This window comes from Ischnura elegans, chromosome 8, assembly GCF_921293095.1.
Source record: "Ischnura elegans chromosome 8, ioIscEleg1.1, whole genome shotgun sequence".
Classification (NCBI taxonomy): Eukaryota; Metazoa; Arthropoda; class Insecta; order Odonata; family Coenagrionidae; genus Ischnura; species Ischnura elegans.
The window spans coordinates 29,847,119-30,135,476 of NC_060253.1; the positions used below are offsets into that span (position 1 = coordinate 29,847,119).

Sequence of the window (288,358 nt, forward strand, 5' to 3'; positions counted from 1 at the left end):
TGAAATAAATTTCTTCCCATCTGGTTTGATGTGTAACTGTCGAAGAAAAGGTATTAGCATTTATGTAGAAGGTAAAACATAAGAAAAAAAGTATGAATTTGGAATTAGAAAAATAAAAATGTTAAATTACTGCGTTAATTAAGGGTGATATTTACAAGGTTCTCAATATAAATACAGCAATGGAAAAATTTACCCAAGTCAATGGTTTTTATCAGAGGCCTGGAGCGCTCCTCCACTCCCCTATACTCCGGCTCCATTGTCGGAGTGGAGCAGTTCAATTACGTGGTGCTGCACTCCGAAGCGGAGCATTTCTTGACAGAACTTTACACCGGATCAGTACACTGACGCCAATGCTCTGCCCATTAGCGGGCAGTCAACGTGGGGTCCCCTCTACGGCTGTTGGCCGCATCGAATATTCCCCGTCGCTATTTTTATGTTGTGATATTAATCCATAATCAATGCTATTTGTGGTATTAGCTCATTCCAGTACATTACAATGTACAAAAGGTATTATGCAAATAATACTTTTCATGTAAGGAATTACGATATGCGTTCTATTTAATGACGTTAAGTTAAATATTTTTGAATTATAAATAATGTTAACATTAATCTTAGAGCTAATTACCATACGATGGTGGATATTAGTTACATAAGTTGTTATATAATGTGACAGACATCGTAACATCTTTCAATAATTTCATTATACCAGTGGAAATTACGATTTCGTGCGATATTAATAAAATAAAAATACTCTAATTTAATATCCAGATTACCATTAGTAAACTTCTTTAATATCATATATTTACTCTATAATGTGCAATTTTCATTAAAGTATGCTTCTAGTCAACGGAAATTTATTTGTGCATCATGAAATATAAGACCACTATCGGCGCATAAAAGGCAGAATGCTGAACTACCGTTGGACGTAGACGCATTTGTATGAAATTCTGCCGAAGGTCCATAAGGTCGTGTAATATATTCTTTTACTCGTCGTTTATTCGAATACAACTATGAATCACTTAATATTGCTTAAGCGTAAACGTTTAGCCTTTACGGTCGAAATAGTGGAGAGGAATACGCGAAAAACTATGAGAACGGCGAATCGGTCGTCTTCTTCATCTCGTTCCGGGCAAAATATTTGATTGGTGTACTTCATTATTTTTTGATAGAGAGAACGGCATCTTCGCATTACCCAAAACTTTTTACAATTAAATTAAACCCATTATTTGATTTGGCCGAAAGGTAGATTTCAATTTCCGAGGTATAGAAGAGTAAGATATGAAGTGAAACACTTAGCACTTTCCACATAAAAATTTATTACACTAGAGTCGACATGTTTCGCTGCACTGCATCATTATCAAGACTACCCAAGAATTAACCATACCAATATATATACACAATTGCACACTCGCAAACATTTGAGAATGGGGGTGGAAGGTGGGGTGGAAAGGAGGGTTGGGAATTTCCACCCCACCTTCCACCCCCATTCTCAAATGTTTGCGAGTGTGCAATTGTGTATATATATTGGTATGGTTAATTCTTGGGTAGTCTTGATAATGCTGCAGTGCAGCGAAACATGTCGACTCTAGTGTAATAAATTTTTATGTGGAAAGTGCAAAGTGTTTCACTTCATATCTCATAATGGATCTCCACAAAGTATCTGCCTCATCCATGCAATTTATAGAAGAGTATATGAATATCGAAGTTATGTATGCGATATCGATGGCTAAGTCCTAACGACACTTATCTCAAAAATGACAACTTTTCAGGAGAGCAGAAAAAGGATTGATTTTTTTACTTGCACACTTAAATTAAAAACCAAAAGTTCGGAAAACTGCAAAAGAAGCGTTCATTTGCAAACAAAGAGTCGTTTTTTGCTTGTATTATATTTTTTAATGTTATTACACTTTGTTTAAGATACTTGTCTCAAACCGTCGGAATTTGAGATACGTATTGTTAGAACTTAGCCATCGATATTGAAAAAATATTAACCAGCTTTTCACGTAAGAAAATGTTGATGCTGTTCCTCTTACTTAAACCACAAAGACGAAAATTACCATTTCGGTTGTGTACATTGCCGGGAAATTGCCCATTGCCCACGAAAGTTCAGCGTACCTTTCAGTTCTACCTTTTTTACCTAATCACGTTAATTGGTCGGAATTGCGTGCTTTTTTTTAACGATGCCATAGCGTAAATTTAAAATGCTAAAGATGCGGGCATGGCCCATTTGTTGGGTGCATAGAATATTTTTCATGGAATTTTACGATATATAAGTATCTGAATTTGAAAGATATATATTCCATCCTAAACCAATAACTTTTTTTCGAATGGCATGCTTTTTAATCAAAGATCCTCCTGAGCAATGTGTCAACTGGTGTTCGATAACACCTATTTTGAAATTTGATTATTTCGATTATTTTTCTCAATACTCGGTCTTTGAGGGAAAGCTTCTTCTTTAAGTTCCCGTCTTTGCTACTACTTAGAAAGAATAATGGGTACGGGCGGGATGAAGTCCACATTATACACGTCTTTGAAAGATGAATGTGAAAAATGGCGAAATGCCGTGTAAGATATTTTAAATGTTGAAAGGTATGAAATACGTTTAAACGTAAATTTTAAATTTGAAACACGACGGAAAGTATGACATCATTTAATTTTTATCGTAAAAATTAAATCTTCGTCATTATCGTTGAATGGGGTGTTTGCATTAAAATTTTTTGCGCTTAAATATTTCTTCATCGTATAGAGGATAGGAAGTAGATAAAGAAAAAATAGGTTTTAATGCAGTGAAATGGAGAAATATATGATTAAATGAATAATAAAATCGCTAAAATGCCAAGGAAATCAGCGGGAGAATATACGGCTGGTGACGTCACTTGCCCGTAGTTACCAGTATGTGGCCTCATTGCGACTGGGAAAAGTGTCGAAAACATGGCATTAGAGGTAAATTTTGATAAAGGAAATACAAATAATCTACCAAAAGTAGATGTACTTATGGTGGCGGAGTATTTGAAGGGAAATGACGACTTCAGCATTCCGGAAGTTAGAGGAACGAAGGCACTTCGGTAAGTTACCTGATGACTTCATCTCCATAGTACAATGAAAGGTATGGGAAGCTGCCTTTTTATAGTCACCCTATCAGGCCAATAGATCAGTTCCTTCAATGTGTGTGCCAGGATTGGCACAGTTCTGTTAAAAATTTTACATGCATGGCCACATGATATGCAAAATTGATCCACGAGCCTTTCAAAAGAATCATTTACCTTGATTTTCATGAGAGTAAATACAATGTCTCTCTGGCCAAGTTTAGTGCATTTCATTATCAAAAGCATTGCATGAGGAAACCACTCATCTGGCTCGCCAATATACATTTTGGATTTCCTATTTACACAAGAGAGAATTGCATCAGGGTCCTGAAATTCATGAGCAGATTCATCACTGTCAGATGAGCATGGCTCATATTCACTCCCACTGCCATTTTCCACACCTTCAGTTGTTGTGACAGACACCGATTCCTCTTCATCCACAGCCCCACCTATTCTCTTCAGTAGAGATGTCGACACATCTCTCTGTAACTTGATGGGTGATGTGGCAATGTTAAGTACTTCCTTTTTTGTCATATTGCAATTAATACCCTTACTCCTGTGAGAAACAGAAGTTTGGACACTAGCATCACTAAATGTCTTAGTAAGAGTCAATGGCTTATAGTTGGATGCAGCATATCCACCCTCATGAGCTTCAGAGCAGTCTAGTTCTAAGCCCACTGACTCCTCATCCAAATCATGACCTTATTATATGGGGAGGGATATGTTTATCAACCCAAAAGAAAAGCATATATTTTATGAGTTGTATAATTCAGGCAATAATTTGCAAGTAACTGACATACATTTAACGAGACCCTTATCTCCATAGTACCAAGTTGATTTTTTTTAATTTGAGTACCTGAGCAGCACCAAACTCTTCACTTCAAATTTTCAATAATCACTTGAGCTTATATGAAAATATTTAAACTCCTAGTGGGCATATAAGTATAGAATTAAATATATGATTAACAACATTTCATTTCACTTTCAAGCTTATTATTTTGCTCATTTTATTTCAGATATGATGGGATCCAGGATTTTTTTCAGGGGGAGGGGGATGCACAAAGATACCTCGTCATACAAAACGAACGAAATGATAATGGGACCGTATTTAAAATCTAGTACGTTTGTAAGGTCTGGGGGGGCACGTGCCATCGTGCCCCCCCACCCGGATCCGCCTGTGATGAGGCAGCATATCATACATTAGTCAGTCTATACCTGTAGAACACATTTATGTCTCTGTAACTGTTTCTATTTAGTGATTATCATTTATTTTATTCATTAATTAAAATATTAATTTATTTAAAGGGCAAATATAAGCAATGCAGTCTAAACTTAAAGTAGGTACCTATAAAGAGTTCCCATAATAAGACTGTAATATTCATCAATTCACTTTGAGGTTACAAATATCTTTAGAACCAGCCTAGGGAGGGCTGCATATGTATAACTTAAACTCAGTGCGTCTTCTATTAATCTCTGCTGAGTCCTCTTCATGGGTAATTTTCGGGTGGTTGACGCAAATGCTCTCTGCCGATCTTCCTGGCAGCCAAATACGTGGGGAAAAGCACATTTTTTCAGTAGCTTAAGGCCGTTTTACACGGGGCACGGAATTGCGCATGTTAGAGCTGCATTAATTTCTAAAATGGCGCGTAATTGCGCGAATTCATGAACGAAATTAGAACAGGGGCTGTTTTGCCGTCTCGCATCCACGCATTCTCGCATGTGTTCTAGCAATTCACCGCTTTACACGACGCAATTTTGATTGCGCCTTCGCACATACGTCAGATTGCGCAATTCCGTGTACCGTGTAAAACGGCCTTTATGCCCTCCTACCCTTTTGCACCTCATGAAATTTTCCATGTCGTCCTCCATCTATGAACAAAAGCATTAGGTATATATTTTTAACTGTACATACCAAAATCATAGCTCAAACTGTTTACTCCTGATCTACCATATGCTTCTTCCTAGGTTTTCTTCGTCAACAATTTACATCCTTTGAATTGCAGTTTTTTGGAAGCATCTACTTTTCTATTTCATTACGTTGGCTATTTTGTACGATTAATGGATTCATTCAGCAGATGTTACAGGCTCTTCATAATGAATAATTTACGTGTCATATACATACATTAGCATCTATTCAATAAGCGTCAGTACTAAATATTAAAATACCTTAAAATGGTCCTCGCAATAAGTGGTTGATTTCCGAGAGACATTGAAGTCCCTTCTTGCAGCTCTAAACCATTTCTTCTTCCGTTTCTCTTCCTTTTGAACAGCGAAAAGTACTTTGTTAGGGTTCCTGCTGTTTGTATTTGTACACTCTGGTACAAAACACCATTTATATGCCGACATTGCGCACAGTTTATCTCTGACTTTCGTTCAAGAGAGCGCAAAACCATTATCTACAGCATACCCGTACGGCAAGTACTCGAAGTTACGGGCACGTGACGTCACTAGCGGCCATGTTTATTTTTCTTGTTTTCGCGGACGTTCAAACCAGGTAATTTTTTACGCAGTCAGAAATGGCCAAAATTACCCTAAATTTAAGATTAAATAGCATTTCCGTATCTAGGATGAAGTGAAGATTCCGCATTTATCGCTAAAAAAATCCATGCAAACACCCCATTGGTTATGGACATACTAATGAGAATTAGCACACTTTTAGAGGTTTATTATTATGCTAAGAATCCGATATTTCTATATTAAGTGACATATTAAAAAATACATGCATAAAAACATGATAAACATATAATAATTAAGTGAATTGCAATTAAATATCGCGTTACCATTACATGCGAGTACTTCCCTTTATCATAGTAATATTTACATGCGATTATAGGAATTTCGATTTGGAAAATCCTCACTTCCGAGTGGCGATAGAATTTCTGGAACAAAGTTAACATCATAGAGACTCCGAAATACCGGAGCGGAGAAGCGTTACAGCAATTCGCTCCGCTCCGGGGAGCTCTGAAATGTCACTCCACCCGCGCACCTCGGAGCAACAATGAAAATTCACCCCGCTCCCTTAGGTCCCTGGTTTATATGAACGCAGAGTCAACAATGAAGTCGAAACAATTAACCACCTAGACAACCACTTATGGTTGTAATTCACAATTGAATTGTGCGTTAAAGAACAACGTGAGTGAATATACTTTCTACATCGATAAAAGATATTGGATTTAAAAATGGGTGAGATAGAAAACTATCTATTGATAAAGTTAATCCAGCTGATCATCATGTACATCCTTGGTCTGACGTTCTTAAGATACCAAGACATGATAGAGAAACACCTACCAAGGATCAGGCGAAAGTACGTCCTCCATTATGGATTTAAACTTTTTTGAATTTTAGAGGTTTGTATAATATATTTTAACCTATATTTCTTACCATTATTTTTTTAATTATTTCAGGTTCCTGAACGCCATCCGTTTGATTAATTTTCAAGCGGGTATTTTTATAAATTTTGTATTCGGAGACAATGATGCACTGTACCGGCTCCATAGAAAAATGGAAGTCGTTACTGAAGTAAGTATCTTATTCACAGAGTTGGCCCCATGAATTTACTAGAGTATGAACTGATTAATACAAAATTTAAAATCTTCTTTTAATTTTCTCCTCATGCTTTTTTACAGTCTTCTTGGCCAACCGAAGGAGCAATAGGAAGGCTTCAAGGTGTAAATATTGTACGGTGGAAAATTAATCAGTACGTTGTAGCCACATCAACAATAGATTTGAGGTAACTATATATCTCTCATTTACGTGGAACATGTCTATGTTATTCTCCAAGTAGCAATTATGAATCCAATTTATTGGCCTATGTACTAAAACACTTTGCGTTGCTTTCTCAAAGGCAAAGTATCACTTTTTCTAAATGACTGTCGATACGCTATCGATCTTTGACATCTAAATTCAATTCTTAAATCAGGAATGAAGACGATTCCACCCGTCCCAGGCGAAACGGAAGTGTTGAGGAAGTGTTGGGGAAGCGTCGGACGGAGTGTTCGGGAAGTGGCGGGCAAGTGTTGGGGTAGCGTTGAGGAGGTGTCGCGGAAGTGTTCGGGAAGCAGATTATGGCCCACTTGGAACGCTTCCGCGGAAGTGTTTCGGAAGCGTTCGGGGAGTGTCGACAACGGTCGCGGTCGAGTGTCGGGGAAACGTCCAGCGAGCGTCGAGGAAGTGTTTCCCACGCTTCGGAAGCGTTCCGGGAGTGTCGGGGAAACGTCCGGGAAGTGTTTCAACCACGAAGTGGCGAGGAAGTGTTCGGCAAGCGAAGGGTCGACAGTCAGGTAGTGTTGAGGAAGTGTTCGGGAAGCTGCCGGGAAGCGTTCACGTACCGTTAAACGCTTCCTGAACACTCCCGCAACACTACCCGGACACTTCCCCGAACGCTTCCTTTTCGACAGGGGTGGAAGGGCGCACATACTTCGAAGAAGTCATACTTATCATCTACGGACTGATAGAAGACCCACGCCCGGCAATGGAATGTCATAGAATTATTTTAAACCATGTGTAATCTATAATTCATGGAATATTTTCTTTTTTACAAAATTGACTGCAAGCTACTGTTTCAATAAAAATTCAAAACGGAAATTATCTATTTCATTTTAACCGTTCTTACAATTCCTATTCATCACAATTAGCATTTATAAAAATGCGCATTACTAACCCTTGGCAGTAAAATCTCTTTCGGAAAACGTTTCATCCAGACAGTTATAACTTCTATCTTAAGGATATGCTAATGTTAGCGCTGTAAAAAATTAAAAACAGTGGGTCTCGCAATCTTCACCGTGCTATGAAAGAAATTGGATATTAAGGTTATCACTTATTTTGATAGCAGTTAGGTTTGGAGCTAGCTTCAGGAAAGGTTTGAGAATTCAGGATTGATTTGGGAAAAAAAGTATTAAGCTGTTGGACCGTGGCGCAAACTTCCTCATGCCCAAGTGGTCTAACGACCGGTCGCGCTCGCGTCCCTCCAGAGGATCCGCCGCCACAAAAAGAGTCCTTTTGACCGGAATGGGATTTTTTAATGCCGATTGGACATCGGTTGTACATTTACTCGCTATCAGCCTGTCATTTTTTTCAAACTCTCCGCTCGTTCCCAGGAAGTCGGAAGTCATGGATGGGCTCTCCTCATTCAAAAATTGCGAATTGTGTTTTTCAGTGACAATGAAGGGGTTAACTTTTCAATTTTCTATTACTATGAAGCATTTTTAATGCATGCTCGTGTCCTAAGCACTCTCCTACTTTCTGGTTTGTCGTTACCCAGAGTACTTGGCCCATGTCCATCGAGCGAGTGCGTTTATGATCAAGGCTAGGAAGAGTGCTGCGTGCCTGGCGGGGAATCATCAGGCCGTGCCACACACCCTAGTGGAGGCTAGCACGGTACCTCCAATATGTAGACGTGTATAATTCTTATTAGGCATTACTTGGAGTCGAACCTGACTCTTATGCACCGAGTACCTTAACGAATTAAGGTAAACACACCAAGGAATGCGAATGCAATGCCCTACAATAAACCCTCTGATAATTTTCCCGTTGATCATAATGAGACGTTCCCTAAACAAAATATATTCCCGTATTTATACAAAGGCAAAACTTGTCAACCAGTTATTATGGTAAACTGAGTATGAAGCTATAACATGAAAAATAAATGCTTCACACATAAGCAAGTGCCTTCCACCACCTTCACACACAACATGGACCAGCATGCAGCATGCAATTGGACTCCCAAATGCGCACCACACGGTTCAAAAAACGTCACTGCGCTCCCGTGGACGTGTGCTCACGCCCACGAACTCCTCTCTGATTCTCTTCTTCGCCTTATGAATGGAAAGTGAAAATAAACTCAGACGGCCTACGAGTCGTTCCATTTTTTTTCTTCTCCCTTTTCCCGACGAAGTCAATATATCGGATATATCCTTCCGTAAACCCAACACCGTGTTGAGTGGCGAACACAAAGGCACGTCATCGTGAGTCTTCGAGATTTTATATTTGGAAAACCGGTTCCGCCCTTCGCGAGTCAACTTCCTTGCGTGAATATTTGACGCATATCCGTCAAGGACGGCGGAAGCCGCTCTATAGTTTTTGCAGTCATAATTTTTCTTATGCTCGATTAGCAGTTTTCGCTGGAAGCGTAATCTCCCGTAGGCCAAGCTGGGTAATTGAATTGTAATAAGTGAAAACACAGACGTTGCAATAAAAGAGTTCTCCAGTTGCTCTCAAATTTTGTTGTCAGCCATCGCGCATTAAAATGCGACTACATAAGTCGCGACTCGGAGAGTGATGGGAATATCACATAAAAATATGCTATCATTAGGGATTTTCACCATAATCTATATTCGTGATAACGACATCTTTGGGATTCATAGCTTTGTCATCTATGTGGCCCTGTGTCACCCCCTCTTTTAGCAGTAAGTATCTGGGTGGATAATGTCGTGGTATATTATGGATTCTTGAATGCTGGCGTGGGAGCATTTGAGGGTCATGCCTAAAGTGAAGATGAGATTTTTAATGTCCAGCATCTTGTACCTAGGGTTTGATCAACAGGTCAGACGTCATAATTTTGGCAGACGCCCTCCCAAGCCGTGTTGGTATTTAAATGTACAATCAATGGTTTTGCTGAATGGGCCACCTGTACCCTGGCCAAATACTGCAGTTGTTCTCCCAGAGAAACTCTTCCCGTAGGAGTCCTTTGCAAATGACTCTTCTTACGCAACCCACTGCAGCCTCCTGGTCCCGAGAATGGTATAAACACCCTACAATTTCTGTACTCAGGGATGCCATCTCCAAGGTGCAGCCGTAGTTTCTGCTAAGCTACGGCCAGTGTTTAATAAAAATCTTGCATAGCCACCGCTTGAGTTTCTACTCTTTGGTGCCTACACCCAATCTTCGAGACAGGCGTAGCCACTCGTGTCGGAGATCTAATTTTGTTATTTTATGTTGAGTTTTGTCATTCGGGACACACTAGCTTCTCAAAACCATCTCTCACCAATGCAAGTTGTTAATCATTATTAGTCAACAGTCCTAAGATTGGTTTGACGCAGCTCTCTTTATCCCTCTCCTATCCTCTAACCTTTTTATAGTTATGTCTTTCTTCTATTTTACATCCTTCATAACCTGACCTGAGTAACTCATTCGGGGCCGTCCCTTGCCCTTTTTCCCTTCCACTTTTCCTTCAACGATACTCTGTCATCATGCCATCATGCCTCCAAATGTGGCCAACTAAGTAGTCCCGTCTTCTGCTTATGGTTTTCATGAGGCTTCTCTTTTCTCCCACTCATCTTAGGACTTCCTCGTTACTTACACTGTCAATCCATTTTATCTTCATCATTCTTTGGCAGCTCCACATTTCGAATGCTTCCACTCTTGTCTTCTCTGCAGGTGTCAACGTCCAAGCCTCGCTTACATAGAGAAACATACTCCATATGTAGCATCTGATGAATTGTTTCCTTACTTCTATGCTTGTATTCTCAGCTGTAAGAAGATTCTTCATTTTGTAGAAAGGCCTCTTCGCCTGCGCTATTCTACTGACTATTTCTTTCTTGCTTCGTCCATCGTTGGTAATTCGGCTTCTTGTGTAAGAAAACTCTTTGACCTCTTCAAGCTTAGGGCTTCCTAGGTTAATGTTAGTCTTATCCACCTCCGTTTCGCTGCAAACTAATATCTTGTTCTTGTTTTGGTTGATTTTCAGCTGATATCTGGCGTAGGTACATTGTAAATATTGAGAATAAATTTATCTCTCGGTTGGCAGTCATCGCATGTTGTATATTGACTTCGTCGGGAAAAGAGGGAAGGAAAAAAAACGAACGACTCGTAGGCCGTCTGAGTTTATTTTCACTTTCCATTCATACGGCGAAGAGGAGAATCTGAGAGAAGAGTTCGTGGGCGTGTGCACAGTGACGTGGGCTCGTAACGGTATTAATCACACGGGTAGCTGGATTCGATCACGCTCCAAGAAAAGCGTTCTAGAACAGAGGATACCGGAAAGGGAACTCGGATATCAGGACATTGGTTCTATTTGATTTTCGCTGGTCGAACTCGTCACGGGCGATATGCACCCGTGACCCTGCTTGTAAATATTAAGATCAAGGGGATTGCATAGAGGAGGCCAATCTATGTCATTAGTGGAAGACTCATTTCTGTTGCTACTCCGGTCATATTTTAATCGGTTTCCAAAAATATCTGCGGTGCGGTAATGAATGCAATTCGATCTACTTTTTTCCAATATTTTTCAGCACAATGTTTGTCGTTTCGAGAAATAGCATTGAAAAGTAATTTGATAGAGCACATCATAACTTTCGGTTTATACCCCTAATTATACCTTATTTCCCCATGAAAATGGGATCAATTTGTCCGTCATCGACGCGAGTGGCAACTTCTGTAAAGTCATTTAAACGCGCGGTGGGTGACAAAACATTTAGGAGGACTTGAGGAATTTCTTTCATTACATTCGTGCCCTGAATTCACACTTATCGACGTTCGATTTTAAAAGGTGAAATTTAAGTAAGGACAGGTGCATGGCCGAAGTGACGGATTTCGCAGAAATACGTCTGGGTGTTCCCCTCCGCAGGAGAACAAAATGCGGAACTGTAAACCGGAATTATTAAACAAAAAAAAAGAAACGCAGACGTCGAGTCGAAGGCTATACAGAGATCGACTTGATAAAGCGATCGATCAATCTTGTTCGTTCGCGAAACCCGGATCGCCACGTCAAAACACAAAGGACGATATTTGAACGGTGAGCTAATTAATAAAAATAAAATATCCTACCGGACGGTCCATTAAAAAAAACATCGCGGAATGACGTCACTTTCACACGACGTTCCGTCGTGAGACGAAATGGGCGGAGTCCAAGAGATATTTTTGGAACAATCCGGATGCAAGTAAGGGGAGGAATGGAATGCAAACTGTGTGGAGGTATTTTGGGCCCATGTGCAATCCTTATCACCACGTTATGCGCAACCTGCACGAGTACACCCACACTAATGGTGAGTTCGAAAAAAACAATTTTTTTCTGTTCATTATGATAAGAGCTCTAAATATAAAGAGGACGGTATTATTCAGTTTCTCGATCCGTTTCTTACTTATCGAGTTAATTGCGGCGAAAACTCGACGGAGAAAAATACAACAATCTATGAATCAAAGACCTTTGGCTTCCTGGGCCACTTGATGATATGATTCATTGACGTTTTAGAAAAAAATCAATAGTACCTATTTAATGTATTGCGTGGTGAATAAAGGTATACCCTAAAGTATAAGTGACCTTTGTAAATTTTCACAAATTTTTATTTGGATACCTAACATATTATTTAAGATATTTATTCATTGAAATCTGTATATCCCGATGGGGAAGGCCAGCATACGCTGGGAAAGCATCAGATGTTTTTTTGTGCATCTTGATGTTTTGTTTTTCAACTAACATTGTAATCCATCGCTTAAAAAAATCTTTCACAGATATTAATGTAGTTAAGCATACCAGGACTAACCACGGTGATAACTTTTTGGAGTCACCCGCAATGCACAAATTGTGCGAAAAATCCACTGAGAAAATTATTCACCTTGACCGGGATACGAGCCCGGATCCATCGATTTCCGGCCGAGTGCTCTAGCCAGTCAAGCTACCGAGGCACCAATCTCTCTCCTGTGGAAATTTGTGGAATATACCGAACAAGTTGGCATGGTTTGCTGAGCTTACTATGCGGCAAAGTCCAAATAGTACACACGGCGACAAAGCCAGATAGCAAAGCCCGAACTTTGAACAGAAAAAAGTGTTCGCTCTACACGAATTTAAATACACTGGGACTAGCCACGGTGATAACTTTACGGAGTCACCCGCGATGCACAAATTGTGCTAAAAATCCAGAGAAGAATTACCAATCGCATTGATCGGGATATTTATTAGGGAATTTAGTATGCCAGGCTCCCTCACAAAAATCTATGAAAACTTACATAGAGTGTATGTTTTTATTCAGCATGAATTTTCACCACGTCGAGGCCAAATCGATCGATTTAACCGAAATGCGTGGTTTTTCGATGCGTGCAAATTGACAACAAATTCTCAGTGCAGGCAGCTCGCCCACCACCCATGAAAAAGCTTCCGAAGGAAACTCCTGCGGGCCTACGGGCTACCAACCACCACGCTTCCGTACGTTCAACTTGCTGTAGTTATAATAAAAATAAATAACTTATGCCTATTACCTGTCACTGACTCCGACGACAAAATTACGGGCAAACGGGAGTCGTGCATGAAATCAAAACGAATTTCCATATTTATTTGTATGGCAAAACATCTCTCTTAATTTATCGCTTCTGTCGGACCTGGAAATAAAGTTGGGCTCTTATAGTTCCCAGTGTCGCCCTTAATGATGTCTATTCCCAATTGTTCACGCAATCTAACCCTAGCGCGCAGCTTCTGAGTCTCCAGCGGTTCCCAGGCTGGGTAACGCTGTCTCTACGTATTCCGTAGTAGTATTTGATGAATCGCGCAGCTTTACTTCCTTCTCCTTGATAACTACCACCAGTCCGTACGTTCAACTTGCAGAAATTATACTAAAAATAATTAACTTATGTCCGTTGCATGTCACCGACTCGGACGACAAAATTACGGGCAAACGGGAGTCTTGCAAAAAATCAAACTCGGCCCTCCCCACGCTGATGAAATTCGAGACACCTGTTGCATCAGTTCGCTCTTCTTCGGTCTTTCACCTGCTGCGGGTTGCCAAGGAAGAGCTAACTTAACTATCGTGGTATCGCCACGCGGTGGGAAGCATATACCAGATGACTATGTCTTTACTCACTTTAGCCCTTCCTTTGTTCTTTCTTTCCTTCAACGATTTCTTTTATCCAACCATCGTGTCCCATGATGTACCTATGGAGTCTTTCTATCTTTTTCGAGTTTTTTTTTAATTTTTTATTTTATCCAGCCCTGGGTTAAAATTATTTTTAACGCTACCCGGATGTTGGCGAAGACGGAAGAATATCATCCGCGTCTTATACGTGAATTCGTCGAGATAGCGAAAAAGGCCAAAAAGCTTCAATAGGGAGGATGGATATAACCTCAGCCGCATATGGAGAGCCGCATCTGGTTCCTGGCCCAATCTAATGACCAACGGCTATCGCCTTCCGTGAAAATTCAAAATCGGGTCAACGATGGGTTAGCGAAACCTATATAAGCTCGGGACGAGAACGGTTTCTCTCCCATTCTCTTGAAAACGCTCCCAGTTGGAGGAGTGAAACGTTGAGTAAGAAAATGTTACCTGTGCAGCAATTCCCGTACTAAAATTAGTTTAAAACCTTGTACTTAGTACCCCGTTTTTCAAACATTTTACCCCCTGGTTTTGGACCATCCCCCCGAACGAAATTCCTGGCTACGCCCCCGATGAGAGCCACAGATAAAATCAGAAGGTTGAAGCGTGATGAAGTGGAATATTTCAATATTGAAATAAATACTTGCAATTTTTCACGACCATAAAATTTTTTACGTCCTAGGAGTCAACGTTACAACAACAATCTTCAAGATAATGTGATCATCTTGGAGATGTCACTACACCACCTTGAAGATGATGTGGTAAAATTGAAACCTAGCTCGTAATAAATTTTATAATCGAGGAATATTGTAAGTATTTATTTCCATAGAGAGCCGCAAAATTCTGGATGTCTGTCCAGGTGCGTAGTTATACATATACACCCTCATTTCGGGGTAGGTGCCTCTCCATTGTATTCGACTCAGATGGGACTATAGTATACGGCTGTCTGACTGACCACAGCCCAAACTATTAAAGATGACAAATATTTTTGGGAGGTGAAAGCAAAAAAAAATTCATCGGGATGGAAAAAATCTGAAAACTCGAAAAATTCGATTCGTTCTCGAGATATATCGACTTAAATTAATATCGGAGCCTTTGGGACTAAAACTTTTTCGATGCGTCGATTTGAACATGACGTTTTATAAATATCCCAAGATGACGATATTCTACTGACGGAAACTAGATTTTTGGCTGATTTTTTGGTGGAGTTGCTTTAAAAAAAAAACATTTCGAAAATTTTCAATTCTTTTATTACGACACTAACTTTGGGATTTTTTTCACCAGCTTAAAATTATCGTAAGAAAAAAATCCATGAAACGCATAACACTAGAACTTTGGCCTGATGTTTAGGCTATAACGTAATTTCAATACGTAGTAATGCCGTGAAATGAACAATTTTCGATGTTACATTATTATTAGTTGATTTCGGATTTTGGACTTAAGGCTTGGGAATGCATATATTGGGAAATTCAGGAAATAAATTTGATTTTTTCTCTGAAATTCCAGTAACCTCAGTACACATTTCACGGCTCCCTGTGCAGCAAGTAGCCTTGGAGACCAGAGGCGATTGTGCCTGTCAGCATACCTCAGGTATATTAGTCAAATTAACTCACGCGAGCGGATAATAAGAACGGCCACCCAATGTGTACTCTACAAAGTAAATTTTCGGTATATTTAAATTTCGTGATATTATAGTTTACTGATTACCTCTTTATCTAGTAGGTGAGAACAAATATAGTGCTACTGAGCAAGGGCGCAGCTAGGAATTAAGGCTAGGAGGGGGGGGGGGTGGTTTAGGCGAAAATAATACTGGGAGGTCTGGAGGGTATGGGAGGGATACCCGCTATGGTAAGTGGGATGTACGGGGGCCCTCCCCCAGAAAAAATTAAGATCAATGGTTCAAAATGGTGTTTTTCATGGCTGTCAGAGTGATTTTTTCTTAATATTTACACTATTATCTCGGTAATATTAATCCAATTAAATAAAATGGATTAAACTTAAAAATTTCTCTGAGCTCTGGGGAAAAAAACTATCTGTACCCCCCGAACCCCTCCCCCCCTCGCTGCAGCTCTGCAACTGAGCGGTCCTGTTCCATCGCGGGGCACGGAAGCATTTTCCTTGTCGCTTTGATGTGGTTCCGAGCATGAGGAAAACTCGTATCGGGCGAATGAATCGCTTGACGGGCTTCTCCCAACGCTTGACCAGGGCCGATGACTGTGACTTATCTTTCCTGCAAAGCATAAAGTGCGTCGCACTCACGGGATAGTTCAAACAAAACAGGAAACAAATCACTCACGAGCTTTCCTGAAGACACTGATGTAACACTACCGTAACATTGTATTTGTATTTTTTGGGGTGATACAGTGTTGGTAATAGTACTGAGAAAAAAGTAACTGGGCTCAATTACAGTTACTTCGTGAAAAAAGTAATCAAATACGAGTACAAATCACTCATTTTAAAAAGTAATCAGTAAAATTACAATTACAATAGTGGCGTAACTATGGGGGGGTAAGGGGATAGATTCTCCCCTCCAAAAGCCTTAGAGATATAAAAAAATATTTAAAACTGTCTAGTTTTGACTTATAATAACTACATATGCTTAAAGTTAAATTTTTAGTGCCAAAATGATGTAAAATGTATATCCAGGCAAGTCATTTTTCAAAACTTTTATCAGATTTTGCCTGGTGGGGGGAGGCGTCACCTATCAAGTTATTCAACCCCCTAAGGCTTATTCCTAGTTACGCCACTGATAACAATTTCAATAACTTCTTACAAGATTGTCCTCTCCAGAGACCACCTCGCAACTGTCGAATAGCGCTTTAAAAATGTTGAATAATTGAGTCATAGAAAGTGCTAAAGTTTTAACTTCACTTTACATTCAATTACAACTAATGTGACAGCACTAAGGGTGTCTCATTTTGTACCCATCATAGATAAACTACGACTTAAGGGTGGCTGTATCTTGATAATAAAAATGTTGGTACTAAGGGATTCGAAGTTCGATATGTCACTCATGGAATCGATAGGCCTAGGTAAATCAGTAAAATCAGTAATTGTAGGTTACGAGAAAGTAACGATTCCTCTTTCACCTTAAGGAGTAAGTTACAAGTAAAAATTACATATCGTAAAAAGTAACCGTTATAAGTACAAATAACTGCAAAAGTAGTCGTTACAAGTTATCCAATTATTGAAGTGAAAACTTCTTATGTCGCGTTGAGCACTTTTGTAGATGGGTAAAAGACATTGGACCCTTCACTGTCACCGTCACCGTTACTAGATATGTATAATTGTGTATATTCTGTATAATACACATTATACTCGCTATATGCACAGTACTTGTGAAGGGGTGCAAACCATTAGACTCTCATCACCGTCACCAATCCATATTCGTGCAGGAGAGTGTACTCAATACAAGATTAGTGAAGGTTAGTACAATATAACTCAATTTCTCTTAACAAGTTCAATTTGAGTAGCTTATTTGGATGTTGTGCCATAAAATGAATTTATAAATGTGAAGTGTTTACAATTATATATTGTAGAAACATAAACATTATAAATTATTCCTTACATTCAAAAATGCTCACGTTATTTCAAGTTTTCACTTCTGTCGGCACTCCGGAGTGCAGCTTTTTTTTACTCGATTAGTTACAAACATTCGACATAATTGAAAATAAATATGACGAATACTATACCAGGAAGCCGTCTCTGCAGCGCCGCACCGTCGGCCTCCAATGTATCTACTTCCTCGGCCGCGCGCCTGATTTTAAATAAAATTGACTGCTCACCCATTTATAAAATTCTACCTATTTATTTAGAGAAGTACCCGAAAGGCAATTCAACAAATCAGAATTGTCTGATTGGGAAAAAATCAAAAGTTGGAAAGAAAGAAAAAACTTTGTGAACTTCAACGGTCACTTCAAATATTCATTCAGTAGCCGTGAGAATGGGTAGCGAATCGGAACCCGAAATTTCGGCGCTCTTAGAAAATCTTACCCGCGCGTTTAAAGCGTAGAAAAGTTTAAATAAACTTTGTGAGGTTTACTAATATGCATGTGGGAACAGAAGTTTGCATGTTGCATTTCATTTGTTTTGTTGCGGAAGGCGCCATGTTGTTTCTGTAAGTTGAACGTCGACGGCGGTGTCGGACGGATGTGTATGGGCGAAGTCGATGGAGATTAAAGGCTGATCTCTTCTGAGTCTTTGACTTTCATTTCTTGCAAACCACCCCACATACAAGTATTTGGCACGACCCGGGTTTAATAACATGATTACATCATCAGGTGCATCCATCATGCATTCATCTCCTTTTACATCATGTCCGGTGCGACAATAAGGACATTATCTCTCGTGAAAGAGCGGAGTGAGTTGGGAGTTAAGATATATTGGGGGAAGGAAGGCCTTAGGTTGAGTGGAATTTCCTGCTTTTGCCGCCATCAGTTATGATTAAAAAGATGGCGAAAAGATAAGCTTGTTGAGTGGAGAGCTTCGTCAAAACAATCTTCAGATTGCTGACCAGCGATGATGAAAATTATCACACGAACTTCATCATATCTAAATCAATGACTATACGAAAGCTATACGGGTAAAGCTACATTTAGATTGAGTAACATATTATATAAACAAGTTACATACAAACAGTGCTGTAGTTGGGAAAAAAATTAGGCGGTAATCACCAAAATTTCCCAACAGCTGCACATGTATCATATACGTCCGGCCGCGATTGAAACGTCAAACTGCAACCCTTATATTAGTTCCAAGTTTTGCCACGAGAAAACTCTGAGCAAGTAAAGGATAATTTCCGATTTATCTTTCTGAAGTCCGTTGGAAAATTTACAGCGGATTCGGGAACCCAGGGTGGGCCCGCATGGGATACACTCTCGAGGGCCGGGAACCAAGTCAGAGACTTACGCCCGCGCCATCTCAAGCGGGGAAGGACAGAGGAAGGAAAAAAAGGATGGGAGGCATCGCCGCGATGACAGCCCGACGACACCTCTAGGGGGAAAGATAGGAAAGAAAGGGCGGGACGGGAATATCCTCGCCGCTATAGAAGCGACTACGTCCCACTACTAGCGAAACCGTACTTTAATGTTTCCACGAAAAGGAAAGATTTTCCTATGAGGAAGGAAAATCCTACGATTTTTAGTAGATAATTGGACAATTTACAACGTATGAGGGCTCAGGGGAGCCCTTCGAGGATACAACGCACCGGGGCCGGGAACCAAGCCGTAGCTTATACGCCCGATCACCCGGGGAGGATCTGGAGAGGAAGGAAAAAGGAAAGTGGCACCGCCGCGATAGGAGCCCGACGACGCCTCTGGGAAAGGAAAGGAGCGGAAGGAACGGGACGGAGAAAACTCTTCAGCGCTATAGAAGCGAAGAGGGCCCTACTATAAGCTATACCCGGCAAGCCATTATTGTTCTAACGATCTTGGAGGATTATTCTATGAGGAAGAATAATCCAACGATCAGATCGTTAGATTGGACAATTTACAGTAGGGCTATTTTTTATGCATTTAAAAAGGTAGTTCGACCGATACCCTAATAACGAGTTTGGATTTTTAGGGGGCACACCGTACCGACCCAACTACAGCACTACAAATAAAATGCACGAAAAAAGTTATAAATCCGTATAACATGTTACATATAACATTGTGTTATAAAACACAAATTCGTGTTGTACAATAAGTTTTTGGATTCCCGCTTCGTGCGGGAAAAGCAAATGTTTTTTTAGAACACGGACTTTTGTTTTATAACTCAATGTTACACGTAATATTTTACACGGATTTGTAACTTTTAATGTTAAATTTACGGGCATAAGAGTTCAATACGCATTTTGTGGTAGTTAGAGCACCTCAGTAAAAGTTTCAAGAATTTGGTGATAATTTTGTCACAAATTCTTTGAAAGCCGCACTTTCAATGATCCATAGAAAAAGGGAAGGAGGATTTACCAAATATATTTAGTTTCCCGGCTTTTAAATAAGTCTTACAGATATTTTGTTAATGAATATTTATATTCACCGCTTAGATTGTGAATGTGCCGTTTTTGAGAAATTTGAGGGTGAAGATTAGTATAATTTAACATGGGCTCTTACGGAGAAATACGGTTTTTTCGATCTAGCGAAGCTGTTTGTTATAAAACGTATAAGTATATGATAAAATAAGAAAGATATTTGCGAAAAACTGCCCGAAAATGGCTAGATGGTAATAACATCGTGAAACGAAAACCACTACACCGATTTCGCCTTAATTACGCGTATAAATTTAGCTTCCCGGCTTTTCAAAACATTCTTTCCACTACACGCATGAAAACTCCTTGCTTCTTACAATTAGACTAAAAGACGACCATTCGCAATCACTCGTTGGATAAAATCATGTATATTATATCAGAAAGGTCTTACTCTTTCACTCCGTTAATATTGCACCTACAGTGATAAATGAGGTGTCATTTTAAACGCTAAATCACGGGCGTTTGGCAGAAAATACAGTCATAATCTCAAATTTCACTATTTACCCACTAATTGTACTCAAAAGTTTTGATTTTTCCAAGCCGATTGCTGGAGATGTATCGACTGCACACATTTTTTATTGTAAACTTAAAAAAAGTTTTAAATCTGCAACTAAATCAAAGAAACGTGACATAAGCAGGCAAAAATATTAAAAATAAAATCTAACGTAAGTGAAATTGCGAAATTTTTGCACTGGTTACCCAGTGGATTTGCTGAATACTACTTAAGTCTTCTAACAGGCGCCATCACCTCCGGTCATCATGGTTACTGTACGCATTGGGGGAGCTTCTCATGGTAGTCCCTCTGGTCCTCTCAGTGTCAAATACAAGGATGAAGGGCCCAGCTCCCTCTTCGCTGCCTCTACCATCGAAATAAATATCTATACAGTCCAATGAGCAGACCTCGACAATTTTGTGGCTCTATTTCATTGCCAGTCATTTATTCGACATCACTCATTAACCGAGCGGTAATTCGCTTTTAATGGGGGACCCACTGGATGTTTCCGTCTGCATTTTTTATGGATGACCGGCTATTGACCTTCCCGATATATCATATTCAACACATGTTGTATAATCATGTAAAATACGAGGACTTGTTCTTGAATACTTTTAATAACATACGCAATCGGAATATGAACTTTTCTTTGGAGTATGACGTAATGAGCGAATGGGAACTATAATTTAGCTAACGCTTAATAGTTGCCTTAGATTCGGGAATTTGACGAAAAATAAAATTTCGCAATGGGAATCGGGTTGGTAAGGTGGCCAGTGTTTTGTCTTACGACCTTGAGGGTCTGAGTTCAAATCCTAGCGATTTCGAATAATTTTTAGTTGACTTACCTATCCCTCCTTGAGTACTTTGTGGAAGGCACTGTTAGTGCAGCCGTGATCCCCTTTCCTCTTTTCGTGAATAGCAGGTTTTGTAAATGTATTACGTTCGCTATACTAGAAAACCGTTCTCGACGTCGACAACCTCGGCGGCGTGAACTCCGGCGCGCGCGGCTCAACGCCGCGAAATAAAACTACTGCACGATTCATGGCAGATGTCACTGACAATTCTTGTCAACGATTTGATCGTTGGATTATTCTTCCTCATAGGAAAATCCTCCAAAGTTGTTGGAATAGTAATGGCTGATGCCTGGTTTCGTTGATGGTAGGACCCGCCCGCCTTTGTGACGGTGCGGGATTCCCCGTCCCATCCCTTCCTTCCCTAACCCGTCCCAGAAGGCGTCGTCGGGCTCCTATCGCGGCGGCGCCTCCTTCCTTTCTCCTTCCTGTCCTCCCCCTTCTGGGTGCAGAGGTAAAAAGCTCGCGCATACAGACCCTGCCCCAGGAGTGTATCCTCGCGAGCCCGCCCTAAGGTCTCGTTCCAGCTGACGATTCTTGTAGCTAGCGCGCCGTATTCTTCAACACCAGACTAATTCGCTTAACGTCTGATCAACGCTGTCTGTAAGTCCGTAGCGGTTTTTGACGAACCTCGCAGCCTTCCCTTGTATTTTGTTCAGTTCGCGGATTAAGTCTTTCTGCGCCGGATTCCATTCGCTCGCTGCATAATCAGGCTGCGGTCGGACGAGAAAGGGACTGGAAAGGTACTTGTAAAAGTATTGTCTTAACTTCCTCCGCCAGGGGCTGGAGGGGTTTAGGTGCAACTAATACCGGGGTGTGTGGGGGTATGGAATACCCATCAGGATAAGCGATATTAATAAATTGCGGAATTTTAAGGTAAATGGTTCAAAATGGTGAGTTTTACGGCCGTCTGAGGGATAGTTCATTAATCCTTACACTATTATATTAGTAAAATCAATCAAATTAAGTAAAATGGATAAAATTTAAAAATTTCTCCGAGCTCTGGGGGGGGGGGTTTATCCCCCAAAACGCCCCCCCCCCCCTCGCTGCGCCACTGCCCTCCACCACATGCCTTTGCGGTGAACTTTCGAACTTTCGTAGTAGTACGTAGGTGTCGATGTCCGCCATTGAAACGTGGGTGACTTCCACGCCTGACGTAACGTGAGCATGAGGCGCCAACTGTATTGCACGTCAATCCCCGCCACGGCGTCGATCTACGGAATCAACAACGAAAACCGCAAGCCCCCTCCGCTATATCGAGTGATTCATTCGGGGAAAAGTGATTCTCATAATAATTTTCGAAGTGTTACTTGTAGTGCGTCATATTGGGTTATTTCGTGTACGCGGCGATACTCGAGATCTATAAAATTCCCTTATTTGGATAAATCCTCTCTCGGTCTGATGAGGAAAAATTCAAGTAAAATTTCGAAAAAATTGAGGCTATATACTAAGCAGAATTATTGAGAGCGGATCCTCTAAGCTAGTCTAATGCTTGCAAGACAAAATGGTCTTCAGAAACTATTATACCTTAAAAGCAGGGGTGACAAATAGACATTAAATGAAAACAACAATCAAATGTATTTAATATATCGTTAAACCCCTTCACCCTTATATTAAAATAAAGGTATGTATTTCAAAGATAAAATACCAAAGAATAAATACGATATCAATTGAAAATGTGTCAGACCACAGTTGAATTGCTCTTTTTACAGCTCGAGCAGAAAAAAGCTCTCCTGGATGAAGTCAACATCTACATCTACATACTACCCCGCAAGCTGCCTGAAAGGGGTGGGACGGGAATATTAGGACACCAGCAGTTTACACATAAAAAGGAAATGCAAAATTTCGATTGCCATTTATTAAGATCCTTTATTGATCGGGGGGGAAAACGAATATCCATATCTATTCGTTCGGCTTAATCTCTCTCTTAATTTATCGCTTCTGTCGGACCTGGAAATAAAGTGTGGCTCTAATATTATGTTTTCCGTGTCGTACTTAAAGATATCTATTCTCATTTGTTCAAGCAATCTAAGCCTAACGCGCAGCCTCCGAGTCTCCATGGGGATCGGGTTGGTGTGGTGGCTCGAGTGTTGGCTTTCCACTCATCGGGCCCGGGTTCAAATCCCGGAAGTGGCAGAGAATCCTTATAGACTGCCCGATCCCTGCTTGAATGTTGTGTGGTGGATATTTCAAGCGCAACACTCCGTCAGTCGGATGGGACGTGAAGCCGTGGTCCCCTTTGCGCCTTTCGTTAAGAGCAGGCTAATGCCGACGCCGGGTTTCTCTCCGCCCTTCCTTGCCTACCCTTCCCTCATGGCGTATATGACCTCAGCTGTCAATCGCCTCCTCCAAATACCATACCATACCGAGTCTCCAGCGGATCCCAGCCTGGGTAACGCTGTCTCTACGTCCGTAGCAGTTTTTGATGATTCACACAGCTTTCTTTTGTACCCCTTGATTATTTACACTGATAATAAATGTATTATTTTTTCGACGTCTAGAATTAATGGCAAGGAATATCATTACGGGAACCCGGTCAAAGCTCCTGTCTACAACATCATCTTCTATTAAATGCTATCATGTACATAAAAAATATTTTTAAAACTTTATGGCTCCAGTGAATAGTGCTACTTCAGATTCAAGATTAATTTATGATTTCTAAGCCCCACAATATTTTTTGGCATAATTATTTTAATAATCGTGGATATTTATTTTTATGAACTGATTAAAATATTGTTTAATGATTCATATTTCTTATTAATTGAAAAAGTAGTGAATTTTGACTCTCCAAAGGTTAAAAAATGGAAAGTTTGATTATTAAATGTTGTTGCAGTTTATTCACATTTACCAATGCAGATAATTGTATCTTTCAGCTCATTTTATTACATTCAGTGCGTCAACAGATTGTATCAGACTAATAATGACAGCTGATGTAGTACTCGGGTAGAATTTCTTAGGCATTATCGCTTCACATGGTCCCTTAGAGTCGTTCAATCAGATACTAAATCATATTTCATTGAAATCATTCGGCAGATTGAAGGGGAATATAAGTGATATAATCCTAATTTCATTCTAATTAAAGTTTAAAATAAATAATTTCCGTTTTTTTCCGCCCACTTTTCATGAGTTGTTGATGTCATTACAGTTCTGGTTCAATAACTTGCTCAGAGAGAGCAATTTCGTTAACGTGAGGAATCGCTCAAAAAAGTGTAAACAATAATGCATAAAACATAGTAACAAACAAAACAATTCAATGTAATAACAACGCACAAAACCAAGGAGTGACAGAGAAGCAGTTCGACGCTCGGTATGAGTTTATGACGTCATCAACTTACCTTTGAAAGGGTTTAAGGCCGTCAATTTTTTGTTGCGAACAGCTCGAGATGCAGGCGACCGAACGAAAAATGGAAAAATAGGGGTCTCTTTATTTTTAAAACTCTATCACAGCCGAAAATAAAATAAACAGTTCGAGGGAGCACAGAGGAGAAATTTAGGCGTATTTCCTTCCCATAAAGGCATGTTATATGTGATATAAATTTTTCTCGGCGCATTACTCTCATGGAGAAGTCTTCTCAGGATTTCCACCGGGTTACATTTTAATGGAGCACTAATTTTTCCACGGAAGTCTCGTTCGTCATTTCCAGGGTGAGTGATTTAATCAAAGCCCTTGACATGCATCCATAAACAGTTGGAACAATCTAATCAAATTTTATGTAACTGCTTATGGATGAATCTCAATGGCTTTCATTTACTCTCACTAATTCAACCCACTAACCCCGAAGACGATGGACGAGTCATCGGTCGAAACGTCGGGGCTGCATACATTTTTAACTCGGTGGAAATCCCGAGAAGTCTTCACCAGAGACCATTGGATTGTTTGTATCTCCGTCACTTTTTTAGTGTACATCCTGACAATGGAATAAAAGAAATTTCAAAGCCTTGTCAGCGAGTAAGTTTCCTCCATTTCGTATCATCTACACTCGAGATATCTGAAGTGTTACGTAGTAAAAACTCGACGGCATTCCTTTTATCTTAGGAGTTCCCCATCTCCTTGAACTACATCTCCGTGGGATGACGATGAAATTCCATTGACGTTTCTACCAGGACAGTGGAGGCTGATGACATCAATCCTTCTCTTTACCAACAGAACTAAGCAGCTACTTAATACACGTACGTATCTCATCAGTATAATCACAGACATCACTTCCAGCACTTCTCCTTGTCTCAAGCACAGATCTCTAAGATTTATGATAAAATTCTTAACAACTCTTTCCCCTCTTCGACCTGATAACAAGAATGAATACCCGACGATAAAAAACTAGGCATGTTTTCACGAGGATTTTTTAACGCAAATGTGAGCAAATTTGTGTACCTGGATGACTTTGCACCAAAACGTCACATGACACTCCGTTCCCAAATATGGCAAATCGTCCCCATCTTTGGTACGTAAATACAATCAAAGCGTTAAATTTTTAGGGAAATTTCTTTCGAACCATTGCAAAAAATGTTTCACGGCAATGAATGCGACGTATTATTGTGAGCGTACTGGTATCGAAAATTGATTGATAGTTGGTTTTAAGTCTATTAACTGGAATTACTTGCAAAATGTTATATATCATATGTATGGAATATCATGCAAAAATGTTTCACATCCACTCAATTACTCGAATAAGATAAGGTAAACAAATATGCTAAGAATTTAACCCTCAATTAAGTAACTAAACCCGCGATTTAACAAATTTAACGTCCAGAAGAAAACAAAATTATTCTTGGAATTATTTCCAACGAGAATCAAAGAAGCAACCCGCTATCTAAAGAAAAAGAGTTTTAAAAAGGGGAATTGCTATCTTGTTACCTTATTATATTATATGTTAACAATATTCTCGGATGCGCGTACGGTCAGCACGATACAATTGTACAGGTACCTACACCGGCCTGGAACTTGGAGTTTTGTCAGAGAGGACAAAGACAAGTTTGCCGTCCACCCTCCCATGATCCCCCACGCCTCCTCCCACGTCCTCCCTACACCACTAAGTATTATACATCCTTAAACTATTTTTTTGGGATGCGGTAATTGACTTAACTCACACTATGTTGCAGGGATGCCGACTTACAAAAAATATTGGGGGGGGGGGGGGCAAACCGGGGATCTTGCCCTGGGAAATTTTATAATTAGTGACTTTTAAGTTGTTTAAGCATTTTAGAAGAGTCATATGATCAACATTAGAACCCTGATAACTCGAATCTCGATATCTGGACACTCCAGGGAAAATCGACAAGCCTGACATTTTTTCCTCGCAGTCATAACGAATTTTTGAAGGGGCTCGGGCCCTCTCGGGCCCCATGGAATCGACACCACTGCTATGTTGGCTATTAAAACGTTTTTATTGATATTATTGTTTAATAGCTTATAAATTAACAACTATTGTTCTTGAAGTTGACAAAACGGCTAATTTTACGGCGCGCGAAGCCATTTATTGAACTGGCGTGTCGACATTTTTTACTTTTTCACTAAAAAAAAAAAACGGAATTTAAAACAAAATTTTCTTTAACACATTCAGCGCGGAGCACGTCAATTCACGTGCTCTGCCGGTCGGACTTTTTTCGCCTCCGTACGTGACTAATATTCTCCGAATCCGAGACTTCCGATCGTGTGCGTGGACTTCAGCAAGCTTTCCTCTTTCGATCCGTGTGCACCGTTTGTAAATACATAGCAGTATTTGTACAGAAGTTATGGCGCCAAAACCTCTCTCTATTTTTATTTCTTATTTTATCGACCGATTCTGACGACTTTCATAAAAAATCGGGCCCGCATCGAATTTTTTAATAAAATTTAATATTCTTTAAAGGTTACTGAATGTTTCAGGTAAAATGTATCCATAAGCATTTTCATGCAACATGGTTGAAATTTGATTGCAATCGGTTCAATAGTATTTTTTCGGGCATTTCGCACGGCAAAAATCCTCTGCCCTTCGCCATAAAGGTATGATGAATAGGAGGGAAACTTATCGTCGTCTAGAAAGAGTGACTACTCCAAACATTTACCACCGCCAAGTAGACATACCCTGGCTGATGGTATATCCTCAACATCGCAGTCATCACTTTTTCCACTGACAAATTCAAGAGTGGTAGCATAAAAATAAAAACTTCCTGGTGACTTTAAAATCAAAATGAATGTTGATTTTAAAATCGGATCTTCTCCTTCTGCTGGATCAAAGAATGACGTGTTGATATTTCAATAATTTAATAAAGTCATATTTTCATGAGATATTGCTGCTGAACAGCCATTGTCGGATGTTTGCGGCACTTCGATAGATTTATTTTTTAGATAGATTTTTTAGATACTTCGATAGATTTAAACCCTTCTAGTGGTTAAGAAAAGAGTAAATTGCAATTGAGGTTTGGTTGAAAGTTAATGGCACGCGAATTGAAACTAATGATTGACTTGAGGAGATTTTTTGGTACGTAATTTCGACGCGTGGCTGAAAATTAATTTTGTCTCCATAGGTCAAGAACACCGAAAATACCTTCTCAAATCGTTCCGAGTTTACCATCCCTAAAAAATAAATCTATGAAAGTGCCGCAAACATCCGACAATGGCTGTTCAGCAGCAATATCTCATGAAAATATGACTTTATTAAATTATTGAAATATCAACACGTCATTCTTTGATCCAGCAGAAGGAGAAGATCCGTTTTTAAATCAACATTCATTTTGATTTTAAAGTCACCAGGAAGTTTATATTTTTATGCTACCACGACTGCGAATAATTTAATATTTTGATGCATAGGAAGTGGCTAAACAGTAAACATTTTGTTTTTGTAAACAAAGTTTTTGTAATAACGAGGGTGATGCGCCCGCTCCCAGTGGGCTTCCCCCGCTCTTTTCAATGCAGGTCCACAGAGGGATAGGCGCGTTTCTAATTTTAAAATGTAGAAAATAAAAGCCAGGGTCTAATGTACAAATTTTATTGGAATGTTCATGTACAAATTGAGGTCAGAGGACCTCTTTAAACACAACATTGGAAGTAATTACACTATCATCTGTTAATACTTGTTTAGCGTTTTCCTTAATATTTACAAAAATATTTTGAAAAGATCATACCCTAGAGAATGCAACATAAAGTTGGCCATGAGAGAATACTGGTTCAGGCAGGAATAAGCCAGCTCTTTGCAAAGTCTGACCCTGAGCATTGTTAATAGTCATCGCATAGGAAACCTTAATGGGAAATTGTCTGCGAGTCAAATAAAAAGGCATGGTGGGATCCGACGGCGTTAACTGTATTCTTGGGATGAGGACAATCTTGCCGGAATCGATTATTTTTTTTTTTTTTTAAACCAATTTTAGGAAACAATAGCAATATTTAGGAGGTAAGATATGCCTTCGCATGCTCTCTGATAAATCCTGTGCATTTTAGTACCTCATTTGTAGAGTTTGGTTGCGTATAAGTTGAGAAAAAGGTATCTATGCAGTAGAAATAATATAGAGGATTTATGATGCAATTAGAATTTTAGAAGTTTCATCATGAGGAAATCACATATTATCAATAAGAATAGACGTAGATACAAAAACCTACTTCCTCAGCAACAATAGTGACTGGACTTCTACAGGAATTAAATTTTTCAGTTGACTTCCCACACTACTCATTAGACAATTTAATTATAGATAAGCATCTAACTGGCCGTCACCGATCAGTCCGGTATGCCGCGCCAAACACGTGGGTCCCCGCTATCGTTTTCTCCGGGAGCCAGGAAGAAGATCAGCCATCATCTCGAAAATATTCCCCACCCACCCACCCACCCACTCACGCACTCACTCACCGCCTCCCTCTCCCTCCCCTCGCTCCCTCTGGAGGGGCAGATCCGCTTTAGGGCCTTCCCCAACACTCCCACCACCGCGCCACCGGGAGAGGCGCGCAACTCATAAAAGCATGCCTCTGCCCAGCTACCGGCATCAGTCCGGCATCGACCACTGAACGCGAAGGAGCGTCTGAAAAAGATTTCGTGCGTGTTCCTCTCGCGATCACATACGACGAACGAGTCGATTTCGAAGGCAAACTTCGTTGCTAGGAGCTTGTTATTTTCCCGCCCGAGTTTACTCACCAGGACTATAACGACAATGGTTTGCATGACGCGAACTAGCGGGCTGTGTCTGGCCACCGCAGTGATATTGCTGGGCCTCTCGACCATCGTCGTCTCTCGCTCCTCCAGGAGGCGCCCGCAACAGTCCCCGGAGGACATAGCCTTCAGCCTCCACCTGTCCAGGGTGCGGCAGTTCCCGTGCTCGACGCCGCAACCGCGGGCTCTACCATCGCTCAACGTAATGGAGGAGGCCGAAGCAGGCATGGCCCCGTCCGAGGTGATCTTCCCAACGATGACGGTCCTGCACCGCTGCGACGCCGGCTCCGGGTGCTGCATGCAGGGATCTGGGCTGAGGTGCGGCCCCGAAAAGGAGGACAGCGTGCAGCTTGACTTCAAGCTGATGGAGATGTCCACGAAGAGGGTGCGGCACGTCATCGTGTCCGCCCATAACCACACAAAGTGCGCCTGCATGGAGAACTTTCCCAAGTGAGGTGCCGTGGTCAAAGCCGCGTCTGGAAAATATCGTTGAGGAGGTTTGTTAAGGGGCAGGGTGGATATTTAGGCGGTGAACTTCCCCAAACCACTCCAGGTGTGCCTACTCGAAGAATTTGCTCAACAGGTGTGCTGTGCTCCAGGCAAGGGCACAACCAGAAAATGTTTTGGGGGAGTTTCTTTGGGGAAGGGTGAATTTTTAGACGGGGGTCATCAGGAGAGGTTTTATTTTAGACGGCTGATCCCCCTGAACCACAATAAGTGTGCCTTGATGCAAAGACCTTGCCCCAGTGATGTGCCCTACCCTGACCTCTGGCCAGACCAAAAAGAAGTTGTGCATTTAATGAAAGTTGAGCATTGAAAGTGCCTAATTAATTCACATCTTTTTATGTTTTAAGGGAAAGGAGTATGTGCAAGGTGTTCAGGGGTTATGTAAATGCAGACAGTAAGGTTCCTATTCACTATGCATAATTTATGATTTGAAATGAGAGATGCAGGAACCAAAAAAACATTCTTCTTAGGTCTCTCAATAAAAATAAAATGGGTGAAGTAATGTTAAACATTCAGAAACAAGGTAAAAAGAACAGAAAATTATAGATTTGGAGTGGTTTACTGATTGGAGGTCCTGTAGACTCAGATTAGTGTGGAAATTGAAAGAATTAGTTTGTAGTCGGCTGTGCTCTCAATGCTAAGAGCAGATCTTTGTTATACATTCCATAAAATAAGTATTATATCAGTATTTTTTTATAAGAATTCTTCAGGGGCTTGTGCTGATAAGGATATCCTCCAGGGATATATTTTCAGCGACGATGAGGATACTCTTGCCCTAAAAAAGCAGTCCACATTTGTGATTATTATTTTTTTATATGTCTGTTCACTCTTCATAGCCCCATGACAGAAGTTAATATTAGAGTGAAAGTGGATGTAAACTATTGTAAAGGAGGTGACACTAAAGTCTAGTCAATTTTACAGGGCACTTGTGGATATTGTGGACTGAATGGTGCTAAACCATGTATATATTTTTTAATATTTATGTTAACTTATGGACCAATAATTTATTCAAGTTTTTTGAAAAAGTGGAGGATGTGATGCATGCCTTTCCAAATAGTGCTGAATGAATGTGTGAATTATTGAGTTCTTCCAAGAGGTTACAGAAAAATCCTGTCTCTATTTACTCTCTGGCGGATGGTGTAAAAACGTTACTGGTATTATTGAAGAACAGGCATTTATCAAGGATGAAGAATCAATCATTATAATTGCTAATGGGTATGGTGATTCTATGCTCAAGTATCTAATGTTTGTATAAGGTTATGTTGCTTGATGCATTACAGCTTAATTCTCACTATTCAGAATGTATTACATGTGAATTTTGAGATATATTTTTCATGAAATATGTGCAAGTTTTTCATACAAATAAATTATTATTTTGACAATAAATATCAGAATTTATTTTTACTTTGCATGATTATACCTATTCCAATCACCGAGAAAATAATTATCCCTGTTTTACTGAATTAAATCTTCATATACAATGGAACTTCAATCTGGTAAATGACTGATTTAAAAGAGGTAGAATTAATATGATTGAGTATGATCCCTAAGGATTAGACCACGTATTTAAGATTTTATTTAATCGATCAGTCTGCAATAAATGTGAAACTATGTACTACCTATGCAGAGAGGTTAGTCAACCTAAACTTAGTAAGAGTAAGAAGAATCACATAGCTCAGTCCAAATTGGGAAGGGAGAATAAGTTCTTAAGAGAATTTTTTATTGTGCATAAACATCACAATATCCTTCAAATTGATGGAAAATCAGATGAGATTAATGCTCATTCTGTTGGATAAAGAAATCACTTGAAAAAGCTTTTGTAACTGACAGGAAAATCATGAAATAATTAGGGAAGAGTAGCCTAATATCGGATAGTTGCCCAATATCAGATAAAATCATTTCTTACCCATGACGTGCTGTAGCCTGTCGGTTGGTGGCTCAATTACATGTAGCTAGTATAGTGAGTAATCAGTTCAGTTGGTGTTTCCGACCCTCATCAATGAACACGTGTTGCTAGACAAACTGATTTTTTCAGAGACTCGAATATTTTGCAATCACAACTTCAAAATTAGATTGCGGCTATAAAGGTTAAGGATTTTGGAAGTTTATTAATTTTAACTCACCTTTTAAAGAAGTAGATATTTAGTGCCGTACCTACTTTAATAGATTTGCGAGAGTTTTAGGTTATCTTCAAGAAAATTTGTGTGCCCATGGTTGCCTATTATTGGATAGTCTGCACACTCGTAATATCCGATATCCGAGAATATGATACCTTTTTAGTAACGTATACAAAATGTGTTTACAGATGGCTGAACCAAAATGAGAAAATCATGGGATCACAACGCCATGATTCAAGCTATTACCGCAGTAAAAGAGAAGAAAATGGGCTTCTCAAAAGCATATAAAGTTTTTGGTGTGCCGAAATCTACCCAGGAGAATTATGCTAAACATTGATCTAAAGGCGCAAGAAAAAAAACCTGAATCAAAGAAAACAGTTAAGGAAAAACTATTATATAGCAAAATATTATTTCCCGAAGTCAAGAATCAAAGACCTTTTCGAAAAGAAAATTTCACCTTATCAAAGTTCGTCGTCTGATGAGGCAGAAATACCCTTAATTATGACAGACGAAGAAGAGAGAGCTGATGAGGAATGTATGTTCTGCCTCCAGCCATTCGAGGAGGACACCAGAGTGGAACCGTGGATTAGGTGTATTAGTTGTCTTTGCTGGGCCCATGAACTGTGCACCGGTGTTGAAGGAAGGATTTGAAAGAAATATATGAGTGATAATTGTACTACAAGGGTTTAAGCTTATGAAGTAACACTATTGTATAAACTCTTTTCAGTAATTTGATAATTATACATTTATTTCAACAATAAACTGCTAAACTATTTTTCTGGCCTTTTTGAACTAGCGTGAAAAGTGTCAAAGGCATGACAAACCTATACCACACTCAGAGATTAAGATAACTGCAGGTATGACAGCATATACTTAAGATCATATTTTACATTATTAGCATTGTTTAATTTTGATATAATCATTTAAAATATTTTTTACTATTATTCACTGAAGGTATTTGATATTAGGCTACTCTCACCTATTCCAAGGGAATGACCATATGACATCAGCAAATATAGTGATCAGGTTTTTAAAAAAAGTTTTACAGTCAACAATATCTCTTTATATGCATCCAAAAAGGATAAAATAAAACAGATACTTTAACCTTGAACCAAGCAGGGTTGAATAAAACTGAATGGAGTTTCATTCATACCAGCTGAGAGAACCATAAATGTAAGATGATGTATGAAAAGAGGTGAAAAAACTTATCTGCTTCATTCTTTTTTGAAGCATCAGTGTAACATTATTTCCCAAGCAATGAAATTCATTTTTCATGAGTTACTTTGTTGACTGCATCTTCTATCAATATTTTGAAAGTTTAAAAATATTTGGTTTTAAGGTTTCCACAGCGATTAGATACACTATTATATTCCTTTTTTCGGGTGTACGTCTGCGTGCTGGGAACGTTGTCAGGAGGAAGGAAACGTCGAGTTAAATATTAAGCACGCAGATGAACACCCGAAAAATAGAATGTAATGATGTAGTTTAAAAATATTCTCAGCACAATGTGTTCAGCATGCATTCAATCCATTTATCATCACCTCAGTTCAGTCCTTTTCCTTTCTGATAGATGTCCTCACTGTCACTAGTGTACTTGTGTATAAATGTATGATGCATGCAAGATCAGTCACCTGACGATGTAACCAAGTTACGAAACCCGGGTCGCGCCCATAATTAAATAACAGTGAACCTTACAAAGTTTTATTTCCTTACATCCAAGAGAAATAACTCATTTATAAAGCTGAGAAGTATTGAGATAATTTGTTAACTTTTGATTTACCTCAAATATTTGCATAAAATTATACCTGAGAACTTTAACCCATTAATCCTCAGCGTTGTGTAAATGCAACGTTATTGAATCCTAATTCTCAGAAATATTTTCTACTTCAGAATAATTTTTTCTTCGATTTACTGACTTTTTTTTAAAGAATCTCTAGTTCTAATTTTGTCATTTTCACCAACATTTTCATTAATATAATTGTATTTTTACGACTGATGGCGTTTGGCATAAAAATCGATGCGCACATAAGAGACACCCTAGGAAAAATGATATACCCCAGCAAGTCCGTTGAAAGGCAGGATGGGGCATTTCCTCCGAAGGAATACTGATAACTCCCGGCAAAGATGTCGAGTGTACAAATCAAGGTAAAACAAAAGATGTAACTCAAGTTTTAAAAAATTACTTTTTTGTATTTACTTTACCGGAGTTTTCCCTGCGTTGCGTATGATTAGGTGGCAGGTTTTGACGTCTCCATGTTACAGTATTACTGCCTGCAGAAAATTATCTTTCGCTACTTGTGTGGATGGACAAGTACTTTCTTGACAAAATTACTGTATTTGAGAATTCTAGGAATTTTTATTAAAATTACGCCAATGATTTTTAAGGATCTTGAATCTTCATGGAATTTAATTGGACGAGGCGAACAAACTATAGAACTTAGCTTTAGCAATATGGACCAAAACTTTTTTTCTTAAATTCTCATTAATCAACCTTGGCAACTCTTGTTTTGTTAGTTCAAGAAGGAAACAAAATACAGCAAAGGAATAAACAAAAATTAACATCAGATGTAAGTAATTTTCATATAGCCAAAAAGATGGCACTACATATTTGTGACTTCAAGCAGGGAAAAACCGTCATTGTCTGCTAAAGCCGAAAAATTACATGTTTATTCCAAGAAATCTAAACAATTTTTATGTATTCTCCCAGCCTTTGAGATAAGAAAGTATGGTAGGGTATAATTGTATCGCACACTAAAGTATGAGCAACGCAGAGGTTCACTCCGATTATGTATTCCGAATACGCCGCTGGGTCAGAATACGGTCAGCCGCCGTGGCTGATGGAAAGGTTTTTGGTGCCAATGTCGACTACTAACTGCTACGTATACTGCAAGCTAAAACTTCAGGGCCAAGGCATTAGAACGACTTATTGACTACCTATCTACCATCTAGAGTACCCTGTTTTTCGAAAATTTTTCCCCCTGGTGTAGGTGAAAAATTCCTGGCTACAGCACTGGCTGTTGACATCGGCTTTCTGCTCCTCTTCTCATTGAAATTTCTTTTTGTATTTTATAGCAACAATTCAGAGTTATGAAGCCATGTTATCTGATTGGAGCCTGCACATAATCCCAGTGAGAAATGGGTGGTGGAATCCACGTGGAACCCACGTGGAATCCACGTTGAGTGGTGGATATTTGGTGGTGGTGGATATTGAGTGGTTGGACCCACGTGGAATCCACGTTGATTTGTGGTGATTATCATAAAATGTTAAACAGAATTTCTAATTCGTGGAACTTAACTCTCTGGTGACATTGCGTCATTTATCATCCTGAAACCACGCTAGTTATGTGAAAATGTATCGCACATTCTATTTTTATATAATTCGTGGAAAGGCAGCCATGAGAGCACATGAAAAATCGTAGACACATATATAGAAGGTTTAGATATAGAGTGGTTGAGGTTTTAATGGTTTTAGGACAGCACCAACTGCTGTTTTAATTTTTCCACCAAATTTCCGCGTGGGTTCCACGTTGATTCCACGACCAAAAACACGTGGTATCCACGTTAATTCTCCACGTGGGTTCCACGTGGATTCCACCACCCATTTCTCACTGGGATGCTTTTATAAGTGATCATTGGAGCGTTCACCGAAGAACTATCCAGAGAAAACCATAACATGCCCCTTTTGCCCCTTGGGTTACCAAAGTCAACCCCATTCAGTAAATTATGTTTTCTTTATTATGGAATAAAAATCCACAAGTCTTCTTGTAATGTGCGCATGCAATGGTTTATAAGACATTGCAATGCTATTAAACTGCAGGTTTTCGTGATAGCATCTCCACATGAGGTGTTATATCTATGGAAATAATCGAGATTAAAAAAAAGCAATGGGTCGATTTAAATGCTTGGAATTGTAAAAGGTTATTAATGGATTGCTTTAATATTACAAAGTCTATAAAAGACATTTCATTGTTAATTATTTAGTTTTCAACGGCAACTGTGAAAAATTCTTAATTCTTTTTTGGCTAAAGCATTCAGAAAATAAATTCTTTTTTGGAGAATATTACTGGGATTCACAAGGAAAATTAAAAATGAATAAATACACCCCTTTAATAAGCTAACGAATATATTTCTTGTTTTTTCAGCTTCCTTCGCCATTAATTTTTATTAATTCAAAGGCGACTACTTTCCATGAAACCATATCTCAGCATCACCAGAATATGTGGTAGCAAAAATTTTTTAAATCACCGCTAAAATAAATTGAACAATGAATAAATTAACTAACTACTGAAATAAATTAATTAATAAAAATAAAATTAATTCATATCTTATTAATTGCTAGTTTAATCTAATTCTGTGACAACTGATGGTAATAATGCAGAGGTATTGCTTATGCTGACCATTGGGGACCCTTGTGGGTGCTTGTATCTCCTGGAGGGGGGGGGGGTGCTCTTGGGTGGGGGAGGGGTTGAAAGAGGAGGGGGTATATTTCAGGAGAGGTTGCAAACTTTAGCCGGCAACCCGCTTGCCACGGCCTTGAATTGGAGAGCTAGAAGACATCTGTCTCAGTGAAGTCGGACAGACACACCTCAGTTTTAGCGACACACATATTCATGTAGTTTCAGCTCCAAAAATGTAGATATCACATGTTTGGTAGGAATGCTGGTAATTTATTGTTGAATGTTAACAGTATACATTAATTCATGTATGAAAAATAAGCTACATTATTTAACATGCTATTGGATATTTCATGATTTTTCGCCAATGTTTGCACAGTGACAAAAGTCGATAATTATTTGTATATTCTACAGTCGACTCTTACAAATATAAATACAGTACCATATATGAATTATTTTTAAGAATAATTCCCAAGGGCATGGCTGCGATACTCTGTCATACATATTACAGTAAATCCTCTATGTGGTGAACCTCTTTACATCGTAAACCTCCATACTTCATACCATCCCTACAGTCCTGTCTTATTTACATGTAAATTTATCGGCAAACCTTTATGTAGTGAGCCGCTTTATATTGTAAAACCTCCGCTTATCATACCAAGGAGACACCCCAGAGATGGGCAAACTACCTCCGCAAATCATACCAAGACAACTAGAGACCATTAATGCAGCCACGATTTCGTACTTGGAATGACATTTTCAGCGATAAATGCGGCACACTTTTGTTTCTTATACACCATTTATATGCTGTAATTTTCATTCATCGCAATTAATCCATTACTCTGGGGAATGCCCATTTTGTTGCCTTAGATCTGAGACTTCTTTATGACAAAATTTTGGCCTTTGGATAAGAAATTAACCTCTGTTTTTATCTATCATGTCTACTTTAAAAGCTTCCGGATACCCTCTTATTGCCTCATATGTCATGCTAAATTTGCATAAGAAGGAAGTTAAAGAGAAATCTTATCTTACATACTGCCCATACTGAATGGTTTAATTTATACAAGACTTCTACACTGTTACTGGAGGTTGAAATTGCAATCAATCAAAAAGTGACTTTTTTACCAAAATGATAAATATAAACATTGAGGTAAAAATTTTCGCTTATTGATTTTTTTCTGGAGTACCTACTTAATCTGTAGAAATTTATTGGTGGCAATCTATTGAAGAGAGTCTCAAATATCGTATCAAATCATTCAACTCATACTGGTCAAATCCCTTACGAACAGAATCATCTTCAATTTCAATGTATTCGTCAATTCACTTCAACATTCAATAGATTTGTATTCCTGTATTTGCAGAGAGATGAAATGAAATACTTTGCATACTGACACCAGAATTCTGGGTGGGGGGCAGCTGGCCCCCCCAGAAGAAAAAATCACAATAGTCTTTAAGAAAAATCAGTACTGAATTGAAACTAAAGTATTCAACAAATTATCTTTAAACCCACGAAAAATGATATGCATTAGTATCAGGGGTGCAGCTAGAAATTAAGGCAAGGGGGGGGGGTTTAAGGCACAAAACACTGGGGTGTCTGAGGGTGTGGAATACCCGCCAGGGTAAGCGGGATGTGCAGGTGCCCTCCCATCGACAAATTTTCAGATAAATGGCTGAAAATGGTGAGTTTTATGGCCTTCTGAGGGATATTTTATGAATATTTACACTTAAAGTAATATTAATCCAATTAAGTGAAATGGATTAAGCTTAAAAATTTTCTTAGCTCTGGGGGGGGGGGGGGGGGGTTTGGGGGATTTTATCCCCCAAAACCCCCCTCCTTGCACCACTGATTAGTATAATATATGTTACTAAAATAAAACTACATATTTTTCAAGGAATAATCTCATGAACTAATAGGGCACAATTATAATTTTCTTAAAATGTTGGTTTCAATCACCTTTTCCATGCTAAAATGTCAAAACTTGGCTCGCCTCCCGCCTAGACCATGGCTTGCCCCCTCCTTGTTATGATCTTGGGTACACCCTTGTGCCGAACCTCTACTCCATTCAACCGTACTTTGTACTGGTGTGTGGCTCGAAACTAAACCGTTTGAAGTTGAAGCACGTAGTCCCTCCTGTGAAAAACATTATCCAAGTTTTGTTTCGTCCCAAAGTTTTAGTTTAGTTCGATCCGAAGTACTTTTGTCTCCGATTTTGTTTCGACCCTGAGTTTAGCTCCCTGTGTTTAACTGCATTTCGCTGCGTTTCTACATTTCGCTCCTGGGAATGAAAATATTGAAATTTTACTGGTTTTGTCTTTCGTTTAGTTTCTACTGCCATCCCTGGAAAAAAAATAACCACAGTTTTGAAATCAGCATGCCCATTTTAGTCTGCGATAGCTCAAAAATTTAAGTCAACAGAAAATAACTGTTAAAAATTGTTATCCTGTGTTATCTAGGGTAGTTAGTTGGTTAACAGAGTACGTGTGAGAGGTAAAGAAAGGCAAACTCGAATATATGGATTTTCTATTTGACAAATACTCCTAGTAGGTGTGGAGCCAAGACAATGGCGGATACATGTGGGAGGAACAGGGGGCGCCCCCCTCCCCCTTGCGGAGGTTTTCGCATTACCGAACATTGCAGAACCACAATTGTAACTTTTTTATGTGACAAGATAGCAATATCTTGTACATGTGTATAATCAGTTTAAATAAAACTGTCTTAATTTTGCATTTAACTTGATTATTTTTCAATACGATAAAGTATGGGCAGCTCAAAATATATCTACTGAGCCTCCCCTTTAGTTTTTTCTGTATCCATTACTATGCCAAGAGGGAGGACTAGAACCAGGGCCCGAACTAGGAGTTTTGTCAGGGGGGAAAAGATCATGATCTTTGCCACCCCCTCCCCTGGTCCTCCCTCTCCCTCACCACTACAATAGAATACATCCGTGAGCTATTTTTTTGCGATGCGGCAGTTGAAATTACATAACGTCTGTTTTCTATAGGTTGAATAAAAATGATTTTTTATAATTTGTAAATTTATAATTATTGCTAACTAATTCAATTACAAAAATTAAATAACTTTTTTAATAACCCTTTCAAATTTTATCACCCTCTGAAGTCTGCCGCCCGGGGCACGTGCCCCCTCTGCCCCACCCTAGTTCCGGGCCTGACTTAGATCTAGCAACTGCACGGCTTTACATTCTCTGCGAATGTCGTCCAACTACCCCCATGAATATGTTGAGCGTGGCATCAATATAGATGCGATAGATGAAGTAAAGTATCGTGGAGATACGCAGGGGTGCCGACTTAGAAAAATATTGGAGGGGCCCAAACCAGGGATCTTGCCGCGGGAAAATTTATAAGTATTGAGTTTTAAGTTTTTTAAGCATTTTAGAAGAGTCATATGATCAACATTAGAACCCTGATAACTTTAACCTCGATATCTGGACACTCCGGGGAAAATCGACAACCCTGACACATTTTTTTCTCACACCCATAACGAATTGTTGAGCGGGCTCGGGCCCCCTCAGGTCCCATGGAGTCGGCGCCACTGGAGATACGATAGCTTCGAACCTATCGTGAGGAACAAATATGTACAACGAGTGTGTATGGAAAAGTAAGGTCTCAAAAGACGGTATTTCCGAACGCGAGTCGCTCGGAGAAATTTGACTACAACACTGCATTCCTTGGCTCCTATACTAAAAAAATACTATAATAAAGCACTCACGTTACCTGAGGCCATTCAGTCGCTGTGTAGCAGCCGTTTAGGATGAAGCTCCCGCTTAGCTCGCCCGCCAGGTGCGAACTAAGTCATTTGATTTTTTGAAGGCGAAAATGTTTTCCTCGAAAGAAATTCGTCACCAGATAGTGGATGTATATGGTAAGAAGTGTATGGCCATTAAAAAAGTGAGAAAATGGTGCCGGGAGGCTTCTAATGGACGGGAAAACGTCCATGATGAGCAGCGGTCGGGGAGGCCGAGTTTGCCAGAATCAACGGCGGCTTGAAGAGGGAAATTGCATACTTTTTATAGACAGTATATACTGACAGCATATGCTGATATACTACAATAAATACTTAGAACCGCAATATACTTTTTTCCACTTAAAATTCAGTTTATGCACTAAAAAATGAATCCCAAAAGTGCCCCGAGTTTCGCGGGATAAAAAATACCGCCCCTACTAATCTTTATGCCGTGACGTCATAATAGGGTGGTTTCCTATTATTTTTTTATTGCCTGAATCGAAAGATTATTACTCCTGGAGTAAGTATATCACGCTTTTAGATTTTTAAATGACGATATCTATTTTTCGCGATTAAATGAAAAGTGAAAATTTTCTAGCGCGCGAAAACGCGACGCGGAAGTATGAATGTCGGGAAATCTCTCCGTGTGGCGTATTTCTCGTTCCCGCTGCCGCCTTGTGAGGTGACTTTGAGGCGAGTTGAGCGCTGATACGACGCAGGCTGCTAGCGGGTAGCTGAGTACCCTGCTGGCTGGTAGCGCTTGGCTTAAATAAGGATTATTAATACCTTATCAAATGAAGAAAACTTTCCGACCTTAGCCAGTTTTAATAAGTGATTATTAAGACATTTTTCCCTGAGCTCTACGCCTCATGCATGCATTGGTAACCTCAGACGATGTATAACTCCTATCTTCTCGTATAGAAACTAGGTCCCTGTGACGTCACGTGGAGTGGCATCGCATGGGCGCCAATCTGGCCTTTTTCAAATGAGGATAAAAATGGACCATTGCCATTCGTCTAAACCGGTATTTCTAAAACGAAATAATTTGTATATTATGAATACAGTAATGCTGGGTAACGAATCGCAATCAATGACTTTCGTTTCAACTCGCTCAACTCGCCTCAAGGTCACCTCACAGGGCGGCAGCGGGAACCAGAAATACGTCACACGGAGAGATTTCCCGGCATTCATACTTACGCGTCGCGTTTTCGCGCGCTTGAAAATTTTCACTTTTCATTTAATCGCGAAAAATAGATATCGTCATGTAAAAATCTAAAAGCGTGAAATACTTACTCCAGGAGTAATAATCTTTTGATTTAGGCAATAAAAAAATATTAGGAAACCACCCTATTCGGCCGCATTATAAAAAAAATTGACATACTTGTTTCTCGATGGGTGCCATGGGGTCGAATTTTTTATGGCACTTGTTCAATTTCAGTTACGGAAGGGTATAGAAAATACCATGATGTTTAAAATCAAGGGAGGAAATATGAAAAATAAAGAGCAACGTTGTTCCTCATACAATTCCACTGCCAGCCAAGAAGACATCGTTTTTTTCTACTGTCGGCGTCAAAATGATGTGCCGCTATACTTTTCCAATTTATATCTTGGCTTCAATGCATGCTATAATGACGAATTATACGTCATTTAAAAGAAAATTTTACCCTAAATTCCGATTTATTTTTTTTACAAAAAATTCAAAAATGTAGACACACCAGTGCAATAAATGACTCCGCGCACCGTAAAATTAGCCGTTTTGTCAACTTCATGAACTTTAAAGTTCATGAAGTTGACAAAACGCCTAATTTTACTCTAATACGGCTAATACAATTGTAACTCAACCTAGGGAAAACTACTGCGTCAACAGCATTCTTCTTCCATAATAATTTAAAAACATCAGTGTAGATTAATAAAATGGCTTTTGGGTATTTGTATAGCGCATATTTTGTTATAAATTAATGAAAATATTTAAACAGTATCTTGTCCTATAGTTCACCCCGAAAGAAAAAATAAAACTGATAGAAACACATTTTAATTTATTTGTAATTTTTCTTTGATCCATAATCTATAAAAATATTTATATTTGTCAACGTTAATCAACTCTATTAATGCCATACTGCCAAACGGGGCCGCGGCGGGTAAAACCAGGGAGCTGCTGTGAGAATGGATCGGAGACGCATTATAAAGGAAGTTGTACGTAGATGGATAAAGAATGGAATCCAGAGGTGGTCACAAAAAATGAATAATAGCATTCTTTGATTTTATTCAACGCCGTTGCTTGCTTTTCAAAAAATGTAGAATCACAAGAGGAATGCTCTGCGGCCCTTGATTTGGAAACAGTGGAGGAAGAAGCAGAAGACATGTGTGGATCAGCAATTTCCATTCAGCATTTTATTTTGACTGTCAGGAAAAACCAAGGATCCATTTAAAGGTTGTCAGGCCATCGTATAAAGTAGGACTGATGTGCACCACAGGGGAAAGGGATGTTTGAGGGAAAGGCAAACCCAAAGTTGCCCAAAAAATGTGCAGTTCTCTCATATGTTGCTCTTTTTAAAATGAATTTAATGATGAACTTATTAAAAATCTTGACTATTTTTAAGCTTCCGGGGGGAGGGGGGCCACGTACCCCCGTCCTCGTCCCCTAATGCCGACTATGCCCGCGGGTATGATTTCTACATTCGCTACCTTCGCTACTGACTTTGGTACGATAAGGCAAGAGTTAACTGACAGAAAATCGTGACGGTTGCAAATGGCGGAAGTACGGGACAGCAATTCCTATCATTGCCACCATTTCTGAAACTATGCGTGAAAAATATGAGTGGGGAGTTATACATGAGAAATGCTACCACATCAATCATCGTCTACTCACCCTCATATGCTGCTTCATGTGTCTGCAAGGGATGGTAGTCACCCCATCACCCATTATACAGGGCTACTTTGACAGTCACACCGCCTTGAATGTCTCATACAAAATTTAACGTAGAAATTCCAACGACTGAACATACGCGATATGTCAGAAACAATGTGTTCACCCTGATGAAGAGGAAAAAAATCAGACGTCGAAATTTTGGTAATCGAGAGACATGGCTTGCTTGCCCACTTAGAAACCACGCAAGAAATTGATCCACATTGTAGAAATGGCACTTATGCAACCTCTAGAAAGGACATTCGCCACTCGGACGACTCAGACTCAGTATAACTTAAAAAGTAGGTATATTGCTTAATATTTAACCGCATGAGACATTTTCACCAAGACATTCTTCAAAATGAATTGACACAAATAATAATCCTTCACATGACTCCAGTTACGAGGCTTAACGGTGATCGCTTGGTATGAATACTAAGCACGTTACTTTTTGGACTAGGGTACTTATGACAACGTTCAACGCCTCAGAGGTTGTAGTTTTAGGTTGTAAGTGGTCTTCATAGTCAACTACTGTGAATGCACTGAATATACCTTATTTCACTCGGACACTAAGAAACACTTCAAACGAACTGAACACTCCCACACTCGGTAACTCGTTGCTCTATCCCAGCTATGAAGGTTGACGGTATTCACTTGGTACGAAAACTATCGCGTAATTTCTAGTAATACACCAGTGGAACGATCAACGATGCATGTTTTTCGCTGGATGTGTTACCGAGGACTTCGCTCTTCGGTTCCCCGAGCCGAACTGTCACGCAGGTGGGACGCAGGGTGCTAACTCGTCCGCGGCCGACTGATGTAATTGGGTGGCGAGATGCGTGAACGAGCCCTATTCGACTCCTTGGTGTTATGTCCGTCGCGGCCGTCTTGAGCCCCGCGGCTGCCTTGCTATCACACAGATACTGAACAAAGCCTGAATCTCATTTTTCCCGTCCCTCATAGTGATATCTTCAGCCAGGGCCGGAACTGGGAATTTCGTCAGGGGGCAAAGATCAGTTTGCCCCCCCACACCCCTGATTCCCCCTCGTTCCCTCCCCCACCCTTAAAATATAATACGTCCATATGCTATTTTTTGAGATGCAGTAGTTGAAATTACTCACCGTATGCTATTTAGAAGTTTTAATAATACTACTTTTGAAAATTCATGCTTTAATAATTATTGTTAAATAATTTAAGTAGAAAAATTAAATAAAAATAACCTTTTCAAATTTTGCCACCCCTGAAATCTGTGGCCCGGGGCAGGTGCCACCCCTGGCCCCACCCTAGTTTTGGGCATGGCTCCAGCGATAGGTTTTCAGGGACCCATAAAGTGATTGCTAAACCCGTCATTTCCTGAATCACACCGTCATTCCCACCTCCCCTTTTTGCATTGCTTATTCCGTCTGTTTCCTTATTTACAACTTTCATTCAATTAAAAGCCTTACGTGGTATTAAATTTTGAAGTATAAAGGCTGGAAGCATTCAAAACGTGTATTTTTTGGAAGAATAATCATGTGAATAATGGTGTTTTCCAAAAACATTGGATAGAAGATGGGGCAATACGATCTGCCGCATCATAAGATACGATGACCTCTTCAAAATTATTGTTGAAGCACAGGTTGAAAGAAAAAAAGGTCGAGATAGACCTCTTTGAGATATGTTGGGCAGGTGGTGAAGGAGATAAAGCTGAGGAATTATTATATAGGAATCAAAAGATTACCTGATAGGTGAATTTAGCGGATAGCTGCATCACACCAACCTAAGGATTGATGAATGTTGATGATTGACAGGGGCGCCGACTTATAAAAAATATTGGGGGGGCCCATATCCGCGGTCTTGCCCCGGGAAGAGGTTAAATTCAAAGTGTGTCGTAGCACCGAAACACTATCATGATTCACACCACCTGATTCAGTTAACCTGCTTAACCTAATAATTATTTGTTTTAACACATTGTTGAATTTATTTTAAAAGGTAACTATCGTCAAACATGGGAAATAAAAATTACCAATATATTTTTGTGATTTCACAAAGCATAATATAACATAATTATTTTCTTGAATTATTGAGGGGGCTCCGCCCCCCCAAACGAATCTTTGAGGGGGCTCGGGCCCCCTCAGGCCCCATGGAGTCGGCGCCACTGATGATTGATGACCTACAGTTATGTTTGAAAGAGAAAAAAGTAGCATCACTCCATAATTTTGACACATCATGTATTTATTTCTTGCAAAAGTAATTTACATACACATATTCGGATGTGTAGGTACATGATGCCATGGGGACAGGTTTAAAATAACCAAAAAATATTTCAAACCCTCAAATAATATTTACCTCAAATGCTGAAAAGAGGTGGACATTACTGTTTAGCTTTTAGCTAGTTGTACAACAGTTAACATAATGATTACCCTATTATGCAACTTTATGAATGTAAATAAGGCTTTCAAATACTTGAAAATAAAATACTGTTCATTCATGGGCTTGAGCCACCTACATAAGTAGTTTTGCCCTTCTCTTCACATTTTATACAAATAAACTACCCGGCTAGCACACCCAAATTTGTTTACGTAAACGCATCCTGTATGAAAAGGAAACAGCTTTTATGGAAACTGTTGATGTGGAATCTAAGAATGGCATCCTGAAACATGTTGAACTTTTGTTAATTGATACAGCTTGCTCCGCTTGTGGGTTGACAATTTTCTAATGGTGCCATTGGTGACATTTTCATAGTAAAGTAAAACTTCTTTCATAACGTAGAGCAGGCACATCTATCATTAATTGCATGCTCATATTTTTTATTGATTATTTGCGCCCAAAATGGATTTTATCCTGTAATGAATATGAAGGATTTTCATAGTGAGTTACTAATATCCGGGGTTTAATTAAATGCTTCTCAATTAATGTGGGCAGTTTTACGCTAAAGAATGTGTTCATTCAAAAGCAAAATATTGGCAAATGCAGCAACTCAATTCTGGGGCAGAGTTGTCATAGTGGCAGCGTAGTGAGGTAGGGGACTCTTTTATGTATTGCTGCCTTATTGGAGGCAATATTTTGAAATAAAATAGAAAAAGCTTGACTCTGATTCTTGAACAACAAACTGTGGATATTTGAATTCGATTCTTTCAGTCTTTATAACTGGGAGATGTATTAACTCAGAAGACGATATTTCTGTGTAAAGGTTTGATGAATTAATTGGTCATCAGCAATGATAGCTGCAAATATTGCAAATATTTGGCACCCTACATGTTTAAATAAAAATGTTAACTTTAGTTGGATTCTTATGTTAGTGTTTTTTACATTTCTTTTACCTGATGCTGGGGGAACATTCACCTTTGGTCATTAAGAGTCAGTTTCCACATTTTTCCTGTGATGTCGAAGGAAACATTGCATATGCAATGATGCCGGTGCTAGCTGGGTATTTATGAGTATATTAATCCAGTTTGGCAATGGCTCCAAACATTTGTTATCCCTTTCACTATGCTTGTAAAAGATTGTTTATTTATAACTTTTTCACGCTTCACCTTAATTTTGATGGAGAGATGAAATTTTTGTTTTGAATTTCAAGGAGCTGAATTTAATGATCACCAGCATCCATGGAAATGTTCCTCTTATTATGTGGAGCATAATCGTTACTTTCAACTTCAATGTCTTAGAATTAATTCTCTATTTATTGCATGGCATGCATTTTCCTTTTACTGTTAATGGTTTACCATTGTAACAAATTGAAAACAACTGGTAATTTTTTTACAATTTTTGGCTAACGATGCAGACACAGTTGCACATTAACAGTATTCTAACCCAGGAAATGATTTTTATAAGTTTAAATTAAAGTTTTTTTTGTCAACATTAGAAAGAATATACTGGGTAAGTTAATGACAATATTAAAAAAAATTGATCACTGGTTATTATATCTTGCTTAAATCTCGTTTCTTTCATTTTCCTATCTTGTCCTCTAGTTATCACATTCACACTTATTGAATATCTAATTATTTAACTCACTCACATTCAACATGAAGTCTTCCAGTTTTGCAAAAAAAAATCACACTCAACACTATAAACACTGATATTACTTTCATTCACATTCCAAGCACAGAATGTAAATCAAATATGTCTCTTCATATTTTCTTTTTTTGCCAGCAAATGAGGTATATCCATGCTAACCATCACATGCTCCGATAAATTAGGTTAAGTCTTGGTGGACATATCACTTTCATTTCTCTCCAATTAAAATATCCCCAGTTTTTTTTAATACTCGTATAGTTCAGCTCCTCTTGTAATTTTAGCAGCAGCTTGCAGCATTTACCGTAGTCAAAATAATAGGAGATTCTTAAAATCTTCTCCCATAAACATCTTCATACTTCAGAGCATAAGGATTTAGTTGCCCTGTCCCTGCTTTCACACCTTTCTCGCCTTGGTGCCGCGCTTTCAATGACGAAAAGTCTCCACGGAAGACAACAAAACAAATGCAACCTTGCACAAAGTGTTTTGGCGGGCACATTGGGGGAAGTCAGTCTACTGCTCCTTACAGTCACATCCTGAATGAACAAATCGCTCACACGCAACACTGCGCAACCTTCAAAGGCTCAACAATATAACATTTCTCTCTTGAATAAGAGGGGAAAAGGAACACTTTTAAGGGAAGGTTAGGACTTTTTTCCCGAATGAAGTCAAAACCAATGGAAAAAAAGTCTTTCCCTCATCACCATCTCAATTTCAAGGAGCTTTTCGCAGAGCATCCACTAAATTACTTTTTTTTTTTGGGAGACATTGTCAAGAGGTAATATAGATAAGGGGTGCGCTAAAGCTCACAGAGTATTAAACGACATGCTTCAAACAGGACAAAACTGTGTGACTGTATTGAGGCCATGTTTCAGCAGGTCAAGTGACTTCTTCTTGTCGACTTTGACCTCTTCTATGCAGCCAATGAATCCCAGGTAGTACTGAGCGGGAAGCCCAGCTGGCAGTGCTGGCGCACCTCCTGAAAGATGAAAAATTGAAGTCTCAAAAACAGAGTTGGGGAGTGGCCGAGAAACATGCTCAAACCAGGGATGGCAAGTGAGATAAAATGAAAAGGTTTCATTTCGACCCGAAGTGAAAGGAAAATGCGAGGCCTGGGTTTAGATTCGTTCCCGCATGAATCACCATGGAGTTTAGTTTCGATCTGGGATGAAACTTTAATCCTGGTAATGAAACTAAATTAATCAAAACTCCACTGCTCATAGCTTTGCTAAGTTTTGATTCCACAAGCATGCAGTGGTGCCGACTCCATGGGGCTTGAGGGGGCCCGAGCCCCCTCAAAAATTCGTTTTGGGCATGGGGAAAAATGTGTCGGGCTTGTCGATTTTCCCCGGAGTGTCCAGGTATCAAAATTCGAGTTATCAGGGTTCTAATGTTGATCATATGACTCTTCTAAAATGCTGAAAAAACTTAAAACTCACTACTTAAAAAAATTCCCGGGGCACGATCCCCGGTTTGGGCCCCCCAATATTATTTGTAAGTCGGCGTCCCTGCAAGCATGGGCATACCCAGGATCATAACTAGGGTGGGGAAAGCCATGGTCTAGGGGAGAGGGGCAAGCCATGGTCCAGGGGGGGACAAGCCATGGGATTAACAAGATTATTTCCTTGGAAAAATAGTTTTATTTCAGTTACATATCTTATACTAATATACAGTAAAACCTCTTTACATCGTAATGGAAGGGACCAAAATTTAGGCAATTTGATGAATGGAGGTTCACTATGGAGAGGTTATAGTGATAGGCATCATTTTTTCATATCCTTTGGAAATGAAAGGCACTACAGTCTTTTGAACCATTATAATTGAGTGTTTAAGCAAATATGCATCCATTAGTGAACAAATATTTATTAATGACAGAAAGCGAGTGCTATCGCGTGATTTTTACCATGATTCGAGAGGAAACGATGTGATCCCTCTTAAATCAACCGTCACTTAAAAAGATTGGGATAGTTGGAGACCTTTTTTCTTTAGGTATGCTCTCATATGGAACAAAATGGCGGTAGCTAATGGTTAACGTGAAAATTACAGCATATCAAAGGTGTACAAGGGAAAAAAATAAGCGTGAAACATTTATTTATGCTGAAAATGTCATTCCATGTACATAATTGCAGCTGAATTAATGATCTCTAGTTGTCTCGGTACGATTTGCAGGGGTAGTTAGGCCATCTTGGGGTGTCTCCTTGGATTGATAAGTGGAGGTTTTATGAGATAAAGAGGTTCACTACATAGAGGTTTGCCAATAAATTTACATGTACATCTGACGGGGCCGTAGGGGTGGTATGAAGTATGGAGGTTTACACTGTAAAGAGGTCCACTACATAGAGGTTTTACTGTATATCATTTTTCGTGGGTTTAAAGAAAATTTGTTAAATACTTTTGTTTCAATTCAGTACTGATTTTGCTTAAAGACTTGCAATTTTTGGTTATAGGGGCAGCTGCCCACAAGTTGAGCGGAGGGGGATAAGAGGGAGTAGTTTCGACCCATTATGTTTGACATAAGTGTAGAGAGGTTAAAACATTGAGGTTAAAAATCGAATGGCCAGTTTGAGTTCACTGTTTAATCTGTTTAAATAAAGTCTGTACTGTGTAAACAGTCTAAATACAATACTTTCTTAAAATTTGGATGCAACTTGTTTTTCATTGCAAAAAAGTAAAGGTTGCTCAAGATATATTTTGCCCTACTCCCTTGAGTTTCTTCTCTATATCCATAACTGCCTAATGCTTTCTTTCATGTATGTATTAATGTGCCCATGAAAAGTTCCCAAATGAAAGTCCATCCCTTGGTAAGAAAGAAGGAAGGGTCACCCAGGACAGTAAGGGTACACTCCCTGTAAAACTGGTTTAAAAGAGAGTAATGCCTTTCATTTCCAAAGGATATGAAAAACTGGTGCAAATAACTAAAACCTCCCTATAGTGAGCCTCCATACATCAAATTGCCCAAATTTTGGTCCCCTCTATTACGATGTAAAGAGGTTTTACTGTAGTTTTATTTTAGTTACATATCTTATACTAATATATATCATTTTTGTGGGTTTAAAGAAACATTGTTGAATACTTTTGTTTCAATTCAGTACTGATTTTGCTTAAAGACTTGCGATTTTGCTTCTGGGGGGGGGGGGGGGGGGGGAGGGGGGGAGCTGCCCACAAGTTGAGTGGAGGGGGATAAGAGGAACTCTCGGCCAGACTGGGGGGAAAAAATATGTCTTGTTTCTCTCCTGCAAATGCTGGTAGCTAAAATCATGAACTTCCGCAGCCCAATGGCTAACGATAAACACAAAGGAGGCATCACTGCTTAACGTCCCATTCAATCTATGGAGTGCTGTATTTGAAGTGCCCTCCACTAAGTACCCAGGCAGGGATCAAGTATGTAGTACCAAATATATTATCTCAGGGATTAAGCCCAAACCCACTGGGTTAGAAACTGGATTTCCAGCTTTTTTTATATTCATTTTTTTTAGTATATGTACTGGCACCAGCCACTGTGATAACTTTAATGGGAGATTTCTTCAGTGCACAAATTGTGCAAAAAATCCATAGAGAAAAAATCATTCCCCTTGACCAGGATTGTCCGGTTGTGTCCACAAATATCTGCAGAGAGGAATGACACCTCAGTAGCTTAACTGGCTAAAGCTCTCAACCAGAAATCAGGGGATCCGTGTTCAAATCCTGGTCAAGGCGAATGATTTTTTCTCTGTGGATTTTTCGCCCATCGCTTTCTAGCCACCGCAACATTCTGAATCACATAAGTGGGCCATATATGATTAAAATGTTTTCGTCCTTGCATGGAAAAAGGGTAAATCATCTTCGCAATGCAATGTTGAAGTGACGCATCATTGGATTTCATCTTTTCATGTCATATCTTACCTATCCACAAACGGCCATTCGTGTTGAGGAGGGAAGCTCCTGGGTCTGCGACTCCCCTTTCAGATGGGGTCTCTCCATCAACAGTCAACATTCCAATCCTTTTCCTTCGATGAGCAACTAGGGAGTGCCACGCTCCATCAGTCACCCTCACCTATTGAAATCAACGGCACGTTAGCATCATCATATATTAACACGTTGAAATAGAAAGATCAAATTTTGTTCCATGTCTTGCATTCCTTTACAAGGCCCCTCTATTATGGGCTGGTTCATCAGTTTTATTTTATAATAATAATCATTTATTCTCCACAGACAATTGTAGATATAAGACTTGCTAGTGGCAAAAATATAAAGTAGGTAATTTTTTGAATGCGAAATGAAAAATAATTACATGTCCACGGGGGTACACATAAAGGGTCACCAAAAATTATTCCACTGGGCAATGTTTGTTACCATTAATAAAAATAAATTTACAGTAGATTAATAGTTCATTATCAGATAAGAGGTTTTTGTTGAATTTGTTCATTACATTCTGGTAGTAAGTCACATTCCTAGCTCCAATACCAACCTTAGATCGTATTGTGAGTAAGTTTTTCTGACGTCCTAAGTTGAAACTCAGCTGAGGATACCCATTGACAATGGCGATAGCAAAGAAGTCTCCTTGCAATGTGTTCCCTTTGTTGGTCCACAGAAGCAGACCATTACCAGGATCCCCTGGAGGCACTCTAAAACGTATTAGGAAGTGGTTTCGGCGTTCTCCTCTCCTCCTTTACAATGAAAAGTATAATTGTTTAATTCATTTTTACTCTTATGACATGCACTATTATTTAAAGAGTTCAAAACTACCAGAAATTATCTATTAAGGTTAGAAAATTCAAATAGAATTTCCAAGAGATTGATTAAACCTATTAAACATCTTCATGACTGGAGGAATTCTAAAAATATTGCGCAATCTTATAAGGCTGTTCTAGCCCTATAGATATTCATGAGAGAATTCCAAAAAATATATAGAATTCTGATGTGAATTAGGTTCTTTTAAACTTACTAGAAATTTTGAATAAAATAACATTTCACTTAATAAATGACTGTAATAAAATAAATATCTTTTTCTGCATATTCTGAGCTTAAGTGCTTTATTGATACCTTTAAGGTCAAATAGTTTTGTATTTAGCTCACTTTTTTTGGGGCTAGGGAAAATATTTTATACTTTTTCAGGCACTCGACTTTTTTTTGAAGCCATGTTATAGTGCCTCCAAATGCTACTCCATTAAAGAATAGAACATAAAGGTGCAACTTTCCTAACAAATAATTTAATTCAATTTAGGTTTCAGCGTTACAAAATATTTGACACATGGTCAAAGGAATCATATATCAAGTCAAGTGGGAATCATATATGTACATAGGATTTAATCAGAGGTTGTTTTCATGTAAAATCGCACCATTATGAACTAATTTCATTCCTTTTTATTAGAATCTTTAGATTTTACTCTCTGTATGTTAATTATTGATAACAAAGCATTAACCATAACTTCTGAATTTCTTAATTCTATCAATCCATGCATACTACCATACCAGCAACCAGCTACTGCAAAAAATAAGTGAAGCATATTATGGTGCACTTTTACTCGCATGCATATATAATAAGTTACTGGATGAAGATGAGAAATTTTCTGGAGCACACTCAACACATTCTCAGCTTACCCTTTATCAAAGAAGTCGACATCATCTTCATCATACATATCTTCTTCATCTTCATTTCCATATTCCTCACTCATTTCCTCATCCATATCTACACCTTCATCATCTTCCTCTTCACCTTCATCATTCTCATCCTCTTCCAACTCAAAGTTAGTTTGGTTAGTAGTGTTAGTTCTAGAGAATCAAACATAGGCATTTATGGAGATTAATTTGGCCATTATATTAGTAGGTTCAAAGAAAGTCATAATAGATGCTGTTAACCCTTTCAGTGACAGATTAATAGAGTAACCAAATGAGATCTTACCCCTTGTGGAGCCGACTGTGGAATGGCAAGAATGTCTCTCCTGTGAATCGTACGGGCTTCTTCGTACCTACATCTTCCACCGCTGAAATAAAAATAGAATAATAAAATTTAATTAATAGAATATGAAAAAAAACCTTTGAAGGACATCAATTATAATTCATTTATCATAATATTTCATAGAGGTAAAAACCTCATCACTTCAAACCTCTAAAATGACGAAAAACTGTAATAAAAGTCTAAATACGTAGTATGTATTATGTATTTTATTAATACAAATATCTCCATTGTTGTTATGCATAAATTTGTTGCCCATTCATGAAATTAAGTATTCAATGAATAATTATTTTGCAGTTAAAACAGTAATTTCTACTTTCGTGTATTTTGTTTAACCATTGCTAAATAGTGTCTCTGAGATGCCACGCAACAAATAGGGTTCCAAAATATGCCCGACTGATGGAGGATTAAACTGACTATATACACATAAACAAGACAATCCCATCTAATCATAATAAAGTATAATAATAAGTAGATAATAAAAAGTTATAACTGTTGTTCTGCAATGTTCAGCAATGCAGGCGGTCCCGCAAGAGGCAAGTGCCTTCACTTCAAATATAAGGTACGCCCTCTGCATCCCCCATGCTTATATTCACCACTATGGGTAGACCTGAACAGAATATGCATGAATGCAAGTATCAAATTAGAACATATTCTATTTTCTGTTCATGCATTTCCACAAGTTGGGTGGTTATACAGTTTATTTTTGCGTTCATTCTTGCATTCATACATTTAGACATTAACTTGTACGAGTTAATGCACCATGTAAACTGGCCTTTAGATACTATCTCACTACAATTCGAGGTCTGACAGAAATGATTAATTAAGAGATGTATTTTCCAGAATGGATGAGTTTATGAATTAATTCTTCCCCCAAATGATTTTGGACTATAACACATGCTAGGTGGTGAGTGTATTTCATGGTCACATAGGTATCTCCAATGTGCATCTCTTCTTTTATTCTTCTTTATTTTATTAAAGGCTGGTATCCTAACACCATACACCTGAGTTGGATTTTGAAAAAGTGTGTACTTGGATTTCACAGCATTAACACATCAATGCCCACGGGTGCCATATGGCACCCATTGCAGTACTGAGCCAATACTCCTGCGATGCATATAATATGTGAATTTTAGTGTACTTTTCAGTGCACATACTTAGTAGAAGGTTTCCTCTATTATTCAGTCAGCTTGAATTGTGTTCACTGTGTTGAGCTACTATGCATCATATTTTTTAAAAGCGAAATGTGTGAGAATTTAAAAAAAACTTCGGGCGCTAACGGGTTAAGACCCCTGAAGATGATGACCAAGTTGGAAATCAAAATGTCAGGAGAAATGAATCAGATTAACGGGTGGATAGCCCAAGAGGCGTTTACCGATTGTGAGTGAGTGAGTGTGTCTCTCACCTGTTTCACATCGTTCCCCAACAAACGCCGCAGGACATCGACAGATGAATTTCGACAGCAGGGGCCTGCACAGCCCTCCGTTGAGACAAGTGGGGCTGGAAAAGTCAGGGGCCCAGCCAGGAGACGTGGCCCACTCGGCAGCAAACGTTGAGAACAGAGTCGAGTCATTTTCCATGGGATGTCCTGGATGGCATGGTGGTCCCTCGTAGCGGCCCACGTGACCTCCCGTGGCACGCGCATGTCCCGTCGGTCCAGCCCCGGCACCTTCGTGGATCTCTCCATTGACAACAAGTCGCTGTATGGCTCCACGGAAACCATATTTCACGCCTGAATCTCGGCTTACTTCAACAGCCTCCCTGCAGAAATAAATAGAAAAAGACATTTTCAATAAATTGATGAAGCCAAGTCAGAATTCCAGAGGCTCCATTAACTATACTTTTAGATAAAGATAGAGTCAACCCTTTAAGCGCCAGCATGCCAATGTATCAGCCCTGGGAGTAATTAAGAAGTATGCACAAGTATTGGAAGTTAATATTTTTACCCTCAAATCCAAGGTAAGACTTATACAATGTTCCAGGGAAGGGGAAAGAGCAATTCTGATTAAATTCATCATGTCTATAAATATAAAAGAGTGTTAATTAAAACAATTAGATTCTATTAATTCATCTTCTTCTTAGCCAAGAATACTTATTATAGGGAACTTATTGTCCAGAAAAAATAGCATACAACTTATGGGCTATAATTTGTGACTTTATAATTAAACTTCTTAGAGGGGCAAAATTTCTTATCTATGAACTTCTTGTCAAGGTTCTTCTATTAATCGCTGTGCTGGTGAGGAGAAACAGAACAGTTTCAATGCAATGATCCCTCGAGGGAGGGGTTTGGTCTTCACTGGTAAACTCTCTTCCCTTCTCACACACACACACACTGATTTATTGCATAACTGCTACTTGGGAATTAATTTGTAGAATTAATATTTACGGCCATTGGATTATATTAGACATTGTGTAAGTTAATACAAGTTCTGTCATTGTGAACAAGGGTTTGTGCTCATCATATTAATTGAGTTAATCTAAGGATAAGACTCAATTACTCACGGAATTCCACCAACGTAGAGAGGCAGGTCTAGGTTAAGTTCACTAAGTGGTGGCCCAGAGGATCCTCTAGCAATGACTCCATTATCAACTTGAAGTGATCCTTCTCGTTCCAGTCGACTTGCCTTCACTGCATGCCATTCGTTCAGGGTGATTTTATCAGGAGAACTAAATAAGAGGTTAAAAAAAATATTCAAATGAAAAAAATTACATCAGAAAATATCAATGAGTGCATTCAATGGCCATGTTTTTAATCTTTGATAAAATATCAGTCTCAGATCTAACAGGTTAAATGTAATAGATGTAATCACTCATGCATAGGCTAAATGAAACCTAATCCCACTTTAAGGCTCAGGAAACACATGGCACACTATAAAAATAGAAAATTCAATTGATCAGCGGTCACAAAGACCATATTTGAATCAGGCTACTGATCTCCATTTGTTGAAAGCCACAGAAATCCACAAAGTAGATGCTTACATTGCTTATTCATCCAATTGCATAGGAATTAAATATTAACTAACCAGGCACCACAAATAGCAAGTTATTCACCAAATTACATTACAATTCATCAGAATTCTGGGAATTTCAACTTGCATTCTATAGCAAGCACTAGAGGACTTTCCCCCATCTGACTTCTGACATCAGCTCACCCAACCCTTAGAATATGCCACTCCTGTACATATATCATCACACAACTGCCAATAGAAATTGAACCATCACTCTTATCTTGGCCCTCAGTGAGTTAACACATGTGCTCCTTCCTGTTGATGATCGACAAAGACAGGCTTACAGCCAGGAAGGGGGATCTTTGAGGCCTTATGTCACCACCAAAATCTTTTCCCTTGCGGCAACCATCCATGATACATCTGCAAGAGGAGACCACCAGCCTATCCTCTGATACTCTATTTTTAGATAAAGTTATATTTTTTAATGTTAACCTTAGGAATTCAGTATGAATTATACGTAAATTGTTATCGGCATAGGTGTCCATTAAAGATAATCATGCGAATTGAAAACATCATGTCCATGTATGCAACCCGCACACCACCTAAGCTCTCCCTGAAGGAAGTTTCTGATGTGCCTGGCCTAAAACAAGAGGGGATGATGGGGATGGATCCCTCCCAAATCCTTAGATAAATAAAAATATTAAAAAAACTATTGTCTAGTTTTGACCTATAATAACTGCATCTGGTTAAAGTTAAACTTTAAGAGCCAAAATAAAGTAAAATGTATTTCCAGGCATGTCAAGTTTGCCGGAATCCCCCTGTTGCCCAGGTGGGTTGTCCCCCCATATCTCCCATCCTTCCCCAAAGAATATTCCTAGTTATGCAACTGCAAAAAACCATTCCCTTTGTCAATAACCAACCTGAGCATGTCATGTTTGTGTATGTATCGGGTAACTAAGATACCATTGACATGTAATATAAGGAAGTCCTGAAGGAAATTTCTGGTGCACCTGACCTTAGACAATCAAAAAACAATTCTCTCCATTAATAATCATGACTCGGAGGCTGCATGCTAGGCTTAGATTGCTTGAACAATTGAGAATGAATATCTTTAAGAGCGACACAAAGAACATAACATTGGAGCCATACTATATTTCCAGGTCCGATAGAAGCGATAAATCAAGAGAGATGTTTTGCCGAACGGATAGATGTGGGAATTTGTTTTTCCCCTGAACCATAAAGGACTTTAATAAACTCTAGTCCCAACTTCGCTAAAGCACTTAATTTTTTTTTTAAAGCTGTAAACGGCTGGTGTCCTAACACCCCCTGCCACACGCCTTTTAGGCAGCTTGCGGGGTATTGTGTAGATGCAGATGTAGATGTAGATGAACCAATCTGGCCCTTTCATGTTTGTATATGTGTCAGGCAACTAAGATCCCAATGACACATAATATACTCACGTGATATTAGCAATTCCACTACCCAGGTCAAATAAGAACTGAAGGTGACCGGAGACAAGGTTGAGCGCCACAAAGTCTGATCTCCTGATCAACGGAGTTGAGAGTGGTGATTGAGCAGAGGCAGCTGACACAGACGGTGGCGCTGGAGGGTGAGGGGCAGGGGGCAGCTGCGCGGCGTACAGGAGTAAGCCATCTGCTTTCCTTGCTAGGAACCACACTTCGATGGAGAGTGAACGACCGACCCCCTCCGGCCGAGGAAGTTCCACCCAAGATGTGGACGGACTCTCTCCACCGGATCGACCAAAGTCTGCTACAAATGTTTCCTCCTGCTCCTCTTCTGCAATGGAAAAATACATATGAAGCATTAACCCAAGATGGATCAAACCTGTCATTTTCATTGGTATAGCTCTCGCAAAAGTTCGTGTCACTGTGCAGTGGGCAATCCTGGGGCTTGGGCCATGCAACTATCAAAATGCTTGTGAATGGAAGAGGAAGGTTGTTTTGTTTGGAGTGTTAACGGTAAATCCTACTAAATGTCTACCAACGCTCTCGCTCAGGCCTGTGCTGGATGCCTTCTTAGGGTGGTGGATGGCCATAGCCAGAGGGTGCCAGCACTATACAGGGAGAGACCACCAGGTGTGTGTCTGTGGGTGTGGAATATAACAAATAAGTTTTGAAACTTTAATCCTTACCCTCCTGAGATTGAATCGAATCTTATAAGATTGAATTATATTAATTAATAATTATATTCTATACACAAGGCGGTGTAAATTATGCTGTTAAATGAGACAATGCTGAAATCAAGTTAACAGCTCAATATTGGTATCCTCATTGTAAAATTAGTCAGTTTCGGAATAGGAGATTTCCTGGCTGAAGGGTGCACCAGGATACATTCCGGTGTCCCAGCGGCCCAGCACAGGCCTACTCCAGCTATGAGTAAGGGGTGACTCGCCACTACCTGCCTTCCAGCTACGTATTATGCCACGGCAATTGCACACGGCCTGAAGTTCTTCCCTAGTTTCAAGGTTAGGTCTTGGCAAAAGATAATTTCATTACCAGCCTACCAGCCTTAAGTGTGTGTGCTTCATGCCTCTATCTAGTGCGTTTCAGTGTCCTTGGGTCCATTTGTATTTCACCCACAACTGCCATTATGGAATTTCAACTACCGTATTTCTCCAAATATAGTCCCCCTCTGAATATAGTCCCCCCCCCCCTAATTTTGAGGCCTGTTATTTGGGAAAAAATTTAAAAAAAACTAGAATGTAGTCCTCCCTTTACTTTTAACAAGGGAATTTTAGGAAAAAAGGGGGGACTATATTCAGATAAATATGGTATTTTTATTAAGTATGTGGTTTGGTTCCCCTGCCATCCCCTCCATCTTTCTGCCTCGCTTTCTTTCCCTCTGTCCTTTTCATTCACCCTTTTCATCACTATCTACCCTCCCTCTCATGCAGGACTACACCAGTTTCTTTTGCGAGAGCTAAAACTACCTCATTCAAGGTCACAATTCCCAATATACCCACTTCATTATTCCACTGAACCCCCTTCATTATTCCTGACTAGTAATTATTTTTGACAGTGTAAATAATACATAAAAAGCAATCATTTTCAAACAAATACAAATGGAACTTCTGGCACCAACATACCTTAAAGGAACAAGACCTGTTAAAATGATGGGTGGTGTATTCTCATTGTATGCCACCATTACTAGCTATTTTATCCTTATTCGTGAAATGTGTCTTCCTTCCATAATATGTATCCTTTCAAGTTTATTCCAAAATTAAAATATAACAAAATAAAGCATGTGAATATGTGTGTAGGTGAAAAAACTCCTAAACTCAGTTTTTAACCAAGCCTGAATAAATGGCATTGGTCAATTAGAGATTTTACACTTACAGGCATACAAATAAAGTGATTATTTATGATTTATCAAATAAATCTCAGAGAAACGTTGAATGAATTTATGGATGGGTTTGATAAAAAAAATCAAAAATAATAAAAATACATAGTTCCCCTCAAAATGACAAGTCTTGATGCTTCTTAGTGGTTGACTAACCCGGCTACCTGTGGTGTAAAGCTTCTAGTGGGCGTGAAGAAGTGAATGACTAATTGAACTTTTCATTTAAAGATCCAAAAGCTGTCTGAATGAGGTCATTTTCATTTGGAAATACAGAAATACCTCGCAGAAGAAAGATAAAATGCATGTTTCCTCTATGTAACTATTTCGGCTGGCTATGTCAAAACGTACTTATCTGAGAGTCAATGCTGTAAAACAAAATATTATAATATAATAGACTTACGCTCATTGCAAAGTCGTCCCTTCCAGCCTGGAGCACAGCGACATTCAAATCCTCCCCTAGGTGGTGGCAGTGGAGAGCAAGTGGAGCCAACAGCACACGGATTGGGTGAACAAGGATTCATACGGATCTCACAACGCTCACCTGCAAATCAGAAAAGCCATGAGGAACGGGAACGAATAAATTTCAATTGGGAATAAGAGAAAAAAATTAGAAATGATTTTGTGGGAGGCTTTTTATTGCAGTGTCCTTGTCGGGAGTGAGATAATAATAATAATAATAATGTTTATTTGTCCAGAGATCTAGAAGTACAAGGGGTGCACTGGATATAGGACACGTCAAGATAAAAATATATACACAATAAATACATACAAATATACAATGATGCAGGATACATCAAAATTTGTTTAAGAATTCATCTACAGAATAATACATTCTTAATTTCAAATATTTAAGTAGGTTGGTCTTAAAAGTAGTGACACTTGATGGTGCCTTAAGTTCAGGTGGCAATTTATTGTAGAGTTGAAGGCCCATACAATTTGGACCAGCGCTGGTATTCTTGGAGCGCACATACGAAACATGCAGCTGGTCAATTTGCCTCGTGGAATGATGGTGGACATCACGGTTCTTAATGTAATGAAATAGATTTCTTTTTGTGTAAGCAAGTAAATGAAAAATATACACACATGGTAGTGGTAATATGTCCAGTTTCTTGAACAAGGGACGACAAGGTGAATCATAGGGGGCATTGCACATCAGCCTTATAATTCGCTTCTGAATTTTAAAGATTTCAGTAGAATGGGGAGAGGAACCCCAAAACAGGATACTGAAAATAATGTGCGAGTAAAATTCACTATAGTAAATGGACAATAAGACATCATTATTTACCGTGTTCCTGATGCTTCTTATGAGAAAGCATGTTGAACTGAGCTTGCTGCGCAATTTGCTGATGTGCTCTACCCATGTCATATTTTTGTGCAGGATAACTCCGAGGAACTTTGAACTGGAAATTTGTGGGAGTTGTTTCCCCTCTACAACAATTGGTATTGCTTCGGATTCTTTATTTTTGTTACAAAAATGAATAAGGCCAGACTTTTCAAGGTTCAATTTAAGAAAATTATTTTGACACCATTCATATAGGAGTTTAGTGGCAGTGACTGCTGTAAGGGACAAGCTATTCAATGATGGGGCAGATACAATAACATTAGTATCCTCAGCATAGAGTATAGGTTTGACACCTGTGACAGATTTAAGAGTACCTGGTAGATCATTTATATACAGCAAAAACAGAACAGGACCCAAGACAGAGCCCTGTGGCACACCTAGTAGGACTTCTTTACCAGGAGAGATAAACTGAGTGCCATTTTTGTATAATACAACATGTTGGTGACGTCCACTCAGATACGATTCAATCCACTTACGTATATTTTATATAATACGTATCTTTTTAGATAGAATAATTAAGTCATAAGAGGGTACATATGCAGTGACATCATTGGTTATCATCTATTCTGCAGGGATGAATTTAAAGTTAGAAATAGTGATGAAGAGAATTTTTTAAACAACATCCTAGATAAGATTGGTTAGAAGCAAGTGAGAGAGGAACAAGTTAAATTTTGTGTTAGCTATCAGGTGTTCAATGATAGAGGTGAATTCCCCTTAAGCTGTGATTAAGTGAATTTGACATACGTAATTTTTTTTTAAATTGCCTCTAAATTTCCCCCTAAATTTTTTTTTAATGGCACAACATTAACAATAGTAGAGTTACCAATAGTCTCAGAGCTAAGAATGGTACCTAGGGCATGGAATGAAATTTATTTTATTTATTTTAAATATCTTGCACAAAGTCTAAGTTTTAAATGAGGAATAGCCTCATTTAAAACTTAGACATTGTGCCTCCGGGGTAGGGATCAGGATGGAAGGGTGGGACAGGAAAAAAACCCTCACTGCTATGAAAGCGACCAGGGCCTACAACTAGCGAAACCATACTTTATTGTGCCAATGATTTTGGAAGATTTTTTTATAAATAAGAAAAATCCAAAGATCAAATCGTTATACCAAAGAGGCAACAACATATACAACAATAATATCAACAGGAACATAGGTTTTGCCTTAAGCAAGATATGGAATGCAATAATCAAAAGGGCTGCACTGATTGGCCAAGAACAGTGGTGGCATAGCCAAGAATTTAATTCATGGGGCGGTCCAAACATATGGGAAGAAATTTTGAAAAACAGGGTACTAAGTAACTAATATTCACACTTTTCATAATAGTAAAAAAATCTTAATTAATTTTTCAAAGAAATATTTTGTAAATTCATGATTTTTCATTACTTTATTTTCTTTCAAGATGAAGCAAATAAATTAAATATGTTTTTATTTTTTTGGAGAAGCGGGGGGGGGGGGGGGAGGGGGGAAGGGAGGGAGGAGTGGATGGGTTCTAGACTGCTACACCACTGGCCAAGAGTCCACCAAACAACGATGACCCAGTTGATGCGGAATCATATATATATATATATACACTGCATGACAAAACTTACCCCAGCCCTTGCTAGAATAGGATTCTAGAGAGATGCCGGCCAACATGGATCATCAGACTTGGTCTTAGGTTATTTAACTTTTAGGTGTATACAGAAATTTTGAAAAAAAAAACTGAAATCATAGGCACAAACGTTCATTGTATTGAGGTTGTATGACCCACATTATTGATGCCCCCTGCTGGCAGCTCCATGAATACCTGTGAATTCAGGTGGGCACAAGCAGAGGAAGTGCGTGGTGTCAATTGGCCTACAGGTGGCAGCATGGGCACACGGCAGGGCAGCGCAAGGGTTCTCTCCACATTCGGCAACTCCGACGGCTTCCTCCACAAGAGCATCCCTGCCCTCATGGAGTTCCACAACTCTTCGCCCCACTTTGAGGCGACGGATGCACCCAGTCAAACCCACTGATGTCCCAATGTTTTCAAATACCCTGGAAAGATGAAAGACATTCACATCAAGTTGAAAAATATGCAGCTACAATATTCATCATAGCCATTAGGATTTCACTGACACTTGACAGCTAGAATCATTCCTTAAACTACAGTAGCGATGTTTCCCTTTGTGAATTTTGCACAGTTACATATGCTGCAGAGATGGATTTTTACTTTACGCTATGGCAGAGACCAGGGGTGGATTTAACTCGTTGCATACGGATGGCGAGAATTCTCGTCATTTTTTTCCCGAACGTTCCGGACGGATGACGAAGATTCTCGTCATTTAGGCACGTCAACCTAAACAATTTTAAAGCGTACAATACGTATTCGTTAGTACATTTTCAGTTGTTGTTCGTTATTCATAATGAATTGATGCATCATAACGTTTGATTGGGTAAAGTTATATTCTAAACATTAGCTTACCCCGGTACGCAATGTGTTAAGGGGGGGTACTCAGAGGGGTTCTGATCCCTCTTCCCCCAAATTTTATCCAAAATTTTTAATTTTTATTAGTCTAATAGTTTTTGTAGCTTTTTTAAGAAGTAAAGGGAGTGTATATGCAAATGCATGGCTACAAGTCTCAAAGAGAAGCTTGAGTTGTATTTATCGAAGAGCTTCAAAATAAGTGACACAAGAGTTTTGACTGGTTCTGTTACTGAGGTAATGCAGGAAGTCACCTGGAATTAAATTTAAGCATTCTTTGAGGCTCAGTTTTAGTACACCAAAAACCTTGTTCCACAAATTCATGTTGGGCGAAGTATATTCTACATAAATTTAGTTGCTGGTTAGTACTATGAATCTCAGTAAAATTGCTGTCTAACCAATGACCCGGAAAGACAAAGGTCTTTGGTTCAATTTCCCAGTCCGGAGAATCTTTTCCTTTGGAAATCTGTCATAATTTACTAAAATTAATCACATGAAACTCTACCTTTGTTCTTCAGTGGGAACATAGCCAACATATGCATCTTCAAGAAGGTCTAATGCTCTCAGACTGCCTGATGACTGCCCTGCAACATCTTCTCCATTGTCGAGACGCAGCATACCATCTCTGTGATATCTCTTGGCAACAGCACGATGGAAGGTTCGCAAGCGAACACGCTCATGAGATTGGATGACAACTGGTCCATTTCCAAGGTTATAACGGAACTCTACATACCTATGAGTATAAATGAAGAAATTGAAGGATTTTGATTGAACATATTTCAAATGTAACAGAGAGAGTTCTTTGTCATTCATAATAATATGTATTCTTAAAACATCTTTATTTTGGTGTTAATGAAACTAGGAAGTCCCTTCTGCCATCTAATCCCTCATCATTGAATGAATACTATATACTTCCAGAGGTTTGTATTGTCAACTAAAATTACGCTTAAAAAATTCTAAATAGTAACATATAAAAATGATTAATTACATCAATGAACACTGTGATATAGGGATTAACCAAAATATAGAAAATAACCACTGAAATGGTAAAAAGTAGTAAGTAATATGGTGTGTGAAAAGTAATGCACATTTGCAGGAAAAACCAAATAACTTTAGAATTCATAGATTTCACATTGATACCACTTACCCATTCACAATAGCAAGGGAGACGAAATCCCCCGTTCCATCAGATTTCTGCTGGTTGTACAGAAGAATGCCATCCTTGGCATAAGTTTTAAACTCTACTTCTATGCTGAGCTTGTTATAGGCTTTCAGTCTCTTTAGTCTCACATAGGAACGACCATCAAAAGCAGGAATTTCATATGCTGAAAAGCAATAAACATTCAAGCATATCAGTCCACATTTTGGAGATGCATAAGATACACCAAAGAGATTTGATCAAAGAAGATGATTTCACTAAGTTGACTTTTGCCTCCTACAAAAGTGTTAATGCGTGATGCTAATTGAGTTAATGGTAAAATTGACCTAAATTATAAGAAAATTTTGGAGAACTAACAATGCTATGAATACTTTTAGCTAATGAATTTTTGCAAAATGCAAATTTTTGTGATTTTATGCAAAATTTCATTTCTTACCCAATACGTATATGTATAGCATTTTTGGCTTGAATAACAGCTTTTTCCACTGTTGTTTGGAAAGATAAAAAAAAATAATTTTGATCAAATTCCATGATATAAGTTCAATCTACAGATTAAATCAATGGATTCTCAATGCTGCTAAATCTTGTCATCCTGAAAGCTCCCCATGAGATGACGTGACTAACGCTATTGTTTCACTACCAATAATGGATTCTATTTTATCTGGTAAAAGTACAAAAAATGGAAACCAATACTCAGAGAAATGACTAAGCACATGCTTTAGCTACCTTGGAGAGAACACATTCAGGGTGTAACTCCACAGCCACTGCTCTACTGATCTGAAAGCATACTCCCTGTGTCCAAATGTTTATTGAAAATATAAAATAAAAGATCTTGAAGACCAATGATTTACATGTTTTGATCCACATGTTAATGTTTGAGAGATATGATCCACCAACAGCAGATCTAACCAGGGACGGCCCTAGCAGGTGCGGGGCTAGGGGCGAACCTTCAGTGCGGGGCCCTTCACTTAAAATATTAAACTCTATACCCCATCTACAAACTCGAGCATTTTGAATCCCTACCACTCTCTGGCTAAGTATGTGACAAACGCAATTGCACAATAAAAATAGGGTGGTTCCCTATTATTTTTTTATTGCCTAAATCGAAAGATTATTACTCCTGGAGTACGTATTTCACGATATTAGATTTTTAAATGACGATATCTATTTTTCGCGATCAAATGAAAAGTGAAAATTTTCTAGCGCACGAAAACGCGACGCGTAAGTATGAATGTCGGGAAATCTCTCCGTGTGGCGTATTTCTGGTTCCCGCTGCCGCCTTGTGAGGTGACCTTGAGGCGAGTTGAGCGCTGATACGACGCAGGCTGCTAGCGGGTAGCTGAGTACCCTGCTGGCTGGTAGCGCTTGGCTTAACCCTTTCGCTGCTGTTCAATCTCCGAAAACCTACTCCTCACATGTGGCGAAAATGTTAAAATGCGTTTCCTGGGCCCATGGAGCAGGTACTTCCAGGATGGGTGTGGTACACCCTCAGAAGGGTCGCTAATCCGCGGCCCTATCCTTGACGAGCTCACCCACGCAGGACAGTCTCTTCGACCCTACCAGCAGGGGGCCTACCTCCCGAAAAGGGGCCACTCTGACTGCAATTTGAAAATCAATCACTCAATCCAATCATCAAAAAATGATTGTTTTCATCACAATCCTGCCAATCAAGCAATCAAGCATGTCTTTTAACCGTGTTTCTATGATGAAAAATAACGATTTTGTTAACTTTTCTAGAAACGTGGCTGCGGACAACCAGAAAAATGGCCATTTTAGCAAAGTTAACAAAACCGATATTTTTCATCGCAGAAACACAGTTCAAAGACGTACTTGATTGCATGATCGGCAGGAGTGCGATGAAAACAATGAGTTTTTGATGATCGTATTGAGTGATTGATTTTCAAATTGCAGTCAGAGCGGTCACTTTTCGGGAGGTAGGCTGCCTGCTCGTAGGGTCGAGGAGACGGTCCTGCGTGGGTGAGCTGGTCGAGGATAGGGTCGTGGATTAGCGACCCTTCGAAGTGCTTCGGCAAAAGTGCTGACCGCATGGCAGGGAGGAAGAAAAAGTACGTCCACAGCAGTCTGCCGTGCGGACGTACCAGGTACGTCCACAGCAGTGATAAAGGGTTAAATAAGGATTATTAATACCTTATCAAATGAAGAAAACTTTCCGACTTTAGCCAGTTTTAATAAGTGATTATTAAGGCATGTTTCCCTGAGCTCTGCGCCTCATGCATGCATTGGTAACCTCAGACGACGTATAACTCCTATCTTCTCGTATAGAAACTAGGTCCCTGTGACATCACGTGGAGTGGAATCGCATGGGCACCAATCTGGCCCTTTTCAAATGAGGATAAAAATGGACCATTGCCATTCGTCTAAACCGATATTTCTAAAACGAAATAATTTGTATATTATGAATACAGTAATGGTGGGTAACGAAACGCAATCAAAGACTTTCATTTTCTTTGATGAAGGAAACTACCCTATTACTGCATTATTATTCCTTTTTCATAATATTATTTTTTGTCTAGCACGGACGTAACAATACAGTAATAGTTGAAATTGCGTTTTCAAAACTATCGTATGTTTTAATTTTTTTTTCTTGAACGCGGGGCCCCCCAAAGCCTGGGGCGGTCGCCCTGCCCTTAGGCCAGCCCTGGATCTAACCCTCCAAGTACAACCCTGCACTGCTAAGATATGGACCACACCTATATTAGGTACCTACTTCTGCTGCATCAGAATGATGGCCAAGAAGTCCATTTAGATCATTAAAATTTTCCGTTTGCAGATGGAAATGGTTTTATTTAATGATTTTACATACCCCTGACATTTATACCGACTTTTTACGCCAATAATTTACCCTTTTTCACACCGCATTATGAAGTTATTATGAATATCCCACAAACTAGGAGCCCTACTAATGAGTGATACCTCCAGTGGCAAAGCTAAGGGAATCTCAGTGGGTATTCTAGCACAAGGGCCACTCAAAAATAACTCGTGTAATCAATATGATATGTGTAAAGAAATAGCTTTGACAATGCCCCAGTGCCAATTACTTCATGAGTTCACCTTCACTATAATTATTTCATGAGTAAACCTTCAGAAATGTTTTGAATCAGCCTCTATCTACTTCCATGCCCTGTATTGCTATCTCAGAGTCATTTGAGGAGCATCTAGTGGGTTGGTATTCAGAATTGGTATGTATGTAGAAGACTCTCACCTTTGGGAATTGGAGGATCAGCACAGAGCGGACCAGTTCCAAGGGCAGGGTCACACAGACATCTGAACCCTGTGGTACCCATGTTGTTGAATTCGCCGATGGGGAGTGGTGATGAGGTTGGCAAGGCAGAGACCATGGATGAAGATGCAGGGAGGTCAATGCAGGAACCCCCTCGCAGGCACGGTTGTGAAGCGCAAGCCTTGAACTCTTCAGTCGGATGGATGGGTGGTGTATTAGCTGCAGATAGGACACAATTATGCATTTAATTAATGATAATCCACCCTTGCATTATGTTATTTTCAATTACCATTAGTCACAAAACTATAAACTCTCAAATTTGAGAATCAATGACAGAAGCAATGCAAATCTAGTTATTTTTAGAACGGAGTCAGTTTCTTTAACTAACCTAATTCTCTTGCCAGGTTTACTTTAAAATAAAAAAAAATAGCTATTCCCAAAATATGTAACAGGAATAATAGTAATACATGTGTCATGACATGAACAAAATTAATCAAAAAGAACAATAGTTATACATGAAAATTAATAAGATTGACATTGTTTTAGTTTAGTTCCGCACTTTGTGACATCATAATGATTTGATTGAACTCATTTCATAATTTTTATCAATTTGAGAATTGAAAAAGTGCCAGTTTATTGGTATACATATTTCAAGAAAGGGTCGTTTAAAAAACCAATTCCTTTTGAGGAGTTGGAGGGGCATTGGTACCATAAATTTTAGCACCTTTAAGATAAGATTGTAACCTAGATTACAGAGCATAAAATTCCAAGATGGTGTTTCCAATACATAATTAATTTCATTAAATACATCCAAATGCTGAAAATATGTTTGGAGTTTAAAAGTACAGAAGAAAAAATAAGGCTGAATATTATTTTTATACGGATAAAATAACATATTCATTATCATTATTTTAAAACACTGGGCCAATACATCGGACCATGGCAAGTTTCATACACCATATGAGGACTTCAAGTGACTTGATGATGTTGTGTTTGACAAAACCATGGCCATGAAATAATCAACCTGTGGAAGTTTATGAAGTATTACTTTTCTCATTGGTTCAGAATGTAAGCTATCTTGACGGTTGGCTATTTTGGATCCTCAACTGCGGTTTGTGACTGGTGAACCGTAACGTTGGCTACGAGTGAGTAAATAAACAATGAAGGAGGAACATGAATGTGACTGCAAGTGTCGAAGCAACGTACCTGGCAATTATAATTTCTAGCCATTACTGGAGCAAGAATTAGCTAAACTAAGTTGCCTGATACAAAGCTGAAAATAGTAAAATATAATTCAGTGGAAAATTTAACCAGAGAGTTGCATCAGCTCTATTTATTTATGAAAATAATCAGGTAATTTTTAAGTACTTGAATTTTTGTTAATGACCACAGGCTTTTGTTGATAGCGTGTACCTACATAATGTGAAACTATTTGCAAAATGAAATTGGAAATAACTTGAAAAATATCACTACAGTGTTGCAGTGGATATATTGCACTTTACTTATCTACTTTAAACTTTTCTCAACCTCATACAATTAAGTAAATGCCTCACTATATTTTTTATACTTCACTGTTGGCAATTCTGCACGTGAGTAATTACGTGGTAAAGAAAGTGTAAAGGTTACTAGGGTAAATTTGCCCCAAATATCCATAGTAATTTCTGTGGAAACAACGTTAGATTCTGACCTCATTACCACCCATGGCAAAGGGCCATTCTGGAGAAACAAGTTGATGTATCACCACAATATTGCACGAAAGACAACCATAAGAACAACTTACCTATATATAACTTCAAAATCGCAAGCAGAAAGTTTTCTGGGTGGAAATCGGTTAAGTTTAAGAATTGGTTGCCCTATAATTTTGGCTGTCTTGATCATGTTATCCAAAAATTTGAATCTTACCCAAGCACTCCCTCCCATCCGGCATCTCAGCGTATCCCCCGCGGCAGGCACACTTCCCCTCCTTGGCTAGTGGTCCTGGCAGCGACACTGGCTCGCACACGGCATGCTCCACGGCTGAACAGTCCGAGTCCCTCATGCAGCTGTCACCAAGGAGACGGGTGTAATGGTAAGAGGAGAACACTGCAGCAGACGTGGGTCGGAATCCCATGATGCCATTGCTATCAGCGATCACTGTGGCTGGAGTTGGACGGTAAGCTGGCAGGGCCATCTGGCGGTTGCCCCAGCGATCCCCAGATGGCGTGTCCGGCCTCGTCTGCAGCTGCCCCAGGGCGGAATCCATGTCAATGGTTCCCTCTTCAGGCGAGCCGGAAAACTCGTGGTAGGGAGTGGCATGGTGATGATAGTGAGGGGCGATTGGAGGCATGAGGAGGTGCCGCGTGGATTTGTAAAGGGGCGAACTCACAACATCCTCGGGTGCCGTGGACCGCAGTACGGTAGATCGTCGTACAGGAGACTCGGTGGGCAGTGATCCCTCTGTGAAAATAATTCAATGCCGTTAAATGAGCAAAAATAAACATTTCAGATTGAATATCGAATCATCATCATGATTATCATTTCTCAACAATCCTAATATTGGTTTGACGCAGCTCTCCATTCCTCTCTCCTATCCGCTTACCTTTTCATAGCTACATATTTCTTCTCTTTTACATTCTTTATAACCTGCCCTATGTATCTCATTTGGGGCCTTCCCTTGCCCTTCTTCCCTTCCACCTGTCCTTCAACGATAGTCTTAATCAGGCCATTGTGCCTCAAAATGTGACCAACTAAGTTGTTTTGTCTTCCCACAAAGGTTTTTAGAAGACTTCTCTTTTCTCCCACCCTTCTTAGCACTTCCACATTACTAACTCAGTCTATTGATCACAACATTAATATACCAAAACCAAAAATGAAATTTTTTAAAGACTATTTCTTTGTCTAGGCCCAAAATGGATTAGTTCACTGCCTAGTCACATATCTTAAGCTACAAAGGAAAGAACTTTATCGTTGGTAGTTGCTCATTTGAAAACAAGGTGGAGGCGTTGTTCAAAAAGATTGGATGTGGGTTCTTTTATTTGATTAGTGAGATAAGATTTGAGAGAGAGTTACTGGGACATTTAAAACTAAATATTGTGTTTATTGTATTTGATTAAATTGAATACACAAATAATTGTTATTCTCAAGAAGCTTATGTTACGATATTTTCTCTCTCTCTTTATTATGTGAGTTTATAAAATCACATCTAAAATCTTTAAACATATTTTTTTATTCAATAAAAGTTTTGGCAGTGATATCTATAAAAGTGACCTGTTCAGAATTTCACTTTTTAGAAAATTTTCTAATCAATCTGGTATTGCAAATTCAATGAAGGACATCTATATATTTTGATTTATTTCGTATTCTGGGGTTACTTACTGTCTTATTAATTTTCAGAGTGGCAGCAACAACTTAATGTTATGCATCCTGAGTTTTTAACAAAAATTGCCCCCAAATTGGTTTCTCCTTAAACCGAAGGGGAAAGTAATACTTGCCTGGCACACATCCTGTTGGTCCTAATACTCTTCCAGGAGTAGAGCACAAAGTACACTTTTGTCCATGGACTCCAGGCTTGCAAACGCAGCGACCCGTCATTTGCTCACAGTCCTCCCTCACAGATCCATGCAATGAACACCCGCATGCTGAAATGTAACATGGAGAGGAGACCATTTCAATAGTATTCAGAATCATCTGACCTGCCTTCCATAGGCGGATTTAGGAGGGGGGCTCCTCCATTGTCTTTTGCCGACTGCGTCCCAGGCTTGACTCCTCGTAGAGGCTAATTGTCTTCTCTCTCTTAAAATTTTAGAAATCTCTGTTACAACTCATCCCCATTCGTTTAATTTAGTTACTTGGCAATTATTTAATCTTCAAATTAGTTTATTGATTTTAAATGGAGCTCCGAATTGTACCTTACCACGGGAATTTAAGGACGTAAATAATTACACCTGAATTTCAGGGTAATGTGCTCATCCTCACGCCAGCCATTGCTCCCATGGCTTCTCTAACCGCAGTAGTTTAGAGTTTTGTGAACTGTAGTAGTTAGTAGTTATGTTATTTTTATAGGTTGCCATCGTTCAAAGTGAACCATTCCTCTTTCAGCCATATAACACATCCCCAAACACTAACATTTTAGTTAATAAGTTAGTTATTTTTTATCTGACCACTTGCCCTCCCCAGTTGCTTAAAAAATAGACAAAATTTTTTGTACGGTTAACATTACGTTCATTTAGTCTTGTGCATTATGGAGCCTCAATCATTTAATTTCATATTAAAACAAAGAACTTTCATATTAAAACAAAGAAAATATTTTGTACCATAATCATTGTATCTTTATTTTAGTCTCAAGCATGAAAAGATCATTTGCCAGTGTGTCCCTCCCACAGAAAAAATCCTGGATCCGTCCCCGATGCCTTTCCATCATAGGTCATTAGCTATTCAAAATTCTCGAGTTGTACTCAATGAAACAAGGAATCATAACCATAACACTGAATTACTGTCTGAGAAGGAAGGATCCATAGGGGATCAAATTTGAGAACACCTTGAATACGGCAAGATGAATGTCACGTTAAGTATGGGTTGCCAAAGATACTGAGAATAAGGCAGAAAAGAATATGACTGAAATCTATCATCCAAATGTTGTATAGGACAAGAATAATACTATCAAAAAATTTAAGCTTATTTAGTTTACTCTATACTTACATATGCACCCTCTATGACCTTCTGATATCTTCGGCAGTCCCCAGTAGCCTGGTTCACAGCGATCACAGCGAAGACCTCCAACCCCTGGGCGACATGAACACTGTCCACTATCTGGATCACAAGTCTCTGAGTATGAACCTAGTTCAAGGAAGATGATTGACAAATAATTTCACTACTATATACAATGCAATATAAAGCCTCATTCACAAAAACTTAACTTGGCCTAATATAATACACGGAACAAGATCGACTAGTAATGATACACTCCTTCAATCATGACACAAACTGGGCATGATGACTTCATGTACCAAATGGTTTGTACTTAAAGGGTCAAACAAGTAGGTACATAGTATGTGAAGAAATCAGACAGAATTTATGTATCCCCTAGATGTAAATTTAAACTGGAGCAGTCCTAAATTTGATCATAACTACTAAAAATTAATGATTCATTAGTTTCCGGTTCAACTTTGTGGAATTTTGCTTTTTGATAGGAGTAACATGACTTATTAATATCTCATAAAAAGTTCTTTCAACCAAATTGTTCTGGCATTTACTGCACCATTATCAAGAGAGAATCTTCAAATCCCACTAAAACTTAACAACTGGAGTCGTGTCCTTGAATATCTTGCAGTAAGCAACCAAACAAGTACATAGTGTGAATTAAGGTCTTCTTGAATATGTACTATTAATTTGCTATTACTCGAGTTAAGAACCATTGCTAAAAAAAGACACCTGAACCATCATTTTAGTACTGTCTTAAAACTAATATCAACCTTTTCTCTTATTAAAAATAAAAGAGCAACGACATTGCTGAGAGTGTATCACATTCTGATACGTGAACCTGCTCAATTTTTACAGTTCAGTCTGCCATCATAACAACTAAAAAGCAAGGTTAACATAAAACTTAGTGTTAGGATTAATCAAGTATCTCTCATAAAGCGGTAAAACTAGTCATTTTGAACCATTAATCTTAAAATTTCCTGGAGGAGGGCCCCCTGAAACTCCCATTTACCCTGGTGGGTAAATTTGTTAACACATTCTGATATGTAAAGCTGCTCAATTTTTACAGTTCACCCTCCCATCATATCTACTAAAAAGCATGGTTAGCATAAAACTTAGAGGTGGCTCACCCAATTTGTTAACACATTCTGATATGTAAAGCTGCTCAATTTTTACAGTTCACCCTCCCATCATAACTACTAAGAAGCATGGTTAGCATAAAACTTAGAGACGGCTCACCCAATTTGTATATGTAAAGTTGCTCAATTTTGACAGTTCACCCTCCCATCATAACAACTAAAAAGCAAGGCAAAGGAAAGCAACTATAGCATGACACATTGAGGTGGCTCACCCAATTTGTTGCACAGACACAGGGATGGGCAGCCTGCATGGGATCTGCCGAGTGCTGCCGTCCTCCCATCAGGACAGCACCCAAACCAAGACTCTTCGCACCCGGATGGAGTTGGAGGGACAGCTGCGGGTGGACTGGGACCAGGTTGTGGCACTCCAGGTTTGGGACAGCAACGGGCAAAGTTTGGCGTTTGGTGACAGTACGACGTGGCAGGAGGGCAGTCCCTCCTCCCGGGCCCACTGCCGCAATCCAACTCAATGCCAGTGACGGGATCCCTCAAGGGCGAGGCAGTTCCCCCACAAGGCCTGACTTCCATACCTGTATTCATACCCGGGTGCAAATCATGCGTGAGATGGTGGAACGTTCCAACTCTGCTGTGAGAATGGCACTTGTAATACATTTACCCTAAAAACTTTCAGGGGGAGGACTTATGGGGTCCGAAATTTTTTTGCTACTTCCCACAACAAGTACATCAGATGAATAGGCCACTAACCTTAGGGAACCTGACCCCTGACCATCTTTTTTGATATAATTACATTACGTAAGTTCTGCCACCAAATCAATTGGAAAAAACATCAATTATAGCCCTAAAATTGAAAATATTTTAAAATTTCAGGAGGATTTCGGGAAGAAATGCGTATGACCGAGCCACATTAATTACTTCCTTTTCAGTGAAAACCAGCCATAACTTTTTACTTCTGAAATTTACAAACAATATTGATGCTTATTTAACATAGCATACAGTTTTTAAATGCATGATGGTTGGTAAAAAAATTACTGCATACCACTGTAACACATCCCAAAGCAAATTTCTGGCTACATACCTGCTCCAGATATATGAAGTAGACTAAGACCAGGCAATGCTTGCCTGAATAAAAAAATCCAAAAGCTTTACATAATTATTTTCACTTATTTTTTTATCTTCAAACATCAGCTTATCATAAAATTCTTATATTTTTGGTCTATGTATCATCATTTGTTTTTTGCTTTCTAATGGAAAGATTATTGACATGCAGGTCATCATCTTAGATGTAACAGAATATCAATATTTTACATATATAGAATTGCCATGATCGCATGCTTCAAATTCTTGCAATCATTCCTTCATTATTGGTGGATTGTAAACTGAACACCACAGAAGTAGACTGGTTTCCAATCCATTTTTGATCAGCAAAGCTACAGAAAACAATTAAAATCTAAAATAACCTTTATAAACGATCCAATAGCAACTAATTATGTCCGCAATGCTGTGAATTAAACCTAAATGGTGATTTTCAAGTTGTATAAGTAGCCACTTCAGTCACGCACTCGAATATAGCCCCATAGGATATTATCCCTGGGGATTTTGGTATAAAAGAGGGATTATTGATGGAAAAAAACGACAAATATCTTGAAGGTCTGACCTGCAATAGGGAGAACAGAGTTTGAATCGAAGCTAAACCAAATGAATTTTTCATGGTCAATTTCATCCTAGTTTTAAACAGGAAGAGTGAATGAAATACATCAACAGGTTCATTTTTTGGGAGAACAGTCTTCCTTCTTTCCTTCAAAACACCCAATTGCAAAGGTACATGTACCCACATCTGTATATTTTTGCTCCCTTGCATTGACACGATATATTTGTTTACGTAAAACAACAATTATCATTCCCTTAATTAATTCCTCATATGCCTTTAATCAAAAGAAATTTGTTTGAAACCTCATCTCTTTAAAAACAAAAAAAATCACTTATTTATGTAGAGGTTGTTACTTAATATCATGAGGTTTTTGACTTATAATTACAAAACTCATAAATCAATGCAAGAATTTGGCACCCAGAAATAAGATGAAGATAAGTTGATTAAACAGTTCCATTTTTCTCCATTGATTATTCACTAATGAACTTGTACCAAACAACATGTGCCTACAAAAGTATCTCTACTTCCAAATTTTCTGCAGTAGGGAAAGTATTGGTGGTACAAGTAATAAATTTTACATACATATTGAATACACATCAAATGAATCAACAAGTTTAAACATTATCACCAGACCTGATGAAAATGTTCATACCTAATTAAATTTCCTTGAATTTCAAAAACTGAATTCATGATTGCTTGACCCAACAAACTATTTTGTCACACGTACTATTGTAACGGTAATGTACTGGTAAACATGTAGGATTTCAACATACATATCGATACCTCCACAGCACAAACGCTCAACAATCGCCCACCGAATTAAATCCACTCATCTAGTATGTACTATTAGGGCTAATAGATGAACGGATTTGATTTGGTGGGCGATTGTTGAGCATTCTTGCGGGAGGTATCACTGTTCTTCCTGAAACAAATCTATAAGTGGGTGTAATTGTTTTCCATCATTATATTAGCAATGAATATAACAATAAAGTAAAATCCTATCCATTGGGATGTGGGAGTACTAAAAAATTCGAGTCAAGTAGTCGGCATTCGACTCAAGTGCTTGGAGTACCATTGGGAATGTTGAGTTGAGTCCAGTATTTTCGGTTACAGAGCAGTCGAGGCCAGCTGGTTCAGAAGTCTGCCGATAGAAACTTCAAACTCATGTAAGAATATTGTTTGAAAAGTTGATAAATCATTTTATAGCCTTGGCCTAGGGGCTTTATCTTGCTTTATATGTAGCAGTCAACTAATACAAAAGTCGATAAAAATTTAATTGGAAAAGTCAAGTCAATTGGAAAGATTAAAATATGTTGAATCATGCATTGTTATATTGCCTGATCTAGAAGTTACCTCACTCGGCTCGACTCAATACTCGTGAGTAGTTTTCAACTCGACTCGAGGTCAAAATACCCTACTCACACATCCCTACCTATCCATAATATTATGTTCATGATATCATCATATACGCAAAAGTTAAGGAAATGTTAAAGCGTGCACCGAAACCAACCGTTTCAGCAGAAAATGAAGACGCTTAAGTGAAAAAAATGCTGAATATAGATACTGAAAATGACCACAATATCGTAATCGTGGAAAATAAAAATTAATTGAAACCAGATTTGAACTGCCGAAGCGAATGTCAATCTAGTATCAGCAAATATGCATTTTTTTAATGGTTGAGAAACCAACTTTAATCACTTGTATTTTACGCAGGTGAGAATTTGATATCAGCCTGTAACTGTGGCAACCAGCAAAACAACTTCATCCTATAAGATCGGCAACCTTCGTTTCCAGGTAAAGTCGCAAGATTAGAGGTTCTCAACCGTTCACTCACACGTTCCCTTGATCTTCAGAGATATGTGGTGCCACGTGCCTCCTGAGGCAAACAAATCAACAGAATTCCCACAAACGGATGGAATAGTATATTACGCTGGATTTCTGCCAGGTATTTTCCGCATCGAGGCCTTACCCCTACATAGTGAACCCGATATACCCTCGTTAATAACACAGCAATCCCAAAAGGACGACTAGTAGATGACTAACAACTAAAAAGAAGGATAAATACATATGACCATCGGAAAGAAATCGAAATGCAAATACTTGGCCTCGTAATTTATTTATGCGACCATGGTTTCGACCTATACAGTTAACGTCAGGTAAAAATCATTTCGGTAACATTACATTATGGATGTTCTACAAGGAAGACACTAGGTATTACGAATTTATAGAGGCAAGTTTGAGGAGGCTGACCTCTCCCCACTCTTCCTAGGTCACCCTAACGGTCATCTACCTTTCGAGGCTGCGACTATAATAGGGTGGTTTCCTATTATTTTTTTATTGCCTAAATCGAAAGATTATGAAAGACTCCTGGAGTACGTATTTGACGCTTTTAGATTTTTAAATGACGATATCTATTTTTCGCGATTAAATAAAAAGTGAAAATTTTCAAGCACGTGAAAACGCGACGGGTAAATATGAATGCCGGGAAAACTCCCGTGTGACGTCGTTCTGGTTCCCGCTGCCGCAAGTGAGGTGACCTTGGGGCGAGGCTCTGAGCGCTGATGCGACGCAGGATGCTAGCAGAAAGCAGAGTACCATGCTAGCTGGTAGCGCTTGGCTTAAATAAGGATTATTAATAGCTAATCAAACGAGGAAAACTTTCCGACCTTAGCCAGTTTTAATAGGTGATTATTGAGACAAGGTTTCCTGAGCTCTGTGCCTCATGCATGCATTGGTAACCTCAGACGATGTAAAACTCCTATCTACTCGTATAGAAACTAGGTCCCTGTGACGTCACGTGGAGTGGCATCGCATGGGCGCCAATCTGGCCTTTTTCAAATGAGGATAAAATTGACCCTTGCCTTTCGTCTAAACTGGTATTTCTAAAACCAAATAACCTGTATATTATGAGTATACTAATGGTGGGTAACGAATAGCAATCAACGCCTTTCGTTTTCTTTGATGAAGGAAACTATCCTATTCCGAATACTCTTGCCTTGCTTGTTACACACGTGTGTTTGCCATCGCAGTGTTTTGGGTCTGGTTATAGCGTTCAACATTGAAACCATGATCATATAAATAAATCATTTGGAAGTACCCAGTCATTGCTTTTTAGTGCCATTGGTTATGACATTGAAAGAAGTCACGCCCAAGACAGCTCCTTTAACTATTATATTTGAGCCATGAAGTGAATGCCACAAAGGAATGGACTTAGATGACTTTGTGATTTGAGCGTGAAATGGAGAAAAAAGTAGGAAAAGCCAACGATAGAGAGGAATAACAATGGAAAATGATAGCCCTAACATGATAATTAATTGAGAAAGAAGTAAAGGTACCAGGCGAGTTTTAAGTTTAAAGCATCCATGCTTGGGAAAAGTCTTGAAAACACACAAACCATTACAATTACGTACCGTTATGAGATTACATAAAAACAATAACCTTGTTGCATTCAAGTCTACGTGAAATTAAAAATAGATTGATTAAGATAACATACATGAGTAAGATAAAATCTAATATCTGAAAGATGTGATGACTTCAAACCTATCGAGGGGAGAAAACACAAGAACTATTTGTGGTATATCTTTGAAGAAGTTTAGGATTTGTCAAGCGTGAGGATGGAATTTTTTTTTATTAAAAAGCAAAACAGGGGTGCCACTTCACATTCATCCGGCAGCACTTCAAATAACTTCGCGGCGAGCATATGTGATCAGGGCAGGAAAGTTAAATCCGCGAGGTACACAATATGCAAAGCTAATCGTCAAAAACGTCTACGAGCGAGCACAATGCGTTACAAAGCGTTCAAACTAAACTAGGCTAAACTAAAAGCCGCTAGAGAACCAGAGGATTTGTGTGAGAAAATTAGGTATCGATATCTTTCAAAAGGGCCGACACAAAATGATAAATTTAAAGAGATATTTCGCCGAAAGTATAGGTGCAGGAACAGGAATGCCGAAAAATAAAAAATATTGGGGGGCCCAAACCGGGGATCTTGCCCCGGAAAATTTTATAACTTGTGAGTTTTAAGTTTTTTAAGCATTTTAGAAGAGTCATGTGATCAACATTAGAACCCTGATAACTCAAATTTCGATATCTGGACACTCCGGGGAAAATCGACACGTTTTTTCCTCACACCCATAACGAATTTTTAAGGGGGCTCTGGCCCCCTCAGGCTCCATGGAGTCGGCGCCACTGTGCAGGAATAGAAATCCGTTTTCCCCGTAAAAATAGGGGACTAAAATAAATGATTATTGATTCTCAGGAGTTAAATCTCCATTACGCCCATTTTTTTTTGTAAACAGCTGGTTTTCTAACATCTCCTGTAACACACCTTAATCTACAGACTACTCTCCTAGGGATGGTGTGTAGTTTTAAATGAAATTCCGGGTTAAGCCTTCAGACACTCGAAACAAAAAACCTCGCTGCGAGAGGGGGCCCAGAGGGAAAGGAATTTACCCCGAATGTGTGGACATTTCCCGCCCTGTCGCACTTTTACTTCTTTAGTCCGGGGTGAGCTGTAACCTACTTATTTAGTCCCAACTAGCCTTAATGTTAAATCAGAGAGTGGCAAACTTAACACCCCTTTGGGAGTTGAAATAAGTCTGAGAAAGCGGGCCCAATTTCGGGCTACGATTTCCATTACTACGAAAATCCCAGTGGGGGCCGCTAGAAACTAGGAGGCTGCACGCTAGGCTTATTTTGCTTGAGCAATTGAGAATAGAGATATATATTTCTGGGTCCGCAAGAAACGATGAATTAAGAGAGGTATTTTTTCGAACGGATAGGTATGAGAATTAGTTTCCTACCGGACAATAAATTCAGGCTTTAATAAATGATAGTGGTAATTTTTTTTTAATTTATCCCAATTACCCGCTAAAACAGCACAATGTGGCCTTTACATCGGGGGTTTACGCAATCAACAACAGAGATCTCACAAACCCAAGTCCTGGAAGGGGAAACCTATCCAGGCGGGACTCGAACCCGCAACCTTCGGTATGCATGGTTGTTTTCCTAACGACCTCCGCCACATGTCTTTATGGCGGCTTGAAGGGTAGCTAGTAGGTATAGATGGACCTTAAAACATATCATACAAAGCCGCAGGGAGTACAAGAACGTATGGTATGGTATTTGGAGGTGGAGACTGGCAGCATTGGTTATTTGCACCGCGATGGAAGGGTCGGATAGAAAGGGAGAAGAAAAACCCGGCGTCGGCACCAGCTTGCTTTAACCTACCGTCAGGCGCAATAATGGAATTTCTGAGTTCAGGCGCAATGTGCCTGACAGACACAGATGAGAAAAAACATTATTAACTCTAAGAATGGCTTAGTGGTATACTATTAGAGTTTAAAGCACCATTATTAGTGTAAAAGAACAATAAAATGATGCCTTATTTGCTGAGGTCATTTGCGCCATGAGGGAAGGGTACGGAAGGAAGGGTGGAGAGAAACCCGGCGTCAGCATTAGCCTGCTCTTAACGAAAGGCGCCAAGGGGACCACGTTGTTGAAGTTTATTCGGGATTGCCACCGGATAAGGTTCTCCATCTCTGCCGACGTTTCGATGGACGACCTTATCCGGTGACAATCCCGAATAAACTTCAACAACATCATACGCCGGGAAAACCTCAGATCTTTCTTCAAGGGGACCACGGCTTAACGTCCCATCCGACGGACGGAGTGTTGCGCTTGAAATGTCCTCCACACAACACTCAAGTAGGTATCTGAAAATTCTCTGCCACTGCCAGGATTTGAACCCGAACCAACGGGTGGTAAGCCAACACTCTATTCGCCACACCAACCCGATCCCCAGTATTATTATATATAATGAATTTTAACATGTGAATTCTGTAAGATCGATGTTTTTTACTTTGCTAGCTTATTTACCTAATCATGCTTTTATTGGGCATAGTTGTATTTGACGACAAGGCCATCGAAACGTCGGCAGAGATGGAGAACCTCACTCGGTGGGAAACCCGAAACAACTTCAACAACATCATACGCCGGGAAAACCTCAGATCTTTCTTCATCTGTTTTCCTCTTTCCTACGTACACCATACATGATTACCTCAACTCACATGGCCTCAAAACTGGCTTTGATTTATATTAAATTTGCATGGTAACGATGTGGGCGTCATTTTCAATATAAGTACCCAGCATTTTCTGTTTCCTTTTTTCTATGTACTACACTAGGGTGCTCCATATTTTTCGATTTTTCTAATTTTTTCCGGGAAACTACCACATCTTATGCCAACTGGTGTGAAAATATATCCTGTATAATTGAATAAAGGGAAGACGTGCCGCTTCGCACTCAAAGTTGAGAAATTTTGGCTTTTTTGGCTGGTTTTGGGATATGAATGGTGATAAGAAGGCACTGGTATTTTTTAACTGATTTTTCATGGTAACAAACGATGCATTGGACATTTTAAATGCTGCACCTAAAATATTTTCCAATTTTAACCAGTTGTTCCCGAGATAAGGCCCCAAGAGTGAGCGCGTGTCTCCCCAGGCAGACACTTTGGGTGGCACGCGGGTTGCATACGCTCAATATGTGTTGATCATCCTCACTCATCGTAAAACCATTAAATTCTTTAGGTAAACTTTAAAGTTCGTCAATATAACCTTGAATGGTATACTTATCCCTATTTATTGCCAAAACGGGCTAGTATTTGGGCTTAGTGATTTATTCTCCAAAGGTTTTGAAATATTTAAAACGGAGGAACATTAGTTTCCGAAGACTTCCCGAACTTTGCGTTGAAGACACTTTTTAAAACCAGCTTGTGTATTGATTGATTTGCTTTCCATTCCGCTCCCCTACCATTCTTCATCTAGTGCCATCCTCCACTCATCGAAGGTATGCTCCATCTTTCCGCCATCAGTCTCCATCAGCCTTCTATACCCTCCCATACTCCCCTGGCTCTTATCTTTAAAGCCTCCCTATCTCAGGGAGAGAGCCTTTGTGTGGAGGGAGAAGGTACGTCCGGCAAGGAAACGAGTTGTTTGCATTAGATCTTGGAGGCAGACCCTTTCCCTGCTATTCTCCCATTTCATCCCTTTTTTACCCGAGAGGCCTTTCTCTCTTCTTCTTTTTAATCTCTCTCTCTCTCCCTCTTACCCCCCACCACTTTCACGGAATGAATTCTTGAAGAGGATACCACAAACTCAACCACTTCTCATCACCGTACCGATTTTTTGACGCAGATGCTCATACCGGTCCACCCTTCCCCGTCTTTCTTGATTGACATAAGAGGCCGGAGAACAAAAAATGGATGTAGCCCAAAGTTTACCGCAAGTAGAGCTGGAGTTTCGCTCAACCAATTTGCTTTCCTCTTTGTGTTCTCTAAAATATTAAGCTGCTCACTTGCTGAAGTATTTTACGAGGAAGGTAATTATCTTTTCGTCAAATAGTTGCTTCTGAGAAATTAGGGTGTACTTAAGACTAAACCTCATAACACACCATACATGACCCCAGGGAGCACAAGTACATATATTTTGACGCAGGTACATATACCATCTCTTCTTGATTGGCATTACGGCTCAGTGGACAAAAAATTGAATGTATTCCAAGGCTAACCTCTTGCACAACTGGAGTTTCGTACATTCTATTTTGACTGGAATGGGTTATTTCGACCCGTTGAAGGTTTCTAGCTTTATGCAAATGTATGCCAATCGCATGCCCTTTTCTTAGGAATATTTTATTTAGTAAAAAAAAGAAGTATTTTATGCCATGATAAACGGGAAACAGCTAACCATTGATTCTTATTCCGCCCACAATTGGCCACATTAAGTTGAATACAAAGAAATGTGACAATTACAACTATTTAGAGACTCCAAAATAAGGAGAAGGTCCTGAATCGAAGAATATTATTTAATTGTAGTATTAACGTCTCCGATATTGGCTTTAATGTATTCTGATGAGTCATTATTTACTCAAATAAATATATGGGGCCTTCAGTTCCTGCAGGATCTAGGGGGAAACGCGATCTCAATGCAGAGAGAGGTCACGGGCCATTTTTACCTATAAGTGTCCCTATAGGTATAAACTCCAATTAGAAATCTATGTCTTTAAATGAAATTTTATTTATATATTTGTACAATTTGAGTAAAACTACACAAATTATTGAAATATCAAAAGACTATGGTTATACATACTTGAGTAGTTAAACTAGATTTTGAACATGTCCTACGGATTGAAATCAGGTGTCCTTATATAGTCAGAGTAAGGTACAGTCGATTTTCTTCGAATTAATTATTAAAAAATGGCGAATCCCTTCTGTTTATCTCGTAAATTTAATATTTAGGCTTGGTTGTGTTTTGGTTTTAAGGAAACAAGTCGTCCTATATTTTTCCAGAAATATCCGAAATTTGAACTCGGGAGTTTGTTGCTCCGGGGAAATTCTTTCCTGTCTCCCCTATACCCCACATTAAAGAGCGCTGAGAATTATTTTGGTCCAGAAATTAGCATCTACTTCGCGTATCAGAAAAGCAGTGGTTCATTTTATATTATGGCTGGGTAAAATGCAGAATAATGCCTATTTTAAAACAAGATTGGAACGGCTAGCACTTCTGAAGGCTTTCTACGAAACTACCAGCCTTACCAAAGAAACATGGGTGACACAGGCCAAGCGCAAGACCATTTTATTTGATTTTTAAATGTTTTTTATCAACTTAAAACAATATTTATAGGTTAAAAATGAAAAAAAATGCACTCCACTCACGTTTTAAGACCCCAAAAGAAATCTCACCACCAAATGTACGTCTCATTTGTTTACTTGGTAAGTGCTTGGGCATCCAAAATTTTCATAGTAGTGGTGTTTTGGTTGAATTTTACACATTTATGTACATTCACGCCCATTTGATAATTTAAAATAGGGTTTTAAATGTAATTTACGGGCTGCTTTTTTAATACTACTGTTTTTTTAAAGCATTAATAATGCATTTCATGCAACGTATTATCTTTCTCCATATCGATGGCTAAGTTCTAACAACACGTATCTAAAAAATTGCAACTTTTAGGGAGAGCAAAAAACGATTAATTTTTTCTAATTGTACGCTAAAATTAAGCACCAAAACTTCATAAAACTGAGAAAAGGATGCATTTTCCAACAAAGAGTTGTTTTTTACTTGAATTATTTTATAAATATTCTTACCCTTTGTTTAAGATACCTGTGTCAAACCGGCCAAATTTTGAGGTACGTGTTGCTAGAAATCGATATATTTCTTTCTCGATTCTTACCGAATTTATCCCTACAACCTTCCTAGAAACGCAATGACACTATTTAGCAACGATTAAAAATACAAAAACGGTCAGCTATTTTCAAATCATTATTTTCATTCATTTTGATGAATACACTTCAGCACAACGAAACATACGGCAGTCACCCTCATGGATGTATGGGCGCATTGGTCGTAGGTAGGTATGTTTTAGTATTCGTCCAAGTTACTCGGGGAAACAGATTACTTCAATACATAAGTCTACATTTCTTCATCATTAAAATTCATCAAAAATTACTCAGTTTATTTATAGCTTAATATGAAGTGATTAGTAAACAAACAAATCTCACAAATATTAAGCGAAACCAAACTTATGGAAGAGAGATCATCTTCGAAATAAATGCTTTCAAAATAGAGTAATATGAAAAATCTTCTCGGGATTGCGCGCGGGTTAGATTATTTAAGAGCGCCGACGTTTCGGGTACCGACTCGCTACCCATTCTCACGGCTACTGATATAAGTACCCGAAACGTCGGCGCTCTTAAATAATCTAACCCGCGCGCAATCCCGAGAAGATTTTTCTAAAGTTATTCGCCGGGAAAGTGTAAAATCATACATAGAGTAATATGGTGAAACAAAATTTAAATGCATATCGCCATTTCGATAATTATTTGAATAAATGTTTAATGTTTTCTCATATGAGTGGGTATTTACGGTCTCAGAGTGATTTTATTACACTTTTTTAGTTTTTTTATGGATAGGTTAGAATCATCAGCATAAAATTAATGAATATTTTCACAAATAAAAATACCATTAATATTTTGGAAATGAGAAAATGTAATAGGTACCTAAGTCACTTTTCAAACGCTCCTTTTCCATTCCTGACACTTGCCGATGACGCAACAATCAAGCGTAGCCAATCATTGCTTTCCGATCGCATTCAAATCAGAAAGAAATCCTATCTTGTTGTATTTTCCATTATGAAATTCTGTGCATACACATAGCGCGTCTCAGGTTATGAATAAAAAGGTAAAAGGAACGTGCTATCAGTGACTTAAGGGATGAGCAAACTTAATTTATGTATGGCCGACATATTACACATGCAAATTTGGCACTTATTAACTAAAATTATTTGCTTTCAATGAAGAGCGAGCGAGCCCTTGGATAAGGCGTACACATGAATATAAAATAATGATGATCACAGCACTACCAAAAAATGCTGAATTTACGATCGTGAAATGGTAAAAATGGTAATCTACATTAGATACTATACTACCAAATAATAGCTTTATACTTACTCTTTTGTAACTCTAGTGGTCCATTGAGATTCTCTTGAAAAAGGCCTAATGCTTGAATAAAATAATATGGTCCTACATATAATATGATCCTATGGTCTACGGCAAGAATCAGAATAAAATTAAGTGTAGTAATAAATAAATACACTATTCACTGCAACTCAATGAAATGTAGACGTTAAAAAAGATATAGATGATAAATATAATTTTTTCGAATGACATATACGCAGAGAGTTGTGATTTAAGTCCACAGAAACACTGTTGATTTCATGATAAAAAATACTTGGAAGACTTTGTGCGCAGTCACGCGCAAGGGTGCGAAGTTAATTTTTTTAAATTATACTTAATTTTCCATAAAAAATTATTTAGATTGGCCGCGATTTGAACTTAAAACTCCCGATTGCTGATCTAGCATACTACCAGGCTTTGTGATATACACCTGGTTGTATAACTGTTACGCAATCTCAGCTGAGCAACATGACTTTTTCATGGCAACTTTCACCCATGGCGTAAATAATTTGGAAGACCAATTTCATGGCAGGCAAATGGACATGAAGTTTGCGTTAATGAGTTAAAAGTAAACCCAAGTCAACCTGAAAGTAGTCTTGTTACTTTGATAATGAACACAATTCCGCGGCGTGGCAGTTTTTGAGTACGAAAAAAATGACTAACGAAACTGGCTACGGAAAACCCAAATGCACAAAACCTCAGTGTGAGAGTTAAACAGCCAACTACCAAACCATTGAATCAAAAGACAACATATGGTTGTGGGGTTACATAGAAAGCAACGGTTAGTAAGGCTTTTACATGCTTCAGGCAGTTATTGCATGCTCTATGTACCTTTTGGTGGCTGTAATGCTAATGATTGGGATAGGGAGAACAAATGGTAAATTAAACCTACCGACACCAAAGAGGGACTCGAGGGACTCAGTTTATTGGTTGCGGTGGGAGTGTTTTCTTATTTTTTTTATCAAGAGGGTATGGCGACAGCTCCTAATGTTGCAAAATTTGATATTATCCCAGGGAATGATTCCAGGAAAGTCTCGGCATGGTTTACCTTCAGGAAGTATCTCTTGCTGTTGACAATTTAAAGGCTGACTGTGATATTGGTCGTAGCTTGAAGTGAGATTAAAGTAGAAGTCTTATAATCAGCACCGTCTTCGGAAAATATATGGACCCATCATAAGTATCACGTGACGAGAGAAATTTACTTTTCAATGAGCTCGCGAGGAAAAAAACTAGGTACATATCAAACTGAAATGCAATATGTAAAAAAAATATTTTTAGTTTTACTCGCCGAAAAAATATCACTGAGATCCATCCTTGAATGATTTATCTTGGCTCCAATATTATACAGCAGTTGTTTACTATTCGCCAATCGTATCCAAGTGACACGACGAAATAACACGTTGTCATGGACACGATCGAGATATGCAGGAATCGAAGTAGTGACGTCACAAAATAAAAGCGGTGACACAACCTTTGCGAGGAAATAGGCCAAAGCTAATTATAGCCTACTTTATTGTGGTATAATAGACTACTACTGTAGGAGATCTTCACTCGGCCACTAGATAAGCTTGTACCTACCGCGAATTAAAAGTGGTTTGCAAAAGTTGCCACTTGCGAAGAAAAAAGTAGAGGGATCAGAAATTCAAAGGGAAATAAACTATAATAATTACGGCTGATCATCGAAATTTACACTCGAGATGATATAATCTATCGAATCTACAACTTTCATAGCATTAATTGCGAATTAATCGAAAAACGGAAAAGTGTGGGTCACTATATTTTTCCAGCTCTGTCATAATCGAAGAAAAAGAAAATTTTTGAGCCAGCCAATTATTTTTATGTGATTGCGAGTGTGAGGAACCGATCTGTGCGTGACGTACTATACATTGATGATGGACAGACTTCAGCAAGGTAACCTCTATCATTTTATGCAAGTACTCTTTGCCCTCACCTATTCAAATTATTTTCATCTGATTGCGAGTGTGAGGAACCGATCTGTGCGTGACGTACTATACATTGATGATGAACAGACTTCAGCAAGGTAACCTCTATCATTTTATGCAAGTACTCTTTGCCCTCACCTATTCAAATATTGACGGAGCACTCGCCGAGAATATGAATAAAGGAGAAGAATAAGCCAGGAAGCTAGCTTGCCGTCTAATGCCGTCTTTACTGAATTCCCAAGCGAGGGGAAGAGAGCATAATCCCCAAGGACACTGCAAAAGGGAAAGCTGGGATGTGGGAAGTTTACTCAGCGAAGGGACGGATAAACAAGGCAAGAGTCAGATTTGCTCCGGACGAACACTCATGATTACGCAAACGGGTTAGCTTTATCCAGTGCCCCGAGCGGTTCAAAAGCATTTGAATGTACTAACCTCAACCTAATAGTGTTTTGAGACACTAGCTTCGTTCCTTTACTCAATTCATTCGTACAAAAAAGTCTAGATTATTAAGTAATGAGTATATATAAGAGTAATTATGTGGTAACTGCAGCCTAAGGAACGTTATAATTAGTCAACTGGCTACGGTGGCATAAGGTATGTGTCAGCCATTTGGAGAGCAATGATGCCTCCTGTGATAGACGCTCAGTCTAGCTGAGAGCGGTCGCAATCTTACAAGGTGAAATGAAAATAACTTGACGTTCTAATTAGAAACTTCAGCCTTCGAAACGTCAATAATAATGCCACCCGGCAACAATCGCATTAGATTAATGTCAGCCATTTGGAGAGTAATGATGCATCCTGTGATAGACGCTCAACCAAGCTTGAGTGTGGTCATACTTACACTAGGAATAGTGAAAACATTTGGCGTGGCGGAAGAAAACTAACTACAGTTTTGTTATCAACATGCCTATTTTATCTTGAAGGAGCCCAAAAATTGAAGTAAACTCAAAATGTGTAAAAAATTGTTCTCCTGTGTTTTAAACCCTCTTCCCGTCGTTGCGTCGGATCAGCTTGAAAATTTCAGCACAGATGACGATGCATTATTAAGGCCGTTGCACACCACCTGTACATTCTGACGTGTGTACGAAGGCGCAGTCAAAATTGCGTCGCGTAAAGCGGTGAATTGCTCGAACACATGCGAGAATGCGTGGACGTGAGAAGGCAAAATAGCCCCTGATCTAATTTCGTTCGTGCATTCGCGCAATACGACGCCATTTTAGAAATAAGTGCAGTTCTAGCCCACGCAATTCCGTGCCCCATGTAAAACGATCTTTACAGTATAAATATATCTTCAGAGGCAACACGAGCCACCTTTTTCGACGATTAACATTTGTATTAATCGCTTAGTCTCAGATTCAAGTCAATCGTAACTCACGTATTCGCTCAGGCCACACTCAGGCTCTTCTACCCTCATTTCTAATTTACATAATCAGCCGTAACCTCAATTCTCGCACGATTAGTGCCACTGATCAGGCTGGTAAATTTAATCACCGGAAGATGGCCCATTACCAATTATATAAGATAGGCAAAATTTTACTTTTTTTATCTGACTGGTTGAGGTGAGTAGGACTCACCGGTATAGTTTCCATGCTCGCGCCTTCGGTGCTGTAATTACGTGAAGGGCAGTCAGCAGAAAATGTATTGAAAATTGTTTCCCTGTGTAATCAAAACGTCAGCCTTTCGAAACGTCAACAAGCAGAACATACGTCAGGAGGGTAAACTCAAAACCAGACTTTCGACCCTTCATCCCCTCAATCCCGTGGGTTTATTTGCTGGTCCACTCACTCCCTTTGGGCGTGTCTTTGGCCTCTCACCTTGGCAGAGGTCGAGGGGTCTCAAGCGGAGTTCTTCCTGCCTCTGGCAAGCTTCCATCTTCATCGCGCACACCGACGGGTACAACCTGAGGTCGGAGCCGCACACGGGCTTAGGGGCGTCCGGCGACCCGGGCGGAGGCAGCGCCGCGCACTCGAAGCGGCAAGAGCAGCGCGGGAACAGGTCGGGGCCCAGTTCACAGGTGGCGTCGAAGTCGCAGTGGATGTCCCGGCACGCCTCCACCCGCAAAGCGTGTTGGCCGCGAGCCTCGCTGCCCCCGACCAACACCGAATTGCTGCCGCCTCCGGGACGCAGGCCCCCCAAGAGCGTCGGGGGCGTCGGAGTGGCCGGCGGCGACGTCACGGGGGCGGCGGAGGCCAGCGATGGGGGCGTGGGGGTTGCTGGGAGTTTTCATTTTTTTTCATTTGTGTTTTTTTATAATGTTTACATTTTTGTTTAAGACCGTTGCGAGGGGAGTGAAGAGGTTGTTTTTTTTTTTTAATTTTTATGATATTTATATTTGGTCATACGTGTGTATATGAGCAGGTGCATGGCATACATACGCATGTATTTACATGCGCATATAGTCATACACACACATCACGCACACATATTTATGTACAGATTTTTGGTGCGTTTTTAATCCATGTAAAAATGTATGCATAATGATATGAACGCGTAGATAAGCAATGCAAATAAACGCGGACATATAAATATGCACGCATCACACATGCGGTTTTTATTATTCATTTATGGAATCGGGGATGGCAATGATTTACATTTGAATGGATCATTATGGGTAGCCAAGAAAGACAGTTGAATGGGGCATGAGGGAGGGTTGGGGGGGGGGGGGGGTTTAAAGGGGATAAATTGGGGGAGGGGACAAGAGGAAAGGTGTTAGTTATATGCAGGGAAGTTAGAGACGGAGGTTATGCGTGATGGGTTTGAAAGAAAAATTTTGTTATTTTTCTCCAAATCCCCAGCGAGCATGCGTAGTGATGCCAAAAACAATTGACTGCTGGCCAAGGTGGTAATTGCTTTCAGCCTGCCTCTCATTTGCTAATTCAAACGAAATCCATCGAGATCTCCTCTTTGAACCCATTAAGCACCCTAATTAATTTATTAAGCAACCTATAGCTGAATGGTAAATAATAAATTGATTCAATGCATACTTGAACTAGTCACTTTAAGACTTGAAAGGGGATCCATGACTCCCACACGAACCTAAAATTAATTTTTTTGTAATCTTTTATTAATTTAAAACTTGTACTATCATTCTGAAGTTTTCAATATAAGTAGACAAGAGCTTTTCCTGTATTACAGCTATGAGAAAATAACAAGCCAAAATTTCAAACGGTTGGCATGGGTCCTGTTCGGAATTGCAATAATAAAATACCTAGCACAGCTAAAAAAATAACCTAGTTATAAATAACCGAGAGGTTTGGCCATTTATCACGCTCTTCCACAGGAATAAAACGAATAAAAATTAAGAATGGCACATTTTTTCTTTTAATGGTTCTCAGGATTTCAAAAATCCTCACACCTGTACACTTTGTTCCTTTTCATTAAGTTTGTTGGTTTTACTTGTTACCATTCATTTTTATTTGCTTTTGGCCAAAAATAATATCAGTTTTTTTAAGGTTTTGTAGAATATATATATAGTTTGTAGACGACTATAAATTCTTTTAGTGATAAATTAAAAGTAATGAACTTTAGTACCATGTCAATTTCGAAGTAATTGAACCAAAAGGATGATTTGATATCACCAAAAGGCCTTTTCCCTAATCCACTGACAGAACTGGTATTTATTATTAGAGTACCTAGTTATTTAATTGCATAATAATGATCAATTTTTCTATTACTGAAGTTTTCGTTGAGCATTTTTGGCAGTTCATTCGAAAGCAATTATTACCATCTTAGCCTGCAGTCATTAGAGCTCAGGTGTTACCCAGCACCATAAAAACCATATACGAGCAAACATTTAGTGCGCTTTTAATTTGCCTATGAGACAGAAATTGAAAAAATTACACCAAGAAAATGAAGAAAAAAGTGGCACTTGAAAAAATATTCAGAGACAGTTAGTGATGTTGGCTATGGACAATGAGTGGCCCACTATGATGGTGTTAATGACACTAATTCCAGCTATTTCAGTCTGCCATTTCATCAATGCTTAAAAACTAAATTGCATACATCCGCTAAAAATTAAAGTTAGGGAAATCTTAATGGTAAAAAAGGGTAACTTAGAAATAAATTATTTAACACACTAAAATATATTTTTGTGTATTTACAAGACTATTCTAAAACTTTCCGTGCTCTTTCAACATGTTATCATCAACATAAATGTACAGTTACCTGATAAAATGGAGAACAACCTGATGTATCATAGATATTTTAATGAGAGACGATTATCTAATAACATTCACCAGGAGTATTGACAGGGGAATGAAAAACTTAAGAAAAAAACAAGTATTAAGTTTCTCAAGCAGTGTCAAATATGAAATGAATTCCATTTAGATGAAGGAACCTAAATATTTAATATATAATCCACATGTTTGATAATAAAACAGGTATTAACATAGCTTAAATTAAAAGCAGACCAATAGCGTAAATAATGCTCTTAGGGTTTTGAATGAATGACATTAGAATCAAATGATTTTCGATATGGACCTTTGGATTTAAGGGATAACGATTGTTGTTATGCTCCAATGACATGGCGATTAGAAAAGTGAAAACAAATGAAAGCCTATAAAGACAGCAACATAATATGTAAAAATGCAACAGCGATGTAGCGAAACAAGTAGAAGAGAATCCTAAATTTCAAAGAGAGATTTTTCCCAAACTTTGAAGACTTAAATGATAATTTACATTTCGCTCTTCCAGGGACGCTTCGCCATGAATGAAATATAATATTCATAAAATCGCTATGTCAACAGATGTCAACAGAAAACATATCTAGGGTTGAAGTTATTGCCTCTGTGAAATTTACATATATCTATAGTTACTCAAGTCACGGAAATAGCTAATGGTTAATTAATCGTGAACCACAAGCATTCAAAGTCTCTTCAAAGTTGTTTGAATACTTTTTCATTCCATTCACATTACTGATGTTACGGATTTTAAATCTTATATTCAGCGACATGGTCACTCTCGAGGGTATATTATCAACCTTGGCTGTAAAAAAAACTAAGAGATGAGAACGCTAATGTCTCACTAATTTGAATTAAGATCCATCCGATATTGAGAATTTTCTCTGTGTTTCCAACGTCCTTATATCAAAGTAACAAATTACTACACCTAAATCATTTAAAATACATTCCGAAACGAATAAAACTAATATTTGCGTTAAAACTGCGCGGCGTCAAAATAAGATAAAATTCACTTTATTTTACGATGTCAAATTCCCACTATATCACGCCGGAATCTGTTGATTTTAAATTGCGAGATTTTGTTAACAACCAGATTCATTACAGATATTTAAATTTTCTCCGATTTCCGCCTGGGTAAGTTTAAATATTCTTTTCGCCGGGGAAGTGTGAAATCATACAGATTCATTGCCATAACATAAAATACTCATTTACACTTTGCATTCATTAAAAACATCAAATTAAAATTTGACACTCCCAATGATGTAACACGTGTTTTAGACCCTGTTTTCTCCACGAAAGATAAATGCCGATAGATATTTAAAGCATGTATTTTCATAAATCTGCTGTTAACAATATACCTGGATATTAATATGACGACTTTCGTTTTGATGCGAAGCATAAAAGAAAATATGTTTAACTATGATTTGTATATTAAATTGCCGATTCAAAGATGTGAGTATATAAACGGTTGCTCACCTTATGACTGACCCTGAATTTTAAGCCCGACAAATACACTGTTGAATCTTTCACAACAAATTTTTAATTACATTTTTCATGATGATGAGTCATAAAACATAACAAATTGAAAGACGTGGAGAAAACGCGATGGTAAGCAATAATATTCATTCAAATCTTGACCATGTGCTCGTTGGTCCCTATCTTCTTTATTGCCTCATGACCATCGACCGACTCTCCCGTTCTTTCGCCAATCCTACGGAGTTGCTATCTGGAGGGCGGACCCTTTGGACGCCCGCCACGGGGATGGATTACTTCAGCACTCAAGCCAACTTAGGGAAGGGCCGATTCGAGGAAGAGGCAATTGGAACTGTCTCGTGGGAAACCTCTGCGGAATCGACTACCCACTGAATTCAATTCTATAAAATTAGGGGAGGTGGTTTTTTCAAACGGAAAAATATATGTATTTATGGATACTATTTTGTGTCGTTGATTTTGTTAAGCAGACAGGGTGGTAATTAAAAATTTCTAAATTAGGAATGTGTTATTTTTTCCTCTAGATTGATAATTTCTCAAATAGAGAATTGTTTAGGCTACGTACGCACTAAGGGGAGTGAGAATAATAGATTGTGTTACAAAATTGTCGCCGATGAATGATGAAAGGACTGCTAGAACGAAAGGTAATGGTTTGATCCCCGCATTTATCCCGGGTTTTCTTCCGCGTCATTCGGATTAGGGAAAGCCAATCTTATCTCATTTATGTGTTTCAATTAGGTGTGACGGCTAAAGTGTTGGCCTCCCACCCCTACGTCCCGGCTTCAAATTTCTCGGAAGGTTGGGAATTTGTCAGGCACTTATCGATCCCTGCAAGAGAGCTTAGCGGAGTGCACTGCGAGTACAGCACTCCGCCCGTTGGATGGGACGTTAAGCAGTGGTCCCCTTAGCTGTTTTTTTTTAAAGAAGGGTAATGCCGAAGCCGGGTTTCTCTCCACCCTTCCCCCCATATACTTCCCTCACGCTTCAGTGTTTTGAATGTTCGTATCTCTGAAAGTTTCGTTAGTCGAATGTTCGTAAGCAGAAGGACAAATGCTGTGTTCAGATTACGATTTTCCGAGCGATTGCCATAACGATAGTTGGCCGAATTAGCTGTGTCAATGCATGTCCTGACAATAGTTCACGTAGTTCCGAACGTTGCCACTTTACGATGGTTAGGCGCTGGGAGACCGAAAGAAGAGAAAGACGAAAAGTTCGTGAAGCTCCCTTCGCTCTATTTTTTTCATGATTCATCATTTTTAAACCAGGACGAATATGGGCGGAAGAAAAGTTATTCGTTAAATACACTTTGAACACAGTAATATCCTGACCCTGCATACCCCAACAGCCTTACTAACAGTCAATTTCTCATTCACTTAAGTTGTCAGCACTAGAGGGCAGCACAGGTTTTAACCATCGTTGTGTCAATGCACGATAGTTCCAACGATCGCCGGAACAATCGCGATCCGAACGAGGCATTACTGCTGATGTGCACTCACCTAGTCCGGCGGGTGGAGCCCTCTCGCGGCAGTCTCCGTAGAAGAGGACGGTGAGCGGTCGCGTGGGCCTCCGGAGGTGGTGGAGGCGGAGGGAGGGTGGGGCGGGGGCGTGGGTCGGGGGCGGAGCGCAGGCCGCCATCATCATGAGGCACTCGGAGGCGTAGGTGCGGCCGTCAGAGGCGCAGACCGGCTCGGCGCTCGCCCCCTCGCACTCGCTCGGACAGACGCATTCGCCGGCCACGCACACCGCACCCCACTTGCAGCGGACGTGACGGCACAGCTCTATGATGAAAAGAAGAGAGAGAAAAGATGCAATCATAAAAAACTTCGTTTATTTCAATACCAGCCGGCCACTCGGCGTTGCTCGGGAAGCCTAGTACCCAGCGAAGAGGAAAGTAATTATCAACTTATTAAAACAACTTGTCTGTTTCCACACTATTTTATTTTCACCGACCATGGTTTCGGCAACTTGTGCCATTGCCATTGACAACTTGCCGGAACCATGGTCGGCGAAAATAAAATAGTTTTGAAACGGACAAGTTGTTTTAATAAGCTGAATATCAAAGATTTCCACCGCATCACGCCGGACACTGTATCTTTTATAGGAAAGTAATAACTTGGAATTAACGGCCATATTGATCTCTCAATGGAAAAAATATGAAAGAGCGTGAGGGGCAGGGATGACTTAAGAAACTAAGCTAAAGTCGAAAACAATTTTTCAACAGTTTAGATTCCAGGAACAGAATGTAGAAACGAAACGAAATGGATATAAACCCGGAGAGGGAGCTGATTTCAGGGTCGAAACGAAATCGGAGTCAGAACTACTTCGGGTCGAAATTAAACTAAAACTCTGGGACGAAACGAAACGGAGATAATATGATAATAACGCGGCTTAAAATGGGATTAATAGCAATTATAAACAAATTCATAAATAACAAAAAATGGTGTGAGATCAGATTGAAAGACGCCGTAAGGAACGTAAATGAAGTGTAACATCCCGAATTCAATGAACCTTGGCAGGATCGTACATTAATGTGGAACAATAAATTTTGCGAAATTTTCCGAGCCCAGGTGACCCAGGAGTCGAGATATCAGCGGTCAAATAATAACTCGACCCGCATAACCCGGTGACCCCACGTTCAACGACTCTACGAGCGACATTGAGTGACGACTATCGGATTGAGTGACGGTCCTGGACGTAAGCGTTACTGGGACAACACGGTGCGAAAATTCCGTCCTTCCTTCATTGGTATATTGGGAAAGAATAATATACTGAATTCTATCATCGTTTTAACATTGCAAATTTGTTCCAGTTAGTACCCTTGATTTCATGATATCATTCTGGGTAATTTCCTTTCTTACCTGCTGCTTCAATTATTGACGCATAGATATGTTGATAACGCCTTCCGTAATAAATAACCAGTGCAATAAGTATAGTTAGATTTTTACTGAGCTCTTAAGCTTTTTTTTTAAGCTCGCGCCCTTACGATTCCGAAGCTACCGGCCATTTATTGTTTTACACAAATATTACATTTCATAAATAGCAATTTCGTACAAAGTATATCCTTGGAAATGACAAAATTTAGGCTGAGTAATCTCAGGCATGAGCATCCCATAGGAATTTGCAAGTAAATAAAAAAACGACCTAAATCACCGAACACTCAGCCATGCCCATGATAAAAAAATGATTCTTGTAGAACTTGAATTTTTTAGAATTTGATGAAAAAATTGATTTTCTTACCGCAATTAACTCGCAAGTTGCTTAAAATTGCAAGTTAAATGGAATGGCTACACGGGCAATTGATAATTAGAATCAGTTACACCTCGTTACTCTGCTCCGATGCTTGAGTGTATTTTTTTTAGTGCTCCAGGATACGGGCTGAGGAACCATGGCAATACTTCTGCATGAACCATCACACGAACATTATTGATGAAGGTTTACGGGGTCGTGATCTGACGATCGAGATTACGGCCCGTCAGAGATTAGAGCTCTTGAAGTCGGTGGCTTGATTTAATCATACCCATCGATTGGTCCAACGGCGTTAATCGAAATTTTGAGGTCATCGGATGGAGTTTGATGCAGAAATTAAGTATCAATCTCGAATAAATCGTTACTTCCTATCAGTAAGGCACTGATTGCAGCAATCAAATTTAAGTGAACCCAGTCAACCTCGAAATGAAAAAAACGAAGACACAAACGTCAGGTATTTTTTTTGACTTGTTGTGGAGTTACAAAAATTGATTACCTAGGTCTAGAGACGATGGTGGCGCACCATATTTCGTAAAAATTTTGTATTTGTGCTAAAATAGTGTTATTCTTCAATTATATATATTTTAATAGACTAAGTTCGTAATAAATAGGTTTCTCCAGCGATACATAGTGAGATTTTCCTATAGAAACGGTTCAATAAAAATTATAGGCACGGATAAAAAGATATTACCATATACTTCTGAATTTTTGCCGGGGAACAAAAGTCCTTTGAGGAGTGCTAGGAGGAAATTACTCAGTATGAGTTACTCAAAGTGAGGTACTTCCTACTTCTCCCATGGAGTTGTGTTATACAACAAAAGTTTGGAAGGGCATGGTGTTATCTTCTTATCTGTGCCTATAATGTCTTGATTTTGCTTTTTCAACACAAATATTTTTAATGCATATTAAATATTTAATAATGATTATAAATAGGATATTTTTGGTTTGGAACTTGACAGTATACATATAAACATCAGAGGGAGATGAAAAAATTAAAAACATTAATGAACACTCACCACAATCTCCTTCGTATGTCACAGCTATGAACTCTTCAGACTTGCACGACGCAACTTGAAGGTCGCATTCGCTTCGATATGTTTTTCCATCAGTTCCACAAACTGGGTTGTCTTCCATCTGAAATAATTACATTTTTATTGGCAGCAGACGATTAAGTAAGTACAGCTTTAAAAAAGACACAATGCATTAAATATTGATCAATCACATCTTCGAAGGGGAAGATAAGTACCTGAAAAGGTATCTGTCATAAATCGCAATGGCAAAGGTTTAATTTAAATGGTAGACCTAACTTATTAGACAAGTTTTATTATAAAATAACATTTTTCTGGTTGATATATGAACTACTGTAATTGATTTCAATACCAAAATAAATTCCATTATTATATTTCATGAAATATATCTTTAAAGATTATGCATGGGTGTGATGTCGTAACTCTATTATATTTTTATTCACTTTCTAAAAAACATGACTCATTTAACCGCTAAATTTTCACAGTATTCCAATATTGCTTTTTGTTAAAAATACCCTGATGACCATTTAAAGAAAAAAACATTCAGCGTTTAGGCATTATCATATTTTTCTAAATGTAAAAATTATGACTTCAGTACCTCGAAAAAATTTCATATCCAAAAAAATAATCAAAGCAAAAAATTGCAGCATAGTTTTTCGAAAGCTAAGCCTTAAAAAATATTACACGGAACAAATGGGGGAGGAAAATCCGATCTGATTAAATCCCAAACCGAAAACAACATGTCATCTGCACAGCCAAAATGCTGCTGCGACTCGATGATGATAAGTTTGAGTGTCATCTACAGGGCCCTGGCTCTACAGCGACGTCATTCGCACTCTGGAGCCACCGCGCCGTTACAACTGTACACGAAGCACGTAGATGAAACGGATTGCATGGTTATACGTATGCAGAAATAAGTTTGAGCGACGGAAATCTTTGCTTACTTATTGTAAGAATAATAAAAATGTTATATATTAGCAAGAACATTTCATGTACAGAATCAACGTGGACGTTTTTAGGGCTTTTTTCAGCATTAATCGCAGTTAAACTTAACGAGAGTGCGTGATAAGACTATAGAAATTCATGCTGATGTCCTTGCTTAGAAAAAAGTTAAAAATTAGCAAGGACATTTCATATACAGAATCAATACTGACGACGGCCTTTCGTAAAATGGCATTGATCTCACTTCAAACTTTGCAATTGTACGTGAGAAGAAGGTCGCAAATTACGCTACTGACTTTTACTTAAAGTGGTACCAAGTTCAGAATTACAATCAATAAATAGAAATATTTATCAAATCATTTACGTAATAAATGCTTAAGAAAATGTTACTGAAAAATACGTAAGAAATATTGAGGGAAATGCATAAGTACAAGTGCTGTTGTTTCTCCCAGGATTTTTAATGATTTATAAAAAGGAGGTCCCTTATTGTGTTGCTAATAGTGCCAATAATTAGGTTAAGTTGATTTTTTTTCACTCGATGCCGACAGACAGCGGTCTTTTATGACAATTTACAAACAATCTCCAGCAGAGGACACATCTAATGGTCATGGGTGGATAGACAGACTCACCGTGTCGGGGCAGGGTCCTGGGCAGATGCAGCGGGCCTCCCCGCCAAGTCCATTGCCAGCTTCACATCTCGAGTAGTGCTCACAACGCTTCCTCTCGCAGCCATCTGAAACGACGAAGGCAACAATTAGTCAAACTATTCATCAATCACTCCCGAGCTGGATCTAAAAGTCCAGTGTCAAAGTAATAGCATAAGTTTAATATTGAATAAAATAAATAAAAACAGAAACATAATATAAAATCGTCCCATCCGACGGATGAAGTGCTGTCCATGAAGCACTCAAACAGCGATCAGGCAGTCTACTCGGAAAACTCTCGGATGGATTTGAATCCGGGCCCACTTAGTGAGTCTAGCACTGTAGCCGCCATACTAATCCGATTCTTTAAGCGAATAGTGTCAAACGCTGCCTAATACCCTCCTGTCTCTCCTATTTATCGCTTCATTTTCATTATAATCAGAAGGGTATTTTGGTCACATTTATCGGAGTGAAATATTTAGCCACACTAATTTTGAAGAATTTCCCAATACTTTTGCACATAAAACACGAAAATATAATTTTCCGTCGCATTGTAGAATGCACCAATTTCCAAAATTAACAAAAAATGCCACAATATATGACGTCTTACAACCATATTTTTTTGTCTTATTCGCACTTTTTCGTAGAGTATTCTAGTAATTACAAATCTTTGTGTTAAGTAATACGTGTTAATATCCATTTAGAAAGTTTCTCAAAATGGCTACTTTTACAACAATGGTGGTTGACAAATAATAAAAATCAAAAACAAAAAACCAAATCTAAACAAAAAATCCTGCGATTATGGATTTCCACCAGGTTACGCCCGCTACTATTAATTATAAAACAAAAAAGATAAGATTGGCAAAAATAAGATCGCAATACAGCTTCATCCGCGCACTTCTTCCAGCCTAGCAAAGTACTAGAGACATTCATCTCTTAAAATTCCACGTTCCATTACAATGCAAAGCTTTGAACGCGATCTGGTGGTGACGTATGTTTATCCTCCTATGCGGTGTAAAGGAATACACACCTAAAGGACAACTTCCACCAGGTTTTGCTAGCGAGACACAAAAAGAGCAGCCAGCCGGAAAAAAATAAATGATCAAAGACATCCCTCTCTCCCGGTTTGAACGTAGCTGATCATGATGTATTTACCATCCATTACGAGCTGAAGGGCGACCTCCTCCTTGATGTCAAGAGGATTTGGACAACTTTCTCTCCTTCGTATGCTACGAGTACGCGGGTTGTTTGGCAGCGGCTTATTAATGAAATCCAAGTTTGACGACGCATCTCGCGTCATCTCCCGTTTATGTTTGCTCGCGCGAACCGAGTGGTGACGTTTATTATTCAATCAAGAGCGACAGCGTAGTCTGAGTTTGCTGAGATGTATTAGTCTTGCGGAAATAGATTTTCGCCGTAAGAAGCTTTGAGAAACAATATACTTATCCTGAGATCCTCTTATCTAGTGAGGATAATTTCCTGTCCGGGGAAATTTTGTAGAAGACATATATCAACTATACCATAATCCTAAGGTTCCATCACTGGCAAAATTTTAGACTCGTTTGAGACATGAGATACTTACAAAAAATAGAGAATTATTCCTCAAGTCAGCACCAATACATGTCCTTTTGTTCTTATTTCCATTCCTTTATGTTTTCGATGTACGCATTCATTTGTGTACTATAAAACCCACTTCCGATCACTGAGAGACTGACTGACTGATTCATACGAACAGTGGCGTAACTATGGGGGGGGGATGAGGGATATTTCCCCCCCCCCCCAAAGCCTCAGATAAATAAAAAAATATTTAAAACTATTGTCTAGTTAAATATTCGGTGCTAAAATAATGTAAAATGTATTTCCAGGCACGTAATTTTTCGAAGAATTTCCCGGACCTCCCCCCCCCCTGAGGGGGGGGGAAACGGTCGCCACCACAGGATATCCCATCCCCCTCCAAACCATAGTCCTAGTTACGCGACAGCATACAAATATTTGGGGTCAACGAGACGAGATACGGCAAATATGCATAGTACTGACCCCCTCTAAAATAGTCTGAAACCCTAGGAAAATTATCGATACACTAAAATTTCTAGCTTTTACTATGTTGCTAACTGCATCTAAGCCTCCACTTTTTGGGGGCATTTCGGGGTCAAAAATTGATGCTAATGATGTATTTGAATATCGCGGAGAAGCTTGTGAATGGCACCAAAGTCATTGTGGTAGCCATTAGTCTACACCATGTAGCAGTCTAGAAGCCTGGAGGCCAAGAGCTATGATAGAATTCAATTAAAGTTGTTTAGATATCACCGGAAAACTATCTTAAAAAAGAACAAACGTCAGACAAAAATTATAAGAACTGGCAGAGTGACTAGCAGATTGGGGTCTGGGACGATAGAGAGTTTTATCATATTCTTTATCACAAAATATTAGAAACCGTAACACGACTGTCAAAAACTATAAAATACATTAAATATTGTGACAGAATTCAAGATATTAGCGAAAATTTCCGTTCCAAAGGTGTACTTTGAAGTTCATTGCGTCTAGACAACGTGCCAAAGAAGAGAATGGTTTCAATCATGAATATTAAAATACAGGATTGTTTAACTGTAGTCAGCTTTTAAATGTGTAGTCGTCCAGGGCGCATTTAAAAAGGTTTACTAAAGTCGCCACTCGAGTCGCTGATTGGCAGAGGAATCCGAATTCCACGGAGAAATAAATCATTACTAGGGCTGTGATCCGAAGTGATTATGTGACTCAACAAACTACAAATTAGTCAACACTACTCCTCACGATTGCAAACATTATTTAGCAAATATTGAGAATAAATGGATCACTCTCACCTCATCGTCGCGATGCGGAAATTTTTAAAAATGGACTAATCCTTAAACAATGACGTACGCTTTTTGTTTCTTTTTGTTGTTTCTAGGAGACCGCAATAAATAAAATATTCATAAAATGCTATAACGCCATTTTTATTGCTTAGTTTAATGTTTATCTGTCTGCTTAACTATTCTAAAGCTTATATTTAATTTTATGCATTACCAATACGGACCAATTTTTCGGTAAAAAATAACAAAATTTCGTGTCAACAAAAATCATATTTCAACGAGACACACTGGTGCCGTCTCTATGTAGTCATCTTGGTTTCGATAAAACGAAAAAAATAATGGACACTCCAATTTTATATTGTCAGACCAGCTACGAAGAACATGAACATTGCTTCGTCACTCGCTGTGACCTCCTTGAAGAGAGGCTAATGTTCTTTTGGAATGCCGCCGTTGGGGGAGCCTTGTAAACATGGCTCGTTAAAATTTCCGACCCTGCGGCGTCTATCCCCGGCCGGAGGCGGACCTATTTAAAAATTGAAGTCGCCTACGATATGAAAGCAAGCAGGAAATTTTTAAGGTAGGTAGGGGGCACTAATTTGGGGAGGGGTCCGCGGGGAAATCAGGTGTGCGACCGCACAAGGTCAACAATCAACCCGGGAGGATTGTTGAAGTCTGGGCGACGAAAAGGAATAACAGAATAACAACGCACACCGGTCGCTAACATGGTTACCCCGACGACAATGAGCATAAAAAATATACTTCTTGTATCCATTGCTACTATTAAATTTAGAGAAAGTATCTGTTTACTATTTGTGCCAATGGTTGTGTTCCTGTAGTAGGCGTGTTTTTATTATAAATTTAAAACAGTATTTGAAACCAAAGAGATGCACCGTTTACTGTTTTAACTGGTTGTATATATAAACTTGCATTTTTTCTTTATGTTTTTATTTTTAATTTAATAGACTTGTGGATGCCAAAGATGAAGAAGTTACAGGGAAGAAAAACAGGAATTTTCTTGGAGGTCCCTTGAAGTTAATCAATAAATTAAGCAGTCCAGGATAAAATTATAAATTGCTCTAAAATTTTCAGTAAAATGTTTTCGTTGCAACAAATTTTAAAAATATATAATAAGATTCTAGCGTAGCCACTGATCTGGTCAGAGATAAATAAAACCATCACAACTCTGTTAATATTTCTCCTGTAATTATTACTGACGCTGAATCTAGTATTTCATTTCAATATTGCTATAAAAAAGTAATTACTATGATATGATGCCGTACGCCCAGAGTCGATGCAAGCAGATGAAACAACCAAAGTAGTGAATAATAAAAATTAAAACAGCCTCCGCCAATCTGTCCAAATACGCGCATTTGAGCGCATGGGAAGTAATGAAATGACAAGCACTCCCTGCGGAAACGTTTTTATACTAAAAGAGAAAAGAATTTGCACTCAACAGTGGCGGCGATAGAGGTGGAAAAGATTGGAGTTGTAATTTGTTTTGTCTCTATTTTTTATAGTCATTTATAATGCATCAGTTGTTTCTGGGGTATTCATCTCCCCAACACGCTCGTGCGCGGACGAATTAATTTTTTGGATGGAAAAGATTAGGCATCGGATCGATTGCACGGGAATATCACTGAACTCTAAGCAACAGCTGAAAAAACCCCTCCACAACCTAAGCGAGGAAATTGCGCCCCTCGCCATCTTTAGAAGGATCTCGAGAATCGCGCTCCAAATTAAATGCACTGAAAATAACACTCTAGGCCACTGCTAGCCAAAGAAAGGAAAATATTTTTAAAATAAAAAACAGGAAAAGTGGAAAACAAAAAAAAATCTAGAAATAAATTAATTTAGAATCACGTAATTGCTTGTGGGCAATTTGGAATCTTCCCTATCCAATTTTTCCGTTAGGTTCTTCCTTTATTACAATTTGTATCTGACTGGCTTTTTGATATAAATGGGAAAGTAAATGGTAAAATGGATAGTTGTTTAGCCTAGAATCCTATTTAATCTAGTATTTTATCTTTTGCGCTCTAAAGTTTCTCCTCTTTTCCACTTACTTAGATCATATAATACTGTGATTGGTACTCATAATTTGGCTTGTTTTACAAGATGTCGTTATTCAGCATAATTTGACTGACATAAATTGAAGTTGGGGTTGTACAAAAAACTTAAAAGAAAATAATAGCAGCACAGGGAAATGATTATACGACTAATGTAATGGAATATATAAGAGGGTCTTTTAAAAAAATGTGTCATATCTGGAATGAAGATGGAAGGGAAATCCGTCAATGAGTCCAGAATAATTTCAGTTCCGTTGAATTCAGGAGGAAAAAAGAGACCTCTGGTTGAACATTCCAATTTAAATATTTTTAAGAGCTGAAGAGTAAAACCTGGAAAAGCTAAATTTCACCTTAATTATCGTTGAGTTACTATTATATTACCCATGATATTGTAGGATAGATACGGAAAAAACTATCTACAGCTATAATACTCTCTCGGCATCTGTATATGAAAACAAACAGGGATATTTAAAAACGTAAGGGTGATTCACTCTGTCTCGAGTAAACAAACCGATATCCTGTTGCTATCTCGATTGGAAATCTAATGTTCGTGTGCATTCGGTGCTCCTAAAAGCGGAAACCATTTGGAGCTGTCATTGCCAATTTATTAAAGGTAGGATAAAGCTTTCAGCAGATACATTGAATTCAATACTAACAAAGCTGTCGTTCATATTGGTACCAAGAACACTAGAGGTATGTTTCAAACGCACTTAGTCACTTGATACCTTACCACAACTTGCTACGTTGTTTGAAATTTAATAGGGTTGGCCAAAACAGAGCAGATTCAGGCTGCCCCAAAAATCGTTGAATTCGTAATTTTCAGCGATTGAATGGATTTTATTATTTGATAAAATCTAATTTGTGAACCGGAAATGAAGTTCTTCCGAACTACCTATAAAAAATAAGCACTCTTTGATTATAATTGTTTCTTTTGGTGATTTAGTTCAGGATGATATCGTATATTTTTTACTGCAGGTAAAAAATAGCAGGTTATTTTCGATAAATGTGAAAAAGCCGTTGATTTTTCGTTGCGAATACATCCCATGTTGTCATGGGTTTACGCTGCGTTAGTCTACCTTCTTTACGACAGCAGTTCTGCTAGCATTGTAGTCGGCTTATTCATGTTAAATAAGAAGAATATGCAATCCCTCCCCCATTATGAGTAGGTATTTATCACATCTATTAGGCTAATCAAGAAGTAGGAGACGTATCAAAAAATTAGAAAAATAAGTAATAATAATAATAATATTAATGATAATATTTTTTCTACTCCATTAAAATGAAAAATAAAAAATGAAGTTGGTGAACTTGGGCAAAATTATGATTTTTTTAAATTGAGAATAAAAAGTAGCCAATTATCCTTACGTTGGCTTCCGCGGATATATGAGTAGGAATATATAGGTCATTCGGGATTTATCACGTGATAGTCCATGTTAAGAAGACGTTTAACTCTCAATAACCGTAGATCCTGAGAAGAAGAATTAGAAACCTTGAGGAGCAGACGGGAAAATTTAGTTGGGTACATTGAGACATGATGGCTTAGGAGGACAGGTGGATGCGAAGTGTTATGAGCCCCGAATGAGTTACTTAGGACAGGTTATAAAGGATGTAAAAGAGAATAATTACGTCACTTTTAAAGGGATTGCACACAGGACAATGGAATAGAGAGCTATGCCAAACCTATCTTAGCATTGATGACTTGTAAGAACAATAGTCCATCTTTATAGTGGAAGGGAAGAAGGGCAAGGGATGGCCCCGAATGAGTTACATGGGAAAGTTATAAAGGATGTAAATGAGAAGGAATACGTATCTATGAAAAGGCTAGCAAAGAAAATAGAAAAGGTTAGGAGAAAGGAATGGAAACCAATCCAAGGATTGTTGATTAATTATGGTGATGGACGAAATGATTGAACGCGCACGACATAACAATGTCACTGCACCCATTACCACCCGCTTCAAGCGTTTTTCGACTCGTCTTCATGATAGTCGCATAGATATTCGGGAGAAACTCACCGCACTGTCCTCCGTAGAGCACTTTGAGGTCCTTCCTCTTCTCGCAGGCAGCCAGTCGGAGTCTACACTCGTTAGGATAGGACACTCCGTCGGATCCGCATACGGGAGAGAAGTCGGAGGGGCAGGAGGCGGGGGGCGGACACTCGCAAACCGCCTCCCCGCCCTTCTCCACGCACTCCGCCCCCCATCCACAAGGCTCTCGCCCCCGACGGCTGCAAGGCCCGACACCCCCTGAAAAAGAAATGAAATGGACATTTATTTTAAGCATATTAGTAGGTTTGAATACATGATTAATTTTTTTGGCATGAAGATTTTGCTTTCTCGTACTTTACACCGCGTCTGTCCATACTTATTTCGGAATGAATAGACATGTCTAGGATAGCGTCTATGTCGGAAGAGACCAATAAACAGGAAAGAAAATGGAAAGGCGCCGGGTAAACCCAAAGAAAATCTACATCTTTACTCACATCAATATGGAGAAACCTTCGTTAAACCTTTTTTAGTTGGTATGCCATGGTATCGCTAAATTTATTTGTATGTTGAAGAGATAAACTTGCTAATTTCATATAGGTATTTCTATCTTTAGTTTTTTCTTCCTGTGAGATATCATTTGGTACTAATATGAATAATGCTAAACCATATAAGTAGTACTCTGGGTCAAGGGGGTTGGAAGAATAGTGACGACAGGTGATGGTAGAATGAGAGATAAGCGATTATTTGTAAAATTTCTATGGATATTTGGGCGCTTACCTCCTTTTCCTAATGCAGCTATCCAAGATAGTGAGGATTGAGGTTGAGAGAAGTGGCTAGGGAATAAGAGGAATTCACGTAAAAATTGAGAATAATTCAGAGCTGCACGGAGAACGCCATCTTAGAACCTCAATTAATTTCCGTTTCTGACAGAAACGACAAAATATTACAGATATTTTGATAAATGGGTAGGTTTGGCATTCGTTTTTTTTCCCATTCAATAAAAGACTTTAATAATGCTAAGTGTAAATCAGCAGTCAAATCATCCCAATATTAACTTTGATTATCTTAAAACGGCTAGTGTCCTAACTCGACATATGCCATTTAATTTGGCTGGCGGAATAGTACACTGACGAAGATATCTTAGCGTAGAAATAAATTGACGTTATTTCCATCGGTCTAGTGAATAGTATTTAGCAAAAAATCAATTAATCCTGTTCCAATTTTCCGGAAAATAACGTATATAACCCTAAGGGATCGATGAATATATTACCTAGTCAAAGAAGTTCATTGGGTATGATTGCCACGGATTAACCGTGATTATAGCCAATGGGTTCAACATCCATTGCGTTGGAGGCATTAAAAGTCGCAAGAAAGCCAATAATTTTTTTTCCGAACATTTTCGAATGAGAAAATAAACTTCCAGGTGCTATTTCGCAATCATCCGACCGCACATTGAATATGCAGCGATTAATTGGGATCCGTTGCAGAAAGACTTAATCCGTAAACTGAATAAAATACGAAGGAAAGCCGCTTAATTCTTCAAAAATTCCTACGGGCGTACAGACAGCGTTACCCAGATGTTAAGCGAATTAGGCTGGGAGCCACTAGAGACTGCGGAGGTTGCGTGCTAGGCTTAGATTGCTTGAACAATTGAGGATGGATATCTGTACGAGCGACGCGGAGAATAGCATCTTACGTTAGAGCCCCACTATATTTACTGGTCCGACAGAATCGATAAATTAGGAGAGATATTTAGCCGAAGGGATTGATATGGGAATTCGTTTTTCCCCCGAACCGACTTTTATAAATTCTAGTCGTAATCTTGCCTGAGCAATTGATTTTTATATGCAGACGGCTGGTGCCCTAACGCCCCCTGCCACATGCCTTTCTAGGCGGCTTGCGGGTTAGTATGAAGATGTAGATGACAAGGTAAGTGCACGCTTGCAAAAAGGATATTTAACCCACAGCACCCCAGTTAGGAGAATGGATTGAACATGTGGACTAGAAGCAACAAGTCCCATTCTAAGATAAGAGATCATTCTAAGCGTAAAAGTCTGGATTGAAGTTGGATAACCGAAAAAAGCCAGCAGAACAGCTGAAGAGTCCAAAATGCTCACAGTGACTCAGGTGGATGAGGGTATTACGAAAAGTCGTCCAGATTTTTGCAATTAAGGTCAACGGGTGGGTTGAATACCAAAATATTACGTATGAAGGATGTGCGCCAAATTACGGGAACGCTGTTGAATACTTGTAACGTATATTTACAGGAAAATAATAGTATTCTATAAATTGTTACGGAGGCTTCCACGGTGATTAGATTGATAATTGCTTCTTGGATCAATTCGGTGTCGACTCATTTTTGGTGGAAGACAGTTTCGGCTGTATTCCAGCTCCCGTCCTAAATTAAAGAAAGCATTATATAAATGTCTATAATTAATATCATTGTATTATATAGGCCTAGGTGGTGCCGAAGACGAGAGCTGGGAATCGCCCAAAACTGTCGTTCACCAAAAATGAGCAATTTAGCTCAAAAAACAATTATCAACTATTCCAGAAGTTTAAAAACTAATTGTAATTGAAGCTATCAATACAAGAAAAACCTGCAAACGGGAAAAAATGCCTTTGTGATTATTTTCAGTACAGCAAAATGAATTACTTCATAAAAATAGCATATGCTAATATCTCAGAAGTAATTTCAAAATACAAAAAGACCCAGAACGATATTCGACGAGTCGAACGCTGTAGAAATTCATCGTTACAGATACAGCGAGAACTATTTTTCGACGCTTTTTTATTTTTTTCTCAACAGTTTCCAACATACTTCACGGCATGATCAAGATCTGAAGTTTAAAAAATAAAAAAGTGTTGAAATTACATGGTGGCCCCATAATTTATTCACGAGACACTTCTAACATTGGCTTTGATAGAAATTAACATGAAATAGATTCAAGTTGTACAGTGAGAATAAGGATAACACGAGTTTCTTATTGCGTGCAACAGTTGCTCATCATGTAATTGTGATAAGACAAATGAATCGTGAAATTAGCCGCAGGTTTTGAAAGTATCAATCATACTGATTATAGGAAACGTAGGTAAAGACAATAAAGAGAGAAAATGCAATGCATTGAATTGAATGGAATAATATATCGGTAGATCCATTAGTACTGTTGACTCGGGTACTTAAAGTTTCTTCTTCGAAGGGACTAATGGGCATTAATATTGACGGAACATTTAACACTGAACTGAATATAGAATAACCACCAAAACTTATTAGTCAGCACAGGGCCAACCCCATCATCAAAATTGGAGAAAATAGCCTTCGGCGAAAAAACGAGCTCATTGTGCGAGTAGACTATGTTTCAAGTATGAATTGACTTCACTTGAGTGAGCCAACTGATGATGAAGAGTACAGAAATAGTGGAATGCAGATAGCTGAAAATTATGTGGTATAAAGAAGAGGCTCCTGTAAAAATTTTCTCACATCTACAACACTAAAAATGTTACCACAGTATTCTTCGGTGGTAAAAGTTTTACACTTTATAAACGGGCAAGCTAACAGTTAGTTAATTATGCAATTAATTAATTATGCAATTTAAATTTCAATGTAATAAAAGTGGGGACTGCTGCTACGCATCTTAAATTTCTTAACGAATCTGCAGCTTCGTTCTGAAGGAAAGTTGGGATGTTCGCTGTAATTGGTCCTCAGAATTGGTAATCAGAACTAATGTAATCCAAGAATTAAAATTTATATCTCTCATGTCATTTATCTAATCACAACTATCGTATTTTGTCTTGCATTGAGTCACTGGAATTTTGTAGACTTATTTTTACTGAATAAACAATTGTTGCAGATTAAAATTTTGTCTACTGTTTTAATTGTCTTGATTCTTTCTTCAGTTGATCAGTATTGTAAAATGATGTTATTCGTTGGAAGTACACGAATAAATGAATACATAAATAAACTAAGCTCCAAATGAATAATGAAAAATGATTTTTAAATAATAGGAAGAATAGAAACTTAGCATTGTTAAATATTAAATTGAAAACTCGAACCAAAAATCAATTTTTATTCGCCTTTGATAAAAACATTCATAAAGTCCTTAAAAATGCGCTATGAAAAATAAAATATTGCTAAAAGAAATCGTGTAAAGAAAAAATATTCATCAAATACCTCCATGGAGACGAAATCAATCACCCTATTTATATGCATGATATTGACGGAAATCATTCATACATAAAATATGTGTAAAATAAATAAAAAAAGGAAATGAGTCCGGCCACTAATATTGGTGAACCTGCAATGCTTGCGGTTGAATTAAACTGTATTGATAGCGCTAAAAGCATTGGAACCAAAATAAATTAGATTATAGACTATCTAGACAGTTCCTAAGGATGATTTGGTAAATATTTCATTATATTTGCACTTTTGATTAGAAAATTTCATAACTTTTGTATGATTTAAAATGTCATCCAGATACAGGTCGAGAAATAACTAACAAGATAATCAATTCTGGTGAACAATTCGATTTCGAAACCTTAGCTTGTGAGTTAACAAAAAAGACTTAGTAGCGACTCAACTGCAATTTCTAAGAAAGCAAAAATGGAACTCGTTGTTTCTTTTTCTTTACTTCTCATTATGTTATGCAGCTCTTTGCAACTGATTTTGATCAATACAAAGAAAGAACGAACCTCTCGCCTAAAAATAACCAGAATAAATGATCGTATGGAGCCTAATGTTTTCATCTATTAAGCTGCCAGAGCGGTCTGACAGTTGTAATTGAAAGAGAGTTCGTATATTATGTTGGAAATTAATTTGTAAAAAATATGCGTATCAAAATTTTCAGAAAAATGACAAAGATCACTTTAATAAGAAATCTTAAACTTTCATAATTCTTCGATGAAATCGAAAATGGGAGTTCACTTACGTACTGTCAAAAAAGAGTTAGTTGCGACTCAGCTGTGATGTCTAAGTGAAAATGAAACTTATTATGTTAATGATCATAGAAGCTATTTTCTAGGGGTCAATACCGTAGCAGTCAACGAGCTGAAAAGTTGGCCCCGCCCTTAAAAATTAACAAAATAAACAACTTTCGAAGGCAAACAATTTTTCCATTTTCTAAGTGGAATCTAAACTCAGTGGTTCGATTGTTATGGAATTGAAGGAGAGTTCCTAAATAAATCAAAAAAAATTCAACAAACTTTAAATGTGTCGAGAAATCAACGAAAGTCATTTCATAATAAAAATATTTAAAAACATCATTCACAATACTGATATAAAATTTAAAAAATGAGAAAATAAACTGTGAGAGATTCCTAACGTCACACGTTGCAATAAATCTTGATAATGATGATATTATCAAATACTTTGCTCATTTGCCATGAGGATTAGGTCATTTTAGGATGGTAACGGTGTATAAAATCCTTTTCGTTCATAAAATTAGCAAGGAATGGAGTAAATACTAATCTAGAAGCTAAGCTTCCTAGTCTCGAAGGTTACCTCAACGGAAATTTTACACTTCTGTACAAAAAAAAAGAATTTCACGCCACATGCCTTTTACGAGGGTAACTGCAGCTATTCGTCACCCTTTTAATACGTGCCTGCCGCGCTTATTTAAAAGGGAGTGGAGGTATCCGAAGAAAAATTGCCATGTCTGAGTGTCGCTGGAGAAACAATCCATTCACAGGCTCCCTTCGTAAAAATTAAACTCGTGTTTTATGGTCCCACGGGGAAATCATTTTGTTCCGAGTCGAAAGGGACTCTTTCCCGTCTCGGAGAATCGCAATGGCAATCTGTTCCCAAAAACCACAAGGTAATTAGCTTAAAGAATCACATAAATATTGATTTATGAGTTATATATTTATCAGAAAATTAAATAATAACTCCTTTCTAAACGCCATAATTAGGTACAAAACTCCGATGACAGCCCAAAACATCCATTTTGTTTTAAACCGAAGATTGGTTTGGACAGGGAGAGAAGCTGCGGAGATTTTGCGACCTGATGGGCATGAGGTAATGACGTGAACAACTTTCTTCTAGAGGGTAAAAACCCATTATTTTTTCGCCGGGAAAAAAGTAGGTAACGGACCGATAATAGGGAAAATGTAGTTATTTTATCACTGAAACTCAGCTATAAATTCCAATATATATCCCTTCAAATATGATGAATCCAATGAATGCAATGAAAAATTCAAACAATCCAAAGTCACTTTGTCCATTGCTTTCCTTTTAGAAAGGAAACTGTGAATGTCACGAAAAAAAATACTGGGATGAGGGACAGAAATTATTTTGAAAACATTCGAGGTTTAATATCAAGGGTGATTTATGAGTCCAATAAATGGAGTTTTGATATGCCAAAATTTCAACGAATTTAAAGCGACGATAAAATGATTCAGAGAGAGAAAGAGAGAATTGTGCTTCCGAGGAAAAAGGGGAAAACAAATGATGAAAGATGATCGAACGTCCCGAGGCGACATTTTCCAGAAATCTGAGCCCCCTGTTTAATTATTTCAAGATTGAAAGAAAACGAAGCATGTCTAAGATGGAAAATAAGACGAGTGAGTGAAACGAGAAATACAAATCTCATTTTTGAAATGAAGAACAGAATTGAATGATCGCAAAAGACGGAGTTTTGGAAATGCCTATACTGAAAAAATATCTAGACTCAAAACACCCCTTTACTTATTAAGGACTCATACAAAATAATTATAAAGAGAATCAGGTATTGAGTGAGATATAACTTTCGTCTTCTTACATACACTTCTCACTCAAATTATAATATACATAATGGAAATAAATTATAATATATATGTTGAAAAATAACTACCTTCAAAATATAGATTTTAATCATGGTGAAATGCGGAGGCATGTAGAAATAGAAAAAAATATGTTCAGCCTTCTTATTTTATCTACAGAAGATCACACAATAACTAATATTACTCTGGACATCATAATCGGATAGTCAACTAATTTACCGCTGGAAATATACATTTTAACATTTGGCCGGAATATTTTCTAACGCATGACATTTTAAAATATTCAAACTCACGGGACAACACACTGGCGGTTGTCAAGACGGGATTTGCAGGGTTATGATATAAATGTAGCGACGCAGCGTAGGTATCGTTGTAGTATGAGTGACCCACGGTTGTGCACTTGCTTTGCTGTACCTTTACGACGTGATTTTATTTTTACCGGCCTGTACAACCTCAAACGACTACGAAAACATATAGACAACCAGAAATGGTTTGCAGTGGTAGCATTATACACAAATAGCACTTGGATGGCGAGCTTGATAAGGAAACGACATTTGTTTCAGTGTTCCGATGACTTCAGTTCCGATTATTTTATGCTTGATAATCGTCATAATACGTCACTAGGCAGTAATGACAATTTAATTATACTGGAACTATCCACGGTGATATCTTTACGGAGTCACCCGCAATGCACAAATTGTGCAAAAAATCCACAGAGGTAAAACCATTCGCCTTGACTGTTATCCCGATCAAAGCTAATGAATTTTCCTCTGTCGATTTTTCGGACAAGTAAATACAATACATAGGAGCAACAGCAAGTAATAAGTTATAATAAAACTATAATTAGTGTGTAAAAATGCTGCTATTTGCTTAAAAATGGATCTACACTTAATTTATTAAAAATAGATTTCTTATCATAGAATATGATTTTTGCATTCCCAAATATATATTCATTCTCTAGAAGAAACATTTCACAATTTTGGCGTGAACAAAGTGATTTCTTTACATTTATACGCAGACTTTACAAGCAGGTGCAACTAAAACACGGAGAGAAAAACGCTGTATTCTGTGCCGAAAATTCAAAAGAAGGTGGAAGGTTGAAAGGACGTAAACACCGTAACTCTGTTGTGACGTTAAGGCGGGTACAGAAAATAAGGCATAGACCTGTCGACGACTGCTTATGGCTTACGTTGTTTTCTCATGAACTGCCTCCACCTCTCCATCAAACCTCGGCTCACTCCCTTCACCTTCCTATAACTCCCGCGCCTTGCCAAAATGAAGGCAGGCTAAAAGTGAAAAAAATATACAAAAAATTCTCATTTTTGAAGGATTATCCTTTTCCATTTCCTTCTCCACTCCCAACCTTGAGAGTTATTTTTTTTAAACCAAAGATAAGGGAAGGAAAGGGTGGAGAGATAAACATTTAGCGCGGGTCGGGGTAGAATCAGAGCGCAGGGTTAGTGGGAGAGAAATGAAGGGGGAAAAAAAGAGAAAACCTTGTTTCACCTCGCACCCTTACATAAGGCCTACATTTCATCTCGGAATCCGCTAAATTGCTTCCAACACTAAAGCAAAAAGGAACTCGTTTATTTTCGAGGCAATAAAGGATCTAGGGAAGTGAGGAGGCAGGCGCTGAGGGTTTGGAGCGAAAGAAAGGGCCTCGCGGGGGTGAAGGATTGGAGATTAGTCCCGAAGAGGCTGGAGGGGTGGACCGCGGGGGATGATGGGAGCGCCGTATCAAGCGGAAAAGGAAACAAAAGAGTTACACTTCCTCTTCCTCCGTAATATTCGTTTCATTTTGCTCTCCCTCGGCCTTGATCTTACAGAACGCCGTTGGGTAAAGACTAGTTTGATACACTCACTGCGTGGATCTCATAAATTTATCCGTCACAACGAAATGAGGAAAAATCCGAAGGATACGTGTGAATATTGCCATGAATAAATTTGTGCGTCTTCAATCAATTTTTTGACGATACCTTAAACGTTATATTCTGTGGTTACAGAATACCATTGCGTCAAAAAAATAAATAAATAAAAAGGCGCGAAATATGTCGTGGTAGTACCCTTGTCAATGAATTGGCTTAAACATGCAGTTTTTTTAAACTTGTAGATTTATTTGAACCTCAAGTTTATATGGGAAACAATGATTAGAATTAGGATTTTAACAGGTCGCTGGTAGAATACGCTTTGTAATCTAAATACGACGTACTGCAATTACTGAAAGTGAACGCTACAACTTTGTGGTATGTCGTGAGCATGTAACATGATGCTCTATTGGATTCCATCCGAAATTTAAATATTGCATTATTACCATTGGAGTAGGCACAAGAAGTACTGCAATGAAATCAAAGTGAACGGAAATTTGAAATCAATGAATGAATGGTCCTTATTTTTGTTTAATGCTATGGAAAAATATCAAGAATTAGTCGGTCATGTAGCAATTAGTCACTAATTTCAATATGCGTCCAGGCGATTGAAAAAATACTTCATTTGAAGGAATCAAGTACATGTATGTAAATATATACTAATCGCGTACGGTTCACATTTCGTTTTAATGACTTCCGCTCAAATCACAAACGTGGTATACGACGATTAAAATTACTGTTAAAAATGTATGAAGTTGTAAATAGAGTATGAAGGAACGAGTCGTCACATTTTTACAGCAGTTTTCATTAAATCTCACCATCAACAGCGTTGTGAGGTCACACCAACGTTGCTGCGATGTAGGATTTTAAATAATGTCAATTAATTCTTGTTTTAATTCTTAAATTTACTCGTTTTAGTGCTAAATGTGGTACGTTTTTACCATTTAAAAAGGCCCAACTCTTGACAACCTGAATCTGGATAACCTTACATATCCAATGAAAACTGTTGCAATTATTTCAATTGAGGCCATGTACAATCATGTTCACTGTTAATAATGGAACACGTTCAAATGCTCAAGCATTTATAAGACCTAAAATCTAGACCTTTGATGTGGTAGTAGTATGCTAAATCGATATATTTTTCATGACCTCAATTTATATAATAATAATTAATGTAGCCTTGGGGTATAGGTTTGGGAATGAAATACAAGCATCTCTTATATATGATTATGACTTCGATATTTTCTCATTTATTTCATTTCCATACCTATGCTTAAAGGCGTTATTAACTGTAATATGTATGAAAAAACAGCAATTCTAAAGAAAATTCGAAAACCTTAAATATATTATTCCATGCATGGGACTCGACATCTTTTATAGGGACTTGAGGTGCCTAATTGGATAAACATCAGCGTCCAAGAGGAAAAAGAAAAGAATAGGAGGCGGCGAGGGGGGATGGGAAAGGTTAACTTCGGCATGGCACACCACGTTCCTCTCATTCTCCGCCCCTTCGGACTTTTTCTCCACCGGCCTTGAAATTTACGACAGTTTGCCGAGAGCAAGAAAAACGAGGGATTCCTGGATTTGAAGTGTTTGCGAGCGTATCCATTGAATTCCTCAAGGGAAACCTATTCAGCTCCCGAGGGGTGGGAGGGGAGAGGTCTCGAGTCTTTCTTAAAAAAAAAGAAAAGATGGGGAAGCAGGAAAATGGATGTACAAAAGAGAACATTAACATTTGAACAAAAGAGAAAAAAAAATTGGAGTCACTCTTGAATGTAGGTGACATAAAACTGCAGCAGCAATAAAGTCTCGCACATGCCTCATGGTCAAAAAAGACGAAAATAAATATGAAAGATGAAGGAAGTGGCAAAATTGTACAAATTAATCAACGAAAAACTTATTGCCAATCCGGGTTATCGCAGATTACATCATATTTAGGTGTGGATACGTAGTCCGGTCTCAATATAGGTACAGTCAAAAAAGTGAGTTGTGAGATTTGAGGCAAGAGCGTGAAGAGATGATTTTCTCTATTTGGACGAGGAAGAAGAGGGTGGAAGAAGCAAGTATACGTGGGGAATATAAAAATACGTCGCGGAATCTGATGTGTCCAACAATTGTCTGTCAACAGTAGTAAGGCGGGCTGCTTCCTAAGACGTTAATTAACACTTAAGTAAGACCTTAAGATAACATAATTTTTGAAACTCGGTTCGTCAACAAACCAAATTAGACTGGTAACTACTGGCTTAAATATGGCATATGATAACTGGTGAAATCTTTCCATTGTGGGAAATAACTAAAAAATTCATTTATCATTTTAAACTAATTTTTAGGTTCACTCGTATTTTAAAATAGGCACGACCCGGGTTTCATAACATAGTTGCTGGACGTTGTATACCACATAGAGGTGAACCTGAAGATGTAACTACGTTATGTAACCGGGGTCATGCCTATTCAAATATATAAGTGAGCCTAATAAAGTTTTAAACCAAATTAGAGTGAAATTTACAAAATTTTATTAAAGCTATCATTTAAAATTTCATAAAATTTCACTTGAAGCCATTTGATTGACAATGCTCGCAAAATGTAAAACTTACGCAATCGAGGATCAACGGGATCAAAAAGGCGGTCACGTTTCCCTAATGAAACTAGGTGATAGCTGTATTTTCAACCGATTAGAATGATATAAAAAATTTAAAAAATCACGTTCACGGTGAAACAAAAACCAATTACTGTTCCACAAACTTATCTTTATTTGCTGTTAACTAGTTTTAATGTTTATACCGTTATTATCAAGACAAATAGTTTGTGGAACAGTACTTAGTTTTTGTTTCACCTAAACATTTCATCGTTCCACCAAGTAACGCCCAAATCAGTTGATTTTATTCAAAAATCACATTATAAATCCACTCTTAGATTTGTGGTCTTACAATATCCAGTCCGGAGCGTTTTACATGAAATTTAAACTAGAAGATAAATTAAGGGCTTACCACACCAACCACTAGAAATGGGGAAACTACAAGGATGTAAAAACACCTTGTCCGTACCGTGTTCAGTTTTTTAGGCGAAAAAAATGGACAGAAGTGATTTTTCTCCGCATATTTACTCGTTATGTATTATTCGGAACATATTCCCTGTACTTGAGTACTTGCGAGAGTGGTGGCCTAATTGATCCAACTTATAGAAAATAGCCTCGGGAATACTATTTGGTAGACTTCATGTCATGTAAATATAGTGTTAAGTGTTCCCCATTTTGTTTAGATGCACAATTATAATAGATGCAGCCCTCATTTTCATTTACCAAGTCCTTTTGCGCTCATACGGTTAATGAGAGCGCGGAAGGACTTTACGTAAGCCTATCTTGAACACTCCAGTCATAAAGATACGCTTTATAAGTCGACATTTATCACCAGGCTCATAATAAAAATAGGTGAGTTGCTGGGGCATCCCGTAGCACCTTTCAGTAGGGATCAGAGGGCTTAAAGGTATCGAATATTGCGGGAAGGTTTATCGGGGTTTCTACCGGGTAATTTAGGATACCCGGTAAGTCATAGCAAATTGGACATGGAGCAAATTACCTGGTGAAAAACCCAGGAAAACTTGAAGTAGATCAACCCGGAGAATCTACGATCGTAAAGGCATTGAGAAATAAGAAATATACTTTTTTTAAAATTCCTTGCCTCATAAACTGCGGTATCTCGGATTTACTTGGAGAAAAAGATCACGATATCCATAGCAACAGGCTCTGATGACGTCAGACTTCACCAGTCCATTGCGTATTGAGGAGGGAAGTCCAAAGAAAAAGGGAAGACAAGCCGGGATAATTCATAAATTTTAGAAATTCCGGTGAAAATAAAATATTTGAAAAACTTAAAATAAAAATGGTAAGTACCTTTTTGCCTTTGATATCGAAAAATAATTGAGTTATGCCCTCAGAGAGAGATGAAATACCGCAGACAGGTTTTTATCAGATTTATAAGCGTGTTTGGGAAAAAGAAGCCATATCGGGGTATCTCCATCCCGAAGCCCGATATAGCTCTCCATTAATGGGTAAGGTAACGCTCCGAAATTAATTTTGGAGGGAAATGAGTGATCTTTTATTCAGAGTGGAGGCTTCTGAGACACTTTCCTGACTAGCAGGAAAGTGTGTCGTTGAGGTAAAAAGATAACCGGAAAGCTATTCAAATTGAGCCAAACTGAACTGAATTAAACCAAAAACTTGTAATCCTCGAATAGAATACAAAAAAGGTGTCAATAGATCCTAGAACGATTGCAGAGTGTGAATTAATGTTAAAGAAGTTAAATCAGTGCATCTCCTGACAGCCTGGACTAATTCTTTCTTTTCTTTTGAGTCGGTCAAAATATGCTTAAATTAATTTCTCGACAACGTTTCAAAAACAATGTGGATGGAAAGGAACAAAAATATAACGAGTAAAATTTTGACCAACAATTACTGCATTAATTTTAGCTACTCATAGATTACTGAAATCATTTCCACGATTGAAAACTTTGTAAAAAATTGTGTTGCATTTAAAAGAACAAAATTTGATGTTAAACTGCGGAAAGGTAATGCTACTGCTGATATAATTCTTAATTTGACACGTTAATATTTTTTGTGAACTTTTTCATTGTTGCTGCAGTGAGGATAACAATATAACTGTCAAACTACAATTATGAACAATATTTCAGTTTAACTATCGGATTTCAAAAAATAAACATAGCATAATTAATTATCCGATGACTACGCACGTTCATTGCTGCCTGAAAAATACGACGCCTAAAATTTCGTGTTCGCAAAACATCGTAATTTTGAAAATACCCATCATTCAGCTTAAGAACTGGAAAGAATTTGTGCTTTCCCTTAAATTTTTTTCTACAACTGATAGAAAAATAAATTTCAAAAATCTGTGGAAAAATTACATGTTCTCAGCAAAATAGATATCCACATAAATAATGTATGCTCCTCTCGTTTTTTTTGTTTTTTTTTGTTTTTATTCACCACAGTCAAGACAGTGGCAGCACATACAATTTTGTTCCTATTCATCTGTTCATTCGATTTGCGAATTGGGCTTTTTTATTTGAGAAGAAATTTTCCTTCGAATTTCATCAAAATCTTAGTGGTCAAGGGTTTACTCCAGGCCTAGTCATGGAGAAATGGTTAAAGCGCGATATTAATTATACTATAATTCTTACATTTTATGTGCAGGATTGCTGCCTCATTCAGAGGGGAAGCAACCAAGAAACTACTCATGTCATGCGTACAATCACAAGGTACGAGGTGAGTTCAGAAAATACGAGCATAAAAAACTTCTAATTTTGAGTTTTATAAGTTATTTGGAGTTTGGAGAGTCCAAATGTCAACATTTGTAATGTTGGCATTTGTAATGTTGGCATTTGTAATGTTGGCCTGAATCATAATAAAATTTAAAGCTATATCCATTGATTACTTTTTCTGTGACAGCCTCTATGGTTAGACGCGTTTTTATATGCTAGGCGATTTTTGGTTTACACTTCATTTCTGTTTCGTGAATTGTTGGCAAAAAACTATACTGTAACGATGACCAACATTCGCCAGAAATGGCAAAGTGTGACTTTTTTCCATTCCCAAAAATAAACAGAACATTAAAGGGCAGTCATTTTTGTAAGCATGGATGAAATTTAAAGATATCGGTGACAGAGCTAGAGGATATCCCAAAGATCGAGTTTGAGAAGTGTTTAGAGGATTGGAAGAAGCACTGGCACAACATGCATAGTATCTAAGTGGGACTATTTTTAAGGCGATGACTTTAATGCATAACAATAAATAATTGCTTTTTTAAAACTAAAATTCCTCTTATTTACTGAACACATCACGTTTGAAATGATTGCAAACGTAACATCGCAATCGTAATCCTCATCCATAGATAAGCTCACCGCTTTGGCATGAGAAATATCATCACTGAAAAATCGGGCTGGTCCATGGGCATTAAAAATTGAAGCATGGATATCGCCCTTCGAAAACTCTGTGTCACTCCAACAGCGGGGGGCCCTCGATCATTTGCGGTGACAGATACAATGCCCACCCGAATTTCCATTGGGAGAGAGGAAAATATGTCACATCGCCTCGAAGCCGCGCATTGGAAGACCAGGGATCGTAGCTGATCGATGTGGAGGAGTGATGTCATTAGATGAGGAATGGGAGTTTATAAAAACCGTATCAAAATGTACTTGATTTTTTCACCCAAATGTATTACCTAATAGAATATCCGGTTATGTATGCAACGTAATTTTCAACTACGTGCAAAATTATGTTGTTTTGTGCTCTAAGCAGTGCCGGATACATATAGGGGGCGCAGGGGTGCGCGCCCCCCTTGCGGATCCGACCTCATTGCCAAATATTGTAGAACCACAATTGTGACTTTTTTATATCAAAAGATGGCATTGTCTTGTAAATGTGTATAATCACTTTAATGAAGACTATCTTAAACTTTTCATGTGACTTTTATTGAAAGTGATTATTTTTATTACGATAAAAGTGAAGGTAACTCAAGACATCTTTTGCGCCCCTTGAGTTTTTTCTGCATCCGCTACTGGCTCTAAGTATATTCATCTAACTTAAAGCCATTAAATAGTTATCATAACAGCTCGTTCCGAAGGCTAAAAATATAGTGGTATTACATTTTGCCTTATGACGCCATACTTACCACTATATTAGAGCATCCAATTGTAAATAATAATGAAAAGAATATTTCTGCATAAAATAACAAAGGAATCATATTGCAATTTCAAGTGAAGCTCCCAAATTGTCTTTCCTCAACTGCCATTTACAAATGTCTTTCAAACTTTGGTTCTTTTGTAAATATTATTATTATTAAGTAATACAAGTCAAATTACTTCTAATATAAAAGCGTAAAATCACTGAGTTTTCTCTTTGAAAGGGAGGTGTGGTATATGCAGGAGTCAACCGGTAGTTGAGATTATTCGTACCATGACGAAAGAGTAGAAAATGAAGGGTGGGGAGCAGCTAAAAAAAAGCCTGTAAAAGTATTATAGAATCATATAAATTACTTCAAATAACAAGCACGACGAATGCACCGAGTTTTCTGTTTAAATTAGAGGAATGATACTGGCGAAAGAAGGCTTTTCTTTAAGAATTTGAATAGGCATTTCTTTAACCGGCATAAGCGGGTAAGGACTTTCTTAATGAGTACAGCCTCCAACTCCCCTCCCACTCCGCTTCCGAGGGTAATGGACAGAGATGTTCAGGAAAAACACGAATCCTTCTCTATCTCAAGTCTTTCGAATAATTCTCGCTCGGGCTCTCTGAATGGTTGTGGGATTTACAAAGCGTAGGTATAGGTAGCATGAATCGATTCAGTGTCAAATTATATGCATCGTTTTGGCAAAGCCTGTTATTAAGTGAAGCACGTGATTATAGTGGCGATGATAATTCAAAGATACCTGCAGATAATTTATTATAGCACATCAGCATATTAACAACCTTCTAGAACTTAAAAAAATATTGTAAAATATAAATGGATAGTGTTGTTTCAAACAGCTAGAAAAGATGGTTGCTTAGGCAACTTCCGAAAGTACCTACAATGCTATTTTCACTATGATGCGATCCAATCGAGTAACGATTCAAGATCATGTCTTATAAAGTTACTTTAATGATGAATTTGTGGTTCTTAAGGCTTCCCGCTTCTGGTTCAAGATGAAATTATTTGGATATGAGTCACTAAGAATTCTTGACATAAAATTCAATTTGTTGAAGAAATGAAGATAAAATCACAGACATCTTCAAAAAATGCATTTTTTTGTTGATGACACAATTTTGATACTGTTGTCGCGGCTCCAGCGACACTCTCGGTTGTGAGGGAGACCTGGGATCGGGTGATCATGGCGTTTAGTAAAGGAAAGGCCGGGATAGGAATTTTAAAGCACCCGGAGGTGCGTTTATTAGTATCAGAAAGTTACAGGGGGGGGGGTCTGTAAGGACAAGCGAGGTCCGCGGCTGCTGCTTCCGCGTGGCTGGGTCCGGCTCTGTCCGGAACTGCCTCTCTGGGAATCTCCGTGGATCCGCGACAGCTCTGGCGGAGTTCCGGCGTTGGCGGCGGGTCCAGGCGCTACGGCGGGGTCATGGGCCTCGTCCTCCGTCTGCTTCCGCGGGTGATGACCTCAGGCGGGCGGCGGTGTCCGGGGAGAGGACCCTCTGGGACAGCGTGCGCGCTCCTCGCGGAGGGTGCGAGTGCGGCGCCGGTCCACCCGCAGTTTACGGGGCATCCGGCAGAGTGCGGCGCCGGTCCACCCGCAGTTTACGGGGCATCCGGCAGAGTGCGGCGCCGGTCCACCCGCAGTTTACGGGGCATCCGGCCGATTGAGGGCCTGTGGTAGGAACTATGAGGATATGCTCGCTCTTAGTCCTAGCTTCGGCCTCCTCAACCCCGACTGCCTTCCATGGTCCGGGCAGCGTCTTTTATATCCAACCCTGGCCTCCCTCCGTCCAATGAGGGTGCTCCGCTTGGTCACGAGGTGACGCGTTCGCTGTGCAGGTGTGCGGTCGGGGTGTGAGGGCAGGTGCGCAATTAAAAGCGGGAGTGGGGAAATCACGTGGTGTGAGGGGAAGGCAGCGGGCTGGAGTGGGGAAGGTGAGGTGATGAGGGGAGCGTTCCGGTGGAGTGGGGAGGGTCACGTGGTGACGCGTTCTTCACCGGGGGCGCGTGTTTCAAGTGGGTTTTGCCCATGTTCCAATGCAGCACAACAATCCACCCCTCCCCTGATGGCGCAAAACCCGCGAGATGAAACACTGTGGGGGCATTGTGGCCGTATAGTGTCGGTCCATAGAATATCCTTGGTTGGCACTGTGCACTTGGCATCGCTGCCGGGGGAAGGTTTCTTCCTGTGTGGATGTGGTGGGCTCTGTGGGTTGTGGACGTGGAGTGAGCTACTCTTCGCTCGCTGTCCTCCTTTCTTGCAGGCCCAATTCATGCAGCTCTGTACGTGTTTGCGGACGTCGGAGAGTGCTGCTCGCCAATGATACCCTTGAGTTAGGGCCGTGTAGGTCGCCTTGATTCCAGGGTGTCCTTCCAATGGCGTATCGTGGTAGCGTTGGAGAACTTCCTTTCGCAAAGCTAGCGGGACCCATAGCCTCCAAGGTCCTTTTTGGCCGGGCCGGGACCACAGATGATCGATATCGTCCTTGTACTTCTTAAGGAATCGTTTCTGTGTTTTTGTCCTTGAGGGTGTCTGCTGGGCATTCAGTAGCTTCTCCCTTATGTCTGCGACCTCTGGATCTTCTTGTTGCGCTTGCTGGACTCTTTCGTATAAATCCGCGTGCTGTGTCACGACACGGATAGATGGTGGGACCATCCTGTCCATATCCAGAGTCAGAGCGTCTTTTGATGTCCAGGCTGCAGTGACTCGGCCCGTATTGCCGAAGGAGATTGTCCGATGTGAGTAGTCTATGACGGCGTTAGCGCTTTGAAGCCAGGGGTGTCCCAGGATGAGATCCTCCTCCATGTCCCGTGTGATGTGCAACGTTACTGGTAGATGCAATTTTTGGACGGTGACTATGGTCTGCAGGTTCCCCGTTGTTAGGAACGTATCTCCCTTTACCGTTCGTAGTGTGGTGTGTTCACCTTTGACTAATTTCTGGAAGGCCACTGGCAGGCAACGTTCAGCTATTAGGTTCACTCCGGCTCCTGAATCGATGAGGGCGTGGAGTACTTCGCCGGCAAGTTCCACCTGGATTCTGGGGGTGTTTATAGCTGCCCCATCAGGTTGTGTGGCCCCTATAGACGGGTGGGTGGGCCGGAAGAGATTTTCTGAATTTCCGCCTGGTTTGCTGTGACAGTCTCGGTGCAGGTGGTATCCTGGACAGTGCTTGCATTTTGGTGGTCTAGAAGGTTGTGTGTAGGTGACATCTTCGGCCTGGTCGGCTTCAATGGCGCTGGCTAGCCGTATGAGCTCTTCAGTGCTCTGCGGTGGGCAGGCTCGGAACATCTGCTTGATCCTTGGGAGGAGTTGTTTCGTCAGCGTGGGTAAGAAAGTTTCCTTATCTCCATCTGGGAACAGCCTCCGAAACAGCTGGATCTTCCGAAGGATAAAAATCTCAGCGCTCTCCTTCGGTGTCTGCATGCTTCCAAATAGTTTTGCCTGTATCTGGGCCCTCCGTGCTGCTGAGTCAAACCTTCCCTTCAGCCTTTGCTTGAATTCGTACCATGTGAAAGCGAATTCCCGGTACGGTGTCCACCACCTTCTTGCATCCTCTTGGAGTTGTTGCTCCGCTCTAAAGACCCACCATGATGTGGGTATCTGGTCCTCGTGGAACCTTGTCTCCATGCCTCGCAGGAACGTCTCCGGATCTTCTGCTTCTCCTCCGGAGAACTCCGGCCACGGGGGACGGTAGGCTGGCTCCGGCACAGCCCGAGGAGTGCTGTTCTGCGGTTGGCGTTGACTGCATCTTCCGCATATGAACTGCAGCCCTTCAATGTCCCTCGCTTCGTCCCTCCAGCCAAGGCAGAGGTGATGAAACCATCGTTGGCAGCTGGCACAGGAAATCAGGTGCTCCCCTACTCTGGTGCATGATGAAGCCTCGCATTGATCCCTTGTGCGGGTGCGAGATGGGTTGGGCGCCACCGAGTTTTGTTGAAGCTCTCTCGGAAGAGCTATGGTAGGTGTAGCGGGTGCTCCATCGATGGGTTGTACATCCATGGTGGAGGCGTTGGTTTGCCAGGCGTTGTCAGTCGGAGGATGCTGTGGGTCCCGGCTGCTATCCATGCTGCCGGTCGGTGTCCCCGTAGGTTGGGCGCCAATTGTCGCGGCTCCAGCGACACTCTCGGTTGTGAGGGAGACCTGGGATCGGGTGATCATGGCGTTTAGTAAAGGAAAGGCCGGGATAGGAATTTTAAAGCACCCGGAGGTGCGTTTATTAGTATCAGAAAGTTACAGGGGGGGGGGTCTGTAAGGACAAGCGAGGTCCGCGGCTGCTGCTTCCGCGTGGCTGGGTCCGGCTCTGTCCGGAACTGCCTCTCTGGGAATCTCCGTGGATCCGCGACAGCTCTGGCGGAGTTCCGGCGTTGGCGGCGGGTCCAGGCGCTACGGCGGGGTCATGGGCCTCGTCCTCCGTCTGCTTCCGCGGGTGATGACCTCAGGCGGGCGGCGGTGTCCGGGGAGAGGACCCTCTGGGACAGCGTGCGCGCTCCTCGCGGAGGGTGCGAGTGCGGCGCCGGTCCACCCGCAGTTTACGGGGCATCCGGCAGAGTGCGGCGCCGGTCCACCCGCAGTTTACGGGGCATCCGGCAGAGTGCGGCGCCGGTCCACCCGCAGTTTACGGGGCATCCGGCCGATTGAGGGCCTGTGGTAGGAACTATGAGGATATGCTCGCTCTTAGTCCTAGCTTCGGCCTCCTCAACCCCGACTGCCTTCCATGGTCCGGGCAGCGTCTTTTATATCCAACCCTGGCCTCCCTCCGTCCAATGAGGGTGCTCCGCTTGGTCACGAGGTGACGCGTTCGCTGTGCAGGTGTGCGGTCGGGGTGTGAGGGCAGGTGCGCAATTAAAAGCGGGAGTGGGGAAATCACGTGGTGTGAGGGGAAGGCAGCGGGCTGGAGTGGGGAAGGTGAGGTGATGAGGGGAGCGTTCCGGTGGAGTGGGGAGGGTCACGTGGTGACGCGTTCTTCACCGGGGGCGCGTGTTTCAAGTGGGTTTTGCCCATGTTCCAATGCAGCACAACACTGTATACTCGTTTTTTGAGTAATAAATGGGCGTTGAAGTTGTTTCGGGTTTCCTACCGGGTGAGGCTCTCCATCTCTGCCGACGTTTCGATGGCCGTGTCATCAAAGTCATCATTTGATGACGATGTCGCCCATCGTCATCAAGGCCTATGACGATGGACGACACGGCCATCGAAACGGCGACAGAGATGGAGAGCCTCACCCGATGGGAAATCCGAAACAACTTCAACATCATCGTACGCCGGGAAAGCCTCAGATCTTTCTCAATAAATCGGCATTTTGAAAAGCCGCGTCATATTCATAAGGAATGATAAAAATAACCTTCAATAAAATGCATGATAAAAGCACCCAATCCGTTGAAATCTGAGCGATTTATCGACAAAAGAAGTTATTTAAGGTTGATATTCTCTTAAACAATACACCAAGAGTTTGAATAGGGATCCCTTTGAATGGAATAGGTGGGGCAGGCCCTTCTTAATGACTTAGACCCTTATACTTCTCTTACCGACCGTCCTAGACAGAGTCGCTGGAGAAAAACCCGAACCCTTCTCTCCTTCTCTCGTCTTTTGAATAATTCTCGCCCGAGCACCCTGGATGAGCCGTTGAAAGGGACCAAAAAAAAAAAAGAAGAACGACACTCTCTCCTCCTCCCTCTCATTGGCACCTTCGTTCGGAGATAAGCGCCACACGGGAAGGGCGCGGAGACGAGGGTAATTAATACCTCCTCTGCGCCGAGCATCGGATGACGCTGCTCACTTTTTTTTATATACCTATCCTCCCGCTCACGTCCCATCCAAAATGGCGGAAAGCGTCAGGAGGGTTTGGGATTCCGTTTCGGTTCTCTTTTTTGGGATGATGGATGTTACTCCCGCGCCTCGCCCGAGACTGAAAGATGGATGAATGGATGTTGGAGGATTTGCTCCCGTCTAATCTTTCCCTCTCCAATCCTGTCCACCCAAACCCTAATTGAACGCCCTCCCACTCCACCCTTTTATGTATCCCTTTTCCTCCACCCATCCCAAGAAGCACTCCAAGTGAATGGCGCTGGGGACCAAAGAACGAGTCGAGGAGAACGTTACTTTCGGACGGATACGAGGGGACCCGGCTGCAAAAACCAAACGCAAAAAGTGCGGATTTGTCATTCCATCTTCTAATTCAAAAATAATTTCTATCACTTAATCAAGTTGAAGGATTCTGACGTTATTTTGTGGAACGCTGGCTTATTAAGCATCATTAAAACACCCGAGGAGTGTACCAAAACAAAAGAAAAAGGATGAATTTGTTTTCCATTCTTTAAAATTCGAAAATAATTCACATAATTTCATCCCGTTGAAGGATAAAGATGTAAGAACGCTGATGTATGGAACAATATTAAAATACCTGTGATTGAGAATGTTTGTGATTATTATGGTGACACCAGACGCCTTGAAACTGGTCGAACATATTGAGAGTCTCGTGGAATGGTACGGAGTCTTTAATAATATATGATCTCGTGTATCATTGAAGTATACCTATTCCTTCCTTCCAAAGAAGCACTCCAAGTGTATAGCGCTCGGGCCCAAAGAGAAAACGTTACATTCAGGCGAAAACAAGGATATCGGCTGTACAACCGCGAAAGGTAACGCGAAAGGACGAATCCATCTTCAAATTTAAAAAGTAATGCTATAATTTAAATTTACAAACTTCGGTAATTGTAGAAAGTGTTACGATAATGTATATGACTGTAGTAAGAAAAAGTTGCAAATTTACTCAAAATTGTGTAAGCATTGAGCGAAAGAACAACATTTTAGAACAAAAAATTAATGTAAGGCCGAAAGATAAAAAATAATGAGCAAAAATATTAAAGGGAATTTGCATTTTCGTATTTAAAATGAAAAATAATTTTTATCTTTTAATCAAAATGAATAATTCAGACGTTACTCATTAGTATATTAAACGTAGTAAAAGCACTTGCGGTGTTTTAAAAATGTTTTATAGAGGTTGAAAATCTTATTTTAAATTAAGATAATGACATTATTCGCGGTGAAATCGACCTTTTGAAATCGGGAGAGTCGTGGAATTGTACGAAGTGGAAACGCTGATGAATTTAAAATCATAAAAAACATTGGTGTTATTTTTATAATGTTTAAAAGAGGTTGAAGGTGTTTCTGATTTTTATAATGACTCAATACGCTTTGAAACCGGTCAAATATATTAAGTCTCGGGCAATGGTATGAAGTGCTTCAATAAAATATATCAATGAAGTATCCATATTCCTCGCTTCCCAAGAAGCATTCCAAGTGTATAGTGCTAGTGACCAAAGAGTCGAGGAGAACGTTAGGTACTTGCGGACGAATACGAGGAGACGCGGCTGCAAAAACCAAACGCAAAAAAGGCAGATTTGCTATTCCATCTTCAGAGTCCAAAATAATTTTTATAATCCATCATTTAATCAAGTTGAAGGATTCAGACGTTAATTTGTGGAACGTTGATTTATGAAACATCATCAAAACATTTTATGTAACACCTAAAAATATCTGTCATTGATGATGTTTGTGATTTTTATAAAACCTTACGTATTTCAGTACACATGTACAGTACAGTACATTTCAGTACATACGTACGTGACAGTATACGCGTAGAAACCGGTCGAACATATTCAGAGTCTAGTGGAATTGTACGAAGTGTTATAATCACATGTATTACTGAAGCATCCCTATTACTTCCTTATCAAGAAGCACTCCAAGGGAATGGTTCTGAGGACCAAACAGTCGAGGAGAACATTACTTTCAGACGAATACGAGGAGTACGACTGCAAAAATAAACGCAAAAAAGTGATTCTGCTATTCCATCTTCTAATTGTAAAATAATATCTATCATTAATCAAGTCGAAGGATTCAGACGTTAACTTGTGGAACGCTGATTTATTAAACCTTATTAAAACATTTGTGGTGTTTTAATAATGTTCGATTCATTATTATTAAAAGAGTAAGTATTAGTAGCAGGGGTGACATGGTGGAAATCCTTTATCGGAGGAGTTGAAGGAATAAAAACTTGACTTATTCCAAATGGTGATTTATTTTGTCGGGCCACGGTTTCGTTGCGGCGTAACATGTTCACCTTGAAACTGCTACCCTGAGACGAAACCATGGGTGGACAAAATAAATCACCATGTGTATAAGTGAAGTTTTTATTCCGTCAACTAATATTTAAGTATTCTACCGATTAAGTTAGGTTTCTATGGAATACTTAACAACCTCTTGCAGCCTCTCCTTCTTTTCCGTACTTTTCTCTTTAATTCACTATAAGGCCTACTCTCTTTCATTCTATCTAAAAATCCTATTCTCTTCCATCCTCTCCCTCATTTTTTCCAACTTCCTACCTTCGCACACCGTTTCCAACATCCCCACCGCACTGAAAATTCGCTCCATCCACACCTTCTGTCTTCTCCCTATCTCATCTACAAGCTGCCTCACCTCACCCACTGGGTGGTGACATGTCAATATACCAGCATTCAATATTTAAAGCGCTAATCAGCGAACATTATAATAACACCTGTGGAGTTTTAGTAATGCATAATGGAGGTTGGAGATGATTGTGTTTGCAATGATGACACTATGGGCGTTGAGAATTGCCGAACATGACACCACTGGCAATCTTGTTCAGAAATGGTGTCGTCCTTGTTGGCACCACGGGAGGGACTGGAGGCTATTCGGGCCGAATACGAGTAGAACGACGGCAAAAACAGCAAAGGGTGAATCTACTCTTCAATCTTTGTATTCAAATATAATTTTTACCATTTCATCAAGTTGAAGAATTTAGACATTAATATATGGAACACTGATTTATTGCACATCATCAAAACAACTGTGGAGTATTATTAATGTCTAATAAATCTCAAATAATCACGAGCCTCATGGAATCGTATGAAATGTTTTAATAATGTTTATCATAGAAGTATACAACAATTCGCATATTTCCTCGAAAATTTCTAAGCATTCAGCTAACGAACGGCAATTTTGAACAAAAATATCTTAGGTTACGTTAATGTATTACGTAACCATTCCATGGGGCTAGGGTAGGTTTAAAGATTTCGGTTACTTCTGCTAACAAGTGGGAGGGGGTAAATAAGAATATTAGATATCTTCGGTGTCTTACTATTTAACCAAGAAAGGAGTCGTGAACGAGAAGAACATTCGGTTGGTTTTATGATCAAAGGACATTTTTCATACATTATACCTACGGAACGCACAGATGGTATATAGCGTCATTCATTTCAATGAAAATTCACCAACAAAAGTAATTTGACATTTTAAATTTACTAATAAATATAAATGAAGTAGTTTTATCATAAGTTTCTTTTTATAAAATGAACGGTGGAGGCTGATAAATTGAGGAAATCTATTGTAAGATACGAAGAATTGATACTTGGCACTTTTTCATATAAATATTTATTTAATAGGAGTCAACACGCTTCATGGCACTCAGTGAATCATGCTGAATCCTTAAAAAATATTGTGTGAAAATGTGCAGAGTATCATTACTTATCTTAAGCTTATTGTAATTATTATGTGACACTGTTACAGAAACACTCCAAGAAGAGTAAGAAGAGTATTATTTCAATAAGTATCAATTATTTCTGTAAAGAAAGGAAAGATAAAAAATAAACGTACAAAACATTACGATAGAAAGAGGGAAGGTTTTATATTTTTCAAGTGCTCATTTTAGCTTTTATGGGGAAGAGGGGTTAGAAATGGCCAAAGATTTGTTCATTAAATACTTGAAATTTACCGAAATATTTTTAAAGATATGCAGAAAACAAATCAGTGGCACAAATGGCGAAGATATCAACGCTAATTGTCCGAAAGAAAATCGCTTTGACCGAGGATCCAAGCTCGGATCATCGGATTTTCACGCTATGGCACGGAAAACTATTCTTTCAAGGTAACTTAATTCCCAAGGAATTTTCAACGAGGCTCATAATGCAAAGAGTTATGCTCTAGCGGCAACCAAGTTACTTCCTCTATTTTTTGGAGTTCTTAATATTTCATGGTGTCGGGCTACGTAATTACTTAGTCAATTGTAGATGTAAGGAACTTCTGTCACTATAGTATAAGGTTACTTCAACCAAAGGCCAAAGGAAGTACAAAACTTTTTTTGAAGATAGGACAAAGGAAGATATCAAAGGAAAAAGCTTCGTTTAGGGACAAGAGGAGCTAAGATTCTCTGTTACAGACGTAAGTTGTATCAAAGGAAGCGAGGGAATGCTAGAGTTAAGAGCATTAGACTTGCTGCACTGCTGGAAAAGTAATACTATTTTTGGACTCAAGATGTCTCCTTTGAATCTCAAAAATCTCTCACTTGGGAATTACAAAAAAGTTATCATTGCTAGTTACTTATTCAAGACAAGACTGAGTCGAGACTTGTTAAATCACTTTCCATATCTCCGAGAAAAATTAACAAAACAAATATTAATTTGTAAATTAAAGTAATTTAAGGATCGACTGTTGGATATTCAAGGATAAAAGGGAGAGTCAGGATAAAAGAGCACCAGACCTCGGCTAAAGTGGCTTTCAAAGAGGTCAACTTGAAATGTGGTACGACGGAGGAAATATTCGAAGTTAAATTCTAAATAATGAACAATCGCCGTCAGAGAATGAGTTAAACTGATGACAGCAGTTCACTTCTTCGCCACCAACTATATTGTCATTGAGAAGACAATTTAGAGAAAGGAAAAGTGATGTAATAACTGAAGATTATTTAAAAAACTAAAAAAAAAAAATTGGGGACCATGTAAGAGATTATTAAAACACGCCTTCGGGCTACGCGCTAAAGGTTTTGACCTTCCAAATATAATACTGGTATGCATGGAATTTTAATTGAAATTGGAGAAATTATTCTATTTACCACGACATGTATCTTTTTCTACTGGATTTAAAACCGTGTGTGGGACTTTGTGTTTGCTACAATACTGTTCTCCCACCTCTTAGAAGTTCTGCCTCGATATCAACGAATTCCTATCTTATAAAGGTCGCACTCCACCCGATCCGACCATCTATTTTTAGGACATCAATGTCTTTTTCTTTTATGCCGCCATACTTCTAGAAAGCGTTAAGGGATTATTTACGCTGGCATTCTATGTGACCCAACCATCATACCCTAGGAAACATTACGAACTTCGCAATATTTGTTCCTGAAATGCAACTTTTTATCACACCTAATAATCACTGATTATAATTCATAACTATTCATTTTTTCCAATAAAAGATATGTCAATTAAAATCATTACATTTTACCCTCTCATGAACATGCATATCTTCCACACATAACGTAGCCACTATGAGCTAATTCAGCAGATTGTTGTCCACGCATGTTTCCTCGATTCGTGTTTTTTTATTAATATTGCTCAATGACTGAAAAATAATAAGAAAATTATTGCTTTTTTATTCTTAACTCGATCTAATATATTCCATGCATAACTTTATCGGGCAATGAAAACCTTGGTAAATATTAAGTATTATTTCTTCGTTCAATGACACGTATATTGGATCGAATAAGGGATTTCATGGTTTCATTCTTACACTAATAATGGCGTTTTTCATTACTATTATCATTATCCCCAATCTCCTTGGCCACAAAATGGCCCATATTTTTTAAAGACGATCTGCATTTCGGAGGTTCTTACCACAAAACCTTTACCAAGCTAAAATTTTCTGCACCTAAGTAAATAAGGGATTGCATAAAAACTTTAAATTCGAGCACGAAACTCGAAGAGAACACTGCAGGAGAGAGAGAGAGGATTACTAAAAATGCACAACTAAGCTTAATCGTACTTGCAGAAGTAGGGCTTAGCGTCACTTTCTAGGGCGTGAAATGAGTACACAAAGCTTCCTTGCATTTCAGACACGTTCCAAAAACTCTCATGCTAAATCTCCATGACTAACGCGGTAAAGTGCGCAACAAAATCACTCGAAGAATTCTCTTTTTCAAACCCCTTTTTCAGGTTGAAGTAAAAACCTGCACAGGGCTTAAAATAGCGCAATGAACCGGCTTTTTCCTCCTTCTGCGTCTCAGCGAAGGCTTTATTCGAATGGAAATGGAGATCAACCTAGGTATTAGTCGTTACTCTGCAAAAATATTCTAAAGAAGTTTTCATCGCATTGAGAATTACTCTTTTGCGTGAAAGAGATGAAATGGGAACTTTTCGTAACAGTAAAATTACCCTATGAATAGGTTTCTTTCGTGAAGTTTATTAACTTGGATTTTAGTGCAATAATCTTCTAGACAACTGCGCTAGGTTTTCAAAGTCTTTTTTTATTCTTAAGGGACCAAACACGCCATTCCTTCAATAACAGCTTTTTTTATATGGAATAATTCTATTTTACAACGAAAGGAGTTGAAGGGAACAAATTTCGATTTTGTCCGAAATGATAAGAGTAAATGAGGAAAATGGAGAAAATTTAGTAAATTAGTATAAAAAAGCCTCACTAACCCTTCGCAATGATGTGGCCGCGGTATATAGTGATATTTATTCATGTATAGCTTGATATTTCAATATAAAACGGCGCATTTATAATGGAATTTGCTATAATTACTAAGAGGAACTTTAACAAAAGTAGTCGCAAAACGTCCTGTCGGCGATTGACACGCCTTCTGGAGGCAGAATGGCCAGGTTTGATCTGATTCTTTGATTTGGTCGCTCATTCACGCGTGATGGCCACGAAAGTGATTACATTCGGTTCTTTCCATTCATTGACGCAAGTCGACACAAGTCGACTTGCGTCGCGGTTTTCGTGTTCCATTCTGTGTGTGTCGCCGACTGTTGTGACACAAGTCAACAAACAGTAACGCACAGGAATTGGAGAGTTATAAACAGTTTCCAATATGAGTCGACACTAGTCGACGCGTGAGTCGCATGAATGGAAAGCACCCATTGTAGCCGCTTAACACTTTGAGTGCCGGCTGCTAAATTTAAAGCCCTACTGAAAAATCCAGCCATTTTTACTATATTCGTACATTTTTTAAAACATTAGCATCAAAAATATATTTATATCGATGTGCATTCCAATAAAAATGGACTTTATTTTCTGTATGAATGAGTTGAATAACATTTATTGCTAATTTTTAAATATATTATTTAACAATAAAAACCTACTGTTTTTGAAAAATAAAATAGTTGCAACAAATGCTGTACCACCGTAACATAAATAACAATTTTTTAATACGCTCAATTCGAACCATTTAAAGCATGGAAATCATAAAAAAGCATTGTTCCAAGCAAAGCATTATAAATCCTGGATGACAAAAAGGGTCAATGCAGCCTCAACGAACGGTCCATTGGCCCAAAGAATTTTCACACTAAGTGGCCTAAGATGAGGATGCCGGTTGCTACAGAGGGCTTTTCGTTCTCAAGACATTAAGTGAACTCTTTTTCCACCTAGCAGTTGATTTTTTGAAAAAACAGAACCACTAATCAGTAAACTGGAAAAGTACCTCGGGCGAAATATTACGGCTTCACGCATACAAAGCCAATTAAATGGAAAGACGTAATATTACGTGCATGGCAATCCTCAGAAGGATTAGCAGGACGTAATATTACGTCCATGGCACGCAAAGTGTTAAGTACTCTAGCGATTTATTGCGACTCTCAGTATTTCTCGATATAGAACCATATTATCGAAAGCGATATGCCGAGAGATGGCGTTACTGTTGCCATGCGACGGTGTAGCACATTATGGGTTTAAGCAAAAAAAAACGGAAGTTTTAATGCCATTGCATGAGAGTATCGTGGTATGAGCGCGCGTTGATGGACCATTTAATATCTCTAATAGTTTACAATAAAAACAATAAATTTTTCACGTAGAGTTAAACCTCATCCGGACAGCAAAGATGCGCTACTTTCGTGCCGTACGAAATGAGACGATTGGATCACTAAGAAGTGAAGTTGATCACAATACTCAGAAAGCGTATTATAATTGGTAAAAGAGCATTGTTAATTCAAATGTAAATAGTGGTCAAAAACGAGAGAAATTTCACACTCGTGTTAAATTCCACAAAAAAATAGAGCGTTAATGATTGTGTTGGTTGTAACCAACTTCCGTAAAAAAAATCATACTTTTTTTTAAATTGGGTATTGAGGGAAGACAAAATTTTTCATTTTCCATGAATTAAATGCCAATATTCACAAAAAATGTTGTTTTTGGACAGTTTGGACGAAATCGTAAAATCGACTTTTGTCCGCGAAAGATGAGACCAATATTGCGTATGGTGTTGATAAATTGTTGCCTGGTTGGCAGCAGGGTTAGGCTCTCCATTATTTCCAATGTTTCGATGGCCGAGTCGTTCATCGTCGCCATGGCTGGGATGTGAGTAATTGTTGTCGGGTTTGCAGCCTGAACCCACAACAATTCATCATAGCCCATGCTCACAAGGCCTGAGTTTTCAGAGCACGTTGGTTCTTTAACATAGATTCGGAAATATGGTAGCGTCAATGGATTGTTTTATTTGTAATGTGAAACAAAAAGGTTTCACATAGGGACAGACTACCTTAAGATAAAAAATTTCGCTGATAAATAAGATACGTATAGGAGAGATAGGTCTAGCATAGACACAAGACGCCAAGAATACATAATATACACCCTATAATACACAAATGGGTTAAAAAATAATTTTTAAGGGCAAAATCCTAAATATTTCAATAAAATCCTGGGAAGGGCATGATGACTAATATAGGTATGAACTAGGGATTTGCCAGGCTAACATATAATTTAGATTTAGCTGTAAAGTTTACTAATAACAATGCAAAATTCATTTTCTTTTTTTCTGAGGTTCAATGATAAATACACACTTAAAAAAATTTATGACCAGTAATCAGTAAGACTTTAATCCAAATACTAAGAGCAACACTCTCAAACGATAGGTATCTTATTGCTTATTTTTTCAATACAAAATTAGATAAAAAGAAGAAATATATCGAAAAAGTTACATGATCGACGGCTTACATTTCCATACCCAAAAATTACCCAGCAGTTTCAGTTGCGAGACATAGTTAATGTTATTTATTCCTCTTCAGTTTAATTCTGAAACGTTATTAGAAAGTTAATTCTTTCCATTAAGAGCGCTGAGAGATATTGCTTCATTTGCTGGGATTTAACCGTAGAAAGCAGCTTTCAACTGCCATGAATATTAAAGTCAAGAGTCGCGAATGCTTTCACCTTTCCACCATTACGAAGCCATACATTTAATATGGATTATTAAAAGTTATAGCACCAAAATCAAAAATATAATAATTTTTTTCTAAATACCCTGAAGGCCTCTCAAGTGAAAAAGTTTCCCCATTAATTGGCAAAATTTATGCCGTGACCTCGAGCTTGGCGTGCAATATCTGCGATAAGGGCTAAGAAACTATTTGTAAGTAATAAGAAAACGGATGCCAAAAGAAAAGCAACTGTAAAGTTGAACGATATTCATAATTTTGGACATGGAGATACCTTGAGAGAAAATTTTAGCAAGAATTTTTCACGATGAAAATTTAATATCCTTAGTTTTGATTTGCGTCTCCTCTTAACCAGTGTTATTAGGGTGCATTGCTATGGGTTGGGAACTCGTAAGCGCTAAAATTACTGAAAGCATCAGTAAAAATCGTCATATGAAGGGGAAATCGTTAAAATTAGGATTATAACGGATAATAAAAATTAATTAAAAAATGGTAAAAAACACGCTTTTTACAAAAACGTAAAAAATGCGCTAAAAAGTAAAAAATAAACTTTTCGTCACTCGGAGAATGAAGAAAGGGTGCTGATCAGGTTCGTTAGAAATGAGTGTAGAAGAGCCTGATGGGTGATTAAGAATTGGCCTAAACCTGAGGCTGAGCGACTCAAAACAAAAGCGAAACAAATGCTAGTTGTCGAAAAAGGTGCTTCATACCAACTCTGAAGACCTACTAATTCTTTTTCTTATCTATACTGAAAATTTTAAGCCAATCCGGCAATGGGAAGTGGGTGAAAAAGGCGATTAAAAGATTCCATCGATGGAGCAAAAATACAGGTAGCATGTAAAGAAAAAGTGTGTAATAAAAGTGGTTTGAAGTCAGTAGGTATTTACGAAAGTTTATTTTGTGTGTATACGCGCCGAAGCTTTTCTTTGGTTCAATTCCAGACTGAAGATGAGGCGTTTGTGAATAACAATGACGTAATTATAATCATTGAGATGAGCGCATGCCTTTCTCCCAACAAGTGTTCATACTGTGTTATGTTTTTGACGTATCACCCACTAAAAAAACGCGTTACTCTTGAAATTTTCAAACTAATCTGAATACACAAGTTATAAAATTTTCCTATTTCTAAAAAATGATAAATTAGCATCTTAGAATATACAGGGATAACATTTTCAAACCATTGACCATGGCAAATGCTGACCAAGGTCTATTTCGTGCTCACTGAAATGTTTATCATTGTGGCGTTAGTTTCAAGCCGATAATCTGGCACAAAAAAATACCACTTCATTTAAAGGGATATGTCTCTTTAAAGATTTATAGGTTTTACAGAAATATGTGTGAAACTTTTAAATAAATTTCACCTTAAGAAGTTTTAGAATTTTCGTAAAATCTAAAAAGGCAGGAATTTGTCAGTGACATAAATGATAAGGTGATTTCTGCATCTCCATGTAATCTTAAATGAAATTGTCAACAAGAAAAACATCACATAGACGTAAAACTAAAAGTCAGTTTTGAATGTTTTCGGGGGCTTTGCTCTTACTCAACGTTTGAAACTAGCAAAATTTTTTATAACCTTACAAGTTGCAGAGAGAGCCAAAAGCCTGGGAGAACTTTACGGCAGCTTTCCGCAGGGCTTAGGAAACTTTATCCTCGTCAGTTGTGCCAAAATGTTTTTGGCGTTGGTAAGTGGGCCTTGGTAAAAAGCCTGGTGAAAATACGCCCATAATAAAAAAACGCCCTACTCTCCGTAGTTAAGGCATCCAATTAAAAGATCGGAAGTGAAGCCTAGTAAAATGTCATAAAATAACTTTTTTGAAATTCCAATATCACAAAATTTAGCTCATCTTAAGATGAGAGAATGTTATTCAGCCCAATGTACAATAACTATATTAAGCAATGTACATGCTAAGAAGACCATTTAGCTAGACCGTAACAGCTCTTTAAATACTAAAAGAGGACGGAGTAGGGGAATGTATTTTTAAAATGGCTAAAAGAGAAAGAAGCCACATTAATTTGGAATCAATGTACCCCTCAAAAACCTTAGGACTATGAAACTTCCATAGTCCTCAAGAAACCTGTGTTGTCATTCAATCGCTGCAACGCAGCTAAATCAACATGAGGCGAAGGTTTATCCGGCACGCGATATTTGTCGCCTTTGTCTATCCCTTAGAGAGGAGAACAATATCGTTCTTGGAAAGGGATACAAAACTTAATATACCTCCTATAACTATAAACAAGGTAGTATGTACCTACTATATATTCCACGCCGTGAACTGACAGCAATTGTTTATTTTGTGCTGTGAAAGCGCACATTCCAGCAAGTCATAAATGCGGTATATTACGATAATGGTTGCGCCGAAGATGCGTTTACAGTTAGCTGTACCATTGATTAAAAGTCACCTCGACCAGCCAGTTACGAGAGAAATAAAAAAATGACGCATAATTTTCCGTTGTCAATGTAACGTGATGTTGGTGTGAAAAGGACACTTAAAACTAATAATTTTGAAACAAATTAGATAAAACGATTGCGCAAAATGCAACATAATACAAGGACCAAAATTTTAATATTTTTTAACAGTGCAATAATTGAATGCAAAATGCAACTACTATCGCTGCAGAATAGGAAGAACGCTGAGCTTAAAGCATTTTTATAAAGTTCTGCCAAAGCTCCTTAGGGTCGTGTTATACTGTATCGTTTTACTCATAGTTTATTCGAATAAAACAATGAATCATTAAACATTGTTTAAACGTAAACGTTTAGCTTCTACGACCTAAAGAGTGAACGAGAACACGTGAAAAACTATGAGAACGGCGTTTTTTCATCTCTGCACGGGAAAAATATTTGATTGGTACAGCTCATCTTATTTTTTTATAGAGAGTCAGTACCAATACCAGAATATTGATGAAAATGAAATGAAAGCATTGTGTCGCCAAACTGTTTCCTGAGTTATAATCGAATAAATACTATGAATAACAGTACATGATAAATGACGTAATATTTAGGCAAGTTTTATCAAAAAGAAACCGTCAAGGAGGAGGCATGTGTCCTATTAAGGCCCATAAAGAAGAGAGTAAGGAAAGGACGAGGAGGAAAAATTGTAGCTATCAAATTTTGAGGAGCTGTGCTCCGCCTGTAGACGAGGGAGTGGAAAAAAAACTTGAATAAGAACCGTTCGTCTTCTCTATGGTTAAGTGAATTACCCAAATGTTGAGGATAGTCCCGTTTCCTGAAGTCGGTCTCGTGATCGTTGCAGAGCGTGAGATTTTTTTATCACCCTCATTATTAACGACCTCCGACGTTTCGTTCACAGAAATCCAAATTTATCTTTACTGCAGTGAAATTCTTCCTTGACTGCCGCGGGGGATAAAACTTTTCCTCATCTCATGGAAAGAATTGCAAAAAATACCCACGCGTATTCTTTTCCAATTAAAAGAAAATTCCCAGCTAAATACCATTTTTAAACTCAAAAAAGATATCTATTTTTCAGGGAAACGACCGCAGACTAGCTTACCTACGCAAAGCCACCCATAAGTGCGCATACAGTGCGAACATTTCACGGACGAAACATCGTTTGCCTTGAGCTCACACTCATGATTTGGAATTCGAACCCGAGTATGGGGGAATACAAAGGATTCAACTTCGCATTCGTGAGATCCGGGATCGCATCTCAGTCAAGGCCAATGTTTTCTTTCAGTGGTATTTCCGCAATTTATCGATTATATTTAGAATGTTATTTTTCCAAATTAAACCTGCCATTTTTTAATGAAATCTCTTCTAAAGCTGAGGCAAGTGCCGAATTATGAAGATAAGATAAGATAAGTTTTATTTACGTGGATTATGTTGTACAAAGTTAATAAAGTTTTTTTTAAACAAAAATTAAGCATGAATAGCTTTAATAAGCATTTAAATCACAATATGTCGAAAAAAAGAGTAAACATAGAGTGGTCAGCTGCATACGGCTAAAGACATATTGACTCCAACCGGAAGAGATGCTGGAAGAGACGGCGTTTAAAGGAACCTATTGTAAGCGAGTTGCAGACGTCGACAGGGAGCTCGTTCCATAAATAAGCCGTAGAGACTTGGAAAGATTGCCGATAGGTCTCATTACGAAACTGAAGGATGTTGAGGCGTCGTGTCACAATTCGCTGCGGGCGCTCAGTGTGATGAGAGCTGAAGTGATTGGCCAGATAGGGGGGTCCATCCCCTGCAAGAATCTTGGTACGAAGATACGAAGTTATGACCAGGTTTGTAGAGCTATGGTCTACGAAATGCGTGTACCATGTGCGTTGTCTTTTAACTCTCTGTCCTTTAACTTAGCTCCCAGCACAGACCAGAGTGAGAAGGCTTCATTGGGATAGAACTTTGCACCGGCAACAGCCTGTACGGGACATCGCTCGGCTGTAGCTCATAGCTGTTGTAATAAATAACTACCTTCCGTCTCTGATCTATGACCGATCTCTCCTAATGCATTAAAAGCGAAGAAAAGGTGTGTCTAACAGGCCGTAGACATTATTGACCAATGAATTTGAGAAAAGACGCCAACATAGTTGTATCAATTGGCAAAAATTTCTTTCCATATGGGGAATATGGTAAATAATATTGAGGAAACCTATTTCAAAGGTTATAAAGGGATAAAAATTCTTTATCAAATTATATACGCCACGTCCATGGCGATGAAATTATTTTCACCCGCTGTTCGTTGGAAAAAGTTGAAAATTTTAGAACTCCTCCATTTTATAGACATTATTACGGCGACCCTCTTGTATTGGCCAAAATTTGTTATTTTTTTTTTAATATGTTAGAAAATAATACCGGCACATACAAAATTTTTGGCGGTTACGATAAAAACCAGAACACGTCGTGAGGATTTTATATTCTCCTTGATGCATGCTTCCGGGCATTATTTCGGTGGTGTCATTGCAAGTTCCGCTATAATGCGGTTTAATTTGTTGATTAAAGGCAATGTAATTGACTTTTCGGGGAAAATTCACCCGAAGCGCGTTTAATTCTGACTCCGGCGCACCAAAAGTTTTGATAGCCAATGAGCTTTTTGACTGCATCATTAACTGGCTTGGGGTAAATTTTTCCAACGCTCTGAGACGGATGATTAACTGCTGCAATATTCAGGACCGTTTTAATTACGCGTCAATGGCGAAACATGAAGGATGCAGTGCTTCAGCGTATGTTATGGGAACTTCAAAGTTTGAATCGATTGAGGGCAAATAATTCACCTTCAACACCTCTATGATCAAATTAACCGCAACACACAATTCTTACCGATATTTTATCAATATCACTCCTCGGATAACTGATATAAAAATACATTTCATGATAAAATTATGGGTAAGCGGAAAGTTTATAAGAATAAATATATTTATTATATAAGAATAAAATATTACAATAATTACTCTTAAAAATGGCGTATTTCCATCTTATTAATGAATGAAGGAAATCTGAAATCAGCGATATCTCAAATGATACATTCCATTTACGCATAAGTCCTCTTAACAGGCTCTTAATAATTTTCGACGAATAACTTATATATTTAATAAATATAAATAAGTATATTGTATAACAGTTTCTTTACTATCAAACCTTATTTCCGCGAAAAAAATATTGAAGCTTGAACAAATTCATTGCTATATTATATTTTAGCTAGAAATTTTTAACAATAACTGCCAATGTAAAACTGGTGTCCGTTTTAAGGCACGCTATGGCAAATGATGAAAAAAAGAGGAATCCAAGGTGATAAAAAATATCAATAAAGCCTTCATAACAAATTTCAGCTTCATGTTCTTAACTGGACTTGGTATGAGGACAAATGAGATAGGAATTTCATAAGCTTATCATAAATTAAAAATACTATACTTTCAGCAGGGCGATATAAAATTTGATCCATTACTCTGTGACGAGAGATACTCTGATATCTAAGTGTGTGTGTTCAAAGCCAAGCTCTTCAATCTCTCCGAAAGCTAGGATTATTGCCGTTGCGATGGGTGGACGATAGTGGGAATTAAAATGGGGTGTTGAGCGACTGGTGGCGATTTGAGGATTTGCCCCTCATTGTATTTCACCGGCGGCTAAAGGATTCAGAGAATTTAAACACAATACAAGTCCAATTTCATTGTTCTCGCGTCTCAGACAAGCTTTCTTTGTTCTCCATTCAGGGCTTTGAGACAGGGTTCAGCACCGTATTCAAGCTCTTCCCTCGATCCTAAGGGGTTTAAAGCCAAGTAGGTCACGTTAAAACCAAACTGTTTCATTGGGAGCGCTACTCGATTGGGCATTAGCAACTGAAACCAGAGATGCGGTAGGTTTTCACGCAGAACTTTTTAAAAAAATCGCAGAAAAAAGAAGAGAAACCTGCGATCAAAACTGTGCCTGTTTGTCAATTTCATTAAATTTTCGAAATTGGCCGAACTTGGGAAGTAGAGATAAGTGTTTTTACAGATTATTTCACCAAAATATCGATCGTATGCGTCGTAACGCCTATACCTAGAGCCATTCGTGACGAAAAGTGATGACCTCAACCCTACCGAAGATGAGTTGAATACGTCATGAGCTAATGCCGAGCGGGTCACAAATGAAGCAGTTTGCTTCTCAGGCAATTCATTTTGCTTATTGTACCCTGTATGGATATATAAAACTTGTTTGAACTTTTAGAAGCTATTTGAATTAACATGATGGTGGTCAAAATGGCTCGATCTTTTCAATTATCAGAAAATAAAACTTCCGAGAATTGTAGGGTTAAATATATGCATATAGCATGAATAAAAAATTTCAGCTTCATATTCTTAATTGAAGTTGGTGTGAGCTCTAATGAGATTTAAATTTCATATACTTTTCATCAATTAACAATGCCTATATTCTCAGCCTCTCAATACCGAGGAACCTTTAATTAGTGAGATAGAAATGAGATAGGAACATATGATTATCATCAAATAACAATGCCTATCTTCTCAGCCCCTCCTTACCGAATAACTTAAATTATTACTGAACTAATTGAGACTTATGCTAAAATATAATTCGCTGCCCCCATCTACGACATTATAACGACAGGAATTGCAAATTGAAATGGAATTAAAATTGAGGAACTAATCGATATTTACGCTCTTTCGAGTGATATTTATTACCAATTAAAAGTTCTCCCAGAAGAAGTGAATGAACCAAAACTGTAATGACGTAAGCCACTGATGAAAAAAGGGTGGCAACTATCAATTTTTTATCTTAAATATATGAACGAATGGCTGAGTGAGAAATATAGATTTTTAGCCGCAACTTACCTTTCCTTCCCACCCACCGGAATTATTGAAAAATTTCTATTTCAACCACAGTTAACAAAAGAAATAAAGTGTGCATAGAGAAAGGCTCATTTGAAGTCATGATAAAACGTTTTTCACCTACATTCGTCATGAAAAAATTCCATTATTTTAAACGTGAGTTTATTTTATTCAATTATAAACATTGGACCTATTTTAATGACAATGATACTTTTTGAAGGATTATGCGGTAGAATTTTGCAATCGTATGCAAATATATCATCTAGAATACCTGTTTCTCATTTTTATAGGAGATACTGAACTATCGATAATATATAATATAATATAATATAATTTATTATCCCCAGTAGACAATATACAGAGTAGGTTATAAAATAGCCTAAAATTAGTAATGTATAGGGTATGTCAAAATTTTGGTATACAAAAACAATGTCACACAGTAATTATAACAAAGAGAAAAAAAAACATAGGATACCATTGAAGGAAAAGGCACAGGAATGCAAATTAAAGGGGAAAAAACATATCTCAGTTTCAGGTTACGATAAACAAACAAAATTCATTTAGGCAACTTGTCTGTCAGAAATTCACTTAGTGTGTAAAAAGATTTCATTGACCTCCTCAGAGTAATTTCCACTTTTTGTGTCCTCCCTGTTAAATAGGATGTCAGCCAGCTTAGTGCAACTCCTCTGATGCCAAACTTGTAACATTTGTTATAAAGGATAGTATGATCAACCATATCAAAAGCTTTAGAAAATTCCAAGAAAAGTGCAAGAACTTTATGTTTCATGTCCAAGGAATCAGAAATGAAACTAAAGCTATCCAGGAGTGGGGATTCAGTAGATCTACCTTTCCGGTATCCCCATTGAGAGTTCGACGGAAGTTTATGCTTCTCTAAGTAAGAAAGTAATCGACGTAAATAAACTAATTCAAATAGTTTGGAAAGTTGTGGTAGGAGTGAAATCGGTCTGTAATTGTCCAAGTCATTGCTATCACCTTTTTTCTTATATTACTATCTAGCCAGTCTGGAAGAGGTAGACCGTCAAGATTCGTCATCTATTAAAAGTATAGGGGCTGAAAAGAGAATGTAATGAATCAGCTTCCTAAAAAAATCGCGCAAGCATTTCAGCGATGACCAAAACTCCGCAATGAATTCAAGCGAATTCCGCGAAGAATATTGAACGTGAGTTAATTCACAACAATCTTGCTTTATTCCAAAGCAAATTTATTGTCAATAGAATGTATTCACTGCATTAGAAAAAGATATCGTAATTAATATACTGGTTGAATGAATGAATACTAGAGAACGTTTAGAAATAATTTTTCAAGTACATATATTTGTTTGCAGGTATATTTTCAAATTTGTATTGTAGTGACTTAACGTTACATTTAATTGATTTCTTTTTTCATTTTCTCAACCCCAATTATATTATATCGACTAACGTCTCGGAGTATGTTAAATTGTTTTCAGTGCTTTGATATATTCTTTAATTCTTCTTCAGCGCTTATTTGCAAAGATTTGGGCTCTGAATGTAAACAAATTTACAATCACTTGGAAAATCTTATTGAAAAGTTGGCAAATAATTTTGCATCCTATACTACAAACGTTTACGAACGTAATATTATATTAAATAAATTCTAAATAATGATGCCAAATTCAGCAATTAATAATAACGTAGTTGCTAGGACACCTGAAATATCGTTACTTAAATAAGACTTAAGAAAACGGACAGATATATACTAAATTTAGATTTTAGCGAAGGCACAAAATTAAAATATGTTGCACTGAACGAGGAATTTCTGCAGATACTAAGCGTCGTCTCATATCTGCATTAAAAGAAAAACACAATAAATCAAGTGAGTAATGCTTTATTTTTTTTGAACGACGCTCACTGCAATTTCTCCCATTATACTAGGAATTCGTTCGTATTATTGTTCCCAGAGAGGTCAAATTATTCCCGCCTGGACGCCCCATGGCTCGACATGGACGCGCCGAACCCATTTCATCGATATTTTTCAAAATATAAAAAGAACATGCTGGGCTGGGTCGGTCATGAGACTATTGTTTGCGGAGTCGATGCGCCACCGTAAATATTGTTTCATGCACGCAACTAAAAGAAAAAAAAACGACGCTTACGCGCGCGTCATGAAATAATTGAAGAGCTTTCCATTTTCCTCAGCCTCTCTCGGATATTTATTGAACTACCACCGTTTTTTGGATTTTCGTGATTAAATGCGTTTTTTAAATAGATGTTCCATTGTTATCGGTTTGCATAGTCTCTATTGCCCATTCCAAACACGTACACATAGAACAATCCACACGTTCATATTAATGGTCCTTTCTCTAATAAACTATTCTTCTATTTGACTACAGCCAAATAAAAGATTACGTGCCTGTTATCTTCTGTACATGACTGCACCATTTATCTGGTTTAGATAAAACTTGGCATATAAATGTAGTTTTTCAAAGAAAAGGTTTATGCATCATCTAATATTTTATTAGGGCCTACCCTTAGCAATTCCAAATGAAAAGGATTATTTTCAGTGAATTGGTTGCAAATTTTGCTTTTTCAAAGTACTTTTAAATGGTGTAGAGAACTGGAACTTTTTTAACTGGTGGTTGAGTCAATAAAGTTTTTAATAAGTTTGGTAAAATTTCTTATCCTTATAGCTTTTTACCTAAAAATTACAGTTTTAAACGAAATTCTTACATTTTTCTTTGAAAACAGCAAATATGGTCCTTCCTTGACGACCGGTTGTAATGGTAATAAAAAGCAGTTGTGACTGTAATTATTAATTGGGGTGTAAGTTTGAAATTTATTATGTCCGACATGTTACTATTCATAAAACCTGCAAATGCATATATTTATTTAAAATACCATTTGCTCTCAGATGGATTTGAGAGTTCGAGAGAATGCTTGTACAACATTTCCTATTTCGATTGATGAATGCTCTATACATATAAATTGAGGTAAAGACGTATAGATTGGTAGGACGACGCCTTCTTGATTTTGTGGTAACAGAGAGAAACTGTTTCGCTGGGGTTAATTCCTGGGGCATATATGAAAAAAATGTCATCATGAGCAGAATGTCCATCGAATAAATCATTCTCCGCCACATTGCAATTTTTATGGACGCCTTCATACTATCTGGCATTACCACCTTATAAAACATCATAGAAAAACAGAATATCTAACATCGTGTTATGCTGGTCATAATATTATTCTGAGTAAGAAAACAAAATTTTCGATGGAAATTTGTATACTTACGCCAAAAGTTTATAAACTTTACTCTTCACACATCAAAGCCACAAAAGATAGAAATTTTTTTAAACCTTTTTAAAAGTTGGTTAATCGAGAGCAGTGAGTCTTTGTACAAAATCATAGAATGAAAATTATTTTGATGCAAAAACCAGATGATTCGTGAGTCATTTCATATTCTTATTACGTAATTCACCTCTCATCGCAATTTCGAAATGGCTTTTGTAGCCAAAATTGTTTTTCCTTATTATTTCCTTTGTACGAATAAAAATGGCAATAATTTTGTGATCTTAGTGATTTTAATGTTCATCCCATCTCCAAGGTATCGCGGTAGATAACCTTCGATTGGTCGAAACACTTCAACACCAATCCAAATTCAATGAAAATGAGAATCGTTCAAAATTAGACCAATTAATGAAAAAAAAAGGATTCAAGAGCATTAGGACAAGATGTTCGTAGTCATGACGATTGACATCATCTCCATCCAAGAAAGCTTTTTCAACGAATCTTGAACGGAATTTGACATTGTGAAACCGCCATTAGAGGGGTCCATTCAATAACATTTTGTCGTATCTCGTGTCGTTCACCCAAAATATGTGTATGAGTTAGCCAGGCAGTGAGTGGTTGGAAGTGGGTTTTATAGTATACTAGCAGTCAACCCGGCATTGCTCAGGAAAGATAGTAACCAGAGAAGTGGGAAACTTGGAACTTAGAATTCATGGTAACATGGCAGAATTTTTAGGTAAAGAAACACAGTAGGTATGATGACAGTATATATATGTAACAGCAAGCAATGGAAACTATGATTTCCGTATACTGCGAACGGAATAAGCTTTTACCCCGCTCCAGAAAATTGATCGTTATGTTTATGTACATGCGTGGACCAAAGTTTCGTGTGAACGCATATGCCAGCAAATAGGATTGTACCAAGAGGATCATTAGTAAATTTTAAAATCCTTTGAGTCACATTTTCCCTTTAAGCGTGTCAAGAGATGTGCCAACACGGCAGGATGTCTTGCCACAGAAGTTGCATGACGTGACGTAACAAACATTAATGAGTAAACGACGTAAAGGACGTGTACTACCAGGCGTATGGACACATTCATACTATCTGGCAATGCCACCTAATAAAAAATCGTAAAGAAACAGATAACCTGATAACGTGTTGTACTGATCATGATATTGTTCTGAGTAAAAAAAGAAAATTTTCGATGGCCATTTATACATTTACGCCCAAAGTTAATAAACTCGTCACATATTCAAATCCACAAAAGAAATAAATTTCTTAAACCTTTATTAGAGTTGGTTTATGGAGAGCAGAGAGTCTTTGTTAAAAATCATTAAATGAAAGTTCTTTTTATATAAAAACGAGACACAATATGCATATGTGTGTAGCATTATAGGCTATGGCAGCATGAGATGCACCTACGAACTAATTTTGGTTGCAATCCATGCAGCCGTATGGACACCCATAGCCGACAGACAAATAGACATCTTCTTTCTTTCATTCAGAAGAAAGATTCCTCCAGTCCCAAAGCCGTCCAAAGCCCACTATCGTTACGCTAGGATGCATACATATTAGGTACTCACCGCATGGTCCAGTGTGCGCGAGGGTGGGTAGTAGGGATGTGTTCGGTGGATCGGAGTCCTGTGATGCGGAGGACGCGGACGCGGCGGCTGCGGCCAGCAGGCAAGCGGCCCGCGCGAGGGCGCAAGGCGAATCGTATGTGGCGCCGTCTGAGCCGCAAACCGGCCGCAACACGGGCTCACACTCTGGCGGGCACTCGCAGTGGGCGATGCCGAAGCGGTCAATGATGCAAGACTGCCCCGGGCCACAGCTCACGCCAACGCACGGATTAGCACCTGCGAATCACGGGAAAAAGAAATCATTTAGTCTTCACTCACATATTTTAAAAATCAATTAAAATTATAAATGAGTAGAAATGCTTAATTGAACAAAATATCCAAAATGTGTCCAAAAAGTTTCGCAGCAATTGCAGCGAAACCTTTTGTACCAATAATGCATATTTTTTGCTTTTGCATCAAATTAAAACTTAACTTCTAACGTCAATGTCCGCGCCGAAGGTGAGCTCTGTTTTGCCGCACCCGCTAGTCATTACCTCAACCAGCCGGTTTAAAATAATGAATTTATTGGTTCGTGCGTACAATTGTTACAACTTTACTTAATATCACGCGCCACTTATCTTAATATCACTCAGACTAATGAATAGTGAAATATTTCACAGCTCAGTCCCAATGCCCAACATGATATAAATTTCAGATAATTTTCGATATTTTACAATAGTATCGATAGCTGTTTAAAAAAAAGTACCTAATTTGTTGCATTTTTTTAAATTAAAATTTTTAGTAGAGTCATGAAACTTTAGGTTGTTGTGAGCTGGGAGACGTTATTTACAAGTTTTCAATTACATAGTCTTGGTAAGTTAACTCGTTGTAAACGAAGCGTTACGCTCCTCTCCGAGATTGGGTTTCGGGACTTTAACTACTGTTGTATGTTTGAGTACATGCCAACGCACTTAAAGATCGAGAACAGTTGCAATTCCGATCTCCAACGGGACAAAAGTTCACATACCTAACTCAAAACTGTGAAAAAATTATAAGAATAAATTCAAATGAGAATTAAAGGTTAATGAAGAGTCTGATATGGAGTGTGGATGTAGGCATGGAGAATGAAGGAAAAAGTGAAATGGATGGAGAGAAAGAGGAGCGAAGGAGTGCTGGACATGTTGGATGAGGAGAGGCCGCTTCTTCATGAGATATGGAGGAGACAGAATGCTTGGTTGTAGGGAGAATCGAACGGGGAGGGGCAGTGAAAATTGACATTGAAGGAAAGAATGTAAGGAAGATAATAGTATTTTTGTGAACTGAAGACCAAAGTCCAATGTGGGAGGAAAAACATGCGAGGCTAATTCACAACTTGCTCTATGAAAACCTGTTTTAACTGGCAATATACTATAGTATAAATAATCAAATATCAAATTTTACAAGCAATGGCAGAAATTGAACTTAAAAAATACTGTAAAGATTCCATACAAATTTAAGTTTAGACGGTGTAACTAAAATTTTACGAAGATAATAACAACCGTTTGGCGAAAAATCGCATTTCAAAAATAATCAAATGCCGTTGGGTATCAGTTAACACATCTTTGGTAGGAAGGGTCAATAAATCGGTTCCGTGTCCGAGGCAGCCGCCATCATAAATTTTAATATTGAACTTTCAATGCCTCCAGGAAATTCTATGATATTATTTGCCCGACGTTGATTCGTGCTGTCACCGGTCACATAAAATATGTATCTGGTTATAAAAGACCTCCGCAATCACTGACAAAAGCTCGCGTCACGCGTCAGAGAGCAAGCAATTTTTATGAAATGGCGTATTTTTCCCTTTCGCCTCTCGAACGGTCCCTGCAACGAGCATATTTAAAAAAATCGAGTTTTTTTATGATCGAATCCAATACGAAGAATAATATTTTATTAAAAAAATCGTTCTTAATAAATCCTTGATTATTTCACAAATATGGTTATTTTAAGCCAGGTCCAAATTTTAAATTCAGCGCGGCATGCGATATGTGTGACATGCAGTGAGATAAGCGCCGGGTAATGGGGGATAAACGAGTGAAAATTTGAATTTTGAGATGGAAAGAAAATTCAAAGGTTCCTGGCATTTATCTGATTTCACTTTCCATTACAGTCCACAGCATGACCTGTTTAATTGAATAAAGTCTCTAATTATTGCGTTATGAACGGTTGATTGATTGTTGTTCGTTGAGCTTTGACGTTTAAAAAAGTTTTCCCCACTGTTTCCGTCGCAAAAAATCCAACGGTGTATGGATAAAATACAAAATGCATAATGCATGCAAAATATGCTGAGTGCGTTGTTGCGAATGAAACTTCAAACTGCTCGATCTAAAGGAATTAGATTTTAAGAAAATTTGTGGACCACCTTTTGATTTTCAATTATCCATTAAATATAACTGTATCGACGCATTATTACAGAGTTGTTCATTTTGGCCTAGCGGCAGGGACAATCCAGATTTTCCAAACTGATGTATGGATTGAATTAATGTTTCTTTCGCAAGAATAAATTTGATGTTTCCGAAATTTGGAGAGTAACACGGATATTTGTGAGCGCTTCCAACAAAGAGAAAATAACAGATAATTCCATTACAGTGGATACGAAGAGCTCATTTCAAATATTGCTTTGCCACATAAATCGGATTGTGATCGCTTTGGATATCAGATTTACTTTCAGCTTCAAAGATGCAAAAACAGCATATATTACTCTAATAAAAGTGGTATATTACCTTTCCGTTAATGGCATTAGTATTTAAAAACATGGGTTTTACAAAAGAAGGGGTATATAACCTTTGGAAAGAATTAATTGATAAAAAGAAATGGCAGAATCTCGTCACATATGTTACTTTCACGAATGCTATAACCGAAAATAGAGAAGGAAAATTGTTCGTCAATTTTTTCGATGAATCAGCAGACAATCGAGGAAATATTTCGAATTTGATATAATTATTTAAAAAAGTCATCTAATCTTCTAAAGACATAAATTATATGTACCAGCGGGTCCTTTTTGAATTAATACATCATTCATTTGATCGGCATCGTAGTCGGCTAATAAATGTGTAATTCCAAGGATAAAGTTTTTATCAGCTCTTATTTGTTGTAACTAGCCATCAGAGACAATGATGGGACTCCTGGGTTGTCAATAAGGAAAGGTTTGAATTCGAAACCCCGACTTCATTATATTTTCACCAAAAAAGAAACTTAAGATATTCTCATCTTATGGATAAATATATGAAGTTGTTAATAATTTCAATCGATTTTTATCTATTTTTACACGTACCGGAAAATAATATTTTTTACTTTTATCAAATATTTTTTGAATACTTACATATTATTTCAAAAAATTAAAATTTTGCCAAAAGTCAACCACAGTACATTTATAGTTAAATTAAAAGATAATGGAAAATTTCCACAAATAATTTCATTGTACTTGAAGACCTGATTCGATGTATTTTGCATTGTCATCAGCTGTCCTAAACTTTTTTGGTCATTGATTCTGAATTAATTTTGGAAAACGATTGGTAAATTTTAATTTGCTAATAAGTATTTAGTCCACCAGATAAAACCTGAAAATATTTCTATTTAAAAAAAAGATTATGCTTTTGACAACCAGTTGTAGTGACAATAAAAAGTGATTTGGACGCAAAAATATTATACTATTTTTATTATAATTGAGTAGAGTACCAGAGTAACTATTTATATTCCGATTGGTCTTTTTACGTAGATACTGGCACAAGGTATTTGATAATGGTGTAATAGCCAAAACTGGAAATAAAATAGAAATGCTTTTTGTGGAAGAAACAAAGTGTCTTTCATTATTGATATGGAGACCTTCCACCACGTGCAAGCTTCAAGTTTTGATTTAATAGGAAACTCTATGCTGTTGAACTCTAGCAGGTCAACCCCTGTCGGGTTTTGTTGCTGCAATTATTGTAAAAACAGGATCTCTGAGGCCTCGTCATAGACCCGCCGCGGTATCTCATGGCGTAAAGGAGGTGGACTTGAGATCCTTCATCGTGTAATCCCTCTGATCGGATTTGAGCTGTTTCATACACGCCCATGTTTCCAAAACAGCAAGGTCTTAGAATTTTGATTGTTCTAGGGTCCAGGTAACGCTTCGGGCTACAGCAGAGATGGTCAATATTTGCTCAGGCGTTCTCATCCGCTTTGCAGGACCTTGCTGAAGTGTAACAGGAGGATGATGTCACACTAACTGAATTAGTCTCAAGGGTTTCTCGCGGAATGTCCTTAGATGTGAGGTGATATGTGTAAAATGTTTGAGTAAGTAGTTATATTTACAAATAATGATCAGTTAATAATATGAAAAGATCCATTAAAAACGTAAAGTTATAATAATTAAAGAAAACTTTCTTTTCTTCTGAAGAATAACATCAAGAAAAAATGTTTTTTTTTCATAATTAATTTATCATGATAATTATAACCTTGTAATGAAAATTGGTTATTCTTTACTCCTGTGGTTGATAAAATATACTCCCGTGAAATAATTTTTGGTTGAACTTTCGGCGGCTTTATTCTCAGCGTGCCCATCTCTTAAACAAAACGTATATACTTACTCCTTTCATCTATAGAGAGTTGACTTCTTTTCTAATCTGAACGTTTAGCAACCTTAAAGAATAATTTTTTCGATTTCGAATTAATTTCTTACAAGAACCTGATAGTATCTTGCAAAAGTCGCGTCTCAAACGATTTGTTATATACCTTCATAGGAAGACGAGAAATTTATTTCAGCATGATTGCTAAAAACAAATTAAAAATAGAGACATATTGACTTTAAAAGATTCATTTATGGCAATCACGTGGAAGGAAGACTATTTGGAACAAGTGTTTCAGTCGTTTAATACAAAATGTGTTCTCCATGAATTCCAGCTTGAAATAATCGGTTAACGTAGCGACAGTAAAGATCAATAGGACTGTATTATGGACCATCCCGTCAATCCTGGAGATCCTTCGTTCCAGCTGCCACTAGCTCCTATTTTAATTTGATTCCAAAAATTCCAGCAACGCGGCGATGATTCCATGGCGATCAATTTATAGCTATTTTTTGCAACAGAGTATTTGGAATAGCATGGAAAAATAATTAGAGGCTGTAGGTTTGATGTATAATTTTACCTGGTTCGCAGATTTTGTTCGTAAGTCCTAATTATTATCTCATTTCCCCGTGAAATTGTGCAAAAATTCGTATGTCTCCTCAAAATTCTTCATTTCAGGAAATCTATCAATTCTCTTAGAAATAAGTTTGCAGTTCCATGTTGATTAATTGCTATTTTTTTGTTATTTAACACAAGTTATGATCCCATGTAAACCTACGCCAAAAGATTCGGCAATTTGTCGCGTAGTTAATCTTGTCTTGTCCATACTTGTTGACAGGTATACATATTATTACAGGTCTCCTAAAGCCATTTTAATGGCTGAAAAGGTTAGGATTGTAGACATCTTACTTCATTTTAGGAAAGCTATCAATATATATTTGCCATTGAATATTCATAAACCAGTCCATTAATGAATGCAAAAGAAGGGAAACAAGAGTTATACGGGGTGTAAAGAAGCATAAGGATAGGAATGGAGTTTTAGACTTGGGGATTATATAGGACCATTCCTCCTCCTATTCCAAGCATCCTCACGCACTCAATATTCTCTATCCCATGGACCGAGTCCGGAGTTATTATCCTTCATCGGCTTCCAGCGGCGACATCTACGGTGGGGGCTCGGTGGTCGGGGCTGAAGGGGCACGCTGGAAGGAGCCCACCGTATCCCTCCCTTTTTCCCATTACGTACGACGCCTTCCCTCCCAATATTGGCCAAAGCCTTAATGCCTTCCTCTCCGGGACTTTGCTTCCGTTTCCCTCCGAATCCCCCCTTTACTTCCCCACTGCAGTCTTTTTATTAAGTTCCGCCTCTTCCAAATCGTTTCTTCCATCATGGAGCGTGATGGAGTGGCCGACCCGAAAATTTTAGCCACGGCGAATTAAGCGATAAGAGCCAAAGTACTGCGGCCCGCGCGGCCACCACTAACATAATGGCGGGACCGTAATGTTGGGACGTTCTTCACTGCGTTTTCATGATAGAAAATATCTTCTTGGTGACTCAATAGGACAAGGACTTAGGTGAAATGAAGATTTAAATCAACGGTCTTCAACCCGTGGCCCCCGGGCCGCATGCGGCCCAATGGCTAATTTCTTGCGGCCCCTAGAGGCTAAAGAAAATATAGTATCGCGCCACCAATATAGAATATATATCGGCAAACTCGTCATAAATAAACAATGTCAAATATCACATTAATTTTATTGAACTTTTTTTAACTCATAAAGATTATTGCACTTTGAAATTATATGTTTTATTTTTTATTGAGGTGGTGGTAACGTGGTTACGTGGACCATTATGGCCCTCCTGACGATGTAAAATCGATTTTCGGCCCTCACATCAAAAAAGCTTGAAGACCCCTGATCTAAACACTAAGCCACAAGTTGTCTCAATTGGAGTGTGACGGGTGGTGTGAGGACATGGAGAGGAGAAAAACGAAGGAGACGTGCGCACTAGTAAACCAAGCGCTTACTGAAGCCGTTTATTATGGGAGAGAAAAATAATTCTTATTGCTATCTGTTTGGCAATATATACATAGCACGGCGGAATAAGGGATAAGAGCCAAAGTACTAAGAGTCCTAACATTACGGCCCCTCCACTAACATAACGGAGGAATCGTAATGTTGGGACGTTCTTCCCTGGGTTTCCATTATAAGACATCTTTTTGGTGACTCAATAGGACAAGGACTTAGGTGAAATAAAGATTTAAATACTAAGCCGCAAGTCGCCTCCGTAGGCGTGACACTTACCTAAAAACACCGTTAGCAAAAAAAAGAGGAAGGAGAAAAAACTTTGGTGTAGCACCTACTAATTCACCTATCGTTACCTTAAGTCATTTATAAAAGAGAGAAAAATAATTTCTGCTGCTATGTGTTCGGCAAAATATATAGCCTTGACGAAATAAGTGAAAAAAGCCTGGGGCCCGCGATCGCAGGCTTTCCCGGCGTATAGAATCGTGGAAGGCTACTCGGGAATTCCACCGGGTCAGGTTCTCCAACTCCATCTCGGCCGACGTTTCGATGTACGAATTGTCCATCATCATCAGGGCATGAGATGGAGATGGAGAACCTGACCCGGTGGATTTCCCGAGTAAAATCCACGATATGAGTCAAAGTAATCGTCCGCACGCCCACTAACATAATGGGATGGGAATGTTGGGACGTTCTTTACTGGGTTTTATTATAGAAAATATCTCGTGAGGACTCAATAGGATAAAGACCGAGGTGAAAATAGATTTAAATACTAACCCTCAATCTACCACAATAGTGATAGATTGAAAAATAAAGTTTGTCGTACTCCACACAGTATTTATTGAAAAGGAAGTTCACCTCTTGATAATCACCTGAAAAGGTCAAAACCGGTTGAGATTTTTGATATATACTGTGTGATACATAAGAATGATTTTTTTTTTAATCTATCATGTCACCATTTCACAAAGTGAACTCGCTGACCATCGATTTCATAATGCCTCAATAGGCATGTAGCGGGGAGTGCTAAGCCGTTGACAAAGATAAGAGGAAGGGAGAAAAACAAAGGAGATGCGTGAAATAATTCTCAACAAGCACTTATATAAGTCTTTTATTATACTAGGGAAAGAACTTTCTATTCTAATCTTTTCGGCAAAATATCTGTTTTGATTTGTCGTTTCTGCCGGACCAAGAAATATAGTGCGGTTATAACATATCCGTTTCGCTCTAACAGATGCCTTTTCTTAATTGCTCCAGCAATCTATGCGCAGCACGTAGCCTCCAGTCACTAGCGGTTTCTAGCCTAATTCATGCATAAGCTGTGCAACGCTTTCTCTTCGCTCGTTGCAGCTTTTTAATGAATCGAATTGAATAATAAGACCCTCTTCATACGATATATTCTATTGATCAAGTTAAATCGTATTTAGGGAAAAAAAAGAATTGCGCATGACAGAATTGGTCTACATTTTTATGTAGTCTTTCTACAATCCGAATAAGTGTTATACGCAACATCAAAACATAGTTGCATGCATACGTAAGTTTTTAGGGTGAAAAATGCTATTAGATAAAAAAAATTTGAATGGTGACGATTGAATTCTTTCCCTTCTTAAAAATTCATGTAATTTTCTATAAATTTTCAATTTTATAAGTCATGCAAAATTATCTTTTAAGCTATAAATTAAATACATAGCCTCCACGCGTAAAGCAGTCCTATGTTACCGTTCCAGTGTGTACATTGCAACATGGTATGTATACAACACTCATCTCATGTGGAAATTATGAATACATCCTAAAGTGCCGTTCTTCGGTAGGCACTAGAAAAGATAGTAACATTTGAAAAAGCATAGATTTTCTCCCCTAAGAATCATAAAATTTTTTGTAATTTAGTTTATGTAAAATGTTACATACCTGGTACAGTGCATAAAAATATTAAAGCACAGGCAGAACACAGCCAGACTGCCATGGCAAATTTAAACTAGATTTTTGGAAGCCTGTATTCGTGAGAGTATTATATATGCCCATATTTATAAGTGGAATGTATTTTTTTCCTCTCTTTCACTGTTCAAAAACACGATAAAGGTTTTCGTCCGCAATTTCCGTGCAAATGAAAATAGTCGTTTGAAGGGAAGGAAATTAAACACTGCGGTCGAACACGAATGAGGAAAAGAAATGGAAGATTTCTGCGCTGTGAAAATAAAATAAGCGCTACAAAATTTAACCTTCGAGCTCGTAACGCTTCCACTTGGTCGCGGAGAAGAATATTTGATAGTATACGGAATGGAAAGGAATAAAAATAAAAAAATGTTTCATCATCTGTTGAGGTCGCATGCATATATTCGTCCGTCGCAGGTCCAACGTACAGTCACCCTGAATATATTCCAGTGCGCGCATTTCGATTTGATATTGCTGACTTGTCCAATTGAAAGTATTGCTCGTCCCCGGTCACTGGAATGGAAAATCGGAGTACCTTATTGCTTCATACGGACGCTCAGTGAATTGCAGATGGGAATTTACGTGACGGTGCGTCGTGCACTCGTCATTTTGAAAATTAAAAAAAAAATCGTGGCGTCAATTCGGTGGCTTTCGGGTCAATATGCATTCACGCGCGGACCTCAGATTCTTCATAAGACCGAATACAGTCGCATGGAGACCTTTAGTTAAAAAACTGGGAATAATGTTGAATTCAAATTGGAAAAGACTAGCAGAAATAGCCGAGAGGAATACATATTTTCTATACGAGCGTGGGTTTAGCTCATATTTGGGGCTCTCAACTACTTTAAGCTCCTTGGAAGTCCTACATCCCTCGCATCACGATGCTCGATGGACCTCAAGAACCTACGTTCAACTACAAAGACTCTTGTTAAAATTGTGAAGGAAATGCAAGATCTTGAATAATAAAGTAGCCTGCAGTGCACAATGTCCAGGAAAGTCAAAGGCCCTTGGTTACATTTCCGATATGAGGTATTTTTCCCTTGGAAATGACGTAAATTTCATCGCTGCGGGACTGACTACATGACTCTTTATATCTTTTCTCGTTTGCAAGAATTGTCGTGATACTTAATTAATTTACCAGTGATCAATAATTTGGTATATTTTGGGACGCATATGATTCATAATTATATCCTAAAGAGAGGCTATCGTTATTCTTAGCCCTTTTCAAGTTTAGAATATAAAATTGACTCCAATTATTTTTCTCCATTTCATTTTCAAACTAATTTGATTGGTGAAATTGACGATGAAACAGCACAATTAGGAAGAATTTACCCCAAAATTTTCTTAATGGGTAACAAAATTTAGGAATGAACCCGATATTCAATGAATTCTCAAAGAAATATGTAACATTTCAATTCATTTTTCTACAGTTAACCTGCATCTTTTTTTTTCTTCGTAAGTAAAACATATATGGTTTACGTTTCGACCGACATATGCTAGTACTGCAAAAAAATTACCTACTATCCTAATAAGATGTCCATTTTGTTCTTCTCCTTAAGATATTACCAATATTTTTAAGTTAAGGGATAATCTAGTTTTGATACTGGGAAATGTTAAGAATAGAGCATCCGAGATAACAAGATGCTGGTTTAAACAAAAATATCTTCACTTATGGATTCAGTATTCAAAATTGATGACGCTTAAATTAAAAAATAGTTGGAACTTTGAACGTGAATGCATCATTTAAACATATTTGACATAATTTTTATCACTAGCATGGCTGAAATAATGCATCAAAAAATTACGCAAGGGTCAGAGAAATTATGAGATTCAAATAAACATAAAAAAATAAACATTAGAAAAAATAAACATTAAAATTAATAAACATAATAATAAACACATTATTATTCCTGGAATATGTATTTCACGCTTTTAGATTTTTAAATGACGATACCTATTTTTCGTGATTAAATGAAAAAAGTGAAAAATTTCAAGCGCGCGAAAACACGACGGCTAAGAGTTTGAGGGTTCAAGGGGAACCCTTCAATGATACAACACACCGCGGCCGGGAACAAAGCCCGTGCCTTATACGCCCGATCACCCGGGGAGGGGCTGGAGAGGAAGGGAAAAGGAAAGAGGCGCCGCCGCGCCGTCGCGTGTGAGGGTTCCCCTTGAACCCTCATACGCGACGGCTAAGTATGAATGCTGGGAAAAGCCCGTGTGACGTCATTCTGGTTCCGGCTGCCGCCGTGTGAGGCCACCTTGGTGCGAGGCTATAAGCGCCGCTACGATGCAGGCTGATGGCATGTAGCAGAGTACCCTGCTAGCAGGTAGCGCTGGGATTAAATAAGAATTATTAATACCCTAACAAACGAAGGAATCTTTCCGACCATAGGCAATTTCAATAGGTGATTATTAAGAAATGTTTCTCTGAGCTCTGTGCTACAAGCATGCATTGGTAATATCAGATGATGTAAAACTCCTGACTACTCGTATATCATCTGGGTCCCTGTGACGTCACGTGGAGTGGCATCGCATGGGCGCCAATCTGGCCTTTTTCAAATGAGGTTAAAATTGACCATTAACATTCGTCTAAACTGGGATTTCTAAAACCAAATAATTTTTATATTATGAATACAATAATGGTGGGTGAATACAATTACGAATCACAATCAATGCCTTTCGTTTTCTTTGATGAAGGAAACAACCCTATTTTGTCCAGCGATCTTCGTTCGTCCTTACTTCGACCTATCTCCCTTTAAAGCTCTCAATTTTGTATCTCCGTCCGATTTCTTCCTATTGAAGACTCCTGTCTCTCTCTCTCCCTCTTCTGAAGCTTCCTTATTCCGTTCCCCGCAAGAGGTTTGCGGCGAACGGTGGGACTCCCTCCACTCCACCTCGCAGGATCGTGCTCAGATGTCTCTTCGAAATGCATTGCGCTGCTCAATCCCGGGAGGGCGGGGACGCAAGAGAAAGTTGGACATTGCTCAGGGGAGGAAAATGAGAGTTTACTACGAGTTTGAATGGGGAGATAAATTTGCACGTTTATGTGAAAAACTGAACATTGGAGAGCAAACTCTTAACCCATGGAAATATGAAATAAGGTTATGAAATTAGATAGCCATAGAAAAAAACGGCAAAATAATTGGGAGATACCAACCACGACTTTGCCCATTCAAGTAGACTATGAGAAGTGAATCAAAGAGAACGCCTGCGAGCTAAAAATATAATCTATATTTGCAAAGTGCTTTACAAGCCACATCAATTTGGAAGAGGCGTTGGGGCAAAAGTCGTTTAGGTGTAAAAGAAGAAAAGAAGATTCGTGTGGCAGTGATTTAAAGACTGATTTATTTATGTTGTTAGCCTTTGTTAATGTTTGGTTTGCTATCAGACTACTGGCTAAAAATGAGTTCCAAAATTGACTGCGTAACAAGTATGATAAGCATGATAATTACCACATAAATATTTCGTAAAAAGATTATCAGTTACCTATTTACCTAGTTCCGTTTATAGTAAATCTTTTCTTGTTACGGCCTTTCGTATTTCTAATAAAATGCAAACTGATGTTAAAAATTCTACATCTCTTTAAACGTTTGTACTAAAATATTATGATTATTTACTGCCTCTGCAATAGCATTAGTTGCTCTTATTTTTTCAAATCTGCGTTTTTGGTAATTATAGTTAATTTTTTTTGTTGTAGCATTTTTTTCTTGTTTAGTTAGGAATACGTGACTTTTGATTGTATTTGTACCAAGTTCGGCTGGTATACCTCCATTTGCCGTTTTTTTACTTGTTAGATTCCATGCATTTGCTTTGGTTATGCCATGAAATGGAATAACGTTATGCATAGAAATAAAAAAAGTCGGTTTGTCATCATTGTAATCATTTATCTTGTATGAAATGTGCTGGAAAACTGTCATTTATTTATGTCATTTACTATCACTTTTTTTTCTTATGGATTTTTCCCGAACAATAAATATTTCTCTATTTATCTACTTCGAATAAGTAGTGCCTTTTAATCATCGTCATAATTAGGTAGTCAACAATCCTAAAATTGGTTCTCCATTCCTCTCTTCTATCTGCTAGCCTTTTCACAGCGATGTATTCCTATTCTTCTTCATTTAAAATCTGTCCTATGCAACTTACTCTTTTTCTTTTCTTCACTCGTATGTTCGAACACAGTGTTTAATGACTTCCCTTCAAACGACTGTTTACATTTACTCGAAAATTGCGGAAGAAAGCCTTCATTATGTTTTGGAATGGTGGAAGAGAAGCAATTTATAAAAGGATATACCTATAGGTATCAGTTATGTGAAATAATTCGTATCGATGAATCATCATTGTTACTAGTCAACAATCCCAAAATTTCGTATCCCAAAGAACGTATTACTTCTATTTTACATCCTTTATAACATGTCCAATGAAACTCATTCAATTTCTTTTCTTCACTCGTGTATTGGAACACATTGCTGAATTTACTTCACTTCAAACGACGCGGACTTTGTATACGGCACTTTTAAGTATGTATTAAAAAAAGCGTCAAAGTATTATTTTAAATGAAGTTGAAGTTATGATGGTATCGCCCGGTAGTTTTTCCGACAGACCATGATAGAATTGAGTAAAATACAACAGGACATCATTCTGACGGAAACAGTAGTAGGTCACCTTCGGAGCAAAGGCCTACAGGGAGTCCCTCAGGTGGCCTTTTCGCGGCAGATCATGACGGCAGGCCGGCATAAATTCTCCGCAAACTTCACCCAGCCAGCCAGCTCACTAACATTACCTACCTACGTCACTGCCTCAAAGGCACTTTCAAACGCAGGAGACATAAAATTGCACTCCACCCTCGCCGTGTATCCAGACAAACCTTATCCCATTACTCCCCATCAAACAGTTCCAGCCTATGAGTCATGTGTTCACTTAGCGCGATAAACCTCGCCAGAAACTGCCTTCAACGCTATAGACCGTAGAAATGGAATTTCTGCAGGGAACAGCAACTTCTGTGCGCGCGATACTCCTTACTACCTGTGGGCTATGTGCTTTAAACTTCAGAGGCATCCATTAATCCAAGGCTATTTTGGCTCTTGAAAATAATCCCAACCAACTGCCTTCAACTTTATTACCCGCTGGTAAGACCCAGAAAAGTTCATACGTTTAATCTCCCTGAAAACCTTTATAAGTCTGCATTAAACTCTACTGAGGCTAGCCAATATTAAAAGCAAAATAAAACGGATTTACTTTAGGGAAAATTTATCTCCTAGAGAACTACATTAATCCTATTTGTAGATCGGTGGTCAATAATTGATTTTGTCCGCGAACTCAAAGGATAAAAACATACATCGGATAAAAAAATGGCCACTAAACAAGACAGTAAATGAGGTAAAAATAATGAGGAATCTTCAACGTAAGCCGATCAGTTCTTTTTGTGAAGGCGGCCTTGGGAAAACGTAAGGGGGAAGCTTTCTCTAAATTCATAAGGTAGAGAAAAAAATGTTAAATGCGAAGGAACCACTACCCTTGTGGGGATACTTTATGTGCATGAAATACGAAGGAAATTTATGCAAACAATTGAAAAAATAAACGGAGTAAGAACCTGTCCATTCACGTACTTTTTCCTTGCGAGAACGATTTTGGCCATTTTCATAACCTTCTCGAGCAACTAATCTCAACCCATCTATATTCTGTCCCTCTCTACCTTCAGCTGAAGGTTTATATACGCAGACATTACAACCACCAAATAAAACGCTAAAGCTACCCAGGTGAAGGTAGAACTACTTCGTCGAAACCCGGGCCGATTATTGAATGAAAAAGTTAATTTAAACGAAGTTTCCTTTCATTACGAATGTGTCAAGCTCTCACAAAGTTAAGCCCGAAACTATTATATGCAGTAATGATTCAACGGCTCCTAGCTCAACTTTGTAGAATTTCGTAATGATAGTGAGGGTAATAACGACATAGTAATTTTCCACTCAACGTTTATTCATACCCATCAGTTTCGAAAATAACTGTGCCATTCCTCCGCAGTAAATGTCGAAAACGGTTGAGTTAAGTTGCGTGGAAAATTCCTTCTGTGGAAAGTCGTTATTTCTTCCGTTGTGTGGGCAGTCGTTATTTTCCCATCGGTATAACATGCAGCCTTAGGAATGGATCAAACTTTTGCGGATCAAGATATCCAGCGATCTTCTTCTGGGCACTTCCGAGTCGCAATTTAAAATATTAGCAGTTTTGTCTATAGTACTACATAAATATTTTAAACTGTGACGCGGGTATACCCAAGGGAAATATCGCCGGAAGCCTTACGATTGTTTACCATTATGATGATGGTTATGGTGATAAACCATTTGTGCTGGCATTCTTTCTCAGAGGTTGAGAAAGGATTTTCGGGTTCTCCACGGGATAATTGTCAGCATGTCTGTCGAAATTTAGAACAATGACTTATTCTTCATCTAAAGTGGTTCAGAACACCGCATTCAGACGATCCCCTTAGGACAGCACACAGAAGATCCCCAGAGGATGAACAACAAGCCGTTCTCCGGAACGTTGGTAGATGGTTCTCTGAGATTTGGGAGACATGCAGCCAATTACCCGGTGGAGAACCCGAGAATCCTTTCTGCACCTGATACGCCGGCAAAATCTTAGAGTATTTTTATTTAGTTTATTTTATTATCTTTTCAACAATGTGAAATAAAAAAGGAGAAGAATAAAGTTTTAAATTAATTAAAAAGAAGAGACTAATAGATCAAAATAGAATAAAATGTAATGAAAATTTATATGAGCATCTACTATGAAGCAATTGAAATTTTAGTTTGCTTATCTAGATGAAATTATCCTTAGAAGTATCACTAATGGTGCGGGAAGCCCTAATTTTATTTTCATTTAGTTTATCTCATTACTTTTTTATACATTTGTTTCATTATATCATTTCATTTAATCCATCATTCACTTGATGACTATTGTGTAGCAATCGAAGCATGCGTTGTAAGCTGTCAATATAATATTAGGGGGCAATATTTTTTTTTCTCATTACTTCTCTGAGATTTGGGAGACATGCAGCAAATTACCCGGTGGAGAACCCGATAATCCTTTCTGCACCTGAAATGCCGGGAAAATCTAATATATGTAAATATCTGTCTAATATCTGATCTAATAGCTGTCGGGAAAATCTAATATCCGGGAAAATCTAAATTCTCTGAGATTCTTCATCGTCTTCAATGGTGGGCTAAAAAAAAACAAGTGAGGTTCAGAGGGCGAGGACTCACCTGAGCTGCAAGTTCCCCTGTAAATGATGCGGAGAGGCCTTCGCGTGCGGCACGACTCTACCCTGAGCGTGCACTCGTTGGCGTACGTCTTCCCGTCGGAGCCGCATACGGGGTTGAAGTCCGGGGGGCAGCCGGCGCCGCCCCCGCTGCCCCCGCTCACCGTCACGCCGCTCAAACCGCCGTCCCCGCCGCATCGGCAAACGGCGCTGCGGTCGCCGTCCAGCTGACAAACCTCTCCCGCCGGACAAGTGACTGTCGCGCACGGATCTGAAATTAATGGAAGAGGCAAAATGAAGGAATCAGTACATAAAATTGTTGTAACACAATACAAGAGACTGTTGTCCTCAGGTTTCTATGCTAAACATTGATATTGATTGAGAATTTCGTTAGCAAAAGTTTTAATACGCTGTGTAAATGTCGCGGACGGGTCTAAAATTAATGGAAGAGGTAAAAATGCAGTAATCTGTACATAAAATTGTGATAGTGGAAAAGAAAAGACTGTTCTCAAGGCTCTAAACTCACTCAAAACTGTGAAATTCATTGGCAAAATATGCCGAAAAGGAAAATGTTGTGCAAAGATAAATTGTTAATTATCAGAATACCGTTGCGTAAATGGTATAGTAAATTCCGACTAAGAGTTTGGTAAAGAGCATAGAGTAGTCATAAAGAGTCACTCCGTAGGTACCTTTCCTCCATGCCTTAAATTTTGTGTGTGTGCCAATCAGAGTCAAAGAAACTAATGTCGTAGATAGTGGAAAGAATGGTGAATGCTTGGTGAGTGTTATCCCTACCAAGACGTTGTTGCACGTATGAGCGTGGTATCACCATCAAGCAACAGAGTAAGTTGGACAAAAATTCTCACCCTGCTACACATCCTAAAGGTGGCACACCGCGTGTCACGTTAATGTAGAATACACACTATATGGCACGGAAACCTGGACGATGAAGAATGAGGACGAAAAGCTCATGGGATTTAAGTGATTGATTATAAATGAAAACTGGTAAACAACTCCCGATGAATGCGATGGTGGTTGACGTAACATGGTGAAACTCCTTCATGATGCACAAATGCTAAGAAAAGACTTAGCTGTTTCACAATATATATTTTATTTTGTGAAACAGCTAAGTCTTTTCTTAACCTTTGTGCAACTACCGATGACTTGAGGAAAGAATTTCACTGACAATTATGCGTGCTCGTTAGGAAGCGGAGAGGCAATGAAGTGCACGATTAAAAAAATCTTCCATTCGCCTCGAATTTAATTACATATTTAATTCCCTGGGAAGAAACTCAATTGTATAATTGATTCACGAACATCTGGATTTCCGTGCCACTGCGCAGAAAATCTTGCTATCAAGATTCTTTTTACCTCTTGGCAATTTTAGCCAACTACAATTTCAGCGATACATAACCGCGGAGCATTTAAATAAAAACCTAAGAATATGTGATACTAATGCAAGTGAAGCGTTTGTAATGAAAGTTATAGAACACGCAAGGCTTCCAATTGCATTAAGAAAGTTTTTCAATCCAAAAATCTATCACATCAAGGGCAAAATAATTTCTTAATTCCCATGGCTACGCAATTTCTATAAGATTTAAGTAACATGAATAGCGTTGTGGTCTGTGTCCTATCCCGAAAAGACAGAGGTCCAAGGCTCGAATGTCGGTCGAAAGACAGTTTTTCCCATAGAAAAAATATATGAATTTGACCACAGATCACGCTGTTGTGTTCACCAATTGACTTCGAATTAAAGAGTAGTAAATATTTTTAAATATTGACATGGAACCATTATGGAACAATGAAATATACAATTTGCTTATCTAAATTAAATTATCCTTAATTACATCTTTAACGAAAGAAACGTATAATCGGAAATTGAGAAACTTTTTAAAATAAAGCATGATTAAAACCGATCTAACGATACACTAAAGTTCCTGACAGACCATGTGCGATTTATGAATATGCTTCCACAGCAAAACATTTTTATTTTATTTCAAAACCACCGAAAAAAACAATATAAAGGGGTTGAGTAACAAGTTAACTGTTAAAAGTAAACGAACATGCATTCCCTTATGTCGTGAAACGTAGCTTGCTTCGGGACGCGTTTGGTGGTGAGGTGATTAATGCACATTGACTAGCAAGAGGGCGCGCGGTGGGAATTAGGAAAAATGGGAGGGGATAAACCATGAGTGTCATGCAGCATAGGCAGACTAATCCTGGGCATAACTCTCGGGGGAAAAATGATTCCATGGACACCGAATGACTGACAGCGTTATTCCGCAGGAGTTAACTTCGGCAGAATGACAAGCGAACGTGGACACGTGGATCATTGTGTCCTAAATCCGTAAAAACATAGAGCTTAGTTCACAGAAGAGACAGAAGAAGGGTTCAGAACACAGATATTGGAATTATAACAATTTAAAATTTGATGCACGTTTATTGTTCTGCATAGCTTGCATCCAGTCTCAAATTCATGTTAAAGCTTTCTCTTGACTCCTTTTTTTTTGGAAGGCCTACTCATGCTTTAAAGCGCATTTTCTCTAAATAGAAGAAATAGGCGTTATTGCATTCGTTTTGTCTGAATATATTTATCTGTCCCTACTTTCACGTCAATATACCGAACTCCCTGCAATGTAACATAATTTTGATGGTGGTTTTTAGGTTCGGTATTGAATACTATTTCCTAAAGCATGTGATGATGTCCAGGTCACGAATCCACGACCTTAGCCTGAGGCTTTGTTTGATTAGATATGATGATTTTTTTACGAATTTTGCGAAATAAGTTAACTAAAGTTTGATTGTAATGTTAGGTATAAGTTTACAGATGAGATCTCAAGTGTTAATACTGATTCAAGGTCACCTAAGATCACTAAACTGATCTATGCAAGAGAAAATGCGCTGTGCGTCAATCTCTGCTGTAATGATCTATTTTTCTCTTTTGCTATAGGGGCCGAGAATGGAAACGATTTCAGTTTCATCAAATTTGACAGTAAAACAACTTCTACGTCATTTTTGGTAACATTTCGAAATTAACTCACAAGTTACTTCCTACGAGTTTTACTAGAGAAACATAAGAAACACTCCTCTTGAATAAACAGTTGGAAATGAAAAATTTAACTCATTATAATACTTTTCCTAAGAAACTGAAAACTTCAGCTTAGGGCCGTAGAAGCCAGGATGTACAAGTGCAATTTTTTGTAAATTTGGATGTAGATGCAGCTAATGGCTTTTGGAGGTACATAATACTGTTGCGGCAAAAGTGTCGAGTCGTTGCCAAGACAATATTGTGTGCCCCACCAACCATTATCTGTACATATCTCCACAATTTTAAAAACTACACACCTACTCCTTGGCTTCAAAGGTCCACAACTAATATATTAATTTACTCGCAATATTTTAATGAAATTAATTTAACCCTTATGAGTAAGTAACTGCATGGGAATAAAATATTCTCAGTCGTAGCTTTGATGATACAGATGTATTTCTTTTTATCTCCGGTTCGTCTAGTGGTTTGGATACCCTACTCTCATCTGGGAGGCCCTAGCTCGGTTCCCGATGCCGGAATGTCGGACTCAGAGGCGGCTGCTGAACCGAAGGTCACAAGTTCGAGCTCCATTTGGGTCGGTTACAAATTTACATATACTTAATATTAAGATTGTTACAAAACCCTGCTGTACTGATGTTTTTGGTGGTGTGGAAATAAATATCAATGAAAATAAAATATATTTTGGTGTAGAAGAATATTCGTGAAAACGCTCATGTTCTATCAGTAAAATTAGTGAAATGGGTTAATACAGTTTCAGCCATACCTTAGCTTAAAAATTTTCTGTAGCCCTGATTATATGAAATCAAAATTAACAAAATGTTGGCAAGGGGAGTGGTTTGAAAAATACTATTGAACCTATGATTACAAAAGGATCAATGATTAACAGTCATTAATTCTGATAAAAGGCACTGAAATATTAACTACCGTTAGTTATCACACAAGCATAAAAATATTACCTTATCGAAACCATATTACCTTATCGAAACTTGATGCTTGTACGTGATGTAAATTTAAAGAGAATGTATTGTGGAAGTAGCAATTAGTCTGTTATTGATAAATTATTACCTTTACTAAATATTTTATGGTTGACCAAATGAATTTTACAAGTCTATTCGAACTACATGAGGACTTATAAGTTTTATTCGATGCATTCGGATAGAATTTAGATTTAATTTTACGGTTTTCCTGTAACAAATCAGGTTGCCATGTTCCTTGCAATTTTCACGCTTTAAAAGAAGTATTTTACATTCTGATATTTGAATTACTGTAAAAAACAACTTGTTTTTGAGGGGGATTACAGTTGTATGGAAGAAAAAATAAAATATGTTTTGCATGATTAGCCCAAGTGCAAAGGATTTAGAATTTTCTTTGCTAATCTTGAAGCAGTGTGAGAGATATTTTGCTATATTAGCAGTGTATTTTTTCTTTCACTGAAGAAAAGAAAGCAGTTGATCGTTACGTTATCTTAAATATGAACTTCCTATTTGCCCTAGGATTTGTATTGCTATCTTTGTAATGATATATAAATTGACATAATTTTTAACAAAAAACAATCGCAATATTATTTGAATGGCCTCACATTTATTTGCTTTTTCCCGGTAAATATTTCATGCCAACGAAAGAGAAAGATTTTATATAAAATCATAATTATAATAATTTAGATAATTACGGACATATGTTAAAAGCTCAAAGCTGAATATAGTCAATAATATGGGATGATATTATAGCTTCTTACTGATTGATGTTCAAGTACTCCCATATTTTTAATGAACTTTAACTTTCTATTGTCAGTTCTTCATCCGATATAATCCATAGTTATGCACGTATGAACTATCATCTATTGTAAGACTGAGAAGTATTTCGCATTTGGATACTTATGATAACGTGAAGGAACACATTCGGTGAGAGTATACATCTGCATGCTTCAATTACCTTTTTAGCATGCATTTTAGCTACTTATAGTATAAATATATTATATTTAACAGTGAAATTCTGGCTAACTCTTCCACTTTGAATAAATAAATTAAAGGGAACTCGACCGTGGGCTACCATGCCTAACTGTACCTAAGGACTGAGTTTCCTGGGCATGTTCGTTTCGTAAAAAATACGAATAGGAGTACGAAAAATCCACAGAGAAAAAATCATTCGCCTTGACCGGGATTCGAACCCGGATCCCTCGATAGCTTAACTGGCTAAAGCACTCGGCCGGAAATCGAGGGATCCGGGTTCGAATCCCGGTCAAGGCGAATGATTTTTTCTCTGTGGATTTTTCGCACAATTGTGCATTGCGGGTGACTCCCGTAAAAGTAATCACCGTGGCTAGTCCCGGTATACTTAAATACGAATAGGAGTATTTGAAAAACCCTTGTGTACCAAAGTTACTGCTGGAAAAATTACAACTTCGTATGCAGATTCATCACAGAGAGCGACTTTTAGCTCGTGTCAGATAAACTCTTATTTGTCAGTGGAAACTCATATGGACAACCTCCCATCGAATTCCTTCCACCAATGTACTATCTCTGAATATATCCACAAATTGTGTCAGAGAATCAAAAATAGCAGAAATGCTTGCATGGATAACTATTTATACACCTTAAGGGAGTTTTATTAGCAAAATATAAGTATTCCCATTGAAGTAATAGAGAGTAAATAATTTTACATAAATATCAACAATATATTGTACGGTGTTAGGCACGATGCGGAGGAAGTTCTTAATATTAGTACAATTGGACAAAGAAATATTTCCACCGAGTTTTATTTTTACTCTACGCGTTTTATTGCTACAAACAACATTATTAACAATATTTACCTTATTAATTCCAATCAAAACATTATGATAATTATGTCAATAACTGCGCGATTCCCACATTTTTTATATTCATAAATACAACAAAAAATCAAATAAACTAGAAAAAGCCTCCGGTGGCAATTAAAACTAAATTGAAATGAAGGAGAAATATGTGCTATTTCTAAGTAAATACTTACTACGGGTTGACATTGTGATTTTAACTGCCTAGAGAAGTTAAAATTGACTTGAGAGTCTCATAGCTTCCCCATGCTGCGAAGTATAAAACTGCAAACGCTCATGCAATCAAAAATATCACCGCCGTCATTTATTAATGAATTTGGTAGTGCCTAATTATACCGATTGCGTAGAAAATTTATAATTTTGACTGGGGGCACACGGAAGCGGATCAATAATTTTATTTTTCTCATTTATTCCCATGCCACCGAAAACAGCTCCCCTCGGCCTTTTTCACCGTAGTTTTCAAGAAAATAACATTTACGAGCGCAAGAACAATCATGTACTGGATAGAGACAACCTTCCCAGGTGGGACTCGAGCCTCTTGTTTCGCTGGCGAGTACTTTGCCACGCCACGACCGAGGCCAGCAAAATTTAATTTTAGACCAAAAATTTAAGTAAACATAGGAAAAAAATATATCACCTAATATTTTAATGGAATAATTTACTCGGGAAAATAATCGCTTCAAGCGAATATGCCCAAATGTAAGAAATCCAAGCGAAAATTTAACTAGGGAACAATTTTAAAAATGTCTACGGAGCCGGTTCTTTGATTGACTTAGGCAATCATCCAAAGGGAGCACAACATGGCAACGCGGCATTAAATTTGAATTGACATCTAAAATTCAGGTAGGGAAAAGCTGATTTCTCCGGAACAGGTTCATCGATTGACTTAGGCAATCATCAATGGGGATAAAGCTTGAATTTGCATCCACGCAAATGTATTGATATGAAGTATATCACTCGGCAACCGATCTGTGGAAAGACCTTATACAAGGATACATCACCTTTATTCTATGCCACGCACGACTCTTACGGAACTTTACCCTCCAAGTCGCACGGCCCTTACATGGGTATGCTTGGATGCGACGCGGTGAAAGGGCTGCTCAGGGGCGGTTAAGGGGCATTAGTTCGGCCATACTAGCAGCGAAAAGGGAAGGCAGGCCGGAAGGCTCGCTACCTTCCGGCAGAGAAGGGAAACCACTAGGGTTGGATGCAAGGGTACAAGGCCTCAAGAAGAGAGATATAGAGGGAGAGAGGGAGAAGGTGTCAAAGGAACCGTTCCCAGACATTCGGGGTGCGAAATCTACTATTAAAGACGGCTTCGCGCTCTCAACATAAGGAAGCACTTGAGCCAAGACCGCAGCCTATCCTTACACTGCGCCGTTGACGTGTCAACCAGAGCGCTAGAAGATTTTTTTCGGAACTCAGGATGCCAAAGTAGGTGATTAAATAGCAAATATAATGTTTTAAGAATGGCATGCAAAATTGTTTGACAATTCTTCGATGTATTTTCAATATCTTCTTCAGGGCTATGAATGAGTATGATAACATCAAATTGATACCTGAAGGCATGAAAGTTAATAACAATGTTTTTTTACAATAAAAAATTAAAAGAATATAATGTCACATAAATTATAAATAAGAGACATGACTTTTGGCATATCTTATTTTCAAAGGTTTATTTATTGATTATAACTAAGATAGCACAATATTATAGTTATATACACTCCGAAACGTTAATGCATCACTAAATAATGTAGGTCAAGAAAAGATTCAAAAAAATTATAATGCATCTACCTCGTACAAAATGGTTGTATGAGCTTTGAGTAATTACTCTGGCTTGATCATAACATTTATATTCTTATTAAGATTCACGGTTTACCTTCGTGAAATCAAGAGGACTACTTGTGACTACATGACAATGCTTTGAAAAACATGAAATATAAAGGATAATTTTAAATCTTGATTGAAGGTAATGGAAGAGTTTATCTCCAACAAAAGAAATCATTACAAAAATCTTATTTGTTACTTATCCTATTAACCTATTACAGTGGCTTAAGGAATCAAATATCTTTAAAAGAGTCTTATTATATTCAATTACAGAAAATTTCCCTGAAAATCGTGAGACAGTAAGTGATGATGAGAGAGGAAAAATTGATGGAGATAATATTCTATTCCATGTAGATATGTAAGCTATGAAGAACCGTACTTTCATGGCATTAAGCACCTTTGATGGAATGCTACTTCTGGCTACAAGGAACCTTTAATGATGGAATATTACTGCTGATGCTTTAGAAAAGAAGTCTATGAATCGCTCAAAAGACGGAAAATTTATTTACTCAACAGAATGTGTTTTCTCTCGATGGTACCCTTCAGAGGGTGAAAATTTATATTGACGTTCATAACGTGAAGGATCAGGAATTAAACTGTTTCTTCGTCATCAAGTGCATCTAAAATCCACTACTGAATATTTATGAAAAAGATCCTCTCGTGAAAGCATGAAACACTAATTTCATTCGCTTAATTCAATCATTTTCCTCCCCCGTGTGAATTTCCCATGCGAATAACTCGTAACTCATTACACTCGATTCTTCGAAGTTCATTTACGTTTCATTATCTTTCACAAACTGGGATGCTTTTCTTCGATTTCAGCTCTTGATATCATTCCATTACGCTCACATCAATCTATATGAATTAGCGGAAATGAATGCGTGCGCGAATATCCAATTAAACTCAGTACAAATGCCTTCCGGCAAATCGAACTTCCTCCAGAGTGAAATTGTGCGTCCATTGCATTGATGCTGACTCCACATACTTTGCCACACAACAAACGTTGTAAATTAGAAATCCTCTTTAATTCGTGTGATATCTTTCTGTCTAATTGAGGAAAACGTTGGTCTTTGAAATAACAGACAATAACGATCAAAATGTGATCAAGGGATTTGAACTATGAGATTTAAAAAAAAGATACTAGCTGAAATATTTTCGCTGCAATGAAACTTTACTTACTTTAAAAAAAGAACGTTCTGACTAATTATTTTTCGTAAGGATTTCAAAAAATCATAAAAATCCCCACGGTAAATAAAAAACAAATTAATATTTTTACACTTTAATTTTCAGTAGCGGTTGCCAAGACTTATTATTCATACAGAAATATTTTACGATTTCCTTGTATTTAGCTCTGATAGTAGAGCATTGAGAAAAAGACATTCAAATCCGAACTGTTCCACTACATTAATATGACAGGGATTATAATAGTTTAAAATCAAAACTGGACTTGTTTTCTCAGTAGTTTTACTCCAAAATAATTCATGCAGCCCGAGTTTTGCATTAGCGACGAATGAGAGTCATTTCCAGGAATCATGTAGATCGCTGGGAAGCAAGATTGAAATTCATTTATTTCTATCTGAATATTTGATCGTTCTATGGCCGTGTACTAGTTACATACATAGGAATTAATCCAGGCCGTATTCTTTACTGAACACTAGGGACTAGAGGAAGGAAGGTGCCGTGTGGAAGGGAATTCAAGAAGTAAGTCTGGAGTAAGTGACCCCACCAGTGTCGGTGAAAACAAGACTTATAAAAGTAGGTATGCAGGTTATTTATACCTAATCTTAAATTTTCTCCTTTTGCAATTCCGCTTGATGACCAGCGCAGGCTAAGTTCTAGCAACACGTATCTCAAATTCGACCGGTTTGAGACAGGTATTTTAAACAAAGTGTAATAACATAAAAAAAAATAAAATACAAGTAAAAATCAACCCTTTATTTATTTTTTTTGTTTTTATTTATTTCCATCGCCTCGAAAACAGCTCACAAGGCCTTTTACATCGGAGGGTATAACATGAAACAATAACTATCACAGACAACCACACAACTGGATAGGGGCAACCTACCCAGGCGGGACTCGAACCCGCGACCTTCGGTTTGTCAGGCGATGACTTTACCCCGCCGCCACCGAGGTCGGCAAATCCGAGGTTTGTATAAATAAATGTTTGTTTTCAAATAAATGCTTCATTTTCAGTTTTATGAACTTTAGGTTTGCAATTTCAGTGTAAAAGTAAAGCAAATCAATCTTTCTTTTGCTCTCCTGAAAAGTTGCTATTTTTGAGATGAGTGTTGTTAGAACTTAGCCATAGATATGTGTTCTATATTTTCTAGCCTGTTTTTGTTGCATGTTTCAGTCTGACTTACTTTTTGTACTCTCTTGAAGCCAAATCTTTCTTTAAATAATACCTTGAAATCCCAGGAATGAATACTGCGTTGGGAAAATCGTTTATTTCAACCATTTAATCGATTGAATTACCGCAGCAAATAGGCAAATCTCTTGCCTATTCAGAGATTCTGTATTGACCTTAATTTTTCCAAGACAGCGCAGGCAGTTACTGGCTGTGCCAAAGGGAAGTAAGTAAATATTTCATCCCCAAACTATATAAACGGCTGCGTGAACAATCGAAGAAAAACCGCTGGCCTTCAGCAATTATTTTCCCGGAGAATAATTCCCGAAGTGGAAAATGGGCAGTCGAGACAATGTAATCAACGAGAAAGATAAAAACGGGAGAAAGTAAGCCGATCTAGAATGAAAAAGAAACAAGTAGACTAAAAACAAAGAATCAGAGATCATGAATGAGCTATGCAGTCACCGGGGTCACCTTTGACTGATTGGAGAGCGAGGAAGCATGAGCAGAATTGCCATCCCAAAATCAAAGTAATTTTTTACTACTTTTACTATCTGTGCTTTTCATTGGCATGTACTACACATGAGTTTAAAATGAGGAGTATCTCAGGAAAAATATAATGGGAAACTGGCTCAGAGAAGGAACAGATAAAGGGAATCTACGTTTACGTAGTCACCTATAGACTATGCAAACAAAAGCCGACAGGCGTTGCTCTGCCTGTCAGTATTTACATACCGCTGTATGTACATGGGTAAAAATAATAATCAGAAGAGGAATATTAATAGTCACTTAAAATTCAAGCACTCGGCACAGTTTGAATTAAAAAACGTAGATTTATCCTAGATTCAAAATAATTTTTTATTAATTTTGGTATCACTGCTTGTCAGGGACATATAAAACAACTAATTTTAGAGGAAATGAGTAGTTTGCCATCTGAAATAATGACCGGGAATATATGAGGGGGAATGAGAATTGAAAGAATAAGAAATCCCAATTATTTGTCTCTCTGGTGAAAAAAATCGCCGCTCTCTTTATACATTGATTACACTATAAAAAAAGAAAAGAAACTGCTGTAGCTTACCCAATGCTTAAAAAATAAATCAATTAGGTGGGTCCTTTTCGGGTCTTAAGGGCTAGGTATAGCATTTTGACAAATAATGTATTATTTACTTTGCAATTATAATTTATGTGTCATCTTTCCGGGTGATTGGATTGGCTCTTGTAATAGACTAGGAAAAAACAGACGTACGTTCAATAAAATCGTTCAACTCAATTTGTTCAATACAATCTATTCGCTCGGTTACAAAATCCGAATGCTCTATATTGAGTGGATGGAAAAACTTGAAATAATATTAGAAAATATTTTAAGGAAAAATTGAAAACGAAAATCAGTTCACCGAGGGAATATCCTGTTTTTTATTATTAAAATAATTATTTCAGCCGATAGATTTCCTACTTTTATAAATGAATACTACACTGAAGCGGAATAAGAATCAAGAAATGAAACTCACCACTTGAATTAGGAAGAAATGCATTATTGAGCATGCACCAGTTCCATTATCCACAATTTAGCTAATGCAATATAATAAAAGTACCTATATACAAAATTATTAAAATATCTGCGTCGGAATTAAATACATATTTAATGCTAAATATTTTCCATTTTGGTTGCTAGTTTTTAAAGCACCTAATTATTGAATAATTAGCATGAGGGTCCTGCAGGGTGAAAAAATATTTAAAATTTAGGTCTTAGAAACAATTTGCAAGTCAAATATGATATCATGCTCTCCTGACGAATAATGTGAGTAAACTCTTCTCGGGATTCCCACCGGGTTAATTAATTTTTTTCAGCCCTGAGGATGAGCCCCAAATCGGAGCTCCAAACGTTGGCCGTTATGAATAAATTAACCCGGTGGGAATCCCGAGAAGAGTTTACCCACAATTTGTCCGTCATTGTATTAAAAAATTGACTTTTGAGAGTGAAATTAAATTATTTTAAGTGAAACGCCGTTTTTATTTTAAGACGTGTATTGATTAAACTAAAGTAAATAATGCTAGTCGTAACGTAAAATATGCATATTATAAAAGTAATTTAAAAGTCTTAGCGCTGATGTTAACAGAAAGAGACTGCTCAGCGCAGTCAAAAAGTTACCCATAATGCTTTTATATTTTGAATTGGCTTTGGAAAGCAAAACGAGGCGTTCGAGATTCATCCCACATTTGTTTTTATAGGGACAAGGGGAATTGTGGGGAAAATACTTCATCCAACTGTGTGCCGTTCGAGCTAAGTATGAACTCCTCTAATCAAAGGCAGACAATCTGACCCTTGATTAATTGCGACGATAGCACCGAATTCAATCTCGGAGGACATTATTTTAAGTTTTGCATATAGCTATTTCCCCGCACAAAGGCTCATTCCATCCAAGATATGAATCGTGTGTCTTTCGTTGCTGAATGACCTCCTTTTTCCTTCGCCGAAAATTGCCGTTGGGTAATTGGACAGACTCCAACGGTTTGCAGAGAAGTTACTTAAGAAAAAAATGAGGAACAAATGCATTGACTAAGCACGTAGTACGTATCCTAAGTCCATTCTTCGGAGGGCCCTAATTACTTCACTGGGCCCTACTTAAATCAATCAGTGTTTTTGGCTTGGCAAAGACCGAACCAACTATATGATAAAATTTAGGAAGTAATTTATTTCCAAGGGTTGAGGTAATTCAGACATAGTGTGTAATTAAAATTTCAAGTATAAATGCTCATTATTAACCATTGTTGGAATATCCTCTTATTTAAGTACACACGTGCGTCCTTGCACTCACGTAGGTATGTAAAGATTAATTATTTAGCAATGTTCGGTCACAAATTACCTATTGGTATTTTGATTTAAAAAATTTTAAAAACGAATCAGGGTTAACATTTATTTCATAAATTATTCATATATTTTTTACCGGAAAATTCATTAGTAAAAATAAATATCAGAGATTTTTAGCTTACAAACTGAAGAATATAAAAGTTTCATATCCGGGTATGGTTGGAGGCATTATTTTATAAATAACTGCCAAATTTATTTTATTTTACTGCTATTTTTGTTGGCTAAACGTTTGGAGTGTTTTTATATTGCTCGAATTGAGAATCAGTGGTATTCGGGAGCATTTTTTTTAGAATTAAAAGTTTTCAATTGTGATTTGGGTCCTGGAGTAACCGAATTTACACACAAGTATTAATGAAACATTCTGTGCCTTTACATATAAAAGAAAGAAATAACAATAAATGCTCGAAAAAATATTGGAAAATTTTTATTTTAAATATTTAACATTTTATCCGTGTACGTCATTTATGTACTTGGTGCTATATGGTGAAGCTATGTAATGGAACGAAATAAACCATTGGTATCTCTTGAGGAAGTTCCTCTCATTTAATTTTTTTGGTTAACTAGGCCTTTTAAGTTTTTTTTTAGGCTGGTCAAAGTCTAAATAATGAGGGATATGAAGCATGAATTAAAACACTTCTTTTTTAATCAAATTTTATCCAGGAATATGTTGAAGCAAACATAATTTAGCAAAACTACCGTGTATATATAAAGGAAGTTGCCATCCATGCCTATGAAAGCTATTTAACAGCTACGATATTGCAAATTAAGATGGCTAATGGATGAGTCTCTTTGATATCCTTTTGGTGCATAATATAGCAATTTAAGCGTCATTATCTATGCAAAGTGTTTTCATTGCTCCAGGCTAAATTAAAGCACATCAATGCTGATAGAGAACCGTAGTATGAAGGACAAAGGAGAGTAAAATTGAAGCCAAGGCTTTCCACAGGAACATCATTATATCTGCGACAAAATTTTGACACAAAAATTAAAACTTTATTTCGCACGACTCAACTATGCCATTTCTTAGCAGATATAAGTATATTATTAAAAGTTGCTTTAGAAAATAAGTTAGACTAATTTTTTATGTCATTATGCAGGCATGTAAGAATATAGAGGAGCGTTAATTGGACCATTAGGTTCCCTTTACTTTAGTTTACCGTGAAAGTAATGATTATAAGTTCTTTTGTAAAACACGGAAAATTTTTTACAATTTTAATCTTTCTTAATTTATAATTTTTTCTAACTTTTGGTCTGACTTTAATTATAATCCCCTTTAAAAATAATTTAAATTAAACCTATAGCCACAAAGCTAACCTAATTGTTATCGTAGTAAGAGATAGTTGCTATATTAATGAAATAGGAATAAAATCACCAGTGAAATTTATATGTTTTGCTTATACCCATTGTTTTACAAGTCATCAAATGCTTCCGAATTCCCTTAAATGATATTTGGCCAACGAACAGTAATTCCGTTAACTTTTAAGAAATTGGGTCGATACTTTTATAGTTTTTACGCCAGACATAGTGATTGCTATTCATATATACCAAAGTTATTACGCTATGCCAGATTCATAGTCTAAAGCTATCAGGTATCTTTCATCTGTAAAACTGAAAGCAACCGTCGAAGTTGAAAAGGATTCACCCTCAAATTGCGCGCATGAATAGATTGTTAAGTGCGGTTTAAACAGGTTACATGAATGCTATACACTCATCAAGATAGGCTGGCGCAAAGACTCGAATCTCTCATTAAATGCCATTTTACGACGAAAGGAAACGGAGAGACTACGTAACAACTCCTTAATGATAATCAGTAGCGAGCTGAAGATGTATTTTTCGGCCGGCTTTATAACATTATTCTAGGGAGGAATGGCTTTGAATTGGAAGGGTTTACTCCGGAGGAAACAGAATCTCTTCGCTCGCAGAGGGATGAAGCATTTGTTTTATCCCGGAGTCAATGGGAGCATTGCCTCGGAACTTGGGTAAGCCCTCAATTTGAGACCGAACGTCATCTATAGATGGCGGCAGACTTCGCTTGGCCAAATTTACGGATATGGGCAAAGGTAAAATTTTTACCTTCGGGCTGAAAGTGTTAAAGCAAATGTAAATGAAACTGAAAACAAATAAATAACCTATTTTTTAGCGTGGTAGGAAGTAGCTGTTGTACTAATGGTATAAAAACTAACAAAAAATTTTAGGTGATATTTGTATGTTTTACTTATTTCCACCGGTTTACAAATAATTTAATGGATTCTCATTCCCTTCAAATCATAAAAATCAACGAAATAATTATTTTTTGTAAAATAATATGAAGTTTGGTCAATAATTTTCGGGCTTTCAACCTAAGCATGGCGGAGACATTGTTACTGTTCATAAATGCCAAACGTTCGTTAATGCAGGTCTCACAGAATCAAGTACCTTTCATCTATAAAACTGAAAGCAACCATCGTATTTGAAGAAGAATATCCCTCTTGAATAAATTGTTAAGTGCGGTGCTAACAGGTAGAGTGAATTCTAGGCACTCATCAGGATAGGCTGACGTAACGACTCCAATCTCTCTTAAAATACTATTTTACGATGAAAGAAGACGTAGAGACTATGTAAAAACTCCTTAGTGATACTCATTAGTGAACTAAAGATGTATTTTTAAGGCGGCTTCAAAACATTATTCTAGGTAGGAACAGCTTTGAATTGGAAGGGTTTAATCCAGAGGAAACAGAATCTCTTCGCTCGCAGAGGGATGACGCATTTGTTTTATCCCGGAGTCAATGGGAGCACTGCCTCGGAACTTAGGTTTTGCCCTGCCTGCTCGTGAAAGCACAAAAGTGTCCGCGGCAATAAGAATTTTGAATAGAGGGAAGGACGGTCGGAGGTGGATAAATTAACGACGAAAGCTCCGCGTGTGCGTATGGCGCTTTGACCGCGGCAATCCCTTTGTGCGACACAGTGCGCGGCGGTTCCATTTCCCTCTGGCTTTTCTGTCTGCCCGGGAATAAATCCCTTTTGAGGTGAATTTCCCTTGCAGGGGAAAAACCTGCAAGGAGAGACCCCGCAGACACATTGTACCTACCCACTAACATACGATTGAGCTGCTTTGCCATCATCTTTTTTTTATTTTATTTTTTTGTTAATTTTCTCTCCTTTAAGGTCCCGTCTATTCTCCCGCAGACCATTAGCGCAGAAACTTTCGCGACGATATCGCGCGCACCAAAGGCGAGTTATCTTCTCTGAAGTGATTTATTTCAGTCCATCTACCCCTTTTAGCGTCTAAAGCCATGATCTCTGACAATTATTTTCGGCAACATTTGGTCCTTTAGACTGAACGGACTTCAAAAGGAGTTGTTAGATGTAGATTTTTACGGTATACACGAGGTATGTTAAGAAAAAACGGGAATTTTCTTTAAAAAATTATTTACTTTTCCAAATTAATATCGTCGCCTTCAAAATAGTTCCAATTAGATTATCATAAGAATAAACATTTTTTCACTTTCACCTATCCCTCATTTTCATCGGCTGTGGAAATGCCGGAGCGTTCGTAATCTTCAACGTCTTCACGGCCATCTTGGAAACGCTTAAACTACTCATTAATTCTTGTTAATACATTTGAAAACATTTGAAATACTTTTCTACACATCATTTGCTGATCATTCTTTGCTTAGAAATCATTATCTGTGCCTTTTCTTTTCACAAACGAAAATCGAAGAGCTCATAGAAACATGCATTCTATTAGCGGCTGCCACAGACGAAGTTAACAATGAATACAGCTGTCAATTTTATCATTATTAAGGGGAATTTATACCAGCGTAATAAGAAAAATTAGACTTGAAATTTAAATTATTCTCGTGAAATTATGAACATATCTCGCTTTGTGTCCTCAGGCGAAGACAGTACAGATATTTGTTTACATTTATTTTAAACACTTAAAATTTATACTCGATACTATTGTCATTATCATATGGCAAAACGCAGAAGCAATCCCAAAAAATTAAAATGCTGATAATACTCCGCGGAGGTTTTCAACATGACATTCAAACGAAAATTGCCTGAGGATACGGTATATCCTGGTTATGAGGTTTTCTTTCCATCCACCATTGTACGTTCTCAGCATCAGATCAAAATTCCTGAAACATTTTCTCATAAATTCGTATATTTAAAAAAATTAGATTTAAAATTGAGCATTTAATTCATTATTGAATGTAATATAGAGAAAAATTAAAAATATAAAAGTATATGGGACGTAGTAAAGGGCTATAAACGCTTTGGAATTGCAATTTAAATACGTGGTTGGTATACACAGAGTGCCTTTAGAAAGCAAAAATAATTCGTAATGTCCTGGAAAGAAGAAAAATGATATTTTCACACAAATCATTAAAATTTATGAAAGGATTTGTAATTATAGTTTTAATATTTTATAATAAGTGAAATAAAAAAATCTTTCAGAGACTCATGTTCTGCCTCTAAATGCTTAGCGCCTGCTTTCATCGTCGACAAATGAGACATTATTTTTAATGACACTCACTACCTATGGAGATATAAATATAACGACAAAAATGACACAATAGAGATGATACACTCAAGAATGAATCATGCCTCTCCATTTAAATTCAGACTCGAATGCTCTGGGAAATTGAGCAAAAGAGGAAGATTCATGATCTCATTCAAAAGTGTCATTCAAAATTTCATCCATTTGACTTCGCTCGATTCATTTCTTTTATATCACTCCGAGTTTATTCCTTGAATAAAACATCCACAAAGACGTGAAAAATCTTTTTTAAAACGACTTTTTTTCATTTTGCCATCCTCTCTTCTTTTTTTATGTATGGACGCTCATATTCTTCCGACCGACCCGACTTACACCCACGTTCGCTTTGTTGAAGCGTTTTTCTCCTCTTCCATCACGGAAGAGACACCCTTTTGTCAAGAAATTACGGGTTTAACGGGGCGATAAATTCGTGGGACGCCCCCACGAATTGAAACACACCCAGGGCTTCACTCCGAGCGGCAAAAAAAATATTTTGGCGCAAGGAATGCGCAGGTCTACGGGGGAGGCGTAAGCCAGGGGTGGGATTAACTGGGAGACCCAGGTCTTGCCCGGTGGGGAACCTTCTTAATGCTCGGTATTAGGGTGTCGCGGAGAAGGCAGAGAATACAGTGATGCAAGAGGACAAAGTTGGTCCCGGAGAATGATGAGTTTCGCTTTGTCATCGAAGCTGGAAATACACCGAGGAAAAGGGACGCCAAGAACACTGATTTTGACGCGCGTCTACACACCAAGGTTTGCAGCTAAAGATTTGCCGCTAACGATCACGTAAATTTATTTATCATTCTATGTATAAATAAAGTCAAGTTTTCAAGACCATTTTGGCAGTGTTAATTAAACATTGTCACATAGCACCTCCTATTAAAACGCGTAATATTAAAGTAATACAATAGTGCTTATTAGAAAATTAAATTTACGAAAATATTTCTCAATCAATTGCTATTGACGCACTTATCTCTATGGGTCCTATACGCTGATCATTTTTTACGCTACTAGTTCCACTAATTGGCAACATATTCTCAATGATTTATTACACAAATTTGTACTCCTAAACTGGAGTTACTAAGTCTTCGGAGATACGCTTTCGTCCAGAAGATGCTATAATATTCTTAGAGGTATTTTTACAGCATGTTTGCTACCTGTGCTAGAATATGCTAATTCGGAGTGGGAACCCCATTGTAAAAATGAATCTTTTAAGCTTGAAAGTTCAGAGAAAAGCTGCCAGGTATACCCTAGGGAAACATAGAAGGGGAAAAGAGTAACACCTATGCCAGGGTGTTTAGAATGAAAACCTCTACAAGCGAGAAGAATCATAAATAGATTTTGTGGGTTGTACAAAGCCTTAAAAAAAGAATTGGGTTGGGAAAGACATAGCTGACGTTATTTTTAAGATCTTCCGCGCAAATGCGAAAATATTTAGGAACAAGTGTTCATCATTTATTGGTTAATTATATAGTGGTTTATTAAGGAGAGTTTGAAATTGGGTTGTTTGGGTCAATGGTCATTGTTAGTCGTATGATATTATAATTAATGTATTTTATGGAGTGTTTGAAATTGGGTTCATTGTGTCAACGTTCATTGTTGTTTGTATGATAGTAGAATTAATTTATTATTTTTGTTATAGCGGCTTTTTATTAAAGGATCTATTTTCTGATTCTTACATTGTTATTAGATAGGTATATTTGTTATTCATATGTGTAAATCTAATGCTGCTACCAGGCAATAGCTTACTTGAAGCAATAAATCATTTTATTTAAAATCATTTTTGTTACAAGTAAAAATCATAAGATACAAAGTAAAATCCGTTTTAAGTATCTAATCAAAACGCTTGCACGTATTCATGCCTTCATTTCCCTAGTTTAATCCCTTTTCGCGTTTTTGTAGACCTGGCTTCTTATTTTTTGTTGCACGTCCATATCTCATCCATATCATAATTTAGCTTTTATTTATTTTCAGCTGATTAATAAAAAGAAAATCAACATACGTTAATTGTTTAATGCGCCTTATGCAGTATATGTTTTTTTCTTAAAGGAGTCAATGCCAAATTATATTCATTCACCTTTCCAGCTGAATATCGCGTACGTACATACTCGATTATAACGAGCGTCGTCAGCTAGGGTCATTTCGCCTTATCTGCCACTTGTGGATAGAAGCAACAGATCTCGGTGGGGATAAGAGATTCAACTCTTTGAAGTACTCCCGATCCCAGCGCTGCTTATCTGCAGTGAATGGCCAGTATTTACGTGGATGAAACTCGTACTCTCTTTGAAATCTTCAAAAGACCTCCCATTTCCGTTCATTTGTGTCCACAGGTAGATGATGATGAATCATACCAGGAATCGCGGAAATATCCGATCCGATAGAAGTGAGCTTTTTATTCGATGCATTAGAAGATGACAGCGGAAAGCCACAAAATTGAAAACAAACTTTGCAGAAATAATTATGGTTAAATTAATTAAAGTGTAGAGAAAATTCTAGGCCTTCATCTACGCCACAGACTTTGACTCCTCACTCAACAATTTCGTCTTTCTACAAGTTAAAAAGTTTACTTTCTGCAAGTTACTCTTTTTAAAATCTTCTTCAGCCACTTTCATCACACATCACGACTAAAATTACATCACGGTTAAAATTACATGCCCGTAAATCTGTTTTGATAGGCGAGTGGTGGGGGGTGTTAGGTCACTAGCCGTTCGCAAGAAGAAAGAAACGAAGAGACGCGTTGAAGTTATTTCGCCACTGAGGCTCATCAAGAGTTTATTAAAGTCTCTCATTGTTCCATAGAAAAACTAATTCTTCTACACATTCGTTTAAACATCGTTACTGTTGGATATAAAAATATGATGACGCCCTGTGATAATATTCTCCGTGTAGGCTTTATACTCGCCATGAGGTAAAAGCTATTTTCCAGCGTCAATACACTCATAAAGTAAGAATCCACTAAAACTGGAATGCGTCACTGAGTAACAGAATTAGGAGGATGGGGAATTAAATCTTCTGGTCCAATATATTACAACAATGGAAATGAATATAATCATATTAATTGTATCAAGCATAAGTATATCATAGGCGCAAGTATTAAATTTCATTGATTTTTAACATAACCAAAAAACCCTCAGGATTTGATTTAGCATCAAACCATACATGCTGTTTGATATTTCAGCGGAAACAGTTTCAAAAAATTGTATTCAGTGTGGACATTTGATAAATGGGTTTTTAAGGGCATTGTGTCGTTTAGTATGACATAAAATAGTGTAAAGATACATTGGTACTTAATTTCCATTCAATTTACATGGAGATAGGTTATTGATTAAGTCACGAACGCCAAAAGGTAGATGATCACACAGAAACGCTGACTACTTTGCAGGAAGAATATCAAATACATAGGAAAGCTGCACGTTTCGACAAAAAATGCAACGAGTGAACAAAAAGCATTAGTGTATCTTTACATGAATCATACTGGGAGCAGCTTAATACCCGGAGGATGCGTTATTTGCTTAAATTTCTTGAGTAATAAAGAACGAAATTCTCAGAGCGACATGTAGGCCATCATTTTCGAACCATACAACCCATATTTCCAGGTGAGACAGAAGCGATAAAATAGAAAATATTTTGCCAAAGGTACAGGCGTTAGAATCCTTTTCTCCACAGTACATAAAAGGACTTTAAGACTTTTATTAATGCTTACTGGGACACAGTAGTTAAATCATTCCAAAGAGTACATTTTTTATTTTCTTTTTTTGTTAACGACTGGTGCCATAACATCTCCCGCCACACACGCATTGAGGGGCTTACGTGTTGATTTTTGTGGCTGTAAGCACTGTGTACTATTTTTAAAATCACGAAATGCTCCGCCTTTATGTCAGCACTACACACGTCTGAGGAATACTGTGCAGATGTGGAAGCATTTAAATGTGACGTATTACAGTAAGATAGTTAAAAATGCTGATAAAATATAATTTTAAAGCAAGGTTTTTTGAAAGAGAAAAACTACATATTACCAAAAGATGTACAAGCTGGAGTTATGGGTGTGGAAGAAGGGAGTGAAAGACGCTTGGAGCGCACTAAGATGATAAGGCCAGGGAATGGATCCTTGTGGGACTGCAGAGAATGTCTTAGAGGTCTCAGGGGAAATTGACCGCGGTCCGCCTCACCCCAAACCAGAATGTCCCCGCCCCAGTTCCTTTCTTCTTAGGGAGCCTGTTGAATCCCTATTTGAAAAATCCTGCCATCATGTTTGTCGGGAAAGACAGCCTATTTGCTTCATTCATTTGATAGGGAAGAATCTTTCGCCTAGGAAAGGAATCGATCACCTGGGTGTAAACAGCAACGACCAAGCTAGACCCATGTAAATGGCCTAGGAGTTACTAGAGAGCAGAGATACGGACAACATGAGTTGTGGCACGCCAAAACTACTTCGCGAACGGGATTAAAGTTTTGTCAGGCGCAATATTGGAATTGCCGAGTTCAGGCGCAATATGTGAGATAGTCACAGATGTGAAAAAACAATACCAACTCTTAGCATGGCTCAGTGGTATACATTTAAAGATTAAAATTCCATCATTAGGGTAGTCAAACAATTACGTCTTTCGTGCTATTCATAGATCCCTTTACATGTCGTTGTACGTACCCGGTCCGATTCAGCTAGGTGTGTTTTAAAGTGCTCTTTAGGCTATTGAGTATTATTATATGTAATCCACTGCAGGAACAAGTTACTTTGTACGCAGTCACGCGCACGGGTGCAACGTTAAATGCACCAAAGGGTGAAGTTCGCCATGAAAAAATATTTGACTTAACCGGGATTCGAGCTTGGTGGTGGAACTGGTTAACACGCCTGACCGGCAATCGGGAGATCCGGGTTCGAATCCCGGCTAAGTCAAATATTTTTTCATGGTGAACTTCACCCTTGGTGTATTTATTTATATGTAATGTATTTTAGCATGCAAATTCTATAAGAACAGTGTTTTTTTTATTTTTACATCTTATTTATCTAAAAATGCATTTATTTTGCTTTATTATGCCATTATTCTGCTTGATCATGTTGAATAATCCGCGAAAGTAAACGCGAAAATTAAAAGGCTGCAAGGAGCATGTCAAAACAAAAATCTACTACAAGCGCAAATGGTCTATGGTGCAGAGAAATAAAAAAAAACACTCGCACTGTGCCTGTCAGATCCATTGCGACCGACGGAAGGTTAAAGCCGTCGGCTTTTGGTCCCGAGAAATACGAGACTACCCGAGGAAAGGGATAAAGTTAGTCTTGGTGCTCTAAAACAATCGCTAGTAACAAAAGAGTCCAGTACGGCGAATCGGTGAACGAACCCATTATGAAACGCATTTTTATAAGGACTACATTTGCGTTAACCCATATCCGTCCAAAAATATATCTGCTTGCGGTTGTGAAGGTATTTAGGTACGTTGATCCAATGATCTTCTTTGATAATCCAGGGAAATATTTTGGTGGGACATCAGCTTGTTTATTCAGAACGAGCCGTAGCCATATAACTACAGTAGATGGTAACGAGGTCAGACTCTGGTGTTTTTCCATTACTACGCGTGGCATTGAAAAAAAGGTTGTATCTTCAAGGCAGGCATATTTTTGGATGAAGGAAAGTTAAAATATGTACAATATCACTTTCTCTTTACTTCTACGATACTTGCATTTAATTCGCAAACAATAGGCGTCCATGTTGAATTTCCGTTTCGCACCCGTAAGTTTTCGTTATTGGGCTTATTTCTACCGGCTTCAAAAATAAAATGATTAGTGAATTCGATTATTGAAACCTTCAAAAACCCATTTATGACAGTTCATCAGCAAAAAAGAGTGCGGGTTTTCTTCAACACCTCCAAATGTTCAGGATGGTATTCTGTACCCCCTTGACTACAATGGGCGGAAACGGGTTTAATTTTTTGCATTTAACTCACACTTAAGTATCTTATTGATGGACTCACCGTCACCCATCACCAACGAACAGAAAATTGACCCTGACCTCCACCACTAAAATGTGATACAATTTTAATAAAAATCGTTGTTTTTTTTTTGGAAATTTAACAAATAGGTTATTTTTCTTCCGCAGCAAGAAAACCCTCAAGCCAGAGTTGAGAAGTTGAAGAAGGAAATGAAAGACATTTATAAATTGCTAAGAAGAGGCACCCTGACCTCCACTACTAAAATGTGATATAATTTTAATAAAAATCTTTGTTTTCTTTGGAAATTTAACAAATAGGTTATGTTTCTTCCGCAGCAAGAAAACCCACAAGCCAGAGTTGAGAAGTGGAAGAAGGAAATGAAAGACATTTATAAGTTGCTAAGAAAAGGCATACTGGTCAGAGAATGGAGGGATTTCAGAGCATATCTTAGCGGTCTCTTGGGAAATTGACAGTGGACACCGTCCCCCCTAAGCAGATTCCCAACCCCAATTGCTTTCGTCTTTAGGACCCTTTTGATCCTCTTTTAAAAACTCCTTCTGCCACACCCATCCTCTTTCACGTTCATGTCTACATCTTCATCTACGTGGTACTGCTACATGCCGCTTCTAGGCGTATGGAGGGTTGTGTTAGGCTGCCAGCAGTTTACAAAAAAAAGAACATATTTTGGAGCGTTCGAGAATTTTGACCACTTTGTCCCATCTAGTATTCATTTAAATTCTTTATTTTTCTATAATATTATTTTTCTGTAATATTGATCCTCTTTTAAAAACTCCTTCTGCCACACCCATCCTCTTTCACGTTCATGTCTACATCTTCATCTACGTGGTACTGCTACATGCCGCTTCTAGGCGTATGGAGGGTTGTGTTAGGCTGCCAGCAGTTTACAAAAAAAAGAACATATTTTGGAGCGTTCGAGAATTTTGACCACTTTGTCCCATCTAGTATTCATTTAAATTCTTTATTTTTCTATAATTTTATTTTTCTGTAATATTGTTCCTCTTTTAAAAAATCCTTCTGCTACACCCATCTTCTTTCACGTTCATGTCTACATCTTCATCTACGTGGTACTGCTACATGCCGCTTCTAGGCGTATGGAGGGTTGTGTTAGGCTGCCAGCAGTTTACAAAAAAAAGAACATATTTTGGAGCGTTCGAGAATTTTGACCACTTTGTCCCATCTAGTATTCATTTAAATTCTTTATTTTTCTATAATTTTATTTTTCTGTAATATTGTTCCTCTTTTAAAAACTCCTTCTGCTACACCCATCTTCTTTCACGTTCATGTCTACATCTTCATCTACGTGGTACTGCTACATGCCGCTTCTAGGCGTATGGAGGGTTGTGTTAGGCTGCCAGCAGTTTACAAAAAAAAGAACATATTTTGGAGCGTTCGAGAATTTTGACCACTTTGTCCCATCTAGTATTCATTTCAATTATTTATTTTTCAATGGAAACAGATCAAATACTCATGCATTCGGAGAAACATCTTCCTTAATTTATCGTCTCTGTCGCACATATACATTTATCCAAGTGATAGCCTATTGGAATAACTAACAGTTGCAAGATTTAACTTTGCATGAACGTGGACGTGTATTTTGTTGTTATGCGTAGTATTTTGGTGACCATTTGGTTCGCATGTGGGGGTCCTCTTGCATGCTGCATGCTGGTGAATGATCACCCTCTGCCCCAAAAACGCTAGAGGTGGCTCGCAGTATATTTTATAGATGTAGATATCATTCTTGCATCACCCTGATTTCGTCACACTTACCTAAAAAATGTTTATTTATTTTTATTTCTCCTTAATTAAAAAATGACTAAAATAGGCACAGCTAATTTTTAACAGACTGATTTCTGGATTATGTTTTAATTGAAAGTTGGTGTAACACATTCCGTGTGATTTTATCATCTAGAGACATAGAGAGGTTCTATGATGACATTCTCTTTGTCGTTCGGAGAGCAATCTAGTTTTAATACACTGGGCAATCTTAGACCAGCACGTTGCCTCATGTGAAAAAATGCCGAGGCCCTTGCAACGATCGGAAATGACGACCACGTCACTTGTTTATAGCCTCGGCTCCATGGTAACGGAAGAAGACGGTGGAGGAAGCGAAGGGGAAATGATACTCAGCCCCAGAATCTTAAGAATGCTTCCCTTGATCTCTTCTTCACATTCACCGACAGGAGATGAGGTAGTAATGCGTCGCTCCATTCTGCAGAAATAATCATCGCCAGGAAATGAGCACGAGGAAATTTTCTTCGGAGATGGGAAATAAAGTTTAGTAGCGCTCACAGATCTCATAATAATATACCCTCATCAATATTTAAGATGAAACTAGAGTTTGAAATCTAAAAAAAAGTAAATTGTTGGATATAAATAGCTAAACCAGGCAGATGCTACCTTGCAAAAGTGTATTTCTTAATCACGGTATATATGTAAGAACACTTATTGGAAGTGGAATATATATACATGGAAACGTCCAGCATTCACCGCAATTGGAATGGAAGTGATATTAAATGGAAAATAAAAATTATGATTCATTGTTATTAGCTCTGGTTTCTAAGGAAATACTTTTTAAACTAAAAAAAAGTGATTTTGACCTATAGCAACGAACTTTTGTCAAATTTGATGGGCGAAAGAAAATCAGTTAAAGTAATTATAAACATCATATAAATTTTCCTTTTGATCAAAATAACCCAGCACTCTCTTTGTGTTAAAGTAATTTAAAAAAAGGAGAAATGAAACTGCATTGCTGTAACCACTGCTTTACCGATGGTTCAGTACTCAGGGTTCTTCATGGGCATACTATTATGGACATACATCCAATTATTTCAATATAATTGATAATTAAACTAATTAGCTAGTATGAAAACCTTTTCCTTGCAATTTCAAATTACTGTTCAGAGAATGCTATACGTTGATGGGATAAATGGTTTACTTATGCGATAAATGGTTAATAAATGTTTGATTATCAATAAATTGTTGTTGGTCAAAACAGGTATGCCTATTATTTTTTATTATTTTTTAGAATCGAGTATAAATCATAAATAAACAATAAATACATTAATTTCTTTAAAATTTATTTTAAGTAAGAATTTTTTATCGAGGGTAAGCTCATATAACATAAAACGATTCGTCCCTCGGCGTTTCATTTCATTTTATCCATTTGCCTTTTCAAATGAAAAAATACAATATCAATACTTCACAAAATACGCCATTATTTAACTTATTAAAGTTATTAAACCTAATATTAACGACAGGTAAACTATTTATGTAACAGTTATATGCAACAATGGATTAACTTGTCGAGTTTAATTTGCTCCAGAATAAGTTCCTCCTTGCTACCTGGAGCTGCTATTCAGAAATTTAGCAGCTCGTTTTTATCGAATCAAATTTAACGGCTCATCCAATTAGCGTTGATAAAAAGCCAGATATATTGCTGCTGATGTTTATAAGAACAGAACAATTGGTTGGCGTGGCTGTACTCAGTCCATTCAATAGATGGAAGCGGCAGTGTCATTCCACTGATTAATTCCCAAATTAAATCTCGGTGTAAAGTTGATTAGAAATTTCAATACCTCGATAAGTTTATTTGGCATAATGCCATTATTTATTGGCACAGTTTGTTGGCTTCCAAATTACTTAAAATTTGATTCCCGCTGAAAAAAATGCTTTTATGCTAAGGATAAAATGTACTCAATCAACTTCATAAAGTATAGCGCAGAAAGCATCGGGGGATTTCAAATTCAAATCGATTTATTTAATCGCGGGGTAGTTCAGTTGATTTAATTTTTTCTTTCATCAATTCAATTAACTTCTGTATAATACAATATTTTAACCATTTCAGTAATAAAAAGCGCCATTATGGCCAATTTTTGAATGGAACTCTCGTTTCGTGTAATTTGGTAAATTTTAGTCGCTTCGAAATATCTCCAATTAAATAAATGCGTATGAATCTCAAAGAGACTGACTTGACTGATTTATTGACTAATTTGAATACATATTCATTCATTTTTCTACTTTGTTTGCTAAATTAACTATGTTAACTCATTTGGTGGTAAATAATACTTACAGAACAATCAAATGTTTTCTTATTTCCAATTTAATAGGAAAACTGTTTTAAATCAATAGATATATCAATTCTACACGGAAAAAAAAGTTTAGTTAGAACTATCGAACTCTGATGAAATTTACCAAACTTTTCGGTTCATTAGAGGTATTGAAAAATTCGGTAACACTTAACCAAACCAGTTTGATAAGTTGTATCTAACTGGTTTGGTAATTGTTAACGAACTGGCCTCAGTAGTTCGGTAAAAACTACTAAAATCAAAAGAAAAATAAAACCGATATAGCGTGCACATTGAAAGGTTTTCCACCCAGAAAATAATTGTTCTTATTAAAAGTCATAAAATTAGGAGTTTAACGTAAGTTTCTGCAAAAGAAACACACACTTAGTGGTTTCCAGATGAAAAAATATGAAATAATAGCTATTTAAAAATATATCAATATAGTTGACCCGCACATCTTCCTTGCACTCTCCGAAGAAAATTTATACCACTACGCTACATGACTCCAGGGCCTGACATAACCTCGCTCTCCCTGAACAATTGCTGACAGTTTATTTCGACTCATTACATTTAGTCAGCAGTGTATTTCATATGAATTATGGTGAAAATGAAATTCATCGTTCTGTATAGTCTGAATCGGATTCGATCGCCATAATTAATTATCGACACCTCCACTGCACCAGCGCTCAACAATTGGCCACCGAATCAAATCCGCTCATCAGCCCTAGTAGCACTAGATGAGTGGATTTGATTCGGTGGGCGATGTTTGAGCGTTTGTATAGTGGAGGTATCGTTATAGTTTATTTCTCGTGTAATTCGCATCTCTCAGGCGTCAACGGCGATGATTCTAAACCCATTCACGCGCAACACGTCCAGGGACTGATTGGATAATCCTCAATTTTAACATTCGCGGGTAAAACGCTGAAGTCAGGGTCGTTATCAGCAAAGTCATTTGTCGTGCACTGAAACGACGCAAAGCCTTCGTTTTCTTTTCTTCGCACCCTGGCGCGAGAGGCTGGACATATGAATAGGGAATGGACAGATTTAGCAGCGCCCTCGTCGTGAATGTGTTGAATGGGATTGAGAGCGCCCGCATTTCCGGACGTCCGAGGAAATAAATCGTGGTCCCCGAAAATTCTTGTTGCAGTGTGTTCGCGTTTGCTGATCGTGTGTGCCGTGTGGTTTTAAACAGAGCAGGGAATAGAAATAATAAAATAGAAATTGCGAAGAGACAGGTGAAAAAAAGGGAGCTTTTTGTGAGCCCATTTCACAGCGATTCGGATCCCGTAATTCGAATAACAACGCATTTCGATCCGCTGAAAAGGAAGTATAAATCTCTCAGGCTTCCTTCCTCAGACGCGGTTTTTATATAGACGAATTTGAAACCCTTTTTGTTTTCAAACTCATCAATTCAATCATTCGAGCTGACAGAAGGTTAATTCATGTCATATTATCCTCGTTGTCGGCCTTACGGTATTCGTCATGATTTCTTGAGATTAAGGTATTTAACTCAAAAATATTATTGCCAAAGTTATGAATAAATTTTAAATGACCGTGTGGGATGTATCGATGAAAAAGAAGCACAGCGTTTATGACAGACTCTGTTGGCATGTAGCGTAGTAGTAGAAATTTGTTTCGGAGGGTAAAATGCATTAATAGGAAATTTTAATTAAGTCATTTCATCAGTTAATTTCAATATATTTCTTTTAAATTAGGCTAAAAATTAAATTCATCGCTAGGGATGTATGAGTACTCAAAAATTCGAATCGAGTCTAGTAGTTGGCATTAGTGTGACGGAGTGTTTCGAGTAGTATTACGAATGTCGAGTCGAGTTGAGCAGTTTCGGTAGCAGAGCTTTCGAGGCCAGTAAGTTCAGACATTTACCGAAAGGAGGCGCTATCATGAAACTCAGGTCACAATATCTTTTTTAAAGTCACTGAGCCGTTCTAATGCATTATAGGGTCTCCAGCTTTTGTAGTAGTCAACCACTCGCAGTAGCTCTGACTAGGTAGACTCGATACTTGCGAATAGTTTTCAGCCCGACTCGATACACGACTCGAGATCAAAAAATACTACTCATACATCCCTATTCATCGTTCTTTCTTGTGAAAAATTATGAAATGTAACTAATTTATGATAGATGCCCCTGGGCCAGTTGTCTGGCAGACGCATTGCGGTTAGTCTCCAGAAGGAAAACAAATATTAAGCGCTCTGTTTAGTTTAGCTATAGTTTTAATTTTGGAGAGCGATGGCATATCAATAAAATTTGATAGCTTTTTCAGTGAACTTTATAATTCTTCGCAAAACGACGGAAACACCTTCTAACGAAATCATGAACAAACTTCCAGCTAACCAGATAGTGATCGAAGCACAGGTTAGCATAAGGTTGCCAAATTGAATAAAATGAGGGAGGTTCAATATTTATTTACATAAAGCGTTATTCATTCGTACATAGAAATGTTTAATAACAATATCTAAAGGTAGACGAAGCGGAGTCAATTACCAAGTTGTAATACGCATTACGGGAATACCAGTAATTACGCTTAGCGTTCCTTGGATAGCTTCCAAATCGCTTTCAGCTTGGAAAATGAAGCATCAATTGATCGACTGTATAGCTGTATGATACCGCTGAACACAAAACAATGGGATGCCGGGCGCTTTACACCGCGTACATGATCAATAGAAGTCATGCTGAAGCCAGTTCAGTACCATCACGAATTATTGATGGGGGAATGTTAATAATTCTAACGCAGGGATACAGCATTTTTAGGTGCAAAAACCTCAATTGGGGCCTTCGGTAATTTATCTTTCAATTCATTTCCTCATGCCTTTTATATGAGCTTAGAAAAAAATCAAAGTTGAGATTTTCCATGCATTTAAGTGATCTCGAGGGCCTTCCAGAAATAGACGAGTAACTTCCTGGATTGCATTGCTGAGTGGGTATTGGCATTCGATTGTTTAGAGTACACTTCATGATACGAATTCGGGCATAATACGTTGGTTGAGGAGGGTAGGGAGCAGAGCGCTCGGTTGGTTTTACCATCAAAGTAAGTTTTCTTTCACTGCATAAAAAGAACATGGTGCATGGTGTTATGCATGGTGAAAAGATGCATGGTATTATATAGCGTTAAGAGTAAAATAACCATTATTAATGAATTTAATTTACTAAATAATTCAACTTTAGTACATTCATAGCGTGTGTTTTGAAGTTAGAATGTGACTGTCCACAAGAAATACTTTTAGGTACCATAAAATATTTGATTTTCTTTAAATAAAGCTCACTTAGAAAATTACGAAATTCTGGCATTAACAAGTCGGGGAATAGGTTAGGCAAACTATTATTTTCGTCATCATGTGGGAAGGAGAAGGGGGTAAATTGACCAAAAATTTTTAAGTAAGACTTAGGCGTTACCATAGCAGTACCTACGCACAAAAGGCATTGGGTGAATTTTTTACTCAGTTGAATACAATAACTCTTCTAAAGCCATTTTTCCCACTGAATAAACATGCGTTTCCTGAATTCTGGACGATTTGTCAGGACAGGGAAGGGTCGGAAGTAATGGGGCCAGAGAGGACTTGTGAGTTAAGACGAGCAACTCAGCCCGCAGCTGGCAAAGGGTGCGAGGTAGCTCGAAGATATAGGATCACGTATTTCATGAAGGTGTGAGATACACTGCCTTGCGCTGACCTCACGTTCTCTGATTTATTTTTTATTTCTGCTGCCTTTCTCGGTCCCAAGTAAGAGCCCTGAGTTAAAAGATGGCAGTTGGCTCTAGAATTGCACACGATAACTTTAAGGAGAGACGCAAGTACAATAGTAAAGAAATACATAAAATGGAAACTAGGAAATACGTCTGGAGACGATAAAAATCATTGTCATTGTTGAATCAAGTTAATTTAATGTTGTAATGCATTATATGAATAACTATACACTAATTTAAATAGAACGGGACTAGCCACTGCAATAAATTTTGCGGAGCCACCCGCAATTCACAAATTGTGCGCAAAATCCATGAAGAAAAAATCTTTCGTCTGGACCGAGATTCGAACCCAGATGTCATGATTTCCAGTCGAGTGTTTCTGCTAGTTAAGCTACTAAGGCATCATTCCTCTCTTTGGAAATTTGGGGACTAAAACGGACAGGGCAGTATCGATAAGGATGACAGGATTAAGGATTTATTGTACGCTGCCTTCCTGCCGAGGAAGAATAAAATAAAAATAAATAGATGGACGTGAGGTCAGCGCAAGGCACTGTGCAATAGGCAATGTTCGGAAGGGAAAAGGAAAGGTATTGGGAGATCCGGGTTTGAATTCCAGTCAAGGCAAATGAATTTCAAATAGATACTTTTTGTTGAGCATCTTTCTCTCTTGCAATTATAAATCGTAACGTAATGGATGAATAATTGGGAACATGTTTTTCGTAAATAATATGGTTTACCTATTAATTACACTGGTAAATAATGAATATACCCGAAGACGGGTATTCCAGGAAAATTTGGAGAGAAAATATTGCCTACACGGGTTATTTGATAGTCTAGTCTTTCTCGCATACCCCAGACATCGAATACACGTGCCCTTTTTGTAACGTGATGTCATCGTACCACCTTCTCACGGAAATTGAACCATTCACTTTCATACCAGCCCTCGGCGGGTTAAAACCTGTCCTATTTACCATTTATGATTAAGTAAGATAATCGAAAAACCGGATTTGAAGATTTTTTCCTTACAAAATTCATTTGTATTTGAATGATTTTTGACCACGGATTGTTTTTTCTTAATTCTAAAATAGGGAAAAAGTTACTATTTATTAGGTTTTTAACAAGAATGGAAAGCAAATGGCAGTACTTTTGGCACACTTTTTTATAAATTAAAGCAATGAAAATGAATGAAAAATCAAAATTACATGATTGTTGGGTAAAGTGATAATCTTTTCGCCCCACAAAAGTCCTAATTTGATATCAATTTGCCTATTGAAACTTTAAATAACGATTGTTTAAGCATTTCAATATTAAAATCAGATGTTATTACCAGACAATAATATGGAGGGATATCCCTTAAGAAAAACGAGATTCTCGAATTTGCCCCATAAATCCGAATTATAACGGTATTCAAAGGTAGATTTGAATGAACACCGGAAAACATAGTTGAATAGGTAAGTTAGTTAACAATTTTGCACCGATGCTATAAGCACTGTTTGGTAGTCAAGTCACGCACACGAAATGCATTAGGCCATAACTAGGTTCAATGAAAACGAAGATTCTTCTAGGAATATCATCATGACTCATGTAAAACTAACTGTTCTAAATAATTGAACCAAGATTGAACGTAGACCCATTCTTTTCTATTTTAAAACTAATTTTATGCAATTTTTTATATTTATTGCATTCCATTGTGGATATCTGATTAATATAACAGTGAAACAACGTTTCCGCGTATGGCAGAAAATTGATTTCATTCGGAGAATAAAATGTAAATATACGAAAGCGCTGTTTGAGAAAAGGGCCAATTTCAAATCAGAGATACATCAAGCCAATTAGACGAAATGCTTATCCTTTCATGCAGAGAACAAAATAAAAATCGAGAATAACGATGGGCGGAATTCTTTTTATCTGAGCAAAGTCACACAAAGGGACGCTGCAGGAATTGCTGATTATACCTATCCAGCGGTGAATTCTGAGAATACGATAATGTGACTACCTCAGAGACATTTCTTATGAAAAGGACGGCAAAACGAATGTCTGAATTTTCTGGTGCATTATTATATCCACAGTGATTGGAAATAAGACATCGATAATAAAGAGACTCATTGACATGCGTTTCATTTTGCTAGTTAAAACGTGTTTAAATGGGACTTCAAAAAGGTTTTACATCCTTGGGAGGTATCAATTTAAAAAAATCTATTTCACGCAAGGTTAAAGATATTTCTAATTGTGCTTACTCCTTGTGCCGACTTATTTTGTAACCAATACAGGGTATGAGAGTAAGAAACGCGAAACACAAAAACCAACCAAACTCTAGGCACCGCATTCTTTACCTTTTTCCTCCCATTAGGAGGCTGATTAATGTTAGTCATTAAATCAGCTAGGAGTAAATTTTATTATTTTCAACACCTACTATATGAGTGAGTTCACACCGTTGGATAAACATATTTTGGAAACATTTTTCACTGTATGTTTTCAATCAATTATTTGATTTCTCACACGTATACTGGATTGTTCTTAGTCTTTAGGTTAAATTTTCCTCCTTGAGCTGTTGCCGACACATTCAACCTTTATTAAGCTCTTTGCAATAAATCGGCTTAATTCATAACTCAAACTTTTTCTGTCGGCGATTATCAACCAGAATCATTCCGTTATGACGGAATATTATACAGGAAATCCTTGGGTGTATATGAAAACAAAAATAACAAAATGTTTTTCAGAAGCACCTCCGAGATCGATACAGATTTATTTTGTTTTACAATTTATTCTTATGTCAGATTTCTGCATTTGAGAAATCGCCGGAAAAGTGTAATTGTTGCCATGAGCAAACGTTGTGACAGGAAAGCAAGTAAATTCGTAAATGCTGCAATTACGGAGAGTTTTAGCAATTCCAAGGTTCTTTTGCTCGCGAATGAAATCATTACCGTCGCAATCGAAGGCTTTGTTGTTTTTGATCGTGAGATTGGCGAAGAATAAATATGACTGAATTCATTATTTCTAATGGAAGGTTTGGGAAAGTAAGCGTCGAATCTCGATTCGCTCATTTCACTGAATTGAATCCGTCGATTTTCAGCATGCAAGAATACAATCACCGCAAAGAAATATACCTTCCAAAGAATGAACAGCACAATATATTTGCGCTTTTATCAGATGTGGGCAACTTGTAAAAAAGAACCTATTGGAGTGTGAAGGAAGAAGTCAAAGAAATGGAGGGACCGTTTCCAGATGATAGGACAATTGATTTTTAATGTACGAGGTGTGTCAAGAAAACACGGGATTTCTTAAATGTTGCAGGTTTTGAGAGTCCAACTGTCAACATTTTTTGTATTATGTTCTGGTATCTTTTATTTACATACCTCTGAAGCATGATAGATTTTTCAGCTGAATATATTTTTTCCTTTTCCTATGGCAGTCACTAAGGTTACACGTGTTTTTATCAGCTCACACTAACTCAATTCCTTGTTCGTGAATTTTTACTACGAACAATACCGTAGCGATACCCTAGTCTCCATACTCGCGGTGTGAATTTATCACAAAAATAAGGAGAACCTTAAGGTACTGTCCTTTTACAAGCATAAATGACATGAAAAGAAATTGCTGAAGGTGAACTTTTCCAGAGCAATAATTTTGTGTACTTATTATTGATTATACACCTCAAAATTTGCAAACTGTTATGTTTCCGATGCTAATTTTTTTTTTAAATCGACACCCCCTTGTATATAATCCTGCTCTTCTGTGAACAATGGTTTGCTGCAGCTAGTATTAACAATGAGACGAAAATACAACAATGCATGGTGAGGTACGCTAATTTTTTCATAATAATTAGCTGCCACTAATGGTTACCAGAATTCATAACTAAGCCTCATTGAAGGCATAAAAGGGATCGTATATTTGGTTTGAATAATTTTATCATCGAATATATTGGCTTACTAATTGCATTATCAAAAAAATATCATTTAACCTAACTTCATTAATTTCATCGTATTTGCAAACAGTTGATACTCTAAACGCATTAGCTAATGTGTTGTGTTTTCGCTTGAGGTCGTTTAAATACACTATAACACCTGAATGAGTATAGAATAATAATGTCAAGAGAATGGGCTAGTCACGGAAAATTTTGTAGAGCGTAAAATGACACACATTATGCTTCATGTATTGAATATTTTAATTAGACAGCAATTAGGAAAAAATATTCAAATGATAAATCATCTGTCACTCCATCGCTTACATAATTGCGACCTGAAGCTCTTGTATTAGTATTCTTACTAATTATTTTCCCAATTCATAAATTTCAGGTGATAAATAATGCAAGTATGCGCAAAAAGCGAGCTTGGGTCAACTTTTTTAGCAGCATATTTTCCGGAAAGTGCTTTCCATTTGGGCGTGTATTTTTTAAAAACTAATGTAAAATGAAATTAAAGAATTCACGCGCTGATGTCAAGTTATGAGGAAATTTTCCGCTAATTACCCAGCAATAGCATCCAAAAAAATCTCCATATGAAAAAAATCTTCAATGGTCAGTGATTTTGTTTTCAATTTTAATAATTTACACGTGGGCACACCAGAGAAGCCATTTGATGAATTCACGCACGGAACGGTGAAGTTTTAGCAAACATGTGATGAGTATAATTCGTACCAACGGAAAAACGTAAAAGGGATGCATAGTTAAGTACATTAGCGCCATTTTAAAAATGAATTTGCATTAGAAGGAATGCGTTGAATTCATGACCAAAAAAGGACAGCTCATGTTTCACGAAATATCTTCCATAGTGCAAGCCCACTAGGTAAACAGTATTTCCAGCATGACTGGTTCTAACGGTTTTTCTTCCCGCAAGAAGCTGTGCACTGTGAAGAGAGGCGATTAAATATGTTAATTATAAATTATAGAAAGAAAAACCTTATCACATTTTTATTCTTGTAACACTATAAATAATATTAAGGTAAAATAAGATAGTAATTTTCTAAACTTATTTTAATGTGTATAAAAATAAGTGTTGAAAAGTGTAATTATTTTTTATGTTTACATGTTGACCTTTCCATTATATCTCCCCTAAATTGGTTGAATGAAAATCATTTGTAGCCATAGTCGAACTATGGGCGGCTTACAGGGATGGATGCATCCATCCGCTTACTTTTACATGTACCAGCTAATTAGTGAGTTGCCAAAATTGGCGCATGCTGGGAAGCACTAAGACACCAGCAGGCTGAAGCCGTATTAAAAAAAATTGCCCATTGGAGTTATTTTAATACTTAGTTCCACCAAGGATTAATTTAAGTTCTTTACCGTTCGGGGAAAAACGAAGTCCTTTTTCCTGTTCGCTCGAAAAAATATCGTGATTATTTTATCGTTTATGCCGGATCATGTAAATCCACCTGGTCATATTAAAAGGATAGTTGGTTAATCAGAAAGAGAATCACAATACCACTGAAGCCACGTACGTAAGAGTGATACATATCCTCGCCTTTAGAGACTGGAAAATGCTGCTTGAGTGCCTTTAGAGGCGGAGTCAACGGCAAAAATAAAAACACACACACACACACAGGCTGGCAGCGCGGGAAACGAGCGTCCAATAACCCTTCGGTACGAATGACAAACAAAGGAGTATGGGCTCATAAATCATGCTGGCCTTTCAAATTCCCGGACGCTGTAGGAAGGAAGACTCGCAGCCGACACGCCCGCAGACGTGTGTATAGGGAGCGAAAGAGATGGAGGCGGTGTGACGCTGGGACATACGGGGACCATCCATGCCAGGAAACTGAATCCATTCGAGCTTTCATTCATTTATCCACGTGCTTCTCTTTCATTTCGCCTTTCTGCACGCCACCTTTTCGATGAGCTCTCTTGGGAAGAAGCGCTGGCACAAGTGCGTAGTATCTAATTGGGACTATATTGAAGGCAGCAAAAATTAACGTGGACGAATAAAAAAATACTCATATTCCTGTTATTTTATGGAAACGCCTCGCACAAAAACACATGGGACAAAATGAGAGGAGGATAACTGGCAGAAATGCGCAAAATACTAAGAAAGATTCGCGAAACTGCTCAAAATGTTCTCTCATTACTGCCAAATGCATTCTGGAGAATTATTTAATCATTAAAAAGGGTAAATTAAGTACAATACATGCGTCAAGTTTAAAATCATCGTTTTGGAAGTGTGCATTGCCGAGGGGTGTTTTTCGTCTTTTTGGTTTATTTTAAGTATGAGGAACAATACAAGCATTTCCTTACATGATGAGTTTGGAAACATTTTTTTCATATATCATGCCTAATTGCGGTATTCATTTTCTTTTCTACGCCTCAAAAATTGAAATCTACCTTTCGACCATTTTAAAAATCAAGGAACAGGTAAAACTTAATTTTAAAAAAGCTCTTCGTATAGCGAAGATGTCCTTTCTATATAAAATACAATGAAATGCACCATTCAAATGTTTTGCGCGTGACGAGACGAAGAAGACAACCGTTCCGCAGTTTTCTTAGTTTTTCGCGTATTTTTCTTCACTCTTTCGACCGTAGAAACTAAAATTTTACGTTTAAACAAAGTTTAATGATTCATTGTTGTAGTAAAAAACAACGAGTAGAACGATGTATAACACAACCTTAGGAAGAATGTCTTACAAATGCTTTAAATTCAGCTTTCTACCTTTTTTGCACCGATAGTTGGTAAGTACAAATCAAGCCTTAGTCTTTTCGATGTTTTGTAAAAAATCTTCATTAAAATGTTCAGAATATTTGTTGTTTGTTATCCCTGGGTAAACAATATTTTGAACGTTAGAACGATGTGAAATTACCGAGTGATTAATATCTAGTATATATGCTGAAGATAGATCTTAACTACCCTGGAAATCACATCGTTATGTATATCATTTAATTAAAAACTAATTACTTTTTACTTAAATTAAATTAATCAATACACTTTAATTTAAAAGAAAACCTTCATTTATTAACTGTTTTATAGTATGCTTTATTAATCCATGAATTGGATGTGTTGCCAAGTGATTTTTCTGATTAATTTATTTATAAAATATACGTATTGTTTCTTTTGTTTTAAGAAACGAAAAGGTTCAGCTCTTGTATTGCATGGAAATGACACGGTTGATTGATTATATTGTTGTATCCCCTCACATACGCTGCCATATTACATTTTTTTAATGAAAGTACTAAAGAGTGAGGTATACTAAGCGAATATAGCACCGTTGATATTCTTAACGAATCAGCTAATACACTGTGTTTTCACATGAGGTCGTTCAAATTTACCCTAACTCACTGCAGGGACATACGGGAGACATTCATGCCAGGAAACTGAATCCGCCGAGCTTTCATTCATTCATCCTCACGATTGTCTTTCGTTTCGCCTCGCTATTCGCTCCTTTTTCGAAGCGATACTTTTGGAATGCTTTATCCGATGTTCAGTGAGTGACTCGAGTCTTCGGGGATAGTAAGTTGACACGAGACGACGTCATTTTTGGAAAAGAGGATAGCAGGGTTGAAAAAATGACAGAGAGAATGTAATGAGAAAGAACGAGAATAAGCGAGACGCGAAACGTGGAAAAGTTAAGAAGGAAAGTCAGAGAATTGGAGGATGAGAAAGACTCAGAAATATCCCATCTGTCCTGATGATGCTGCAGTCCAGTGCCACATGCTAAGCCCTTTTAAAATAAATATTTATGAGGAGAAATACAAACTATATTACTTCATAACCTTGCGTTAGGGTATGCTTAAAATTCTACATCTACATACTACCCCGCAAGCCGTTTAAAATGCGTGTGGCAGGGGGTGTTAGGACACTAGTCATTTGTGTGTAAAAAAGGAAATGCTCCAACGAAATCATGACTGGAATTTATTAAAGTCCCTTATGGTTCGGGGGAAAAACGAATTCCCATATCTGTCCGTTCGGCAAAATATCTCTCTTAATTTATCGCTGCTGTCGGACCTGGACATATATTGGGGCTCTAATATTATGTTATCTGCGTCGCTCTTAAAGATATTCAGTCTCAATTTTCCAAGCAATCTAAGCCTAGCGCGCAGCCTCCAAGTCTCCAGCGGCTCCCAGCCTAATTCGCTTAACATATCAGTAACGCCGTCTGTACGCCCGTAGCTATTTTGACGAACCATGCAGCCTTCCTTTGTATTTTATTCAGTTCGCGGATTAAGTCTATCTGCACTGGATCCCATGCGGTCGCTGCATATTCAAAGTGCGGTCGGACAAGTGCGAAATACCACCTTTCTTTTACTTTTATTTAAATCTTCCTAAAATACGCCTGACGAATCATAATTTCTTCAGGGAAATGCCGCAAATAATCCTTGTACATGTTCCCCACGCCTGTGTACGCATTCTGTCAGAGCAACAGAAGATAAATGTAAATATTAGATAACGTCCACAAAGACTGAAAATTCAATTACATTTGAACCCCGCTGAATTTCCACAGGTCCAAAAGGAGTGATAAATTGACAGAGAGATATTTCGCCTAATAAATAGGTGTGGGAATTTATTTTTCGAGCGTAAAATAAAGGCCTATTATGAATGCTAGGCCGAACTTCGTGAGAGCATATTATTTTTTAACAGCTGGTGTACTAACACCCCTGCTGCCCCACTGTACGTTAGGGCGGATCGGAAAAATCGATTTTTTTCAAATCAATCTGGCCCAGTGAAAAAAAGTTGTGGGACCGATCAAAAATAAGGCCTGAAAAATTTGAGACCTCTAGGTGAACCCCTGACCCTCGCTCAAATGCAATTTAGGGGGGGAGGGTCAATATTCTAAAAATGTAATATTTTATGGTCATTTCCTATAGATTTTGCCGAGTTACTGTTCTTTTAGGGCCAAAATTTCATGCATTTTGACGTATCTGCCACCGTTTAGCCACAAAATGCCTAATTTGAGTCCGCGTCCGCGAAGAAAATATGCCAACGCCCACGCAGCGTCGCGGATACAAGAGCCGCAGGCCGATCCCCTCCCTCCCCGCTCGCTTCTACCCCTCCCACGCTTCCAATACAGCAAAATTCAGTCCGCGTATGCTGCTAGGAGGTCGTTTATCTTTGATAATATAAATAGGAAGATGGTAGAAGGTAATAAAGGAAGCTTAGTGAGACGACTTTTCCCTTATTAGGCGCCTCGTCGGGGTTAAACAAATCGATGTTACCAACTTTTAGAGAAGTGATGGAATAGTTTTAGATCCGAGAACGCAGGAAAGGAGCCTACGGTCCATGAAAAGGCCTCTCGAGTGGCTATAAAGGTGTGCGAACTATGGTGACGCTTCCCTTCCATTATGTGTGTGACTAAATGGATTTAGCGATGCAACAGGAAGTACTAAAACTTACGGAAAATGGGAATAGGCCAAAAGTAGGGTTTTTGCTGAAGTACAAAACTCAAGCACTTTTGACAGAACATTGGAAATTATGCGATATTTTTGCGAGTAAGTGCAATAAGGAGCATAATGTTCTCCCCAATGAAGAAGTATGTTGAGAGACCAGCGGACGAAACTAAAGATGACTAAAGACGAAACTAAACTAAACTACCTCCCCCCCTAAATTGAATTTGAGCGAGGGTCAGGGGTTCACCTAGAGGTCTCAAATTTTTCAGGCCTTATTTGTGATCGGTCCCACAACTTTTTTTCATTGGGCCAGATGGATTTGAAAAAAATCGATTTTTCCGATCCGCCCTACTGTACGTCCATTGAGGTGGTATGCTGGGTAGTATGTAGACTTATTATTATTATGCATATTAATATTGGTTTGACGCTCATTGAGCATCTATCCAACCTTCGGATTGATGACTGATAATGATGGTGGCGAGAGAATAGTTAGGATGGGGTGAAACAGATCTTCTACATATTATAAGATGAATTTTAGGCAATTGTGTAAACCATACTCCTCTAAGGTAAGCCTATGGCGGTTAAATTACACCCCTCGTATTGGACTACGCTTTACGTCAATTCAAGTAGGAAACTAGAGTAAAAGAATTACCGAATGACACTATGCATTCTTAACAGTAACAAATTCTGTAAATGGATTTATTAATAAAATGAGACAGTGAATAAAATATTGTAGCTTGTATCCCCGCTTTTCCTTACGTTTCGCCTTTCTATGCCTATATTCGACGCGCTCTTTGGAAGTGTTCCCGAGGCAGTCATGGGTCATGTCATTGGAGAGTGTGAGAGGCAACAGGACGCCAATTGGGGAAACAAATGACAGGGTTGAAAAATGACGGAGAGAAATGGAGGGAGAAGAGAGAAAGTGAGGGACGGGAAAAATGGAACGAAGGTAAGATGAGATGAGATGAAACCCAGAGACGCTGTAGTGTGTAGAGTTATATATAGGGTGGGCTGAAATTCTTGAATAGGCTGCTGCGGTAAATAGTTTATGTGATCTTTTTTCCGGGTTTGGATGCGATCATGCTCCACCACGATCGTCATCGAATTCCTCTTTCTAACTTGAAAATGGTGGTGGCACTAAAGGTTGATTTAGAGAAAAATAGCAATAAATGTTCCATACGGGGAACTTAGCGTTAGATATCAGTACCCAAACGTCAACTAACCCCGCCCCCGATCAAGAAAAAATAAGCATTTACTTAATCTATAACCCTAGTTGCGTTCATATATTTTTTTTTAGATTTCTTAAATTATTGACTTCCATAAAGAAAACAAAATATTTTAACACAATATTTTGAAAAATTTCAATCATATGGTGACATAAATAGATTGGAATTCAGTGAAATTACTGCGGGAATTAGCAAAGGGATCGGTCGAAATTGAATTCACGAAGAAATTAGCGTGAATGTTTCGTGCACGCATTGTCACATTCATTTATTTTTTGTGCGCTTTGAAAACATGTCTTGTTACCTCTAACCGTGATTTGTGGGAGAAGACACTTCGGAATGAAAAATATGAAAAATAGCGTGGATATAATATGGAGTTGAGAATTCAACTCCGGAAAAATAATAAATGTGGCTAAGAAACAGATCAATCCAATTTCAATATACCTGATGTGTGGCATTTTTCTGTCATAGCTAGATAAAGGCGAAGGAAAAGGTGATGTTGATCTCCTACAATGCACATAATGACTGCTAGGTCTGTACGTAATACATGTGCTTAAAAATTTAGGCATATTATGTTTAAGTAATCCCCATTTGTAAGTGATGCTCTGCGTCAATTTGTGCATGCTGATAGAGTAAACAATGCAGACCGGCATAATTCAATCTCAATCGCAGCTATTTAATGATAGGGATTGGTTTTTCCTAATGAGGCAAGGAATAAAAATATATAGAGAAGTAATAATACTTTTATTGCTTGTTTTTATTCAGTCATTAAAGCAATGAGTCAGTTATCTGTGCTAGTGTACACATTTTATCATACAAAAAACACAAAAACCTGTATGAATTGTTAATGCTCAATAGGAGCGAAGTATGTCGGCCATTAAAGGATAGAAGGTTATTTAAATAATTGAACTGTAAATCAACTCAAAATTAAAGTGCATACATATTTATTTGAAAAATATGATTATAGCCAATGAATGCAATAAAACCAAATAATTGTAAAAATGATGGTAATTTATATATGTAATGGTATATGTAACCATTGTGTATTAACCTCTTAATGTTAACCTCTAGTTTTGTATTCACTGTCGTAGCTCATTGCGATATGAATTTACGTTGCGTGGAATTAGGCATTTGAGCAGTATTATATTAATCATTAATTTTCATTGCCGTATACCTTTCGCTTAACTCTCTTGCCCAATTTGGACGCGATCTTTGGAAGCACTCCCCGCGTGACGCAATAATGATTCGTGTCTTTGGAGACAGCGTGAGGGAGAGACCCGTGGGGATGTCAAACGGCGAAAAAAGATGACAGGGTTGAAAAATGACAGGGAGAAAAGAGGAACAAGTGCAACAAAACTGCGAAAGACAAAATAATTCGATAAAGGCAGGAGAGAATGTGATGGAAGTCAAATACGAGTTACTGGGGAGAGAGATGAAAAGCTAGGGAGGAATCGGGTGACAGAGCACTTCTAAAAAATCACCTGATGCCTATCAACCCTTTCGAGACGGCGGAGTTTTCGTCATAGCATGACTGCTGTACTGAGCCCCAAGACACTCTTCTTTCTCGCGGTACAAAGCATTTCTTTCGACCCCTCCCCGCTGGGACTCCGCATTATCTCTGTCTCTAAGAGTAGTTGTACTCCCTCCTTTCCGGGTTTATGACCATACCTGCGGCATTGGTTCGCGGTCAACTTATGTATTGCTTATTTGTATTTAGCACATGGAAAATTGTTGCTTGCCCGTAAATTGCAGACTTTAAATTGAATTCCTCATTTTTTTCTGAGCATTGCCAAATTTTAAACGAAGCTGTAAGGTCAATACTAACGCATTTAATGCAGCAACAATTTACATGTTGATGTTTATACAGAACTCGAGATAAAAGTTTATACTTATCGTAGAATTTCGTTTAAAATTGTTAACGCAGCTCGGAAGACAAAGAATTCAATTCTTAGTTTATATTTCTTGAGAAAAGAACAAATATTTATTTCGAAAACTGACCGGATAAACAAGTCCATTACCGCGGTCCCTTGCTGCGAAGAGAGGTATTAAAAGACGAGGGGTCAGGGTACCTGCTCCCAGATTCCGAGGGTAAAGCCTAAACCCGCGTTGGGTCCCGAAACGAAGACACCGTACACCCGCGACCATCATATAAGGGAGAGAGCTAGAAAACGAATATATAGGGCTTTCGCTCCCTTGGTCAAGAAAATCTCAGAGGGACATATACGGCTTTCGTCTCCCGGGTCAAGAAACGTCCACACGTATATTTACGTATTTAGTAGAGACAAGATTAATATGAAATGTTTAAGTAATATTAAACCTGTACAAAGCAATACATGTTATCTTACTTGAAATTTATGGCGCGAGTTAACTTAAAAAGTAAGTCATACTAGCTACATATCTCATCTAAATCTTTAACGTAGATATATCAGTTGTTAGAGTGTGTTATCCTCAGACGGTGGCGTAGCGGGGTCTCCGGGGGTCCGGACCCCCGGAATATAAAAGGAAAATTACTTAGGTTCATCATGAAAGAACATATAATATTGAAAAATCAAGAATTTACAAAATACTTCTTTGAAAAATTAAGTGATTTCGAATATGAAAAGGGTTAAAATTGGTCTAAAACACTCTATGCGCTCAGTAACCTGTTTTGAAATAATTTTCCCTGAAGCCCTTCCTGGTTTTGAGACCCCCCCACTTCCCCGAATGAAATTCCTAGCTACACCACTCTCCTCGGCCAATTTCGGACGGGGGAAATAAAAACATATCGCACCGTCATCCTTTTTTCTCCGTTGTGGATGGAATAAGCAAGGCTTACCTTCCCGATTTTTTTTTACCGGAAAGACATTAGGTAATCTTCTTTTGGTTGCCTTTCAAAGGCTAAACCTGACTTTACTGCCAAAGTTTCCCCTCATTTTTCACATCCCCCCTTACTTTCTTCATATCTAGCATCTCATCTTCCACTCGGCCGGTATCAAAAGATTCACTAGGAGTCTCCAACTTGCACAGGGAAAAGAGAAAGACGATTGGACGTAATTGAATATCCCAACGCCCGAATCCGACCAACGAACAACATGCCATGTGAACAGCCTATTGGAACATTTACCTATTGGTCAACCAAGTCAAAGGACAAATAGATATTGTGGACGATGAAAAAAAAAAAAAATAGTTCCTCGACCTAAAGACGCTGGCTGCAGTACCAGCAAAACTGTTGTCTTCGCTTCAGGAACTGACGTAGAAGTAACCGTAAATGAAGAATTTCCAGTAAAAAATACATAAACAGAACATTTTTCAAGACAAACATCGAAAACCGAAAGTGCAACCAAAATATTAAGATTAATGTTTTCCATAGCACTGCGTGCATAAAGATGATGAGCCGTCCCTTCTGAGAGTATCGGTGGAGCAGTTTGGCGGGTGGTGTAATCCACAGGGTGGTCCGCCGCAGTACCGGGAAATACGCTGGTAAACAGGGGCCTGAGGTACCCGAGGCAAATGGAGCCCAAGATATATAAATCGGCGTGACCCGCGAGCCATGGGTATTTTTGTTCTGGTGAGGCTATCGTAGAGTTTTCGACACTAAAAAGAGCTGCTTCCGAGAGAAGGACCCACGGCACCTTCTTCTAAACCACCGCTACCTCCAGAGACACGGTAATGGCATACCAAAACTCCCCATGATTACCTATCTCTCTTAATCTGATTGATTTATTGCACCGGTCAAAATCTACAGGGGATACCGTTAAATTTTTTGGGCTAATAAATTACATTATTTTTTAGCCCTAAGTGTGCGGGAACGTTTTTATACGGTTTGCACACTGAATACGGTGTTTACTGAACACCCAAAATTTTTAATGCTACCTGGATATCTTGCGCTTGGGCACTTTCTCTCTCCGTAAGGATTCCTTAGGGGCTTGATTCTACCACACCAGCTCTCGTAGCAGAGGGCGTCTCCTGCACAGGGGACTCCTCTGCACTGGCTTGCAGCTAAAATGGTGAACTCTTGCAGCCTAAGGGTTAAATTTATAATTTATCTCAATTACCCCCGAAAACAGCTCAACGAGGCCTTTACATCGGGAGTTTTAACAATCAATAACAGATGATCACACACACACCCATGTGTTTGATAATAATCGAGAGAGAGGCCGCTAGGTGTCGGCCTATAACACAATTCCTCCTACGATTTGAGAGAGATTTGAGCCTGAGAGAGACTCGTACGCGAGAGTACGGTGTTGTGCGTGGTGCGACGCGGACCGCGAGCCGAACTCATCGGGGGAGAGGGGAGAAAGCAGAGCAGCGGAAGGTAGGTGGACATCGGGCGTTCTCTCTCTCTCCTATTCTCATAATCATAATACAATCCATTTTTTATCTTTTCTTTCGGGGCGAATTTATAAATTTCATATTTGCGTGAAATTAGATTGGCCCAAACACCATGTCCTGGAAGGGGCAACCTATCCATGCGGGACTCGAACCCGCGGCCTTCGATATGGTAGGCGAGAACTTATCCCCGCCGCGCCACCACCGAGGCCGAAAAACATTTTTCTTTCCACCTTTCTAAAAACCCACCGCTCTCTTCAAGCCACGTAGGCACGTAACAGTCACTTTGCACGCAGTCACGCTCACGGGGCGAATTTCACCTTCTTGTCGCAAATGAAAAGGAACGTGATGGAGAGCGAAAGATTTAAACGGGATCGAGGAAATCTGGAGTTGAGGACACATGCGATGCAAAAGGCTACAAGTGTTGAAGAGGAGCAAGATTTATGAGGAGGTGATGGGTAAGATACCGGCGACACACAGGAGATGAAGGGAAGGAAGAGAATGATAGTGGATAGGGAGGGGTATTGGAGAGAGAGAGAGAGAGTTAATGGAGGAAAGGGAGACGGGTGGCTGATGGGATAGGCGCTCGCAAATTTCATTCCGCTCGCGTAAAATTCGAGACTCCCCGACCCGGGGAACGGTTTGAGGTATACTTCGAAGGTGGAGGTGGGGAGTCGCCTTTCGAAAGGAAAGGGTAAGTTATGGGAATGGAGGGAACGGTTGCTACCTTAGAGGTATCTGGAGAGGGCGTAAGTTACACCTAGCATTGGAAGATGAAGCCAAGGGTGGCCAATCTTGTTGTACCTTGAATGAAGCAGGAATACACCGCCTCTTATCATAAGTGTGGCTACAAAAAAAACTATTAATTTCTCTAATGGCCGCACAAAAATTCATTTATTAGACTCATGGGAAGATATAGGCGTCAATTAAAAAGTAGATACAATTGAAAAAAGTAAAAACAATTGAAAAAGGTAAATATTACCAATAATTTTGATAAAATATGAAATTTTAACGTAGGTACTTTAGGCTTCGGGATACTTTGATAACAGCAAAAAGGATTTATTTTACATCTAGGCTTAAGGGATTCAGAGCGATAGATTACTATGGCGACATCGGTAAACAGGCTTTTGGGCACTAATTTTGATCAATATTGGCGGTCACTAGCTCTAGCTAGCCAAAAAATAACGATTCTCTCTGCAATAGATATATTTATCATCAAGGTTTAGGGATTCAGAGTGACAGATTACTATGGCGACATCGGTAAACAGGCTTTTGGGCACTAATTTTGATCAATATTGGCGGTCACTAGCTCAAGCTAGCCAAAAAATAACGATTCTCTCTGCAATAGATATATTTATCATCAAGGTTTAGGGATTCAGAGCGGTAGATCACAATGGCGACATCGGTAAACAGGCTTTTGGGCACTGATTTTGATCAATATTAGCGGTCACTAGCTCAAGATAGCAAAAAAGAGAGAATCTGGCTACAATAGTTATATCTATCACCTCATGGGTAACTAATGTTAGCTGTAGCGACGAAAATACCGGAATTACCACCTTGATGGTTACTTTCTATCCACTGACGCCCCCTCCAGAAATCTCCCTTACAGGATAGCGCTCGCAAATTTCATTCTACTCGCGCACAATTTGAGACCTCGGGACCTGGAATGGTATGGGGTATGCTTCGAAGGTGTGAGGGGCTTGTATTCGGAGGGAAGGGGTAAGTTATGGGGATGGGATCGGTTGCCACCTCCCGTAGCTTCGAGTGACTCCTCCGGGACCCGTCAACGCTTCTGCTACTTGGGATGCTCGGCGGGGTGGATGTTTTTGGGTGTGAAATGGCTGGGAAAAGTCTCCTAACTCTTGTAGTGGGGATCCAAGCCGACATCATCCAACAGAATGCGATAAATATCGTTTTTGAGGGACTTGAAACTGAAGGATCAAAATAAAAATTACTATCAGGGACCGATTAGATAATGATGACAAAGAAGCTCTAAATTGAACGAAGCATTTCAAAAATTAATGAGATAATGGGACAGATTAATACTCTATAGCGTGTGTTGTAAGCAGTCTTAGCGTTCTTGAATTTGGATCGCACCAGCCCAACTCATATTCGAATTTATAAAAAGTATTTCCAAAAAGCAGGCTAACCTACCTATTACTAAATACTACTAGCCTCGAAAAAATTGTTTCATGAGTATACCAATGATATATTGCGTACTCCACTTAACAAAAAATAATTAATTCTCCAAATGGGGAGTGGTTTAAAGACTACCTACATCTACATCTGCATAATACCCTGCGAGCCACCTCTACGACGCTTGGCAGGGGATGATCATTCACCAACATATATAATGCAAAAAAACGATACATGCAAACCGCACGATCATAAAATATCACGTGTAATAACAAAAAAATACTATTACAAGTGTTTCGGATGAAGATTTAAGCATTAGACGCGCGGATAATGGATAAGGATGATTACACGGTAGAAAGAATCGAATACTATCAGATCGATGTTATGCTGTTAAAATCAAAGTAACCACGAATACTAAGGAACTGGGTTAATTAAGCATTTTCAACTTTTTACGACATTAGGGCTATTCTAATAAGTGGATTTTATGGTGAAAATTACTATCTGGGATATACACTGACTTTGTCCATGAAGCCATTTGGAGTCCCAACAGTATTTTTAACCTCCTTTCATGGAAGGTTAATGCTGCTATTGCAATTGATTATATGAATTCCTTTTGGGAATTGCAGCATTCGAGTCATTCTCACAGACAAATCACTCCTTCTTCTGAGAGTTCTGTCGAATGAATGGGTCATTACAAGCAAGTTAGGCCCAATTATTTATTTTGAAGCGTTCCTCAGAACTTCTTACTTATCTTTACCGTTAAATTTAATTTCTTTCAACGATCAGAAAAGAATCAGAGCTGAAAAATATAATAATATGCTACATTACCCGTTGTGTGAAAAATAATTTTCACAATGCAGATAGTTTATAATTTTTCACTCTGCAATAATAATTACTACGCCAAAATTATCCCTCTGTATTGTTTATAAATACTCGTAGTATCGTAATATATATAAGTACTTATAGTATCGTAATATGTCCATTAGACTGTTAAATACCATGTGGCATTAAAACTCAATTCTCGTATAATCCATTAGACGTGGTCCTTGTTGCTAGCGTGAAGCAGAAATAATTTTATAATTTGCGCGTGGAGAAACGCATATTTATGATGAGAGTGGTAGTGGAGCAAAAAGGAATATCTGAGCTTCTCTGCCCTAGATATGTAGATAGGAAAAACGTATTAAATACGTTTCCTAGGAGTGAACTTGCTACAAATATTTTTGTTTACTTATGCGCTCCGGTTCTAACAAACATCATTAATTCCGTGAATCTTGTCCCCTCAACCCTATGTAATTAAAATGACTGCCCAGAAATTCCTAAAAATATGGGTACCTTTCATCCTTCAAGCCTTCCAGTATTATATTCTCCATGATAATTCTATTCTATCACATGACATTTAATTTACATGCGACAGCAAATGCGACTGCGATTAACAGTATGGCAATCTGAAATATTTGGGCCTCTGTAACCTAGAAAGGTACAATGGAAGACAACCTATTAACCCATTATAACCCAATATTGCCTCCGAGTAACATCAAAAATGTATCAATCAAATATAAATCAGAACCTTATCGCATGGTTTGTTAGAGACCATTGTGACCCAGCCATACTAACAGCTCCCTAGTCAAAGCATAATAATAATAATAAAAGATCCCTTAATTCCGGCGACGTTGAGACTAATAAGTCCCCCCTTCCATCTAACCCCTCGTTAGCGTCAATCCAAACATATTTAAAACGGTAAATACGCGTTTATAATAAAGAATATACAATAAAAACTTTTACTGAAATGTCAAACAAGATAAACAAGTATATGGGGAAATTTTGTGCAAAAAAAAGATTTCTGTTTGAGCGAAAAAAACATGAAGATACGGGAGTCGTATCCTTCAGAGAAAAAACCCACTGCAGGAAAACGCCGAAGTGGGGCGTGAAAAACCTGCGAAAACCTACTGACAAGGGGAGACCACGTACCTTGCTCCGCCTTTTTCAATGCCGTATTTTTTTATGGCCTTCGTAGTGGTGAACACATATCTGAACCAGTAGTGGTTCCGTTGAATGGGCCTTAGTTTAGCTGTAATTAATTAATTTTTTAAATAATTTTTGTAATTAATTAATTACCCGGGGGGGCAGGGTTCGGGGCTTCGTCATTGAGTATATTTTGCTGTCTTCATTGTGATCATACGGCGTCAACTTTTTCATTAATTTTAATTGCAGCAAGCATAGACATGACACAATTTTTTTATCATCAAAATGGCGTTTAGGTATTTCAGCAGTGTCATTTCTGAGTGAAAACTACAGTCATGTTACGTGCAAAACACAATATAGTTAATGAGATATAAAATGAGTTAACATAGATGCGAAATTGATGAAATATACTCGGAAAATGGCAATTATAGGTGGGCAGGTGGGATTGATGTTATGTTTTGCGGGGAAAGGGGAGAAAAACAAGGCCACAGAGGATGGTGGTGGGGCAAACGGGAATATCAGGACTTGTCCTGAATATCAGCCGAGGCGATTGGTTTCGGAACCCTGAATGCCGATCAATCGCCTCCAACTTCCGAGAGATCCCGCACGTGCACCTGACACTTCTCCAAAGTGTTGAACGTTGTTAGGGGGAAAGGTGGAGGCAGCTTTGGAAAATACTTCCTCCTCGGTGGCAAACAAATAACTCTCCAGTGCGCGCGCAGGATCTGCCAGGAGTCAGGAGAAGAAGAAGTTTTGAGAGAGCATATCCACAGCCTACTCTGCACGAGAATTTACAATGCATGGAGTTAAAGATATATATAATCGTTGTATAATAAACGATTGTAATTTCTCCTGGTGAATAATATTGAGGAATTTTTCTCGGGTTCTCAACTAGGTTAATTCAGTCATATAGGCTGACGTTTCGGAAGGTGACTTGTACACCATTTTCAAGGCGTATTACTCAATGAATGTCCAATGAGTGTGAAATTGAACATTCGATGAGTAACACACCTTTAAAATGGAAGATAAGTCGTCATCCAAAACGTCGGCCTATACGACTGAATTAACCTGGTTGAGAACCCTAGAAGAATTCCTGATTATGTATAATAGTTTTATCAAACAATCATTTTTCAGGTAGGGAAATATCGTAATGTTCCTGTTAGACTGTTAAGTACCACGGGACATTAAAGCTCAACTGTCAAGTAATCCATTAGACGTGGCTCTTGTTGGTAGCGTGAAGTAGGTGGAATGATATTATAATTTGCGCGTGGAGGAAAATATATGTACGATGAGATTGGTAGAAGGGCAAACTGAAATATCTGGGCTCCCTTGTCCTATAAAGGTAGACAGGAATACAACCTACCTACCACAAAACACTGTTGTTAATCATGTACTCCATTTCTAACAATCATCATTAATTCTGTGAATCCTGTCCCGTCTATGTCATTAAAATTGATTGCCCGCAAATACCCGGAAATATGCGGAACATATTGCTATCGCGTTGAAAATATTTTCTTGTGTAAGGATATTTCTTATAGTTTTTAATGAACATTCATTTTTCATATTGGGAATTTTTTGAACGAATGAATAATTTCAATTTTTCTGGAATTTTTCCACGCATTTTTTAATTTCACTTCAATACATTTAGTGTTTGGCGTTATCTTCAAGGCTCAGTACCAGTATATACTAAAAAGTGTGTTAAGGTCTTGATTGAAGTATTTAAACCAAATATGGAGTAAAAATAAAGAATTTGCGGAAAAATTATTAGATCATTTAAAGTAATATTTTGAACTGGCTTTATGTGCGATATTCTGTTTTTAACGTGTTGGATTTCTAAACTTTTTTCCGCATGCGTGGTTATTTTTCTTCGTCGACCCTGAAGATGCCTTATACACAAAGCGAAAGGTTGACCGATCAATATTTTTTCAATTTCATCAATCCTTCAACAATTGCACGGAACAAATATGTTAAAAATATACATTTTACACGATTGATAATGGTAACAAACTAGGAGAACTTGGAGTTGTAGTGTATAGAGCGTTTGGCCACTGATAGGAGGGTCCCGGGTTAAAGTTTTGACGTACCCAACCAATGCCTTTGACGAGCGAGGTGACCAAGAGCATGGAAAGGGCTCTTCTATTCTAGATGGCTGACATGCACACGCTTTCTATTGCTTCGTCCTGGGTGCGCCCTACCCTCACATAACCAATCCAAACAGATACAAGGAGACATTTTTAAAAGCAGTTTTCACGTTCTGTCAGGCAAAAAATTAAATTAATGGAATTATATACGATGATACGACGTTACTATATGATTGGTGAATACATTTTCATATTTCAATGCGACGTTTGTTTATCTATGACTTGTTTAGATTTAGAGTACCACGAGATGATACTGCTGAAACTAGTCGAGACCAAACAAATTCCGAAGTGAATAATTGCCAATTACTTTACCAATTATGTAACGAAACGACTTCTCTTCATCTACCAAAATACTTCATTTAATTATGATACTTCACAACGCATATCTCCACTTCAATCAAGCGTAAAAACGAGCTTAAAAAGTTGAATATTCCACCAATTCTCAGTAAAAATTGGGAATTCTCTCAGTAATATGAACTATGAATGCTTGATTTCAAAGCACCATGATCTTATTTCCTTGCATGCAGAATTTTGAGACCCTGAGGCAGAATGCAATCAGGGAGAAGAAGGAACTTATTCCAAAGTTTTGGAGCGAGAAAAGTTTGTGCAATTAAACTAAGTGCTTTCAATTAATAATTCCTGCTCCAGCAAAATCCTCAGATAATAATTTGACTTCGTCTCACTTGGCCATTTAATTTTGCTGAAATTATAAAGCCATTACGTGGCATTGAGAATAAATTGCTAAAAAATCATTCTTGATATGCAAGGAATTGTCATTAATATGACTGTTCTATGTAACCATTACTCTGTGAATATGTCCCTCACGGATATCAATTAAAAGTCGAGTGTGAGATACTACGTATGACTTATAATAGGTAAGTCAAATTTTATTTTGAGAAGGGCAGTATTCGAGCGTAAGAATGAAATACATATCTGCCAATACGTATATTTGATAAGCAGAGGTAAGTAAAAAAATATCACTTTAAAAGCTTATTGGACCTTTTAAAATTATTAATTTATACACCAACGTAAAGAAAATAATTTTAATGAGGCCTATAGACAGTGTTTTGAGATTGACTTGATGGAGCATTGTACATAACTGAGGAATTGAATTTTCATTCTTATAATAATTATAACGACCATTTAATCCCCAGTATATATGAACTAGGTATTTAGATTTTTCCAGAGTTAGATAAAAGAGTAAATAATAAATGTTTTTACCATTAGCCATTAGAAGCCATTTCTCAGAAGTCATGCATCTCATAATACATGGTAGGCTAACTTTGAAGGAATAACTCGGGAACATCGAATTAAAACATAGAAGTAAATAAATACTCATCGTCTATCGTAACCGTGCTTAGCATTTAGAGCAAAAAGACGCAAAGGCACATATGGAGTTTCCTTAATTGGAATCTTCAATCTCCTCAACACACACAATTACAAATATAGGGTATACCATACGCGATTTAATGACTGCAGGTTTCCCTGCGTACCACTGTCATTACGTAATGATAATTTAAACGGGAATACAACGCAATTTGCTTGACTAGGGAGTAAACGAATTGTCACAATAGCACTTCACTCTGGTAAAACTTTGGTCAGGGTATCAGTGAAAATTTCAGAAGCCTCTTCATTGAGGGTTAAAGTACACATTATTCCTTTTATATAAATATATAAATTTATGTAATAATAATAATAATAATTCCCTGTCCCCGCCTCGGAACAACAGACTCGTGCTCAGTTTGCTATTCAATTAGTTCTCTGAAAGCCATAGAATCTTATATGCGGGATGCAATTTATGCTTACGGCTCGTAGCTTGAAAGCAATCGAGCGGTTTTATTGATGTATACGCCTGCTAACCTTTGTTTAATTAAGTAAGCACGCTCTTAAGTTAGTGATTACCCAAGGGGCCTAACTAGTGTTCCGGTACGAAAGATAACTCTTTCGAGATTGAATTTTGGTTTATTTCTGCGTACTTTAAGTTATAAAATGGAATAAACATTTTTTAGAAAAAATGCACTTGTAGTAGGTTGACCGCTGATTCCTAATTTTAATAGAACACTAATATCGTAACTGTAAAGAAAGACACAGTTGATTAGTGATTATGCATATTTTTCATTGCAAGCATTTCGACGGCGAACCGCCATTTTCGACGTACCAAACACGAGCATAGCACCGGTATATATACACCTCAGTTGGGGTGGGGGAAAGATTTGCAGGGAGATGGGAGTAGGGAAGGACAGGCGCTGGGGGGTGGGACTCGCGGGTGATGCAAACCAAGATAATCCAGGGCCAAAAAAAGGAGTTGAACACAACCTTGGGAAGTTCGTAACCCGAGTCGGTACGTTTGCATTAAAAGTGGGAAGAGAGACTAGATTGATGTTTGAATTTTACCTTCAGTGTTAAAGTTTCCATTTAAACATAAAGAGTTCAGAAAAACAGAAAGATCTATAGTTATTTATGCATGATATCAATACTTATTGAGTTCAATAAACAAAAATTAGTAAATATTTATGCTTGAGAATGATTTTTAAACCCTTCATGATATGATGTTGTGAAGAAACCTTGGTTTAAAAAAAGCTTTAAAAAAATGAAGAACCCTTGCATATTTGAAGAAAATAATTGGATTTTTGATGATTCTATTTTGATGGAAAGTGTTAATATTTCTCGTTCAGCATTTCTCAACTACTTCTCACATCTCCAAGAGGTTTTTCAGACCAATTTGATTGAGGTAGTTTCAAATTCATCACAATGCTATTCATTAAAAAGTTCTACGGTAAAAGATAAGTAAATTTCATCGCAATATTGTCAAAACACGAGTAAAACCTATATATTATTACTTAAGTAATTATTGACTTGTTTACAAGTGTTTTGCTGGTAATTTAAAGGTGCCCGAATAGTACCATGGTTAGATCGACAGTAATTAAACGCATCAATAAATAAGGGAAACTCGGTGAGCGTATAAATTTTAATTTAAAATGTTATACAATATTTTCTATAAAAATTTCACAGTTGGTGCAGGTTATTTACAGATCTTTAAAACTATAAAATTTTATCACAGGGGGAATTTTTATGACTCTTGTTAATATCTCAAATTTTAAAATGAGATTTAGAGAGCATGATAAAGTGAAAGAAATACCGAGTAATGAAATTCAAAATGAATGCTTATGGCCGTAAAATAAAGGTCAATTTAAACTTTAATACATAAAAAAACTAACTTCCTCACTTTCACATTACTTGCTCTTTATATCAATGTCTTGCAAATCTTCCAATAGTAATTTCTCTTTTCCCTGCAGGCTTAAAATAAATTACCCATCGGCATAGAAATAGATATTCACATACATGTCCAACACTGTGCATAATTCGAAAGAAAGAGTTATTAATTTCGAAGTCCAAATAACCATCTCTTAGAATTACCACTAAATTGTCAAGAAAATATGCTGGAGATGATTTCAGGGGTAATTGATTTATATTTCAGCTTGATCATGATTTTGAGCCAAGTATGCGAACTATTATAGAGAAAGCGATCGAAATAGTTAGAAACTTGATTTATTAATACACCCAATGAAAAAATATCATCTCTTTTTGAAAGTATGAATAAAACCTCTGCTTAGCACATGGAAAGATACCGAACCCAATGTTCAGCAAATTGGTTAGCATGGAGAGCCCGTTCACGGCCCCTACGAATAAATTATTATATTTCAAATATTGTAAAAACCTGTTTCTTACAATAAAACATTAATGCTCTAACTTTAATAGTGATCGAATAAACGGTGCACTAGGTCATAAATGACGAACATAAATACGCTCGTTTTATTATTCACTCGATGTAGTACAGGTAGTGATGAATAGCATTAAAGAAGGAAGCGATATGCAATGACTTCAAAACAAAGCCTAACATTACTTAAAAGGTCTTTTGTTTACTAAGGATCTTAACTATCAAATGTTATTACCAGAGTAGGTACTTAAAAATAAAAAAAAACAAAAGAAAAAAATCTAAACCTGCCTAGGGAATGGACACTATCCATACATAAAATCAGTGCTTTGTATTACAATTGTAACTCATATTATATTCCAAACCATATCTCACCATGTCAAGTGCTTACATGATAAATGTTGATAAGTTGCAAAAGAGGGCGCATTTGTTTTTTCATAAACTGGTGTAAATGAAATGGTTATTTTTATGCATCTATTTATCTTTTATTTTTATTTAATCTTTTATTAATTTTTAATTTTCAGTTTTTGTTTGAGAAAAGCAGCTATTGCTCGTATTTATTTACGTAAAGCAGTCTCGATACAGGTGATTGTACGTCTGAAGCTAAATCCTAAAGCTCCAAATTATATGTATCGAAATAATTTTATCAGCTACTGAGTAAATAGACATTGTTATTTTTATTTCAAGTGACAAAATACCCACCTCTGCCGACAGCTCGTTTGGCGGGTTGCGTGATGTAATGTTATGGTATCGCAGAATTTAATTCCGTGGAGACGTTGTACACGCTTTCGGAACACGAAATTTCTGCGGTCGAGCAGAAAAATATTCAAATTCACACAACACGCGGCCTTAAATATGTTACCAGCGCGGTGGAAGGAGACGTTCGAAATGTAGTTGAGGGATGAATTGTTTGCCGAAAAACAAGAAAATAAAAGCCTCTGGTTCCAAATCGCAAAGGGAAAACAGACAAACATGCCGGCTGGGAAATAAAAAAAAAGCATTTCGATTATCATTTTACGGCCTCGGCGGCGTAAATCAAGAGGGGACGGATCCGCCGATGCTTCTATTTTCAAAGCGGATCGATCCATCGCCTCAGAACATTCATTTCGTTCTTCTGAATCCATTTACTCGGTGCACTGGATCACGCAGGTAACCTAGCGAGGTTGAAGACAAAGGAAAGGACGGACGATAAAATAATACTTTAAAATTAGCATGTGTAAGCGTAAAAGTGTCCTGATGTTTACAACTACTTTTAGTGCGATAAATTACTCCAGATTTTCCGGTGATTGAATATGGAAATATTTCCAACGGCCTGCGGGACACGCTAGCCTATTTAGTTCCCTATAGTAATTTAGCATGCCTGTGGTTATACTGCCAAATATATAGCAAGCCTAAGGCCATACCCAAACTTACAACAAGCCTATAGTTTTTCTGAATCCATCTAGTCGACGACAACCATTGGGTCACGTAGGAATTCTAACGAGATTGAAGACAGAGGAAAGGATTGACGATAGAAGAACACTTGGAAATTAGTGCGTGTTAACCAAGAAGTGTGCTAATATTTACAGCACATTTTTGCATGAAAAATTATTTCAGGTTTTCCAGTGATTGGATAGAAAAAGTTTTTCAACAGGCTGCGGGATACGCACGCCTATTCGATGGCTCCTGATCCATGCCTTATTGTTTGAAAATATACTGAATCCGTATGAATCCTAGAAACCGGTAAGACACGTCCTGATGATGCATAATCAATAATTTTTCGAAATTTCGCCGTTATAAAAAATTAAAAAAGTATTAAAAAGGAATAGATAAATATATTTCCCCTTTTTAGAGCAAGCGCCCATGCCTCAACATATGATGATAAATCGCCGGCGATGACAAATCACCGACCTTGATTTCATGACGTCACGAACTCATGCAGAGCGGGTAGCGGTTCTAAGCAACCCTTAAGCCTTACTTATGGGACTTACGCGCTTCTCTACTGTTTACAATCTTACGACCGATCTCTTACCGTGATAAAATTTTCACTTCGAAAGCGTAAAGAAACGATGACGTCACTATTGTGGAAAGAGGAAGGAAACAATAGCGTTTTTTTTAATAAAATGATGAGAGAATGGCTGAATGAGGATGTATTTTTTTGGAAACTTATCAATCCCTTTCATCGACCACATTCATTAACATTGCGATTTCATGTGGGTGAACTAACTCATCATCAAGGAAAGAACATGAAAATTACCTTTCCATAATTTTCAGTGTAACATTGGGCACGATAAAAGCATATATTTCATTTTCAAGCAACAAATACAGTGTATATATCCGTTAATGCATCAAAATGGTTATTTAACGTAAGTACCTACCCAATATTTGGACCTTTTTTATTACATTTTCAAGCATAACATTTGTAACAAATTGCGAAAAATAACTTGCTAAAATCCTATAGTACTTGCTTAAATCCTTAAACCGTGGACCCAGCGGGTACGTCAGCCCTAAGCTACGAATAATTTGTTCAAAAATAATTTAATCATCTGTAGATATTATTGGAGTAAAGATTTATTGTTATTATAACTATTTCACGCGATATAATACCCACCTCTGCCGACAGCTCGTTCGGCCGCTTGCGTGAAGTTTTTCTGAGCCCACGATAATCTATATCTATTATAATTACTATTATTTGCCAAAAAATGATTCCGAGACAAGGAAAAAATCCAACAAGCTTAATTAAAAAATGGAGCGCATTGTAATAATAGTGGCTTCATGCTGAACATACTCCCATCTATCTTAAAACAAAACCGCCACAAAAACGTTTTTTAAGCTAAAGCTCGCTCGATGCGACCACTGGGTAAAATTGCTAAACACGCCAAAGTACAAGTGAGGCCGCGTAGTGGTACTTCTGGGATTTTGAGAATGGAAGCGTTGTTCAATCAACGGCGTAAAAATTTTTTCGTCTCCGATGAATACTGGTTGGGCTGTCGTGGGAAGGCAGAACACTCTCCCACAAGCTATTCAATAGCACCCGTGAGTGCGATAGAGGCATAAATAAGCAAGCTCTTGCCTCCTATGCGGAGAAATAGGTCCTCTGTTGACACATAGAAGCCTATCGCGATGCAGTATTATCGTGGGAATAGGGATGTCAATTTTAGACCGGCACATCTATAGGAGCAGAGCGGTAGACCCTCGTTCTGAGGCATCAAAGCTATCTATATCGGAGTGAATTACGTCGTTCCCATAATGGATTCGGGTCACAACGTTAAACATACGCGGCCTCTAAGCATTTATGTGAACATAAACAGGTAGGATGTTACATAACGGGGTAAGAGGACGTAAATGTGTCTATATCATGCATTTTTATATTGCTCCAGAGATAATGGAGGTCAAACATATCCATTTCATATCTTGCTGCTATTTATAGAGAAAAAGCCAAAAGTACACTCAAAAATTTACGAATTTGAGAGATATGTTGAACTTAGGATCTACATTACAAGTCTAAGCTATTTATTAGGGAAGAAAACTCCATGGGAAACGAAAAAAAAGTAAATTTTATAGGGGATATAAAATATAAAATGGATACGGCTAAGCGTAAGAAATTGGCTGGCAATAAATATTTTTGTCATTATTAACAGGGAGGGTGTTACATCTACCTGCTGAAATAAAATACCGTTTTGACCCCTGCCGCAGCTATAGGGCTAAAATTATTATTTTCTGAGTTGGGATTGCTTTTTATAAAAAGAATGAAGCGTTAGCAAACATTTTGTCGATGTGAATTGCGAGTATTCTGAAATAATTTCCATTATTACAAATAAAGCTATAGACAAGGAAGAGTTAATATCAAATAATGGAAAACCATTATTTTTCTGGACTATAAAAAAATTACCTCCGTGTCCAACTTTCACCGGATTCAATGAACCTTTAAATGTGAAACCTATTTTTTAGTCATCAATTCATATGATAACTTATTACCGGTGATAGGAGCATAGGCTCAACTAAAGTAAATACGAAAAACGTTTCTAAGGATACAGTACCATGGAAAACCAAAAGAAAAGATATTTATTTCACGCAGGTATCCTACAGTGAAAAAAATACTTGACGTCATGCCAATTGTTTCAGGAATTTCGAAAGAAATAATCGAACGGACATACATTTTAATGTCTTCCTCAGTATTGTGCACGGAAATATGAGGGTGCAAAAACAGCTCACGATCCGAATCCAATCTTCATGGTCTCTTGCAAACTGCTGTTCATTCAACCATTTTTATGATGATAAAAATTAGCGATTTTACCTGCATTTGATGAAGTTACTCTCGTAGAATGTACCATTGCAGCATTAGCGCATCACAATGGACTGTTAAAAGCTTTTATTTTGATCCATTTGGAGAGTAAATCAATTTGTACATCGAGGAGGAAATTTTGCTGTAGGTCACCCCATCCTGCTTTTGATCGTCAGATAGCGCAGTAACGATACGAATATCTAAACATATTAGCGATGCCTTTCAGAAGAAAAATTTATTTTTCATCGCTAATATTTTTTAATTGAAAAATTGGGCACGTATGAAATTATGAAGGCGTCCAAAGTGTTTATTATTGCATTTAAATGATAAATGCGGAATTTTAAGGGTAAAAAATTATCCTCTTGTTATTTTTTCCAACATTCATTAAACGAAATTTGTTTGCTCGTTGAAAATATGCTGACCTGCATGAGGAAGTTTATAAATATATTTCTCTATTTTTTTGCGCTTGAGTGGAGAGCCGTTTGACCAGAATGATGAAAAATTTAATGAGGCCCGAAGTGATTATCAATATTTATGAAAAATTTATGTTACCAATGGAAATTTGAAACGAATCTCAATAGGTTATATTATAAGCTACTCGATGATATGATTGACAAACGATCCTTCTTTCATAAGCTGGTAAAATTTTTCACATCATTTACCATGCCTCAAATCTAGTGATTGATTGGTAAATAGTAAAAATCATACAAGCATATCCCTCTCGAAAATATTAACTTATAGAGAAAGTACCACTTTTGTAACCCTCATGATGCAGAGGTAGCCCTCACGAAGCTATGAGTACGCGGTTTTCGGTATTAAGCAAAGATAGAAATTCAGGAATTCTTCTTTACACCAGGTTAATTCAGTCGCATTGGCCAGTGTTTTGGAAAGCGACCTGTGTTCCATTTTCAAGGTGTGGAAATATCTGAAAATCCAAACACCAAGTCAGTGTGAATTTCGACTGTCAGACATTAACATGACTTTAGAATGGACTGTCGGACAGTAACATGCCTTGAGAATGGAATACAAGTCGTTTTTGTAATAAATAAAAGATCGTAGCACTTTTCCACAAAATGTTTTTACTGCGTACAACACATTTCGGCTCACTGAGCCTCAACGCGTTGTAGGCAGTAAAAATAAATTGTGGAAAAGTGCTGCGATCTTTTATTTATTTAAATATGTCTAATTTCCACCAATTGAACCCTGAATCTGTGGAACTTACAAGTCGTTTTCCTATACGCGCGCAAAGTCCGAGAATAACTCCTGGATATTATTCACCAGGAAAAATTAAAATCGTTGAAATATTGACATAATTTTCGTCTGAAGACTTTCACAGCTTCTTTTATCTATGTTGTTGGTGGTTTTCGGGTATTGCTGTGTACAAAACATTTTAACTCAACGTTTCACTCCTCCTACTGGGAGCGTTATCAAGAGAATGGAAGGAATTTATTCTCTTGATAACGCTCCCAGTAGGAGGAGTGAAACGTTGAGTTAAAATGTTTTGTACACAGCAATACCCGAAAACCACCAACAACATTGACATAATTATTGAAATAAAAGGAGTAAAACTTTTCCACAGTAATTTGGGGAGACTATGTCCTTCCAGTGAGAGAAAGTCATGATTAAAATAATAGTAATTTAAAGTTTAAGCATCTCACGAAAGTTACCAAAATTTGTGTGAAAAACAATATCCTCTTCTTTATTCAGATTCATGTAAGTGAGCCAGGTGCCATTTTAGGAGGAAATGAAGCTATTGCTTCTCACGTATGTGAGAAAAGCAAGAGCTAAAAAAACCTCATTTTGTTTTTGAGGGAAAAGCCCATATCTCCCACTGTCCCATTCCTCTCTTGTTTTCCCTATTTCCACCATAATACAACTACCTTTTATTTCAAAATGTCACACTTCTGCTATATCACGCCTGAATCGGTTGATTATGTAAGCCAAAAGTACAGAAAGCGTGATATAGGCGCACAGCAACTGAGTTTCAAGCATAAATGGGCCCATTTAAAGCGTAGACGAATGACAACGGTACGTGAAGCCTATTCATACTTAAATAAGGTGTGAGTTGCCGTTTCGTTCCTGACACTAAACGTTCGGTGTAAGTATGGTGCGTGCTTCGTGTATTCTTAGTTCACAGCTGTACGCTTCGTGACCGCCACCAGTAGGAGCATGAAAAGCGAACTCCTCCTGTACTTTACCAATTTCGGCTGGGATGTGCACCTGAAGAATCTGTAATGTGACTAAATGCAAACGTGTGTATAGTTTCAAATAATTTGTGGAACGATACAGTTTTCAAGGAAAACCCCATGGAAATTAATAATTGCGCTGGCATATATCAAGGAAAAAGGGCTAATTTTAGTGCTTTTACGGAAATGGTTCACGTAAACTCAACACACTGCCGTAAATTTAATTTTTCTTTTGTGTTAATGGCGTGCTTACAATTTTTTGTGGAAAAGAAAACGGAGAAACAAAAACAAACAAGATTAAACGGATATGAATTGAAAGAATCATTATTCGTTAATTTGTTGTTGTGAAGTTAAACCGTTTCTATTTTAGCCTCTTTTTTATTGCTCTAACCGATTTGGCCAGCGATATCTAATTACCATTAACACCTAATAATAAAAAAACACTAAAGTCTGATTGTCGGAATAAAATCTATTACAGCCAACAAAATGTACAATCAACAAAGTCAAAGCACTTTATTTTCGACTGCCACATGGCAATAAAGATAAACATTCCTCATTACTTACTTTTTATATTCCACCTAATACATTGTAAATTAACTTGTATGTTAAACCGAAAAGGCCCATCCCTATAAATTCGTTAGAAAATAAGAAAATTATAAAAAACTTTAAAGTGCATTAACATGAGGATAAAAGCAAGGGCCGAAATGGTATTGAAAAATGTACATTTAGTGCATGGGGAGGAAGTTAACCTTTTTTCCTGAAATCCTATTAACTCAATGCATCACATCATATTACTCAACTTCAGGTCGTATGCAATGAAAACGTTTATCTTCTGCCAACGTTCTGCAATGGGGTTTTGTACTAAAAATTATATCGTTAAATAACTGAACTCAAGCGTTAGTTTATGAGCTGCAGCAAATAAAAAAGCATTGCAAGTAAAATGAAGCATAAAATTACTGTGTATATTATAAAGTATTAATTTGAGCATCTTATGCGCTGCGAAACGACTTTTGATTGGGCGCAGGATAGATGACGTCACAAGTCATATCCCGCATGGCCGAGTACTGCAGGTTCATTGAGTAAGAGCAAAAATATTCTGTTCCTCCTTGTGCACGATAATTCTTTTATATCTATATCATTGATTAGGAAAAAATTTTTGATACCGACTCTAGCAAACTACCATCCTTGGGCATTTTTCCTCTTCACGAGCTCACAAGAAGAAATGATCACTTAACTAGCGTCGAGGTCGGAGTATCCCTTCCTCATTCAGGGATTGCATATTCTTTTGAAGCAGTCAAAATATGGTAATACTGATAATATAAGGGTCATATATCATTATCTGCTTTGTAAATTCAGTATAGTAATTTAAACCAAGAATGAAATTGACCATGAAAAAAATATCTGCCAGGGATATGAACCCAGATCTCAAATACCCGTCATGCTACCAGTGACACCACCTAGTGCCCGAGTCGTTCCTAGCATAAAACGGTGTAAGTACGGTAAAAATAAAGGTGTAAGTACGGTAAAAAGTGAAATTTTCCTCTTAGTTACCGATTTCGGCAGGAATGTGCTCCTGAATAAGTCGTGATGCGAATAAATGTTACGTGTGTACAATGGCTTATAGTCCTACCAGAATAATTTCAGATTAGCATGCCTGATGGCCACCATGTATGGATTCTAGCTGAGCCAAATGTTTTTTTTTCTTGGAGAATCTCAGACTTGGTATAGATAAGCTTTGAACCCATGAGCGAGACTGCGTACAAAGTCACTTGCTATATGAAGTGCTTTAGCATAGTGTTCAAGCATTGTTGATCATAATAATAGTTAAAAATGCATGCATTGATGCATGGTTTATTCAGGGTGTTTCAGGAGGACACTAATCATTCAGGAAGTAGTAGGGGAAACCATTTTAAGCATGTTTCTCCTGTAAACATGGGGTCGCAACTCATTAGTTACTGAGCTATGGCAACGCAAACATGTTTTTGAATGCACTTTGCAGTTACCATGGAAACGCTAAATAACGTAATGTGGAGTGTTGGAAGGGATCTGAAGCTTGTAATGATTGTGCTTCAAATACGTTTCGTTCATTTCCTACTATCTACCATGAGAATGAAATATAGAAGTAACATACCATAAGCTCAATCAGAACAAATTTCAGATCACATTACGTTATTCAGCTTTTTCATAGTAACTGTAAAGTGCAGGCAAAAAAAGTATTTGCGTTTCCATAGTTCAGTAACTAAGAAGTTGCGATCCTATGTTAACATGGACAAAAAATGCTTAAAATTTTCTCCCTTACCACCTTATGAAGCATAACTGATTCTTCTTGAAACACCATGTGTACTGAACGTTCGGCTCGTCGTTGAAATTAACATTTTTGTCAGAAAAATATTCAAACCTAGACGATTGAAAAGATTAAAGTTTGAATTAATGGCATTATTTATGTCATTATCTACGACAAAAAAGTGAGATATCTGCAATGTTGTAAATAACAGAGGTTTAGAAGTACAGTGCTGCAACGCAATATATTTCATGACCCTTTCTTCTGCTCCGTCGGTGGAGAACTAAGACTTGAACATTAGGCTCCTAAAACTCTGCGGCAACGACGACCAAAGGCTCTTCCATTTTTCACTATTAGTCCCCGGTGAATGGCTTTCCAGGAATCCTACGTGAGTACGTGCTTACCGTGGGATGGGATTTAAAGGGAGTCATTTCAGTTGGTTTGGGAGGAGTTGCGAACTGGCAAAGAGATTTATATCGCGCCGACAACCTGGACGTGACCGTTGAGGATGTGAAGGGAAGGGCCCCGTAAGGAGTTTTATGCATAATGATCCATCATTTCGAATGCCGCCGACTCCGGAGCAGTAATTCGGGGTCTCGTCGCTTGGAGTCGCCCCCGTCATCGCATGCACCTGGCCCATTAACTTGCGTCGACCAACCAGATGAAGCCGCACCGGCAGGACCGGCGCGTCGAGGCCTTTTTTATGTCTTCCCCTCAAGACACACATATGTAAAAGACCTTTATATGTATATATATCATGCGTGCATGTATGTATACATTCATATCTATATCTGCACTCACCACAGGTCTCAGGAAATATTGCCTCTCTGCCACATGAGTGAAGATTCTCCGTCCATACAGAGTGGCTGGCCGTAAAAAGAAATGAAAAATGTCCTCCACTTTGGAAGGAGTGTGGCTCTATGGCAAAATGGTTCTCAGAATATGAGTAGAGAAGTTATTACTTCTCCCATTGCTTTGATATCTCATTACATATCTCCACTTAGGATGATAGATAGTCTTTGAACTTTGAGGATTTCAACGAATGTGTATTTACACAGGTGCATTTTAAAGTTGATAACATCCAGAAAAATGACGTCAGCGGCAGGCTCGCGAGGTATTTGCTTCCGGGTGGAGCTTGGAAGGTATGCGGATTGCATGTGCTGATGTCTTGGTGTCAATTCGCATGTATGATTGGTTATACATTCCAATAAATTCACAATATATTTCGTTTGTATTATAGTGGCAGTAAAATTAACCGTTATCTATTGGAAGATATTAAGAAATTCAACAATACAGAAAAATGGAGTGTCAGAGGATAGGCTCCCCTGAGCATGGTCACCTCAGCATACATAAAGGGCAGCCGCCAAAAGAGAAAAAAATCGCGGTGGAGGGGTTGAAACACCCCTTCTGTGGATACTGCCTGTTCAGAGGGGCCTGTTGATGTCATTATAATACCTCAAATTATTCCATATTGACATGGTAAGTTGCAATTTTTCCGTATTGAGTGCCTGGTAGTAGAAAAAATATATTCTTCTCTTTGGAGAGAATGTAGTGCTATAGCGTAGTGATGAACAGTACTAAGGATATGGGTAAGGATCTCACAACCATAAACGTATCTAAACTGTGTGCCGTAGCATGTATCCGTTGTCACACGGAGCTTCATCAACCCAAAACAAATAGGATTAGGGGAAAAAATTTAGCCTAAAATTTACATGATAAAAATAGGCATGTAGAGAATGTGTGGATTGCAACTCGTTTTCTTCATTTTTTTGGCTGGTTTAACAAAATATAGAACGGAAATACTATATTATGATATTATTAGATTTTAAATTCACGAAGACATTTTATTAATGCTCTTTCATACATGAGATCAATCTTTCAGAGGGCTCTCATAAGTAAAATAGGAACCCACGTGAAAAAATTCTAAACACGCCCAAAGTATGAACCTCCTCTATTCCTTCGATATATTATTCAATCTTTCTACTTTGGGTGATAGTCCTTGAACTTGGAAATATCTCAGTATATTTACCTTTACACAGGTGCGTTAAACATTTGATGTCATACAGAAATATATAGCATCCTTTTAACTTAGGTTAGAGGGACTTGACATCAACTTTCTACATCATATTATTCCATATTTCTTCGGTATTTTGCGATTCAGTTCCGAAACAGGCATCATATAAAGTTCCCATCTATACTCAAAGGATTATTTTAGCATGTTAATTTTAGTTGTATTGAATCAAGCATCATGCCCATATGCATAATGAAAACAATTACTCATCATAAAAAAATACAGCAAATCACCACTGTCGACGCTTAATATAATAGAATATTCGCGAGATATCAGTGCCTAAATTAGTATATAATTTAGTCTATTGAGTATAATTATTGCTAAACGTATTCTTGAAAATAATTCGATATTTTATATAACTTCGTGATAGAAAGGTTTTTTGAAAAGATAATTGATGTAGACTTTTTTGGTACTGATAATGTGCGAGATACTTGTATGTCATATGTACTCTTTTCTAAGAAGCTAGATGAGTGACCATGAAATTGAAGCTGGATTTTCTTTTGCATCTTTCATGGAAATTTCTCACGATAATGGCTCTCTCAACAGTATGACGAGAAACTCACATCGCGTGGACAGATAATTTCCCCTAAGCACGTGCAACCGGGAAAACGTGCATGCAAAAATGCTCCTATTTGATATTGTGAGCACATATGAGACAATATCAGAGGGAGCTAGGCTCGAGAGCCATTAGCCTAGATATTTCGTTCAAAAATGCACACGCACTGGTACACCGTTGCTTGTGATTCTATTAGCAGAAAGGTTCGCCAATTTATCTGAACCCGGAAAGCACTGTAACGTTGTCAATCAAGCGATGATTTCAAATCCGAATGACCATGGAAAAGCATATGATCTAGCTATTCTAAAAACATAACTGTCACTTGTTCCTGGATTTCAGACTCTATTTTGTATAATTTTGTTGGTGTACGTATCAATAATATTTTTTCCTTTCCGGAATACTAATTGATTTTATATACAAAACGAATAGCACCAATCTATAGTGCCTCGTCGGAAAGCGTAAAGCATCAAAAGTAATAACAGGTATAAAAAAGTACAATATATATTTGAAATGGAATTGTAGAAAATATAATTCATATATCGCAATGTTCAAATGGTTTTGAAATATCTGGGGTTGAACGTTTTTACGTATTTTTGGTTCATCATGCCAACAAAATTAATACATGTTTCTATGTAAAATGCTCCAAAACAGAATGAGTATGAACATAAATTTACCTATTCCTAAATACTGCATTAAAATTGTTTGAAATAACTTGATAGTATTCGTGTAACGTATTTCTGAGGCAGATCATTTTTAAACTATTGGTATTTCTCCCAGACTATTTTATATAATTCATTTCAACATCTCCTTAATGATAATGTGCAGAATGACTAATTACTTCAACCTTCGTTGTGATTAAGCACGAAAGTTGTATACTAGTGCTATTAGTATGTAATCTGGAGCTCTATTGTAAGTCATGAAAGTTTCTTACTTTTTGGAAGTGGTCCAAGTTTGACTGATCACTTGAATATGTCATTAAGTCGATAAGTCTTCCATTAATGTCAATAAATTTACCCCCTTAGGATAAATGTATCTTCTTCCTTCATTGAAATTACTTTTTAATCACGTATACTAACTTTTTTCTCCAGTTTCGTTTCATTTTAAACATATAAGAAAGAAAGTAAAATTGCTAAATACATCTCAAGCATGAACATCAGTTCGATATAAGGAAGGTATGATGAAGAAATAAATAAATATTCCTGAATGGAGAGAAAAAGCCAACAATGATGCTAAGTTAGCTACCACTACAGAAACTAATTGGGCTATTTTCGTTTCAAAATCATCTCGCCGAATTGAATGCGAACTATATGAAAAAATAAGAATGCACGCTTTTGTTAACTAAGGCTGAAATTAAAATTAAAAGCATTGTACTCCACTCTGGATGTGCCACTTTGAAAACCCATTTTTTATATATATTTTTTTAAATTTTCACTGTAAAACTTTTCTCTTGGCTAACAACCTCCAATTTGCTAGGCCTTGTTTGAAGTAACAAGTTAATACTGAGGGATCACAAAATAACCTCTCGCTCATGAGCATGCACAGCAGACGTAATGTATTTCCCTACGTCTGGTCTGTGTTTTGTTTTACTCGTGGTTCCAAAGAGCGGTGTTTGCGGTAGTCCGCAAATGTATAAGCATAGAGATCCGTCCAACTTGTCCATTTGTCTCCAACGGCGCACGCGATATTCGCAGTGGCGCCGCCTAATGTTTTCCTCTGAAAGAAAATCCTCGGCGAAATATTTATTTCCATGCCTTCATTCCCTTCACGATGCTTCATTTTCAAAACACAGCTTTTTTGTTCCGCAGCCGAACGCAAAAGAGGCTACGGTGGCAACGTATTATGGCGCAAATCAGTGCTGCCTTGATGTTTTTTTATACACAGGAAGCTTATGTTCACGAACATGCATGGATAATATTACTTTTTCTCATAAACATTATCCTTTGGTATCGTATTCTCATGTATCTGGCATTAATGCTCCACTTCTTTTTCTTCAGATCGTTAATGTAACTAACCAATGCCTCCCCAAAGTTGGTATTTTGCCATTAGCTTGCAAATACCACGCTTAAAACTGACGACATAATCTTTAACTTTTTAGTAAATATACAGCGTGTCTTCATACATAATACCTAATCCTCAAAAATTCACCATATACGTCCCACAAAATGAAGAGGTAAAATTTTCTTATTTTACGTGCAGGCAAGTGGTAACGAAAGTCTATTTCATATTGTCCAATGTACACCAGATGAAAGCGTAAGTTTTTAAAGAAGTAATTCATCGAGAAAAAAGACCAGTTGAATGGGTATGACATATCACCTTAAACTTAATTGGAAGGTTGGAAGTTTAATTGACAATGATAATACACCATTTTTAGTGTAGAAAATAGCACAATAAAGTGCATACTGTGCACAATAAATCTCAAATCACTTAAGGTTGCACTTTAAAAACTTCTGCGTCCAAAATCGAGTCGTTTTCTTTGCATACGCTTCTGTTATCGTAAAGGCGGTGTCCGTCATTGTTAGACTTAACATCGCTGCGAATGTTTTGGAAATGGAGAAATGTAATGTTTTTAAAGGTTTATTGAACGCATTAACATCATCAGGAATTCTATAAGGGCTTAGATGTTTTCCATAGCCTGCAAGAGCATATTTTTGAAGCATGGTAACTATAGGAACGTGGGAAATATTGAGTAATACCCCTGAAACTCATATATTGGGTAGTTACTGATGTTTACTAATGACGAATTCTCTTAATTTTTATTTGGAAAATCCTCACGTCTCGACGCTTATGCCTTGTCACATTATTATAATTCGAAAGAAAAAAATTCCTCTATCTATCCGTTCGGAAAAATATCTCTCTCAATTTATAGTTTCTGTCGGACCTGGAAACGTAGTAGGGTTCTATTATGATGTTCTGCGTATCACTCGTACGTAGGTATATCTATTCTCAATTGCTCAAGTAATCTAAGCACAGCGTGTGCAGTGGGAAGATTTGGCGTGCAGTACCTTTGAGAGGGGCCTATATACGAGAAATCTTAAAGATAAGAAACACACGAGGAATGAGAGTTTCAGGGAAGTGAAGGCATTAGCTTGGCCATGAGAGAAATAAAGATCTACTGTATATCAGCCTTAGAATACTATGAATAATGAACTTTCAATGAGCACCATTTTGTCAGAGTAATGAATAATCAAGCTATGATCTATCAGGAAACCGATCAAGTTATTGCGTATTTTAATAATATATTTTACCCTTCCATTTACTTTCCTCCCGAATTCTATGAAGATTTTGAATCGAACTAAAGCTAAGCAACATCTCTTTAGTTTTATCATGCGGCACTGGCTGTAATACAAGGCTTGCCGAGTTAGAACTTTTCCGTTGGATTTAGGAGGCAAGGATTAAAACATCCTTACAGGTTAGACTCCTTGCAGAGCTAATATGAAACACCAGGAAGTATCTGAAGTACGTAGGCGTTTATCTGAGAGGGTTAATAATTTCACGGAATCGCTATAAACGTAATAGTTTCTATAAGGTCGTCCATAAAGGGAATGAGTCGGAATAACTTTTTACTTGAAATGGAGTTTTACTTGAACTGACGGAATGGATTAGTTTACTGAATGAATTTGCCTGAGAGTAGCACGTAGCTGAAGTTCAAAGAGAACAAAACGAAAGCTATTCAACAAGTTGCTAACAATACCAATTTCTGTAGCGCGTGAACGTATGGGAAGTATTATCATAATACCAGTCTGAATTTCAATAACTTATAGCGTAGTTCTAACTTAATGAAAAAAGCAGCATAACTCTAAAGTGTATTAATAAAGTGATAAGCATTATTGTTCGTACTAAGTTTATTGGATTTTAATCTGCTAATTTTAGAAGCAATAAGCGAAAGAGTAATATATCATGAATTGTAAAACGATGAGTTTTACTCAATAAACTGTTTTGAAGACATAGTTTTTACATAATTTAGTAAAATTCTATGCTAATGGTCTAGTTTTGCAAGAAAAGTATTTTATTAAAATGGCGGATTATGGACGCATGAACTCCCCGAAATTTAGTATTTATAGCCACAAACTTATTCATGAGTATTATATGCAAAGGAAGACCTCAGATACATTGTTTTCAAATTATAGCTACAGCCTGCCAAAACACAAACAATTTACCCAACTCTGTCATATTTTTTAAGTTTATGGACATATCAAATACTATTGCGACTCAAAATGTCTGCTTTTATTCTTAAATTTACTGAATTTTCCATTAATGAAAGGTACACTTCTGAATTTCATTTAGTTTAATAAAACAGCTATTTACGATGAAAACTTATTTTTAACTGGATATAAATCCAAGAATATGACGCACATGTATACTAAAATTTAAAAAGAGAGTGCTACAAATTTGTGTAAGCCAGGATCTCATTGAAAATTCTATTTTTATAATTAAAACCTGAAATTATTGAATTTGCTGCTGTTAGGGGTATCCGAAAAGTATTTACTATAAATGAAAAATCATTGAATTTCCAATAACCTTGAAGTGACTCAAGGTGTACGTACGTTGTGCCATAAAAGTTCGGCCTTCATGAGGTTTTAATAGAGATATTAAAATTTGATAGAATGTACAAAGAAAGTTGCCACTTAAAAATATACATAATGTATTTATTTTCAATAAATGTATTAGGAGATTTCATAAAGAAATTGGAAGGGCAAGCATAAAAATATTCAAATAGTGATATATCTAATTTATAAAATAAAAATATAAATATTCACTCTAAAAATATTCACCTGGGAAGAAATCAGAGTGGCATTTAAGTCAAAATGGGGAATAAATTTAGCCTCCAAATATGGATTCTCATTCTGGCTAAAACGTTTTCGATGATGATCGAGAATTCCTGGCATGGAAAGCAATTTGGTAACATACTCACTATTAAAACATCGTTAAAAGAAAAAAATGCATCTATATTGATGAATGAGCACTCTTCCATCCACTAAATTTGAAATTAAATCCCCACGGAAAATAAAATTTAGCATTTAGTGTAAACTTGGTTCTTTAAATTCCCATTAGAATTGATAAAAATTCAGTTTTGGAAAATGAAACGAGTCAAAATACAAAATGCAAGGCATTTCGTAGATGACTTAATTTTTAGATGGCACACAGCATATAGAATATTTTGATCCCTGTTCGATATCTTTTTCTGTAGCCTTAGATAGATATTCTTATAATCTTGAAAATATCGGTACTAAAATTTGAGTACTGTGCATAGCGCCTGCCAGACTCCTCCACTTATTAAAAAAAGCTCCTCTTCCTGTATTAAAAATAGCTCCTCCACTGGATAAAAATGACCGAGATTACATTTTGCACTGAAGTATCACCAATAGGCACTTTTTCCTGCGTAGTGCAGAGTGAGTGATTAAATCAGATTTTTCTCTTTACTCCCATTCTACGTCGTTAGATATTCAATTTGATACCAAACTCCCTTGGAAAGAATTTATTTCCAACAAGCTCTCAACAGCACCTCACGCTGTTCCTTGGAAAAGATGCTAGCTGACGTAAGTAAGGCGGTTGCTGCATGGCAAACTAATTAATATAAAGTTCCCAGGATGTCTCGCCACGACGGCCCCAGCCTGTTGCATCTTTCGTATTAAACTGAGATGAATTTCAAAATTAGCTACGATTTGTGACGTGTTGGCGCCAGAAAAGCTAATGTAGGCTGTGGTTTGGATGGCCATCCTTCACGTAAGGCATAATGCACACATAAAATCTTAATATTTCCTCGGAGTTTTCTCGTATGAGCATAATAGAAAATCAATAAAAATATTTACAGTCATTAAATTCAGTCTTTAGGTTTTGAAATAAACCACTGATTTGGGTATTTAATATTTAACATAATGAAAATTACTTGTCTTTTCCCACACTCATTTACTCATTCCAACCTAGGTTTTTTGCACAATTCCATTTTTAAGGTGGCATTGAAAATGGAATAAGTGTGAAGATAGACAAGTACTTTTCATTTCGTTAGATAAGTGCGGAATTAGACAAGTCATTTTTAATTATGTTATATATCAAATATTTCTACCGAATAATGCCGTAAACTGTATCTTTTATTGATAAAATATATATATTTTTTAAAAGTTTAGGATTCAAAGCCCTGTCTATCATCGATTTTGAGACTTTGTAAGTCTTCATGATGAATAAATAAAATATTATAACGTAAGCAGATGTTGACACGATTGGCCTCTAGGGTGAACGGTGCGTGATGGCTTATCCATTACGTCTATAGTCGAAAATCTAAAATGAAAGCCAATAAAAAGATGAAAATTGCCGAGAGAGTCAATTTACTGATCCTCGAATAACCAATCTTAGAGCCTTGTGATGGCAACAGATGGGGAGTGGTGGGGAAATTGGAAGGAATTGGAGGGGGAAGACGAAAAGGGAAAGATCTATCAGATAGCTATTAAATTAATCCATCGTTGTCTTCTATGGAGAGGACATTCTGTCTGCATATATTTTTGAAACAGTAGAATATGCGCGATAAGGTTTCCTCAAGCTAAGCGGTGGTATACGATAACGAAATATGAAAACAATGTTAACCTTATGGGCTTATTTTCTCTACCTTTTCACGTAACTATGAGATTTTGTTTGAGAGCAGAAAGTGATCCTTGAAATCCATCAATTTCATATCCCGCCCATAAAACCCGTTATTTCAAAAATGAATAATAAAATAATGAAACCATTAAAATCGCCTCATAAGAAGCCTTCAGAACTTGAATAGCATGAATGATTCTCAGAAAGATTGAAAAATCAATTTTCATAATTCTATTTAGTCCTATAGCGTTTAAAATACAGTAAATTACTCAAGAATGGCATTTTTAAACTATGAGATAAGTCCTAACTATGAATGATATCGATACCTTGGAGGAGGTGGTAAGAAGACTAAGAAGAATATGAATGGGAGATAGCACTATACCTTTGCAGCATTGCAGGTTTGTCGCGCTTTAATTCTCAAAAATATACCTACCCAGGTGAATAAGTCGTGCATAATATTTTCTTAAAAATTTCATGGTATTTTCAAATCAGTGTACGTCAAGATAAAATTTTATAACATGCGGGTGATTCCATACTGATTCATCGCTGCATAGTCCACGCCTCCTCATAAATATTACTTTCCAATTTCAATGCAAATAATAGAAAAATGGTATTAGGAACGTGGTAGTCACAATTGAAATAAAATATTTGTACATTTCTGATGACAAAAATGATGTTTTTTAAGAATATTTCCTCGATGAAACATTATTTACCTTGGTCTAATATCAATTTAGGATCCTTCAAATTTAATAGTGATCAAAGCACCTGACGCATACGTAGGAGAAATATGGTTCGATTCCAGGTCAGGTGAAGTGAATTTCTTTTGTGAACATTCTGTTGTCTCGCTAATTTGGTCATGTTTCCGTCAAGGATTACCGCTGTCAATTAGGAGGTATTTTACCTCAAATTCACAAAAAAATCATTGCGCAAATCCACTTTTTAAAACTGACCAGGAAAAAAGCCTAAGTTTGGAATAAAAAAAACTGTCGGATTATATACATCACTGTCACACATTTACCCCATAATGATGACTACCGCAACTCGCTGGAATTTCCATTTTTTCTACACTGCCCCTTCGTATAAAGGGCTAAAAGTAAAAAAAACAATATCTGCCTATAAACAAACTTGTCAAAAATGTCATCTATTGAGCGGGAAATACTGATTTAAATTTTCCTTTCATCTTGTACACAACTGTCAAAAGACCTCACTTCGGAATGAATACTCATCATCAGAAATATTGCTGTTAAGAGTAGTGTGATGTAAGCACTATCACTCCCCCATTAGATGATGCCCCAAGTTTTTCCATTCATGGACTATACCATAAAACGGATCAGAAACCTGGTGATCACCAACAAAACGAATGAGATATGAGGGTTATTAATGCACTTCCATATACGCAATATTGCCTCTACATAAGAAAAGAGTTGGATAGACTGGATTCATTGGAAACGTGATCGGCAAAAATAGAATGAATGAAAATAGAAATAGAATACATTTTCTGGCTGCAGTGCCTGCCAAAAAATGAAAATAATGACTCAAATAGAAGCGTAGGCATAACAAAAGAGATGAATGAATACTGTAAATAAACATACCAATGATGAACTAAGCAAAACGACTGATGAGAATTTGGCAGCACATATCCATTAAAAATTTGACAACGTGCATTCGAGACCAACATCTCTCATGGCAACGCGTGAAAACAATTACTCGAACAGCGCATCATCGCAATGAAAAAAAAAAGAAATGAATTAAATACAAATCCTGTTGGTGCTGTGGGCATAGTAGCTCAAGAATATTTTTCAGTACTAAACTATTTTTATTACTCTTGGGCAAAGAATTTGATTACGGAGTAAAAATATTACTCGGTCAGAAACGTGGACGTCACGAATGGGAGAAGTAAATAAGAATGCTGTCGTGAAATAATACCGAATATTTTCCAATATCTATGCATTAACATTTTCAGCAAAGAAATTGGCACTCACTATAAACAGATAATGTATACTGATGGTATGTTAAGTGATAATGTTGGAATTGATAGTATTTGCGTGCACATTTCCAATGATATCTTCATTAAATAATTTGACCATGCCGATTCGGTCAGAAACGTGTTCGCACGGAATGAAATGAAGGAAATGAGGTCAGGGATCTACAATGTGGGTATAACGGCTTGATTTAGTTTACCCCTATCTACCTTAATCAAAACATTTGTCCACACCTATACGGTCAGAAACGTGTTCGTCCGGAATAATGGAATGAAGAATATTAGGTCATTTACTCACCGCATTTCCCGTGATATCTGAGCGCCACGTTGACGCCTGCCGTACAAGCCGCTTTACGCAGGTGGCAGAGCGACGGATAGTCCTTGGCGTCGTCCCCACAGATGGGCCCGGCGCCCGCATGGTCCCCGTACACTGGACACCGCTCCGGACACTCGCACGTGGCCGAACGTCCGTCCGGTGCTGGGACGCACCTTGCTCCGGCCGGGCACTGCTTGGCCGCGCACGGGTCACCGCCACCGCCTGGAGGGAAGACGTAGCAGCCGCGTGAGCACTTGGGCGCACTAAGGGATAGGGCGGCGAGGAGAAGGAGGGTGGCGGCGAGCGGGCTGGGGACCGCCGGGGAGGACGAGGCGGAAGCTTCGGCGGTCGTCTTGGCGTTCGACCACCTCTCCGACATCGCGCGGAGTGCCACGCACGCCACCCGGCGGCCGGGTGGGGAGTTGAGGCGGGGAAGTGACTGAGATAGGGGAGGGGGGTGAGTGAGGGAGCGGAGGGGAGGATTGTATATTGGCAGCACCTCGGAGGAAACGTACACAAGATGCCGCGCATGCAGGCTGCGCAGTATTAGTTGGTTAAGGATATCGTATACCACCACTACAGTATTCCAATTAAACCGTAAGTTTGAATGTTGACGGAGCACCATCATTAATGTATTCATAGTATCAAAACATCGCGCATATTTCCTTACCCTTGTTAGTATCGTAAATAATTACAAATCACCTTGCAATAAAGAAATCGCTGATAAAAGGGACTGTAAAATTGGTTTGTGATGGGCTACATTACGGGCATTAGAACATTACTTCCCCCAGCGCTCAAAAAAACAGCCGTATTATATTTTTTTTCAATGGAGCATTCACGGAAACATTTCCTCGCTTTCAAAACCACTTTCCCAGATGCAACATTTTTACCAGTATACATTTAGGCTATTACGAGGCAAATAAAATGGCATGGAAAAAAAGATCACATTTGCCAGGACGTTTTACAGAAAGTAGAACAGTATATATTTTTTTGCAGTCGTAAATTCGTGGAACTTCATCTCATAAATTTCCTTACTATAATGCATTTATTATAACTTTACGACCCAGGTTGTGGCTGCAGAGCAATCATTTTCAAGGTATGTCACAAGTCGCAATATGGAGGGAATACAAAAACAGTGGATGGAATAAGCATAGCCTTCGTATTTCCCTAAGCCCACGTAATAACTCCCCATAAACTGTAGCTGTAATTAGATTTTTAGTCATTCTTCTTTTAAACTTTAAAGAGCCATACCCAAGGCTTGATCTAATACCAATGTATATCCACTATTATTCACACGAAGGAGTATTTCTTATAGAGGGCTGAAGTTTACGAGACAAAAATACTTCATTAAACCACTGATATTACTTTGGAGTAAATGGAGATATATATTTATTTATAGATTCATAATAATGTACGAGCATGGGCTCAATTATCAAAGAATTTTTTAGGTAATAAATGGTAATTTTTTTGTTGGATCAGATTTCGTAAGGACCTTGATATTTAGGTATGGTATTCTGAGGAGGCGACCGACAGCTAAGGTCATTTGCGCCATAAGGAAGGGTATGGAGGGAAGGGTGGAGAGAAACTCGGCGTCGCCATTAACCTGATATTAACAAAAGGCGACAAGGGGACCACGGCTTAACGTCCCATCCAACGGACGGATTGTTGCGCTTGAAATGTCCTCCACGCAACATTCAAGCTGGGATCAGGCAGTCTCTGAAAATTCTCTGCCACCGCCGGGATTTGAACCCGTGCCCGCTGGGTGGGAAGCCAACACTCTAGCCACCACACCATCCCGATTCCCGATATTTAGGTGGAACTCATGAGGAACATTCATATGCCTGCTCAAAAGAGCCAAGTTTTGGGAAAAAAGAAAGCCCCAATTTAACTAATATCTGCGAATACCCCTTGTATATAGTTTTCATGGTATTGTGTAGATGCAGTCTCTAATGTATTCATCACTTCCTCAATTCATTCCTGTATATTAAACCTGCAGGTAATAGAAGGAATTAGACAGCGGCGTAGCCAGGATTTTTAAATCGGGGGGGGGGGGGGGGGGGGGGTTTACCGGAGATTTTGGGGCCCGGTAGTATTGAAAAAACCCCAGGACAGATGACGGTCCTCCCTCGGAAAATTTCTAGCGATTTTTAGTGCTGAAAATCGCGATTTTTAGTGCTCAGACTCAGAGAAATATTGTACGAGTATTTATTACAAGTTTTTTATTGGGGTCCTCTTACTCGTTTTTCGTGCCTAGTTTATGGGCCCAAAGAAGGGGGAAGTAACCCGAAATTCCCCCTTCCATGACTACGCCACTGGAATTAACTGTAGCTGCAATGAAAAAGTCTTAGGTACGAATATATAAATAAAGCGGATAAGAGTTGAAAATTATATTGAACTCCACGGAAACTTTTCAGATTATTTACTCGTTTATAGAATAATGCCGGAATCGATGTAAAAAAAAATCGTACCATTGGGTGGGGGTAAACTTTTCAAAACCTATCCAACTGAATGATAGTGAATGCAGTAGAATGACAAGGTTAATGGAATGGTGCAAGATTAATTTTCCTTAGGCTTACGCAGAGGCTGCAAATGGGCAGTCTTAAAAGCGTTCCCTTTATGCACTACGGGGTTGAAAAAGATTTACATCCGCAATAGCTATGAGAAGACAGGTCTTGAAATGAGAAGGAATGACTCCATCTTCCGAAGTTGCAGCGTCTACCGACATCATTGACCCCACACATTCCGCGGAGGGAGCTCTTTCGTGTCAGAAGAGTGGCTGAACTCGGTTACTAAGGGACTGCACACAAGGAATGCCCCAGTTTGAAAGTCGTGGGCTTGCGCGATATCCTTTCGCGGGCTTACTGGAGGGAAAACATCCCCTTTTCCATTGATGACTCAAGTCCACAATCCTCGATTCCCTCTTGAGACAGCGTGCCCGAAGAAGTTGAGTAATAAAAAAACCTACTCTCTTTCCCTGACACACACCACTTATTCCTGGTTATTGCGTTATTATTTAGTTATTTGGTATTATTATTAGTTATTTGCGGAGGAAAACAATTTCATATTTTCTTTTTAAAGCCACTCATTTCTCCCCATATAACTGCATAAGCTAGGATCATTCAAGAGAAGTATACCTTTTCGTTTCATATTACGCTTCTGGAAATATAACGAATGACCTGATAATGTTTTTCTGTTTTATTGACCTACAGTAATTTAAAAAAATCTATGCTTGTCCAAGATCATCAAACCAAAGATAAATCATTACAAATAAAGTCAAATGGAAATATGCTTCATGAAATAAATAGTGCTTACTTTGTAGCTGATAACTAAAAGTAAAAACATATGTGAGAAAACTTTAAATGTATTAACGATTAATAAATATCTGTGCATAGTGTGGTTAAAAAACTTCTGCATATTTTTATCCCTACTCACGTTAGGTCGATTTCAATATAACCATTGGATTGACAATAATATACAATATAATTTGGATATTCTGTGTAGTACCAATATGATTACCATTGACACTATATAGAATTAACTATTTTTAAACCTTATATGAGAAATATTATCTATTATAGTCTGCTGAGAAAAACCTTACAAAAAAATCCCTCTCAGATTTATGAAATCAGTTTGTGAGCAAAAGACGAATTGGCCCTCTGTTGAGAATCTCTCTCGGCTTACGTTATTCTATCATCGACCTCATCTTTTTTATTCCACTACCCACCGCCCATAAATATATATAGGTAAGATTCACCCACATAAATACATATAGGGACGAGCGCATGTTTTTTTCCATCTTTCGTAGCCGTTCTCCATCTTGACTCCACCGCTCCGACCTCCGAACGCCGCCAGCATCGCTCCTATATTATTGAAAAGAGGAGCTTCAATTGCTGGAGGAAAAGGGAGACTCCCCTCCCTGTTTCCTTAGCTCACCCGGCCCGCACCATTCCGGCGAGGAAGGAAGGAAGATCTTCGTCGGGCGCGGGAAACCGAATATCCGATTCTGCTACATTTGTTTACTCTCTAGTCGCCCTTAGCCACCACCCTCAATCACGGAAGGCCCCTTTTGGGTCGCTTGCACGAATGCTAGAATGGAGTAACATCCAGGCAGTCACTAGATAATCTGTCATCCACCGAACATTCAAATGCATTTGCAGCAGTCGTCACTCGCGTCGCTGATGGCGGAGCGACCCGAATGTCACGTGGAAATCCGGCGTGAAAAGGACTGTTGACTGAAATATATATTTATGATAATATGATACAAATCAACGTCAAAACTTTTCTATGCTGGTCCTGGAGTGTATAAACGCTATTCTAAATGTTGAAATTGACTTGATTGCTTTGCACTTATAGACACGCTCCAGAAAGTTTTGAAATTCGATTTAAATGCACTCTAAGAGCCGGTTTTATACATTATGGTTAGCGCTAATCATATAGTGATATAGCCTTCCACTTCACTTGACGTTGATTTAATGTTTTGGATGGCTTTGAGTCTGATACTATACAGAAGCCAACTACAACTTTCAGCTACCGCCCGTTATAGTGGAGGCTGTATTATCTTATGTACCAGACGTCGTAAATCCGACCCTAAGGGGCAACATGAATGAAGCGTCTATGGGACGGCTTTCGGCCTTATTTCTGCAGTCCTCTCGATTTCATCCTTGACGATACTGATAGGCTAGGAAGATTTTTTCCGAGGTAAGGCTGTCAGCCTTATATCCAATCTACAACCTGGACTCAGGAAAACAGGCCACGAATCGCGGAGAGAGCATGCCTATGTTAAAAGATCCCTATCGTCGAATCGGGCTGCTTGCACGAATGGTAATTTAGAGGAACCACCAAGATGCTATGTCAGCCACCGCACATTAAAATGCATTTGCAAAAAGTCGTCACTCGCCCCTCTGGTGGCAGAGCAGGTACGAATTTCACGAGGAAATCCGGCAAGTTTTGGTATGCTGGGAAAAGTATAAGGCTGTATTATCACATGGTTAGAGCCAATCAGACATTGTAGAACAGGCCCTAAGTGACAACACGAATCAACTTCTACTGGACATATTTGGGCCTTCGCTCTGTCATCCTCTCGATCTTACCCACGGCGATCCTGTGAGGCCAGGAAGATTTTTTTTTTGGAAGGTTTGATTGTATGCCTTAGACACAATCCCTAACCAAAACTCAGTTGGGTTGGCTATGTATTGAGGGGAGAATATACCACAATGATAAAAGCTGTATCAGACGGATTACCAAGAAAAAAGCGACCTTAGAAACTGCCACGACTTCGCTGAAAGGACCAAGTCATAAAAGACGTGAGAAGAGTAAGAGCAGAAGCCGACTGAATGAGTATCGAGAGAAATGACGAGGTGTTCGTGTTGAGGTTCGAGGTGGTGTTATAACGTTCTGAGGTTTTAGTGACCTAATATGTAAGATGAGGTAAGATTCTGATAGGTCATAAACACGTAATGGTTTGCTCAACATCGCATTTAGATTATTATTAGGGATGTAGGATCGGATACCTCGGATCCAAATATCCGCGGATATTGCCCTTCATCGGATACATCGGATCCAAAGTCGTGGACGGCATCGGATCTGGATCCGAAATTTTAAATAATAGCTTCAGTGAATGCAACGCCCAATAAGGATTGAAAGAGTTTCAATTCTCTCTTCGAATGTGCCGTCGCATGCGATTATTGTCTTACGCCACTGGTCAGTGGTTTATCCGAAGATTTTTTCTATTTTCATTTCCAAACCCAAGCGTAACAGTTTAGGTCCTGGGCGTGTAAAGATGTTTAAAAAAATACAACTTGAAAGCCTATAAAATTATTTTTAATTTATAAAAATATTAAAATGTGTATGAAAATCTAAAAAGCATTCATTCGATTGTACCTACCCAGAATAAATTTGAATAATTACTTCGTTTAAGAGCAGGAATTTTAGGAAAATGCATATGAATCCGAAAATATCCGATCCAAAAGATCTGGCTCCGAAAATCGAGGATCCGATCCGAATCCGGATCCGAAAAAAATCCTGGATCCGTCCATCCCTAATTATTATGCGCAGCATAAATGGAGCTTCCTTGGAACGGAGTATGATCACCCATATGTGGTCCTCTTGTGCGTTTGAATTCGTTTAAAAGCAATATACCCACTTCCAAAATCACGAAATAAATGAAAAAAAAAGAACAGGAATTACATGAAATTTCCCATGAAACATCTACCTCCGCCGACCTCTATTCAAATTGACGGCAAAAATGTAAGTTTTGATTGGAGATGATGGTTCTGTGAAAGAGAGTATAAATTCTCGTCATCTGGAGTATATTAAACCATGAGAAATGAAATGGCGGAAACAAGCATATGCTAAAAAAATATATTTCTTATAGAAAATTGGAAATTTTGCTTGCGATTCCACTGTGAATTGAAAGAAAATTGTCATTGTCGCTGAGAATATATTTTGAGCAGAGATTTTAATCGCCTGATAGCTATATATGATTGAGTTTTACTTATGCTTTCTAATACTCATCGTCACCTACAGGAGAATGTACGTAAGAAAGAATTGCAATTTTGGGTTTGAATGAAGTCTCAAACGATTCAGGAACGATTTCAAAAATATTCGATAATTCAAATTTGTATGTGAGCAGGAAGGTCTCTTGAAAATTCGAAGCCGATAAAAGAGAAAATTAAGAGCGTTTTCTAATTGGATCCATCCCGATGATACACTCCACGCCTATTAGCTTTTTATGATTAAGATTCACTACTGCTGACCAGTACTCTATGTCACCAAAAGTATATTATGCGTTAGAGTGAATTTCGATTCTGGGTTGAAGAGCCTCATTCAACTCAGGAACGACTTCAAAAGTCATTAATAATATGAAACTTATAAAATTCAAAGCGAGCGTTATGAAAATATATTTTAAGGAGAGATTTTAATCGTCTGATAGGTACACACGATTAAATTTTACTTCTGCTTTCTAGTACTCACCGTTACCCACAGGATAATGCACGCAAGAAAGAATTGCAGTTTTGGGTTTGAATGAAGTTTCAACGATTTAGGGACGATTTCAAAAGTCTTTAATAATACAAATTTGTATGTGAGCAGGAAGGTCTCTAGAAAATTAAAAACCGATAAAAGAGAAAATTAAGAGCATTTTCTAATTGGATCCATCCCGATGATATACTCCGCACCTATTAGCTTTTTATGATCAAGTTTTAATACTGTTGACCAGTAGCCTATGTCTCCCAAAGTATATTATGCGTAGGAGTGAATTTCGATCCTGGTTTGAAGATCCTCATTCAACTCAGTAACGACTTCAAAAGCCATTAATAATGCGAAACTTATAAAATTCAAAGCGAGCAAGATGATCTCTTGAAATTTCGAAGCCGATACAAAGTAAAAATTAAGAACGTTTTCCAATTGGATTCATCCCGATGATAATTTAAAGGAGAGAATTCAATCGATTGTTAGATATTTACGATTAAGTTTCACTTATGCTGTTTAGTGCTCTGCGTTACCCACACCGTTAGCCTACGTTAAGTATATACTTACCTACGATATCACAATAATACGCGTAAAAGTGAATTGTATACTATTTAGGAACGACTTCGAAATCTCTTAATAATACCAACTTGTATATGAGCAGGATGGTCTCTTAAAAATACGAAGCCGATACCAGAGAAAATTAAGAACTTTTTCCGATTCCCGATTCATCCCGATGATATACTCTACGTGTACCTACTGTCAGAGCAAGCATTTACGCGTTTCATCGGATATCGAAATTCGTTTCCACAGGAAAGGACGCAGATGCAGGATAACTCGGCTTTCACGCGCGTTTCAAGCGAAACCTACAGGAGGGTACATTTATATTCCCGGAAACTATCTCGCAAACACCGCATTGACAACGAAGCATCGGTTCCCACGTGATGCTTTCAATCAAAAAACGAAAATGAGGATTGGAAGACACGATAGGAGTTCGACTTTTTCCATTCGACAGATCCTGTGTTTGCCCAAACGTGCGTACGTACTGCCCGAAAAAGTCTATTTGCATCAAACATTGAACGACAAAATTATGGAGAGAGATCAAGATCCCGTGAGCCATTTAATTCGACCAGCAGCAATTCCACTCCAATTTTTATCGCGTTGGGATCAGTATTTTTCTCAAACATGGAAGTGGTAGGCACCGTTGCAAATTGAACGTTTCTCGTTCCTCAATGAAAAAGGAGCAACTACAGAGATGGGATTCATCTGCGTGAATGGAAATCACTAGAGTATTCCCGCATGTGATCTTGAAATCTGAATGAAAGGAGATTTTCTTGTTTTGAAACCATAGTCCATTGTTATTCATTGTTGGTGAAGCGTTAATTTACAGCTAAGAGAGCAGAGAGTATTTGACAGAACACTTTTCTCTCTCTTACATGCTGACCTTTTCACTACGAGAGTTCGTTTCCCCAAGAAAAGGCAATTCGGAAACCAATGCGCTTGCTAAAGCCAATTCATACGCTTAACGTCCTCAAATGATTTGACTGTGAAATGTGGATAAGAGTTGAATTAGGCCTAATATATGATCATGATAAGGTTAACATATTTCTCAATTTAACCAGTCATTTTTCTTTGCTATACTGAAAATTATACTATCATATTAAAGTTTTCAGAGCATGTAGAATTAACGGTCAACGTTTGCCTGTTTAGCATGCAAAAACAATTACATTTAAGAAAATGCTGAGTTATAACTTTAATACGTTAGGAGATACAGTTAAACATTGAACTTTATCCATTTCATATTCACCGAAATTTTCCAGATGATATTATTTTTAAAGCACAACTGTTTTCTTCGGAAAAGCTTCATCAGGGCACTGCCACTAAACATCAAAGTACACTAATTAACTCAGTGAGTTGCCGGTGAAACCTTGGTTATGAGGAAGATTCGTAATCTTATCAAGGGATTCCTGACAAGGGATGCTGGTATTCGGCCATGAATATGTTCGAAACAGTAATCCTGCTTGCCGCTTACAGAGGGCCACCAGCATTGATCTTATGATCATTTAGTGATAAGGAGATCAGATCAATTAAGGTCAAACTGTTGTATAGGGGTAGTCTGTTCGTGTAACATGCTTTCATGCGTAAACAAACACAAGATATCAACTCAGATAACGGATAGTATCTCATGAAAGGAGCATCAATATCCTTCAAAGTACTAAGTTAAATAAACAACCGTTTCCTTCAATATGTTAAATACCTCTTGATATTAAACATCTTGGTCATTTCTCAGCGCTTCAATTGCATCCAAATGTAAATGGAAGGTATTTGTGAATAGCAGAGATATCTACAGAGGTAGAATTAAAAATGTGGTGTATAGAAGAATAATGAAGATAAAATGGAGGGAATGAATGATAATGAATAAGTATTTAGTAAAATAAGCATGCAAAAATAAGACAGGATAACATGGGCCAAATCATTTGGTGTGACGGTCTGATGAAGACAGTCGTCGAAGGTGCATGAGCTAATGAAGGCCCGGAATCAGATAAAAAGGACAGGTATTAAGGTAGTTAATGGGAATAAATACGTAAATATGATAAGGTTAGCTCATAGCAGAGCGGAGTGAGGAGATGCTTTAAACTAATATTTGTATGGTGACAGACTGCAGTCACCTTATCAATATAAGAGACTGATCGGTTGAAACTAAAAACTTTTCATGAGAAAAAAATTAGAAAAAACCATTCGGAATGTCAGCTGTGTTCTTCTCACCTAAAAAATGCAATGCAAATCTATACGGAAACGTAAAATTCACAGAAAGGTGATTGCAATACTTATCACTGTCCGATAATAGAGCTTTTGAGACTAAGTTCCAGTTAAGTCGGCACATTAATATATTTAGAGGATTAATTTTAAGCTTTATCAATATTTAAACTATCTTAGAATCAGATGTTCAAGTGAAAAATCTCCATTCTTTTTTTTTGGTTGGTGAATCTTAAGGAAAATGGAAATTCAAACGTCTGATTAAAGGTTATAGCAGAAATTAAACTACAATATACTCAAATATGGATATTCTAATAAGGAAATGATCGTGGTTACGTAAGATTACTGGGAACCAAGGAGAAAAATCTAAATCAGATTAATCAGGAGGCTCACGGATGTGGGACTCAGGGTGTAATACAAACCTGAGCTAAGTGTGTGGCATAACCTGATTTTAGATCAGCTATCTTTACTTGAAAATAACGTATTAAATTAATGAAAAAAATATCAAAACGGTAAAATCAAAGACTACTATTAAGATTGCATAAATTATGTATTATTTGGGCACAAAAAATATTTCAAGACAAGCTGAAATGTAATTCTACTCGTAACTACTCATAAAAATGAATTGAAAGACGAAAACAGACCTAATATTTAAAGGAGAAAACTATAAAGCACGTTGTTCCTTGCACAAGGTGCAATACTCAAGGAGCATCTTCTTCAAGCCCTTCATACCGTTTTTTCCCGTTTAATACTTAGTGGGACTAAAATGATACGGAGGCTAGAGAACACTTTATGAAACTTTTTTGCTTTCTATTTTTAACATCACATCTATGTAAATTTTAAATTGGATGAAACCTTTTTTCAAGGTATGACCTATGCAATTAACTGGTTTTTGACACTCGAAAGTTATGGATGATTTGCGTAAGCTTTCCTCTAGATTTATCCTGAAACCAAGAAGAAAAATTGAGGAGAGTATGGCTTCTTTAGGGACCTTGGCCGACCGTAACACATTTAGATTTACTCGTGTTCTTTTCAAGGGAGCTAAAACCTCCCAGGGGCAAGCACTCAGCAGAGAGGGGATGTAAACCACAGCAAAGGAGCCACAGCCGACGCGACCGCCACGATCAACACAACTCTTCATGATTCCTGCTCGCCTTCACGTCTCGTCCAATTCGAAACCTTTTTTCCTCTCCCCCTTTACTTTAGTCTTCGCGAAAGGGAAAGAATTTACGAGCGAAAGTGAATTAAGCTGAGTGATTTAAATACGGTGGTGAGAGGAGTGAAATGGAACGAGTTTAGACGGCACAGGGTGACATGAATTACGTTGCCTTAGAAATATTGATGCTAGAAAACACGAAGAAAATTAGGGATACTTGGAAGATACATAGGATAGTAGGGTAATAGGGTAGGTAATAGGGAGATAGGATAATAGGGTAAATTATTGTATACCACCGTGGATAAGTGTTACAACGGCTTTTAAGGTATAATTAGAAGTAATATCAGGCTGATTTACTTGAAAGGTAATGCGCCCACCCTATACTCTAGTACTACCATTTTACAGCTATGCATAAAAAGTGGTAACTTTTATTTAGCTCTTTCAACTTGTCTTCATTATTTCAATGAGCCCTATTTCCTTCCTATCTCAATACTCTTGATTTAGTATCCTCAAATATATCATTTACCTTCAAAATCATTTCGTCCCATAGTTTGTTGCCAATCCACACCATCTTCAAGTTTTTGTTATTTACCTATTGTGCATTTCCTGCCTTCCAAAACTACGCTGAGAACTACATGTATTTTTCTTTCTGAACAGTTCAATTATATTCCTCGACCACTCATTCTGATGCCCTATTCATAAGCAGACTTTTCTTGAGGCGATTTATGTTGGATGGCATGACTTATTGTAACAAAAGATCTAAAATACGTCAATTTAGGAATTCAGTTGATCCTTGAAAACTGCGACATATTGTAACTAATATCATACGACTGTATGCCATACCGTATTAATTTCCATTTGCATAATGGCTAATTTATAAATCAGAAGAAAGTGGACCGATACGAAAAGTATCAATTAGCCCTCGAGCGGGCGCGCTGGCGTATATAGTAAATTCGAAAACCAAGGATTTCAACATTGTACGTCCATTCTGGTCTTAAATGGCATCGTGTATTCTTGAAATGTACTTTGACTGTCTACAGTGCGAGTTTTCAGAGCTCGAATTATTTTAGCTTATTAATTTTAAGATTGGCAAGAGGAAACGACCCCGTGGCGTACAAAGTACACCGCACGACCGGCCGTGAACCTATTGCTTTGCTTTTCTTGAGTGGCCTCGCGTATTCTTACAATGCCATTTTGACTCTCTATAGCTTGAGTTTTTAGAGCACCAAGTATCGTGGCAATTTTTTTAGATCGGCAAGAAGAACCCGACTCCCGTGGCGTATAAATCACACTGCACGACCGGCCGTGAACCAACTGTATACCTATACATCTGTATCACCAATAAATGTACAAGTTTGAAATAATTTCTACAAATAAAAATAAATTTTAACAGAAATCGAGTGTTATCATATAAATGTATATATTGTGGACAAAGTACGCCACGCTCCCAGTCGTGTAAAAAACCCAGGCGCGCCCGCTCGATGGTTAAAGTTAAAAGAGCCAATTTCAGGGAAGGATGGCCTCAATGGATGGCCATTCAGTGACTTTAAATATTACAAATAAGGATTTTCCACTCGGTCTAAGCATGTTTTTCACTCAAAATTTATCGAAATAGTTTCACTAAGGTTGCCACTGGCCTCATTGTGCAGTTTTCACAAACCTAAACTTAGCTGAGCTCTCCGTGTATTTTTCTTCACTTCATGCGGTTTAATGAGAATTTTACGAAAAAATTATCAATATTTTGGCTCTAAATGAAAAATATGTGGTCGTGAATTTTCAACTTTTCCATGCCATCCCTTTCGATTATCTATATAAAATAATATCTTTTGAGAATAAAATGGACCGCTGTTACCTCATCGCCACGCTGCGGATATTTTTGAAAATAGGTTAAATGCACCCGAGTTAGCATCAAAAAGTAATCTCCTCGACTCTCGAAACAAAAAAATCAGAAAAGAACTCTGAATAAAACTCTGAAGATAGCTATTTCAGTTCCTGATCAGTTTCAAAAGAGTAATAAACATAAAATGCAAAAATACGATATTATTGATACTGTAAATTATAAACGTTTCCGCGGTACCAATAATTTTTGCGATGATATTCAAATTGTCTTGCTTAAAATTTAAAAAAAAGTATCGCAATTGACTCTCAATCCAATCTCAACATTCATCTATAAAATCCTTTTCAAATGATAAGCAAAAACCGAAAAAATGCGGCTGCAATCAAGATAATCATCTCAAGAATCTCTAAACACTCTACATTAACAAAAGAACAGCAGATCTTGCAAAAATTCAATCGAAACAAAAAAAAGCAATGTGCAGCTATTCAAAATCGTGTTTTCGACGCTAAAATAGCCGAAAACAGCTTCTACGCTATTCATATCGTCCACGTCACGTTCAGGTAGATAGTCATCAATATCTCAAGGCAGTCGGGAAAGACCGAAGACAAGGAGAGAGGAAAGTTGGAGGCCAGGGTTTTGGAAATAGGAGATGACTCCCGAAGAGAATTTAAGGGGAAAAAAATACGAGTTAAATTGTGCGGAAAAGATATATGGTGTGCCCAGGAAAGAAGGAGGGATATTGGAACATAAGGATGGCAAGAACCAAGCGGTGGAAAAATGAGAGAAAATGAATGAAAGTGAGCCTTAAAAGCATAAGATGGGGCTTGAACCGAGGACAATTACCTACATCAGTTGAAACAACGTTTTATCGGCTCAGCTACAAGTTATGCATATTCAAAAGGAAAATTTAACGTAATAGTATGCTAATTTATAGGTTGATCAGAAAGATTCGTAACATAATGTCGGTTATCGAGAAAGATAGAGAAAACATATCTGGTCTAAAAAGCCTTCTCGATTCATTTTATTTTTTTAAGTTAACCTAAAAACTTAGAACCTTGTATAATTATATCGGTTATTCATTTTCCTCGCGCATTTAATACACAAATTAATTACGATTTCAATGGAGAATGAAAATATAAAACTGGTCAGTAGTATCAGATTCTAAAATTGTTTTTTATATATTTCATTCCCATTAGATCTCATGTCATCTGTCTCAAGTCCTGAGTGATATGCTATCTCGAGACGTGGAGTTAAAGCGTAGGAGAGCTTAGGTCGTGATAGAAACGAGAACTTATGCGGTGAAGTTCCTCCCTATGATATGTTATGGAATTAAACTACTAGCCGCAGTAAGAAAATATTTATGAGCCAAAAATTTATTTCTGTCAGTATCGATAGATTGACATGCAGAACATAAGATGAAATTTCATATTGGAGTATATTTTTTTCTTGAACAAAGCCGTCATCGCAAATCGAATGTAATCAATCTTGCGATTTTTTTGATTGGTCGACCGATCTATCGACCTTGGTAACGATAGTGATGGAACTTAACCCTTTCAAGACCAAACTAACTTACCAACTGGTTTTTATCATTTTTTTGCATGTCCTATTTCTTTTCAAACTAATAAAGATATGTTATGAAAGAAAACCCGAACAAAAATTTTTAAACGCATTGTAAAGGATGTTCCCAAATGGGAACATGCCAAAAAATTTTGCTGTTGCTTGAAAAATAAATATACACTTGACTAAAAAACATAGTTTCACAATGTAATATATATTGATCTTTTGAATAAATGAGCATTTGTCACTGGCGAGCGAGTTTAAGGGAAAATATTGAATAAACCGCATACTCACTATGGAGCTGATTAAAATAACCAATTTTGAGAAGGTATAATTAACGACCAATGCACACACAAGTTATGCGACTTACTTGAAAAAATACTTCCATATCTTATTTCCATAACAAAATCTATTAAAGTAATGACGAGGTATGAAATATAATTTTTATAAATCTGTTCCCAAATGGGAACATTGGACTGTAAACGGTTAAGGGAGCCAGATATTGACAAAAATTTTGATTTCTGGGGACTATATTGCTTAACTGTTACAGCTACAATGTAGGTGAAAGAAAAAGTGACAATGATAAAAGAAAACGATGTCGAAATGAAGATTGAAGGAGATGAATAAAGGCTCAAGAAATTAAATTCGGACGCAGGCAGAAAATAAGATTGCCGAGAAATTGCATAAAAAACTCAAAGATTTTAAGCTTTCTGATGATTCTGTCCGAAAAATGGTAAAAATATCGCTGTCCCTGATTTATAATGTAAATTAAATTATGAATGATAAAAAAGCCCGACTTCACTTCATGAGAGCTCACAAAATATACATTTGGAGTTGGTGATATTAATAATATGAGTATTGCCTATTAACCAATTGCCTATAGATCTAATGATGCGCATAATAAAAATTATATTGATAAGATTATCTATGAATAATTTTATCTATTTCTGAGCGATACGAAGGCCACGAAGGCTGAAAATTACATGTTATTGAAAACATGCGATCAATTCAATACTAAAAGATATGAAAGACCAATCAGCAGTGTTTTCAGATATTTTAGTAATAGAAATATAAATCTCTTGATTGTACAGGCAGAAATAACATTGCTTAAAAAAACAATGAGTAATTTAAATATTTTAAAGTGATTGTTTTGAAATTTCGCATGGAAAAATAGAACATTTTCAGGAATATGCTCCTAATTATTTATATTGTATTCGCCGAATACTTACCTACTATTCATGGACTGAATGAAAGAATCATGCAAATATAATACAAATACACAGTGTGTGAAAATGAGGACTTAGGAGATGAAGACGATCGCAAAGTTGGCAAAATTTAAATTTGTCTTTTACGTTATTGGAATCGTATACTTAGAAACTTATCTTTTCCGCTTCAAAATTTATTTCAGAGATACTTCTAATAATTACTCAAAAGCTTCTCAATTCATTTAATGTTTAAGAATTTACCTGAAGGCTTAAGAACCTCGCATTTTCATATCAGTTATTTTTTATCTCGGCAATATAGACCCATGTACTGCACAAATTAATTACGATGTTAATGAAGAAAGTGATCATCGGTTAATCTTAAACTGATCTGAGGTATATTACTGTCTAAAATTGTCTTATATGAATTTAATTCTCATTATATCATAGCCGTTAGTAATGCGCTATCTCTAGACGAGAAGAGTATAGCGTTGGAGAGTTCTTGATAGAAACGAAGAATTAATACGGCGAAGTTCTTCCCTCTTCATGAAGTATAAGCTCATGAAAGACGATATTGAAAAGTTGGTCCAAGAAATTGGACATCCTCCGGCAGTCCTGAAGAAGAGAACATGACGGAGTTTCGAGGAAAAATCGATAAAACTACTCAAACTGTGCCAAGTGCATCAAGCAAGCGGGGTACAAAAACGACCACGCACACCCAGAAACATTTTTCCATTGAATTCCAAAGCAAGCACCGAAGTTGCCGAAGAGGACTGGTGAAAAAAATAAAACAGGAAAATGAACTGGCTGGGAATAGTTCGTTAGTGACACATGGGTTGGTTCGAAAAAACAGTAAATATTTGTCATTTTTAAAGCAGAAAAAGTATGCAACAATGGAAATGTTCATTCCTTGAGTGTAAGAATGGGATTAGGGAATTTTCTCAGTCAACTAATGCAGTCCAATAACGTGGCCAGAAATAATTATTTCTTAAAATTATATCATATCCAGAAATTCGGATAAAAGAACGTCTAAAGCATGAGGTATTAGTCAGGCGCAAGCTTTGACAAGCTCATTTGCCATAATGGTTATGGGAATTGTGTAAAATCAACTCCTAATGTTATAAAATATAGGAAGTAATATGAATAATAACTCAAGATAAAAATTGGAGAGTGAATATTTCGTCTATGAGTATTTAGCAATATATTGTTTTAAAAATGTTAAAATTTGGGTCAAATGAATGAAATACTGATGAAATTGGACGGCCTTTCACAATCATTTCTTTCGAACATCACAATTTTCACTGCCTACAGTAAATGTTAAGATTTTGGGAACGCTTTAAGTTAACTATTTATACGCCACAGGATTTGAACATATATTTTTGTAAATATTACAACTGCCTTACCGACTCATCAAAAGTGGTAAAAATAGAAAAATCGACAGTTCTAATTACGAAATGGTGAATGATAAAAAAACAAAATCCAAAAAAATAGCTCTAAAAAGTTATTTCTATGCAAAGACTGCACGTGAGAAATAATTGAACGGAATCGGAAAATAAGATACTGCGTTACATAATAATCATTACCGGGGCTCTCTGTACCGTACTATCCACATAAAAATAATATTGACGATACCATAAAATCGGGACAACATCTTGGAAACGTAATTATGATAATCTAGCTACAGAGGGCGCATTCCTCAATTTCACACAGTACTCCATTATCTCAGAAACGGGTGAAAATAGGACAGAATGGACAAAGTTTTCACTCGTGAGCATCGTGACTTAAAGTTTATCCATAAGACATCTATTTTGTTGAAACGTTTCAGATATTTTCAGTTAGGTGTTACAGATCCCATGCAGCTACGTCAAAAAATTCTCAGTTTTGTGCTTATATGATTAAAATAAATGTTTTGGCTAGGGGGAACTTTTTTCTTTCCGATTTCCAAAAAAAAATAAATTAAGCAGCACCCTAGCGTGAGAGAATAGAAGAAAGGTTAGGACAGCCGACAGAAAATGGGAAGCTTATAGGGAGCGCAAAGAGCAAACAAGAAGGTGATGCTTTTGGCAAAGCCTGAGGGCAGACCAGGGCACTCTTGACCTCGGAGAGCAGTATGGGGATCCACTCCGAAATAAACAAACCGGACGAGCTTTCTCTCTCCGTCCTCACCTTCCCTTTAACTCACCTGCCCTCTTCCGGAAGGATGAGGGACTACCGAAAACAATGGAAGGGTAGGGAAGGCTGCGGGAGAATGGTTGAGATGGAAAGGTTTGTGGATGAGCGCGAGAGAATTTACGTGAGAGAAATAAAGAAAAAAACTTGGATTTTGTTCTTCTTTTTTTTCTCCTACCCCTCAGGGACTGAAACGATGTTTGGTCCTCAGGCTACTATCCCTGGAAATCCTCAGATTCCCCCTTCGCCATCTACTGCGCCCCCGCTCGCCAGAGGGCCGTCCAACAGGGACCGTGCTTTTGAATGCACCAAGCCATCCATGGAAAGCATTCCGAGGGACACAGGCAAGACGCGGTCGTTGGATTGCTGTTATGGCCGTGTAAAAAAAGGGTTTACGGACTCCCTGGGCCCTGGTTGTGCCGAAAATTGCCAAAAAGTAGTAGACTCGCACACAAACGGATGAGTAAAACTAAGGGAATTTTTCAAAAGGTTTAAAGATTTTTTTATATTTAGTGGATCATGCGGCAAATCCATGTTTGGATTGGTTTGCCGGTAATAATGATTATGAAGTAATTTTTTCACGATATTGTTTCAAAATTTACTATTGTGAGACTTAATTTTCATGTCTATTGATAAATGATTCCAAAATTAAATTTTAGGGCTCCCAAGATTTTAAATATTATTCTTCACCATTTGCATAAAGTCAATTCGTTTATACATGCTATACGAAAACTGCATGGAAAAATTCATTATTAAAATAGTGTTAAGCTCTAGAAACCTATAATTAATGCTAAAAAAGGGAAGAAAGTAGTCTTCTTACCAATATTAGTTAGAACAAGCAAAACATTGCACATGTTGATGTTCAACATTTATTCGAAACAATATTGCTGTCTATCAAAGGGATCTCTTCCACAGTACTTCCTTGGCCATTTGAAATTATTTTTGTGCTACTGAAAGGCCCTAATTAATTTGAATCCCAATCGTGCGGTATGACCTCAATGGATACTTTGCAAAAGGTAAATTTTTTGAAATTGGAAATTGAATTATGTATGACCTTGAATGGCTAAAGGGAAAAATACCAGTTATTTTATAAAGGGAGAGAAATATGGTCTTACAATCGGAACGTATCACAGTGTAATACTATCATTCACGCAATGAATCTTTTGGCACTGAAAGAGACACAAAACGTGTCAAAGAATAGATTTTAAAAAGCCATAAGGACAAGTTTCGGTAAAGAGAGGATATTCCTATACTTAATTAATATCGGAATTTTCCTGAAACATGTGGGCAAACAACTAGCTACAACTTTTATTGATGATGCAGTTGACTGGAATTGAACATCACATGATAAGGTTTTATAATGATTTTGAAATCATAAAATTTTCAGTGTCTTAAAATTGTTGGCATTTACGTATTAATTATATTTTTATCCTAAGTACATCCATATTATTCCATAACGCACTACCACCACTAATTATGCGAAGTAATTATGCCTAAATATCCAACTCCTGATTAATTATTTTAAAATGTATGAGTTCGCTAATCCTTTATAAAAAAGTACATTGGATTCGCGCTCACAATTAAGAGATGCAACGCATCAACATTGACAGGCTATTTTTTCAGTTTTTTTTTTCTAGGTATTCCAGGAATTGCAAATTCAGAGAGCAAACCTTCTTGTTAGAGAATGAAGATAAAAGACTAACAGAAAAACATCATGTTAAACAAGGAAAACGTTACCTTCAACTGTACAAGGAAAATCATCTGAAATCCCCAGAGGCATGCGTGGATTTTTCTCCTCTATGCAAACTCGCAGTATTTACCTAGGAATTCGCATGTTTTGAGCATTTTACAGGATGATATTTATCCAAGGGAAGACTCATCATAAATATTTGCTGAAAAAATGACGGAAAATACAGAAGAAATAAATGAATTATGGCTCATTTTCTAACCTATCTTAGCAATGCGATATTTGTGAACAAAAATATTTTCATAAATATACACCTAGTAATTCGCAATTTGGGCAAGATGTGGATTTATATGCTTATTCGTGTTATATTAGCTGGTAAATTTTGATTTTTTTCCTACAAAGGCCAAGATTCCGAGTTTTGCATTCTTTCAAGGTCTGGCCAACTAGTGCCAAGTATCATGAAAGTTTTTAGATCTGGTAAGGATTGCCACGTTTCATGTCAAATAGAACAGCCGATGAAAAAGGATTTTTAACGTAATTTTTTGCAATTGGTTCCAATTACCAGGCCCAGGGAAGGAGCATTATATATAGAAGGAGCTTATAAGTAATTATTTTTAGCACTTATAATTTCCTACTTATTTGTACGATACATAAATAGGAATCGCACACGTCTATGGATATGATATTTAATTAAGATCAGTTGTTATCATGCCGTATACGAACCTGCTAAACAATGTATTACTTAAGTAAGTGTGTGATATTAGAAGCATGCATTGGAGTTGTCAGCAAATAACTGCTATCATTATTAGAAAAATTATGTTGGTCACGTGTAAACTGCGCTACAGCTGGGTAAAATACATTGAAAAAGTATTACTTTTAATGCATAAGGGTTGAAGTAATGAATTTATGAGCGCGTTCTTTGAATCACCGAATCGCGAAAGTATGTCTAAAGTAGGTATTACATGACTTACATGTGGTACAATTCCACATTGAAGCCACGAATTTTGTCGGAATATTTCTTGGATTTCTTGTGTAATATCTTGCGTAGATGGTCCTAACGTTTTGAAGGCTAAGTATGGCATCATTTTCAGAGGTAAAATGCTGCTACCATTAATCGAAGAAGAAGAGATCCACTCTGATTTGCATAGTGGGGAGCGTATTTTGGTTTAAAAGTTGAGCATGGAGGGGACAAAGAATTATTTAAGCCGGGAAAACACCGAAAGCTGGATTGGAAACATTTTGTGCCGACCACGACAGAGGCAAAGACATGATTATCTTGTGAGGTTTGAGACTTCACACCATTGTTGCGTAGCAATGTGGAGAGTAGAAGATTTATAAGGGTACGTTCTCCGGAGAAATACGTCGCATGCCCAAGGGATTTTCCAACTGGAGAGCTTGAGCAAACGCAGAGTCAACTTGAAAGATGTCGCAACATTCCTTTTCCTTTCATCCGCGAAAGCTGTATATTCCAGCAGGTGTATCCCATGACTGCATTCAAATTCAGAGCCCAGAAAAGCTAAAATGGTTTCCATTGAATCTGACCCTACCACTAGTATTCAGGTAGCGGCATACTAGTAACTAACTTGGACATTGCAAGAACTGTTTTATAAAATACATAGTAATACATTTGTTTCAATGACTATTTATAAGATGCTTTGCAACGCGCAGTGAAAAAACTTACCTTTAAAAACAATTATTGTGGAAATATCTTGAGAAAATTGAACATTATTCAGTCAATAAATGGATACCTAACTCATTAGGAGTATGAAAGGCTGCTTCGGACCAAGCTGAGTAGTGGGTTTCCATAGTACCAGACAAATGAAAATCCAATAGTATTAGCATCATGCCGATAAGGCAAATTCATACCTAGAAGTAAAAAGCTTGATATTAGAACGTATGAATATTTTGACTTATGACTTGGTTGCGACCCAACGCATAGTTATAAACGAGTTATAGCATAGATGAAACGACGACACTATCGCCGCGAGGGTTGCGCGCTTTGTGCTAGTAATTTTATCAAATTTACCGAAATTATCACGAAATAATAGCTTAATTCCTGAAATTCACTCAAAGAAATCAATGGGTTGGCATAACCGGCTCTTTTTAAATTTATTAAAAATGAGAAAATAAGGTTCAAAAAACAAAAACTAATGCGCTATGTTTATATTTAAAACACCCGAACATTGTTTATGAATAAGATATTTTTAATCTTTCGATAATATAAAATTGGACATGTAATAATGCATTAGCCACCTAGCATCTCAGTATGTGTACTAAAAAAAACAAAAATTGAATGAGAGATAAAAAGTCAAAAGAATAAATTTGGAACGTTGAAAAGCTCATGCGGCCATTTTTTGGTAACTAGTTGTCTGGAGCTCTCTTAGTCTCGCAATAACAACTCATACATGGGCGGCAGACGGAAGACGGCACAAGATCTGAACCCCATCATCATCACATCAGTGAGAGATACGATCAACTATGTCAGTAAACAGAAAATGTTACTTCGTAGTATGTAAAAGATTTTACGTACACAGGTAAAAATATTTTTTGGGCATTGCTTTCGATTGAATTTGCTTGAGCTACAAAAGCAGATATAGAATGATTGCAATCATAGTATTTGATGAAGATAACTATAAAATTCAAAGCAAGGATGGTTTTAAATACCGGCGATAAATTTAGAAATTATAAAATTTCAGCTGTGACAGCAAAAAAATAAAAGGACAAAACAAACCACGGCATTTTACCTTGGTTAAACCTTCTTAAAGTACCTTCCATAGTAAAATGTACCAAAAAAGGACTATTTAGTTATAAGAGCAGAATTGTGGAACGTTTATGTTTTGGATAAATACAAAAAACTGCATTACATAAGGCATTTAATGGACCACTCTACACTCAAATTTTTTTATCTGGGAGCATAATTATTTTCTATGTTTAAGGCTTATGAAATTCAAGCAACTACTCTTTTTAAAAATACTTAAACGCAAGGGTTAACATTTTATTATAAATACGGGATATTATTATTTTAAATAAATGCTATTCTTGCATGAACACCTTTGCATTCCCTGCAAATGTTTTCCTTCTAATCTCTACTGACCCTTAAATGTGACCCGAAACTAATCTTCCCCTTTCCATCCGGGCGTGAAGTTTAATTTACTAGCTCGAGGTATAACGGTGGGGTGCAGGATTATTATTTATCCAGAGTTGCTCAAGTAGAGTGGGGTAGGAAATGATTTATAACCCAGCTTTTCTGTTGCCTCTCCTCTTTTCAGATTTTCGCAAACCTTGACAGGACCTGTCATGACCCACGTGGTGTGTTTTTTCCCATCTATTCCAGCTCTCAAAACATCAACATCATTTCATTTCCCTTGCAAAAAAGACCAAATACCTTTCTCAAACTTTACTATTTAGCTATTCCTTGACGCAGGGAATTGTCTGCTATTTCTGCGAACCTATCGTGGAGAACACATGAGACTGTTTTGTGTGGTTGAGCTCTGAAAAAGTTTACATTCTTCAAGCGTTTTGCGGGAAGGTTTTCGGATAAAAAAGTGAAACAGAGGTGCTATTTTGCCCTTCCAGGCCACATATTCAAAACTCGTCGAGCATATGGCACCTACTGGGGAGAGAATTCATTCGTGAACGTTATAAAATAGAAAGGAAAGCTGCGCGACTCGTCATACAATGTTACGCGAGAACAGAGAGCGTTATGCAGGTTACTCAAGAACAGGCTGTTAACCGTAAGATTCTCGTATGTAACGTGCTGCGATTAGATTGCATGAGCTATTTAGAATGAATATATTTTTTTCATCAACAAGAAAAATATCATCTTAGAGCCTCACTATGTTTGTGTAAATTATAGAAATGAAATGGTAAGGGAGGAATTTTACCGAACAGAAAGGTATTGGAGTGAATTAGTAAATACTATGCTGTGCTCATTAGTTACAGAGCACCAAAGCATAACCTATTTTATTTTCCTCCATAAAAAATGGTTTATTAACACCCCAAGGTACACACCTATTGAAGTAGATTATGGGGTAACGTGCAGATATTAGTATTTAATTTTCTATCCCCTATCTTTAATACCGTTACATGTAACAAGGATGCACTGAACTGAACAGGCAATTTTTAATAATTCACACTTCTAAATGAGAGAGCAAATTAATTTCATCCTGAAAAATTGTAAAAAATAGCTAGAGAAATTTTTAGGATATTTTTTGAATCTCAAAACGTGCTGATATTTTAATATTAATCTTTGTAAAGCCGTGAATTTCCTCCTCTCTCTAGAGGATTTCAACGAGGCCACAGGATACTTAAATGCAAATACTTATCTTTCACCAAAACTTAAATATTGCTATTATTTCGTTTCGCTTTATCGGAGTTTGTTTGAGCGGTAGGAAGATATTTTATCAACACACAGAGAACAAAAATACTAGAAGGCACAACTTATATAAACCATGTTTAGCCAAAAGAATGTTAATGTCTTTAGATGGGAAATTTATATGCACACGGTTACGTCAATTTGGGCTGTAAGAGTTCGCAAATAGCGATTCAGACCACAGTTCTCTCCATCTCTCCTCACACACTCACATCACACCTCTCGGCGGCATGGCAGAAATAAATTTCATCGAGTACGCGATAAGAATGAGCCCCTGCTTGGTTCTCCTACACGCGCTACTAATAAAAATAGTTATTGCATAATCTGCAGGATGAAAACTAAAATTGGAGAAAGGCGGCATAGTGATATGGCTATACATCAGAAACATTATCCATTAGAAATTCCCATCTTAGTATCTTGATGTTTATTGCTAAAACAATGCTATTACCATTTAAAGAAGAAAATATTGAAGTAGTAGCATAGAAACAGTGGTAGCGATAGCAGTGGTGTCTTTGAAGACGCGTATATAAACATAATTTATGGTTGACATAAGAAAGTGTGGAGAATTAGCACGTCTATTTTTATCTTGTTACGATAATTTCCTACACAGTAAACTCGTCCAAGATCGATCGTATACAAATATTGTCATTGTTATGCTCCTAACAAGGCTGCCTGACAGTCTATGTGCATGGCTGAAGAAAAAGGGTATATGCCGCTTCTTACTTATGCTTACATTTTAAGCTACTTATAGCACAATAGAATAGTTTTCCTTTGTGACGATCATTATTGTAAAGATCAAAAGTGAATCTGAAAGCACATATTTCTTATTTTTTATTCTTTAAGACCAAGTTTTGACCAATTTTTACTTTAAAAACTTCCCCAACGCAAAACATGTATGGAATTCTGGATATTTTGGGGGTTAAACGACGTTGATTACTGCTGAAATAGGTGATAAGCCCTCACGTTAGAAACGCACCAGTTATACATAGAACTGTTGCAATGATGCCTGGGAATGAAGTTTTAAGCCATGAAAGCATAATATGAGACAGTGGGGTATTTGAGGGAATTAGTAATTAAAAATGCGTGAAATTATCTAACCTTAATAAAATTTCTATCAGACTATATTCTAAATATGTTGAAATTTCAATTACTTTTGTTCAAACTTTTTTGTAATTGAAGCATCTCAAATACGGCATTTTTGCGAGAATAATTTTCAATTCCCATCAAAAATGATCAAGCCAAGTCGAAATTGATTTTACACTCCCCAATAATGGTATACACAGGAAGTGGAACTTCACGGAAAATTTCCCCATTTGAGAAATGTAACTTGTTTCATGCAGTGTTCTCCAACAGTAAATCCAACATATACAGCGTTAAAGTGAACAGGGAGATAAAAACTACTTTGTAAGCATATGGCATAGATGTAGTGCGGAAGGTATATATGACAGTAATAGTAGCTTTCCTGCCTGACATGTAAAATCCCCTGTATTACCATTCCCGGTGATGGCTACCTTATTCAACCGAAACTAGTTTATAACATCCCCTGCAAAGATTGCGAAATCTAGGAGCAGATGTTCTTTCAGACCTTTCCACGATATGTGAGGCAAGGTTCCTATTTTGATTGTGTAGGCAGCCGCGCAGCTGCTTCATGTATTCTACAGTAATCAAATGCGGAACAGTAACACCAGCTAAATTACCTGCAGAATAATCCCGATTAGGGTATTTAGAGAACCAGGCACGATTGTGTTCCAGCGTGAGCTGCATAGGGATTCCTATGGTTTGTCCTGCTCCGGGAATCCATATGCAGCTCAGAAAAAATAGGGGCTGCATACTCTACAACTACTGGGTTCAGAGGGGATGTAATGGATAGATGGATTGAAATGGATGAAATATGTCTAAGAATTCGATTGAATTCTTTTTTTGCTATGCTTTCTGTAATTTATAGTGCATTTGGATCAATTTTTTCTCACTACAAGAGAGACAAACTATTATCTAAAGGGTGGAACTAATCCATTTCCCTTTTCGGTGATAATCCGAAAAACTTGTTTTGGAGATATTTTTATTTATTATATTATTTCCTAGTAAAATTGATATTCGGGTGCTCTTATATGATGAAGTATTCATCATAAATTCCGACAAAAAAGTTAATCAACAAAATAATGGATTTTGGTTTAAGAGATATCGTTCTAAATAATAAAGAAGTACTTTGAATTCACGCGTCTTAAGGGTAAAATAAGGTAAATTTTAATGAAAAATTTATTGACCCAATGATCAAGTTGACTGTTCTAATATATCCGTTTGAAGTCAAGCTAGTTCTTACTACTTTATAGAACATGACTGTTGTACCAGGACTTGAGAATTTTTTGCTAAAATACGTATTGCCTTGACCGGGATTCAAACCCGGACCCTTCGATTTCCGGTCGAACGCTTTAGCCAGTTAAGCTACCGAGGCATCATTATCCCCTTTGGAAATCCTTAAAGTTATCACCGTGGCTACTCCCGGCGAACATAAATTGGTATATTTCACTATCAAATATCCTTTCGACTCTAGCACTTAAAAGCGTGATAATACATTGGCGTACCCAGCGGGGGCCAGGGTGAGGGCAACCGCCCCCCCCCCAGAACCGAAATAAATTGAGTTAAAAACAAAAGTTATGAACAAATTTTCCTTTTGAAGACTAATGGTATTAGTATAAGACATGGAACTAGAATAAAAATCATCATCTTTTCGAGCAAATAATTACAAAAACTAATAAATTGCTGTCATAATTTCCTTAAAATTTTGGTCTCTCTGACTTTTTCTGTTATTTATTCATTGACCTGTTCTGAAAAAAAGTTACTTGTAACTTTTTGCTTGAAAACTGTAACTTGAATGACCACAGCTAGTTTTGCCACCCAGTTTCGATTCTGGGTACGCCCATGTGATGATATGCTATTTTTACCGCAGAAACGTATTTAAAACGAAGCCTTACAAACTCTGGGTCGGATAATGTCCTGACTTTGTTCATCGTGAACGGGAGAAAGGGCTGGATCGTGCAGCGCTTTCCTGCGATGCAACACGCGCTTTCGATCATTCCGCCGACACGTCCCCCGTGATCTGAATGCCTTAGGGCGACTGCCGAGGGAAGAAGGGCTTGGCCGATTGTGTGTGCTTTTGCGCCGTGCGGGGGTTAATGCTTGGTTATGGGCGACCCCCGCCCGACGAACGCAAATCACGAGCCCAACTCCCTGTCGCCTGGGTATTTTCCCCGCTGCCATGGTTGACGTGATCCTCGTGCGCCGGCAAACAGCGATGGGGGATTCACCGTCGCTGCGTCGAAGCCCGTCCACCATGTTTGATTCCTCGGGATTACCGCGCGGGGACACCGACTGATCCGCACAGACGCGGGCGGTCGGCAGTCAACTCTTTTTTTTGTGCGCTCGACGCTCGCTTTTATTTCCTCCGTTTTTTTTTTGTACGCATTTCCGCCCGTTGCGTCTTGTTTTGTTTTCCCGCATTCCAACGTCACCAGATACCTCGTTGCCCACCCTCTTCACCCTCTGGGAACCACTAGGTCCCACACTCAGCCGCGATCTATTTAAATTTTAAAATACTTTAGGTGCCCGAACGTGATGGGATTTTCGACAAGTTTATTTTTGTATTTAACATGAGTTGGCTTTGTTGAAAGCGCGACTATTTTCCAATCCTGGTTTAACTTTTGCCAAACGTTACGAGTATGCCAGTTTTTGGGTCGACGAGTGTAATTAAACCGAAGCGTTGTTCTTTCATTTTCATCTTTTGTTTGACGTAAAATTCCTCCAAAAAACCGATTTGTTTAAACATTTACCGATGCGGAGGTAGATAAGCTATTTCTAAATATAACTAAGACCTTTGGGTATGTCTATGAATAAAAAAAGCTTATAAATCAAGTGGATTTTCTGGATCCAAAACGTATATGTCAGGCTCGGACAAGAATTTTGGTCCGATACACTTTTTATTACTACGACGATGGAATTGGATGACTCGCATACGCATGGTTAAAAATCCATAGCGCTCATTCTTACACTTAATTCATACAACTTACATTCTTTTGAGTTCGTATTTCTCATTTAGCTAATGCATTCCTCCCCTGGGTCTCAATGCTCGTATTCTAACTTTCGAAAATAAATATCACTGTAAAATCACTTATCCTATTTCCCCATGCACACACGCCAGGTCCATTATTATTATCGCTTTCCTGTATACCCTTAGTATGACAGGAGTTTTCTACGAATAACCAACTCCCCAATGCTGGAAATCACAACAGTTATGCGTTTTGTATTTATATTAGCTCCGGGCTTTGGTTTAAGGAAATTTCTAATATTCATATCAAAATTACAACATATATTTAAATAAATCTAAATTGTTTATTGAAATTACACACACTCTAAGTTATACCTATATTTTGTATCATCAAAAAATACTTTAACACTTCAAACACGCGGATATTTCTTTATTCGTGTTTTAAGATTACTTAACTGAACATTTTATTGAACTGCATTGTGCGTATGATACTTCAATATTACAGAATATTATGGCGTATTAATGATGAAAGCTACACATGGTTATTTCCATACTTAAATTCATTAATCAACAACCAAACATAGTTTCAACATATTATGGCATTTTCGATGTGGCACAAAAAGCGCTCTCTGAGTATTTATACCCAGGGCCAAGGTAGGAGGTATACGGAACCATATATGTTACACCATAGTTGGTAGTTGAGATGTGAATTTAAGTGTGAAAATTACAATTTGTAGTTTTTATCATGGATATATCGAACTTCCACCAAGTCAAGCCTGAAACGATTTTATGTTACATTGATTTTTCTGCAATCAATTCATATCCTATTAACGTTTCAGTTTTTTTATAAGCATAGGCAGGAAGATACATGACTAGTTCTTGTACCGTCAAATTAAAACATGAAATGTGGGTGGATTTTCAACAAGAAATTTCCATCAACGCATCTTTTGACTTCGGTGGGAAACGGAGGTTGATCCGATAACGTGTGGGTGACAGGCAACTTTTTTTCCTCCAACATTACGCTTATTTCTGTTTTTATTTGTTTTTCAAGTTCTCTTCAGTGGCTCATTGTTTTGCATTGCTTCCCCTATCCAGACTGTTCAGGCGAGAATTCGTGCTGCGCCAAAAAAAAACAACAAAAAAAACCAAAAATATACAGTTAACATTTTACGTCAATTCGTGCGTCAGCATTTTATTTCACATTGTAAAGCGCTAGAATGGGCAAGGTGAACAAATGGCACTGATGTCATCGAACGCCTATATTTGCTTGAAAATTTTTTACCCGCATGCATTAGCTCCTGCGGAGTAAAAATTTCGAAAGAATAACTTAGTAAATCTAAAGCGAAATGGAGTTCTGTTTTCATTATGGATGAAATACATACTAGAGACTCCGGATTAAATAAAAAATGAAGTAGTAACAAAGCGGGTTTTTGTAACAGACCTGTTGAAATTTTTTTTGTTATATTTCACTGGGGAACCTTTATTTCCAAAAAAGGTTTCTTAAATCTGGAACTGCAAACGTTGAGAGGCTGGGTAATTTAAATTCACAATTAGGAATTCCCAAAAATAAGATTTTTAGCCACATTTTATAATAATTTGAAATTGAACGAACCTATTTCATATAAAAATGAGCCAAAGACTCTCATAGCTGTGGGAGAAATTATAAAACTGAGAAGTTGATATGATAACATGCAAAAAGCAGTGCGAAGTAGTAATGTAAGATTGTAAAAATCTCAAGATGAAGTACAAATAATTATACTAGCATAACCGTTTGTTTAAAATAAATTCGTTCAATTAGATATAACACTAGCTTCCAGAACGAATAATTTATACGTTTGTAGTGTAATTAAACATAGATTTTATCAATTTAAAGATAAGTCACGCATTTCGTGCACGCACGGCCCTGGCGTGTAGTATACAATAAATCGGCGTCTGAATTATTTACCACTTGTCTAAGTGAAATTTCATATTTGCAACTTGTTCAATGCTTTCTTTCAGATGACAACATGGTACAGAAGCAAATAAATCGCTAATACTTTTTTTTACGCATCTTATTGACCAGAAAGCATGAAATTCAGTCCAAAAATAACGGCATGTGTCCCGGAACTGAGGAGGGTAAGAGTATAAAAAAGTAGGTAATGTCCCAAAATCCCTGCTTGGGTGATCCCAACGTCTCACTCCTGATTTTGGCCTTTTTTTCAAGAGAATATAGAGAGGCAAGGCTTCTTTACTCGTGTTTATATGGTATCCGTCACTAGGTAGAGGAGGGAGGAAAAGGAAGAGGGAGTAGGGCTGGGCTGGTGATTTGGGTGCTGTTTCTTGGGGTTACTGAGCCACGTGCGGCTCATGAATGAATGAATTTATTACTCCAACCTTGAATGTACACTTTTTTTAACAACACAATGGAGCTTTAGGTAGCTTCAATGGTTAAAATAAAAAAACCAGCATGGAAGCTACCATCTTAAAAATTAAATTCAAGGCTGGCCAGAAAACAAAAGAAAGTATATATAATTTTTTGAAACATTATCCTTATGAAACATATATGTGACAATAACTTACAGTAAACAAGAACAAAGTATAATAGATGGACAGAAAAAAATATCTTTTTTCTCCTTTCACAAAAATATAGAAATGATATATAAAATAATATATAATAATATGTATGTATTCACAAACACATCAAAAAAGAAAATTTATGTTATCATGCGATAGCAACCAATCTTAGGCCGTTTAAAAAAAATTATTTATACTCTTTAACTCTTTGATCGAACGAGGTAACTTATTAAAAATCTTGGGCCCCAAATAGAGAAACTATCTTTTAAATAAAGAAAGATTAGGCTTAGGAACTAGAAAATTAACATTCCTACGTAAGTTATAAATATGTTCGGTTCCATAAATTGCTGGAAAACTATCGCTTCGCAAAAAAATAACTGTAAAGTTATATAAACAAACATGTACCTTAATGGCAATAGCTTAAGACTAACAAATAGGGGGTAAGAAGGCTCAAAACGATTTTTATCGGCAATTATTCTAATTAACTTTTAAATGATAAAGCCGGAGTCCCTTTCTAAGATGAAGGGCCCAGTTCACTGAGTTTAGCGCTCGAAATGCCATTTTTTTCAAGGAGGTTGGAATATACTGGGCACCACTGGCTCCGAGCGTAGAGCGAAGTGAGGCAGGAATGGGGGTGCTTGGGTACGATAAGCAACACCAACCTCGACCGAAACATTAGCAATCTGATAAGGGCTCATGCGTACGTTTTGGTTAAATTTTTGGTCATAACTCATTAAGACATCAAAATAAGCTATTGAACGCACACCTTAAACCTTATTTTCTTACTTCATTGGTATGCATCTTGAAGTTATGTCTCGAGCATCTTTTTCCAGGGAATAATTGTTATCGATCACCAAGATTACGTTCTACAACTAGCTCAGGTGAAAATAAAATTATACGAGTGTAAACTAGTCATTTCCCGGCAATAGGGAAGTGCACTAATTTTTTTTTATTGCTGAATTTGAAAGTTTAGCCTAAAAAAGAAACATTAGTATAGTCACTTTTATTTTCTGCATCTGGGGTATGCACTTTAAAACGTTTTGAAAGTCGGAAAATTTCATGTTGCGCTGAAACACAGTGCCTCCATCTTGATTGAGATGTGACGTCACAAGGCAGTAGTCACCAGTGGAGTATCGCTGTATTCCGTCGCCTTCTTTAGCGCGGCGAGAGTTTCCGGGAATCGGTGGAGTTTGCTTCCTAAAAATGTCGTCTAGTACCGAAAACATGAATTCAAAATAGAATTATAAATGATTTTTTGTTCCAAATTTCATCTCGACGTCGAAACAAAAGCCTGGAGAAGATATTCATTCCCGTGCCTTAAGCACAAGCTATACGGAATAAATGGTTCAAGGCTGCTCCTGACTCTTACCTATCGATGATATTCTGTTTTGAAGATCATTTGAAGGTATTGTAAGATCAAATTGATATTTATATTATAATAATTTACTTAATAGGTACCTCAGTCACATCAGAAAGTGTGTTGAGTCAAAATATAGCATCTTCCGCGTAGACCTACGTAATTTATAAACTGAAAGTAGTTTGGTTAAAGAATTATGGCGCGACTGTTTTTTTACACGACCGGGCAAAATGCGTACTTTGCCCATGATATGTGCATATATGATAACAAACGATTTTTGTTAAAGTTAATCTTTATTTGTTGAAATTAGTACATTTATAGATGATACAGATATGAAGGTACACGGCAGGTCGCGCGGCGTAATTTGTACTCCACTGGTGACGGGTTCATCTTGCTGATCTAAAAAATTAGCTACAATACCTCGAACTTTGAAAACTCGCAATGTAGGCAGTCAAAGTACATTGTAAGAATACACGAGACCATTATAGCCCAGAATGTACGTACAATGTCGAAATCCTTGGTTTTCAAAGATTGACGTATTTTATACGCCAGCGCGCCCGGTCCAGGGTTATCAACTTTTATTTCATCCTATTTGTTAGTTGAAATTATATTTCAGAATGGTTCTTTTAGCACTGCTACTGAGATAAACTGGTAGGTACTGAGTACAAGGTACTGAGGTATGTACTGAGTAAGTAAACTCCCTTTGGAGTAATGTGAATTACAAGTGTTCGAGATGTATGGCATTTTATATTCGCTTTGTGTTCTTATTAATTATGCCTGTACGCATATTGTTGCTTGCCGCGAGCCTTAAATGGTATGTGCTCTTGCAAGAGTGGTTTTCATTTTTAATGTGGAAGTTGGTCAGTATAAGCAAAGAAAAAATTAACATTTTAGCGCAACCAACCCTTGTAGTCATCGTATCTCGGCGTTTGTAATGACACTGCTAAAATACCAAAACGCCATAATGACGATAAAATAATTGTCTCATGTCAATGATTGCTGCAATTATAATTAATGACTCGCTATGCTCGCTGGGGGGGCTCTGCCCCCCCTAGGCCCCCCCGAAAAAGGCCTACGGCCTGTTATGCTCGTTGTGGGAGGTCTTACACTTTTTGTTTGCTACTTGTTACTTAAGGATCGTTTACTTTAAAGCTGGCTAGCTTAGGTATAAGCGATATTTCCACTTTCACGTAAAACGAGCGCATGGTACGTAGGCTACAATATGAATGTAAATATTTATAAAGAGAAAAGTTTTTCTGAGGGGCTAAAAAAGTAAAATAAATTTCTACGAGTTTCTTTAACTTATTCAATTCAAATACAAAAAACGTTGAGACCACGTTCCACTGCAACACCCAATGCATACGTAATATCATAGCATAACGACTTTACGAATTACAATGAAAAACACGTTTATTAATTATTGTCCACAAAACTCAACCAAATTCTTATATCATATACGAATAAGATGTAACAGCTGTTCCCCGCTTCGTAAGCGAATTACGTAGGGACTGAATATCAATATCTAGAAACAAATGCGCCTAAGCATGAATTGGGGCTAGTATGACGAATTTTATCGAAATATTTATGATCCTGATCGCGAATGATTTCACTTCAGAAATACCTCTATTTAAAGTTTTAATGAATCGGGATACACAAATATCTCAGCTTTAATATCCAACGCAATGCGCAATAAATCTGGTGAGTAACGGATCACAGCCTTTGGTGTACAAGACATTGTGAATGTCAAGATTTCGATAATTTTCACAGTTGAATAACTTAGTCACTCAAGGAAACGTGATTTTCGCAAGACAAATAATTGAATAAGAAATACCTTTATTTGCACTTATCTTCCATATTGTATTATTCACTGCCTATTCACTCCTGCAGCTCACGGATAACATTGTACATTAAAAAGGAAATTAACGGAAAAAAGAACGTAAACAAAAATAAAAAGTTATCACCATCACAAAACACGATAATAAAATCATTTTTACCAACCTATATTATGTAAGACTTGTTTAAAAGTCTTTCTACTACAATCGTGTATCGCCAACAAGATACGAACTATAGTCAACAGCACGAATCATATTTCTAATATGGCATTTAGAGCACTTGTTAACTTTGAAATTAATAACCACCACACTCTCGATGTAATATACCAAAAACAACAACTAATTTCTTACCTTACATTTCTCCGCTTTTGATTTCAATGCGCTTTGATTTAAACAGATGTTTGTTCTTGCGGAAAGAAGACGCAAAGAAATAGACACTTCAATTATTACTTTCTTAATTTCCTACCTTATATTTATCAGTTTTTCGTTTCATTTCCTTTATCTTCTTTCCCAATTTAGCTCCTCTTGTTTGCATAAACAAATATGTTGCTATGATTGTCCGTTTGTATGACTGCCGCGCCGCCATTGGAATTTGGTGGCCATTTTTTGAACTAATCCCTATACTCACTTTTAATTGAATAGACGGATAAATAATTGTAAATTTAGTGTTTTCATAATTTTTCCTGGGGTTTCAGACAATTTTAGAGGGGGTCTTCATTAGACTTTTTGCCGTATCTCGTCTCGTTCACCCCAAACATTTGTATACGTGAATGAATGAATGAGTGGTCGTTAAGGGGCTTCATGTTATAGACGGATAAATAATGGTAAATTTAGTGTTTTCATAATTTTTCCTGGGGTTTCAGACAATTTTAGAGGGGGTCTTCATTAGACTTTTTGCCGTATCTCGTCTCGTTCACCCCAAACATTTGTATACGTGAATGAATGAATGAGTGGTCGTTAAGGGGCTTCATGTTATATAGATGCCGTATCTCGTCTCGTTCACCCCAAACATTTGTATACGTGAATGAATGAATGAGTGGTCGTTAAGGGGCTTCATGTTATATATGTTGCTATGATTGTCCGTTTGTATGACTGCCGCGCCGCCATTGGAATTTGGTGGCCATTTTTTGAACTAATCCCTATACTCACTTTTAATTGAATAGACGGATAAATAATTGTAAATTTAGTGTTTTCATAATTTTTCCTGGGGTTTCAGACAATTTTAGAGGGGGTCTTCATTAGACTTTTTGCCGTATCTCGTCTCGTTCACCCCAAACATTTGTATACGTGAATGAATGAATGAGTGGTCGTTAAGGGGCTTCATGTTATATAGATATAGATAAACTAGACGCCGTATGATCACAATGAAGGCAATTAAAAATAATGCCATCACGTAGACTTGAACCACGGTACTTCGGGTTACATCTTTCCTTTGATGCGTGCACTCTACCACTACCCCAACCGACCCCTTAGTAAATTTAGGATATTTTGGATTTATATATATAACTTGTAAAAAGTAACGCATGAAAATTAATTAATTACAGACTAACTAACGCCCTAATTGAAAAAGATGCAGCAAGGTACGCGGTCTCCCCTTGTTAGCCTTAACGTCTCACATTTCTATGGAGCGTTGAACCTGTCCTCCTTATTCAAAAATTCAGTAACCATAAATACATCAAAGTTTGGTATACCATTTATAAATCGTTGGAATTTTCCTTCTCCCAACCAAGATTATCTTTTCTTGAACCCATCCTGGACAGCGAACCATTGCAACAACCAGCCAGCTCGGAAATAAGGCTAACATCCCATGATTCTAGTAGCGAAGGGCGAACGTTCCGGCCGGCGTGAATACATACGCAACGAATAAGTCTTGCAGCAAACGTCTGAAATAGGTTTATTAGTTTGACTCGGTTCTTACAAAAAAAGTTTTGGCATGATAAACGGCATTGTGCCAAAATATACCCAGCGAAAAATAAATGCCATCATGCATTTATTAAAGATTCAATGTGCTATTCGTACTACTCTTTCCAAACTTGAAGTTGACACGTAAATGAATATTAATATATTACGCAATGATGAAGTCGTTTACTCAAAAGAGAAGCAGCCACATATATAATCTGAAGATATTTTATGACAGCAAAAAACGGATACCCTCAAATTCTGTAATTTTTCTATGCAATAATAGTGGTAGAACTAAACGGTGTAGAAGCTGCCTTCTGCTACTGCCTTGTGACGTCACGGCCAATATTCAACATGGACACCCGTTTTCGCGGCCTTTGAATTTTTCCATATTTCAGACGGTCATCTCGAATCAACTATTCACTATTAGGATTTAAACTGTGGTTTTACGACATTATGTTATTCTGAACTCTAATTTAAAAAATGTGTTTGGTGCATTTGAAACACTAGTGCACTTCCATATTTAACTTGTGTTTAATTTTATGATAGCTCCTGGAAATTGAACGATTACATTATATAAGTATATTTTAAGGATAAACACATCAGTAAAGTGGCTAGCAGGACTCAAAGTTTATACATCAATATAAGTATTAATAGAAGTACTGCGAATGATTGAAAAACTGCGATGACAATCAACGGCTAAATACTAGTGATTATGGTAGCATTTTTCACTGAATGTAGTGCATTTTCATAAAAAACTAAGCTTTTTCAAAGTATCAGTCGGAGATTAAGTCTAAAAAATGGTAAATCGAAGATGGCGGAACTTTGACCTCGCCAAAAACTCGGAAACAGCGCCTCCAGATATTCCTAACTCCTTGTATTTTTTGGTTGCGCCCTCGCCATTCATTTGTTTGATGTTTATTTTCCCCACTAGAGTGCGGGGTGTAGACCGACCGCGCTGAGCGGAGTCACGTGCCTTAAGTCTAGTCAGTCTGTCAGCGGTATTGACGTATGTCGTTCCATCTCTTGAGTGGGCGATTCGGATCAACATTTCGATTTTGGTAAATTATGGTTATTTTAGTGTCATAATCTGTGTGATCGGAATTACAATTCAAGCGTTGATTAAAATTTAATTCTTTCTTGTGGTTCCTCTGGCAGGTTATACCAATCGACAACATTCTGTCAACACTGTGTCTCTCCTGGACAGCTGCCCGTAGTACTTGCCATATAACATGGGACATGTTCTGAATGTTTTTAACCACAATGAATGACACCATCGATTTTTTAAACGAGGAATTACGCTTTCTGTGGTATGGGGATGGGAGTTTGTATCCTAGTGAGTGGAGCGCTTAACTGTTGAACTGCGGGGTACCGGTGTCACATCCCGAAGCCTTTGGACCTCCATCAGAATCATCTAACAATAAGCGTGAGTTGGTACAAGGAAAGGAACTGGCCCTCATACCCTGAATGCTTGAATATCTCACACCTTTGACTTAGTCCAAAAATGAGCCACAATCTTACGCATCAAAAACACCTTCGGCTGGTAACTAATTAATTAACTGTGCTATGGCGAAAATGGTACCCTAATAAAGTTACCTCAATCGTTGTAAAATAAACTCCGTCACCTTTTGGAACTTTAATAATTTATGTGAATAAAGATATGCTATGGTAATTCACTGGTATTCTCAAGGCAGAGAATACTCTCGTTCCCCAAATTTTTCGTTTTATCCATTGTAAAAGTTTGTAAAATAAAGAGTACTCTTGCGTTATACGATTTGTAGTATCGGTCTCGAACTGTTCTCGGTGAAAGCTTGGTGGCCTTACACTACCCCAGATAAGTTGAGGATGTCAACTACTGGAACAAAAAACACGGTGAAAGATCGCATGAAGGAAACGACTGCAACACAGAGCGTTAAAAAAATCACGCTAACTTTTGGGTTGATAAAAAATCTACCACACGTAATGTTACTTTTGGCATCGACTCCCTCAGGTTCTGCAATGATCTTTTCAATAAACACCGATATGTGCACTGGAATCCTAGGCTTAGATAGCTTCATACGGATAATTTATTATCAATTTTTTCCATTATTTGGCTTTTGATAGTGTCCCTTGGATTCCAGATTGTTTCAGCTAGTTGAGTAAGGAGAAAAAAAAGACAATAAATGTGTATCCTACCCTTCGGAAATTAACAGCTCCGCCCTCCCTCCCAGAAGTACTGCTCCACAGTACCATGGCCGAAAAATACACGGAATAAAAAGATCTGTCTCTTATGAGGGATTGTCCCTTACAGAGCTATGCCATCTATTCATACATAGCACTAGTAAATTAGAATCCCAATATGCCCCTTATCCTATATGATATTTATTCTCAGCAAGGGAAATCTTTCACTCTTCCACTCAAAAATTTCGGCCCGTTTGCCTACCAAAACTTTCTAGTTCTCAATCTTCTCCCGAATCCCAAGTAAGCCTTTTAGACATGGAGGAGAGGCATTTATTCCGATTTTGGTATCCACTCAACACGTGGTGAGCACTTTCATTTTCGTGTGTATCTTCTTTTAGTTAAGATAACAGCAAAATCTCCCTTGATGTTAGACACATTTTCTTCTTAACCCATTAATGCATATCGGAGCCATCAGGTACCAGCTGGTTGAGTATTCTCAAACTTCAGCTTTTAAATATCTGATGATTTTCTCTATAGATTTTGATAGTTTTAAAATCGAAAATCACTGTAGTACATTAAAGAACACTCTGCCGAAATTTTTCTTATCAATACCAAATTTTACATTGCACAGGATATACAGATACACAGGTATACATGCAGTACACCATTTGAAAAAAGGATATTTTTCGTCGCTCAAAAAAACTAAGTGTATATTAGGTGAAGATGTTTCGTTTTGACCAATTATTGCAGTATTACACCCAAAGGGCAAACACATTTATTAATTTTTTCAATAATACTATTTGAATAAGCTATTCAGATGAAGAAAGGTGCATCGATGTAAATAGTTTGGAGTTTATGAGGCAACACATCTTACCGCTACTGTTTTGTGCTTCTACTACCATGCTCCATCGTTACCACTAATATTATTTCTCACTACCAATTAGATTAATAATATTTTGAAACAAGAAAAAACAGTAGGTACGTTATTGTAAATGAAAATGATGTCATTTAAGATGGCATTACCATCAGTTCACAGAATGTTAGTGATATTTTATTAATCGTAGCACGGAAATCACACCGTGATTATTTCCGGGAAAAGGGACACTATACGTATATCCCTTCAAAAATTAGGGTGTATTTTTAACCCTCAAGAGATAGGAATTCTAATATAGAATGACATTTGGAGTTAAAACTGGATACACCTGCGCTAAAGTGTTGCTAGATGTTATCCGTTCTCTTTCTTTCATCTACTGATTATCCAGCTCGGCTTTCAATTTGATGGCATTAATTAAATCGGGTCTGATATGACCAGTAGTGTCACCCAGTCTGAGTGCTGTATCAATTATTTTAATCATTATGGCCATCAAGATAGTTTCTTCCAATTAACCCGGTGTACGGTTAACCACTGAATTGGAGCACTCCTCTATACCGACCCAATCGAACGATGCTGACATATCTGTCTGTCGATCGGGCACAGCATCCTCGATCGTCGTGATTTCCACCCGAATTAGCTAAGCATTGATCGTATCCCTTCGTGATAGAAATAGCCCAATTTCACCGTTCTCGCATATCTGATATTCCTCCCTCAGGCTTATCTCACGGCCCACACGCATCTCCCACGGAAACATTCTCGAACGGTCTCAAATATTTGATTAATTTCGGTGTCCCTTCCGCACTTTCCTCCTCGCCGTAAAAACAAACACAAGGAATGTTGAGTGGGTATATACACAGTGGATCTCTCCCTCTCTCTCGAGGGGAAAGCTGGGTAATGGATGGTCGCGCACATTATTTACTATTAATCGTTTTAGCCCAAGCAAGTAGTGGCGGTATCGATATGCAAACACATAGGTAGCTCCCATTTTCGCTCCCATGAGGTAAACGTTTCTAACGAGGCATTGAGGTTACTTTTCATGCACAGTGATAGCATGTCAATATTCCCTTGGATTAACACACCCATCGTTCCATTATCGTACCATTAACCGCCCTAAAATATCAAGAGTCGATATTGTGTGGAGTGAGGCTAAGTACCCATGAGTTGGATCCCAGTAGAAGAGGCTAATGGTATTCCCGGGTACAGCGTTCTGCGCGATGGATACTAATTCTCAATGACGTAGGTGGGCAATTGTCTTGGCGTGGAAAAATATAGACGATATGATAATCCACTCAGTCTGATTAAAAAGCATAAGGTTTTAATCCCTCATTTACGCGACGAATTTTGGGAAGGTCTATATACGAAATGGATATAATTTTAAGTAGGCCCCGGATATTATGCTCAATTATTTGGCGGCAATAATTGCCTCAAGTTAGTTGAAAGTGAAATAAAATATAAAACAGCATTATACAGCATGCATTGCACACAACAACAAATTAAAAATAGAGTTTATTTTTGGATTTGGAAAATCTAAAATTGTAAGCCTCATAATCGGTCAACATGCAAAAAGAACTCAGTAACTCAAATAAACTTTGTGGGCTTATCTCTTATCATCCTTATATGACCTCCATTACACTGCAGCCTATAACTCTTCATTTCTAAAATCGTTTCTATTTCTCCTTACCGCACTTTGAAATTCATTTATTTGTCGTAGGGATAAACAGTACATTTGTTTATGAGGAACAGAATATTTACTCGCAAGTAGACATTTCACGATTTTTGGTTATTATCTAACCAATGACTTTATGTGTAAATATTTAAATCACCCATGTACTTTGGATAAACCATTCCTGAAAAATACTTTTTCACAAACTGACCAAATCCACCAAAATTTGCCGCAATTTAGAGCAAGAGAAGGGACTTAATTTACAAAATTTCATAAAAAATGAAAAAAAAATATTAGCATTAAAAGTATTATAATGCGTCCAAAGTGTCGTTTCAATGAAAATTTCAGCAAATATTACTTCATTTTTTGAACATACTAAATATCTTACACTTTTCCTTAGCTTAGGGTGGTGATAATATCAATTTTATAGTCAAAGTCACAATACCTCATATACAGTGTAGAAATATAAAATAGTCCAAATGTTTTGCAAATGTAAATGACTGAAAATAATAAAGCTTGAAATTTGATTGAAGATTAACAGACAGGAGCGAAATGAGCATTTGGTTGGCAAATTTTCTTCCCCGAATACCGAATAAATGGAGTAGTTTTTGTGTCCCGGTAAAGTGCCACCAACGGATGAAGAATTAACAGACTCTAATCCATTAAATTTCCTCTCGTTTCGCCAATCTATTCAGGGGAGCCGACAGCATGCCTAGTTAGGTGCAGTCATTGAAATTACCTCGGGCAGACAATAATACTCAACCTTACTGAAAAATGCCGTCCCGTGACCATAAACGCGGATGCGTGAAAACGCTCTAATCAAGCCATCAAACGCGGAATCGTCCGGCAAGCGTCCTCCACGGATTTAATCCTCTATTTTTCTTTCTCTTCACGGTCTGCGATTGGCAATTATGTTCGCTTTCACGAAGCACAAAGCAATCTGCAAACGGAGCGGATGAGTAGAGGCGAAAATTCAATCGATGCATCACAGGCAGGAGAGGAATTTAACGCGCCCGAACATAGAGAGAGAGAGAGAGCCCATTGAAATTTGCTCTCGCAAACTATCTACCCATGTGATCAGCGGTGTGATCCTGGCCGTACAAAGCGCCTATGCGGGATGTGCGTTACGGTCCTATTTGAGAGGTAGGTAGGTAGGTATATACATGGATCACCGCAGCAGCTGACGTTTCTTGCGATTTTGAGTTGCAGGGAACGCTGACGTCGGGCCGTAAATCGTAATTTCAACATCCGCGCCGCAACTGCCACGCCGCATTCCAGATGACTAGACACTTCACTCGCTCACCTTCGCGTAGTTGACAATATAGTGGGGACTTCATTAGGGTGAATTTACGGCCTGCGCGTATATAAACCCCTGATAGCCACGGTATGGCAGGCTGCATTTCGTTCGTGTTGAAAAATTTGTTCGAAGATGACACCACGAAAAGTTAACCACCTGTCAAAATAATATCTGCGACAAATAAAGATGCTTCCGAGGCGAATTTTTGATAAAATCTTCTGGGGTTTAGCCCCGGGTAATGCTGTTTAAGAACTAAGTTTCGATGAGAAACTACCTCATCGTCAAGTGATGATGATGAGGAACTTTTTCATCGAAACGTTAGCCTTAAACAACCTTACCCGGTGCCGAAGATTTAATCAGATATCTACGGCATAGTATGTACAAGGAATTTAATTTACAATCATAAGATAGAACAGATAACTGATTCCAACTGGTAATTTGGATGTAATTTAAATGCCAAAGCAGAAGGAGAGAATTTTAGTTTCATCATTTATAATGAATGCAGAAAATAAGTTAATACGCTATGTTAAAGAAAAAAATGATAACTTTCCCTGCATATGCAATAGAAGGGATTGATGATAATAATAATCCCAAATTACTGCTAGGATTACATTTTTAATGTTGTTATCGAAGTAATTAAAAAAATAAATAAAACAAATAACCTTACGAAAGCCCTTATTTACACCGATTTTACCAGTCTTTCCCTAAAAACAGATCAAGCAGAGGCCATTTATGCATGTAATGAGCAAAAGGAGGCCAATTAATCTTCCTTGCGGGACATTTGATGTCACTTCAACGACATCAGAGCTAATTCCGTCAAGGACTACTTTTGGCTTACGACAACTCAGAAATTTGTGTATCCAGTTTACTACTGTTTCGTTCAATCCGCACGACTGTAATTTGTATAAAATTTTACTGTGAGGTATCACATCGATAGCTTTCTTAAAATCTAGAAAAAATGAGTCTAGTTGTATTTTCAATTAACTAAGTTAAGAACGCCATAAATAAAAATCTAAAACTGCATTTCACATAGTCTACCTTTCCAGAAGCCGTGATGACAGCCATGTAGGAAGTTACGACTGCCAGGGAACATCAAATATCCCTCTAGTAAGTACTTAGGGCGTAACTATTACTGGCCACTGTTAACATACACTTCTCTATTTTTATCACCCCTACAACGTCATTCGCTCGCGACAGAAAGTAAAAGTGACTTCGGGAGAGAAAAAATTAGCTTTTTTCATATTTTTTCCCGCAGCCATGTAGCTCGACGTGAAAAGGCTTATAACCGATGGGGTTCCCCAAGGCGCTCGCAGTTCATTTCACCGGAATCCATCTCTGGGAACACGGACACTCACTTCTCTCCTCCCACACGCCTTTCCTCACCTGTCTCTCCTTTCGCGCCCGGAAAACGCACCAAAAATAAAAAAGAAACTCGCGCGCACATTTTTTTCACGACGTGTCATCGGACCAGCAGACTTGACGGGGGGGAAAGTTATGTCAAAGAGGAAAAGTCACTCAGGCTTCCATTCTCGCTCGCACGTTCGTACGATATTTTATCCGCACCTAAGGCACGCACGTTTTAAGCTGGCAATTTCTGCAATGTAGTAGTAATGTTATAACCGTATAAATAAAAGACGAACTACAACGGGAAAGCGTGCGTATTTTAATAACAAACACATCTTTCAACAACATACACATATTTCAATAACAAACATCTATCACAGGACTAATTAATATATTTGAATATGCAGCGAAGGCATGGGATCCGGTACAGAAAGACTTAATCCGCGAACTGAATAAAATATATAAGAAGGCTGCGCGGTGCGTCGAAAACCGCTAAGGGCATACAGACAGCGTTAATCAGATATTAAGCGAATTAGGTTGGGAGTTACTGGAGACTCGAAGGCTGCGCGCTAGGCTTAGATTGCTTGAGCAATTGGGAATGGATATATTTAAGAGCGACACGGAGAATATAATATTAGAGCCCCACTAAATTTTCATGTGCGATAGAAGCGATAAATTAAGAGAGATGCTTTGCCGAACGGATAAGAATGGGAATTCGTTTTTCCCCCGAACCATAAAGGACTTTAATAAACGCTGGTCCCAACTTCGTATGAGCACTTCATTTTTATGTGTAAACAGCTGATATCCTAACACACCCTGCCACACGCCTTTTATACGGCTTGCGGGGTATTATGTAGATGTAGATGAATTACTGGAAAAATTAAGTTAAACATATGCAAAAAAATCGTGCAACTAGTGGTTACCTGCCGTTAAAAGGCGTGATCAGTAAAAAGGTTGGATGAAAACGCCTTACGAGTGTACAAGTGGAAAGAAAATGAGGAACACACACGTATATGTAAATAAAAATTATGCACAAAATTGGTTAGAATGCAGAGCTGCATTTACATATTGAAGGTCCGAGGTATATGAATGCATGGGGAATAGGGTAACGGCCAAGTAATGCTTTTAGAGCACGGAAGAAGAAAGATTATCCGAAGGGTTAACGAGGAAAGATTTCTATCATTCAAGAAAAATAAGAAGCACTAAGAATCAAATGGTTTGATGTAATTTGTTTCACTCATTCATTCCATTAAAATTAATCAAATTTTCCATGAAAAATTTGCGTTTGTAAAGAGTTTGCTCACGCGCATGAATATGTTGATTATGAGGTTCGGAATCAGTACTATCGGTATATTTGGAAAAAAAGTTATCAGCTATTTGAAGGGAAGCTAAGAAAAATAAAACCTTCATGTTTTTCCGAAATTCCAAGATTGTATTTCTTCGTACTCGATTATTATTGTAACTCAACAGGCAGGTTTACCCCCTTACAGCCCCTCTCTAAAACACGAACAAATTCAGTGGCTCTACTGCTATTCCTTGGTTGTTTAAAAGACGTTTTCATTTCCCTCCTTTGCAGCTGGGTCAATCGTGAATACCGCAATCATTTGTTGGAGACCGTGCAAGAATTAGTGGTTGAGAGTGGATCCGACAAAAGCCAGCAAATGCGTTTAAACGAGGAACTAACTGAAGACCCCATTGCGGTGTGTAGAGGATTGTTCCACCCTTGATAATAGTGTATCCGACCGGTGTTTCTCTCTCTTTTCAGTTACCATTCCCAGGCACATCCAGGAGACTAATATCAACGCAGTGTAGCTTCACTAATTATGCCACCGTTCCTAACGCAGCTGAGAGAAACCGGAAGCTAGATTCGACACGAAGTTGCTGCGAGCTAGGCCTAAATTGCTTGGCAAATTAGGAGCGGATGCCTTCAGAGTGAGATGAAGAATATCATTTCGATTCTAACTACATTTTAAGGTTCCACTACCCCGGTGAAATACGTGAGATATTTTGCAGACCACATTGGCATAGCACTTAGTTTTTTCGCCGAAAAACAGGGATGGGTTGTGTCCAAATACCCTCAACCACACTTCTGTTGATTCGGCTTTCGGGGTGGCATCTGTATGTACTAAATATCAGTTATTCAACCAATATTCAAGAATTTTAGGTCTTAAAATATACGCTACACTATATTAATCGTAGAGCAACATCAGTTTATTTCCTATTTTAACGGAAACGACAAAATGAGTTATATTCTGGTGAACGGATTGGCGTTGGATATATTTTTACCCCGAAAGATGTGGAACTGTAAGAAAGTTTTTGTGAATCTCGGTAGTCAAATCACTTCAACGTTCATTCTTGTAAACCGTTAATGTGCCAACATACCTAGTCGCACTCATTTAAGGCAGCTTGCAGGGTAGTGTAACTAGGTGTAGAGAAGCCATTCTTAATTTTCACGCCTGAAGAGTTCACACAATATGACATCCGGTACCGATCAAATTACATCCGGTACCTATGTAAGAAGTAAGGTCCCTGGGATCACGATATCCTTGCAAGATATAATCATTGCCTTTCATTAATGAAATACTGTAGGTAGAAACACTAATCTTTTCTACCCAGCGTGTAAAATTGTAACTAAGTATTCAAAGGTGCGGAAAAGACTTAAAAATACTAGTGAGGACCTTGAAAGTAGAGCATTTGTACCGAATTTCAACTCCATTATCTCCATTTACAGCTTTAATTACGAATAATTGGGGTTAAATAAGTAGCCAAGCACGGTAAGCTTTTATGCAATTCCAGTGGAGAACGAGTTAATAAACTTTTTTCTAATGATGTTTAACGTTGATTAATTAGGGCCGTAAAATTTAATTTTTAATACAAAATGCTGAAATAACTCATTCCTGTGGAAAGTTCATTTCCCAACGGCTGTCTGTTGTATTTAACTTGTTATGAGAGGTATTATACGGAATTGAAGTATAATAAACAATCCGCTCGTCGAATAATTGATTCCTGCAAAGTGTCAACCTCGTAAGAGAACTCCATATTTGCATTTCGGATACAACTCTCCCTCGGTAATTAAGTTCATATTGTCATCATAAAACGACGTGGCGTGGGGCACGCAGTTATCGTGCTCGACAAAAATCACAGAAAGTATACCACTAATATTTCCATTATGAGATCATGGATGCGTTCAAGTTATATAAAGTACGCTCTGATAATCTGTTCATCAGTTATAAAACCAAATTCCCTAATTAACGATGAAAACGGAGTAGTAATTAACATGCGAAATGAAATAATAAGAGATATTTACGGTAATGTGGATAATACCCGAACCACACCTGTTATTTATGCAATATAAATGGAAAAATATGAAATTAAACACACGCTGGGAACTTATTTTGGCCACAAATAATATGCAAGTTCTATGCCGTATAAATGAATAATATTTTCACTTGAATAGTTCGAAAAAGTAAAAAAGGCATTCTTTCCAGACATGCAGTCTTTAATTGATGAGGATAAAACAACTAAGATATTTGATAAGAAAATTTCAGCAAAATAAATACTCTTATATACATATAATCAACCAAAAATAATACTGACATCAAGTCTCATTATGGAAAAGTGTAGCTCAGAACTTTGCAAGAAAAATATGGGATTATCTAGGAATTTTTAACCTCTTTTTATGTTATTACTTAAAAACCGACAATGTTTTTGAGGCATGGGTGCTTAGAATGTCAGAGCTTAATTTTTTAAAGGTTTTATAAGCCAATATTTAAAAAAATATGCATAATAAGGGATGAAGTAGGTGAAAATAAGGAGATATAGTCACTTGAGTCACTATATATAAATAGTCACTTGAGCTTTCAGATATTGATTTTCAACATATGGTTTGAACTGCATGAGAAAAAAAATGCATTTCTTGCGACTGAGAGCTCTCACAGAAGATGATATTCAACTTTTTGGAGAACAACCCCGTTCACCCGGCCTTATTTGGCGACGCATTACTCACTTAAAACTTTTGAAGGGTAGAGTAGATGCTAGTCAACATTTGCTTTTTCCTAATTGAGAAAATTATATCTTTGGTAAATGGTAAATGTAATTTTCTAAATGTATTTCAGGTAATACAGAAAACCTTTGATAACGATTTAAACTGTATGCTTTAATATTTAGAGATGGTGAAGTAAGTTTTGAAGGAGAAATACCTAAAAAAAAAAGAACATACATTTTTATAAATAAATAGGGATTTCGACATAAATCAGCATCTCCTCTTCAAGACGACGATGTACATCTGCCGATAATATAGCGTGGACCAAAAAAGATGAAGAAAATCTACATCAGCCCTTGTACTGCAGGTGCAGATTTCTGAGCTAGAAAGACGCAAAGCCACTGAGACTTCCACCGTAGGATGTGGTGTTTAGGGAGAAAGGTCGAATATATTTGCAAATTCGGCAAAATAGTGCATCAGCGTCGGACGTTTGTGAGTCCCGCGCACGTAACACAGCTTCCACTCTGAACGTGAGGCAGGGTGAATTCAGTCTTGCCCCCGAACAACCCCCAAACCTCTGCTTTAAATCACGTAACACCTCTTAACATCCCCCTCTTGCCGCAATATGTACTCGGGTGCATGCTAAGCGGACTACGTGCACGGAATCATTCCGACCCTTGAGTGACTCCAATCGAACGCTTTCGATTTTTTCTTTCGATTTTTTTCTTTCGATTTTTTTCTTTCGATTATTTTTCCGACTAACGTCTCTTTGCAAGGTATGTTCGAAATGGCGCATATCAATTTTTTCCTCTCGCCTGCTCTACTGCGAAGTAAGAGTTGACGATCGAGAGTTCGATTTTTTCCCGAACGGTGCCAGCAGCGAGAGTCAAATGGTCCCAATAATTATGGGTAAAAGGCCCATCTGACAAAGGGGAGCGAGAGTGTGCCGATTGTCGAATGGGCCCCTCGGACGCGTCATCAAACCTGTTTCTTTTTTGTGAAGGGGATGTTTGACGCAGAAAGAGTCACGTACGGAGGAAAAAATCACAGCATCCCTGATAGCCGAAATAACTTCCGCTCGTTACGCCCGTCCCAAGGACGGATACGAGAGACAGTGAAGGCTGGCAAAGGGGGAGCATTTGATTCCCATCGCTTGGCTACAAACGTGATCTAATCCCTATTCCTCTCTATTACACTCACGCGCGAAATCCTTCCAGAAAGAAAAGAAAGGGTTGGACAAAAAAGGAATAAGAAAAGAGTCAAACTCCTCAGCTACGCGTCGAAGAATAATTCTCTATCAATCAACTATTAAGGCCTGTTTACACCATGTATCAACACGTTCGGGTTAATTT

The 288,358-nt window shown here is 37.9% G+C and overlaps 2 protein-coding genes across 2 annotated transcripts; one reads left to right on the top strand and one right to left on the bottom strand.

Moving 5' to 3' along the window:
- The first annotated feature begins 29,051 nt into the window (after positions 1-29,051).
- LOC124164093 lies at positions 29,052-31,246 on the top strand. Its single transcript, XM_046541265.1, has one exon. It carries the CDS (start codon positions 29,355-29,357, stop codon positions 29,805-29,807), a length of 453 nt encoding a protein of 150 aa, XP_046397221.1. The 5' UTR covers positions 29,052-29,354; the 3' UTR covers positions 29,808-31,246.
- Positions 31,247-45,211: 13,965 nt separating this feature from the next.
- Positions 45,212-240,679, bottom strand: LOC124163852 (agrin-like). The gene is made up of 25 exons (XM_046540955.1): positions 240,283-240,679; positions 164,148-164,414; positions 148,382-148,654; positions 105,758-105,988; positions 98,839-98,942; positions 97,256-97,373; positions 94,490-94,771; positions 89,139-89,537; positions 73,477-73,794; positions 72,126-72,263; positions 70,919-71,065; positions 69,351-69,884; positions 67,431-67,667; positions 64,196-64,373; positions 63,554-63,781; positions 62,389-62,621; positions 59,655-59,795; positions 57,355-57,691; positions 55,449-55,613; positions 54,352-54,707; positions 52,893-52,974; positions 52,592-52,762; positions 51,459-51,657; positions 50,894-51,044; positions 45,212-47,990 (listed from the first exon to the last, which is right to left on the bottom strand). The coding sequence occupies exons 1-25, from the start codon at positions 240,677-240,679 to the stop codon at positions 47,842-47,844; spliced, it is 5,835 nt and encodes a 1,944-aa protein (XP_046396911.1). The 3' UTR covers positions 45,212-47,841.
- Positions 240,680-288,358: the final 47,679 nt, after the last annotated feature.

What these genes read in the sequence shown, in the direction of transcription:
- LOC124164093 (XM_046541265.1), top strand. Translation starts at nt 29,355, where the DNA reads ATGGTTTGCATGACGCGAACTAGCGGGCTGTGTCTGGCCACCGCAGTG.
- LOC124163852 (XM_046540955.1), bottom strand. Translation starts at nt 240,679, where the DNA reads ATGTCGGAGAGGTGGTCGAACGCCAAGACGACCGCCGAAGCTTCCGCC. An exon ending in CAGGACCCTGCCCCGACACG is followed by an intron (nt 97,374 to 98,838) that starts GTGAGTCTGTCT and finishes TAATTATTTCAG; the next exon opens with ATGGAAGACAACCCAGTTTG. An exon ending in ACCAACAGGATGTGTGCCAG is followed by an intron (nt 69,885 to 70,918) that starts GCAAGTATTACT and finishes TTATTTTCACAG; the next exon opens with AGGGATCACTGCCCACCGAG.